Source organism: Cydia fagiglandana, chromosome Z (assembly GCF_963556715.1).
Source record: "Cydia fagiglandana chromosome Z, ilCydFagi1.1, whole genome shotgun sequence".
NCBI classification, from domain to species: Eukaryota; Metazoa; Arthropoda; class Insecta; order Lepidoptera; family Tortricidae; genus Cydia; species Cydia fagiglandana.
The window spans coordinates 20,905,435-21,136,776 of record NC_085959.1 but is presented as its reverse complement, the minus strand read 5'-3'; the positions used below and the strand labels follow the sequence as shown (position 1 = coordinate 21,136,776).

The 231,342-nt window shown below is 36.3% G+C and overlaps 3 protein-coding genes across 5 annotated transcripts; all 3 read left to right on the top strand.

The window, feature by feature from the left end:
• The first annotated feature begins 13,132 nt into the window (after positions 1-13,132).
• Positions 13,133-32,802, top strand: LOC134679302 (uncharacterized). Of its 3 annotated transcripts, none has more exons than XM_063538206.1 (4): positions 13,133-13,510; positions 30,330-30,509; positions 30,846-31,153; positions 31,262-32,802. In XM_063538206.1, the coding sequence occupies exons 1-4, from the start codon at positions 13,292-13,294 to the stop codon at positions 31,962-31,964; spliced, it is 1,410 nt and encodes a 469-aa protein (XP_063394276.1). In that variant the 5' UTR covers positions 13,133-13,291; the 3' UTR covers positions 31,965-32,802. The 3 variants fall into 3 exon arrangements, with proteins under 3 accessions (XP_063394276.1, XP_063394277.1, XP_063394278.1); XM_063538207.1 differs by lacking the exon at positions 13,133-13,510 and adding an exon at positions 18,532-18,728; XM_063538208.1 differs by lacking the exon at positions 13,133-13,510 and adding an exon at positions 29,745-29,818.
• A 598-nt stretch (positions 32,803-33,400) lies between these two features.
• Positions 33,401-42,351, top strand: LOC134679303 (galactose mutarotase-like). The gene is made up of 9 exons (XM_063538209.1): positions 33,401-33,676; positions 33,942-34,035; positions 34,348-34,511; positions 34,959-35,168; positions 35,856-35,943; positions 37,462-37,609; positions 38,632-38,737; positions 41,397-41,507; positions 42,205-42,351. The coding sequence occupies exons 1-9, from the start codon at positions 33,416-33,418 to the stop codon at positions 42,295-42,297; spliced, it is 1,275 nt and encodes a 424-aa protein (XP_063394279.1). The 5' UTR covers positions 33,401-33,415; the 3' UTR covers positions 42,298-42,351.
• Positions 42,352-46,190: 3,839 nt separating this feature from the next.
• On the top strand, positions 46,191-227,855 carry LOC134679297 (basement membrane-specific heparan sulfate proteoglycan core protein). Its single transcript, XM_063538194.1, has 77 exons — positions 46,191-46,343; positions 90,237-90,372; positions 91,599-91,677; positions 93,582-93,649; positions 94,383-94,563; positions 97,447-97,619; positions 98,353-98,478; positions 98,575-98,679; positions 100,292-100,408; positions 170,661-170,771; positions 170,854-170,970; positions 172,771-172,896; positions 173,770-173,883; positions 174,898-175,122; positions 175,528-175,653; positions 176,373-176,499; positions 177,174-177,280; positions 178,674-178,784; positions 183,063-183,419; positions 183,778-183,897; positions 185,607-185,660; positions 187,004-187,018; positions 193,713-193,846; positions 194,180-194,273; positions 194,359-194,493; positions 194,743-194,988; positions 195,136-195,332; positions 195,636-195,757; positions 196,529-196,745; positions 197,960-198,145; positions 198,569-198,711; positions 198,802-198,970; positions 199,320-199,537; positions 199,969-200,184; positions 200,563-200,835; positions 201,561-201,669; positions 202,185-202,282; positions 202,726-202,962; positions 203,345-203,432; positions 203,522-203,646; positions 203,741-203,924; positions 204,155-204,350; positions 204,578-204,744; positions 204,905-205,129; positions 205,559-205,742; positions 206,008-206,331; positions 206,664-206,880; positions 207,108-207,299; positions 207,385-207,670; positions 207,757-207,907; positions 208,096-208,276; positions 208,373-208,584; positions 208,924-209,109; positions 209,440-209,548; positions 209,734-209,842; positions 210,516-210,745; positions 210,968-211,095; positions 212,253-212,531; positions 213,247-213,414; positions 215,677-215,831; positions 216,482-216,611; positions 217,068-217,225; positions 217,881-218,088; positions 218,987-219,169; positions 219,246-219,387; positions 219,804-219,936; positions 220,257-220,426; positions 221,150-221,382; positions 221,872-222,020; positions 222,423-222,530; positions 222,826-222,942; positions 223,061-223,292; positions 223,690-223,878; positions 224,073-224,170; positions 224,300-224,417; positions 224,667-224,817; positions 226,129-227,855. Exons 1-77 carry the CDS (start codon positions 46,281-46,283, stop codon positions 226,139-226,141), a joined length of 12,180 nt encoding a protein of 4,059 aa, XP_063394264.1. The 5' UTR covers positions 46,191-46,280; the 3' UTR covers positions 226,142-227,855.
• Positions 227,856-231,342: the final 3,487 nt, after the last annotated feature.

Sequence of the window (231,342 nt, the reverse complement as noted above, 5' to 3'; positions counted from 1 at the left end):
GAGGTATTAATGAATACCGGTATTTCATTATGTCAATTAGTGTAGTTTAGCGATAAAGACAAAAACGGAATGACAGCAATACCTCTAATTCGAATATAGGTATAACATTTTAACCGGTATTCGTTTGACAGTTTATATACAGGTATTTAATAAAACCGGTTATACGGTCCCTGAATTAAACTTGGCAAGCAGTTGTTGACTCTATACCCATGTGCAAGTTGAGAGGAAAGTTCGCAAAAAATTTAAGAGTTCTCAGTAAATAAACTCTGGGAAATTGGGTACAATCGCCATCAGCGCGCCCAAGGTTCAAATATAATTATCTGAGCAAAAGCTCTATTATCAAGACGTTAAAAGTCAATGTTTAGATATTTTTAAAAACATTGTCCGCTCTGATTTATCAGATGGCAACTAAACATAAAAACAAAGGAAAGTTTTAGTTTGGAAATTATTAAATGTCAGCCTTATTCTAAAATGTAATAAAACAATTTTTAACCTCGTAGCTCATTTAGCAAATTTGTAAACCATTCCGATGGCACATCTTGTGATGTGCATTCATTGTTCGACTAGCCGGCACTCTGTAACCGTAAAGACCACACAGGTTTCCTAGATGTTTCCCCATTACTTCATTTTGAATTTTGTTGCAATCTTCCTAGAGTGGTAATTCAATAACCGGTTTAAACTGTCCAAGCACTTTTTTTGCAGGTAAGTAGCACATGCCGTGTCAGTTAACAATAGACAAAGGACTAGCCTTCGGGGCTAGCTTAAAATCGACTATAGCTCCTACATACGTAGGCTGTTCCATAAGTCTTGCAATGGAAGGAATCTAACAAGCTTTGACATGTATGCCTGAGCGTATGGTTATCTGCCACTAATTACAAGTTCTTACATGATGTGTTTGTTGAGCCTGCCAGCAGTGATATTCGTTAAATAGATCGAAACAATTGTGAAAATGGCTTGTCTTGGTAACCGCGAGTACAGAGTGATTTTCTATTATAATTTCAAACGTGGATTATCTTACCAAGAGTGCCACGAGGAAATGTTCGGTGCCTTTGGTAAAGAGTGCCCTTCCCTTTCTACCGTATTCAGGTTGTAAAAGGAATTTCAAAGAGGCAACTATAATTTAGACGACGACGAAAGACCGGGCCGACCCATTATAAGCAGGACCCAAGAAAACATAGACGCTGTTAGAAAACTGATAACTATTAATAGGCGAATTACGCGCAGACAGATTGAGGAGATTCTCCACATTAGTAAATCAACACTTAATTCAATTTTACACCAAGACCTAAAAGTTAAAAAGTTATGTTCTCTCTGGGTCCCTCATCTGGGCAGTTGGCACTTCCACCATGATAACGCTCCTGCTCATCTAGCGATCAGAACTCAGGAGTTTTTGGAGCAATCGGGGCTTACTGTGCTGGACCACCCATCTTATAGCCCCGACCTTGCACCGTGTGATTTTGGTCTCTTCCCGCTGATCAAGAGCCAGTTAAAAGGACGACGGTTTGCGACTGATGATGAGCTATTGAGTGCATGGGATGAACCCTGCGCCAGTGTCACAGAGGAGCGGTAGAAGATCATGTTTGATACATGGTTTGAACGCATACATAAGTGTATTAATAGTGATGGTTTTTATTTTGAAAAAGCTTAATAAGAAGTTACACTTTTGCAAGACTTATGGAACAACCTACGTATATGATTGTCGCATCCTCTACCACTTGCATACGAATCGCCTGCATCTGCTATGTCATTATCGTTCTTGCTGGCTTAATAAATTGGTAGATTTCTTTTTGATTTAATTTCTTGTTGATTTACATACTATTTAAATATTCCAGTCGGAGTGTTGATTTTAATAGTAAGTACTTACCGAATCAAATACTTGTATTCGTCATAGTTTCACGAAGATTTATTAGTTATTAGTTGTTATTAGTTATTAGTTTCAGTGTAGACTGATTTGTTTAAGACGTAGTTCCTTTTTATTCGCAAACCAGGGGTCGGGGCACGGTTGTAGGTTGTAACAAAAACAATATTCTCTTTGCTACTTAATAGTTGAGAAATTGTTAAAATTAAATAATCCTACAGTTTCATAAAACCATAATCATGCAATTTATTATGTTGTTTTCATAATTTTATCTATTGCAACAAATACATGCGCAGCTCACAGGCCATCTGATGGTTAACGGATTTGATGCAGGCGCATATGATCACACATGACACTCATACGCAATCTCAATATTGCAAGTTATTGGCAATTCTCGGAATGATAGTCATTTCAACTAATATATAAATATTATACTACCTAGTATTACTTATTACCTTAAATAGAAACTGAGTACCTAGGTATTATTATGTGCGAATCGAGCCACATGTAATGGAATGATTGGTACGAAAAATGCAACCTACAAAAAACGTTGCTCGTAGGTCTTTTGTAGGTTTGGTGTATCTTTCTTGGCACTTAATTTTATTTCTGTTTAACATTTACGCTTTTGGCAATAATTTCATTTTGGCAGGCGCGGCTCACTCCGCGATTTCGTCGCTTTGCAACAGGTAGCCATACGCCGCGTGTGGCGCTGCCGCCACCTAGCGGCTATATCTGTCCTGATCGTAACATACACGTTTTGTTAGAGAGTGAGTCTTCTATCTACCTAGTTCTATTATTTATTCTGTGTTTTTGGTGTAAGCTTTATTTATCTTTTTAGAGGCAACTAATACTCATCGAGACAATTTTAACAACCCGAAACACAATTAGGTTGCGTTATTTTATCACAGAGTTCCTATGGCCACCTCCTGTCACCATCATCAATTAAGCTTGATGGTATCAATATTGGAAATTTGTCTTTGCTGTCAAAAGGCGGTCACTGTATTCGAAATTAAGGACACGCGAAATTATTAAGAAATCATTATGCTTATTTTCGAAATGGTTATTAAGGCCTAGGTCAGGCATCTTCGCAACGCATTGCAGTGAGGCGAACTTTGAACTCTACTAAATACTGCCATTGTACATTACGACCATAATAACAATAGCACAGAAACCTACAGATTCTTCATTTTCAACGGCAATTATGAACCTTTTGCTTAAAAACAATGTAACTTACAAAACGTGTTACAAGACCTGAGACAGTGAAGCACGGAACAGATAAGGAGAAGTGAGATAGCGAAACCTCAGTTGCTCAGTGTGTTGCGTCATAATTATATTATGTCATAATTGTCATAAGCGGTGCGCGGTCGAGCCAAGCCACTGACCTACTAAACCTTGAAAAGAAATGAAATAGGCATTCTTTTTATAGCCACTAGTATTCTCAATACTGGTTGCGATAATTATCTGATGTGCCTTATATTATATCACCAACCTAATAAATATTTATGATACAAGTGCGGAAAGTAGGAAATTCGCAACGAGTGGTGATAAATAAAAACACGACCGAAATGAGTGATTTAAATCGTTACGAGTTGCGAATTAACTATTCGCACGACGTGTATCGTACAACGTTTTACAGGACATATGGCCCTTTAAATGTTTGACATAGGCACGGAAAGTAGCACCATATGTACAGTCAGCAGCATAAGTTGCTAAGCGGGCGAGGTGTTCAAAATTACCTTGACACGCTCTTATTCTCTTAACAATAAAATCGCGTCAAGATTATTTTGAACACCTGGCCCGCTTAGCAACTTTTGCTGCTGACTGTACATACTGTAAATAATATTATGCCATTCGGATCTTAAAATAATATAAACAAAGAACGCGTGACTCAGTTGTTTGACCAATGATAATGAACGTCATACCTGATCAGATTCATTGATAATTCAGAAACAGCTAACATTACGCTGAAACAGCCAGCCAATAGGGGTAGGTTTTATTACTTAAAATAATCTAGATAGAAAGTTAATAAGAAAAGTAAGCAAACAAATACCTATTCATAAATAAAATTTTGAAAAGAAAATTTAAGCCTTAAAGCGACCTCCAGTTAAAATATGATCATTGATCAGACGAGAGAGAAACAGAGATTAAAATTATATTTACTATTAGATTCATTCATTACTACATTATACAATAACAAACAACAACTAAACGTAACGTAACGTAACGTAAAGTTTCAGCGTGATTTTTTTTTTCATGCACTCCCGCAGCTCTGACGTGATGTCATTATAAGCAGGGCTCGAAAACCGTTTTATATTTCAAACAGTTTTCGTTAATTCAACCGGGAACGACAAGCATTTCGTTCTATTTTCGTTTCTATTTAGATACAGATTTATGCCAAATTCGTTCGCCTTTCGTTTTTGTGGAACGTTATTTTTTTGCATCTGTTCTTCGGTGTAATATAGGGGTTATAGGTACATAACCGGTTAAATTGAAAATATCGAAACGAGATAAAAAATAAAAAAATAACACCAGTATAACGTTCCCTGCGAACCATAAAATTCCGTTCCCCTTCATATTGGTTATGAGCAGGGATTGGAAATTCGGATGCTTTTATAGGTACCTAAACTTGCTTGCTTAAAAAGCTCAGCAAGTATGGAGTTGGCTTCTTAAAAATATTATTTTGAATATTTAAGTTCCGGGATTGCGGGATAGTATAAAACATCACGAAATAGTGATAATTCTCAAAAATTTTGATTATGACTATTTTCAGCGATTATGTTAACATACCAACACGTTGGTAAACAGTTTTAACTACAAACAGGGTGTAACAAAAAAATTACTGCATACCACATATTTTGTTAAAAGAAACAGTGAAATATGTTATTTAAATACTTTAATTCGTATGTGTCTTGTATGTATCTTAATAGCCGGTATTCCGGGAAATTCCGGTAAATTTATTAGCAAAATTAAATTGAGTCCGCCTCCATACTACTCAACAACAACGCGGTGTAAATACTGAGGCCGAAGTTTAGGTATAAAAGCATCCGAATTTCCGATCCCTGGTTATGAGAGAAAACATATTTTATTAGTTCGTGTTCCATCAATTAACCGGCTTTTTAATGAACGAAATAATACTTAAATATAACAGGTTTGGAACGATACTAACAGGTATTTCAATACCCGTTCCTAGCCCTGATTATAAGTGCGGAGAGATTTTATCGCTGAGTATCATGGCCCACACTGTTAACATCGGTGGACCTTATGCCTTTTATAATAAGGTCTAACGATGTACAGTTAGGAGAGTTGCTGATTGTAACAACGCAACGTGCCACTTAAGTCTTAATTTTTGACTTCGTTGGTCCCATGTACACGTTTGAGGGGCTGAGTGCCACCATAGACTCATGTGCGAGAAATCGCATGCGAGTTTCATTACATTGCGTCATTTGATCGGTCGGCAGATTGTTGTAACCTCAACGGTCCGCAATGAGACTAAAATCGTATGCAAGTTCGCACGCCATCTAATAGAGCCCTTTTAGGTCAACATGCGAATTCCTACGGAGCCGTGCTTCAAGCAAAGTTGCACGACGCACGTGTGCCGCCCCGATCGCTGCCTCTCGACTGCGGCGCGTGCGTCGCTCTCGCTGGCAACAATTTAATGAGCAATCAATGACTCAACGCGGATGAAAGGCGGCTATTGGAATGGGCCAAGGTTATTCGTGCTAATAACTACGAGTATGTAACACTTTTAAGTTACATTTTCTTTTCTTAAATAATAAAAAAAACTCATGTAAGTACCTACTTACTTACCTAAGATATGTTGCGCAGGCCTAGGCCTACTAAGGAGAACAACATTAACAAATAGTGTTCAACGGTTCATGCTGACCTAGAGTCAAATCATCCTGAGTGTAGAGTAAGACCAAGATAAGTCTGCAACGATTCTGATAGCATACGCGGTGCAAGTGTTATTTATAGTATTTATACGTCATAATTTCATAGAAGTGTGACGCTTGCAACATTCAAAACATTTTAAGTATTTTAAAATTTTATTTGCCTCAGAAGGTATTAATTTGAGGTTACCATCTCGAGAAGTATGTAGGTAAGTATATTGTGCAAACAAAACACGTAAATAATAATAATTTAGTCTCGGACCAACTTACTCTGTATGGCACTTGCAACGAAAATTAATGTATATTTTTTATGACAATATGACGTATTTAACGACAGTCCTTAACTTTGAATCAATCTTGAAATCAGTGCAAAGGCAAAGTTAGCTTAGACGGAGTTTAGTTTTTAATTTTATGTTTTGTCAGCATTGCATTTTTCCCTGACTTCAAGTGAAAGTGCAGTTTTCCGGTATGTTCTGATATCCTGGTCGGTATACAGACAGGCACCCAGTCGACATAGGTACACAAGATACACAACTAAAGCTTAAAGTGAAAATAGTGAATTAGGTCAATCAAGGAGCGTTATGGGACTTTAAACAAACATTTCTGTTTAATTTTTAGTTTTTATTTAACTTACGGAGTGAATATCTTGTTTTAAAATTTAAATTTGTAACATTTTACTCTATTTGTTCGAATAGTAAAGGAAAGATAAGGAAGTAAATTGAACATCTTTTAAAAATGCACGTTTTATTACAGGCGTTGAAAGAGGTCAAAATTATTGTACCTAATATTATTTATTTATAATGTGTTACTCTTCGAAGGCCGCTAAAATATATGAATGACCCGCTCTTATGGCTCTACAAATAAGATCGTGTCAGATATTTTTGCAGCCTTCGTTGTGTAACATATTATTACAGGTGGTACAGTCACCATTCATTCAAAGTTAATTCAATTCAATAAGACCATCCTCCGTTTCAGTCAATCCGCTAGTACACGCCCATCAATTCAGAGACCACGCCTACATTAAACACAACTTCAGGATACGATCGAGATGATTCCTCCATGAGTCTAGGATATATGGTAGAACCGTAAAAATGCGTTGACCAATGCAAACTCTACTTTATTATTTCTGAATAGGGTTTTTTATGCATTGTGTTCATTGGCTCGACTCTCCTATTGCATTATGATGCCCTAGTGAAAGCTGAGAGCAAAATCCAGGGGAAACTCGACACTTTGCGCACTTCCTACTAGGAACACAGAAATACTAAAAGATATATGTAGTAAAGGAGTCAATGCCTTAATTTGTTTGTGTAGGTTTGAAAATAACTTTAACAGAAGCCAATCATATGTCATTCTATCACAGAGTAAGTTATTGCGGCACCACGAAAACTCACTTAGGATCACTACTACCGTATCTGTTTTTGTAGGTATGAAGTGAGTAATTATTGTCGTGAAACCTTAGGTGAGGTAATGAACGCAAGCTTTTGCTTCTTCCTACCAGGATAATATAAATGCTAGAATGTTATACACATCGACATCGACAACTACGAGAACTCACTTAACGCTATAGTTATTAATTAAATTTCATATTCCTACTTCTAGACGGAGAGCTAAAGGCAACTAAATTCCTCTAGTTAGTGTGCCATACTATCATTATTAATTAATTCGGGCGCCTGGCAGCTGTTCAGCGGTGGGTGTTCAGTCTAGCTCTTAGACCATTCATATTGAAATGCTCATTTGAAATCAAATTTAAGGTTTTGCGGTAATTATGCTAACAAAGCTTTCGTTTAAGATAAGGCCCAATTCGAACAATGCTCAAAATATGTCACACCAATACGATACCGATCCTAGCGCGCGGGTGCGTGACGTTGCGGAAGCCCTAAGTAGTGAAGTCATCATCATCATCATTGGCCTTTTCTCTTCAGATGTTTATTACAGTTGCTGTGTATTCCGAGAGTCGCATCTTTTCTTGATGATGATGATGATGGTGATGTAGGTACACTTTGTTTATTACATTGGTTTAGTTCGTAAATAGGTTTATTAATTATTATAATAAGCCCTCGAGTCTTTCTTTCAGTCTATCTGTCAGTGGGCTGGGTTGCAAGAACCGTAATTAGTATAGATATTTGAAATTGTTTTATGCTGTCGCTGTAAAAGCCGATAATATTAAGACGAAACAGGAGCTGAGTTTTAAATATTTTAGGTAAATATACACGTCTCGCTAACGGAAGCGGCTCCTAAAACTAGTGCGATAAGGACAAGGCGAAAAATTCTGCGTAAAAATCTTAAAAAACGAGGTTTTGTACTCGAACTCGACTGTATCCTCCTCCAAAACTTAACCAATCGTAACCAAATTTGGAAATCTAAGTGATTATGAAATTATCTGTGTCGGACCGTTTTGCTTTTTTGGCTAATTGTCGGGAATGCCGGGATAACGCGAGGAGGAAGAAGAGTAACACGAGTTGTATATCCTACTTTTTGTATGGAATGCAAGGTTACTTTTATTGTTTACGTGTTTGAGTGAGTACTCGTAGTACCCTAGCTTGCGTGGGGTGCATGTTGTCGATGCAATGTGGGGGTTGTTAAGTCTATTAGGAAGGGGTAGATGTGAAATATCGATAGTAAAGTGCATCTCACTTTATGATTCAATACTGGCTAGACGGAAAGAGACAAAACGATAACCAGGTTATCCTCAGTGCAATGCATTTTGAGGAGGTCATTCAGCGTTTAAATGTCGCTGCAGACGGAATTATCAAAGGTGTATCCTTTAACTGTAACGGTTGTTAAAAAGATAATATGGTCAGCTACAGACTGATTGAAAGCTTGGCTGCATCTAGCTGACCGTCTAGCATGAGCTGTGTTCTCGCTCGCGAGTCCATACTTGAAATCGCGCAAGATGTATGGAGTCGCGCGCGAAAACGCAAATCATGCTAGCAGGGGCCCATTTCTCGAAAGGTATTAGACTAATATTATTAGTCCATGAACTGTCAAATACACACACAAGTCAAACAACACACTAATAATAATATTAGTAAGTAAAATTTAGTTTAACTAGTTCCATAAATTCACCTTTGACTAGAAAATCACCCCTCAACTTTTTTACCAACCGCCTGAGATAAGTGGTAGATCTATAAGTACACCGACAACTAGTTGACCGACCGTCAGCGGAGGCCTCCGTTTCAGATGTGCGGACGAAAAACCGACACCGCGGCCATCCCATCGCCATCCCGCGTGCAGCTATCCGACACCACCAACCTCTCCACATGGTGGCCCATCATATTGGACCACCATGATGGCCTATCGTGTAAAAGAGTCATAAAATGCTGTCGTATGTCCGGATGTTCTCCTCCACAGGTCGCATTTTTCAACCGATTATCGTGAAACTTTGTGAGCAGCTTGTGTGTTGTGTGAAAATCTTATGAGGTTTACGATTTCTACAGCTCTCAGAGCGACTAGTTTATTCAGGAGTAGTTTTAGTGGCAGCTATCGTCAGAAAACTTAAATTATTTAATAGGTTACCTTTTATCTTTCCGCTGCCAAACGATATATACATAGTTAGACGTACATATTATAGCATATTATGTTTTAAATGGTTTTTAATTCATAATAACGGGCACAAATTAAATACGATCAGAACTTTCCAACGTCTGAATTGCACAAATTAAATTAAATACGATCAGAACTTTCCAACGTCTGAATTGCATAGATATCCAGCTGAGATACTTCACGATGATTTTCCGCAGCAATCCCGGCCACACCTAATGCTTGCGGACTTTGCCCATCCAAAATTGAAATGAAAGATCAAGATTTTGACACAGATGATGGGTATGTGTCGGTTGAGTAGGGGTGCAAGGTGGGTCACCTGTAAATTAAAAAATGGCTATTGTAATTATAAACAAATACGACTTAAAAATAGATGAAATAAAGTATTATCACGATTTATATATGCTATCAAACGTTTGAAGTCGGTGCCAAGTCAAATCTTAAAAGCGTCCAGACGCCCTTAAACCGCATGCCAATCCTGGTTTGTTCGTAAGCACAAAGGAACCAGTATTGTAACTGTTTGGCTTGACATCGACTTCAAACGTATCAGTTTGCTACCGCATATACTTACTTGTCTTTTTGCCCATTTTGCTTTGCCTTAAGAATACATATGACAAACTTGGATCATTCAATTAAGATGGCAGGTATCTGAAATGTAAATGTTAATTAATAAAATATTTATAAGATCAAACTGTGTACCTTACATGATGACCTTGTTGTTAGAGTGGTTTCGCACTACGTCCGATCCGAATCCGATCCGAACCCGTGAAAATATGGTCCGTTGTAGCCGTAGAACTATTTTTATGGTAATTTACGCACTAGATCCGATCACCGTCATCAGATTTCTTTCCGTCATTCAACGTGTGCGGTGCGTAATTTACTATAGAAATAGTTCTACGGCTACTACGGACCATATTTTCACGGGTTCGGATCGGATTCGGATCAGAAGTAGTGGGAAACCGCTCTTAGAGTGTTTTTCAAACGGGAAGGGTAAGGTATGGGTAAGTTGACATTAGATTTTTTTCATTCCATGCCGTTGACGTTTCAGACTAATCTTTTTTTTTAACAAGAATAAGTTATTCTTCAAGAATAAGGATTGGATAGGAGGATTGAATAAGGATTCAAGTTATTCTGAATAACTTGAATCCTATGTCTTCGTTGCTTAGAATATGTCATTATATAATAGACCTCTCCAAAATAATATTATGTTATAAAAATAAACAGATAAATTTTTATATAATTGTTTCATTAAGTATGTAAAACGGAATTCAGTTGTAATAGAAATTAACTCTACTTATCGACCGAATCGATTCCGCTCGTGTCAAATCATTACAGTCACGTCCACTTGGGATTATGTTTACTTAAAAATAAAAATCTCTTCACCAATAAAATCTTAGAGAATATAACCAACGGATAATTTTCGATACAGAATAGTCTGCCGTTTTTTGCGGGGGAGGGGCACATCAAATGTATAGGTACGTCATGTCAGATAAACGTCAGTCCATACATGTGGTTGACCATTGGCCGCCTTTTTTGACAGAGGGGAACGCCTGTTAATGACCACTCCGTTGGTTATATTCTCTAAGGTCACAACTCTATATAATCACTCTTTGACATATGTCATTCTACTCTTCCCGTTTGAAAAAGACTATAATGACTATAAGTACCTAACTCATCGTTCATGGTTTTATTATATTATTGATTGTACCTAGTTGTGAAAAAAGCAGTCGCGTATAAAAATAATGACGCTGAAATACGAGATGTAGGTAAGTTTCTCCTTTGTTTAAGTTTATCATTATAATAACTAGCGACGCGCTCCGGCATCGCACGAGTCAACAAATTATAGTAGGTATCTAAACCTTGTTTAAGAATCACTGTATTGATAGGTAAAAACCATATGAAAATCCGTTCAGTGGTTTTTGAGTTTATCGCGAACAAACATACACACACAAACAGATCGACGCGGCGGCGGGGGACTTTGTATTATAAGCTTTATAAGGTTTTTTAAGGTTTACTTTTTCCTTCTAAGTTATGAGTTTCAAACACATGTCAAAGAGTAATTATGGTATATATTTTAAAATACCGTAGGTATTCGTACCTCTCAATAACATTCTGCAAACGTAATTTTATTCACACCACCATCTTTTAAAGAAAACGACGTATAACCTTAATAAACGACGACAATTTAGCATTTTAAACGCATTTGACAGACATTTGATAAGTCACGTTAAATACCATAGAGCTATCATAGAGCCATACAACCACCATACCGAAGAATATTCTTTGCACCATACTATAGAGCAAAGTAGTGGTTATATTCTCTTTGCTATAGAGTAAACTTATGTGTACTACACATTATCATAAACCCTCTATGGCACTGGTCCCACCGCGAGCTAGTAAGCTATGAGCTATCGGCTATAAACACGAACAAAAGATAAGCACTCCCGTGTAAATAAAAGAGACACGGCGATATTTATAGCTCACCGCTGGGCGAGTAACTATAAATATCGCCGTGGCTCTTTTATTTACACGGGAGTGCTTATCTTTTGTTCGTGTTTATAGCCGATAGCTCATAGCTTACTAGCTCGCGGTGGGACCAGTGCCTTATGCTTTCAAAACCGTAAATTACAGCAAGCATAGCATTAGTAGTTATTAAATGCTCTAAGTAAAGAACTAGTTAACAAAACCTTAGAATAAAACTAGGGTTGGATCTTAAAATAAGTCGCCTTATTTGAGGATAACTGACGCTGTGAAGGGTTGTTTTGGGTTGTTTTAAATTGATTTAAAGCAATTTTAGCTGGCTTGCGGTAAGTATAAGTTTTTTTTTGGGTGATTATTGAATATTAAGAGGGTCTAGAACGCAAAATGACTAGTCTAATATTTTGCCTATATCCCTTGCTTATAGTTTACATCGCGAACGGTCTAGAACGCAAAATTACCATTTTTTTATGTCACTACCTAACCTACCCTGTTAGGTTCTTTAGTTATCTTCAAATGGCCGAAGGCCAAACAGTACAGAATAGGAGCACCGCGATAGCGGGGCTCCATCGACATCGCTAACGTACCTAATTGGAATGACAGAGAAAAATACCCGCAATTTGCGAACTTCGATTTTCGCGGTTATAGCAACACAACACAAGCCTTCTTGAGCTTACCGTGGGGCTTAGTCAATTTGTGTAAAAATGTCCTGTAATATTTTTATTTCTTATTTTTTATAGCCCTGGTCCGTTCGTGATGTCAACTAAAAGTGATATAGGCAAAATATTACACTAGTCATTTTGCGTTCTAGACCGTCTGCGAAGTTAAACAACGTCTTGATTAGGAACACGGATAAATTCCATATGTGGCTTAATTTTTAGTTATGTTAGTCAGACATTTTAAGTCCTAACATTATTAAAATGCAGATGAAACAGCATAATATTAAAATAACAGCTTATGCTGCCATCTCTGCTCAATGTGTAAAACCACGTCTTTTGATGAACTAGATATGAAATCATGAAATGGTTCGATACTGTTACAAAGTCATGGTTGGATAATGGGTGTATCAATATGCCACTAGATGGCTCTGTATTAAGACTGCGCAAGATTGTACATACATAGTAGGTATTATCATCAGAGTAATTTTGTTTTGATTAATAATATTAATAATTAGGTAGGTACCCACGTACATATATAGACGAAAATGTCGTGAACAAAATTGTCTTGTCTAAAATTATGATCGGTATGTTAGTTAAGTTGGTGTTAGTATGTTGACAAGTTCCGACCGCCTGTTGTCGGAAAGGCGGCGCCGGGCAGGTGTAGCGCGAGGCAGCCGAGGCAACGAAGCGCGAGGGCTCCGCTCCGCGCTCCAGTCCGCCAGTGTGACATGTAACCTAACCGGCGTCGGGCGCGTCACATCATGAGCTGGGCGTACGCTGGCCTGCCCGTTTCATTCAACATCTGTAACGCGAATACTTTAATGAGCACGTGCCTTTAATTAAAATAATGACCGTAATTTACTAATACAATGTACATGCAAGACCAAGACACCTTCACTGTAAAGCAGGAAGAAGAGTTCAGCAGACCAGTTGAGTCCATCATGCGATGTGAGGACTTCAAAAGCAATTTTGCCAGAAGACTTTCCAATCGTTACATCTCCAGATCACCCAGCTCGAGCTCAAAGCAGGACAGTGCGTTAAAGCTGCGACCACCCCAGACAACAAATACAGAAGCAAACCCCGATAATGTAAGTATTTGTCATGATGCAGAATGGAAGCTTGTACAAAACATAAACAAAGTACTGATTGTTTGAAATTTAACTTATGATTTATTTGTCATACAATTGTGCTTCTAAATACAATATGTCAAGTGTGTAAATACTTCATACGAGTAAACATATACTCTATTAAAAAAAATGGTATTTGTGATGACTGACATATTTTCTTTTGTTTACCTTTTAATTGAACACACACTTCTATTATAATTGAACACCATTGAATTTCCCTCAATTAAAATTTTGTTCTTCTGTTCTGTTCTTCTCTTATTTACAAACAGGGGTGGCGTTTCTATGACAGTGATACGTATCTACATCTACCTACTCAGTATTGTATGCCGGTCTATAATATAGACTCTATATTACAGACCAAATCTAAATGTTTCTGGATTATAGTTAGCCTTTGAATACTATATTTACCATAAAAGCAATGCGATTTTATGAGCTGAGATCTTTCGCAACTAATATTATACTTACTGATTTTAAATTAACCGTCTGATTTTTTGTTTTCTCAATCGCACGTATACAGGGTGATTCCGGGGTCGTGGAGCAAGCGATCAAGGCATGATACACAAGCCCATACTGAACAACTTTTACTATGGGACCAACTCCGAAATCGCGAAAAAAAATTGGTAGTTTCATACATTTCGGCCGATCACATGTTATCGTGTTCTATGGGAAGGCCAGTTTTTTTTCGCGATTTCGGATTTGGTCCCATAGTAAAGCCAGCGATCAAGGCATAATACAGTGATCGGCCGAAATGTATGAAACTACCAATGTGATCGGCCGAAATGTATGAAACTACCAATTTTTTTTTCGCGATTTCGGAGTTGTTCCCATAGTAAAAGTTGTTCAGTATGGGCTTGTGTATCATGCCTTGATCGCTTGCTCCACGACCCCGGAATCACCCTGTATATCGGAAAATTCTTAAACTGAAAAATCATAACATTACCTGAATAAGTACCTATTTTACATTTACAATCGCCCTACATCCTCGTATTAAGTAACACATTTTATATTAAATTGGGGTACAGTCAGCGTCAAAAGTATCTCATTCTCTAACTATTTGACTTATCTCTCTACTTATATGTAGAACAATTGGACTATAGCAAATACTTTTGAACACGAACTCTAGAGAGATAATTATATCCCAACAGAAATATATAATCCCAATAGACTAAGTATTTGAGGGTGGCAATTACTGTTAGCGCATTGTTTCATACGCTACTATTGTTGCTGACTGTACCTATGACTGTAAGCGTTACCTATGTAGGCACGTATTTATAAAGCAATTCAGTTATCCATTGTTAGAATAACGACTCTTGCAACGGTTCTACATTCAGGCATTTTACGATCTAAGAATATCTATCAATGTTGATAAATGTAGGCAACGGCATTTACGAAGTAAATTTTTATGTTTTTTAATCGTTCTTACAAAGTGTAGGTGTACAACGATAAGTGAAAGTCCATTTTTTGCGGTATTATTTATCTGAGACTAGATGATTACTTACTTACCTACTTATATTGCTCACTAAATAATATTTTGCATAATACAATATAAAGTTAGGCCAAGACAAGTCTGAAACGATGTTGATTGCGCACACAGTGCAAGTGTTAAATATACCTACGTCACAATTTCATAGAAGTTTGACTTTTAAAATAACACTTGCACTGCGTGGGCCATAAAAGCCGCTGCAGACTTTTCTTGGTCTAACTGTACTATGTTTCTGGTTCTAACTAGGAAACATGACACGCATCACATAAAATAATATTGTTAGTTGTACTTATTACCTCCTCAAGCGAGTAGTAAAAATCATATTACGATAATAACCAGAAAGACACCTGTGCGTGAGTTGTTTACTTCAAATGTAATGCAATTAGAAAACGACGTATTTACAAAACTTGATGATTAGGTATTACCAAAAAAAAATTGAGTGAAAGGTTAACTTCACTTGCAAATGTTAGTAATTAAGTACATAATGATATTAAATAAATTGTTTAGTAAGCGGATACGTCCGCTGATGAGATTATTCATATATTTTTTAAGATATTTGCCCAGTTTCAATTCTTAATTAATTAGATTAGAAAAAAATTGTTCAATTACAAAACATAAAAATATTTATTGTTTGTGTCTTATGTGTGCGAAGGTTTATTTCTTTCATTCATAACTCATAACCAAAGCTCATAACAGTCATAACATACAGTTCTTGTCAATCAATCTCAACTGTAACAAATATTGAGTGTTTTAGGCATTTGATAGAACAATTTCAATTTGATTTTCTAGATCTTTTAGAATTACTTAACTTCAATTTTGAATGATCCTTCATTTAAAATTCAGACTCAACCACAATATACGGTTATGGTAACTTTATAAAACATGTTTTTTTTTTTATGGAATATAGCCACTTGAAAAATACCACCTATAACAAATAAAACTACCGAGCAAGATATCTAATACGTTCATGTTTGTGCCTTTGGCAATACCTACCTTAGTCACAAAAGTATAGAGTGGAATTTTGGAAGCCGTCTGAACAAAGCATCCGCCTGACCTCGTCCATATACCTAATTATTTAATTACGTTATTTTTTATATAAATATGGCATTCCGTGACAGTGTTGCACACATAGTTCACCTCTTTACATCTCATTAAAGTTTTTATGAATGTCTTAGCTCATTTAATTTGTTAACTAAAGCTTAGTTTGGTATTTTCATTTAAACTTGGGACGTTAAGTGTAAAGTGCGGATAAATATGTTTCCGAATCTATAGCATATACATACCTATAAAATACGTCTTTATATTGGCCATAGCAATCCAGCGCGGGAACGCTGCTTGCGTGATGGGCACCTTACCAAGGGCGCAAAATGTTGATAGGTATTTTTAATTTTTAGCTTTAGTTTTTAGTAGTTAATTTTAGTTTTGTATTCATTTTATAACAATAAATGAGTTTTCTTCCTTTGTGTGACATGGAAGCCACAAAAATTGTATTAAAACCTTTATAGAAAGCGAACGGCTTCCAATCGAAAATAACCAGTGATCGGCGTTTTGGCTATAACTCGGGGTGAGTCACCTAAATCACTGCTTATTTAATACCGTATATTTTATAAATACTCGTACATATTTTAACTACACATGCCTACCCTTAAATATATTTTTTACAGCATATTTTCTGATTAAATTAGACTCGTATTCAACAATTTTTTCTGCAGTTTCGACTTACATGTATGTATATAGAGATTTGCAGCGTCATTGGAAGTCGGGAAATTTAACTTGCAAGATTTGACCCGTACAAACGTAGTTACATATGTACATCCTTACATAGGTACATTGCAAGTTAAATAAAAGCTTATAAGGACTACGTTAAGATAGAATTCGGCGATATTTACTTTCCAGGGAAAACGGTATAATATATACATACCTAGTTCATCATCATCATCATCTCAGCCATAAGACGTCCACTGCTGAACATAGGCCTCCCCCTTTTTTGGGGGGTGAATGCCATAATCGCCACGCTTGGCAGGCGGGTTGGCGATCGCAGTCGAGTACACCGAATTTGAGGGACGCTGCTGCCCGTCCACCGGTGGTCATACCTAGTTATCTTGAAACAATTGATAGATCAATAATTTATTAAAACAGATATTAAATAACAAAATAAATAAATCACAAATCTAGCCCAGAATTAGCCTGAGGCATTGGTCCCCGGACGCTGGCCGCGTTCCCCCTCTGCACAGCGAGGCTGAGTTTTTGTGCAAAAAAAGGGGCAGCTCGTAGGTCGCCAGACACCCAGACTAGTTTGGTAAAAACACTTCAAATAAAGTCATGTCTGTAAACTAACCACCCAGCGAGCAGTTTGAGAATACGGTATAATGTTAATTCTACGGCGGAAGTGGCACAGCAATACTATTGTGCCTCCAAACGTTCTCGTGATATGAAAGGGAGATAGCGAAAAACCATTGTTTATCGCCTTGGAGCCTGCTGCTTTGAATGTGAGAAAACAGATTTACGAGTATGATCAGACCCTAGCATGGGAGGAAACGTAACGCAGCTCTTCCTGCAACAATGAACTTGATTTAATTATTATAAAAACTTTACCAAAACTAATTTTAGGTCTTTTATTCATAACAATAAATAAATAAATATTAGGGGACATCCAACACAGATCAATCTAGCCCCAAACTTTACAAGCAAAACTCGTACTGTCACCTGCAATAATATGTTACACAACGTAGGCCGCAAAAATATCTGACACGATCTTATTTGTAGAGCCATAAGAGCGCGTCACATATTTTTGCGGCCTTCAAAGAGTAACATATTATTGCAGGTGACTGTACTATGGCTGCTAAGGTGACGATATACATACCTAATGTTCGATTGGAAGGATTAAAGGATTGTCATGCGGTTTTCACCTATCAATAGTATATTATTTTTTTATTGATATTATAAAATATACACCATTTTGTTAACCCGTGTGAAGCCGGGGCGGGTCGCTAACTAACTAAACTAACATGTATTCCATCTGTTGTAAGTAGTCGAAAATGTTCTATAAACGGGATAAAGCATCCTATGGGTAAAATATATTTCAAATATTTATCATATCTGCCTTTTGCTAAGGTTTGACAGGTTTCAATTTTACCTTGACCCGGAGATAAATTAGGCATAGACAGGTCACTCGATTTCGCATAAATGACGAAATTTTATAGGTACCAGTGTGAGTTTGTTAATCTTTCTTCTTAATTATATTGTTGTCATTTTTGGGTAATAATTGTTCGCTAAAAACCTAATTGTACCTTTTAAAACTATAATTTGTGTTGGATTTGTATATTGCACCTTGCACTACAAGTGCAGCTAGTGGCACTGATCGATAATGCAAACATCGTTGCACTGCTACCAGGATGTCATATTTGCCAGGAGATCAATGCACTAACAGGGCATGCGCGCAAGACCTAAATATCCTTAGAATATTACCTAGTAACCTACTAAAATACCTGTGATTGAATTCAGTTTCGTTATTTACTTGGAAATAAATAATATATGCTTCGTAAATATTATAAGTCAACAAGAAATTTTAAGTTCCGTCAGTTCCGTGTTGTGTTCCTAATCTCTTAGTTTTGGACAAAATGAAGATGTTTGGATTGCCTGAAATTAATTTCACGGTTGTTGATGTTTCAAGAGCAGCAACTGTTTATTGTTAAGGTAAGGAAATTGTATTGCATTGAGCATTGAACGTATCGAACTTATAGATAATAATAGTCCCCATAGTAGCTAAAGAGAAACGGTGTTATTTGCATACAGGTATGAACGGAACATATCCGGACAGGAGTAGAAGTTGTCATAAAATGACGGGTTTCAAGTAAATTATGAGGCACAATAAATATTTGTATGTACGGCACCCTCGGTGCATAGGTACTTGACTTTTTTTATTTAAGCTCTAGTAGAGGGCTAAAAGTATGCCAAAACTTTTCCCTTTCAATTATTATTCCCTTTAAATAAATAAAAAATACTTTGCCACAATCCAAGTTTTAAGGATTCCACCTTACTGTATACTCTGTATAATAGGCAAATTAAAAGGTTGCCTCCTAAAGGGAAAACAGGGGCTCTAGATAGACCTTTGAGTCGGGGGTAATTGACGTTCTTGACATTTTAACGGTTATTTCATTAATAATTACTACGTACAGTTGCAATAAGCACTATACATATATTCATGACATGCTTAACACATTTCTTTCTTTCTAACCGCTAGTTTTTAGGGTTCCATTCCAAAAAAGTACAAAAGGAACTCTTAATATTGAAAAATGATTACGCAAAAGTTGTTTAAAATTATTTTTTATATATTTTAAAATCAGTTAAACACTTAATCGACTAAAGTGTAGTACGTAGGTATATAGCTCTATTACAATTTTTTAATGACTATAAATATTTTATAATGTACCTATTATAATATAAAAAATAGTAGGTTAAGTAACCTCTTACTCGAATATAAATTTCATTAAGTCAGGTATAATCTTACTTGAGATGAGATCTTCAGGTCATTATTAATAAGTAGGTAAGTCGGTAACGGTATTTGTCACCGCATGATTGATAATTATCAAGCATCTAACTTACTACCGGTAAGACAATAAACAATAGCGAACGATCCCGTTTCGCAGTGGGTGTGTGATCGAAAATGAGTTCACTTATGATATGAGCGTGTATGAACAATGTACCTACGTCTCCATCTATTGCTAGAGCGGGATGATATAAAAACATTACAGAAAACAGCAAGTGGGTTATTTAGATAATATTGGTACCTATTTAAAATTTAATTGGTACATGACATAATATAATCAAAAGCATCAAGTGAATGCAATCGATCCAATTTTAATAACATAATTTTTAGGTATTGTTTATTGTAGGTAATTAATGTAATTATTATGTCATCCTACTGTGTCCCATTGCTGGGCAAAGGTCTCTCCCCTCTTTTTCCATTCGTCTCTATTTGGTGCTTTTTAGGGTTCCGTAGCAAAATGGCAAAAAACGGAACCCTTATGGATTCGTCATGTCTGTCCGTCTGTCTGTCTGTCCGTGTATGTCACAGCCACTTTTTTCCGAAACTATAAGAACTATAGTTACCAAGTTTCAACAGTATAGATACTGTTGAAACTTGGTAAGTAGATGTATTCTGTAAACCGTATTAAGGCTTTAACACCAAAATAAAAAACAAACAGTAAATTTTGGCGGTTCCCCATACTTAGAACTGAAACTCTACATTTTTTTTCATCAAACCCATACCTATGGATAGGTCTTCAAAAATGATATTGAGGTTTCTAATATCATGTTTTTCTAAACTGAATAGTTTGCGCGCGAGACACTTCCAAAGTGGTAAAATGTGTCCCCCCCCCTGTAACTTCTAAAATAAGAGAATAATAAAACTAAAAAAATATATGATGTACATTACTATGCAAACTTCCACCGAAAATTGGTTTGAACAAGATCTAGTAAGTATTTTTTTTTAATACGTCATAAATCGTAAACCGCATTTTTATTATGTTACTTGCTGCTACGGAACCCTTCATGGGCGAGTCCGACTCGCACTTGGCCGCTTTTTCTGACTTGTCTCACAAAAAATCCCCCATTCTATTTTATTGATTAATAAGTTATTAGCAATCTGTATCTATAGAATTACATCTTAGCCTGAATAACTTAAAATGCATAAATCCTTGTAAGATAGTAAGTTCACACCACGCGTGTAACTCTACTAGAGGCTATATTGCCACGTATGCCTATTATCGAAATGCCTCAGTCAGATAAACTCCTTATCACTTATCATCCACATCTGAAGTGACTGCTCCACTCCTTTCTAGATTTATCAAGTAATAATGTAGCACAGTCCAGACATGACCTCAACATTCTTCAATAAACTACAGATACATTAGAAATAAATAACAATAATAAACTCGTCTTCTTCCTTGCGTTGTTGCGCCATTTTGCTACGGCTCATGGGAGCCTACAAATATTAAAAAAAAACAATAATAAGCTATTTATATCTATAGTCAAATATAAAAAAAAACCCTAAAAATGTAAAATAACTACCTAATTTAAATGTACCTGGATAAATAACCTTTATTTACTGGAAAATAAGATCGAAATCCGGATCCTTTGTTAAAAAACATGACTGTTGAATTGTAGATCTCTACGAAAATCAAGAAAAAAAGAATTTCACTAAAATAAGATTTATCAAATTAGGGATGTACGGTATCAGTCGAATAATCAAAGGGAACAGAAATCAAAATCAATAAAGATAAAAGATAAAAGATAAAAAATAGTTTATTCAAGTAGGCATATTACAATGCGCTTATGAACGTCAAATAAACCTTTACCGGCTCCAACCGTACACCTCTGCCCCGAGAAGATTTAAATCCCCCCTCAATTGGAGGAGGGTATCCCAATATGGGACCGGCAACAAACTCGACAACAATTAAACAATTAAAGTTAGACAATTAAAGTGAAACAATTAAAGTTAGACTAAGATAGATCTGCAACGATTCAGATAGCATACGCAGTACAAGTGTTATTTTAAACGTCAAACTTCTATAAAATTATGACGTACAAATGACAATTGCACTGCGTATCAGTGGCGGCGCGTCCATAAAAGCCGATTCCTACCGGGTTGCCTGTTTTTGGACGTTTGAGCAGAGTTGTAAAGGAAATATGTAAGCCAAATTAGCCCCGGCTTGACTATGGATACGTTTGACGCGCCGCCACTGCTGCGTATGCTATCAAAATCGTTGCAGACTTTTCTTGCTCTAACTGCATAATTGAAGAATTCCTAATTATGGACAAGGTAATCGACTAATAAAGCATCGATTCGCATTCTTAAAATAACGTAAACAAAAAACGATGATGCTGATAATGAAGATCAAATGAAAATTGGCTAAAACCATATTATTAGACCAAGACAAGTCTGCAACAATTTTGATACCACGCGCAGAGCAAGTTTTATGTTAAACGTCAAACTTCTATGAAATGATGACGTATAAATAACACTTTCACTGCGCATGTTATTAAAATCACTGCAGACTTCTCTTGGTCATATTTAGTCCCCAGATTACCTTACACAGTAATAGTTGGTAATACTGACTTGTAAGTTCACAATCCTGGAAATAGTCGCTCACGCACCTAAATGCGATGTTCATGTGATTAGTTAATCAGTTTGGCGCACTCATGCATTAATGCACGACAGGAACCAATTCAGGCCGTCAAGAAACCCAATAATAACTCATAATCGTTTCACTCGTAAAACATAGGTACTCTATTAGGTATTAAGTGGAAGCAATTAACTATTTTATTAACGTACAAATTAAGTGTTCGTTTACAGTTAGTATCAGTAGTAGTAAAATTCTTTGTAAGTACCAGGTGTGGCCTGTAACACGAGCAAATATTTAAAACATAGATTGTACTCCTCAATCGGTGACACTTTTGTTCAACTACTTTTAAAAAATATGAAGTAATTAGAATCCCTATTTTTCATACAAAATAAATATTATCTTCAATGGACGCCATCGCCAGGCCATATCATTGTGATTGACGTTGCTTGTCACGCCTTAAACATAACAAAATTTGCAATACATTGCGTCTTAGGATAAACTTTAAAGTGTATTAAAAATCAAACCACAAGTTATTTTTAAAAGTCGCTGAACGTAAATGTTAGTCGCTAAATGTTAGTCAGTATGAGGAGTACAGCCTACAGTTAAATTTTTTGCTCATATGATAGGCCACACCCGGTACCTATATCATAACAAATACTAATAAAAGGAAAACAAGTTTCGTTAATATCACGAGAGGGTAAGGTAAGGTGGGGTAAGATTATCACCGGGGTAAGACTATCGCCGGAGTAAGACTATCACTTGTATGGAATCCTCATTGAATCCTCATTGTGTCACCCTTCCGTCGTATTTTAATTAATCGCCACTCATTGCGAAATTCCTACTTTTCGCACACGTATCGTAATGTACCATTACAGTACATCTGGTGGTCCATTACGACAATCTGTGCTATAATAAGCACATTACGTAACTGCGTCGAAAATTTAAAGAAGCATAATGTACTGACATTATGTCTCTTTAAATTTTCGACGCAAAGACGAATTATCTTAGTATGTACATTTTTCTTTACGTGCTTTGGCACCTACTTACTACTCGTATGTTCGTTCCGAGCGACTGCGCACACCACACCACACCTGCATGTTCATTTAAATTATCTGGATCCGGGCTGGATGAGTCAGGCCCACCTGTTTTTGTACATTAGAATACTCGTAGACACGGTTCGCTACTTTACTACAAATTATGGACATGCCCGTATACAAGTGAGAAAAATGTTTAAGTTCATTTCTTTGAAAGTTATTATTGTCATCATTCTTAGAAAGTAGGTGTCTTCATTGCTTTGTACGTAAAAGAGGTGCAAGGGGATATAAATTATAGGTAACAATGTAGTACTTAACATGAGAATCTGGGCCCGAAAATGGATTCAATATGTTTATTATAAACTTTTACTTACTTAAGTTTTAATATCTGCGTAACTATGTCAGTTAATTTTTTTACTAAAAAAAATCCATCATCTATCTGTGCACTATGTTTGGGACTGTTAGGTGCTCGTCACAATAAGAAGTACGAGTAGGTAAATAACTGTAAAGTATTTCAAAAAAAACCGGGCAAGTGCGAGTCGGACTCGCGCACGAAGGGTTCCGTACCATAATGCAAAAAAAAAACAAAAAAAAACGGTCACCCATCCAAGTACTGACCACTCCCGACGTTGCTTAACTTTGATCAAAAATCACGTTTGTTGTATGGGAGCCCCATTTAAATCTTTATTTTATTCTGTTTTTAGTATTTGTTGTTATAGCGGCTACAGAAATACATCATCTGTGAAAATTTCAACTGTCACGGTTCGTGAGATACAGCCTGGTGACAGACGGACGGACGGACGGACGGACGGACAGCGAAGTCTTAGTAATAGGGTCCCGTTTTACCCTTTGGGTACGGAACCCTAAAAACCGGTCACCTGCGAGTCTGTCTCCCGGACCTCGGTCCGGTTCTATAAACTTATATAGAATTTGAATTTTGCACCCTCTTATTTCGAACGTCTTTCATAGAAAGTAAAAAAGTAATTCTTTTGATACCCCTGGTTTAACATTCTGTATAACTATTCCGAATTGATAGCGCAATTAGTTCCCGAGATATTTAGCAATTTGGCAGACGGATTGATAAATAGAGTCGCACCATAAGGGTTCCGTTGGTACCTTTTTGGTAAGGAGCCCTAAAAATACAGTAAGTAAATGATTACCGTTAGTCCCGTGTGAACTGTGAGTGTGACCGCAAAAAGACCCGATGAAGATGATTTACCTTATTTTCGTTGTAATGAGCATTTGAGCGTTCCACCACACCGAAATTAGTCACGACAGCAAGTCGCTAACATTACCAGCTTAGAACATGGCATCTATCGTGACAATTATAATGAGACTTAGATTTCCGGATTTTTGAGTAATTAATCATTATCGTCACTAAATATATACTGTATAATAAATTGTTAAATATTGACTATTTATTGATTATTTATTTTGATCTTCATCCTGATATAGTAATAGTTTTGGGGCTGTGTCTAAGACCACCTTATCGATCGATCCAGCGCTTCGTTTTCTATGGAAAGCACCACGTCGTCACCGATCAACCGTCATACATAACCTCGGCCCGGGCACGGCCCGATCTAGCGTGAGACATCCTTTAGCTGTGCCCTACCAATGCTCGATATTGAGAGCTCCCAGTGATCAAATGTTAAAAAATTATATAATTCTGCTCCTCTACACGCGCACTTGGCTATGATTTAGTACCTACAAGGGAATAATTATTAACAAATCTTATAAAAATTGCACAGTATATTATATAAATATTAGAATATAACTTTTTACACTGAAAATGAGTAGTTGTAATTTGTATCTACGATGCCGCATAATAATTAAAATGGACAATCTAAGTTGAGGCTCCTGCGTTGGTTAAGTTCCGTCACTTAATGATCACGACTTATTAATGTTATTATAAATGCAAAATCGATACCGGATTTAGAAACCAGAGGAGAAAGGGGAAGTTGACACATCCAAACAAAATAATAGTTAAATGAACCGAGGCTGGTAGACGGTGGTGTTTAATATATTATATAACATACGAGGAATATTATTGTAATTTAAAAAAAATGACTAATGATTAAGAATTTTAGAAGAAATTGTTCAAGCAACGTATGTGTAGGTTTCGTTTTTATGTCCACAAGATTGTTGACTAACTATATGTATAGACCGATAATAACAACCACTTGCGATATCCAGGGTTAGTCAAATAATTCGGAGCTAACCGTTTATACAGGGATAAAAATATTAAAATGTACTGTTACCTAGGTACCTACTCCGAGTTTAAACGGTTACCTCCGAGCTTGGCTAGCCCTGGAACGTGCAAGGGGTCCCAAGATGATTTTTTCGAAAAGTAATTTTTGACCGGGTTATGGTAAACCTGCTTGCCCCGCGGTCCCCGACGCACGTAGGGGTCCCGCAACAGACACGAACGTGACGCGCATGTGTTTTGTATACGCACCGCTCTTGCGCAGTCCGTGCCGCCGACAAGCATTGTATGTTAGCGACAACCGTGAACAACACGCCCACATTCAATACCACTATCATTATTATTTGATGGTAAGTAGGTACACTCACTGATGGTAGAGCGAAGTACCTATAGCAGTATACTCTTGTCCTACCCAATTGCCTTATTTTGTGGCACCAGGGTTAGATAGTTTGGAGCCTCCCCCTGCTGGGTAAGGAGCGGACCTCTTCTTTCTCTGGATATTTGACCCTGTGAAGTAAATATCCTATGTGTAATGACTAATGCACACGTGTTTCATACGACGTTTCTTTTGTTTTTCAACATACTTATACATATTAATCAAATTTTAATTGATAAAACAGTTGGTAAAAGTCAAAAATCTGTCATACTGCCTGCCGGCCTCTCGACCCTGCCGCTGGCGCCCTGGCCGGCGCCTCCAGTGCTCGTTGTAAAATGTACTCTACCAATTTAAGAAGGCTCGGTCTCCATACACATTGTTAGCGATTAGTTACATTACAATCTTAACTCGATCGGATTATCATTACCGCACGAGTGCGATAATATAATGTAAAAAACACGCGTGTGTAATATCTAGGATTATGAGCCTAAAAGCGGTACTTACTTACTTCTTCTTACACACATTTGTTATCTGATTTTCTTCTTATTAGTTTTAAGTTAGTGATAAGTTAGGTCCCCACCGAAAATCAGCGCTGCGGCTTACCGTCGTAGCATTACGCTGAGTGGGGGTCCTATTTAACGTCTATGTCTCTATATTAATTTGTAATTTATTTAAGTTGTTGGTTTGACGTAAATAAATGTATTTTCTTTCTTTCTTTCTTACGTAAGTAAGTACCGCTTTTAGGCTAAATATTATAATTAAATAGGCACCTAAGGCCCATACATACATACATTACAAACTAACATAGACGCATGCAATAATAAATTAGTCTAGCATCGGTTTTTTACAAATAACACATATGGCCTCTTAACCTCTAGCCGACCATACGTCAAACCTTGCCAAGCAAAATGAATTTTTATTTTGTTAACACAAAGTTCAAATTAGAATGGAACAGGAGACCTTTTTATAGGTCTCTGGGCGGCTAGAGGTTAAATTGGTAGTGACATTCACATTGTGAAGCACAATTTTGGATAACAACGCTGTTTGATGTTTGAGGTACTGGAAACTAAAGTAGTCCTCAAATAGTGTTAAGTCATTTTAACCATTTTTTTTTCATTTTAACCATATTTTAACGCGGCGGGGGGTAAATAGAATGAGCGGTGTGCATTTTATTATATATCTACCTACCCATCTATTCATAAACGCGCTACAAACCTCAATTAGCTAATAACCGTTTGTCTTTATCTGTCATTTTGACTTTATATTTGTAAGAAAGGGATAAAACATAATTTAACTAAATCAGGCCCGTAATGTTTTATGAATAAGGGGGTTAATCTGTATCATCCTGCTTCTTATACAAATTAAAATACGGACGGACAGACAGACATGACGAATCCATAAGGGTTCCGGTTTTTGCCACTTGAACGGAACCCTAAAAAGAGAACTTCATTCAAGAGGTAGGTAGGTTGGTACTTGTCGGTTTGTTATTTTACTTATTTAGCTCAGCAACTGATATACCTACGTGATTTTGCGTACCTTTATAATGTAGGCCACGGCCAACCGTACCTGCACTGGTATTACCAGTATTAATGATTGCCTTTTCGAACTGACTTTAAAAAATTTAAAGATTTTTTTAGTTCATCTCGCTGAATCAATAGTCTTCTATTTAACACTTTAATTTTATATTTAAAGTACCTAAGTCACTACAATGCAAAAAGAAACTTTTATCTAGGTTGATTTTAACCCCGTAGCCCCGGGTTTGCTTAGGAAAACTCTGAAACGAAGAGCTAGGAAATATGAAACAAATAATTATTACTCAAAGATATATGTAATTTGTATAAAAAAGTTAAATTAAAAAAAAATAGCTCACTTAAGTCATTGTGTAGCAGGACACTCACACTCCTAACCGACATTGCGTGGCGGTAGAACGTTCATTCGTATTCAAATAGTGTTTACTTGTTTAGCATCAGTGAGAGGAAGTAAACCATAAACAACTATTCTCACGAATCAATAAACAACAGCAATAAGTAGCCAAATGTAACTTGGAGACAAATTCTTTTTAAAATACCTTTCAGACAATGCTTTCTGGTTCTGTCGAGTGCGTAATAACGCTAATAAATTGATTAACTAGAGTATTTAAGAAATGTAAACAAAACCTATGAAAAAAAAACAAATAATGGTATTGACAAGGTTAGACAAGATTAACACATAAAATAATCACACAGGAAAGCGACGTTATAAATACTTAAAAAATCTACTAGTGTGGAATGTACTCTATAGAAGAGTAAAGTGAAGGTTGTAAACCAGTCAATGTAGCACGACGGTGGGGAATTTTGATATAGTTTCTTAGGGGTTGCGACAACACTATTCAAAATATCATTGTGATAAACTGTTCCTTAGTGTAATTATCAACACTTTGAACCGATTATCCAGACATGAGCCACATTCGATAACAATTCATTTACGTATTCCCTTAAGATATAGGAACTTCAACCCTAAAATTGATAATTATGTTTGATCACTGTGCACCAATTAAGAGCATAACATTAACCCGAGGACATAATTATTCGGCATTATGGAACCTGTGTTGTCAAAGCAGAAACAAAGGTGCACTTGTCGGTGTATCCGGGAATATGGGGAGGGGTAGGGCGATCGTTAGGACTTCCGAGGGCCCTAACCGGATGCCAGCGTCACGCGTCGCCGGCTGAGCATGACGGTTGCCTCATCGTGCCGGCAACCCGGCTGGTTGTTAAAACATCTCTCTATTCCACTGCCGAAACGCAACGGCGAACATCACAAATGAGACGGTTAATATATTTGGGGCTGTGACTCAGACTTTACGTAACCTCGGTGAAAATTATTCCGTATGGTCTTCGAGGCAGGCAGCCATTTCAATTTCTAATTGTCTTTAAATGTTTTGGCACCATAAATAAGACACGTAAGTAACACGCGCTTGTACTCATTATATGTTTTGTAAACATCGGTGACGACATCAGCTACTAGCTATGCAAAAAGTCTGTGAAGTTTATCGCAATACTTACCAGGCGTTTCATGTATATTTAGAAGTAACTTATTTAGTCTGGGGGTCTAGCCAAGATGACAATCGTTTTTGGAACACGAAACGAAACGCTATAATTTCTATAAAATTGCCTTGTTCCCTGATCCGATGCCGATTTTACAGTATAGCAGCACACAACGATACAGTGCATCTAACAAACAAAAGTGGTTTCACAAGATAGTGTCTTCACATGGTCTTGAAAAGTAGGCAGTGTAACGTGAGAAGTTGTCCAGTGGCCTTGATCACGCGTGCTCGGTTCCAGGCGGCTGGGCACCTGTCGCCACACTCACACCCTGGCAACCCAGCACCACCTCGCGCAACCCGAGAGCGCCGCTCGCCTCTTGAGCGGAACCTCGAGGATAGTCCATTGATTATTGCCACGTTTACATTTTGCTCTGAAATCTGAACAATCGATTTTTTAATGAATAGCACACTACACATAATACATAGTTGGACAAATAATTATACTGTACCAGGTACGGAAATAATAATTCTGATGTTATGCCGCGCGCGGGGCAGCTAAATCTGATAATAAGGCTTAATTTTACAAGGCCCGTTACGGCGACAGTTAAATGATATTGTATTGCGATTTATTGACGAGTGCACTCAGAACTGATGCATAATATTAAATATACCTATGTATAGGCTTTTCTTAAGCTGTAGGTAAATTTAATATTGTAAGTTAGGGATGTTGATATTGTTGATATACTTAAATAAATCTGCATGGGTACAATTTCAAAAATACCTATCAAATTTAACACTCAGCGATTTAAGAAAATGCCATTATCAAGTAATTTTTTAAGTGTTGTTGCATCTCTTCATTTGATACCGATATCCAACTAGGCTACACTTTATTAATACTGCCTTAAAGTGGTGAACATCAGCTATGTAGATTGCAGAATGCACTTTAACTAATAAGGGGTTAAAGACACAATGTCTGAAGCAAAAGCGTGAGAAGCGCATGACACTCTCAATCAGTATTACTGTTGTTGGTATTCCCAACTTTTTATAAACCATACACAAGACGACTGATATAATTAACCATTCCGTTATTTGTTTTTGCTGGTTGTACTTAATTATTGTAAAGTAAAGTGGCTCATCATACGTTACAATGTTTGTGTATTACTTGTGTCTTCTGTGAAACTTTCAGGTTTCTTTAGAATAATCACTTTCAATATGTATAGGTACCTAAATAATATATAGGTATTAATTATTGGATAATATAAAGATAGACCCAGCACCGAAACTAAGCGACGCTTGTTCTATACAATGCGAAGATACACATACTTATTTAAAGAAATGCATAGTTATATAGGTACTAAGATACGAGTACATAGATAATTCGGGAACAAATATTTGTGATAAACACACAAATAAATGCCCTTACCGGGACTCGAACCCGGGACCTGCTGCTTCGTAGGCAGGATTACTACCGACTGGTGACTAGACCAGAAGGCCGTTAACTATATTTATTACCCTAATATATTTATTATTTCCAGGTTCCAGAAAGAATTGAGCCTAGTACTCAACTTTCTAAAAATGTCGATAAGGAGCAAACATCGGAAGTGAGCAAGTCCGGGGACAAAGCACCGCCGCTGGCGACCCACTCTGCCATGCGGCACACCGAGGTGACCGCGCTGCACATGGAGGTGGACACCCTGCGGTGGCAGCTGGCGCAGGTATGGCTTTCATCCGTTATGCTGCGTAATTTTAACAAGTTGTACTGATATATGTACACTGGCATCCAAAAGTGCATGGACATGTTTCAACCGTAATATTAAAGCATTACGGTCGACATCTATCCATGCACATTTGAACGCAACTTTACCTACTCTTCAATCACTATTTTAGTTAATTTTGTTTGCTAATGCTAATGCTATCGCTATGCGAACGAGTTCAGCTAATAAGCGAAGTAATTCTATGATTTTGATTTAGCGAATTTCCGTTAATTTATTTCCTTAATGCAAATTTCAACAAAAAGTTAATAAGATTGAATAGAGAAGTTCTATTTTCAGACCGAGGCGAATCGACAAATGCACATAGCTTTACTCAACCAAATAGTTACTTTCCTCAATAGAGTGAAAGACCATATCGAATGTCATAAAACCGACTTCAATGAATCCAATGAAAATATGAAAGATATTTCCAAAGAAAGGGCACTACCGAGATCGTTTAATGCTGCAGATATACCGCGCTCTCGGTCAGTCGTACACGTCAACAAACATGTAGAGTATTCTTTGCGTCCCGCTAAGAAACTTGGAACAAGGAAGATCAGCAAGTCAATAAGTAATGTTAATGGGTATAAAGACTGCAACAGCACGTGGTAAGTAATCAACAATTACATAATTCGAACAATACACTAACTAAAATGAAAATTAGAGGATGCCACCAATTAGTTTGTATAAATTAATAAAATATGAAAATGTTTCAGGAACCAATCCAAATTATCACTGACTTCAGATAGTGGTAATTCCCAAAAAATCACGGAAGAAATCTCACGGCTAATTACTCTTGCCAATACCGTACTAAGTACTAAGCTGCCCGATCTCGCCTGTAACGATGTTCAAAATAACTCCAATGACAAAATATTTGTGAGTAATGATGATAAAAACGAATCGATTAATTCCAACACCAGCACAGTGGATCTAATCACACAAAATGTATCTACAAAATCATTTTTAATAAAGTCAGTCAGTTGCAAAAATTCGGATCTTTATGAAGACTTACCTAGTTCGCTGGTAGATGCAGAAGACGATGATATAAAAGAATTCATAATGCCACTATCAACGCTAAATTGTGACATCGGAAACGAATTTGCAGAGTTAAAGATTGCAAAAGAAAAGCAGGACAATATTTTTGAAGAAAAATCTAAATTGAAAAATAGTAAATCTTTTTTGTGTAGCAAGAAACTAGATTATAACCATGCCGTCAGTAAATTTACGGAAGATGAAAGCGGTTTTTCATCAATGAGTTCTTTTCAAGAAATTGGCATTCCAATAATAAGCATAATACCTCCATCACCATGCAAGGAAATGGGGTATGTTGATGATATCCCCGAAGACGTAGAAGAAACAGGAAAGTGGAAAAATGAAATTGAACTAAATAAACAAACTGTAAAAGTGTTTTGGGTGTAACTATTGTACGTACAATTTTTTTATTTATTAGCCGTATGCTCAGACCAAAAAATCAAGGGACTTATCTAAGGACGCGTCGTTATGCGAGAAAAATAAAACATATGTAATAATTGGGCAGTTTTAAAGTTTTTTTACAAAAATCTTTTATATCTAATTCAGGTTTCAAGTTTTTCTTACTCGTAATCGACAGCACGTTCAAAGTTAACAAAGTTTGGATGCAATTATATGATGCAATGCCTTTTATTACATAGTTTAGTAACTTAACGAAATTTGTGTATTTTGTTAAGAACCTAAGAAATACCTGGCAATCGCTGCCACAGTAGCCATTCATTTCCATTGCAGTATCTATTGTTCACCTTACTAATACTAATGAGAGTATTTTGACGAACTAGTTCATTTGACGGAACTAGGTTTTGTTTTTAATATTCCTTGTACGCGCTTGATGAACAGTAAACTCAACTTGATGCACAGTTTTATACAAAAATGCTAGACATTTTATCCTCTAGCTAGATCGAATACATGTGCTAACCATTCTGTTTAAGAATTTAATTCTGATCTGAATAATTTTTTAATTCTGAATTACAGAATCTGAAATTAATAAAATGTACTTATGTTCTGAAACGCGTTCAATTTTCAATTGTGTTTAATTTCTGTACTGAATTTGATAAGTAGGTAAGGTTTATATTTGAGATCTTAATCAGTAACTTACTTATAAAGAACATTTATATTTACCTTGTAAACTAATTTTTATATTAAGATGGTTTCAAATTGGTGAATAAATGTACAATAAAACGATGTCGTTATAATTTAATTTAATAAATCATTTAAATAATCGTGATTTTTGTTTAAGTTTTTTAAGCAGCTGCCCGACTAGCGGCGATAGGTTACAACTTAGGGCGTCCTATAACTAGAACAGGGTGACGGTTTTCATTGCAGCTAAGATCGGACGCACGGCTCCGCGCCAGCCGGCTTAGCCAAGGTGACAATTGCAATACAATGGTGATAGCGTATATTGAGAATAATATTTAATTTATATGAAAAACAGAAAATCAAAAAAGACTTCATATTTTTTTAAAGTTGTCGAACAAACGTTTTAGCGTTTGAGGACTACAATATAATTAAATTTGCTCGTGTTACATGCCCCACCAGTTTTACCTATTTAAATCGTAGATTTATACATATATATTTTATAGGTTTTAATTTTTCTGTATAAAAAGGTTACTAAATTACTAATAATAACTTTTTGTACAAAACAATGAATCATCGACTATGCTTATATATTATGAAATTGGCCATGGATTTTGTCAGCTGTCACTTTCCAGTTAAACCCACACAAAACAAAATGAAACAGATCATGTAAATTTTTTTGTAATTTATTTAATAATTTTATAAATTTCTAGTACTTTTTCTTATCAAATTGCACTAAATACGGTTTAATAAAATTTGGCGAAATGTCCGAGAAACCAGAGGTCGTGGAGGAGCAAGTAACCGGGGCGGGGGACGCCGAGCCCGGCCCCGAGCCACCGAAACCTGTCCCTGATGTTGAGCTGATCGTCGACGGCTTCGGATTCATGCCCAAGACGGAAGCCGCCCGCACGAAAGCGGGCCCGACAGATAAAGAGGACCATTTGCAAAGCGCTTGCGGTTCCAGCATGAACATTGACGTCGTACGGAGGTACACTTGGAAGACGAAAAATAAAATGATGGTTCAGGTATGGTGGCATCTTATTAGCTATTCAACATACTTAGCTCTGTTTAATTTATTTCTAAGACATTTATTTAAAAAAAAACGGATATTAAATATTTCTATAATAAAAAGTAGAGGTTTTGACTTTCTTGTCTAATTCAGAAACCAGTATCATGCCTGTCTCTGGTTTTGGTACAGCGGCTGGCAAGGAGACCCGAGCTGCATGATCGCGTCTAATTAAATTACGTTTTCTTTATTTGTAAAGCGATTGCTCATAATAATATTTACAGGTGATTACCTATGGTGCAGCAATAACGGTAATAAAAGTTCCAGACAAAAGAGGTAATCCTGATGATGTTATCGCAGGGTTCGATACATTAGAAGGTCAGTAAAAATATTTGTATTCATGTCAGATACCTACATAAAAATACATTGATTGATGAGTAAGATTTTTATCATGCTTCGAAAATTGTATTCTATATATTGTATGTGTACAGTATCAAGAAAAATCAATCATAACATATTTTGTTAAAAGTTCTTTTGAGTAGGTACAATACGAGAGGAATAATCTGTGTCTAATGCGCTTTTCGAGCGAAAAATAAGATAGTTTTGGATAAGCTTGAAACTTATGCAAAAATAGTGTCTCCTGCCAGCAGCAAGTCAATCCGCCTAAAAATATAATTTATTGAATTACAGAATACTTCCAAAAACGGAATCCGTATTTTGGAGCGACAATAGGACGCTATGCGAACTACATTCGCGAGGCGACCTGTGTGGTGCGGCCTTCGGGCAGGATGTACATGCTGTCCATGAATAGGGGTCACCATCATTACAATGGCGGCTACATCGGATTCGATAAGGTCAGTAAAGAATTGTGTGATAGTTTATTAGGTTGTAAATATTGCACTGTATTATATTATACTGCATAATACGTGACCTTTTCCGCTTGATCAAGTATAATTTCTTCTTAGGGATGTTCAGATTCGAAAATATCCTGCACGCAACCATGGTAGCATCTGACATTTGGACGTCTTGCAAATTTTAAGCCTGTGTGAACCCGTAAATGACCGGTTTCGGCCACAGTAGCTGAAAGAGCCTACCGGTAGGAAAGAGCCTAACGGTTGAAAGAGCCTAGCAGGTCAAAATACCAATTTCTATAAATCACCTGCAACTAGACTATACGATTATGTTGTTGGCTTAAAAGCAAATCAGAATTGATCTCTAAAAATCTAGTCGAGCATGCACAGAGTAATCTGAAATGTCCATGTTTGTACATAGATAACAATGCAATATTTAATGATTTACAGGTTAATTGGCGATCTTACGTGGTCGGCAATAAGGTGATAATGAGCCACGTATCGGAACGTTTCACCGAGGGCTACCCTGGCACAGTGATGACACAAATTACGTACGAAGTCACATGCGACAACACTATCAAGATAGAAATGAGATGTACAACCAACGAGCCGACCATCATCAATCTCAGCCATTCGCCTTATTTTAATTTAGCTGGACATGTAAGTGCATACAGCAACAGTACGAACCTCCGAAGATTCGGGGGGTGACGCAACGGAGTGGTGTGCGCGCCGGCCAGGCTTAAGGCACGGGTGTGGGACAAATAAAAGGGGGGTTCATTTTACTTCTTTTGACTTCGTGCGCCAACTATATACATATCTATTTTATTTAAAAAGGTAATAGTGAGTTTGGCCTTTTATTATTTTCTTATACCGCCATTGCACCTAGTAGGTATATAATAAAAGTAACTAAAAGATAACACTGTTGTAACATTCATTGAACTCTACTTATAATAATAAATAAAAAGATGCATATCAATAAATATATTACACAGATAAACTTAGCCCCAAACTATAGGTAAGCAAAGCTGTACAAGCAAGGCTATGGGTGCTAGGCGACGACATACATACATATATAGGTAAATACATACTTATATATACATAGAAAATACCCATGACTCAGGAACAATTATTAATGTTAATCACACAAATAAATGCCCTTACTGGGATTCGAACCCAGGACCATCGGCTTCGCAGCTAGGGTACCTACTAGGCCAGAATTTGTATACTAATATAAAATACTCTCCCTCACGGTTTCGGTCACGGTGACTGTTTCAGCTCCGTTCACTACTATATTTTATACTCTTTGTGTGCTGTAAATGATATCAAATATATGTATTGTGATTCCAGCATGCCGGGTGCGAAACCATGTACGACCACATATTCACGATCAACGCCGATAAGTACACTGCTACGGACGAGGATGGCCTAGTAACCGGTAAAGCGCCTAAGGCACTTGTGCCACCAAGAGCGAGTAAGCGATTAACTATCGGCGATTTTCTCGCCCAAGAAACGAACAAAAGATTAGGAAGGATCCAGTGTTAGTAAAAGAGACACATATATTAATAGTTCATCGCTGGCTGTTCACACTGCCGGCGAGAACACTCGCTCTACTTTATTCTTTAAATAAATACAAATATAAGTAGTTTGTCGCCGCGATAAGATAAAACTAGCTCAGCGGTACCCGCTCGGCGATGCTCGCTTCGTAGTTAGAACTCAAGCTGCGAGACCAATCAGTCTTCGTGTTCGGCTACGCTGCACCGCCCGAGCGAGTGACGCGAGTAATAGCCCGTCGCACTCGAACACTCGCCTATAGCCGAGCGACAAAACTATTGGAGCTAACACTCGCTTCTCGCCGCTCGCCCACTCGTTTCTAGTTTATCGTTCTACTCGGTTATCGCTCATCGTCGGCGGTGGGACAAGTGCCTTAATGACTTACATTTTTTATATGAACAATCAAATTTTAGACTCTAATCTATTCTAATGGCGGGATTTCACCAGTGTGCGGCACTCTGCGGCACAACCATTACTATTTAGCTGAATATGGTTGCGCCGGATAGTGCCGCACACTGGTGGAATCCCGCCTTAAATTTCAAACATATATTTAGCGAATATGCCACAAGGACACTTTTACACGTCAAACTTCGGTATCGTCTTGGGTCGTCCCATTCGTTTTTCGTAAAGTTCTTAAATTAGTCCTATTCTGCTTTCGTCGCTCATTCTATATTCGTCACAATCGTCGGTGGCTTTCAATGTAGAATGAGTGACGAAAGCAGAATAGGCCTAATTTAAGAACTTGACGAAAAACGAATGGGACGACCCAAGACGATACCCAAACTTCAAGTCGGTCAAACAGGTATAAAATAAATCAAAAAAACCGGGCAAGTGCGAGTCGGACTCACGCACGAAGGGTTCCGTACCATAAAGCAAAAAAAAAAACGGAAAAAAATGCAAAAAGAAAACGGTCACCCATCCAAGTACTGACCACGCCCGACGTTGCTTAACTTTGGTCAAAAATCACGTTTGCTGTATCCCATAGCCCCACTTAAATCTTTATTTTATTCTGTTTTTATTTGTTGTTATAGCGGCAACAGAAATACATCATCTGTGAAAATTTCAACTGTCTAGCTATCACGGTTCGTGAGATACAGCCTGGTGACAGACAGACGGACGGACGGACGGACGGACGGACGGACGGACGGACAGCGAAGTCTTAGTAATAGGGTCCCGTTTTACCCTTTGGGTACGGAACCCTAAAAACGTACACAAGCATTATAAATGCTGCATTCACATGACAGCGCGGTAGAATTAACAAACATCCATACATCCTTCTGCTTAACCAATAAAATAAATTATAATCCATTTTCTTCCCATTACGTATTTCTTCATTCTTATTAAATCTTTGCTATTCATAGTCGGCTTTTTGCTCATGGTATTTCATTCCATTGCCTTTCAGGAGAGAGAAAAGTGGTCGGCGGGACAGCCTTTGACTTCAGAGTGCCCCGAGTACTACGTGTGATGCTGCCCAAAATACCTAAAGGTGGCTACGATATGAACTTCTGCGTCACGCAAGGCACGGAACAGGACCTGACCTTCCATGCCAGGTAATATCTTAAATATCTAAGTGCTACCCACTACCACCCCACAGGCTATAGTCAAAATGACAGTCGTTGATATAACATTCCAATCGAAACTTGTATGTATGTGTGTTGAATGCATACTGCATGTAGGATGATTAAGTCTTCTGTTGACATGTGTCTATATTATCGATGTTCAGTTTGGGTATTAAATTTATTTATTCCCGTATTAAGTTATCCCATTTTTACAAGCTTTTATTTAGTTTCACCTGACCGTTGTCTGTCTGTCTGTGTGTGTGTATCAAATCTTGCAAGTTAAATTTGATCCACTTCCCGGTTTCTGATTGAGCTGAAATTTTGCATGCATGTATAAATCGGATGACAATGCAATATTATTGTGTCATCGAGCTGATCTGATGATGGAGACCGGAGGTGGCCATAGGAGCTCTGTGATTAAACAACGAAACCTAATTGTGTTTGGGGTTTTTAGAATTGTTTCGATGAATATTGGTTGCCTGTGGAAAGAAAAGTACAGTCAGCGATAAAAGCTTGTACTAAAAATGAAATTTTTGCCAATAACTTATTCACAGTATAGAAAGAGTAACGTGGCTTTTCATAATGAATGAACGCTTTGTAGCAATATAATTATGCGGTGTTTAATCAACTCTATGGCTGCTGCTCGACCCAACGTTGGCGCACCTGGGTGCCTAGCCAAGGTGACAATCGCTTGCGCTACGATAACGGAACGCTTTTTGTGTCTCTCCTTCACTCCTCCATATTAGTGCGACAGTGACAGAATGCGTTTCGTTCGCTACGACACGTACGCATACGGTTGCCTTGGCATCTTGGCTATGCACCCTGCGCAGCGACGCCATTTTCCATAGAGGTGTCCAGATGCTGCCGCTCAAAAGACGTTAGTGTGGGGTTGCCCTTACCGAGAAAAGCGGTCACGAGAAAGGGTCTATCCCATAAGTGTATCCACCGAGTATTTTTTTAAATAGTAATAGTGTTTTAGAATATAACCTCATGTTTATAATTATGATTTTCAGAGCTCTCCACCCATTGACGGGTAGAGTGCTGGAGGTGTACAGTAACCAGCCCGGCATGCAGTTCTATACGGGGAACTTGCTTCCCGATCCTGATAAAATTGTAGAGGTCAGTATCATTTTATGCACAAAGCACATAAACGTATGTAAGTATAACGGGCACCGGCTCTAAGAAAGGTGCCTAAGAAATAAGGCGGATTGCCTCATTCCAAGTATTCGCGCAGACACTGTTTTGCATCTGGGCTTTCAAACCGAAGGAGAAACTAGACCTTATAACGGTAAGTTCGATTTCCTCTCGATGTTTTCCTACACCGAAAAACGACCGGTCAATGTCAAATTATATTTAGTATAATTATACAAAAGTTCCGAGAAACTCACAATAGCTTGATTCACGAAAGGTTGTGCGGATTTTTCGTGAGATTTTTGATAGTTCAGTACAAATCTCGCGCTGGTTACGAGTATTATGAATCTACCTATACGAATCAGAGTTCAAACCTGCGACCTCCCGGTTTGAAAGTAGCACTGCCTAATGGTAGGCTACCAACACTCCGTAATCGATGTAAAGTTGATATTTAAGCTAGCATTAGGGCAAAGTACGTAAGTTTTATACTAAAAAAATTTTTTTTTTTTACTCAAAATGAATGTGATTTTTTTTTAACATAGTAATCTGAGACGACCGGAAAAATCCGGCCCTATTTCTCATTACTCTAGAATGAATGCGATGTGATAGTTACAAGGATTGGCCGGAACCACCATTTAATGTAGGTGAAAATTAGGAGATTTTGGGGTGTAACATCTACGTCCGCTATTTATATTGCTCAGTACATACAGCATATATTACCCAGTCGCATATTATAATACTACTTTAAAAAAAAACTTATATTGTTCTGTCAATCAAAAGAAAAATGTGGTAACTATGTATAGGATGCATACAGAGTTACTGCGTTTTAACTTTGAGTAGCAGTGCAAGATACGAGATTTTTTTCAAAGCAGTGACGATATGTACTTATTCTAGCAGGGTAATTAAAATTTTAATTTATGTTTGTCAAAATTATAAGCAGTAATAATTAAATTTGCTGTTTTTAGGGTTCCGTACCCAAAGGGTAAAACGGGACCCTATTACTAAGACTCTGCTGTCGGTCCGTCTGTCTATCACCAGGCTGTATCCCACGAACCGTGATAGATAGTTTTTTTTTTGCCTTTTTTTTGCATTACTGTACGAAACCCTTCGAGCAACACGGAAGGGAGGCGGCATTCGCACTATTTCCCCTCTGCCGAGGTACAAGATTAGCGCGTCAATAAAATCTAGCGCGGGTAATAAAACTAGTTGCACTTGGATTTTTCACTAGACTGAGTCCAGATGCGCGCGTGAACACTGCTGCACAAAAATGCCTGTTTGCTCGGTTTTTTGTTATAAAAAGAGGTCGGGGACATCAAATTTACAAAAAGAAAGTGTTACATTTCACATGTAATATTTTTTTTTACATATCATACGTTTAATTACATTTAAATACAATTATTATATTTTAGTCTCAAGTAATTGTTGGATTTATCGATTTTACTCGCTCAGTACAAATTGCGGATCGGTCGAGCGACAAATCCGACTTCTCATCTCTCAGAATACAATGACATACTTCAAAGAAAATGTGTTAGTGTACGTGTTGTGACACTAGTCACTCGTCCGTACACAAAAAGAGATCGAGGTTTGCAAGATTTGTCTTTGACGTGTGTCATTTTCTATGTATTTGTGTCGTCATTACAGAGAGCCTACCGCAAACCACGTTCGACGTGTTGCCTCCCTGTCACACTCACGTATGAATTTACAAGTGCCATAGAGAGGCAACACGTCGAACGTAGTTCGCGGTAGGGCCTTTGATTGGATTTTGTATGTAAGTGTGTGAGAAGTGCGACTGTGTGCACCTTCCCCCCGCGAAAAATGGCAGAATGATTTGTACGGTGAGATATCGCTTGGGCCCCTCCCTTCCGATGTGTCGGAAGCCGGTGTTGCTCGAAGACGAAACCCTTCGTGCGCGAGTCCGACTCGCACTTGCCCGGTTTTTTTTTTATTTATGACGTAATCAATTTGTTGCCTGTAGCCACTGCTGGGTGAAGGAGAGGAGGAGAACGAGGGAGAAGGCGAGTATGTGGAAGAAAGCGAGACTCTGGATGATGAAGATTCTATAGAACACAAGGTGACTGGCCATAATAAGTATAGTTTCATAGGCAGATCGTTTTTCTTAAACTTTGATATACAGGATGTTTGGTACATCGTTTGCCAAATTCAAACGGCGGATAGGTTGAGTCATTTGTGATTCTCAGGCCTAGAAACTTTTAATTTGGTGCAAAAATGTGTTTTCACTTCTATGACAGTTTTTCGTAATTTTCAAATTTTTACTTGCGTAGTAGTAAAAAAAAACCATGGCCAATTTTGTTTTTCTAGGCATGAGAAGATAGCAAATGACTCAAGCTATCTGCCGTTTTAATTTGGCAAACGATGTACCAAACATCCTGTATATATTTTTAATTTTAAGTACTTTAATGATCGAACAATAAAGTTATGGCTTTGAGTCGATTTATAGAAGCGTCGATTCCACGTTATCGAACTTCTTCACATAAAGTTGGTCAAGCAGACCTTGTCAGTAGAAAAAGGCGGGAAATTTGAAAAATGTAGGCGAGAAGGTTTATCGTCCCATAGAAAATTTGAATGTTGCGCCTTTTTCTACTGACAAGATTTGCTTAACCAACTATAGATGTTTTATACTTTACAGGGCAAGGTGGGCTACGGCTACGTGCCCCTGATGGGCAAACAAGGAACTATTTACAAGAAGCACGGCCTGTTTTGCCTCATGCCACAGAATTTACCCGACGCACCTAATCATGTAAGATATGTTATACTCGTACCTACTTACATTACATAAATGTTATTAATAATAAAATTAACGCGGGCCACTATGTACAGTAGCGACCAAATGTACTTACTGTAAAAGATCTTTTACATGCAGTAAATGTACAGTGCCGTCTACTTTCACTGTTATATTTGAACGTCAAGACCTAACTCTTTAATTTATATTTTATACCAAGAAGAATAGAGGGTATAGAGAGTTACTGTCATGGTAAATTATTTAGCCGCATTACGTCTACTGCCATCTTTCGACAGACGATTAAAACTGTTAGAATGCCTTCTTTCACTGGTATGTGTTAATTCGTTAAATGTTGAAATTAACGCCATCTACTCGACAGTAGGCCAAAGGTTATGTATGGCGCCATCGCTCGAAAATATTGCACCATACCTTTGGCCTACTGTCGAGTAGACGGCGTTAATGTGGTATCGTCTTGGGTCGTCCCATTCGTTTTTCGTCATGTTCTTAAATTAGACCTATTCTGCTTTCGTCACTCATTCTACATTGAAAGCCACCGACGATTGTGACGAATGTAGAATGAGTGACGAAAGCAGAATAGAACTAATTTAAGAACTTGACGAAAAACGAATGGGACGACCCAAGACGATACCGTTAATGTTATAAGATTTCTAGTTCATATTATAAGATTTCTAAAGTATGTTTATATTTTTTTCAGTCACACTTTCCCAGTCCCGTTCTGAATCCAGGTGAAGTGTATGTGCACCGAATACAATATAAATTTGGTTTGTTACTTGGTAAATATGTTTAGCAAAAGTACAGTTTTAATAATTTAAATAAACAGTGTAAAAGTTCATGTGATATATATGTTGTGTTTTATTTTTCTGTGCCTTTAGAATAAGGAAACTGCCACGTATAAAGGCGGGATTCCACCAGTATGCGGTACCAGCATATTCAGTTTAAAAATCTAACATGCTTGTGCCGCAAAGTGCAGCATACTCACAGTTCCGATTAAACAAAGTATATCGCTATATAATTTTCCTCACACTTGTGCAGTAAGCGTGCTATTTCACGTAAGTGCAGTTCATTTTACTCCCACGGGAGTTATAGCTTTTTTTTACATTATTATGCCATTAAAATATAAAATATACGAACTAAGTCGCTTCTAAGTAAAATACTTGTTAAAAGTCAAGGTATAAAATGAATTAGAGTTAGACCAAGAAGAGTCTGCAGTGGTTTTGATAGCCCACGCAGTGCAAGAGAGTGCAAGTGTTATTTTAAACGTTAAACTTATATGAAAGACTTATAAATAACACGTTACTTGCACTGCATGGGCTATCAAAATCGCTGCAGATTTTTCTTGGTCTAACTCTTCTTTCAAAATACTAACGTAAACAATTTAATTGTTTTATTTATGTTTACTAATATTTAATTTGATTATTTTAATAGCCGTTTAGTAGTTATTTTATCTTACAAAGGGACAAAGTTGTTGTTTAACCGCTCGTGCTGATATTGATACCCGAGCAAGCAAAATATTCCAAAAACGATAAATAGAATCATGAGCGTTGCAAGGGTTTCAAAAGCACGTGGGTTAAACATTTGCCCCCGAGTGAAAACCAAAATGTTTCACCATTAAAATACTAAGTGTAAAATATTAAACAAAATCAAAGCAAAGCAATTTCGGTATCGTCTTGGGTCGTCCCATTCGTTTTTCGTCAAGTTCTTAAATTAGTCCTATTCTGATTTCGTCACTCATTCTACATTCGTCACAATCGTCGGTGGCTTTCAATGTAGAATGAGTGACGAAAGCAGAATAGGACTAATTTAAGAACTTGACGAAAAACGAATGGGACGACCCAAGACGATACCGCAATTTAAAATGAATAAATTTTCAATATTTATCATTTTATCATCCAAAATCATCATTTAAAAGTCAATTCTACCAGGCAACATAAGGAAAGAATTAAAAATATCTGAAATGTCACCGTATTCAAGGCTTAAAATTTCTTTCTTCTTTGCAAAATGTGATAAAAAAACATTGTGTTTAATTCCGGGGGTATAAATATTGCAAACTTAACCTCGTTGGCAAAATTTGACAATGTCGACGGCGAAGTACCATGAACTATGACTAACTGAAGATTGTTTACTAAATGTATGAAAAAATGTATTACTAAAAATGTTAGGAGTTCGTGCAATTTCGCCGTCGATGTACTATATTACTGTTTATGACTATCAAAGTAAGTACATAATTGCATTTTTCCTAAAGTTATCCTATTTTACGATATTTACCAAATAATAGTCATAATTGCTCTGCAGACGGACTATTACAGACTTAATTATGGATGTATTTATCCACATGATAAAATAACTGTCACTTTTTAACACCGCGGGATAAAAAGTGACGGATACTGTTTTATCACGCTGTCACGTAGACAAGGACGACCGTCATATTCGTGCAGAAGTAGCTACATACCAGATGTTGGCTCATATATGTAATTTTGTAGGAGAGCCACCACCAGGCTTTAGGCGCGCATTAGGGTACAAAACTAGTAGGTAAACTATAAACATAATATAGTACTATTAGTAGCAGATACTTTATAAGAAATATCTGCCCTCATCTGTTATTTATTTGTGATAGCAATTAGGTACTCGTAAGATGCAATTAATGCCACTCTGTTAAAGATATTTCTCCGAAATCACAAAGATGTACTCGTAAAGTACTGGGAAGCATTTGTTTGTGCAGACATCAGCGTCATTCATTAGCTATAAATATTGTTTATAATGCGAGAAAGATGAAGAAGATTGTTTAGGTGCACTGATGGTGCAGGGTTCGACAAACTATAGTTCGTTTTATTAGCATTAGAAAGAACTTGCAAGAAGGTAAGCGATCTTGACATGTCTTTTAATTGAAAAACGCTTTTTAAAAACCAAAAACGATTAGTTATGAAAGCAGAAGAATATAAATGCTCGTATTAGATTCATAATTTTTACATATTTGCCGTAACTTATTTTTAAAATATGTTTTTCAATTAAAAGACACATCAATATTGTTTACCTTTTTTCTAATGCTAAAAAAAACGAGGTATAGAGGACTCGGTTTTTTCTCAGACTTTACCTCTCAATCACAATCAACAACTCTTTGTTTTGTGACGGAGCCTGTAGTAGCTGGTTGTGATATTGTGTTCACCTGACGAAGCCTGCGTTGCAGATATAAAATTATGGTATGGTCCCTCAATCGGTAAATACCCACAAATTAAATACCTAAGTTGCCTTTACATTCGAATGTCATTTCTATGATGGGCCTAATACAAGTTCGAAATACTTGGATTCTATTCGCTCTGTTCTTTTCCCGTCGTTAGCAAAAAGACCGAGACATAAAATGTTCAAACGTAAACGGTTTACCTTTAATAGAGACCCTAGAAAACAAGTCCGAATTCATCGTTTAAAGACGCCTACTAACTTGTAATTATTACAAATTCCTACTCGTATTTACTTTAGCATTAGAAAAGAGGTACTTAAACAATCTTGACATGGCAAATATGTAACAATAACTTTCATAAGAAATACGGCGCGATTCTAGAAATGAATTAGAGATTAACTAGATACGATATAGTAAAGACATGTGACGTCCCACGGAAAAAGGTACCTAATGGCGATTGGCGCTTACGCTATTATTAACGCCGCTCCAATATTATTGCGGCGCTATGCGACGTACGCGCCGGCCGCCATAAGGTACCTTTTGTAGTGGAACGTCACATATCTTTACTATTTCATATCTAGTGGGTCTCTAATTCATTTCGCGAAACGAGCCGATAGTTACTGATTGAAAAAAAAAGCGCTTTTAAAATACACGCTAAGGTCACTTAGTCTTTTTCTAATGCTAAAAAACGAACTATAATTTAGATGAATTTAATATTCATTATTAGTAATCAAATCAATCCAGCAGTTTGGAGGCTAATAGTGGAAGGTGTTGAAAGAAAGGAATAGAGGCATTTTTGATATATAATGCCTTACACCATTTTAGTATCCAAAGAGGTGTCAAATCATTTGAAATACCTATGCTTATTTCTGAAAAGAAAAAAGAATATGAAATAAGCGAATACGAAGATTTCATCACATCATTAAATTTTATCTACCATAGGTATTAATATGTAAAAATAGATAGAGAACCGGGTTGCAGTACCTACACTAGGCACTTACAGGCAAGTAAGCGAAATGCGATGATAACAAATCACTGATTCACATTGTAAGCTTTTAACAGTTAACTGCACCCTTTGCAATTTCAGTTTAGAGCTGATTTGTAAACAATCATAGTATCGCAGTTACTACGTTTTGGTCATGGTAATGTGCCGATGTGATAAGCGCAGGAGAGTGAGGTCATGGAACTTTGCAGGACTGGGGCTCAGACTTGTTCGCGGGAACGAGACAAATTCGCACCTTTCCGATACTAATAAATTACATTTTCGACAGGTAATCCGTGTTTACGTCAACGCTCTAAAATTAAATCTCATACAGTAATAGCACTTCTTTAGTGTTGTTAATGGATCCTAAGTAAACCTATGCTGTTAGCTATTGAATTTCATGCTAAGGTACTTATTGTGAACAAAGCGCATTCCGAGGCTGCGTAGGCCGACGATGCATGTTGTCGGGTGATGTGTGTGGTGAAGCTGAGCGCAAAGTTAGCGAGTCGACGGGCCCGTCATTCGCGGCTCGGCAGCGGCGCGGCGTAGTCGGTGTCGCGCCCTAACAACACACACTTCAATATCATCCGACTTTTGCTGTCAGCGGTATACCATGAGGGCTGGAAGGGCCCCTTTAGCGGCCCTCCTGCTCATCTCCGCTTCCTTGGTAACAAAGGTAAGTCAACTTCGGTCGAATTTTAACTATAAAGTTAGCCAGCCAACGTGCGCACGCCGGCTATGAAAATAAGTTTGCAAAAACTTTTTTGAAATACTTTTGCTTTCTTTAACCAATAAATTAAGACACAAGGTTGCCACAAAAATCATATTAATAAAAGATTTCGTTTTCAGTAATATGTAACTATACACCAACTAGTATATATACCTACCTAGTTGCTTACATTACAAATCATGCCGGCGCGGCGCCGGTGTTGGACTCAATATTTGTTAAATGTTGCCTATTAAAGTGAAAATGGTTTTATACAAAAGTAGACTAAGTAGAAAATTATTGTGTAGTTTGTAAATTAGCAGTTAAGCAATACTTACTTACAATAATTGTAATAATAAATCAGCAATACAGCTTGCGAGTTTGTGATAGAGTCATATGATAATGGTTGAAGAGCCGGCATTATTTAACTTGGCAGAAACGCTGGACATCGGACTAGCTAGACGATAACCTACCGGTAGGTAAATGTTGATAAACCAACATTTATTTTATTTAGGACTAGCGATAAAATATGGTTCACCGACTTTATGTTTCATGATTAATATATTTTTAAAGATATAATCATGGTAGACATAATTATAGTTACGTACAATAAAATTATTTATTATTTAGTAGGTATTCTGTAAAACTCTTACACAACATTATTTAGGAACATACATCGCGGGGCCTTAGTTAGACTATGGGATATCCAGTCACTAAACCGATATTTATATAGGTAGTTAAAAACTAAAGAGGTTCTCTGGTTTTTTTTATTTATTGTTATAAAAAGTAATTATTATTTATAACAGTTATATACTTTCCTTGTAACTTTGAACTTAATGTTTATTAACTTGTTTATTAAATAAATAAAACATGCATAATAAGAAATTAAATATGCACCGTGGTAGTAAAATAAAACTATTTGAAAGTATAATTAAAAATGTTGATTCTATCTTTTTTCGTTTTAAAATAGGTACGTCTTGAATTTTCAATACGTCCTATCTTTATATTGCGCGTTATACTTTCATGCCTTTGGGTTTAGGTTACTGGTTTGAAAATGCCAAAGTATTTTTTTACAATTTGTTGTTTTACTGGTTTACAAGTCTAATTAAGTGACGCTATTAAGATAGGCCATAAATATACGCAGATTACATCATTCAGTACATTAAATAAATATTTCATTTTATATTTGTGACTTACCCATTGATCAAAAGTAAATATGAAGATCTTTTGAGATAATAAATATGCCTTCTTGTCATTAATGTTTAGGCTAGCCAATAAGCCGTTCTTTTTTAAGTGAAATTTAAAGAAATACGTTGAAATCTGTTAAACTGAAGTTTAGTTATTTTTATAGAATGAACCAAGGAAACTTTAGCCTATAGCCGTAAAGTTGCCAAGAAATCTAAAAAGGTTTTGAAGAAGCTTATGAACAACTAGGTTTGTATACTTCTTCGTACCGTAACCAGAATTTAGACTTAAAGGGTCGTGGGTACCTACTTGGCTTAACACTTAGTCTATACGCCGTGAGATTTGGTTTTAAAAAATTATATAAAATACTTAATACATAATATCTCACTCATACTGAAGCGTCTTGGTTCTGTTACCTTCTCATTACCTTAAAAACAATATAACATTACTTGGATTCGACGGGCAAAACAATTTATTGAAAATCTTGAAAAAAATTAGTTTGTTTTATATTGCATTAAACACAGCAATATGGCTAATGGACGTGGTAAATAGTATTTTTTGAAGTTTTATCAGTTTGTAGTATTTTCATCTGTTACACTTTCATAACCAGGCATCGAAAATGTTATAGCATTATCGGTGCAGCGGAGTGGTGTTAACGGATTTGGTATAAACAATTTCAGCCCCAATGATTAATTTGCGTTAATTACGTTAATATAAAACTTAATTTACCATTTCAGCTGGAATGATCTATACCAATTCCGTTAACACCACTCCGCTGCACCAAAAATGCTATAAAATTTAAGATGTCTGTTGATAACGATACGCCATTTAAAGGTAATGTTCAGATGACGACTGCAGCTGCATTACTGCTGCGACGATGTTGCGGGCGCACGCACGCTGAGAATGGGAGACATTCGTAGCCGCAATAACGCCGCAATTAGAACGTTCAATCCATCACTCATTATATCAAGGATTATGAGTTAGTGACAGTGACAGTGGTCGCATCATGTTGTAGCAGTAATATCGCAATAGTAATGCAGCTGCAGTTGCCATCCGAATATCACTTTTGTCACAGAACTCGCGGTCAAAAAGCAGTTCCCATACAATCGATTTAACGCTCTCATTTTAAAACGACATGCTGAAATTACGAGAAACTTGGCATTAGCATTTAAGTAGGTAACATGTATCTACATATTTCCGGTAGTAGAATTTTTGTATGAAAATTTGCTACTCTACTCACTCTATTTTCTTTGTAGTAAATACAATTTCTAGCAACGCTAACGAATACCACGCAGATAAATATTACACACATACTTCAATATGCTTACTAAATGAGAGTGTAAGTTGGATTGTATGGCGGGGGTTAAGTTTTGATGACTCTACAAATAATGGATTTTAATGTGAAACACCCAAAAACTATTTATTAAAGCTAGACTCTACACATACAACTATTAGTGTAATTTTAATCTAATTTATTTATAGGCATATTGCCTATGAAAATAATAACACGTTTTAAGTTTAGTGAAGGATAACTCAATAATCCTTGTTCGTAACTAAGCATTGATTGCGATGTAGGTCTCTCGTAGTCTGTCAGTCATAAAGCTCATTGTTTACTCGTGTAGCTCATTCGCTCTTGCACTCGCGACTGAACCTTTATCAAGTTAATGGGAAGCACTCTCCGCCTCCGCACAAGCAGCCGCCTAACAAGCGTTCTCGCTTAAAAAACATGAAAATTGTGTTTACAACGAAAACTAAAACACTTTTAAACAGTAAGTCAACAACTACTGTAAATTAAATTGAAATCTTTAACGCTATACATACATTATTGTATATGTTTTAGTGTATTATATTATTTAAATGTCTTGCACCTGAATATTAAACTAATGAAAAAAACGTAAAACAAAATAATCGCAGAATTAAGTACCTTACATACATACATAGAGCAGTATTATATTAGTTTATCGTAATTTTATACCTTTAAACGACCAAACTTCTTGTATATTTATTTATATATTTAGGGGATCTCGGAAACGGCTCAAACGATTTCGATAAAATTTGGTATATGGGGGTTTTCGGGGGCGAAAAATCGATCTAGCTAGGAGTTATCTTTGAAAAAACGCGCATTTTTGAGGTTTCATATGTTTTCCGAGCAAAGGTCGGTCTCCCAGATACTATAAATTAAGCCTGTCCTAAAAATATGACATCACATTACCTATCTCTACTTTATAAGTCATGGCATTATTATTATGGACAAATTATATTATATTAGTGATTGGAATAAAAAGGCTGGAATGAATGATGAATAAAGTGTAATGACAATAGTAATAAGTTAATTATTACTGATGTGTCTGACCCGCATTTAACTTTCTTCAGTACTCTATTCATTCGGATTCAGTCTTTAGACGTAGGTATTATACATACAATAATGTAGTTCTCTGCGGGTGACAGGCAGCGAGCATGATACATGGAAAACATATTTTTCTCTAATCCCTTTAGCTGAAGAGCTTGTAATACTACCGCATTAAAGAAGAATAAAAACTGTCCAGAAAACCTTTATATCATAATTTAAAATGGAACTTAATAGCTTGCATCTACATTTCCGATTAGCATAGCGATTTCTACTTATTTTGAATGTTTAGTTTTTTGGTTACTGATTGATGGGCCTTTTGGTTGCTGCTCGGGATGAATTACCTCGATAACTGCTTATTTAATGTCATATATTTTATGAATATATTCGTTACCTGCGCTTAAATAGCATTTTTTTAAACAGTTCAATTGGTATTGCGCCCTTTGTGGCGTATTCATATTACCATCTCAACTTGATATCCCGCGGTGTAGCAACCAAAATGCCGATTACTGCATAAAATGTAGGTATATAAACAAAAACTATAACTGATGACAATGAAGAAATCATAACGGGATACAGCTACACAGTGACTGCGTGTATTGACTTGGGTTTAACTAAATACCCCTAATCAAGTTTAAAACTGACAACATTTGTTAGAGTGATGACAACTATGAGTTTTCACTTTGTTCGAACAGGAAAACGTAATATACCGCTTATTTGCCCATACGCTTGGTCCCATCGCTTAGCTTATGGAATTCAATTTAGCATCTTAGCAACAACACATTTCTTAAAAGCTTTACGATATATGTAAACATGCATATCTCGCATTAATGTTATCGATGTAAAAAGAGTTATGCAGGGTGTTGGTTATCTTTTGATATCCTGGTGACGATACTGGATGTTCACCATTATTATTATCTATTCAATGGCCACAAGAAAAGAGGGCCTACTCGTATTACATTTGCACTACACTAATAGGTACAGTCACCTGCAATAATATGTTACACAACGAAGGCAGAAAAAATATCTGACACGGTCTTATTTATGGATCCACAAGAGCGTGTCACATATTTTTGCGGCCTTCGAAGAGTAACATATTATTGCAGGTGACTGTACTATAGTGGAACCATCAAGTTGTGGGACTTACAATAGTTACATTGGATGTAGGAATGGAGCGTCATACTTGTAGTATTTTTGTTGACGATCACGTGTTTGATATGCCTACATTTCAAAATGAGTAGAAAAAAAACAGAATGTAAACATTAAATTTTTAAGGAAGATGCATAGCGAATGTGTTAGGTAATTAATAGATATGCGGATTTCTCAATTTAAGTCGTACCTCATTAGGAGATACTTTAACTCGAATATTTATTAAAATTTTATAATAGCCATATACATATATCCATCATATCCATTCATTTATAATTTACAAGGTTTAGCTAACTTGAAGGCCCTACGGTATTTATAATTGAGTGCCTCAAATATCAGCCCAAGATTTTAATTGCAGTTTTAATCTGAACCTATACAAAAACTCGTGAATCTATACAAAAAAGTGCGAGTCGGACTAGCCCGCCGAGGGTTCCGTACATTTATAACATATTTTTTTTCTGATTTCTTCCTGTAGGTACTTGTAGTAAAATATGACATTACTTGCCAAATTTCATAGTTCTAGTCTAGGTCAACGGATATGTAAATTTCGATCCTTCAAGAGTGCCGAAATAAACGGCTGTGTGTTTGTTTAAGTATGTTAGGTAACTTTGCAAGAAATCTTCAAACGACTGTAGACCTAAGTATATGGTTTAAATTTCAACTCTATAGCAACCTCCACGCGTTTCCGAGATAAAGGGTTTTGACCTCTTGTCAGACAGATTCTATAAGGGTTTTACATTTGAGGTAATGTCAATGTGGGACGGTTTTAGCTAACTTTAACTGTGATAAGACTTTTTTGTTAGTTTATCGGTTACCTTATCATTTTTTGCCGTAAAGTTATTTGAGTTAACAAATATGAACTAATACAGTATTTTCCGAAGGAATAAACATTTCTAGAGATTTTACTACTTTTTTTGGGGCTAACTATAAGTGTCGTTCTTTCTAAGTCTCAAAAAAAATGTTTTGAGATCCACAAATAATTTGTGAATCTAAAACCGTAGAAGTACAAAATGATAGGTATCTCGTAAAGTAATATATATTCATGTCAAATATATTTACTGTTCATAAAAAAAATGTGACTGAAATCTTTTGTGTATCATTTATGTCGAAAATCTTCGTTAGACAAATTTTGACACAAAGTCGCTTCGCCTGTAAAATTAAAATTAACTATGAATTAAAGATTTAAAAACTAAATTCAAATTAAAATAAACCTACTTAAAAATTAAATTAATACTGATAATATTATATAAAAACTAAAATATACTAATAAAATAGACGAAGAAAATAAAAAGAAATTATAAAAAGAATACTGTAATATTACTAAAATGGCACTTCAAGTGTTATGCCTCTAGGGTACGAAATTTAAGAACATTAAAAACTTATGCTAAAAACTATATAGGCAATAAGAAAAAAATGCCAAGTGAATATAATTATGATATTTTTTGAGTTATTCATAACATTTCGATTTTCGATAAAGCACAATGCATCCAAATATTATCAAGAAACACACAATCAGGTTTTCAGCAAACATGAAACCTGGAAGTCTTTTTAATACGGAAATTGATAGTCTAGACTAGACCGTTCATAAAGGCTTTGTTTCTACGCGAAAGGAATGCCGGTGGTCGTCATTATGTTTACCCAAACGATGCTTTAAACAGTCATCAACATGAAAAAAAATCCCGGTCTCAGTTCTGGGGGTTCCGTACCATTGCACATTTTTTTTACCAACGTATCTAGTCTTTTCAAAACGGCATAAGTTATTTTTCTTTAAGTACATCAAGTATAAGGTTTTTAATGTTTACTACGAATAAGTATTTAATCTCAGACAATAAAATAAACCGAAAAATTACTAACAAACTTAATATAAAACATAATTAAATAACTAACCTTTAAAACTTAATCTAAAAATAAATAAACCATTTGGAGTTGAAACTCTAGGTTCATGGGGTCCCAAAGTGCATAAGTTGATCGCAGAAATTGCAAAGCGTCTGGTTGACGTAACTAGTGACCGAAGAACTGGCGGCTTCCTCGTACAACGTATCAGCATTGCGATACAGCGAGGAAATGCCGTCAGCATCCTTGGTACAATGCCTCAACGGCCTATTTCAGATTTATTAGTTAATAATTTCGTTTAGTAATGTAGTAGTCTTGTATGTAAATAAATGATTAAAGTCAAAATAAATAAAACTAATCTTAAAATAAATAACTAATAAAAACTAACCCCTTGCGACTTGGTGCCGTAGGTGCTGGCAGCATTTCCTCGTCGTATCGCAATATTTAATTGTTATTGAGATCTAACAATGTAAAAGAAATAAAACCCTTTTGTATGAGGTATATCCTCTCATTTTTAAAATAGTTTGATTAGGGATTATTGTCTGTAACTTTTGTAATTATAGCGGCAAAATAAAAACACATTCTGTGAATTTGACGGACGTGCTCACGCCAAGCTCACACCAGTTGACAGACAGTCGCACGGTCAAAGACATGGCACAAACTTAGTATCTACCTAATAGCCATCGGGTACGGAACCCCAAAAATATAGTTTATCTTATCTACCAAATCGGCGCCGTCGTTTCCTAAATATAACAATTTTACATGTAGATACTCGTTTGTAGGTTTGTGCATGTACTAATTATAACTACATATCCCGTGGACAATCGATAATAAAATGAACTGATAAAACAGCTCATAAGCTATCAATTTAGCCTCGTGTGTCGAATCATAGATCTTTTAAAATAAAATAATAAAATTAGTGTTAATATTAATTTAACCTATTTTCTTATTTTTGATTTCAGAAAACTTCCTTAACTTCTAGAGTTAGACCAAGACAAGTCTGCAACGATTTTGATAACACAAGAAGTGCGGATGTCAAATTTTATGAAATTATGACGTATAAATTAACACTTTCAAAATCGTTACAGACCTTTAAACATGTCATACCTACCTATAATTTTATTTGTAGAATGTCAGTGCATTTCGTTATTATTATACATTTTCCTAAACCATTTGGGTTACCTTCAGGTCTTAAATGTTAGTCGTATTTGAGTATTTCTGTTCACTTATCTTTTTCAAGTTTAGTACCACTACGGACAACTAAGCTAATAAAAGTCTAAGTAAAAGTAGAAATGCCTATTTTAGGGTCAAACAGATCACTGTGTTACGTTCTTTCCTGTAGAAATACACAAGAGTTAAGGGCTATAAAGATTAATTTTCTTATTTAACCCTTATCCACAGGAGAGAATACTAGCGTGTTCGCGTGAACTGTACATTTTTCTCTCCTGTGGGCAATAGTTAACAGCTTGTGGGCATGTAAGTAATGATTTTATCATAGTTCTGTAAATAACAGGAGGACCTTTTTACGTGGGTCAGGGTTAAATAAGAAAATTAACCTTTATAGCCCTTAACTCTTGTGTATGTCTACAGGAGAGAACGTAACACAGTGATCTGTTTGACCCTTTAATACTAATTAATTTCTTTTCGCACGTCTGTCATTTCAGTTGTCTGTAGCAAGACAAAATTCAAGCAACAGAAAAGTGTTATGCAAGTGATTGCCTCGTCCGGGGTTATCCTGGGTGTTATCAGTCTTCCAAGACTCAATCCCTCATTTTCAGTCAGCACACTCGTACATATATGCGATAAATTAACGAAAATAGGTACATTTTTGGTACACTTATCTGAGCAGTTTATCAAAAGTGACCCAGCACTAGCGCCTTGCACAATACTTGTCGTCGATAACGATGCCAATTTGCTTGTATCATGAGACAAATTAAGTCATTAAACGCTTGGGGCTGCGAGTTAATCACTTGTAAAACAATTGAAGTTCGTATTGTTTTATTGTATTGTATGAAAAACCGCATAGTACATACAAGTACATATGTGCCTATGTGTACTTGTGCGTTAGTTATTTAATAACTTTATGATAGATAAAAGTGACAGATAAAAGAGTTCAAAGTGTAAAAATGAGCAATCTGTCAAAAAACTATGAATAACAATTAGTTACAAGTTTTTTTTTTTTTTATTATGCATGGGTTTACTCATGGCCACAGACTAGCCGAGGCGTAGACGTGGCCTACGATGGAGCGAGCTCGCCCAGAAGGTGCCTGTTCACTCTTGATTTGGGACTGGACAGGGCACTCTTCTGCCGAATGCCCCGGGATGCTGCGCCAGACACAGACTGGATCTCACAGGATAGATCACGGGGCGTTTGTAAAGAGTAGAAGTTGTGAGCATTGTCTAGGACGAAGTGGCGGGAAAGAGGGAAGGCCCCAGCAGTGGGACACTCGTATATGCTAGTAAAAAATAATAATATAAAATAATCTCTTATTATTTGAATTTTTTATTCCATTTAGTCATGATTTCTTAAAAGACTAACATTCTCCTATTATGTTAAGGCAACTTAGACTGTGGGGTAATTTAAACTAAGGTACTTGCACCTAATAAGGCCCAGTTTTAAAGCTTGCTCAATTTCATAATTTCATACTTTTATAAGTGTAAATGAGTTTAAATTTCTTGCCCATGTTTGGTTAGTACCATAGACAAAATTGCAAGTTCATATCAAAAATGAAAAAAATAAAAAAATAAATTAATAGTGGGCCTTATTAGGCGCAAGTACCTTAATCGAAATATCTTTCATGTTTTACATTATCAACTGGAGTCACACACAATAAACACATATTTTTCGCTATCTGGCCATACAATGGCACTCTAGTTAATAGGTATTGTAAAACATGGAAGACATTTCGATTAGTGAAATTACCCCGCAGTCTAAATTATCCCTCTGCACCTTATGTTTTAAATTTGGGTATCTATTTTTTGACGTTTCCGTGCCCTACTATGGCTGATAATTGGAGCAAGTAATACCTACGAGTAGGTACCGAAAGTACCTATTATTAGAAAACAAATTATTTTTATGTAAATATTTTAACCTATGTTGTAGAAATTCAAATCTATTCATTATCCAAAAATTCTACATCGTTCATCGAGTCTAAGTAAGATTAGGAAACGGAAACTTATCTAAAAATGTGATAACACAAACGACCTACATCTTGCAGTTGCTTAATCTTAGTGCAGCGGATGTGTACAAGTAGGTAGTTGTTTATAAGGCATCATGCTATCAAGAGAATCAGCTTGCTTGGTGCACTGTAAAGCCTATTTAAATTTGATGTTGTTGAACTTATTTACGTTTATGAATTTTATAAATTACACGTATTACTATATTAGATTATATTCTTAGGCCCACATGCGCCATCCAGGGTTAGCCACTAATGGGGTAAACTGGTTATACCCGGAGCTACAAGTATAACTTTAACCCTGTGGTATAACCCAGGGTACTTACCAACCTAAACAAGTGTATCCGAATTCCGAGTTGTTTGGACGCTGAGTAGTCACTCAGTGAATAATTTAAATTAACTATGATGACATACGCTCAAAGAGTAAAGTAAGTATATTAGCATACGCCACACGTATATTCTAAATTGTCCGATAACAGCTTGGCTGGTCATTTTTGATTCAACAGGTGGGTAATTATTTGTATCATTACCTATATCTATGAGAAATAATAGGTAATGATGACGTCGTATCAAAGCAATTTAATTTACATCAATTTATTTGACCTCAAACTGTCTAAACATAATGTAATGCTAAAGTGGCTAGCACTTTAATAAGGTTTATGATGACCGTTGTCATACAAATAGTAACTGGCTTATGTGGTTTACGACTTCATATGCAAAACGTAAGATATACTTATATACCTACATTTGAAGTGCAAAGTATAACAAATCAGAAAGAGAGAAGCCAAAATAAGTCTTATTGTTAAGGGTGGAAAATTATTAAGACTATTTAGTGGCCAATAATTATAGCAGTCACCCTAAGAGATTTTAGCTACCACCAAAAAGCGTATTTAAATATTTCAAATCAGGCTTTAAATATTGACCCTACTTAACCATGGCAATGAGCGACAGAAAAAAATAATTCATCGACTAATAAAAAACCGGGCAAGTGCGAGTCGGACTCGCGCACGAAGGGTTCCGTACCATAATGCAAAAAAAAACAAAAAAAAAGCAAAAAAAGAAACGGTCACCCATCCAAGTACTGACCACTCCCGACGTTGCTTAACTTTGGTCATAAATCACGTTTGTTGTATGGGAGCCCCATTCAAATCTTTATTTTATTCTGTTTTTAGTATTTGTTGTTATAGCGGCAACAGAAATACATCATCTGTGAAAATTTCAACTGTCTAGCTATCACGGTTCGTGAGATACAGCCCGGTGACAGACGGACGGACGGACGGACGGACGGACGGACGGACGGACGGACGGACGGACGGACGGACGGACGGACAGCGAAGTCTTAGTAATAGGGTCCCGTTTTACCCTTTGGGTACGGAACCCTAAAAATCTGAGAAATTATTTACATATTATTAGATTATTATTAGATTTATAGGTTTGAGATTAAATTGGGTCATCGACTTATTTTCTGGGGACGATGAAAACTGGTTAAAAAGTCTTAAGTAATATATGAACAGCCCCCAAGGTCACTATATTTACGCTGTCACTGTCACTGACGTCGTCCATTTAGGTTTTTATATGTATATATGTCATACGTAATTTGGCGGAAGATCCGACCATTCAGACACATCATATTTTATTTAAGAGCTTTTGTAAGTTACTACTTTCGTTATTATATTAAGGATGTCGCTATAGAGAAATGATAGGTACGCGAAGGTACTTTTTTTATGTCCATCGATAGTCTTCATCCAAAAATTTTTGATTATGTCAATTCTATAATTAAACAAAATCACAAAGTTCTTAAAACATACTTTCTACTGCATTGTGTAAAGTGAAAAATTTTATTGACTGCCAATGCTTGCGAATTTCAAAGTTTTTATATCATCAATTAAATATGTATCGCCAATTATTATTTATTTGTTTAAATACAAAACTGAGTAGCAGATCATAAATATACGTTTAGGTACCTAAAGTGTCATTCTATGGAACTTGCTAACTATGTAAACAAACCGCCATATTGAAATTGTCTCTGGATGCTGAATTTACTAGAGACTTTTGTTTACATAGTTAGCAAGTTCCATGTAATTTTTTTTAGTACATAAATAACTGTGACATACGACCTGTTAGACAGACATGTTTAGTACCTATACCTATTAAGTTTTTTTCCATTTTGGTTACTAAGAACCAAAATTGGTTATTGGGTATTGGTTGGTTGGTATTGGTTGGTTGGGTGGTTTGGTTATTAAGAAGATGGCACGGCACAGCGTCTTTGGAATATTTTATGTGTTTATCGTTTATTTTCGAAGTTATTGAAGTACCTTAGTTATTTACCTAGAAGTTAATCAAAATTAAACTTTCGTGAGACATATTTAAAATTATCTAGACAACAACCGATACCAATAGCGACTACCAATTCAAGTGACTGAAACCGTTGTTGTCTAAACGGTTTACCTAGGAGTTGTTAAGTATTTGATAGTTTTCATTTAAATTAGTCTAATGCTGTCATAAAGACAACTGTTTATTTTCTCAATTGTGCTTGAAACGAGTGAATCAGTATACATTTATAAATAGGTCTGAAGTCGAATAAGAGCTCATTGTATTTAAATTGTTATGCATGAACAGAATGGCGCTGGTGACACATTTGCGGGTTCATTTTGGTGGACGTGCAGAGAATCTCTCAAGAACCTGCCCATATACCTTTCATGCAGTTTAAGTAGGTATCTAATTAAAATATTCTAACAATTCCTCGAATTTGAATAATAAGTTTCATAGTAGATAGTCGCGTTAAATCGATGCTGCAGTAAAAATTCTGGTCTTTAATAGAACTTTGACACTTACGTAAGTATTTTTTATGTGGTGTGAGACGGTGAAGTCACAGTCCAAGACCTTGTGTTGTGTACGCAAGCATTTGTCGTTAACGTTCGCCGCGCGCCGCCAACTCGGCCTGCGCGATTGACAACGAAACGACTATAGGAAACTAGTATTTTGATAAACAAACTAAATGTATTGAACAAAACTACCTAGTAGCAATTAGTTTAATTAATAGAGATGAGATGCGAGCGTTAAAAGGTACTACCAAATAAAAAGATGAACATTAGGTAAAGTAGGCAGAAAAACTTAACATAATCTCTTCCTAATAATTTGTATAATTATTTGCTAGCACCGTGCATGTTCCTCATTTTATGCGATCGTTGAATATCTTGGTTTTCTCAAGCCTATGCGTATCGCTCTTACTTGAAAAATTTAAAATAGATAATCTCGGGGTTTTGACAGAGCGTGAATTCTTTTATTGTGATCAAATATTGCTGCAAATTTAAATAATCATTTGTTATTTTTGCGGTCTTGTGTCCACCCTTCGGCTAGGATTTATCGGTGGGATTGATTAAATAAATTTCAGTTTTGTCGACTTTAATCGAGAGCTGACTGACGGTTTGCCGTAGGAACGAAGGAACAAAATAATTATGTAATCTTTCTATAACTACCCACAAATCACAACTTGCCAAGACAAATGCAAGATTAAAAATACCATGAAATGGGGGGCCTTTTTACAGGCTTGAGGTAAAACAAAACAGACCCAAATACACAAAACATAAACAAAAAAAAAATCATAATCTAATGGGAATATTATCTGAGAGCAAATGCACAAGTACCTAAATTATCCAAACCACTACATGTACATATGAAGAAATGTACATTTACATATTTATAAAATCGACTGTAGGTGTGCCAATAAAATAACACTCATGCTAGACCTTACCGGGGCCAGGCTGGAGCTTCTGGTGTTTCGTTATCTATGGAAAGCACCACGTGAATGTCGAACGTCTCGGTCCGGGCCCGGCCCGGTCTAGCGTGAGTCATCCTTTACATGTCCAACTCTTTCTATAAATATTCAAGCAGTTCGTCTTAGGAATAGTCTCCCTGTTAAAATTATACAGTGTCCGAAGAGGCTTGCATTTAAAAAATCTTTAGGTGAGTACTTTGCTGGCAGTACTGGAAACTCTTAACGGGTATTATTTATGGTTTTACAGATGTAGCGTTTGATTATTTTCCTTAGTATTTTCACGGAAACGTACGAATGTCTGTCTTGCTATTTCAGTCAGTCTCGGTACAAAATGTAATGAGGTTGACTGAAGTAGCATGACAAATACGAACGTTTCCATGAAAATATGAAGGAAAACAATTATGAACTACATCTGTACCTATACCCATATATATTTGTGTCCTTAAAGTACCTAATCGTCAATATTGCATTGCGTACACTACAACTTAGGTATCTGCTTAGCCCATTGACCGGTAGATAATGTCTTATTCTTACACAGATATAATAGGACATTCTTAGTCAATCTGTGTAAGAATGTCCTATTATATCTGTGTAAGAATGTCCTATTATAGCATATTTGTACGACGTGTCATCTTTTGTGCAGCAAGGATTAAATAAACAAATAAATATGATTAAAATAAACTATAAAAGGACGTTTTGATAAAATGACGAACTGTAAATTTCGTAATATATGCACCCTAAAATCGCGCGTTGGCCGCGTAGCACTCTTCATCGGTGTCGAAACCGAATGGAAGGATAACTGAGTCACAAAGATGATTCTCGAAAAACTGGATTGGTGGTGATCCTGACATAGCGCGCACGCGGTGTGCGAAGAGGTCAAGCGCGGCTATTATATTCCTTCGTAACGGTAAAATAGGTTCCGATGGCAAAATTTAAATAGTCAAGCGCAATCATAAATAATAACTAACCTATATAACTGTACTAATTAGTGTATGTCAACTAAACTGAATAATATTTAATGATGATTAATCGTGTGAGCTCAACAGTTAAGTCAACATTCTTTTTTTTAGTAAATAATATTATGCCATTTAATAAACATAACAAATTTAACAATACATGTACTCAATTAAATGAGTTTCAGTGATTATATCATTTAGGTACCTACTGTAGGTTTTTTCTTTTGATTCACAGAATATTAACTTACCAAAAAAACAGTTCTTTTTAAATATGTATTAAGTAGACGATACAGCTCATTGGCCCCATGAGAACCGCACATGTAATTGGCCAAGTTCGAGGACCCATTTTGTCACAGTGACAGTACGCTGCCGCGGTGCGGTGCGACGCGCGACCCATTTCTGAACGCGGCCGTGAGACCTTCCGACAACATCTTTAATAAAATAGACTTACTTACTAACTGACCTAATTTGATGGTATAAGAAATATACTGAAAATAATCATTCCATAGTGTCTACTAACTCAATAATAAACTAACTGACATAATTTGATGGTATAATAAATATACTGAAAATAATCATTCCATAGTGTCTACTAACTCAATAATCAACTAACTGACCTAATTTGATGGTATAATAAATATACTGAAAAAAATCATTCCATAGTGTCTACTAACTCAATAATCAACTAACTGACCTAATTTGATGGTATAAGAAATATACTGAAAATAATCATTCCATAGTGTCTACTAACTCAATAATCAACTAACTGACCTAATTTGATGGTATAATAAATATACTGAAAATAATCATTCCATAGTGTCTACTAACTCAATAATCAACTAACTGACCTAATTTGATGGTATAATAAATATACTGAAAATAATCATTCCATAGTGTCTACTAACTCAATAATCAACTAACTGACCTAATTTGATGGTATAATAAATATACTGAAAATAATCATTCCATAGTGTCTACTAACTCAATAATCAACTGACTGACCTAATTAGATGGTATAAGAAATATACTGAAAATAATCATTCCATAGTGTCTACTAACTCAATAATCAACTAACTGACCTAATTTGATGGTATAATAAATATAGGTACTGAAAATAATCATTCTTTATGACAACTAACCCAATAATAAACTATATCGTATATTAAAAATTTTCAATTTTATTTATAGGCACCAACATGCTGTATTATTTGATCCGTCCTTTAACTTTCACTAACTTAATTTCCTTGTATTTAGTAGTTCAGTAATAAATAAGATAACCCGATCCCAGAGTAACATATGAATAGCAGTCCAGAATTAGGTTATCTATTTTATTAGTGAACTACACTACCACAAGTCAGCTGCCCTTTAAGCAAATCAAGCGAAATTGAAGCTGCTGTAAATACCTACAAGTATTTCAATAGTTGCGGTTAGTTAGTTGGTGTTATAGCTCATAGACCGGGAGATAGTGACACATTTTACTGGGTCATTTGTACCAGTATGGCGGTTCGTCAGGGGTCTAAGTACGTAATGAAGGAAAGAAAAATGATGGTCTTAGCGCTGGTACCGGCGGCCCAATCGCGTGGGCGTTAGTCGAACGTGTCAGATAAAATACGAGTGTCGAACGATTTGTTCCACAAAAATCCTCGTATTTTCCGATACTCCATAAAAAAGAAGTAGGCGGTAGCGTAATGCCATACTTCTCCGTTCGTCGTTTAGCAATAAAAAAAAATTAACTCCCTTGCGGCGGTATGGCGGCCATTTGGAACCATCCGAAAAGTATGGCATGGTGATGTCCATGAATGGCTGCTCGACGATGATCACCTGTGCAAAAATTAGCTTGGCACAAATGATTGAATTGTTTTTTTTAAATTAATGTGTTCGCCTCAGTATGGCGGGCTGTAAGTCACATCGGAGAAGTATGGCATTACGCTACCGCCTACTTCTTTTTTATGGCCTATCGGAAAATACGAGGATTTTTGTGGAACAAATCGTTCGACACTCGTATTTTATCCGACACGTTCGACTAACGCCCAGGCGATTGGGCCGCCGGTACCAGCGCTATGACCATCATTTTTATTTCGTTCATTACGTACTTAGACCCCTGACGAACCGCCGTACTGGTACAAATGACCCAGTAAAATGTGTCACTATCTCCCGGTCTATCATTAAAAATGCCAATGGACACTTAAATAATGTATGGAAATAGTCACGTGACTTTTCGTGTGTAGCATCCCCATACAGTTTTACAATTTATATTTGATCAAACTCATCGATAACTGTTATTTGTTGGCACTTACAAAAAAAAAAAATAATAATACAAACCACGTGTCCCAAAATTCAACGATAAGCTGGCACCAAAAGATGGACCTGCTCATGACTAGTCGAAGAAAAAAAAAATCTCAATTTATTATAAAATTACAAAAAAAAAAAAAAAAATCGACACCCCTAATGGTATTTTTAACGACCGTGTCTAAAATTTTTCATTCCTTTTTATTATTTTTCCTCGAGTAGTCATGAGCGAACCATCTTCTGGTGCCAGCTTATCGTTGAATTTTGGGACACGTGGTATGATATCCGCGATCACCCGGGCACACACGTCACGCTTATTGTACGATTCCCACCAAACGGGCGAGGGACGGGAAACGCTCAGTAAGTGCACGGGGCCTTAACAAAATTATATATCCGTATACATATTTTTCTCGTTGATATATTTGGTCAAGACATGTCACGGTTATAACTCGAGTTATAACTTGTAACCGATTTTGCGAATTCAACTAATAAAAATAATAATAGAATAATTGTCAAATTTCGCGGCCTGTCATTCAGTCAGTTGGTCATTCAATTGCGCCGGCGACGTCGATGGCCTGCGTTCATTGTGCTTTATTGAACTAATTTATACAATTATACATAAGTGTTTAACTGCACACATAAATCATTTGCATTTCATCTCACTCTGTCTTAATGAAAGCAAATTGGAGTTTGCTTATATGATTTATATTTTGATGCAAGTGTCCTTGTCTGTGTAAGATTGTCCGTAAATATTCATTTTATTTAATATTATATACACGTTATTCTGTAATTTTATTTGTCTGAACTTTTTCGTGTGTTATAGATTTTAACCCAATAGTTCGTTTACTACTACTATAGTTCGTTTTGTTAGCATTAGAAAGAACTTGGAAGAAGGTAAGCGATCTTGACACGTCTTTTAATAGAAAAACGCTTTTTAAAAATCAATAACTATTACTTATGAAAGCAGAAGAATATTGAACGTATTAGATTCATAATTGTTACATATTTGACGTAATTATTACTAAAATGTGTTTTTGAATTAAAACACACATCAAGATTGTTTATCTTATTTCTAATGCTAAAAAAACGAACTATATACATATGTAAAAATATCAAATATAAATTCGAACCGTATTCGTCAAAGAATAAATAATATAATTTTTTTTTTGTATTGTATTTGTTTCGGGCGCATTTACATCTAAATAATTTCAGTTGAAGTTACGGCACAAAAGCCACGGAGTTGTTAACGCCCATTTAAAAAGCTATGCTAATTTCATGGTAATAATGAAACGACTAGTAATTATCAATAGTAGCTCCGAAGTACTCCGAACCTTTAACTTTGTGTAGCTTTCTTGTTAGCACGTATGACGTACGTTAAACACAATAGTAGATTCCGGTACATATGCGTAGATGCTTACATTTTCGATTCTGGTTACGTAACGGATTACCATGTAGGTAGGTTAAAATTTACCTATTTTTTGTTTAATAACCGCGTTGCGCAATTGCACATGCAATGCATCAAGCATTGCTAGATCAGGTTCTAATCTTTCCACAAGAACATCTTTTCGTAAGAATTCAGGCCAGGTAAGAGCAGATAGATAAAAGGTTTTCATTATATTTAAGTGTAATATCTAAATATCAAAATAGGTCCAAACATTAATTTTAATTGAGAGTTATGGTTATATCCAGAAATTTGAAACACTGTGCCCTTTGTAAGATTTTCAAAAATCACGAAATTAATACAATGGCCCGTTAAGTATTCGATGTAAGTTACTTACTTCCAAGTGGAAAAGTCTCGAAGAGGGCCAAGTTAAGGCTCATTGCGGTAGTTTAATCGGGGGCTTATATGAAAAATATGACGTTAATTTGGTATGCGGCGAAGTGTTGGGGCGTCATCGCGGGGTCGAGACAAAACCCCGTCGGATCGGGGGCTAATTGAGCGAAGAATGGTCGGTCTGCCCTCTTAGTATTCCGCTCGACGCGGACGCTCGAGCCGCGCGGCGCTAACATCAATCTCAATATGGACGGATGACGGGCGGCGGAAAGCGCGCCCGCGGACAAGAAACCCCTCTTAGCGTCTTGACCGCTGCTTTGTTAACACCGAACGAACACTATACATTGATGGATCAGTCATAAACAGACATCCAGCAAACTGATATCTTTTCGTCCAAACTATACACTGACTTTACGTTACGTTTTAACTATAACTTACTACTGTAATATTTTTATACGTACATATAGGCAATTTAGTTATTAACTATTATCCACCTAAAACCTATTGCTATTATTTTGTGTCATTGGTAGTAGCAAAAACGGTGTTCTGCCTTTTCGCAGAACTATTTTTGGCGGAATTTCATTTGCCAACCAACATTTCGCCGACGTTTCACTTTGACAACTAACGATTAGCAAATTTTTGTATGACAACGTTTCAATTGGTAGAATTATTGTAAAGCAGATTATTATAACGCCTCTAAACTTTTGGGAGACTTATCATTTCTCAAATCTTTCACTTGGTCGAACAACTCTTGGACGAATAACGTTTCGTTGAAGCTACAGTTCGCTTTTCATACATTAGGCAAGTTACAAATAAGAAAAAGATACATACCAAAAAATCAAAAATGGCCGTTGTTCGACTTTTTATAATGTATATTTTAATATTTGAAGCCAGTGGCAGCGAGCGAGCGAAGGGAGCGAGCAAGACCTTCCTGGGCAGAGCCGACTTGGATATGGTTAGGTTAGAAGACTAAGGCGGGAGCTTTGCTCCCGCCTTAGTCTTCGAGGTTATTTTTTTTTCAACAACCTAAATATTTTAGATTTTAGAGAAAAGTTATTCCTACAAAACGGCCCCCCTTTGGCACAGTCTGACCAAATGAAACAATTTGTAGACAATAAACAACTAAGTGTATATTATGCCAACTAAAACATTCTACGACATGAAAGTTGGCATTTTGAAAATTGGCATTATAAAACACAGACCAAACGTTTAGTTGGTAACTGTACGGTTGGCAAATAAAAAAAAACCATTTGATAAATTGGGAAATGAAAATTCGGCGAAATAAAATTCCGCCAAACGTGAGTTGGGAAGTGATAATCGGCCATACAATTTTCGGCGATAAATAAGAGAACCAGCAAAAACATATGTAACTTCTTTTTGGTAGTAGGTATAAAAAATATGTCAAGTCCATCGATATAAAAGCGAGAAAATTTATTATTGTTCTCTTTAAATTCGGTGACCACTGATCCCGCGATCTATAAGTTGAATAACAATGGAAAAAGCCCGGCTATGATTTCAGAAGACACGACTATCCCATTACCGTATGAATATATGTATGTTCTAGTACCGCACGAATACGTGGATGTAGCGGTCGACCACAACATTTTCCTACGTATTTGTTGGATTATTTTACAGTCACGTCCAAAATTATTGATACAAACAAAGTCCCAATAATATGTCCACGACCTTATTGCCTTTTATATAAAGGTGAATTCATATTTTAAGCACTGTTCGTATATTTGCAGACATGACCGTAGTACCAGTATAAAAATGTTTGATTTAATGCCAAAAATATAGTTTCATACATATTAGTTTAATATTCATTACCTAACATCGATTTGCAGGTTTCAGTAGCTAAATGGCAAAAACGCCCCTCCTCCATCCGTATGTCACAGTTAATTTAGGTACTGGGAAACTACAATAAGTTTAGCCAGCCGCTATTTAGTTTATATTTTGCGGGGAAGGGGGATTTATATAATTAAATGTAAAATATTTTATTAGAAGCGAAGATTTTTGGAATACATCGGTAGATCCTTTAACTTTTGAAGCAAGGGGTAATTTGTTTCACGATAAAAGAACGTAAGTGCCTGGAAGAAACCCCTCTTGCTTTACGGTTTTTATAAGTAGCTACGTATCTATTTTCTTAACGCGTCATATTGAAATAAGTAAACTTTGAGTGCGCAAAGGACGGAACCCTTCATTATCCGTTGTTCGATACGCACTTTGCAGTTTTTTTTAATAATGTAAGTAGTGAAAACAACCGAAACATTTGGGCTTTAAGTATTGTTAACGTACCTTATATATTTACGAGTATATTTGAAGTTTTGATGAAAATGTATTTGAACAAATTGTCGAAGGATTGGATAACAAAAAAGTAGTGTAATTTACCCTTGAACATTTGTGCTGACATTATCTATTTCTACTAATTAACTTTATGTAGAAAATGTTAAAAACAAAGAGGCTATTCCACGGTTAGCCGGTGCCGCTTTTGCTGAAGGATTACATTTCGACGGCGCTTGTTTTTCCGATCAGCTGCAAAGAGTCTATCTAGGTAGAGACTTGTTTTTGAAAAGTGAAAAATAAAATCAGATTTTTAAAATAACTAGTTTATGCCTGCAAACTCAATATAATAGCAGCAAGTTAAAGTGACAAACAGTTACACGTGTCAGCGTAATCAGCAAAATTAGTATGCCGATGGTAAACAATCGAAAATAGACCACCTTGAAAATTAACTGCGAAATAATCAGAGGCTGGTATCCAAATGATGCGACAGAATCAAAATGATGATTATGAAGAATAACCCCCGACGCAAAAAAGGGTTTTTATAAGTTTGACCGCTATGTCTGTCCGGGACACTGTACGAGATAGCTCTTGAACGGGTATACCGAATTGGATGCGGTTTTTTATTTATTAGAAATTAAATTTTCTATTTATCATAATAATTGATTCATTGCTAGTTATAATAAGTTTATTTTGCCATAAGCTGGACTTTATGTTTGTATAGGTAATTCTGTTATTTAATGTACTCCTGGTACCCCGCGATACAGGCGAAGCCTAGTGCGGAGACCCCTGCCACACTCTGTAATTTGTATTTTTGGAAATAAAGATTTATTTATTTATTATTTATATTTATTTATTGCGTTAGGAATTTCTTAATTTTTTAATTGCATTGATGCATCTTAGTAGAAGTGCCTTATAGACGACCGACCCTTTTAATTGAAAACGGCACATACTTGGTATTCAATAGTAACATTAGGGTAAAGTAGAAGTAATTTTTATTTTAATATTTTTACGTTTTGTTATTAATTAAATATGAACTTAAAGCGTTGTTTTATAAAAGATGAATTAGGAGCGTGCTTATTTCTTTTACGTAATATTTTACAAATATCTTCAAAAATTCTAGTATGTTTTCAATAATATTCAACCACATTAAAAAAAACGTAAATTGTATCTATACTTAATAAATTTGACATAGTAAAAAGAGATTCGTCTTTAGACGCCCAATTGATAGCTTCTATTCTGAGTCTCAAACAATGAGGTCGCGGTAGGTATCATTATATATTTTTCTCTGTATTATCGCTTTATATTTTTGAACACTCGAAAAGGGATTACGGGCATTGACAATGCGCCCCAAAGCTATAGGTATTTACTTTTTGTCGGTTTCGCTGGAGAGGCAGACATCCGCGTCTTGCTTACATACATTTCATGAGCTATTAAACCCGACCCCAGCTTGAACGGATCTAACTCAGAAACTTTACAGAGCTGACAACAGTAAGTACCTGCTGCAAAATATTTCATTAACTCTTTGTATACTTACGTAACACGGACATACTCGGACACACACAGATAAAAGATTTTTTTACATTATATAAAGATAACACACACGGATTGTAAGCAGCTGCATAAAATAAACTCCTGCCGCAGTTAACAAATAAACAAAAGAAACTCATAATGCTCATTGATAACTAATAACTTATTATGTATAACGTTTTTATGATTTAGTAATTATTTAAGATGTCAAAACCTGGCATTCAGCAATTATTAAGTATCCTTTATTACTTTTAGTGTGTTATCGAATATTGTTCGCAATATCAGTAGACATGGTCGGATCGGATCGGACACGTTCTTGGTTCAGTTTTTATTATGTACTCGATTTAATTATTTGCGCAAGTACATGAATCCCAAATACAATTTTTAAAATGTACAAAATATATATTTTTCTCAGAATTCGGTAATTATATAATTTAATTAGCTTAGTAATCGAAAATGGATTTTTGTCATTATAATAAAAATACAATATCACCTCTATTTTCCGTAACAAAATTTCATATACATTAAAATTCGATCAAAAGGAAAATAATTATCATGGAACCTTATTTTAGCTGTTTACATATAATAATATATGATAAATTTCTTAAAAAATATCAATTAGAGAAACGACATTTTGGATCACTCTCAGGTGCACACTCCAGGGTTGTGGGTGCGGGAATAATTTTGTGTACCTATTTATAACTTTGTTTGCGGTAACATAGTTACCAAACTGGCGAATAAAAAAATGGTAGAGAGCTTCAAATTTGCCTTGAAATGTTGAAATCGTTTATACGATACACCCGTTGCCTATTTTTTGGCTAGTATATGTAAAACATTCCCGCACCCAAAACCCCGGGGTATGTAATGAGTCATGTAAAAACTTGTTCAATCGTATAAAGGCAGACTAAAAATAGGTACCTAGATACGATTTGCTAGACATAAAGTTTACTGTCACACCAAACATTTCGTAGTCACACTAAGAGCAGCGGTCGCGACGATGTGCTCTGCTACGGAAAATCATGCCTTAACGGTGAACTTGAGAAATTAACCGCCCGCCGCTCATCGCTGCTGTGCATTTTCAGATGAATCGCGCACTATTATCGTTGCTAACATAATAGGCCACCGTAATAAGAAGCAAGTGGTTTTTAATTGGGAGAAATGGATACATTTGTATTTATTATAAGAAACTTTTAAAGAACTTATTGGACACCAATAACTGTTATCCAGCTTTTTACACAACGTCTTATTTATTTATTTAGATATTTAAGTCAATGTATTTAACTTAGGTCGTGCTACGGTAGCAACAATTGATAACGAACATTTGATTAATTAGCATGGTATTCCAGGAAGATTTTCGACTGAAAGAGGAAGACTTTAATTTTAGAAAATTGTTAAAATATCGTTAAATGAGCTGTTTTTGGCTATATCTACTCGTGAATATGATACAATGTTTATCATTGAGATTCCCTCGATATTGTACAATTGTTTCGGTCCACCTTTTTTTATTAATATTGTATATTTATTATATTAATAGTAACTTGTATTGTATATTAATATGTAATAAATACGTATATAATAAACCAAACAACATAAAAATAAAGACGCGATCATGTTATTGAAATATTTATAGCATGTATGTTTTGGATTAAATCACAATTTTTGACAGTTTATATTTTTTACTAAAATAATAAGTAATAAGTAGGTACCTACGATGTAAAAATTGATGTGTCGATTCAGCGTATCCACTGTATCGCGCCAGGCCGACAGGCGCGGCGTCAAATGATAAGTCCTTCAAGGATCTGCGAGGTATTAAGCATTAAGGATTCACTTACAGGGGATTTGTCACCGCGCTGTGCGTCTCGTCACCTCACCCTAGTCCTTCGGTGTGATGTATACGAGTAGGTACCGCATAACTAGTGGCCACGACGCTTTGAAACCACTGAACACAAATTATATAGATAGGTACAATGCATATAAAATATATCGCAATTAGCATCATGAGCAATGTAGGTAGTGAACTTGTGCGTTTTTTTGGGTAATTAGGTATCTAAATATAGTTTATTTATACAAAAGGTTATCTAATAGTACTTATATAAAAAATCATACAAAAATAACTTAAATATATCTAAATATTAAATTGGGTAATTGGTTTTCTCGTATTGTTAATATGATTAATAGAGTAAACGCGATACTTATTTTGTTTTGTATCTATTTGGATAATTAATCGAGCACCGAGCACTGCGTTGATATAGGCACAAAGGGATAGCTGAGAAACGGATTTTTATTCGGTTAGGAAACTTAGGAGTTATTTAATGTAGTTTGTATTAATTAAATTTAAATGAGAATGTAGCAATACCTACGCACTTAACTTAGTTTAGGTATCTAGGAATTTTATTTCTAGAATAATATTCTAGTTTTTACTCTCCTGTTGAACTGCAAATCAGTCATTCATTTATCACTTAAAATTAATTTTGACGAAATATGCAAAAGCATTTTTACATCATTAATCAGTGTCTACGTTTAGATGGCGAGGACTCGGGAAAATGCAGTCTTCAATACGCTTCAATAATTGTAGGTACTACTCAGGAAATGACGATGCCACCCTTAGTACAAATTAATACTTAATGTATAATTTAAATTTTACTAGGAGAATTTATTATAGTACTTATACCTAAGTACCTAGTATACTAGATGTGTCACAATAACTTAGCTACCTACTACCCAAGTCGAATATCAGTCACAACTTTTTTTAAAAGTAAATGGTCATATATATATACAACCGTAACCTAACGTGTTTTCTGTCTTAAACAAAAAAAGTGTTACGTGTAATACAGAATTAATTTATAAACGTTTTGAAAATTAATTAAACTATATTAGCCATAACTTATACAAACTGGCTCTGTCATTTACGTTAACGATTACTTTGAATTTGATTTTTAATTTCATAAATACCTCCTCCTGATTTTACCTTTGGACTTGAATCTCTTCAAAGCGAACGCTTTAATTGAGTCATGCACAGGGCACAAGTTCCCATATATGAAAGTGGACTGAATAGGTTCTGTTAGCAATACAGAGTGTAAAAGGAATACAAGCCTATAATGAACGCGTGTTATTATTATGCTTAGGTAGGTAGTTATATCTTGTTAAAAACATGGTAAAACACAAACATGCGCTAAGTGCTAGTTTGCTGACAGTTAATTGTCTTTTGTTTTCCGATGTTGCCTGGAAAACTTGTTTATAACGTTTCAAAAAATAACCATAAATGAATAAAACATATGAATAACGTTTCTACTCTGAAAACAAAAAAGTGTGTAGTTGTGTCTTAGCGATGTACCTACTTTTTATCATAAAAAGGGTTGGTAAAACATTGCAAGATGCGGCAACAGTGGCGGCTGGCGCAGGCGAGTGCCGCGCCGCGCCGCGCGCTCGCCGGGAGGTTCAACAATTGTTCGGGAGGAGGCTCGAGGGAGCGGCGACAAAGGACCCTCAGGGTGACGATCTCGCCGTCTGCCTAATGCACCACCACTCTTATCATTCGAATAACTACATTACAAACAAATCTAACATCATTCGTTATACCTAATCAGTGAACTAATTAAGTACCTACAAGTACCTACGTACGTACAAGTACGTATTTACTTAACTATTTTTTATTTAAAACCCACTCCACTTGTTGCGAATTTCCTACTTTTCGTACCGTACTGTACTATTAACTTAGATTTCCTAGAGTATGTACCTAATGTACAATAGGTATTAAATGATTACGCAGCAACCTAGTGAATGCCTATTTCACAGAATGATTTGTGCTTGAAGATCGCGTTTGTTGTAACATGAGCAGGGTCGTGCGTTTCACTTCTTGGAAATAAAGGCATATTTATTTTATTATATTAAATGTAAGGCATAATGACGTATGTTCTTTTCATGAAAATAATCAATAGGTAATGAGATAAATTAAGAAATAAGAATGGCTGCGTTTTCAACCGCAATGAGAATACCAAGCGTATTAGTAGTTTCCGATATGATACTGATAGGATTATCTATTTATAAAAGTAAGGCTTTCTATTTATTATAATTTTGTTGTCTTTACTTGAAATATGCTTTATTTTTTATATAGATATACATATTTGTTTAGAACACAAGAGCTAAAATATTGAATTCCATTTTACCTACCTTTGCCCTTTGAGCTGCCAATACCTAGATCGCAAATTCGTACATGTGCCCACGTGTCACTAGAGTTACTAGCACCAACTCTGTTATTAAAAATTAATTTGTTATCTGATACAAAATACCTACACTTGATAGACAATAAAATTAGACTTCTTAGAATTTAATAAATCATGTGTCTTGTCAGTGAGTAGAACCCAGGAATTTTTACCTACTGTAGATCAATTAAGACTATATATTTTTATATAAACATGTACTACGTGTATATTCATTAAAATGTTGTAGTTCAGAGAACTGAAGATACATTTTACTAACTTGGGCCGAACTAGGACGCGACTGCGAGAACGCAATTTTGTCGATTATGTGGGGTGAGACCTAGTTTGAGAGCTTTTGCAGGTAGGTTCTTTAATTACTAATTGTTTATGTATAACAGTAACTGAACTTTATAAATTATATTCATCACATAAATGTACCAATTAAGTAAACGTACAAATTAAGTACTTATAAACTAAAATAAACCGAAGACTTAAACTAAATAACTTAAAGAACATTAAAATTAAAAATTAAGTCTTGGCGTCCGACACAAGTACATTTGCCAGTTGTCTCGATCCTGTGCTATCTCCAGCCAGTTATCGGCAAGGTTTTTTCTGTCTAATACCTAGTTACAATTATTTAAAATTTTACTTAAGAATATACACTAACAAATAAAAAACAAAAACCAGCCTATCCGTTTTTGGCGGTGTTAATTTTCCCCAATATTGACGCTCTGCATGTACTCGTATTGTGTTATCAGTTTACAATAGAGTGCGCATTAATTGGAAACCACTTTATTGTTGTATTTTTTACGAAAAATATGATATTTTTGGCATATATTTTAGTATGGTATCGGTATTCATTTACTTGATACTACTAAATCGCAATTTGACCCATGCATAACGTGCATACAAATTTAGCCCCCGTGGATATACGACCAAAATAATTAGTTAATTTAAATAATTAGTTAGTTTTATCACATTAAGGTAGTAAATAATATAAGACGATAGAAAAGCCTGCATGCCTGTATGGGGATAACGCGGATGGAATCGCACACAGTCAGTTCCTACTATGAAATACAAATGCACAAGAAAGTGTCAACGATTGTGTTGTAGAATAAGTTGTAGTATCTACCTCGAGATATTACATTAACATAGCAGGAGATGCGGACTTGCTAGACGCATTGTTTATATTCCTGAGAAGCCAGGACAGTCCTATTTACTCGGGAAGGCACGCAGACACCTCGGGTAATGAGATGTCCTGCTAACCTAAACACGCAGTGATCAGCCAATGTTATTTATGAGTATTTGGTGATTTTATCAGATCATACCAATGAGAAGTCTTGTGTTTATGTGTCTCACCTTATTTTATACTTTCTGTATTTCAATTTTAAATCGCTCTATTTTACGGACCAGACACTACCTAGTAAATGCCTACCTACTTTTAAATAATGTCATACTTAATTAGGTACAGTCTCGTGATTGGAATAAAGGAATGATCGTAAATTATGAAGTTAGTTCAATATTTTGCATAAGTTGGAATAATGTCAATATAATTACAATATAGTAGTATATTCGCATTCCATTGAAATGATTGAATGATAAATACAAAAACGAAATATAATAATTAATACTAATGAAGTTATTAAAGTTTTGAACTACATAATGACAAAATAATGAAATTTGATTTATAATTACCTGCTAGAAATGAACAAGCTGTGAGCAATTTACATTTTTATAGAACTAAAAATTAAATGTTATTTGAAACATTGTAATGTGTTGCCCTAACGGAACTAAGTAATTAAATTAGGTATCCATTACAGCGCGCTGTGGGCTCTCGGCGCCACCCGCACACTCGCCGCCGATTTCATGGGAGTTATCTATTCACGAAACTTTACTACTCGACTTTGACCTATCGAAACTATAATTTGACACTTTGATTCATATCAACTTTGTTTAATTTGATTCTAGTCTTATTTTTGATGTTGCAAAGTTGTCGTTATTTGTTATTTGTAGCCTTATTCAAATCACAAAGGTTAGGTGCTAAACCGCATCGCTTAAGCTGTAAGGCTATGATGGTCGACTGGATAAATGATATGGCTGTATAAATGATGATAAAACTGACATTATATCCAGTTTTTATTGATTTGTCGTCTTTTCCACTTTTGACAGCGATAGTCGTTAAATGATTAACTGCATAAGTAACATGGTCGTTGGATAATATGTCATTTGTCTACATTTCCAACTTAAACTTAGTGGATAAGTGGATAAGTTAAACGATATAAATGCCACTTGTCTAGATTTATACAGTTTTATAACATTCATACCGTTTTGTCCACTTAGACAACAATACACGGTAAATGGCTACGATTGTTGGATAATCTATATATATAAATGCAAGTGTCCTGACTGACTGACTGACTGACTGATTCATCAACGCAGAGCCGAAACTACAAAAGCCAGAAAGTTGAAATTTGCACACCAGATTGCATTTATAAAGTGTACAAGAGATAAGAAGCGATTTTGAGAAATTCAACCCCTAAGGGGGTTAAAAAGGGGATGAAATTTTGTATGGGGTTAAAGTTTTCTTTTAAGCTAGGAATTTGAAACTTCGTAAAAAGATATATTATTAAAATACAAGAAAACTAATTTCAGCGTTTTTGAAAATTCATCCCCTAAGGTGGTAAAAAAGGGGTTGAAAGTTTGTATGGATATCAAAAAAAATTTCAAGTGGTGGACTTGAATCTGTGTATTTAGGGATATTATTAGAAGACAGGAAAAGTAATTTCAGCGTTTTGTAAAATTCATCCCCTAACAGGGTTAAAAAGGGGTTGAAAATTTTAATCCATTACAAATGCTTTGAAACTTCGTAGAAAGGCATAATAGCCGATTACAAAAAAAAGTGATTGCAACGTTTTTGGAAATTCAACCCCTAAGGGGGTTAAAAAGGGGATGGAAGTTCGTCTTCGGGTGCAAATTTTATTTTAAGCTAGGAACTTGAAACTTTGTAAAAAAGTATCAAATTCAAATACAAGAAAACTAATTTAAGCGTTTTAGAAAATTCATCCCCCAAGGTGGTGAAAAAGGGGTTGGAAATTTGTATGAATATCAAAAAATTTTTCAAGCGCGGGACTTAATCCTTTTTATTTGGGGATATTATTAGAAGACAATAAAAGTAATTTCAGCGTTTTGTAAAATGTATCCCCTAACAGGGTTAAAAAAAGGATGAAAGTTTGTATGGGGTTAAAGTTTTCTTTTGAGCTACGAATTTGAAACTTCTTTAAAATATATATTATTAAAATAAAAGAAAACTAATTTCAGCGTTTTTGAAAATTCAACCCCTAAGGTGGTGAAAAAAGGGGTTGAAAGTTTGTATGGACATCAAACATTTTTTCGAGTGTGGGACTTGAATCTTTGTATTTAGGGATATTATTAGAAGACAGGAAAAGTATTTTCAGCGTTTTGTAAAATTCAGCCCCTAACAGGGTTAAAAAGGGGTTGAAAGTTTCAATCCATTACAAATGCTTAAAATTTCTTAGAAAGACCTAATAGCCGATTACAAAAAAAGTAATTGCAACGTTTTTGGAAATTCCATCCTTAGGGATTTCCTTAGGGGGGCTAAAAAGGGGATGAAAGTTCGTTTTGGGGTGTAAATTTAATTTTAAGCTAGGAACTTTAACTTTTTGGAAAAAAAGGTAATAAATTAAAAAACATGAAAACTAATTCAAGCATTTTTGAAAATCATCCCCCAAGGTGGTGAGAAAGGGGTTGAAAGTTTGTATGGAGATCAGATATTTTGTGAGTGCGGAATGCGGAACTTGAATCTTTGTATAAGGGCATAGGTACATTAGGTACCTATTATGAGAATACAAGAAAAGTAATTTCAGCAACCAACATCAAAATCCACTTGACTTAAAACTTCATACAACTTGCTAAAAAAGAAAAGTACTTAATTTCAACATTGCTTGGATATGAAAATTATAAGTAGGTACTAAAGATGTAAAATGTTGAAGATAAGATTCCACGCGGACGAAGTCGCGGGCAACAGCTAGTTAGACATATAGGCGATTTTTGACGGCTAGCCTTTGATTAATTTATCGTAGTGCTCACAAGTATGATAGTGATCTCCGATTACAAACAGTTGTTATTACCGATCTAAATATTAAATGATGTTAGTGCCACTAGTGGAGTCTACATTGTAGTCGGAGGCGTTGTTTTACTACGATTGTGTCGTGAATTTCCCTGTTTTTTATTTAATTTCCAGATATTTCGTCATATCTTTAGATTAGACATTTTTATCAGATTTGATCGTGGCCGTAATCATCCAATAAAATATTAAATATCTTACTAAAATGTGCATTCAAAAAAGTAGAGACGCCATGAATATTTGGCTAGCGGCGAACTTTTCGGTATTACTTATAAAGAAAAAAAAACCGGCCAAGTGCGAGTAGGACTCGCGTTTGTAGCGTTCCGTACATTAGTCCGACTCACGCTTGACTGCACATTTCTAATAGGTTTTCCTGTTATCTATAGGTAAAGAACTATTTTGAGTATTTTTTCCAAAATTTTAGACCCAGTAGTTTCGGAGATAAAGGGGGGAATGGTCATTTTTTGGCTATTTTCTTAAATAACTTCGAACATATATATTTTAAAATTATAAAAAAAAATATGTCCATCTTTAGGTCACTAATTTACATATGTGTACCAAATTTCAACTTAATTGGTCCAGTAGTTTTCGACAAAACAGGCTGTGACAGACGGACACACAGACAGACGCACGAGTGATCCTATAAGGGTTCCGTTTTTTCCTTTTGAGGTACGGAACCCTAAAAAACAATTACTTAAAATGTATTGTAATCATGTAAAATTCACTGAAAATGTACAGACTTGGCGCATAGGGTGCACATCGCTTCGGCGCTACTACTAGGGGCATTTCTACTAAAATGTGCCAGTGCTGAGATATAATAACCCCGGGGGTTCTTATAAGATCCCAATGTGGCGATATTCAGCGAAATCAAATATTTTAATTTACGATTGCGTTATGTTATCTCGGTGCCTAGGCTTACGCTACGTCTTACGTAGGCGAACAACGCGCGAACGCGGCGCGGCGCGGCGCGGCGAAAGCGGCCGCCGCCGCGCCGCGCCGCCTGACATTCGCGTGCAAATCGCGCCGCACCGCGTTCGCAACGAGATCGCTTACGTAGGACACTTCTATGGGCATCAAAGGATTGATTTCGCCGCGCCGCGCCGCGCCGCGTTCGCGCGTTGTTCGCCTACGTAAGACGTAGCGTTACTCGCTGCCAGTGTATTTCTGATATCACACTTTACTACACTGAGAGAAAAATCATTAGTAAACTTAACCAGGAATCACAAAACAAGTTCTGTACTGGGGGAAAAAATGAAGTTTAGTAATAATTATAGACGTTTCACTATTTCTGTAAAGTTTATTTATTTCTACAATCAGCTCAGTAATCCTAAATCTAATTTCAACAAACAGATAATAGAAATTGCAAGAACTAATAGAAATTGCAAAAGTCAATTTGTTCCTATTAGTTAACTCTCCTTGTCCCCGGATTAAGTTTATTTTTGTAATTCTAAGTGTGTTTTTGTTGTCCTTTTCTCTCAGTGTAATTTTACTATGTCTCCCAACATAAATTATAGGTATACTTTTATGAAATGACTTATCAGTTAACTAATCCATTAAAATATCCCTTTTATAAATTTCTATAAATATTTGTATACATGCAGTTTATGAATATTTAATGGTTTCAGAAAGATATTGTCAATCAAAATAATGTTATGATACAAATGTGGCTACTACATGAATGAACTCTGATTATTTTATACTAATCATAATAATCGACCGTCGAATGATAAAATAAGCACGCACCAATATCCATAATAACTTCATACATGAGTGCTATCACTAATAATAAAACCAATTTCGCGTAGGGATGTGACGACCCCATCGCCCGCTAGCTTTCTCAGTACAAGTCCCCGCCTTTGCCTACTTACTCCTTGGCTACCATTACTTTGAACTAATTAATAACTTACCTACAGCACATATGCGAAAGTATTTTACTGGTTACAGAACGTTGGATTGGTCTAAAGATGAATACATTTTAAATTCCTTTCGATCGACTCTATTTATAAAATTTTAAAAGTAGTTCGCTCCGCTAATTATGGTCGGTGTAACTTGATTTGTGTGATTTTGTCTCAGTACCGTAAGATGGGGTGAGTAGGGATTGAGGGGGCAGAAGGGATGCGGATGTTTTAGTTACTACTTTGATTTTCTCGTTCAGATTGGTCAAAGAGTAATTTATTATACTTTTAGACATATATATTTGTTTTTCTTGTGGCATCACTGAGTAGCCAAATTATAACATCAAAAACTGTTATCACTAGAAGGACTGAAACCAGGATAATGGGGACCATCATGCGTAAGAGGAGCGATAACATAGAGGTACAATAATATAGATAGGAAACGGGGGAGGGGCCAAATGACCGAACTTAGATACACTTATAGATCTTTCAGTAGGAGTAGCAGAGAAAGCGGTATTATTGCTTGTCCTTGTCACAGTCTCAGTTTTTGTTTGTTCCCCACCATACATATAGTATGGTTTATGGTGGGCAAAAAATAACCCGACCGAATGACGTAGATCGTTTTTGATATTTAAAACGTGTTTTTAATATTGTCGCCTTGCGTATGTTTCGTCACTCACGGGGGTACGCGTACACCACTTCTATAGGATGCTACCTTCTATGAGCGATAAGGACGAGCGGAGAGAGGAACGGAGAGCAGATTAAGGCAAGCTAATCCAAAATTCACAATGCGAAAGTTTTACCCGATACAATTTTTCCATCTCACCCCATTTGTTATTCCATAATATAACCCCAAGTGGGTGTGGTGCGATTTCGCAATTTTATGAAAACGACCGATAATCATTAAAAAAACTAAAATTACAAATATACAAATCAACGACTTTTGAATGTCGGGTTTCTCCCTACTCACCCCATTTTACGGTACGTACAATATGTCCAGTTTTGATTGTACATTTCTCGGTGAAGGTTGAAACAGGCAACCACAAAACAATGAAAGTTATAAGTCAGTTATAACTGACGTGTCGAACTTCGAACGTTAGTACCTATATGGCAGTTCATTTTTACACGGATTCACATAAAATGTTTGCAAACATGTTTTGAGAGTTTGGCACACTAAATTATTAAGAAATGTAACATTAAAGTCATTTACCTTTACCGTACCTTCAAGTCTCTTTATAAAGAGACTTGAAGGTACTGTTATAGGAACTATAAGCATGGGTTCCATAAGCTTTAGAATCATCGAGCTGTAAGTAAAAAAAAATCACAGATAAATCCGTAATAGGCCGACAACAGACATTCGTACAATAGAAATAATAAAGAAAAGTATCAAGATTCAATCTCAAATCTACCCTCTATATTGTATTATTAAGTTTTGTTACGTGGAGGCGACGGTCCCACGAACCAACTTTAGCCTGGCCGGTTGGGATGTCGCTGTGTTGTCAATTAGGAACAACACAGCGTTGTTTAGTTGGCCCTTTATTTAAAATATGCGTGTAAATACGCTCGTTTTTTATATAAATATTCTACTTTTCGTCGTTGGCGGCCGGATCACCTACACATGTACCTATTTAATAATGACAAATTAACCTCAACTCACTGTGATAATAAAGAAACACGAATAAGTATAGGAAGCATTACCCACTCTAAATTAAGTATTAACATTCAGGGCACATCTGATCCTAGAATGATTTTGTTAAAAGCTTAAATCAAAGCTAGACCGTTTTCAAGCTCAGTGTCGAGAATAATTATTCACGTAGGTTCTAATTTTAATTCGAAGAGAGGTATCGTGGCGTTCACTAATTGAGCAGACAATTAGACGAGCCCCACCTTCATTAAAGTAGGTGAAATACCATCTCGCCGATAACTTTCAGGGTTCGTGTAACGCATTTAACGTGTTTACCTTTCTTTAGCTTGTGTTAGCCTAGCTAGTCAAATAAAGTTATTACTTTATACTTTTAATAAATAAAGTTACTTTTAATAAATAAATAAAGTTATTACTTTATACTTTTAATAAATAAAGTTACTTTTAATAAATAAAATAAAGTTATTACTTTATATTTTCCGTAAAAATGATCACCGTCCTTTAAGAAACAACAGTTTTTTAGGGGATTATTTATGATTATGACACAAGAAATCGTTAAATAACCCCATAGTAGTTAATCAGCTTGGAAAGTATTTTTTGTATCTACCTTGTGTTTTCCTATTTCCTATGCCTATCTGCAATATTTTATTTATTTTGCGACTATGGCATAAATATTACATAAATATCATGTACCTACTAACAGAAGAAAATTGCTACGTAAATAATTGTTATTCGTTTTAGTAACATCTAACACATGCATACATGCAGAGTCGGTGGTGTCAGTTACATTTAAGCGTTCTTTTCCCTAGTTTTTCCTCTTTGTACTCAATGCCTTAAGAGACTGTTTTGAACGGGAGTCCGGAAGGGAGGCTGCACACGCTCTGCTTCATTTTAGGGTCTCTTAGGCAAACAAGGTATCTTTATCATTTTATTACTACATCAGCTATTTTGAACCAAAAGTCTAATAAATATGCCGTGTTGGTATAAAAATCATGGCGAATTCACAAAATTGGCGATAGGTATTACAAATTATTGTGGATTTAGACCGCTATATCCCGCGGTACAATTCGGCGACCGTGAATATCATAACCTTGGCATGGTTTAATATATATACTTGGTCAAGCAAATCTTGTCAGCAAAAAAAGGCGAGAAATTCAAATTTTCTATGAGATGATATCCTTTCGCGCCTACATTTTTCAAATTTACCGCCTTTTTCTACTGACAAGATTTGCTTGACCAGCTATAATAACACTTATTACCAAAAAAGTCAAAGAGCTGGCGCAGGATAGGGAAAGCTGGAAGATACTCCACCGACAAGAGAATACCTCTTAAGTTAATGATTAATGACGATGATCATGCTTTGATTTAAAAACGTGAGCTCTGGTAGCGAACCTTTGGCTTGTGGATTAAACCGCACTTACCCGGCATGGTGGCATGACCACTTATGCACAAAATAGAAAACATGGAAAACTCATGCCACCGTTATCACTACCCGGTAATAGCCTTTATTTTTATGCTAGGTACAGTCTCCATAAGATATATTGGAGCGACCAAGGTGCTATTTAAAACAAAAAATATTACTTTGCTAATTCGCGAAAAGATAACGTGCTAGTCAATCAGTGCTAACAAGGTTAGAGTGCGTGTTCAGACATTTTTGAGCACCTCGGCCGCTCCGATATATTGGATGGTGTTGCTGTAAAGTGAGTGATTTCCGAACGTAAAAAAATGGGAGGTGTCAAAACGTGGTCAAAACCACGTCAAAACAAATTTATTTGATATTTTAGTTGTCAAGTTCAAATCGACAACAAATGGCAGTTTTTGTACGTGTATAGTATAAAACTTTAAAAAATCACTATGGGGTCATTCCATAAGAAACGCTACCAAAGGGTTGAAAAATGAAAACTGGTTTAAGAAGTCAAAACTAACCTATTTCCATAGAAAACATACCGAACCTTCATGTCACAAAAAAGAACCGAAAAAAAAGTGTTTTTTTATGGTAGCTCCTGTACAAAAAAAATATTTTTAATTTTTTTTGCATTTAATCCTGTGATGTGGGGTGTCGTTGGATAGATCTTTCAAAATGAATAGGTGTCACCATCAACAAGTTTTTGATTAAGTGAATATTTTCGGAAATATTCGCATCGAAAGAAAAATAATTATGATATCTTCGAGAAACAGTTTTTATTGTTAAGATAATGTATTTTAAAATAATTCATCATTTATTACTTATATTTTTAATCGAATTTATTAAAAAGACAATAATTTCAATAAAATGAGCCATAATTTCGTATAAATCTGTCTTAATTTCGTACTCGTAACACCCGAAACGAACCATGAGTAACACCCGAAACAGGTAATTTATTTTATTAAAATTAAATAAGAAGTGATACTAAGTGTTACTTCAGTGTTTCAGTAGACTATACTAACTATTATTACTTGACATAAATAAAACTGGAGCTTACTTGATAAAATTCGCTTAATTATGCATTTTGGTACTGATGGTCAGAAGGTACCCTAATAGCATTTTCTTGTAGGGATTTTGTTGGGCCTTTGTTTACGTATTAGTTGGGCAACCGTTATATTTGGCCGTACGATTTGCTGGAGGGCCCTCGACAAAGGCCCTCCCGAAGATTCCCAACAGAGGGCCATAAGAGTAATTTTTTCGTTGGGCCTATTTAAATTAATCATACAATTATTCAACGGTGGTGGTTTTGGTTGGGCCGTGGTTGGGGCTATACACATTTGTTTGATGGTTGGTTAATTGTTACATTTGGCCGTACGATTTGCTGGAGGGCCCTCGACAAAGGCCCTCCCGAAGATTCCCAACAGAGGGCCATTAGAGTAATTTTTTCGTTGGGCATATTTAAATAAATCATACAATTATTCAACGGTGGTGGTTTTGGTTGGGCCGTGGTTGGGACTATACACATTTGTTTGATGGTTGGTTAATTGTTACATTTGGCCGTATGGCTTGCTGTAGGGCCAACTGCAAAAAAATAAAAAAGGGCAATTTTTTCGTTGTGCTTCTGTTTGCAAATTCAACAATTACCCAACGGCAAGTCAGGTAGGTCGGTAGGTAGTCGTGCACCAGGTTGAAGGCCCAACACAGCTTGTCCCACAAAGGGCCAACATTGTAACTTTAACGTTGGGCCTTGTGTAGGATTCTTACAATACTACCGTAGGTAAATAGTTGTGTAATTTATAGTGTGCCTACAGTCTAATTATGTAATGGGCTTTTGTTTACGAGTCCTACAGTTACCCTACGTTAAGTAAGTGGTTGTGTAATACGACGTTGGGCCTTTGCTGATAAATATTACAATTACACTACGGTAGGCATTGGTTGTATCCACATGAAGGCCCTAGGCAGCAGTTGTTGTTAATCTTCTCTGTATCGTTCCAATTTTAGTATATGTACTGCCGAAGCAAGTACACTTACTATACACTCTAATTTGTATATATACTAACCGCACTTCGAAACTTCGTAAGCGAGATTTATGTTTTCTGAGATTTAAATTGAGAAAATGTTGGTAAAATACAATTTTTTTAATTTATGTAATAATTTTATAGTTATAGCTATTAGATTTATAAGTTACTTTTAAAAAATATTATGATTATATCCGGAATAATCGAGAAAATAACTATAACTTCGATGTTTGGAGACAGTAACGACATCTAGTGACGCCACAAGCAAACTCAACTGGTATTGTTGGGCATCAGTACCACAGCCAATGTTGGTAAATGCGATATTTGTGCTCACTGGGCCAACGAATGTTATCGTTGTTTAGCCACCGGTACCAAAATACACAAAGGCCCATTGTTAGGCGTCAGTGCCACAGCCAATGTTGGTAAATACGATGTTTGTCATCATTGGGCCATCGGATGATATCTTTGACTAGCCAACGTTACCAAAATACACAAAGGCCCATTGTTGGGCATCCGTGCCACCGCCAATGTTGGTAAATGCAGTATTCGTCACCATTGGGCCAACGAATGTTATCGTTGTTTAGCGAACGGTAGCAAAATACACAAACGCCCATTGTTGGGCCTCAATGCTACAGCCAATGTTGGTAAATGCGATATTTGTCATCATTGGGCCATCGTATGATATCGTTGATTAGCCAACGTTACCAAAATAAACAAAGGCCCATTGTTGGGCATCAGTGCCACAGCCAATGTTGGTAAATGCGATATTCGTCACCATTGGGCCATCGGATAATATCGTTGATTAGCCAACGTTACCAAAATACACAAAGGCCCATTGTTGGGCATCAATGCTACAGCCAATGTTGGTAAATGCAATATTTATCGTCATTGGGCCATCGGATGATATCGTTGATTAGCCAACGTTACCAAACTAAACAAAGGCCCATTGTTGGGCATCAGTGCCACAGCCAATGTTGGTAAATGCGATATTTGTCATCATTGGGCCATCGGATGATATCGTTGATTAGCCAACGTTACCAAAATACACAAAGGCCCATTGTTGGGCATCAATGCTACAGCCAATGTTGGTAAACGCGATATTTGTCGTCATTGGGCCATCGGATGATATCGTCGATTAGCCAACGTTACCAAGATAAACAAAGGCCCGTTGTTGGGCATCAATGCTACAGCCAATGTTGGTAAATGCGATATTTGTCGTCATTGGGCCATCGGATGATATCGTCGATTAGCCAACGTTACCAAAATAAACAAAGGCCCATTGTTGGGCATTAGTGCCACAGCCAATGTTGGTAAATGCGATATTTGACATCATTGGGCCATCGGATGATATCGTTGACTAGCCAACGTTACCAAAATACACAAAGGCCCATTGTTGGGCATCCGTGCCACAGCCAATGTTGGTAGATGCGGTATTCGTCACCATTGGGCCAACGAATGTTATTGTTGTTTAGCGAACGGTAGCAAAATACACAAAGGCCCATTGTTGGGCATCACTGCCACTGCCAATGTTGGTAAATGCGATATATGTCATCATTGGGCCAATGAATATTATCGTTGTTTAGCCAACGGTACCAAAATACACAAAGGCCCATTGTTGGGCATCTGTGCCACAGCGAATGTTGGTAAATGCGATGGTGGGCCAATACAAAATTAATGTTGGCTACGGAACGAACCTCATCCCAACGTTTTCCCTACCGTTGGCACCGTGGGCCCCAACGAAAATGCTACTAGGGTATAGGCCAATTCGCGTAACGCCCGAGACAGCTACTTTTTAGTGATTCTCTCGTTATTTCTCTTATACTTTAATAATGTGCGTACAGGAAAGGAAAATATTATCAAAGTAGTAGATGAATCAATAGTTATAACCTCCTAGTTCCTGTTACAATATCGGATAAAACCTTATTTTATGAGTTCAAGTGTAACACCCGAAACGGTGGAATGACCCTATGCTGAAAAGAATACTGCAAGTATATTATGTTTTATTTTTTTGCTAAATTGTTAGATAATGTATGTATTTTTTATTGAATTAATGATAATAAAAAAACAAGAAATCACTTTTCTTTTAAAACTATTATCAAAGAGAATAGATAGTATAGAGGGCTATTGCCAAAGTAAATTTTGTAGTCACGGTACATTTACTGCCATCTATCGACACACGATTAAACCTGAAAATAAAATTGAAAATGTATAAATTAATCAAAGTATGTTTACGGAATGACTTTTAATTTTTATTGTTCCATACTGACCCATGTTCTTTCACTGATATGTATTAAAATTGTTAAATATCAAATGGTGTCGTCAACGCTATCTAGCCGAGAATAGGCCAAAGGTGTGTGCGCCATCTATACGAGAATGACTTTTTCTTGATTTCCGAACCAACGTTTTTTCTTAGACGTTATTTATCTTATACGGAGCTTTGCTATTATCTACTCGACTCAGTAATCACAAGTAAAAAATGCGTCAGCCTGTTTATGGGTTAAATCAGACTCACTCTCGTTTAAGCTAAAATGTATGAAAGATATCGTAATCTTACTGTCTGGCGGAAAGTATAGGTAATTTTTTTAGCGCATAATTGATTTTCAAGTTTTATAAGACGGTACCTATAAAACTTTGTACTTTTTTAATTTTTTTAGTTTTAAATTAAATCAAAATGACATAAAAATTGTAGGTATTAGATGTTTGCAAATACATCTAACATTAAACTAATAAAATGTCGTGTAAAATTCAGTCTAGCGGAATACTTTGGATGAAACATGTTACCATTATAGAGCATCAAAAAATAAACAAGGAACTTGGGATTATAGGTACCTACATCTACATACTATCCTTGGTATACTTAATCATCAGATCAGACCATCAGATATAATTAGATATAATAAAATTTATTGCCAACGATGAGTTTATAAATCATAATGCAGTTGAAACCATATATAGTATACTACTCTTTGGTTGAAACTATAAGCAGCATTCCATTCTGTCGATTTTGACTACGGAAGATTGAAATGCAAGTAGACGGTATACAGATTACCAACGTGTTTATCTTAACAGTTACCTACTTATTTTCTGTAATTTATATACTAAGTTCTTGACCTGAATTTATCTGGAACTCATTATTTTAAACAGTGTATGGTTGCTATCCTTCATCGCCTTTGCACATGATATCCATTAACGAGACGATTGTTTATTTTTTTAGACAGACATATGGACCTACTTCCAGTAAAAAATATTCGCACGTAGTTTTTATATTGTTAGTATCTATCTAGTAGTGCTAATTAATAATATGATGGGCAAAGCTCTGCAGAGATTCACAAGTACATGCTCAATAAGTTTAACCTGTGTGATAGTAATAATAAAGTTTCCTATATTTTCTTGTGTAACTTAAGTAGGTATTAAGCATCAAAAGCATCAAATCCACACTAACTACGCGTCAAAAGTGTCTATCATTCACACACAAGAAAATTGAGTATTCTCCTTTAGCCGAATATGACCAAAAGACATAAATATATATTTTTTCTCTGTCTATTACCTCAGGAAAATATGTCGAGTTATTCGAGCGGTGGTGGCCCAGTGGATATGACGTCCGACTTCCCGGAGGTCGGGGGTTCAAATCCTGACTCGTACCGATGAGTTTTTTCGGAACTTATGTACAAAATATCATTATATTTACCACTAGCTTTTCGGTCAAGGAAACATCGTGCGGAAACCTTAATACATCTGCGAATAAATACAAAGGTGTATGTGAAGTCCCCAATCCGCATTGGGGTAGCGTGTGGCTATAGCCCAAGCCCTTTCGTGCATGAGAGGAGGCCTGTGCCCAGGAGTGGGACGTATATAGGCAGAATTATTATTATTATTCGAGTCCACGGTGTACATCTAGTAGATTATAATTAGATTGTAACAGATACTTTGAACTCATACTGAAGAGATATCTCTGTCTGGAAAAGTATTCCAGGATGGCAAATTCTTTTGCGTTGTTTCATCCGCTACCAATGATGCTAACTGCACCTACATCGCACATTTTCATAAAGTGCAAGAGTAGGGGGAGCTGTCACGGAGGCAGCTTGTCTGCGAGACGGGAAATCCAATTGAATAAAGTCATGTTGCATTTGTTTACGTTTTCTTCATTCTCCAGCGAGCGTTGCGTTGGGTTGCAAACATCGTAGCTGTCTCTGCACGCATCTGTACTTAAATGAAAATTGAAGCAGTACCTTAATAAACATAATACGGTTTTCGTCCACGTGTCCACGGGATACAGCTAGTCTAAACCTTCTACGGCACCTACTAGTCTATATAAAGAGATAAATGATATGATATAATGTTCCTTACTAATTTCTAAGTTCGTTACTAACGTTTAACCTTTTTTATTTTAAATAAACAGTATCATATGTACAATGTTAAGAAATCAGGTTTCGAATAACGAAGTTACTGGAGGAAGGCCTCAAGATTGCTGATGAAATTTATGTCTGTATTGTATTGTGATCTAAAATAGCACTACGTTTTTTGAAAAAAAATGGTGGTGTTCCTAGTGCACCTTTGATATAGGTAGAGGGCGGTTTATGTTTGAAGAAATGTTACTCTTAACAGTTGACATATGTATCATATCCATAACCGTATCGTAATAAGATTCTAAAATTCTAATCGTTTCTAGGTGAAGTTAGTGTCCGATTCGTTCTAAAGACTTCCGTAATACTAGGCATCGTTTCCGATGGTTCAAACCTTTGTATACCTAGTAGTTTATGTATATGCTCCAGCAGTAGAAGCTTTATAATTTTTTTGTAAATTGGTTTGAAAAAGGGTTATGTCCATAAGGTTATTTCATTTTTAATGTCAATACACGATTACCTCGTTTGAGAAGGACAAAAATAAAACATATTTCTGAAAGTCATATTTTAGTAAGAAGGCAGCGGTAACGTTTGACACCATTAAGTTGCGAGTCGCGTCGTATACACTCGTTGGCGGATCATGTCGGACTAGCTAAAATTGCAAAGAAATCCCGCTGGCTGCCGGCCGCCCGCTCCGCCTAATTGTGGCTTGGGTGGCGATTTATTTGTGAATCATGTGCTGAAGTGTTCTATGTGTAAACATTGCCATATGAATACCAATGTACCAAGATGTATTAAAGGGAGCAATTTTGGTAATGTTTTCGATATATGTAGAACAATGAACTTGTATCATAAGCACACGCGGATAGACAAAATTAAATAGATCGATGTATTATAGTCTCAGCCAAAGTGACATAATATATTTTACAGTACATATGGTGCTAATTTACCGCCCAGTGCGATAACTAGCACTATACATGCGTAGGTACCTATGAGAATTTAAAGGGCCATATGTACTATAAAACATTGTACCTACATTTTACAATACACGTGCTAAAAGTAGCATTAGTCAAAGTAATTAGTAAGTCAATCCTAATGTTATGACATTCCAAATTCCAGTATTCCAAATTTTATAATAAAGGCAGAAATAATATCACTGTTTTTGAAATTGTAATTATAATAATAGCAATGTTATGTGTAATTTGTAGCTTTATAATGTTTATTGACCTACAAATTAACTCAGTTAGTACGTTATTAAGTTAACAGTTTCTAGTCGAATATAATATATGGCTTTGTCTGGGACTCATAAGAATAATATATGGCTTTGTCTGGGACTCATAACCTACGAATTGTATAAAGTAAAATAAATACCTACAGCGTTAGGAGTGTAAAAAGTTATTTTCGTGTAAGTATCTGCGCCAAAAGGGGCTGCCGAAACGTTTTAAGGGCGGGGCGTGTTCGGCGGCTTTGCCCAATCACTAAACTCTTATTAAGGTCGTCATTCTGTATATTCGCCTATATATAGCACGATATTAATTACCCGTTGACCCATATTGTCATGATCTCTTATTTATTCATTGATATAACTTAATAACATTTTTTTTATTAGCCTGTTATACCTATTGTCCCACTGCTGGGCAAAGGCCTTGGTTTCCACAACTCTTTTTCCGGCCAGTTACTGATGAAGGCGTCTAAGTCGTCCCGCCATCTCCGTCTGGACCTGCCACGTCCGCGCTTTTCTTGCGGCATCCACTTGGTGGCTATACTACACCAATCCGGATGCATGCGCGAGACGTGACCCGCCCAGTCCCACTTCAGTCTGGCGGTCTTCTCCCCCACGTCAGCTATGCGTGTTGTGGAGGGATGTTAATAACATTAATCTATCTTAATAATTAGTAATGTTTTTTTATAACTTTACAGGTGACCTCCGAGGATCTGTACTGGGAGGGTGAGGAAGATGCGTCGAACGAGTTCCTTGAGGTTAAAGAACATGAAAGCGGTCTCGCCGGTCACCTGTCAAGAATAAAACGGCAGTTTGATTTCTTCAACATTTTCTGTAAGTAAATGATGAAGTACTATTATAACTAGTAATATAAGTAACATTTTAGTATACGTTAAGATTGCATTGGGGTAACTTCATAATCGGGATAGCTTCAAAAATCTCTAATATCTAAATACTAAGTAAACCAGGAGCACCCGTAGGTACTTTGGCAACACGCTACTGCAACGATTGCCAAGGCATCATGCTTACTATTACTTACAGTAGAAAGTACTTCTAGTTTAGTTCTTTTACCCGTGAACAAGACGCATGTATCTGCGTCGATAAAACGGGAGGTCCAAAACAATACAAAAAGGTAAATCAAGGACCATAAGCCGATCGATATAAGTCTACTTCTAGTTTATTATTTGCAATTTTCAAAGTAAATCCGCTTTTGTAAAGCCATTGATGATTTTGACTTGTTGTGCGTATTTATTATATAAGTAAGGCAATGGCGATGTTATTTATTCGTCGTAAGAGTTAGACTCTTGTCGGTGTAGCTCTCTCCATTTGACTCTATCCAGGGCCGCCTCCTTGATTTCCTTAATACGACATTACAGCTACCTTTTCTTTTATTTGTGTTATGTAGCTTATCCTCGTCCTTCCTCTTCCTCTCTTGCCTGCAATCTTTCCTTCTTATTTATTATCAGCGGTTCTTTTCTAATAACTTTTTTGTGCTTAGCTCCTGTGGCGGATTTGCCCTAAGGCACAGTAGGCCCGGGCCTAGGGCGGCAAGATATTTAGGGGCGGCAAATTGTTACAAAAAATTCGCTGATGGTAACAAGAAATAACTCAAAATGTAGTAAATATTATGGGTGGGCTTGAAAGGGGCGGCTACAGGGTCTGGGGCCTAGGGCGGCAAAGATTGCAAATCCGCCACTGCTTAGCTCCATACAAGTATGGTGGTACAAGGTGATTGTTCCAACTGTCCTACTTGAAGTACAAAGTCGTCCAATTCCTACTTGAAGTACAATGTCGAGAACGAACAAATTCGTCGCGTGGAATTATTATTCATATAAACTAGTAAATGGTTTAAAAGTGGTTATAAAATCCTAATTTACTTACGATTTAATTTGACGATAGACAATAGATAACAATAGACAAAGGATTAGAAATCCACAAATTATACAAACACTGATGTAAGTTGATGTTTACCTATCGCTGGATAGTAATCAGCCATGTTTTTACAATAATTTAAGATCATGTAAGAAGATGAAAATGTAAGAAATGAATAAATGTTTCAGCTCCATCGTCGTCCACTACGCCGGAGCCGGAGGACCTCGAGGACACTAGCACGGACGACCCAGCTGCTGGCGTCGTACCGTAAGTACATACATAGCCCTACGGCGCGGTTCGGAAAATTAAAAGGCTGACTTAGACGCCGCGCGAATTCGCATGCCTTTTAGTTACATTGTGGACTGTTGGTTACGCCTTCACCCGACCGATCAAAAACCGCAATGGTATCAAACTCGCATGCGAGTTCTCGCGTCGTCTAAATCCGCCCTTAGAGATTCACTAGATATGAAATAGGAAAGATATGTGACGTCACACGGGTATAGGTACCTTATGGCGGTTGGCGCATACGCTATTGTTAACGCCGCTCCAATATTATTGCGACGATATGCGACGAAGCGCCAGCCGCCATAAGGTACCTTTTGCCGTAAAACGTCACATATCTTTACTATTTAATATCCAGTGAATCTCTAATTCGCTGCTAATCTTATGAATAGTTGACTGGCAAAGAAATGCCTTAAGGCATTAGGGTCATTCCATAAGAAACGCTACCAAAGAGTTGAAAAATGAAAACTGGTTTAAGAAGTCAAAACTAACCTATTTCCATAGAAAACATACCGAACCTTCATGTCACAAAAAAAAAAACCGAAAAAAAATGTTATTTTATGGTAGCTCCTGTACAAAAAAAATATTTTTATTTTTTTTGCATTTAATCCTGTGATGTGGGGTGTCGTTGGATAGATCTTTCAAAATGAATAGGTGTCACCATCAACAAGTTTTTGATTAAGTGAATATTTTCGGAAATATTCGCATCGAAAGAAAAATAATTATGATATCTTCGAGAAACAGTTTTTATTGTTAAGATAATGTATTTTAAAATAATTCACCATTTATTACTTATATTTTTAATCTAATTTATTAAAAAGGCAATAATTTCAATAAAATGAGCCATAATTTCGTATAAATCTGTCTTAATTTCGTACTCGTAACACCCGAAACGAACCATGAGTAACACCCGAAACAGGTAATTTATTTTATGTAAATTAAATAAGAAGTGATACTAAGTGTTACTTCAGTGTTTCAGTAGACTATACTAACTATTATTACTTGACATAAATAAAACTGGAGCTTACTTGATAAAATTCGCTTAATTATGCATTTTGGTACTGATGGTCAGAAGGTATAGGCCAATTTGCGTAACGCCAAAACAGCTACTTTTTAGTGATTCTCTCGTTATTTCTCTTATACTTTAATAATGTGCGTACAGGAAAGGAAAATATTATCAAAGTAGTAGATGAATCAATAGTTATAACCTCCTAGTTCCTGTTACAATATCGAATAAAACCTTATTTTATGAGTTCAAGTGTAACACCCGAAACGGTGGAATGACCCATTACTCTTAATGACACAAGAACATACAATCGAAGTTACGTTCTTTAATTTTTTAGGGTTCCGTACCGTACCAAAAAGGTACATAAGGAACCCTTATGGTGCGACTCTGTCCGTCTGTCTGTCATATTGCTATATATAGAAGAACTAAAGAAGCTATGGATTTGAAATTAGGAATAGTTATTTAAAATACATATGTGCCCTAGCATTCGTTGTTCTGCCGCCAGAGTGCAGCACTAGTGCACTTAGTAAACCATAGAGTAACCTATACAAACTAGGCCTTAAACAGTATTTTGACAAGTGTTCACTATGACATTGATGCATCAAGGCGGTTTGTTTATCGATCGAATATGCGAGAGTAATAGAGAGACAAAAACCGAACTTACGATTTTCGTGTTTCGCAGTAGGCTCTGTGATTGTGATAGTAACACCCTCTACACAGAGTTTTGCAGTAATATCCCCTATTCAAGAGACAATAATAATATTGTTAGCTGTTGACAAGTTTGATTTCTAATTGAACCTTTATTGCAGGTAGCCTTAAGAACAACTTCTTTAAATATGACAGCGCTATGACACATGTAAATTATAATTTTCGTGTTTTTCAGGTTCGATGATGAAAACGGCGATGGTTCCGGCGCGCACGTCCCTGTGGACACCTCGGAACCGAAAGAAAGTGAGTATAAAATATAGCCATTTTTCCAAACATAAACTTTGGCCTTTGCGACGAGTATCTAGCCCACTTATTGTTAGAAATTTGGCATACCTACATTAATATACAGTGGCGGATTTGCAGTCTTTGCCGCCCTAGGCCCCAAGCCTTGTAGCCGCCCCTTTCTCAGCATCAGCACCCATCATATTGACTACATTTAGATCAGGCAACGAAAAGATATATTATAGAGGGAAATGCTTGGGACACATTTTTACTTAGTAGTCAAAATTTTTTGATATGTTCACCGTTCACCTCCTAGATAGTCCAAATAAAGTTAGGTACAAAGTCAAAAATTGTGTTTCAAGCATTTCCCTCTATAGGTACCTTTTTTGAGAATTCGTTGCCAGGCCTGATAAATTTTGAGTCTTTTTTGTTATCATCAGCGAATTTTTTGTCACAATTTGCCGCCCCTAATATCTCGCCGCCCTAGGCCCGGGCCTACTGTGCCTTACTGGGAACTCCGCCACTGTTAATATAGTATATTTATTAAATACGTTGGTGCGAGTGAAATGTACAAATAATTTCGCGCAATAGTAATGTCAAAACAGATAAAGACGAGAACATGACGAGAATTTATACGAATTGGCTCGCAGTCTTTATTTAAAAGTTTTGCATCTATTTTATATTATGCTAAAGAATAGGCAGATCGAGTGATAAGGTTACAAAATCTGATATTTTTTTTATTAATGTTTCGCAGAGACGCTCCGCGTTACCTTCGTGGCAATGCAACCCTACCAGGAAGAATACTCCAACAGAGACTCGCCGCAGTTCCAGAATTTTTCCAAGTCCTTGGCCAATGCTGTAAACAAGATTTACGAAGAACAAGGCAGAAACAGAGAAATATCCGGCACTCAAAGAGCAAGCCTCGTTAGGATACAGTAAGTTGAAATTATACCGTCTTTAAAAAAAACCGTTTTTAATCCACTCTCTATGTGTACGTGACTTCAAGATGTCACGAGCGTAAGAGAATCAACTTAATTTTAACTAATTATGACGTATAAATAAATAACACTTGCACTGCGTCAGCCATCAAAACCGTCGCAGACTTGCCTCGGAGTAATAAACGACTGCTTCTACTCTCTCACTTAAACTCTATTGGCCTCACTTCGATTATTTCGGTAATTTATTTGTGTACTTATTACATTTTTAGTGTTTTTCACAGTCGATGGGTACTTGGTTACGCTGACACAAGTCATTAAGCGATTATGGGGTTCTCACAGTGCACATTTGAAGCGAGTTATTACGTTTCCGAATAAATCTGCAAAGGCGATGATTTATATTTTTAATTATAAAACTCTTCTTCATTGCGTTATCCCGGCATTTTGCCACGGCTCATAGGACCCTGGGGTCCTTTACAAGTATTCCCAAGAATTGGCGTAGACACTAGTTTTTACGAAAGCGACTGCCATCTGACCTGCCAACCCAGAACGGAAAACTAGGCCTTACGAGTATAAGTTCCGAAAAACTCATTGGTAAAGCCGGGGTTTGAACCTGCGACCTCCGGATTGAAAGTCGCACGCTATTACCGCTAGACTACCAGCGCTATAAGTACATATCTTCACAATGAGACGAGACGCAAAGATTTTACCAGGTGACGGAACGATTTGTACAATAAGTAGAGTCAAACGCTACTGCAATGGAGTTCCATTTTACATAATAACCTTGACGAGATTTAGTGGTACTTGCACAAACTATATCCTAGAGATGCCACGAATATTCGGCAACTATTCGGTATTCGGCCTATTCGGCCACTTTGCCGAATATTCGGTATTCGGCCGAATGTTGCTTACTATTACATAAAATGAAAAATTACACAAAAAAAAAAAATCAAAAACTAGGTATACTTAAAATTTAAAATGTTTTCTTGGAAAGTAGATAAATAAGAAGGCATATTTTTGAGCATTCGTTGATTATAAAATATTTTATTCTTATTATGAGTCTGATTTGATGGACTCTACTAAATTCATTAATACTGTTTAACATAAAATTATGTCTTAGCAAACGTTGTGCTTTGTTGGCGAACAGTTTTTTCATAATAATTGTGACTCAAAATGTCCGCATGTCATGCCGAATATTCGGTATTCGGCCAAATTCACTATTCGGGGCATCTCTACTATATACAGGGTGCTTCCTGTAACAGGAGCAATAAGTTAAACTAAAGGCTGTACTCCTCAAACTGACCAACATTTGTTCAGCAAGTTTTAAAAATTATGAATCCTTTAGACTTCCTCTTTTTCATACAAAATGAATATTGCCTTCAATGTACGCTGACATTAGTGTGTTTGACGTTACTTGTCACGATTTTAACACAACAAAATTTGCAATACATTGCGTCTTAGAATAAACTTTAAAGTGTAATAAAAATCGAACCATGAGTTATTTTCAAAGGTTGCTGAACAAATGTTGGTCAGTTTGAGGAGTACAGCCTACAGTTTAATTTATTGCTCCTGTTACAGAAAACACACTGAAAAAGGTCAAATACGGCGTTGAACAAAATATGGCAGAATTAATCTTCGTGTTAAGAAGTGGAGTGGAGTCACAAATATTTTTAACGCAGGCTGACACTGCAAACCCCTCGCACCCCCCGTGCGAGGGGTTTGCAGTGTCAGCGACGTCTGAGGTTAATAATTGTTCAAGTTTAGGTTCCATGTGAAGTTTGGTATCATTGTCAAGTAAATCAAAGATAGACGTAGATTTCATTTCAATCGGATCACCGGTTATCGATTCGCTTACAAATGTCCGCCTCCCTTTTCACACCCTTACGCTACGTCTTACGTAGGCGAACAACGCGCGAACGCGGCGCGGCGCGGCGCGGCGAAATCAATCCTTTGATGCCCATAGAAGTGTCCTACGTAAGCGATCTCGTTGCGAACGCGGTGCGGCGCGATTTGCACGCGAATGTCAGGCGGCGCGGCGGCGGCCGCTTTCGCCGCGCCGCGCCGCGCCGCGTTCGCGCGTTGTTCGCCTACGTAAGACGTAGCGTTATGGGATGATTTTTGAAATAAAACTTAAAAATTCCAGCAGTAAACTTGACTTTAGTAGTTTATAATATACCATTATTATATATCAAGATGAAGGTGCGAGTCCCCCCCCCCTCCAACTCTAAAAATTTACATCAAAAATCTTGGTGGCTCCACTTTTTAAATCCATCCTTGGGGTCCTGAAGACCAATCTTGTCAAAGGAAATCTTTTGTTTACACAACGCCACAGTTCACGTGCTACAAGTACGACTAATTAAAATGTATCTTTTTTATTTTTATAATATTGTGTCTATAATAAAGAGATATTCTAAGCTACTTCCTTTTGATATTCACGTTATTTTTGTTAAATAAGGATTAGTCTGAAACGTCAATGTCACCGTATCCTTCGTGTTTTAAAAACACTATAGCACTTGTCGTGTTGACGAGAAATGCGTCTTGAAACTCTCGCAACGCTCAAGATTACAGCTTGCAATTGTATTTTACTACATTTACTTCGTACATTTGCATAACAAATAAATACCTAGAATAAATTTAAAACTGGAAAAATTACTGTCTTGGGTGAGACTTGAACTCACGGCCTCTGGATCGATACTCCAGCGCTCTGCCATCTGAGCCACCCGACCATCATCCATAGCCAGCAAATCTTTCCACCAGAGGCCGTGAGTTCAAGTCTCACCCAAGACAGTAATATTTCAACTTTTAAATTTATTCTAAGCTTAATAACATCGTTCGCAGACGTTTCTGCTAGTTAAAAATTAAAATAAATACCTATCGTTCCAGATCTCGAGCCACTGACGACTTCTCATGCAAGGTGACGCTGGACATCGTAACAACGGGTTATTACGACATGGACAAGATCGCCAGGATCCTCCAGGATCACATCCACAACCGCCGCTCGCTGGAGGGTGTGGTGGTTAGCGAAGCGGACTTTAGCGCCACTAACGTCGACCCAGGTCTGTATACAATACTGGCGACAGCCTCATTGCTCGAGTTTAACACACACCGCTCTAGGCCCACTTGCACCATTCCACTAACCCGGGGTTAACTAGTTAAACCTGGAGTTGCCATGGTTACCAGTACAATTTGACACTGGGTTGACGGTTAAACCGCTTAACCCCGGGTTAGTGGGATGGAGCAAGTGGCCCCTAGTGTGTAAGCGATACAGCACACAATATAGCGATGTCGTGCTCGCACTAGATCTACGTGCAGATTTGCATGCTATGTTACTTACAAAATAAGCGGCACACCGAGTACAGCAGCTTACCAGGTCCGGTAAAATTTGGAGAGCGGAATTGATTATCAGAATGTATTGAGGTAGTAAGAAGGTAAAGTATTTTAATATTGCAGGTTCATTCGTGTTTATTTATGGTTTTAGTTTTCATATTCTGTTTTTGTTAACAATATTGTTATGAATTTTATTTCTTAGCATACACAAAACCCAAGCAAGTAATTTCATGAAAAGATACACTATGGAAATAGTAATACTTCAATTACTTTGAGAAAATCACTGCAGAAATCTCATGTAATATGGACAACTTAACACGTTTTGTTCTTCACTAACATCAATAAAAACAACAATATTAGACAAGTGGACTTAGTAACACGTAATAATATTGTACTATATGTACTCTAGGCACTCTAGCCTATAAATAAGTTTACATATACATTTGAATATATGTTACGTAGCATCAAATGAGTCGTGCCCGGACGACTGGGTCCGCTGCGACGGCGGAGCGTGCCACCCGGGCTACACACGCTGCAACGGCGTCAAAGACTGCTCAGATGGCGCTGACGAGGCCGGCTGTCCGTCGGGTATACAAGTTTATTCATCATTTATTTCTATACAATATATTTTTGCATTTATTTCTTTATGTTTTTTAATATTTTTTTTTCTATGACCGCAAAAAGACGATTCCATTAATGAAATACCTAGAGGTGAAGAAAATCTGCCGCTTCCTGAAACCGAGAGACCCAGTTCTGCAGTGAACCCAGACGAGTCATCTTCAAATGCAGGTAAGATATTGGAAATAAATACATCTAATTGAACAGTAAGAAATATTGAGAAAAAACGATTACTTTTCACCACAGAGGTAGAGTATAGAATAGTAAACTTTGTATCCCCTAATTTGGCAGCTGAATTAGATGACGCTGTAGGACGCCATATGGTTTATGGTAACTGGATTGTCAAATGTTAGTGTTATCGCATAATGTATGTACAGTCACCATCATATATATCGGAGCGGCCAAGGTGGTCACAATATCTGAACACGCGCTCTAACGCCTTGACAATAGAGGCGTGATCAGATATTTGTGAGCGCCTTGGCCGCTCCGATATATCTGATGGCGACTGTACAGATAGGCATTCAGTGTAAAATTAGAAATATAATTTTTTGGAGTTTACAATGTAAAAAAAGAAGAGATGTCATCTCTTCTGCAACCGATAACTATTTAAGACTACGTCTTAGCCATATACTGGCAAAGTAATGAAGGAAGTATTACACTCGTGGAATGTTGATTTTAGTTTAATATTTAAGTACTGATATAACATCAGAGAAATTACAGATAAAAAACCAAAAACACGTGATTAAGGGTCTGTTCAATACACCTGAGCGTTATTTTGGATCTCTGAATTACATTGAAATTGTGACATACTGCCTAATAACGGCATTATTAGGGTTCCGTACGTAAGGAAAAATGGGAAAGTTTATACGATCACTCGTGCTTTTGTCTGCCCATCTGTCATAGCCTATTTGCTCCTAAACTACTGGACCAATAAAGTTGAAATTTGGTAGGAACACATTTTAGTTTGTGACCCTAAAACGATCAAGTAACTTAAATAAATGAATTTTAAACTTAATGACCACTTAATAGTGGTCATTATCTTTATAATTCATTAAATGGTAAATGAAAAAACAAAATATTTGCAAACCATATTGTGGTATATATAAATAATATAATATTAAATGAAAGGGCTCATTGTGATAATCTCAAATATATTTTTTTATACGTGTAAGATAAATAGTTTACAAAATATTTAAGAAAAGAGGACCATTTCCTCCCTAATCTACAAAACTACAGCACTGAGACTAAAATTTAAATAAAAACACAAAATAAGGTCAATGCGGCTAAATCCGTCATACGGAAAATTCCGTCAACAATCGTTTTTTTTTCTATAATAGTATACAATTGACAATTTCCTCGACAAAGCAACGAATGCTTTTAGTTCTTCATCATCATCATTTTTGTAGATTACGAGAAAACAAGAAGTTTGCAGTAAAACATGAGTCGGGCTTAAGAAAAAAAGACTTAGTTAAACAAGGAGAACACTCTGTATAATGAAAGTGTCCGCCAAAAAACCTTAAATATAGGTGGCGCCACAATACCTAGAATATTTACTTCCCACTTCGTTCTTTGCCATCAGTAACGGCTAAGTTTTTTATTGGCTAAATAGTTCATGTCCTAGGTATAGCTACTCTAGCGCCACTCTGGAGAGATTTGGAACTGTTATTTATGGCTGACAGCTGGACAATTTTCACCTGTTCTCTCATAAGAGAGTTTACTCCTTACCTTAACCCCCCTAATAAATATAAACTACCAGCCAGTGTAACCACACTTTTGGTTTCAGAATGCCACATTGATGAACTGACATGTGACAACACACGCTGCGTGTCGGTGACAAAACGTTGCGATGGCCATAACGATTGCGATGACGGATTGGATGAGCAGAATTGTCCATCGATAGGTAAGTCCCTTTTCTTTATAAATAGAAATAAATACAAAAAAACATTACCTCAACATAGTTAATCTTCAAAGGGACTTCAAATAGTAGGTACTTATAGTAGAGGCTCTAGTCTTTTTTTACGTATATATTTAACGAACTTACTCACCAAATTCAATGAAAATGGGTTGAAAAATGGAAACCGAAGAGGAAGACATCCAGATAGACATACGAAAGCGAGTAAGTGTAACTTTTCATCGCTTTTAGCTGAAGGGCCTTAATAAATTGTATCTCAAGTGATCGATATAAACGAAGTCAAACTGCCTCTAAGCAATGCTATGCTGCGTCAAGAATTTAGTGTGTATTCTCCGGTACTTAACCGCTATTCAAACTCAAGTGTGCGATATATTTATATCTTCGCGGTGGAACAGCAAAATCATTCATAGGCAAGCAGAAGCTTAAACACGAAATATGTACTACGAGTACGTCAGCATTAAAAGTAGCGGATCAGACTGCGGGTCAAAAGTATCTACATTCTCTGATAACTTTCAAAAAGGGATGTCTTTAAATGTAGAAATATTAGACTGTCATAGATATTTTTGGAAGCAAATGTTATAGCGAGCGAAAGATATTTCCCTATTTGGAAAAGTATTTAAGGTGGCAGATACTTTGAGGACATCGCTTTATCCATTACTATTGATGCTGACTGTTACCGTTAGTAAACTACATAACACACATTTAGCATTGCAGTCCCTTAACCTGTCTCTCTGGCTCAAATCCGGGACAAAAAGGATAGGGCCATATGTACATTATTAAAGCAACTTTCATTTAACTCAATGCTCGTGGGACAGGACAGGTTAAGGACTATAACGTTCGTTGATAATGTGTTAAATTATATTAAATCGGGCAAACCGGTAGATATCGAGTTCCATGGACACCTAGGCAGGTGTTCATCAATCATTATCCGTCAGTATAAAAAGTCTACCTAAATGGTATCACCACTTAAATCTCGAGTGGAGTTCAATAACATTCAAGTGCATTATGAAATAGCAGTTTATACCGGTAGCACATTTTGATAGTTGTTTGAGCAATAACAATAAGTTTAAAAAAAATTATGAGTAGGTACATAAGTATCTTTTGTGCCTGATAGACTAATTTGGTAAATGAGGGCAGCATATAATAACTTGGGAAGTATTTGGGAAAGGACTGTGTCCTGCAGTGGATGTGTTCGCAGCTGGAACACTTAGCCCTACTACTATCTATATCGCATATCGCAACGTAAATAAGTTTACGGTACCTACATTTGGTATGTCTATGTCGATAATTTAAAGGGCCATTACGTACATACTGTAAAACGTACAATACACGTAACTCGAGTTGCTTTAAAGTACTCCCTTCGGTCGTGAATCAATTTATCGCCACTCGTTGCGAATTCCCTATTTTTCGTACTTGTATCGTAATGTACTACTAATTATAAGTAGGTAGACGAATCCACGGTTAATATTTACAGAAAATAATAAAGGTCTATTAAGAAACGAAGCAACGCTACTTACTACTGCGTTACGAGTGTAGTATGACATAAAGCTGTGTTGGAATGTGAAGTGCGGTCTGTGGGCGGACGCATGATTCTCAAGTGTTTTAATCATATCAATTCTGAGCTCATATTTAACTGTTTATGCGTACTTGACGCCATTATACTAGCATCATGTTTGGTAACCATGCTTCATGATTCATCTTTATGCTATGGTTAGGCATTAAATATTTGTTTATACTTAATTTTGGTCCACGCTTAAAGTGAGTATGAATTACTGTGGGAGATAGTAACTCGAGTGTCTTGCACGCGCGAGTGAGTTGACCGCATCCGCTTGAAGGTACATTTTTGAACGCACCGCTTACTTGTTGCTGTTTTATTCGTTCACGCAGTACGGATAGTTGACCCGTATAACTAGCACTTCAGTTCGCAAGTAGTGCAAGCTCTTAATGAGTTATAAATAACAGGTACACTAGTGAACAGTTCGCTTTCGGCGTGGCGAGTAATAGTAATTAATTTGAATTTGCCTCTTCTTGCTTAAGATGTGACTTACTTTCGTCATTGCCAAAGATATCAGTTATTCTAAAAAAAAGTTTCCCTTCATAGGAAAAGGGAATAAATCCCCAACAGCCGGCAGCTCGCCCCAAGCCGCCCTGTGTTGAGCGTTAAGTGATTCCACTGGTAAAACCAGCGGGTGATGGGGTAATTGATACCGATATTAGGTACCTAGTCCGCACTACGATCACTGTCTCTTTTATTTCTGCTGTTAGTACTTTCTGATGTCGTATATAAATTATAAGTACACAGCAAAAATATATAAATAATACATGACCACTAACAGCGCGTTGTAAAGACATTATCTCTTGCCCACGATGTGTTTATTATGATGACTTAAACATTCTTCGTATTACGGTTAGGATGTAGGACTGTAGGTTGGAATTCTTCTGTAGGTACTCATATGAAGGTACCTACTTTAGTTTTGTTCACATCTAAAACCCATTGCATACAATTTTTTATATATGTAATTAATAGGTATATGAACATCACTTGGCATTATGAGCTTTTACTTTCTTTCTTTCTTTGTCTATTAAATAGGTACCAATTAGATCAGATCAGATTAAGCTAAATTCCAGATTAAGGACTCGATTCGGATTTTGAAATAGACATCTATTAGATTATCTTTTAGACATCACCTAGATACGTTAACGATATGTTTAAGATCTAACCTGTCAAAATTGACATTTGCGCGATTCTGGAGATACTCTTGAACGATTTCCACAGGATATGACTTAGAGATCCAATTCACATTTAATAGATATCTTACTCTATCTAACGTAAAAGTGACATTGGTTGCCCGAATTGCGCTGCAAAAGAGAACTAGTTGATATCTAAACTATAACGTATCTAGAATGGATCTAGTACGTGTCGTCTCTTGAGGATATCTTGAAGTTCGAATACGGCAGTAAGATTATTAAACGCTTCGGCTATCATTGTTTTTTTGCGAGTGACATTTCGCCCTTTGTCTTAAAGCTTTATGTTATAAGTAGTTATCTAAAATACTTAGCACCATAGGTAGGTACATTGTCAATGTCGTTAGTATAGAAAATACATAAATACTGTTGTCAATTATTTATGATTCCTTCTATAATAAGGTGGATCTTTTTTTATCTGTACCTAGAGGGAAAAAAATCTACGTTTAAAAAATACGAGTGGGCAACAATTGACAAGCGTAAGCGTAAAATTATCGTTTACGTTAAATGATGATATCTACTTTAAACTATGCGTAGCGTAGGTAATGCATCACATCATGATTACGAGTATGACGGTGTGTTCCTGTTAAGTAATAGCCACGATGTTATGGTTATCAAAGATTACTTCTCGTTAAGTCTCGCTCGGAGCAACTGATTACAATGAATTGGTCTGTTGGCTACGCAAGTCACATTCCTGCGAGTTAATTTTAATTGTCGGGAACTTACAGTGATTCGAAACAGACATATTGAGGGCTTGATGCAAATGAATAGCCAAATAATTCGTCGGGATCCATTTAATATGCATGTTAAATTTCAAAGACGCGTGAATCGATTTCTCAAAATATTTTTCGTTGATACCATTGTCATTAAATCAGAAATGCTGACTTAGTCTTGATTCAGGATCTGATGACTGGCCCTGGAAAAATCAAAGGAACTCTTCAAATATAACTGACTCATTTGCAGTTTGTTTATAGTATTTTACTCCCGCATATGCTCTCGGGATGCATCATTTAGTAAAGTTACAGCTTTAAGACCATAATGTCCATAATTGACATTTAGAATTATTTTATGAACAAGTTTGTAGTCGTACAAAGATTGGTATATTCTTGAAAATATAGATTTTACTGTAAGTATTCTGTAAAAAGTAACAAACAGCGTACGTATACGTAATTTAATATGTAAGCTAAGCTAGATCTGCATAGCCTTGACCGTTTTATGCTAAAGCGCTTCTGTAATTACTGCAAAGAGTTTTATAGTTGGCCACTCCTGACGTCGTAGCTTGCCTGTACTTTGCCTTATTGCGGCACCTACTCTCGTATTTTTGTAAAAAAAATTGAGCATAGCGTTAAATAGTTTCCATGGAAAGTACCTATTTATTGAGAGTCGCTAGTACAGAGCCGTTGATTTCACCTTTTCATACAATCGAAGTTACGCTTTCATTTTATAAAGACATGCCGTATTGCGGCATGCCAAATTTCATATTATATTACACGTACATTCTTATCCGGAAAATACTTAATAATAATATAAAACACAAATCAGTTTTAAAAATATATACTACCTATGGAACGCAAATGACGTATTACTGCGGTTATCGAGAACTAATTATTGAAAAAATCCATCTTGATATTTAATCAAGAAGATGCCGCAATTTATAACCAATTACCAGGAAATATAGTAAACTAAGCCTTTCATTAGCAGAAATTAAATCAGCATATTCTGAATAATATAGAAATAAAATGACTAATAACTCACTAGAGTAGTTCATACATTATTAATAGATAATAATATATCATACATTAATACATAATAATATATAATTATACAGTTAAAATTCATTTAATAAAAGTATTTACAATAGGTACGAGTACAACGAGGGGGTAAGCGAGATTTGGCTAACGTGGTCCACGGCAAATATTGTACCTTTTAGGATTTCGTACCAAAAAGGTAATTTCTTACAAAACAACCCTTAAAGTGCGACTCTGTCCATCCGACTGATTTCATGTATTAATTCAAAAACGACATATGATCGATCGTATTCTAATCGCGGTTTAATAATTTAAACCTGCAATGCTGTCAGATATTGATATTGATATTTATTGAAATCAAATTTTTACACAGCATTACAGCTAACACCAATGGACTGTAAAATTAAGTACCTAAGTAATAATAAAGCGATTAATAAGCTACCTATTGCATGTTTGATTCGCAAAAACGTAAAAAATCTTTAACAATTGGAGAGTACTGGTGTGCAGTCGTGTGAATGTAAGATGTACCTATGCATAAAAAATCTCATATTATGCCTCCCCTAAGAAATCCTTTAGACTAAAAGGGAAATTAAGAATAGTGTATGAACGGGGTCAAGTGGCAGGCAAGTGCCTCGCATCGAAGCCTGCGTGTCGCTGCACAAGTGCTGACAAGTCAAAAATCCTATTCTCTATTACTTTTCCGTATTTTTAAAATATTAGCGTTGCTGTTGGCCCAACGTCGTTCGTTCAACTAAATAAAGCCCACCCGGGATGTATTTATTACATATCTTACTTTATTGATAGTTACAAATATTATATTTACAGCAACGGATGTTTATTTATATTAATTTGGATTTTTATCATTCCACGTCAAGATAACGTTCCTACCATTTTACGAGAGTATATTGCATAGGTACCTATCCCTTTAATTGTTAATCTAAAATAAACGTTCCATTCGTTAGTGTTAAATACTTTTTATCCGTACCCAGGTATATTAAAACACGCAAATAAATCGCTAATGAACCTCCAATGCGAGGTTTTGTATACTGTTTTGTATACAGTGTTTTATTAATAAAAATTATATATTTTTCTGGTCCTAATATTAATATTTTACATAAGAAAGTGGTCCAAATACTTGAAACTATAAGGGTGATATTACTGATATTAGAATTGCTACTTCATGACAATCATGACCGTTGTTCGTTAAACAGCGGTACAGTAAGCCAAAATAATTTCTATGCCATTATGCCATCACTCGACTCAAATGACAAATTACATAAAGTTTTATAAAAGATATGAATCTAATTTTCATAATAAGACAATTGAATAGCTTGATGCATCGTTTAGACCAAGTTTTTTTAGTGAGGTAGTATGTTTGTAACAGCGTATCGATTAATAATGATTTTGTGTGTGTGTATATGTGTGCGAGTCCGACACATACGTGTCTGTGTGTGTATTTTGAAGATAATGAATTGGCTTGTATTAGTAGGTGCATTTCGAATATATACCGGGTGTGGCCAGTAAGATGAGCAAATAATGAAAACATAGATTGGACTTCTCAAACGGTGACACTTTTGTTCAACAACTTTAAACAATTACGAAGTATTTAGACTCCCTATTTTTCATACAAAATAAATATTTCTTTCAATGGACGCCATCGCCACGCCATATAATTTTGATTGACGTTGCTTGTCACGCCTTAAGCATAACAAAATTCGCAATACATTGCGTCTTGGAATAAACTTTAAAGTGTATTGAAAATCAAACCACAAGTTATTTTTAAAAGTCGCTGAACATATGTTGGTCAGTATGAGGAGTACAGCCTACAGTCAAATTTTTGCTCATATTACAGGCCACACCCGGTATATCGTCAAGACATATGGGCCCGTTTACCTCCCCGTATTAGATACTCGTATCAACCAACGACAAAGTGTGTACAATATAATGTCTCTTTTTTGTATATATTTATTTTGTGACATAATACCAAAAACAATATAATTACAAGCAGAGACAAAGTACCTACAATTTAAGTCTAAATTTATCTATGAATTCCCCCTTGCGGGGTTTAGGCAAAATCTATCGATAAATTGCAAGAAAAATGTTATTTAAGTATCGCTTTCGACTATCGAATACCTTCCAGCACTGTTTCATCGGTTTGCGTGTTGTCATCAATCGATAGTTTGTATTCATTATAATGGCATGTCGTTACTGTGCTTAAAAATTATTCCTTGCTACGCTATAGCGCGATGCGCCAGTGCTTATCTGCACGTACATCTCGGCGTGGTGACATCGCGGTCACTTACTAGTCTACGATTTTATTCTATTTAAAAAGTATTAAGCTGTTAGTCATATAAAAGAGGATTAGTATTGGTTTTGTATCTTGCATTTACCGGGTGTGGCCTGTAACATGAGCAAATAATTAAAACATAGATTGCACTCCTCAAACGGTGACACTTTTGTTCAACAACTTTTAAAAATTATGAAGTATTTAGACTCCCTATTTTTCATACATAATAAATATAATCTTCAATGGACGCCATCGCCACGCCATATCATTGTGATTGACATTGCTTGTAAAGCCTTAAACATAACAAAATTCGCAATACATTGCGTCTTTGAATAACCTTTAAAGTTTATTAAAAATCAAAGTACAAGTAATTTTCAAAAGTCGCTGAACAAATGTTGATCAGTATGAGAAGTTACAGCCTACAGTAAAATTTTTTGCTCATATTACAGGCCACACCCGGTATATGAAGGAATGCGCTATTTACGTTTCCAGTAATAAAAAAAAGTATTTTTACAGTTTCCTGTAAAACAAAATTATCCTGTTAATCAAATGAATGTAGGTACCTACTTATTTTATTTTTTGATATACCTACCTGGTTAATTATTTTTAATCAATATAATATGTAAAGAATATTCAGAGGCACATAGTACAAACAGCTACACTCCTAACTGTACATCAGTGGACCTTATTACAATAGGCATTTTAAGGTCCACCGATTAAGGTCAAGTTAACAGTGTGGGCGATGGTACGTATTTTGGAATAATCCATTCATTTGTTTTCAATTTACAGCAGTTCAAATTAAACTTAGAACATTTTTTGATGTTTTTTTTTAATAATTTGTTAGACCAAGTAGTGAAAATGTATGCTATATCTATTTGTTGTCCACTCAGAAAGCCCTTTCACAGCTTCACATGGCAAATTTTAAAGAAAAACAAAATCTTTGTACCGCCGACTTAATGACTTATGATTTATGATGTTTCCGTTCCCTTCCTAACCCCACCAATTTGGCGCTTGTCATCTACCATGGAACATCATACTGAATGCATTGATACCATATTATTCATATACCCATATCCGAGACGACTTGGATGGAAAGTAACCGGTAACCTTAATTAATCGTACCGCCTTACTAATTGACAAGTTAATTCATTTATTTCTTTTGGAATGAGAAACTGCTCTTCAATGCTTTATTGTTACCAATTCGTAGTTTAATAATGGTAATCCGTTATTGAACTATCGTACTATAGGTATATAAACAATATCTGGGAGACAGAGCTATGTTTGGAAAACATGAAAACTCTAAACTGCGCTTTTTCCCAGAGATAAGACCTAGCTAGATTAATTGATTTATCGTTCGATCGAATCTGTGGGAAAACACGCATTTTAGATTTTTTATAAGTTTTCCGAGCAAAGCTCGGTCTCCCAGATATTATATATAAATGAACAAGAATTGGTCGTTTAAAGGAATTAAATAACAACCATTACCATCACGTGTCACGTAGTAACGAGGGAAAAAAATAGTCTGTTTGTAGATAATAATGAAGAATGACAGAAGTACCTACTTATAGGTGATTAAACAATACTTTGTCACTGATATAAAATCGTTTTGCTATTTATGAGTTATATGTATAAATAAAAAGGTTATCTCTGGTTACTTCAACTTCAGCCATTCATAGCTACACAACACACAATGTACTTACTTAATGACGACATGCGTTATCATTTAAAGACGGTAGTAATAATCCGGCCAAATGCGTGTCGGACCACACATAATGGAGGGTTCATACTATTCAAAAGTACAAACAAAAATGCTTATCTTCGCAGTGCTTAAGTCGTTATAATATTTAAGAAGATTTAAGATATTTGAGAAAAAAATCTGTGAATGGATAAAGCGATAAAATTTAAAAATATATTTTAATTAATCGTGTAATGTAAATATTTTTAAGCTTTATTTTCTGAAATTGTTTCAACTCGTTTTGTCAAGGCAATTCAGGGTCGCGAGCGCTGCGTGAACCCGCAGCAGCAGTAATGTTGCAGCAGTAGCAGCTGCAGTTGCCATCCGAATGTCACCTTACGAGTAAATGTGCTTGAGAATGTTACAACGCATATTTACTTGATGTATGCAGATGCAATACTATCGCATAAGCCCTATTTACACTACAAATTATAAGATAACTCGCATACGAGTTTCATTACATTGCTGTTACCAACAGTCCGCAATATAACTAAAATCGCATGAGAGTTCGCACGCCGTCTAAATCAGCCCTTAGTCATTTTTGAAAACTTTAAATTAATAGCAAATAAAATTGTAATGAATGCAACATTAGTTACATTACATAAATGTCAGTTAAGTATTAACATTTCAGCCTGTCTGTTCCCTTAACAGCTATAATGCAGTAAGTGATTGTTTCTGCGGTTTTCGTGAGCAAGCGGCCCCGTTGACGTAAAATAAGTTTCTCCATGAAATTGAATACAGGGCACATCGCGTGCCGGTATTCATTTCCCGACTTAGCCACAACCAATGTCTCTCTTAGCAATAATGGGGTATCTAATAAATTAGCCGTATTGGTTGGTTAAGTGCCGATAAGTGTACCGGTCAATGTTTAGGCGATCCTAGATAACCCGTGTTTGGAGGACGAACATTGTGTAAATTTGATAATGTATCACGATTGCAACGCATGGGTCAACGCGGTTAGATTATATAACTCTTATAAATGTTTTCATCTTAATTTTATGCTTTAAACTTTAATGGGTACCTAGTTGCTTTGAGCGCTAAGCGAATATGGTCAATTGGTCAGTCTAGAGGTTAACGCACTCAAATGAACTCGAACGCCTAAATCAGACTCGCTTAGTATTATTTCTGACAAATATACTATAACGTCCACTTATCAGTGCCGCGACGTCATCTCGAAACGATACAAACTATAGTTGTCTTAACAACTCCTCGGTATGAGGATCCATAGTAATGTGGATACACTTGCGGGCATATTGGGTCTTCGTCGCGCTGAGATAAAGCACTGATTGCGAGTCCCTTAGTCTTAGTGCTTTCATCGTTGCAGCTTAAATGATCTGTGGGTTCGCTTGATTTTGTGTTGTAAGTACATTGTGTTTTTAAACGCATCGGTTTTTTTTGTAACCTCCTTGGATACAGCAGTTAAAATACGAGCAAGAATTGTCTGCGTAATTATCCTGCGTAGGTATTAATTCTGCGTGTGTAATTCCATCCTCGTATTTGAGGCCTACATAAAGAATAAAGTAATATCTCCGTATTGGCTATATTGACCAACTTTTGGAAGTTATTTTTTCTCACTGTCCCTCGGTGGAAGTGAAGGAGCTGGTAAACGAGCGCATTGGCGGCATGGCGGGAGCGCCTCGGAGACGTCGCGCTCTCTCGGACGCAGCGCGACGTCGCTTCCGCCGCCGTGACATTCAGATGCCGACGTTATCAGCAACTTGTCGCTCGCACACCTGATTTATGCCGCTGACAGTACATTCGTGAACTTTGCACTGCCTATGCCATGTTACGCTTGGCGATTAGCGAATTCTTGTGGCTCACTTAATTTGCGTACAACAAAGAACGATGAGCAATGATCAGCTTTAGATGTTTAAGGCTTCTTTGCGTAGATAAGTAGGATATGAAACTATCTTAGAGTTCCAACGATCACTTTTATTATTTGCGATCTAAAGAAATAAGTTTATATATTGATACATAATACCTAAATGAATACGTAAGTACTTGTCAATAAAAGAAAATCGACACATGCAATACGATTATTAAAAGTTAACGTATTTAAAGCCGTTATTTTATCATGATCATAAGTTTAGTAAGAAACTCCTGAGGCCTTGGTTTGAAATTTAACTGATTTAAACCAAAAGTGCGGATTGTACCTACACAAAAAATTATAATGTTGATTTAAACATAATATATGATTCAACTCAATGTGTGTAAATTTAATTACACTACGATCTACAGCTGTGACCGCAGCAGTTGACTTCTATGAAGTAAGACAATTTATTAATTTGCATCCAATGTTGGCATTTTACTGTGATTAGGGCACTTGAGTCATAGATGAAATCATCGACATTATGGAGGTGTTGACTCAATTACGTCATGATAATGGCAGAAATAGACAGTAGCCATGAATATAGTCCCACCAATAAAAGTCTGCAGCGGATTTGATAGGCCACGCAGTGTAAGTGTTATGTATACGTCATAATTTCATACAAGTTTGACGTTTAAAATGACACTTGCACTGCGTGGGCTATCAAAATCGCTGCAGACTATGGTCTGACTATAGGTATAATTGGCTAAATACTCGTGGTTTACTTTTTTACTCTCCAGTAAATACCACACTTTAACTAATAAACTACCCTCAGAAAACATTTATTGGTGGTGGTTATTTATTAAGTTTTTCGATACTGTGCAATAAATTGCAACATGGTAAACAAGGCGCGTTTTGCGAAGTTTGCGTCAGTATTTTTAACGTCGCCGCGGTTTCATTTCGTTGCGTGTGCCGTCCTCGTTTAATACAATTTTATGACATAGTTCCGACTCAGTATTTCACTTTTTGTTTAAACTATGTCTGTCAGGGCACGTGCCAGTAATCATGTCTCTTTTCAGTTTATGCAAAAAGCCCATTATCTATTATTTAGTATCCTTGAATAAAATATACTAAGTTCCCACACATAAGCTCTTTAATCAGGATTCTATGACCCTACAACTTAAATCATGTTTTTGAAATAATCCCACGATTGTTTAATAGTACCTACCTAGAAGTAGCGAACAATGTTTTATTTAACACTATAACTCTACGTTATATCTTCGTAAAATTTTAATACAAATCAGTCTCACTGGCTACATTGTCACGAATCCAAAATTCACGCGAAAATAGAGAACTGTATTGGGATATAATCAGATTTTTTCTCATCAAAAAGCTCGTGCGCGTGTCCTCCGGCCAATAGTTGGAGTCATAAAACCACTTTTGATTCAATTATGCAGCACCCACATAAGATGCGTAGCAGTTATTTTAAAAGCATTGTAGAGTTAATAAATTAACTAGATCTGCTCCTTCGTTTTTAGGGTTCCGTACCACAAAAAACGGAACCCTTATAGGATCACTCGTGCATCTGTCTGTCTGCCCGTCTGTCACAGGTAGTTTTCTCGGAAACTACTGGACCGATCTGAAATTTGGTACACATTTGTAAATTAGTGACCCAAAGATGGACATGTTTTTTTTATAATTTTAATATAGGTTCGAAGTTATTTAAGAAAATAGCCAGAATATGACCCCCCCCCCCCTTTATCTCCGGAACTACTGGGTCTAAAATTTTGAAAAAAATACACAAAATAGTTCTTTATATATAGATGACAGAAAAACCTATTAGAAATGTGCAGTCAAGCGTGAGTCGGACTTATGTACGCAACCCTAGAAACGCTAGTCCGACTCGCACTTGGCCGTTTTTTTTTACACTGCGACGATGTCAACTAACAGTGTAAAATCTTTTCCCAATCCTATATCTATTCGGTTTGTTTGAACTAAAAGTTTCAGGAGGCATGAATACCTCGGATAACATTGTATAAGAATGACGTCAAGGTGCCAACGCAACCGTATGGTGTTTCCTTATCAACACCAATCTACTTATAATCCACCTTTTTTAGTGTTGGGCGATTAATCCATAAAGGACTAGTTTTTGATAGTACTTTCTCAGGACGTTTATAAAATAAAATTTTATATTTCGAACGGGACATTAGTACGTAATTTGGATTTCAATTTAATCTACTTACACATAACTCTTCGAGCGTGGTTGAAAACTACCGAATACCAAACCGCCTCACCACACAAATAACAACCATAAGTGCCATCATAAGTGATATTCAAAAAATCTTTCAATCGCTTGCCGTATTCTCATTCCACAATCCATTCCAACCCAATACATTCCACGTTCAAACTGACTTCCCACTGTCACTTACATTATTCTGCGTGGTGGGCTGGTGGGTCAGCAAACATCAAAGGCCCGGACACACATTAACTGTCTCGTTGTAAATACCATATTGGTGTGACCAACACCCGATTAATGGCGTAGGTACTCTAGCGGGCTTCTTAAAAGTTTAGTTACTGCGCTTCCAGAAAGTGGCGTAAAGCAAAAGCGGTCACCGCGTTTGTTTAACGCGTCCTGAATAAAGCGACACACAAAATGCACCACGGCGTCGTAAACCAGACTAAGATTAAACTGCCGGGTGAATCGTTACTGGGCCAAATCAGACAGGTGGCTATTATAATTTTAATGTGCATAAATTTTTATTCATAAATATGTTTGTCGATTTTGTTATTAGGTACTAATTATTTATCTTTTTATTTTGTTTATAGAAGTATGATTGTGTTCTTAGTAATTTAAAAAAAATCACAAATAGTATCCGCACGTATAGTTAAGCTCTAGGTCAAAAAAGAAAAATATTACACTGAATGTACGGAAAGTTGAATATCTATTACACGGTGGGCCCGACGGCCGTGCCAACATCTCATGTTTCGTTAATACTAGAAAGTCGTGCATAACTTTTTTTAGATATCGAGAACACTCTATCCAGAGTCACAGTGTGGGATCGGGATAATTTACATAGTCCGATTTAATCCCACTAAAACTGCTGCTAAAAACAATCGACAATGTTTTCAATTGACACAAAGTGAGGTACTAGGCTATCTTAAAAGCTCGGTGTGCTCATTAGAGCGCAGCGATAGTTTACCTCGAGTTAACGACTGTTATCACTACGTCAAGTCAATCCCTATAGAGATCATCAAAGAGTAAAGTAAGGAGATCATATTGGCATCTGCTGGTAGAGCTCTTTGCCTCGGTCTAAAAGCGCACAATACTCACATGACATAGAACCACTTGTATTTATAATGGGTTGTGCTCAGAGGAATCGCTTTCTGTCACTGCTACGCTCGCCGCTGGCAGTGCGTGCATCCTCATATCCTGCAACCTAAACGGTAGTCTTCTGGGCGAATTAGAGAAAAAAAACAACGTATTTCATTTAAACAGATTCAAATGGCTGTTAGAAACTTTTTGAAATACGTATGTAGGGTGTGGCCTGTAATACGAGCAAAAAATTTAACTGTAGGCTGTACTCCTTATACTGACCAACATTTGTTCAGCAACTTTTAAAAATAACTTGTGGTTTGATTTTTAATACACTTTAAAGTTTATTCTAAGACGCAATGTATTGCGAATTTTGTTATCTTTAGGGCGTGACAAGCAACGTCAATCACAATGATATGGCGTGGCGATGGCGTCCATTGAAGATAATATTTATTTTGTATGAAAAATAGGAAATCTAAATACTTCATAATTTTTTAAAGTTGTTGAACAAAAGTGTCACCGTTTGAGGAATACAATCTACGTTTTAATTAATTGCTCATGTTACAGGCCACACCCGGTATAATACTATTTTCTCAAACATGCAATGAAATATTGATGTTATGTTCCTTATAATAGGCTGCGAAGTATGACGTTTCAGGTGCGGCTAGGACAAAAGGTCGTAATGGAATTTCATACACATCTTGCAGGCCTAGGCCGGCAAAGTCCTCTTTTTTAATTTTCATTTCACAGATATTTGTGACACAGCGTCGTGGCATTCATCCATTAAAAAAAACTAGAGGCAGTATTTGCTTTATGGTTCGTAATGACACTCTGCGACTACGCCTATAAAAAAAAAACAAAAACAATGTTTGCTATAATTTGCAGTTTTATTTGTATAAAATCAACATGAACTTAATAAATAATACATTATATAATTTTATAATTTTAAATTATAAATTTATACTTGGTCAAGCAAATCTTGTCAGTAGAAAAAGGCGCGAAATTCAAATTTTCTATGAGAAAATAATCCTTAGCGCCTACATTTTTTAAATTTGCCGCCTTTTTCTACTGACAAGATTCGCTTGACCAAGTACAACTACTCAAATAAAAACATTTAAAATATTTCATCTAAACGTTAGCGGTAAAAAGGTCTACTCAAACACGCGTAGTTATATTTTTTAAATTGTTATGGAGGTAAAGTTGAAAAATATTCATTCTGTTTTATTGGATTTATGGTGCGTTGTTGATTTTTTGACTTTAATATGAGTTCCGACGAAATAATGAAATTAATATTAATTGTAATCGTAGGTGTTGGAATTGGCAGCGTAAGCAGAATTGATTTTAAATAACTTGCTGCCTCTGCCGCCAAGTCAAAGACGAAGTATGTATATGGTTGCTTATTATGGCAATTTTATTATTTGAGAAACTAAGAAAAATGGCTTACAGTTTATTAGAAACAGTTTTGTGGCATATTTTAAATGAATGTAACTACAAATTCGTCAACACTGTGGAAATTATACTTATTTACTCCATGCATAAAGCAACGATGTATGTGAAACATGATATCAACATGAAAGACTATGTAAACTTATGTGACGAAAACGACAGTCAGACGGATACAAGGCGAAAAAATCAAAGATACATGAAAATATACGGGTAGTAAAAATACACGACTCGTGTAAAACATACGCGTGATAATGATATAGGTACGTGTTGGTTATATTTTGGGTGTAGTTTACTTTTAGTTTTTTCTATAAGTAAAACTTGGGTTTCGTGGATTTTTTATTTTATTTATTTCATTGCATGTTTGAGAAAAGCACTATACATACCTCGGCGGGAAATGGGGTTGCCCGCGCTCAGACCTATCCGGCCTCGCTTCGCTCGGCCGTCTATATGTCTTCGGCCGGCAACCCCTTTCGTCCCGGCCTCTGTAGTAATGTACTATTACTGTAGATACATTGCTTACATTGATTGCTTTCTAAGTTGTCTATCAGGCCTATGTATATTGCAAGCAATTAACATATGAAAATGATTGCAACGCATTTATGTTCATACTCGTTCATAGGCATTCTGTTTGTTTTGAACTTTATTTTAGAAATAAACCTCTATTCATAACAGTAATTATTATCGCAAACGTTATTATATTACAGCGCCATTTCAAAGCGTATTCATGTTTAAGTGCGGGTGATAATGGTATAGTATTTTTGCTAGCGATTTTTTAAGTCAGTATTTAATAAATGCAGCTAAAGACAATTTTAGTAATTACCTATAGTCATTTACATTAATGATTTACTTGGAAACTTCAATTTAGGGCGTATCTCAGTGATTGACCCGACCGAATGGTCAGGACATCTGGGAGTGCATGTGGTGCGTCTCGATTCGTTTAGCAACCTTTACAACGATGCGTGTGTCTCTAAATACTTATCTCTGTATTTCATATACATCTTATAGCAAAGTGAAGTAATCCCATGTTTACTTTATATTATGATTTACGACATTAAGTTAGAGATACCTAAGTATTATTATTTGACACTCTGTACACTACGACCCTGATGATTATAAATTCGATGGCAAACTGAGTTGATTGGCCATTGTTACTGTATTCGTAAACCGAAACAGTCCATATCTACTTGTTGATGCTTATTGGATAGGGCGAAACTTCATTTATGCGCAATTGTTTTGGTGCAGTTTGTATACAAAAGTCATTTGTTTTTTTTTTGTTTTTGTTAATTCGCCCAAAATAGGCACAATGGATGTCGGCTTGTTGACAATGGCAAGGAAAAATTACTGATAAGTTTCGCAAAATAAAAATGAAAGTTATTTATACGTGAATTTTGAAATATTTAGTGACTTTACTTTTGTCTACAGGTACTTAGTTTTTAGGTAAACATCGAAAAATAATAATAAAGCATGCGAGGTACTTGGTGTTAAATGGAGGTTGTCCGTCTTATACACATACTAGACTCTGGTGTCAAGTGGAACAAAATGACCTACCTACTCGTAGATATAGATGGTCAAGCAGATCTTGTCAGTAGAAAAAGGCGGCAAATTTGAATAATGTCGGCGCGAAGGGATATCTGCTCATAGAAAATTTGAATGTCGCGCCTTTTTCTACTGACTGATTTGCTTGACCATCTATATAATGAGTGAGAAGCATAAAGTTGGATTGGCATAAAGTAGTTTGTCTAACTATCACGTAATGCTTGCTCTTAAAGTTTAAGTGACGGCGCTAAACAAAGAGCATATAGTAATCACTACGTGATTCTAAGTTTTCAACATAAAGACAATTTTATGAGACAAATTTTAAGAGCTTTTATGTCATATAATAAAATAAAATTGTACTGGTGCGGCAAAATTATTATCTTTAGCTGCAAGATTGTATGCTGTATTGTGCTATTCCGACCCCATTTGATGTGGTCCTCTAAGCAAGACACCACTAAACGTGTTATTCAATTCTAAGTGAATCAACGATTTTTATTTGCTCTTCATTCATTTGGGATAATTAATTAAATAAAAAGAAGTGTACGAGCCCCGATGCATATGTTTTCGTCAGGTGACCCCATTTTTTGAGGTTCTCGCGTTTGTTTAATATTTAATGCTTATACTAATGTAATTTCATTTTATATGGTAATAAACTGCAATAACTAAATCCAAATACAATAAATACCGTTTGTACTGAAAGAAAAAAAAATGATTTTTTTTTGACGAGTAGGATTACAACATATGTGAAAAGGGCTATTACCAGGGAAAGCAATAGGGCTCTGCCAAGGTACTGAAAATTTTGTTTCGAGCCCATGCATGCAGCAGTGCTGTAAGAGAGGACAATATGATTTGGACAACGTTTTTGAAAACTCCTTTTTTTCAGCAATAAAAGTCTCATGCAATTTTATTATACGATCAAAATAAACTACATTAAATATTGCTATTATGGTTCCCATTACTGGGTCATTATATGTTCATGTGTAAAAATTATTAAAATAAACAAAATTGTTGCGTGGAACTAGACGAAATCATTTGCATCGGGGCTCGTATTTACACTAGTGTATCTTTATCAATAAAAGCTTAACGGCTCGATTCGGAAAATGAAATAGATCTCTACTAGACGTCAACAAGTTACGATATGGATAATTTAAAGATATTTGTAAGATAGATATGTCAAATTTGACGTTTCCGCGATTCTGGAGGTCCTCTTGAACGATTTCGACAAGTTATGACTTAGATATCCAAATCACATCTAGTCGATATCTAATGTAAATCTAGTTGATCTCTATATCGTTTCTAGATCTTGTGATTATTTCGTTTCCCGAATACGCGTGTAAATAAGTAGTTTATGAATGTCAATATTTAGTACAAGGAGTGTGATGCGTCGGGCCGAGGACGAGCCGCTCGATGTCATTGGCCTAACAAATCAGTCGCCCAGCAACGGTACCAGGTATTATTCAGAAATTAAAATGCCCTTACGTTGTTGTTTTCATAATAGCGTAATATTTTGAATGACAATGATATGTAGGTACAAACAGCGACACTGCTAACTGTACATCGGTGGGCATTATTACGAAAGGTATAAGGTCTACCGATGTACAGTTAATAGTGTATGCGTACGAGTATCTAATATTTTATTTTATCTACTTACTTATCATAAACCCTAAAATGCGTTAAAAAACTGCAAATTACGACCAGCATAAAGAAAAACTGTTTTGTTAGAACACATATCTGCGAAAATGCTATTATTGCATAAATATAACATCAATATCTATTTTATAAAACGTTACATACGTGTCAATTACCTACTTGATATCGAACGATAGGGTAGCTCCTATGTAATTAATTATGACGTATTAATAACACTTGCGTACCTATGCTATCAAAATCATTGCGGACTTTGGTTGGTCTAACTCTATTAAAAGATAAAGAAAGATCTTTTATTGAACTCTTCGTTGCAGCCTGCTTATTAAAAGCGTGTAAACGATTCAATATTAAGATTTACTTTTATTTAGTCGGAATTTGACTCGACATAACTCTATCCTAGTGAAGATAGTTTGTATCACTATACGATTTTGTTTTTAACGTCTCATATTTACAAGGATCACTGTTACCTGCAGCCGTCTCTAGAGATAATACTTTCTTCTCAAAAGAGAAGTCGACGACAGAGCTCGACGAAACCCGATTAATGTTACTTAGAGTGATTCTTGAGGTGTCTTTGCTCAGATAGGGTACACATTTTGCTACTTAGATGCCTATGCTTCAAGTAGAAGGAAAGCAAAAACATAATTTATCTCGTTGTCAAGAGATATTTGCGTTTTACGTTTTAACGCATTCCGTAAATAAGGAAGTTAACAGAGTTATTTATATTAGTGTAATTATTTTATATTATTAGGCTTTTTAGATTATTAAGCTCTGGAAATACAATATGTACTTATATCTATCAAAAGTAAGGTTTTTAACAACAGGCGAATGCGTTTTGTATAAAACTATAATTACATATTATTTTTTAATAATTTAGCTACTTAATTATTTTGTTTATATTCGGACACTATAGAGGTGCGCGTAAATTACATGTATATTTGTACATTACATCATCAAAACACGTTGTAGGAGTATAGTTTACGTTTGAACAGTTCGAAATACATAGTGAAATCGGCTTCACTGTCTATTTTTTTGTTAAGTTTTTTTAAGTTTTTAAATTCATTCAGTGACTAAATCGTTCACCGGATGAAACAAGACGAGATAAGACAAAAACGGACTGTGTATGAAAGAAACTTAAGGCATTAAAGAAAGTGTTGATACCTATTTTGAGTCTTGTTAAATAAAAGCAAGGTTAAGTTTATTAAACTATGTAAATAAGTCATTGTTATTACGCTGATAACTGAGAGGGTAACCTAAAAGTATTTTTCTACTCCCGTACTTTTATTTGTCATTTAATGGGTTGTGCACATACCTTTAAACCCCTATCTTTGACTCAGTTAAACAACGTTGCATACAATACTTTTTCTACGACAAATCACTTACTTTGAAATAAAATTATAAATTTAACGAATATTTTTCATTCAAGAAATAGCAAAGAATGAAGGGTACGGGCGGGAAAAGAATGAATGATATAAAAAAAATCATGTCTATGGTTCACAGTTCACTCATCTGTCAAAGATGACAATTAAGATTAGGTTGGCAACAATGTATTCCATACAATATTTTTTAAGTGGTGACTACACGAAGTATCTTAAAAGTGCCAAAAAAATACTGCGGGTATGCACAAATACTTTTTTTGGGAATAGACTAAAGACTTGTCTTGACAACTATAAGATAGGGGTTTAAAGGTATGTGCACAACCCTTTAAATGACAGATAAAAGTACGGGAGTAGAAAAATATTATTATTTCAGTTAATGTTAAGAATGTGGTTTATTTGAACAAGAGAACTCCCATGAGACTGTCACTCACGGTAATTCAAGCCTATTGTCCGCATGTCCGTATGAATGAACCCTGGGCTTTCGCGCTACACAGAAAGTTATTTCCCGATAATTATTGATTTGCCATATAACGAACTATATCACGATAAATAATAAGATTAAAGTATTGTTTTAATTATACGGAAATACTTTACTTATTTATAAATATTTAGGATATTTAGCCTCTCCCCGCTAGTTCATCCGCGTAGGAGTAGTTAAAATTTTCAAACCGACTTGCACCCCATAAGTGTAGAATAAAATAAGATCTGTGAATCTGAGTAAAGCACCACAATTTAAAAAAAAACATATTTTTTACGTCTTTACCTTTATTAGTTTAGGTATGTATTCATAATTAATAATTATTCAATCTCAGTGTAGGTAAATAATTAATGAATTACTTTATGAATAAATCCAAATACATCTTGCAATTCGATGGCAAACTGAGTTGATTGGCCATTGTTACTGTATTCGTAAACCGAAACAGCCCATATCCTACTTCATTATAGAGTCAAATTAAAAAATGCTTTGGTAATATTAATAGTTTCATTCAATGTAATTTTATGACTCCAAGCACAACTGTAAAGCGTCTCCATTGCAAGCCGAACAAAACCCGGATGTTTTGATTGCAACAAACACCTTCCCCTTAACAAAGTCGAGCACCTGTAGTCCAGTTTCATTACACCTTTCGTACACTTGTAAGGGTGACCGTCTAAGTAATCTGCCAAAGTGTCGTTAGAAACTCCTGAAAGTGCGACCGCGATGCCCGAGCCGGTGATGCCGGGTGCCTTGTAAAATCGAGCGGTACAAAACTTTGTCGGTATCGAAAACGTGTGGACGACAGGCACTTACACTTTAAACCTACGTTCATGTGACTCATTTGTTGCAAATTTATCATGGCTGCTACTTAGGTAAGCAATATACCTTCAAATAAATAAGTTTAAAATATGTATATGTACTAAGTAATTAAAAACTAATAAGTCTGAATTAAATAGGAAATCAATAAATGCGTGACGATTTATGGTGACAATAAAAAATATTTGTAATAAGTAAGTATCTAATAAGTAACACGAATGTTAGGCCTATAGTTAAATACATCAAACCATCTGTAAACATAATTACGTTTTGGTTGTAAATTCAAAGGAAATATCATAGTTTTCTACTTAAGCAGCAATGGTTCAACCAGCCTTTAGTGAAATAAATGGACTGATTGGCAGGGAAATCGGAATACAATAATATTCACCTACTTCTATAAGACAGTTAGTTTTCAGAGAGTTAGTCAAATCAGCAAAGCTAATGAGGTGCTAAAGGTCCAGAGCTGCCTACTTATGACCGACTGTTATAAATTTGCCTGTACCTACTTATCAGGAGATAATAGATATACTATAGATGGTCAAGCAAATCCTGTCAGTAGAAAAAGGCGGCAAATTTGGAAAATGTAGGCGCGAAGGGATATCGCATCATAGAAAATTTGAATTTCGCGCCTTTTTCTACTGACAAGCTTTGCTTGACCATCTATACTTGCATATACAATTAAGAAATAAATATAATAAAATATTCTTTTCACTAACAATTTTAATAAAAAAATTAAGACTAAAAATACTTAATCTGCAAGAACCCCTCGGCAGGTGAAGGCCTCCTCCACCTTTGGGGCAGGCATATACAATTATAAGACTAAATATGAAAGTATCCTATGTAATTTCCCCATGGTATTGATAAATTTAGGGCCATTTGAACACCAGAACCTAGTTGAGTAAAGAGGCCTGTCCTCAAGAGTCGCCGCCGGCGCGACGGTTCCTTCCCGCCTTGGTGGTGGCAGTCCGTTCGCGAGCGAGCGGCCGATCGCACGCCACACGCCACGCGCGACCCCACGCTATACTCCCGTAAGTTTAGTGCCAACTCTTCCTAACTTAACAACACCTCGCACAAATATTACTTGAAAAATAATCACAAACGTTTCGTATTTTTTGCAGAGACTATGTTTTATTAGCCGAAATGAAATTGTTGTGATATCTGGTAATGTTTTATTACTGTTGTTAGGAAAGCAGTTAGAAAGATAAACAATAATATCAAACTAAAATAAAAAAAAAGAAATTTCTTATTTTAGGTAATACCTCTAATTACTTACTTAATGGACTCATTGATACGTTATTCATAGGTATTTATTTACGTAGTTAAAAATAAGCTGGCTAAAATGCGTGTACAGTATAAATCCCTAGACAGTTGATTAAGCTAAGCTATGAAAAAACTTAAGTAAACCAATAAGTAAAACCAAATATATGATTAATATACATAAATGTCATTAATTAATTAATTATATAATAGATATATACCTAAAGCTTATTTACAAAGGTTTTTAACGAAATTACGTACAATAAGTACGTTCAACGATACGTTTAGGTAATACAATTTAGAGGCTGAACATTCCGCTATTAAGCTACTTTTTTCTTGTAAATCTAAAAATATCCTAAAATATTAAGTAAATTACTTATCTCCTGAATTAAGTAATAAAAGATGAAAATACACTTAACGTCATAGATAAAAGGTACTCTCTTAATAGAGAAATAAATTACTTATAGTGTGAGGTGTAATTTAGTTATAAATAAATCACTTATCTTACTTTTTCCGATGTAGTATTACGCTTGACTTATAACAAATCATCAAAATGCGGCCCACACACGACTCGATGATATACATCACTTAGGCCCACTTGCACCATTCCACTAACCCGGGATTAAGCGGTTAAACTGTTAACCAAGTGTCAAATTGTACTGGTAACCATGGTAACGCCAGGTTTAACCGGTTAATCCCGGGTTAGTGGAATGGTGCAAGTGGGCCTTAGGCAAAAAAAGAAACTTAGTAAAGTACCTTTAAGTTGTCAATATTTTTTGAGAGCAGTCAAAACGTTATTACAATGTATGTAAATTACGTCAATGTTCAAAATTAAAGCATCAAATTATATCAACTATATTTAATGTGTGTAGCTCAGCTCTTATCTAAAGGTTTAGGTGAGGAAGTCATCTGTTTGCATATTCTTATACAGACTAAAGCATGTCTATCGCTGAAGTGATTCACCTATCGTAGTTGTTACAGCAGATATCAAATTTAGCCAATTGTATAAACTAAAATATTGGAGCCCCAACTTGACTGACTTAGGTTATAGCAACTACTGAAGCGTTTTATTATCCACCTTCTGACTCTATCGTCCAATTTACTCGATATTCCTACTGCCGTATTCGAACTTCAAGATATTCACAAGAGACGACACGCACTAGATCCATTCTAGATACGTTATAGACTAGTTCTCTTTTGCAGCGCAATTCGGGCAACCAATGTCACTTTTACGTTAGATAGAGTAAGATATCTATTAGATGTGAATTGGATCGCTAAGTCATATCCTGTGGAAATCGTTCAAAAGTATCTCCAGAATCGCGCAAATGTCAAACTTGACAGGTTAGATCTTAAACATATCGTTAACGTATCTTGGTGATGTCTAAAATATATCTAAAAGATGTCTATTTCAAAATCCGAATCGGGCCCCTAAATTGTTATATTGTCAACTTGATTAGGTTACAGCTAAGTACCTGAGTTTCATATCGATAAGAAGTAAGTTAAGATGCATAATTTGTTAAGATTTTTTAATTTTTTCGTTAGGTACATATTTAGTTACAAGTTAAGTTATTGTTATTAAACATTTGTTAGAAACGGCCAAGTGCGTGTCAGGGGGTCTATAGCGAAGAAATACAAACTGACAATCTTTGTTAAAAAATGCCCATCGATAATCAATAAAGTATGGAAATATATAGTCACGTGATTTTTCATAGCATCTGTCATCCCGATACATTATTTCTTTTCGCTTGGCGTTTGTCGATGCACAATTGTCATCTTGGCTAGGCGTTCAGACCAACCACAAATGGAAGGCTTCCGTACCTATAAGTACAAGCCTTTTTTCAGGGAGGGCAGTTATGCGGCGATAGCTTATAAAATTTAAAACTTTTCTTTCCTTATGAAAACTGCGCATGTTCTCATAGTTCTGAAACCTACGGTTTGAATGGTAGAAGAGGAAACGTTTGTAACTTTTGTAGGTTATTTAACAAAATTATTCCCTCAATCAAATACATTGGTAAGAAATTGCCTATTAAATTCTCTCAAAACAAAACATAACATACTGTTCTTTATTTATCTTGTTAAGTGAATTGTAAAATTCTTATGAGAATAAATGATCTTAAACCTTAAACCTTAAATTTTACGAGATATATAATGTGTAGGTATTGGACGCCGCTCTTAAATATTATAAATTATGTGTGACTTACAAACCTGTGGAGCGGTGTAGAAAACACCTACATATTTTAAATATTTTCTGATATTTTCTAAATACGAGTAACATGGCTGTGGCATTTATGATTTGACAGACGGAAATCATCAACATTTTCCAAACGTTGTTTCCGCTTTTTGCCACGGCTCATTGGAGCCAGACTCTAGCCAAAGACTAGAAGCGGGCGCGGCTCACTCCGCGATTTAGTCGCTTTGCTACAGGTAGCTAAAAGTACATCCGTTCGACCCCAATTTTGGGGTTTGCCATAAGCCGTGCGTGGCACTGTCGCCACCTAGCGGCCATATCTGTGCTGATCATGACAGAGTCTTCTGTACCTAGTACTATTATTTATTCTGTGCTAGAAGTCCATTTTGTGTCAATTATTGACACAAAATTATCGTGTACGATGTTTAAGTGGTTGTTGGGCTGTAAAATAGGTAGGTAGTACAGTCACCTGCAATAATATATTACACAACGAAGGCCGCAAAAATATGTGACACGCTCTTATGGCTCCACAAATAAGATCGTGTCAGATATTTTTGCGGCCTTCGTTGTGTAATATATTATTGCAGGTGACTGTACAAAACATTTCCATCACAAAACCTAAATAATTAAATACTGCTAAATACTATTTTCATCGCACTTGCTTGTAAAATGTAGTATTATTACACATAGGCGATGCGGTCCGTAAATCCTAACGAGTTTGATTTTTTCCCTTCTTTTTCCTAATAAGTATGATGAAAAACATCGTGTGTGCTACGGGACTGGCCACGAGCGGTACAGCCTACCTATATAGAATAGGCTATTACTATTTGTGAACAATAATTTTAATATAAGCGTTTAACTACCTATTAAATACTAGGAGGATATAAATATTACAAACAAACAAGTAGTATAATACAAGACCAGAATTGTTTCATTAATTTGCCAGTTGTATCTCTAAAATATAGCTCGATAGTCGGTTTTTATTCTAAGTATATGCGGAAAACCTTGTGAACTAATAGTTTCGAGCCTAAATGATAGCGCTTATCGGTGCAAACATTGCTCATAGCTCACATTGATAAATTTTCTCGTTATGATGTAAGAATCTCTGTAAATGAACGGCACAACATAATCCACATTCTACTCAATGCCATAGTGATCTAAGGCTACTTGAATCATCATATATGCAAACAAAAGAAGTGGATAGCTAATGCTTTAATGCTTAATATAGGCATTCGGAGCACTGTATCAGATATTTGTTTAAGTATAGACTTGTACGGGACTAATAAATGATAAAAAGTCATTGTGTTTGTATTATTTAAAGAAGAAATTTTATATTTGTGATCTAGTGACGTTTAATCGGTTGAAGCAGAGAAACTCACGGGCACTACGATACCATTACCTAACTTAAGTTAGCATACATCGTTAAAAATTTAGTACTCGTCATATTTATATTTGTACTTTTAATACTTAAGTGCTTTTTCGTTTAGCATAGGGAGAAATTTTATTATTTTAGTTCGTTTCTGACTTTGTTCCAGTATTTCGTTTGAATGGAACGTTTAGTTTGTATTGGGTAAAATGTACAGTAACCTGCATTAATATTGTAACACAACGAAGGCCGCAATGATTATCTGACACGATCTTATTTGTAGAGCCATTAGAGCTTGTCACATATTTTTGCGGCCTTCGATGAGCAACATATTATTGCAGGCGACTATACTGCACGATGTTCTTACATAATATGCCCACAGTGAATAATGTACCTCTCGTTAATATTAATGGATTCAATCAATGGTACTGACCCGGCATGCATTCCCAGTGCTGTTCCTAATAAAATGTTCTAAGAAGGGCAAGTCTCAATGAAACGTTTGTACTGCGTGCGTTTGAGCTAGCCAGCGGGTGCCTAACGGTATTCCGGCCGGGTTAACAACCCTATTCGACTCCATACCCACCACATTGATACCCAATGCTTCAACAATTTTACTTTCATTTTCTAGATACTTAATCTCTATAAACGAGACAACAATAATGACATTTAACTATACAAAGTTTAGTAATCTATACAAAATTTCCATACAAAGGTAATTCAATTACATTTTATAAGACCTTGTCTATACCTAATTAGGGCCTAATAATTTGAGCGAATTTAGGCCGAATTAAACTTTACTGGTTTTTGAACTTACTCTGTTCACCCGTTGGCGGGCTCTTTATTAAAAATTCTATTATAGGTAGACAGTTGAATATTACTTAGTTTTTATATTCAGGTTTTAATTGCCGTTGTAACAGAATATAACAATAATTAAATATATAATAATATGTATACCTACTGATAACAAAAATCGGTTAAACGTAAGTTGACCGAGACAAATAATCGACATTGAGAAAAAATGCGATGGTGCTGAGCCCTATGTGCTCGAGCCCAAGTCACACACCACCGGTTCTTATTATTTATGCCATCGGCCAAGAGACACAATTATGCAATAAAAATATTTTTTAAAGGATATGTTGTAGTTGTCGTTCGTTGTTTTGTAGTTTTGTGTACTTCCTGCTAAATAAGGTCTTTATCGCAGATTAATTCATTATTCAAGTTATTTCTAGATAATATTGGAATCTGGAGCGTTGTGTGGGTTTAAGGCACTAAAGGTTTCCTGCCAAGCGAAACAAGTGTTTCGCCTTAACACATTAAAAGGAATAAAAATGTATATGTAATGACGTATCCAATTCCAATATAATTAAGTTAATTTAATAATATGTATTTATCATTCAAAACGCTAGTTATTTTGCCCTCTAGAGTATAAAATGCTCTTTTGTACACTGATTTCAAAGAACAAAGGTCCGAGTGCGTGTGGCGAAAATCTACCGACAGTTCCTACTTTTAACAACTGGTTTTGGTCATTGATATTGAAATTCGTGTTAGTACAAGTGTCGCGAGATGTGAAGGCACTCGTTACGGCACAAAGGGACTAAAGAGTCTGTTTGAACGAGACATTGTCTTACGCGTGGAGAAAACCATAAACTGTTATTTTGATACCACCCATATTAAAATAAACTTTGATGTGTGAACAAGGTGTTTGTAATGGATACGATCCATCTACTAAAGAACACTTGAAATGTAAATTTCTGTTTGTTATCTGTTAGCTATGCGTCTAAATGATATTAGTGTACCTGCTCGCTTGTATTTATGTATAGCGTGCTAGAATATTTAAGGCTTACTTAATTTAGTAACAAAAAAGTATTGTACTTTTATTCATGGTAATGATAGGTCCAATTTTTTGCGTTATCGCCAAACTCAACAAAAACTGTAATATGTTAAGAGCGGTTTGACAGTACTAATCCCAAAATGTAGCTAAACTCTTCTTACACCGCAAGCTAAAAATATTACATACCAACCCAAATAAGTGATCACTTGTAACCGAGATTTATTTAAGAATATTATTAAGCATATTATTAAGTGTATTGTTGTCTTGGTCCCATTACAAGTTCCCTGACACACTTAAGTTATCAGTGCAACACGTGGCCCTTACCCTGGAACCGATAACAAAGTCTGTAGCTAATAATTTATTGACATTTGTATTTATGAAATCTTGTGTGGTAAATTGTACAACAGGATTTGCAAATGAGGACCTCACATTTCTTTACAGTTGTGTGGAGGCCTCTCATGGATTTCCTGAGTTACTTTGAAGAATAAAATCATATGTATTTCGTAAACAGATACTTACTATATGTATGTAGACTCCGGACCAAGCTGTATATACATTTGCAACGAGGTAATGCAAAATGTCTATTAAAAAGTTGCGTCAACAATGACACTCCCACACTTTGTGTTCAAGTCGGTGCAAAGTAAGCTTAGACAGACTCATAAGCGTTCCGAGAACCTCATTATTACCAGCTGGTGCTAGAACCTATGAACTCTGATTTGGAGACGGCACGCCTAACCGCTGCGCTATAAATGTTGAAATTAATTTCCTTAGTTATAAAATCTTAACGCTTTTCATTTATTGTTTTTATTGTTAGTCTTGTAAGCAGCAAATAAAGCATACTCGTACTTCCTCACGCAAGTTGCAGCATAGCTTTGTTTAATAAGTGGGTATTAAAGTTTCGATGCCTCCACGCGTCGCGGGGACCGTGAATGGCAAGCATACCTTTGCTACTCTAACTAACTTGCATTGCCGAGCTAGACGAGAAATCGTCGAACACAAAGTTATGTTCATGTAATAAAGTCAAAGTAAGCTTAAATACTACAATTTTTAAACTTTTATACATTATAATTATATTAGGTATGTGTACCTAAATCAATTAGGTATACAAAGGGTATACACAATATACTTAAATACGTGAAATCACTCCTCCTTCTTCCTCGCGTTATCCCGGCATTTCGCCACGGCTCATGAGAGCCTGGAGTCCGCTTGACAACTAATCCCATGATTTGGCGTAGGCACTAGTTTTTACGAAAGCGACTACCATCTGACCTTCCAACCCAGAGGGTAAACTAGGCCTTATTGGGATTAGTCCGGTTTCCTCACGATGTTTTCCTTCACCGAAAAGAGACTGGTAAATATCAAATGATATTTCGTACATAAGTTCCGAAAAACTCATTGGTACGAGCCGGGGTTTGAACCCGCGACCTCCAGATTGCAAGAGTCGCACGCTCTCACCGCTAGGCCACCAGCGCTTCGAAATACGTGGAATCACTATTCTAGTTAAATACAATAGTATTTTAAAGCAATTGTTCGACTGTCAATTTTAATCAATGGCTGGCAGTATAAATAAGGTATTGTTGCCAATGTTTTATTCAATTAAATATTAGATACCTACAAATGTCACATGTACAATAATGAATGATGATCGTACCGTTTGGTGGCATAATGTACGGGTGTATTTATGGGTATTAGACCATTTTCACGTCTCTGTTTAGCCCAACTGTGATTGGTAGAGAATGCAGTTAAGCCTTAAGTCTGACATTTGTACATTATCTTTGTATTTTGGTCAATAAAGGTTGATTATATAAATGTCCTTTTTCCGAACATAGAAAATTATGCCTTAAAGCATTAAGTCCGCCATTTGTACCTTCATGTATTGTGCAATAAAGATTAAAATGAATAAATAAATAAAATTATGTTTAAACTAATCTAGTTCGTAAAACAAGGCAAGCTCTTCTGTAGTAATTTGCTGCTGCAAAATATTTAATGTCCCCAAAATGCTTAGTTGTGCTGCTAAAACTTATGTAAGTCGGTTCATAGTATATCAAAAATGGTGTTTATTAACGCATATTTAAGTTCGCACATTTATTTTGGAAATGAAACTCAAACTACTATTTGTAATCAATTAACTTATTTGCAGAGATGCTTGCCAAAGTTAGCGTGTAGTTGCCAAATGTTTTACCAAAGGAACGCGGTGGGAACCTCCTCGTTAGCTTTAGGCTTTACTGGTCCTTGGTACGTTCATTATATTTGCGTAGATACTATAAGCTTACTTATACAGGAAAGTAGTTTACACAAAAATAAACTAATTTTTTTATTTGAATTAATTTACTCACCTATAATAGAGCTCCGAAGAAAAATCATCATATTTTTACATTAAGCATTTTCTATGCTACAAAATTATCATTTAGTGCCGTATATTTAAAATAAATATATGTTTTGATGGCGTATAAATTATGTAGGTTCTATAAATAAAACTTTTAAATTGCTTTTAATTGAGATCTTGTTATTATTTTAGATAATTCACCAAGAAGGAGCGTTACCAATAGGCTTTGTTGTCAGTTAACAGAAATAGGGTCAAACAAACATTTTGTAACTGTGTTTTGTAAAATAAATGTAGCGATTGTTCAATATGATTAATGGAACTGGTTTGTGAAGCCAGAATAGTACGCATGCAAGTTCATTGCATAGTTTAACATAGTAAAAGCATTATTTTAAAGAGTAAGGCATTTACTGTACCCATATCCCATACACTACTATACTGACAACATCTGAAATAACAGAGGTGACTGTCAACAAGCTTGTTTTCACATCGAATTAGAGCACACATTTTATAATATTTAAGTAAGTTTAAAAATATTTAAGTGTAAACTCTAATCCAAATAACAACACAGGACATAACCCAATAAATACGCATAAAAACTCCTACGCATTTTCAGCTGCCAGGAACGGTCAGACTCTAATATAATTGAATCGAAAAATCAGGCAGTGTCAAATACACGCTAGACTTCAAACGCTGCCAAGTTTAGCATTGTTTTTGTTTTTTTTTTGCCAGTTTCCACGGAATTTTAGTTAATCAAACGCAACTCACTGCGCAGTTTACCTTGTCTAGTTCTATAGTTAAACTGGCAAAGACCATTCAAGCATCACCCAACAAACAATTAGGCGACACTTAGCACTTATTTTATCACCTAAAGACATATAACGGCTGTAGAATAGCTCTATACTCTAAGCTTACAGGCTCTGGTGACATCAAGGTCTTTAAGAGGTCCATGTATAGCTTTAAGATCCACAGTAGCCGTTTTGGCCGCTATAATGGATCTTAAGCAGCTAGTGTTATAGCTCAAAGTGAATTCTACCACCTTAACATCTATATGAGTAATAAGCAGCTGCAATTTTCACTTAAGGTTCTAAACAGGCGATAAAAACTCTTTTATAGCTCCGTTACTCGCAATCGCTTCTTAACTCTCTTGTCTCACTTACAGTCGAAAAGAGAAGTTATGAGTCACTTTTATAGATCATGTAGTCGCAGACGGGCGTTATTCAATACCTTAGTACATCTTATAGTGTTATTAGAGTCTTACTTACAACCTAAGCCTAAGTATAGCGCCATGTTAATATGACCGATGAATCAATAAGCAAAACAAAAACTGTTAATTAGAACGTAAATACTTAATAAAAATCGATACTTTTACTCAATATAGACATAATGTTAGTATTGTTGTATTTAAAACCGGACTTCACGTATATTGTATAATTTTGCGAAAATAAAATACGGTGGACCACAATTTAAAAAATATTATATTTAGATAAATATGCAAAGGATCAGAGGCCCTTTAAAATTTTGTTAATAATACATATAGTTATTGACAGTGTAATTAATTTCGCCATCATAAATCCGCAGATAACATACCGGCATCGGTGAACTAAAATAATTATTTGCTTTTATTTATCCGCCATTACATTTCACTTCAAGCTGTCACAGTGCAAGTTTACAAATAATAATACAAAATGGAAACATCTGCAACCAAAGCAGGCAGGGCTAAGGAAAAAATGTGCAATTACCTTCTTGAGTGTTACAAATATTGACTTTAAATGCTAATATACCATCTAAAGCTGAAAGTATCATCTACATAGCTCTACACTACTACTCAAACAGTTAGTAGTCGCTTATTTGGCACCCTTTTAAATCCTAAGTTGTTAATCAACGCTATTACAGCACTACTTTAGCGCTCTTCTACTACAACAGTTTATAGTCACCTATATGCAACCCATATAGCTCCTAAAGAATTAATTAACACTATTGTAGCTCCACTATACCGCTCTTATGTCTCTTTTTTTATCCGCTAACCCTACCGTAGCACTGTTATAAATCTTACGGTGATAAAATTTGTGCCCAATCCGGGGTTAAAACGGGGTTATAGCCGGCTATAACTCCTATTTTTAGAGTACTAACAACACCTAAAGAGTAAATAGGCGCTTATATAAATCTCTTGTAACCCTTAAATTTAGCGCCTAATGTTAGTTGGGCACCATATGGTTTCATTCCCTAGCAAGATTACCAATAATCTAGGTACTTATATAAGATAATCTCAAAAAGAAAATACTCAATGATAAAATAATATTAAAATATTTATCTTATTCCAAAACCATTGTTGAGTAAGCTAACCCACCACCAGCTTTTACTAACTGTGCTATTAAATAGATACTTTTATGTACCTACTTGGTTTACAAACTACAGAAAACTATTTCATATTTCAATGGTCTATTTGTTGTTGTTGGATATTGGTTATTTTTATATATTTTCTTGTAATTTGATATATCTTAGAGATTGTTGATGTTTATTATGAGATAAATGTATTTATTTATTCAATTATTTTATTTTCGATATTATTATCCAGGCTGATTTTAGAACGTGCATTAGCAAAATTGAAATATTTGCTTAGGTTTAATGTTTTTTTTGGAAAAATCTCTTAGCATACGTCAGTATAAAATGGCTTCGCAGTAATTCTCGAAAAAATGTTAGGTGATACAAAGTGCCGCTCTCTCCTGGCAATGATTACTGCGAGCTTTCTTGTTAAGCCATAGTCGCGATGAAAAGGGATGACATACTTTCGCCTGACGCATAGGTACTCTTCTGTCTTCATTCTTACGTCTGTTTATATAACTACTCCAGAAACAGGATATCTGTAAAGGTGCTGCAGCTAAGTTCTAATTAAATAGGTACATTATTATTTCTTTATTTATTTAAATGTAAAATATAAATCACTTACAAAATAAAACAAAATAAAAAACTATATAAACAAATATAAACACATTATAAAAAACCTAACCTAGGGTGCCGCCAGCAGCGGGGCAAGGCCCAAGCCACCGGTGGTCAAAGCCGTCAAAGAGAGAGGAACCGGCGGACTATCTGCGCCGTGTCCAAGATCACCGCCTTCTGCATCTGACCCTTGATCCGACCACATTACTATTATAATTTTTTTTCTTAGCCTATGTGTGTGTCCCACTGCTGGGAAAATAAATAAATTATAGTGAGTCAATATGCATTAATGTATTGGGACAGTAAATATGTATTTGGTTTACTATGAATTGATTTAATCTTTTTGACATATATTTGAGGAGAGCACCTTCTTATCAGAACTTTAATCAATTTGAACAAACGTGAAATTTCTTTTATACGCTGACGTCTCCATGTTTACTTGTTAGCGTGGAATATTTTACTTTCCTTTATTATTCTATTCTTACTTATTATATGTTTAACTGGCTAAATGTGAAAAGATAAAAAAAATGCATGCAGAGTTAGACCAAACTAACTCTGCACCGACTTGGCAATTAAGCGACAGAGCGTGGGCGTGCTAACATACGCGTCACATTTCTATCCATGATAACGTTTACACTTCGTTACGTTGGTAAAAACACTGCCACACTTGGTCACTGCAAATTCTGTGCAGGGTTACTTAAAGGAGCCCTTTGTGTATGTGCCAACAATTATTGATTTTTTATTACCCTTACATTACGTCATCCAGGAAAGGGTATAATTATATTTCGCCTACATTCTGAGGTACCTAAGCAGTAAAAACAACCTAGTTATTTATAAATTAGAGACTGAACATAAAATGACTACTGTCTGTACACATCAAACCCTTTCGGAGATTTTAAGCCTACGTAGCTCTTTGGTAATTAGGTGACAGACAAAGACTTAATTCTCTTTGGTGATAGACAGACAAACATACACTTTAAGAACATTCCTCCTCATTTTCCTCATTCACATAACTAGTTTTTTTTTTTACATATTTAAAACCTTTTACATTTGAGTAGGTGGCACACGGGGTTAATAATATCCTCGTGAGAATATTGTGGGCGTGAGAACGCAACAGGATGACGTTCATTTCTTTGGCAAAATAATGCAATGTGAAAACCAGATGCTGTGTTTTTCAAGGGCTAACCTTTGAAGTAACACGATTCAGCGTAAAATGGCGACAGATGGAGTAAATACGAGATTAAGTAGAAAAATAAGAGATGAAGACATAAATACAAAATGTATTAATCTTTAGAATAATATTAGGGAAATACTATCACACATATTACTTAATAAAATGAATATAAGGGCATAAACATAATTAAAAGCAAATGTCATCTCTTCTATTCTCCAATGTATAAATGTACCTATAATGTGGCTATATTACTAATATTCCTCAATTGCTTAATTTCTTGCTATGGTCCAGATGTTCATTATGTTTCTTATTATCAGGTGCAGAATACGGCTGCATTTAGTTTGATTATATTGAGTAATGAATATTCTAACAAAACAACTGTACATGGCAGCGGACGAATGGCTCACAAATTAAATCAATTTGATTTATATCGCCGTATGGCCGGCGCTCAACGTAGGTGTCACTACAAAATTTAATGCTTTGTTAACAAACGCATATAAAAATAGCCCTAAACATTGAATCTCGCAAGTCTTAAGTTACTGATGGATTACAAAATTTATGTAGGTACGTTTTGAAGTAATTGATGTGTTTGTAACCTGTATTAGCAACTTTTTTGTTCTAAGTTAAATAGTGTAAGAATTTGAATAGCATTATGCTATAGCTATTTTATATTGCTAACCTGTTAGGCATTAATAAAAAAAAAAAACCTTTGATACTGAAGTCTTGTAACATTAATACTCTATCTAGGTACTTAAAAAATATACCTTATCATTATCACTATACAATGATATATCTAGTTAAATGTTCCCTTTTTTACTTCCAATGTTTGTTTGTAGTGGTTGTTTGGGTCAAATCTCAAATCAAATAAAGATAGGATCTCATTATTCGAATGATCGTCACAGCCATTTTTTCTAAGTAGGGTAAGACCACCAGTGAATGAACACTTAAGCAATTATCCAAGTTTGAAAAATCATTGCTCAGCATTCATTAATAATTGGAATAATTAACTGCAATTTAATCAATCCTCATTTAATAAATAAGAAAGTAATTTCTGCGATTTTTAATTACTTTCATAGTTTTTGAGTTATACCAGAATTTACGAAAAACTACCCAAAAACCTAATGAATGAACATAAAAACTAGTGAATGAACACCGAAAAACTCAGTGAATGAACATTATTTAACTCTTTTTAATTAGCATAATATAATCATTTTTATCACAAACACCGTTTCCGACTCTATTTTAATAGGTATAGCGATAGCGTTTATATCTTTTTATCCCTCCATATTGACTTCGAATCGATTAGAATGTAATAAAATGATGGTTAAACACCAATAACAAAGAAACCCGTTACATATTAAAAGGAAAACATAAAATCAACCATTAAAACAAGAACCAACGTGCATATTTTGATGAAAAGGGGTCATGCTGACCAAATAATGCTTAAAATAATAAACTTGTCACTGAATTGTTCGTGGTTACACTGTTCATACATAGAATTAGTAGAAATCCAATAAATGAACAAGCCAAATTTTGTATTGTTCATACATAGGCATGACAAATCTAGTAAATGGACTATAGAAATTTGGTTTGTTCCAATATTGGCTAAATGAATCAGAATCGTTTTCTATGCAGAATCACAAAAAACAAGCTCAATACGATTGCATTTACATATACATTTGGGAAAAAAACGAAATCTACGCGAGACCAGTAAATGAACACACTGTTCATTTCCTGGTTTCAGAACATTTGATGAGCCAGTAATGGAACTCTAAAAAATAAAGACTTAATCGCATAATACGCCGACAAAGTGTACAGAAATAGAAGGTTCAACTCTTAATATAACCAAATAACTACACTTTGTACAAGTAAACATTAAATAAGCACTTCATATGTTGCTCCAAACGTACACTGTTCTTAGCTGGGATCTAATATTTTCATACAAAACTTCAAATCCAGAAATACGTAAACTTCAAACGCCAGTCACATCCTAACTGGTCGAAAATAAATTTATTATGGGTTGTCATCGCATAGGAAATAGAGTTGTTAGTAAGAAAAAAAATAAGACAAGTGGGAGAAATTGCTATATTTCTTATTTTAGACTAAAAACGTGATTTTGTTCATTCACTGGGGGGTGTTCATTCACTGGAGGGTTTACCCTACACTATATTTTTTTCTAAGACAGCAGTAACCACCAAAAAAATACACATAAAAATAAAGTAAATCATTGTTTGTAGACCTTTGCTTAGGAATCAGAGTAAAAAAAACAACAGTTGCATAATATTGTATGAATATTTTTAAGAACACTGCTGTTAGGATCCTAAGAACACTGCGCCGAAGCTCCATGCGCCCCGTTTCTTATGAAGTTAATTTCAATCTCACTGGCAGTCATATAATCTACAAATAAGAATTCTGAAGTAGAAATAATATTGATTTCATTCTGAAAGACGAATTAATCCTTCACATAGTTACGTTATGAATTTATGAGGTCAAAATCAAACTTTAGTTGTACGGTGAAAGAGCCATTATGACAGATGCGCTCCATACAGAGCGCCGCAGTCACCGGGGTTCGTTTAATAGATGACAGTTGACAAAGACGAATGACCGGTCAGCGTGTATCGAAACTTCATCGCGAACAGCCGGCAAACAGACACTAAATGACAATGTGCTTAAATACTATCCAAGGAAATCACCAACGATAAATGGGAAATAGTTTTTTTTTATATTATAACACATACTGTATAAATTGTATAATAGGTTTGCTTACTATAGAATATATATGCAATCAAGTTAAAATATTTTAACTTGATTGCATATAAAGTTAAGATTTAGTTTTGTAGGTATAATAAAAACGTTGTTATTGATGTTTACCAGATATCATAATGTTTGCATGCTTTGTGCGAAGTGTTGTAATAGGTTCTTGGTAACCACGGAGTTTTGGCTTAACTAGCATTATTTAGGCGGGAGCCAAGGGTTCTGAAGACGCAGCTGACGCAACAATCGAAATAGATGCAGTTTTCCAGCACCCGCTGATATGAAGGCTCTCCTTGGGGCAGTTTTGCCCCTTCTCATTTGCTCATCCATCGCGCGGGCGCAATATATAGCTCGTAAGTACCTGAATTATTATGAACAATATATTTATTTCTTCTGTATAAAATATGTTTTTAAATGAATATTCAATATAATCGAACACACGGAGTTTTACCTTATATTTGTCATCAAATTAAACGTCAATCACATTTTTTTATGGTTCAAAAACCCCGCCCGAGGCATGTCAGTTGAATTGGAACTCTTACTTAAACCATAATAAAACTATGTCTGTTTAGCCCAGAAGTAAAATTACTTTTTAGGGCAGTTAGTTCGGCTGCCCTAAGCAGAAAACAAGTAACTCAGTTTTGACAAATTTTTGAGGAGAGCAAAAAAACGTAATTTGTCTGTTTTGTTAGGTATTTGGTCTAAAATATAAAAATTTTTTATACCATTTTGTTAAGGGCGATAAAATTAAGCTTATACAGACTTTATTTTTTTATATTCTTGTATATAAAACTTTGTACAGGCATAAAATGTTTTCTGTGTAGTTTACTGCCCGAAAATCTCAGAACCATTCTACACAAATTCAAGTATCTCGTGTTTAGCTTTGAAATAGCAAGCACTTTAGCTTCTTAAATACTAAACATATTTGGCTCTCCGCTCAATAACTTTTCAAATTTTCATGCAATTATGAAGAAAATGGTATCAAATGAAAGCTAATGACATAAGCTACCGATAACTCATTGTTGTTTCTTTCTGATTTGTCGACTTCAAAATTTCTGTTACATAAAAAAACGCTTGAAATAATTATATATTTTTTATATATATTTAAAACTCATTTTATATATATACTTTTATATACTTTTTTTTATTAGTAATTGATGTTGCCATCCTCAGACCTTTTGACACATGGTTATTGGTAGTTATTTCAACGATTTTATTTATTGTCAGCGATTATTTTGTGATACAATATCCCATTCCTTCAACAAACCCTCTGTCTTCGTGGATGGGTGGTTTCAAACTTCTAAATTAACGTAAAAAAAGATACGGTCGTTTATGTCAAAATACGTGAGTATTCGACAGTCTCAAGGGAATCAAAATTTAAAACTGGTAGGTAGTAGGTAGCTAAGGAAGTCCCGCTGACCTAGAACTATGAAATGTAGCAAGTAATATTGTCTTGTCTGACACTATAAGTAGAGGGAATAATTTGAAAACTATAAAGTACCTACAAAAAAAGAAATAATTTAAATTTGTAAGGTGGGCGAGTTCGACTTGCACTTGCATTTTTTATAGTCCTATTTGACAGATGTCTTTGATAGGAATGAGGCTGGTGCATGGTATGGATAGAGCTGGTGAGTCCATAAATATCTATATTTGGGGACAATATTTCACCGGTTGACCTAGCCCCAAAATTAAGCAAAGTTTGTACTATGTGTACTAGGCGACGATGCCGACGATATACATACTTGCATAGATAAATACTTAGGTACATAATTACTTTATTTACTACATATTTAACTTTACTTATGTAACAAAGTAAAAATCTAATTAAATCCCTTAAGTCAGTTTTCCCTATTTCTTATAAAGCAATATCGATTCTTGGCTATGTTACCTATTAATATGGTAAGTAATTGGTGGTTCTCTTTAGTGGCTTGGGTTAAACCAAAAACTGCAGAGATTTTGACAGCACACGCAGTCCAGGTGTTATTTTAAACGTAAAACTTCTATGAAATTATGATATAAATAACACTGGCACTGAGTGTGCTCTCAACATCTCTGCAGACTTTTCTTGGTCTAACTCTACTAATAGACTCCTCGAGATTAATCTTAGATGATTCACTTTACCATATAATATATTTCTTTATAAAAATTCAATTTCTGGATTATATATTTCCCTTTTGGTCAATTGAATCCAGTCAGTTATTGTTTGTTTCTATTTTTTTCCAAAACCTTTGGCATGGATACGGCATGATTATGATTTCCTCTTTCTTTGGCGTAGGCGTCTATCTCATGCATTCTAGTATTTTGTTTTCATTACTGTAGACAATACAGATAATTTTAACACAGACTCTTCAAGTGTTAGCCTTTGACACGAATATTGCTAAGCAAATTTGTTCTCTATGTACTCGTAAGTATATGTTTAAACAAGGTACCTTCTGTATAACTATGTAACTAATTTCTTTACCTAAATTGTTGATTGTGTTGGGAGATACTTGTTTTACCATTGTAATAAACTGATTCGCAGTTACGAACATCTACGCTAAACTCAAGTATCTCGGTCATCTATATGAATTACAAGTATCTCTGTTTAGTTACTTGAATTTAGCGTAGAAATGGGACATATACTTGAATTCAGCGTAGAATACAGGGTTGGATTTTAAAAACATGAATATTTTAAAAACTACGCATTATTTTACAATTATTTTTTTGGTGAAAGATGCGCCTAAAATTGTAGATACCGAAAATCAAAAAAACCCGTTTTTGAAAATTTCCGAGATACTTGTTTTCTGCTTAGGGCAGCCGAGTTGATATAAAATAATCTAGACACGCGGCAGCGTGTCAAGCCAAGTTCAAGCAAAGGAACTGGCTAGCCAGCGCCGAGTGTAATATTACACGAACCACTTGGTGCCACTTTTGACCCTTCTATAACTCAAAACATCTTTGACGTAAACACATAAAACTACGTGTGTTTAATTATATCCATAAGGATATCTAGAAGCCCAAATTTCATGAAGCTAGCTCAAACGGTTATAAAGGTATGAAGGTCAAAAAGTCGTAAATTTTAAGACTGACTTATGACTTATAGTACCTAAACCTAACCTACTTCCAGATGACCTAGAAGGATGAAATTTGGAATCCAGCTTGGTTATTGTGTGTAACCGTAGGAAAAAATCTAAAAATAAAATAAAGTTAAAAAATAGGGGGGGTCCCCATACAAAAAAACCACTTTTTATTGGGACTGACATATAAGTACCTAAACCTAACCTACTTCCAGATGACCTAGAAGGATGAAATTTGGAATCCAGCTTGGTTATTGTGTGTAACCGTAGGAAAAAATCTAAAAATAAAATAAAGTTAAAAAATAGGGGGGGTCCCCATACAAAAAAACCACTTTTTATTGGGACTGACATATAAGTACCTAAACCTAACCTACTTCCAGATGACCTAGAAGGATGAAATTTGGAATCCAGCTCGGTTATTGTGTGTAACCGTAGGAAAAAATCTAAAAATAGAATAAAGTTTAAAAATAGGGGGGGTCCCCATACAAAAAAACCATTTTTTATTGTGACTGACATATAAGTACCTAAACCTAACCTACTTCCAGATGACCTAGAAGGATGAAATTTGGAATCCAGCTCGGTTATTGTGTGTAAGCGTAGGAAAAAATCTAAAAATAAAAAAAAGTTAAAAAATAGGGGGGGGTCCCCATACAAAAAAATATTTTTTTATTGTAGCGTTGGAACCGTTACAAGCAGATATTTGAAACTACCCCAATATATGTATTATTATATTTGCTATATATATTAAAATAAAGTTTAGTCAAAAAATAAGTGGTGTCCCCATACAAAAACCTTGTAATACGCTCTAAACAACCGGCCAACGGTGTGTCGTCGGCGGCGCGCGGCACCACATAATTATACAAAGAACAGAAGTAAAAACCATACAGCGGAAACACAAGAAAAAACATTAAATCTCAATACCTGCCTAGTTTTCTTTACAAAAAGTATTGATATCCCACCAAAAACATAAATGTAAAAAAGGAGAGCCAAGTTCAATACAAAAATTATGCTTGGCTGTGGGGCTCGCCGCAAAAAGAATGGAGATCTAAATGAGTGCCACTGCCAAGTTCTATGCAAAATCCAAATATGTATTTATAGGAACAAAATAACATTATAAACAAGTATTAAACTCTATTTCTTGGATGCTTTATTGGATACCTATAACAATTGCTGTTATTTAAAAAAAATGTGAGATCTTAAAGTAGGTTAGATTTGGCTTGGCCAGGTTTTATCAGAATTACAATATATATAAAATGATTGATATAATGAAAACTGGCCAAGTCAAATCTAACCTACTTTAAGATCTCACATTTTTTTTAAATAACAGCAATTGTTATAGGTATCCAATAAAGCAAAGAAATAGAGTTTAATACTTGTTTATAATGTTATTTTGTTCCTATAAATACATATTTGGATTTTGCATAGAACTTGGCAGTGGCACTCATTTAGATCTCCATTCTTTTTGCGGCGAGCCCCACAGCCAAGCATAATTTTTGTATTGAACTTGGCTCTCCTTTTTTACATTTATGTTTTTGGTGGGATTCATATTACGTAGACTAGGTAAAGCATTTTTTTTCTTTAATTTGGTAGTAGTATGCTACGAGTTCATTATTGACACCCAATTTTGTTAAAATTGATGTTACTTAAGCAGTTTTTTAAGAAAAATGTGTTTGTTTTAGTATAGCTAATTCATAATATTTTAAAGACAGTGGCAGTGGCCGTACTCGATACATTATTGGACAAAATCGGCTCGATAGAAAATAATTGCAAAGATTGGTCACCAATACCAATGTGTGTAGCTAAGTGTGTAGAAATGGTGCATAGATTTAGGCCACAGCTATAAAAATACAACACGTATGATCTTTTACGAAAACGAAATATTACGACCGTTCCTAAACCTGATGCTGGCAGCGACCATCACGTCGTCATTATATTTACCAATTCTTGCATATGTGACCGAATTACGCTTTCAGTCGACACCAGCGTAAATATAAAGTTATTTAGCACATGTTAAATGAACATTTTTAATGTGTTTGCTAATAGGTAAATAGGTTTGTATATTTTTAGACAAGAACTGTATTATTTATGTTACGAACAGCGTCCCAAGGGGCGTGTTTAATCATTCTGTTGCTTCAATTTGTCCTCTCCCATCATTGCTCTATGTATTGTTTAGAGTTTCATATCAAATTACATTTTACCCAATTTATGAGCCTGAAGTTGTTTTTAATGGTGACTATGGTGAGTACGATTTTCTGGTAGCAACAACTCGTTCCAAAAATCGCCAGAAAAATAGCAGACAAAAAGGTTTCGCGCAAACTGTTTCGATTATAAAGCAAAAGCGTATAAAATTTCTTTAGTATTATTTTCAGTGCTAAGAGTTAAATTTTAGGGTGCATCCGAATTGGATGAAATTGTCATATTTGGGGTTTGCAATTTACAACAACAATAAAAAAAGTAGTTACCTGGACATTATGCTATGATATATTTAAGTATTATTTAAATAACGATAATTAATAAGCGCACTACTTGCAAAAATATATCGAATAATTATATCAATATTACTATGCTATTTTTGCCGTTCATGTTTTTAGTATTATTTGTAAAAGAAAACAGTGTTACAAAAACTATAGGAACGTAGTTCGTTTTTCTGCGTATTTCATAAATAACATTTCCTATTCTGATGGTTGTTGTTTCTACGGACATATTTAGGGGAGGGGCACAATCAGGCGCTTGTGGTCCAGGCTCCAATCTCGCTACAAAACATAATTGTTTTGTTACTGCCGTCGCGCCGCATGCGGTCACACCCCCACTCGTGGACGGGGCAACTCGCCTTGCTGCTCCGTTGTCATCACCGAACAAAATACATATTATTTCTAATCGTAACCGTCTTGTACGATTAAGATAAAATGAATCCTTATTCTGATGTATCCTAACTTTAATTGCACTATTTTCTCCTTTAATTTTGGATACTAAGGGTTACGGACCTAAAATTAGCCTCACTCAGGCTCTATCAGTCTTACTTACGAGTGAGTTCTAAATCCAATCCGATGCCAGTTCCGATAAGCCTTGCTCTCTACTCTACCTACATACTGCCTACGTACCTACGTAAATACTACACAAACCCATCTATTCGAAAATGAATGACGAACCTACATGACCCTGAAAGTATTACCTGTATTACTCATCTCATATTTCCAGCAATGATTTACAAGAGGGCGAAGTTGTTGTTTAACCCCTCGTGTTTAATGCCACCTGAGCGTAGCAAGTGGTTCTAAAAGTGAAATCTTAAGTGTAGCAAGGGTTTCAAACTAACTTTGTTACCAAGTAAATCACAAGATTTTCACCACACCAACGCAAGGAAATTACTAAGTGTTATTATAACGCCGGAAGACGCTGGATGCGGGTCGCCTCCAACCGGTACGAATGGAGGTCCAAGGGGGAGGCCTATGTTCATGGCTGAAATGATGATGATGATGATTAAAACATTACTAACCAAATCCAAGTGAACGCTGTAAAATATTCATTTTTCTAAATCATCACTTAAAAGTCAATTTTACCAACTAAAGAAAGAGCTCAAAATTGGCATCAACTTTGCCACTCTTGAGGATAAAATGCAACATTTTCATCAGCTATTGAAGAAAAGAGAGAGCCTTGACGAGCAGGGTGTGGTGAAAAATTATATCAATGTGATATTTTACCTGCACTGACAATACTCACATTGTCTAGATATTGACTAATTGAATCTTGCTAACCGAAGCTTTAAGCGAGTTAAGCAATAAAGTGTAACGTGTTGGTCGCAAGGTAATGATCTTATGAGTTGAGGTTTTTTAATATTCATGGACGCGTTACACAAAGGCTTCCCGAGCTTTACAAAGAGGCAGATTTTTCAATAAGTCGCATCGGGGAGTGGGGCTGTCATCGGACACTACTGACGTACACAGGATAATGCTCCCCGGGTTAAATAAATACGATAAAATTTAACGGATTCCTTTTACACAAAGCCTTGTTATTTTAAATGTCACCTTTTTTTTTGTTTGTTGGGTGTCATTTAATGCATTTTGTTTACCTACGTGTAAACAAGGGTTTATTGCGATAGTCTGATTTCCGCATGATGTTTGCGGTCACCGAAAAGTGACTAGTATATATCAAATGATATCTAGACACGCGGCAGCGTGTCAAGCCAAGTTCAAGCAAAGGAACTGGCTAGCCAGCGCCGAGTGTAATATTACACGAACCACTTGGTGCCACTTTTGACCCTTCTATAACTCAAAACATCTTTGACGTAAACACATAAAACTACGTGTGTTTAATTATATCCATAAGGATATCTAGAAGCCCAAATTTCATGAAGCTAGCTCAAACGGTTATAAAGGTATGAAGGTCAAAAAGTCGTAAATTTTAAGACTGACTTATGACTTATAGTACCTAAACCTAACCTACTTCCAGATGACCTAGAAGGATGAAATTTGGAATCCAGCTTGGTTATTGTGTGTAACCGTAGGAAAAAATCTAAAAATAAAATAAAGTTAAAAAATAGGGGGGGTCCCCATACAAAAAAAACACTTTTTATTGGGACTGACATATAAGTACCTAAACCTAACCTACTTCCAGATGACCTAGAAGGATGAAATTTGGAATCCAGCTTGGTTATTGTGTGTAACCGTAGGAAAAAATCTAAAAATAAAATAAAGTTAAAAAATAGGGGGGGTCCCCATACAAAAAAACCACTTTTTATTGGGACTGACATATAAGTACCTAAACCTAACCTACTTCCAGATGACCTAGAAGGATGAAATTTGGAATCCAGCTCGGTTATTGTGTGTAACCGTAGGAAAAAATCTAAAAATAGAATAAAGTTTAAAAATAGGGGGGGTCCCCATACAAAAAAACCATTTTTTATTGTGACTGACATATAAGTACCTAAACCTAACCTACTTCCAGATGACCTAGAAGGATGAAATTTGGAATCCAGCTCGGTTATTGTGTGTAAGCGTAGGAAAAAATCTAAAAATAAAAAAAAGTTAAAAAATAGGGGGGGGTCCCCATACAAAAAAATATTTTTTTATTGTAGCGTTGGAACCGTTACAAGCAGATATTTGAAACTACCCCAATATATGTATTATTATATTTGCTATATATATTAAAATAAAGTTTAGTCAAAAAATAAGTGGTGTCCCCATACAAAAACCTTGTAATACGCTCTAAACAACCGGCCAACGGTGTGTCGTCGGCGGCGCGCGGCACCACATAATTATACAAAGAACAGAAGTAAAAACCATACAGCGGAAACACAAGAAAAAACATTAAATCTCAATACCTGCCTAGTTTTCTTTACAAAAAGTATTGATATCCCACCAAAAACATAAATGTAAAAAAGGAGAGCCAAGTTCAATACAAAAATTATGCTTGGCTGTGGGGCTCGCCGCAAAAAGAATGGAGATCTAAATGAGTGCCACTGCCAAGTTCTATGCAAAATCCAAATATGTATTTATAGGAACAAAATAACATTATAAACAAGTATTAAACTCTATTTCTTGGATGCTTTATTGGATACCTATAACAATTGCTGTTATTTAAAAAAAATGTGAGATCTTAAAGTAGGTTAGATTTGGCTTGGCCAGGTTTTATCAGAATTACAATATATATAAAATGATTGATATAATGAAAACTGGCCAAGTCAAATCTAACCTACTTTAAGATCTCACATTTTTTTTAAATAACAGCAATTGTTATAGGTATCCAATAAAGCAAAGAAATAGAGTTTAATACTTGTTTATAATGTTATTTTGTTCCTATAAATACATATTTGGATTTTGCATAGAACTTGGCAGTGGCACTCATTTAGATCTCCATTCTTTTTGCGGCGAGCCCCACAGCCAAGCATAATTTTTGTATTGAACTTGGCTCTCCTTTTTTACATTTATGTTTTTGGTGGGATTCATATTACGTAGACTAGGTAAAGCATTTTTTTTTTTAATTTGGTAGTAGTATGCTACGAGTTCATTATTGACACCCAATTTTGTTAAAATTGATGTTACTTAAGCAGTTTTTTAAGAAAAATGTGTTTGTTTTAGTATAGCTAATTCATAATATTTTAAAGACAGTGGCAGTGGCCGTACTCGATACATTATTGGACAAAATCGGCTCGATAGAAAATAATTGCAAAGATTGGTCACCAATACCAATGTCACCATTAAAATTGTTCTGTCTTAATTTTATTTAACTTATGAATTGGCAATTAAAATCAATTTCAAAATATTCATACCTTAACTGCTAACGATTTATAATTACGAGTATAAAAATTATTTATAATATATTATTTATTTACTGTAACGGTGCGTGTAACGAAGCGTTACACTATCGACCTTCATACTATTTCTGGCACCATACAAATTCTAAATTCCTTTTTGAAATTCAAATCCTATTCCAAATTCCATTCAATGATTTTTATTTTCAGTTCGATCACATACTTTGATCGATAAACATCATTTTATCTAACGGACTGTACTTCCCAAGTTTCTAAACACGACCGTTTAAGTGTGATTTTTATTAGTAAACGTAATAATTCATAAGTGCGTGCAGTTCAGTATAGTGCCCGTTCTGTGGCCCTGCACACCTTCCAGATATATATCTACATCATCACCAAGGCACATATTGTAAGTTATTTGATTTCTAACCTTCTGAATTACGAAAGTATTTTTATACATACCTATCTGTTAACACGTAACCTGTATTGTTACAGGTGCCTTTTTATTTAAATAATAAATACCCCTCATCGCTCTGGATCCTGCCTTTTCATTCCCATCATCCCTGTGAGGCTCCTCTACCTGCCCCCTCACACTGGCGCCATCAACGTGCTCAAACCCGGACCTGACAAGACACCCACCCGCCCTACGACGCTGAGCAGCCCGTTCCAGTACCTCCGTGCCAACACCTGCTCCTACCCAACAACCACAACCAGCTGTTCCAGTCCTACATTTTTCCTTTTTCTAACAATTTTTTTCTTATATTATTTGTAATTGCTAGCTTTAAGATCTTTTCAAAATTCTAAAAGGTTATAGTCGACCCAACTCAAATTTTCGCAATATCTCTCGGCCTAACATCATTTTATTTAATTTTCTATTTTACAACCAACCTTTTATCTAATCCTCAACCGTTTAACCAAAATTCCCCCCTTAAATAACCAATTACATATACATCTATCATCATTCATCATCTTATACCAATTTATCTATATCTATTTTCTAATCCCTATTATGCCAGCGTCCTACGCTTTTTGTCGCGCCACGTAACAAAACTCTTAACATAGTGATTACACAAAACATCTATCACATACAATTACACAATCCAAGATTTCCACTGAAATCTCACAAATTGGTTTCAATCCTAAGTGTTTTTAAAACTCCTTGGAGTCACTAAAGTGCGAACCAATCCTGACTTACGGCAGTACTGTTGGAGATAATCCGATAGCTTATCCTTCACCCGATTAAATAAATATACACAACTAAGCCTAATATCACAATAAACTTCTCCTTTCGATTCAATAAAAAATAAAATTTAATAACTACATATTTTATTTATATTGATAACATCAATTATTCTCTTCGTGATAGGTATCCACTTTAATAAACAATGAATCCAGCACTATTAAATAAACCTGAACTCATCTATGAGCTCAAACTCAGGAACATTCAGTTCCCAGCCACCGCGCAGGCTGATGATTTAAGACAGCTCCTCACTCCAAATTTATTCGCGGACCCGTGTTCGAATCTCTCCAGCCCATATGATCTTGAACAGGATATCACCGAAATTAGCAGATGCCTCACAATAGTTTCTTCTCAGCTACAGCTTGCGACCACCAACCAAGCGAAGCACGATAGAATAGCGGTTTTCTTATTTCATTTATATAACAGAATAGAACGTCTCCATATTACCACTGAATTATCTCCAGAAATTATTGACAACTATTCGAAAATATGCGAATTTTTGTCAAAATGTCAAACAAAATTTAACATGTCACAACCGTCAACAACAACGTCAACTTACGCGTCAGCAACCTCTTTGATAGATGATTCCACAAATTTAGACCTACTTGCTCGAAAATTAACCAACCTCTCTGAAGCAAAACCAAGCGATTTTAAAAAATTCAACTATAAAGGCGATAGTTGCCCTTATGATTTTATTCGAAACATCGAAGAGTTTGCAATCGCGCGTAACATTGACGACAAACGCTTACACAAATATATATACGATTTTTTATCAGGCACTCCTTTAGATTGGTATAGGTCAAAGAAAACAACCCTTACAGATTGGAAATCATTTAAAACCCACTTCTTAAAAGATTTCGAATTGCATGACCATGACCACAACTTACTACAAAATATACATTCCCGTAAACAAAAACAACATGAACGAATAATAATGTATTTTTCAGCCATGGAAGCCCTCTTTTCCAAATTACATGAACCCCTTTCTGAAAAACAAAAAATAGATATCCTCCGTAGAAACATGAGCCCTTATTACAGTTCCAGATTAGTTCCTACAGATGTTACGTCTATAGACACATTATTCCAATCGTGCAAATGGTACGAAAGCTGTAATACTACCTCTACTTATAGCTCTAGCAACTATACCAACATTCAACAAGATTCTAACCATACCCCCCCTTCCCAACCGTACATACCACCATTCCCATTTAATAAACCGGTCCATACTGTAACAGCACCACCTTCTACGTTACGTTACTCCTGTCCGCGTTGCAGAACAAACGATCATTCTTTAGATATTTGTACAAGTAAAAATATAGTATGCTTCCGCTGTGGCAAACAAAATGTCACTTTTGCAAAATGTACAGTTTGCCATAAATTTCCAAAAAACGCATAAAGGAGAAAAGTAACTTAAATAAAACTACTGCTACAGAATGGAACCAATGGTTAGATACCATTAAATTATTTATGTCATCATACAATACTACATCAGCACTTTTCACTCAAGATCCATACGATGAACGACCTTATGTCAACATCCAGACAAATAATTTAACTTTATGTGGCCTCTTAGACAGTGGCAGTGCTTTAACTATTTTCGGAAATAATTCCCATAAAATTCTCTTATCCCACAATTTTACCATAAATTACGACCATAAAGTCGTAGGCTCTGTAGCCGACGGCTACCCTATATACTCTATTGGTACAATTCAACTACCAATTTCGTACAAAAATATTGTGGCTATTATTACCGCTCATGTTATCCCTACTGTAAAGCAACCCTTGATTCTAGGCACAAATTTTTGGAGAAAATTCAATATAGCTCCCCACATATTACCTGACATAACGTCATATTCTGATAAACATATAGATACCCTAGTTATTTCCACCTGCGACCAACACATCACTAATTATGACAACCTTTCTGAAACTCAACAGTTAATTTCAGATACTATTATTGAAAAATTTAAAAATATTTCAACAGAAACCAAACCCTTAGGACGAACCCACCTCATTGAACATCACATAGATACCGGTGACCATCCACCAATCAAACAGCGATGCTATAGGCTTTCTCCAGAGAAACAAAAAGCTTTATGCAAAGAAGTTGATGAAATGCTAAAGCTTAATGTTATCGAACCCTGTGAAAGCCCATGGCTAAACCCTGTCATAATAACTCCTAAAAAAGATGGAACGTGGCGTTTTTGCATCGACAGCCGTAAACTAAATTCGATTACGCGCAAAGATGCCTACAAACTCCCACTCATTTCTGACATTTTAGATAATCTAAAAAATGCTAAATATCTATCATCGATAGACATAGCAAAAGCATTTTGGGAAATACCCCTACGCCCTTCTGATAGACCTAAAACTAGTTTCCATGTACCCTCAAAAGGCATGTACATGTTTCGCGTAATGCCTTTTGGATTGACTAATGCCCCTGCTACCCAACAACGCTTTATGGATGCGTTATTCCCTTCTGAAAACCTTGATAACTCAGTATTTACCTACTTAGATGATATTATCATCATAAGTAATACTTTCGATGAACACATCACTTTACTTAATAAAGTTTACCAAAGGCTAGTACAAGCCAACATTACTATAAACTTCCCCAAGTGTTCATTTTTCAAAAAAGAACTTAAATATCTTGGTTACATAGTTAATGAACACGGCTTTCAAACAGATCCTGACAAGGTTAAGGCAATACTTAACATCCCACCTCCCACAACTCCTCGAGAAGTTAAAAAGTTCCTAGGTACAGCAAGTTGGTATAGACGCTTTATCCCCGATTTCAGCACAAAGGTTGCACCACTAACTAAACTTACCTCCACTTCCAAGAAAGCACCACCATTTAAATGGACATCACTAGAAGACAATGCCTTTAAATCCATTAAAGAAGCTCTAGTCTCTACCCCTGTTCTTGCTTGCCCAGACTTCTCAAAACCCTTCGCAGTCCACTGTGATGGATCCAGCTTCGGCATCGGTGCCATGCTGACCCAAGAATTTGATGGCGTTGAGAAACCCATTGCTTATATGAGCAAATCCCTAACTGGTCCCCAAAGAAATTACTCAATTACAGAAAGAGAACTCTTAAGTGTCTTACTAGCCCTAGAACATTGGCGTTGCTATCTTGACAACGGCTTAAAGTTCACAATCTACACAGACCATTCCGCATTACAATGGTTTCTCCATCTAGATAATCCAACCGGACGTCTAGCCCGCTGGAGTATTCGTCTATCTACATTTAACTTCGAAATTAAACATAAACGTGGTAAAGATCATCTAATCCCTGACGCTTTATCACGCTTACCTTCAGTAGACGTTATTAACTACAATAGTTCTAATACCAATGACGACTGGTATAATAATATCTACGCTAAATGCAGTTCTAACCCCAACACCACTCCAGATTACATAATACATAATAATAAATTATACCGATACTCAAAAACCCCTTCGTTACTCCAATCTGAGTATAATTGGAAAGAAGTTATCCCACTAGAGTACAGAATACCCATTATCACAGAAAATCATTCCACCCCAACTTGCGCTCATTTCGGAACATTTAAAACATACAATAAAGTTAAATTGAAATATTTTTGGCCAGGAATGTACAAAGATATTTCAAATTTTATTGCCAAATGCGAGACTTGCTTAGCTTGCAAACACCAAACCCAACTAAAACTTGGCCTAATGGGTAAACCTAAGCAATGCTCTCGACCCTTTCAATGCATTTCAATAGATTTGATCGGCCCCTTGCCTACTACACTAAAACACAACAGATTCATCTTTGTCGTTACTTGCTGTTTTTCAAAATACTGCCTCCTCTTTGCGATTAAACGTGCTACGTTATCAGTAATCGTTCATATTCTAGAAAACCTAGTTTTCCTAGTGTACGGAATCCCACAGACCATAATTCTTGACCATGGTCCTCAATTCGTTAGTCAAGAGACAACGGATTTATTCCACTCCTATCAGATCCCAAAAATACACTATTGCGCAATTAAATGCGCCCAACCAAATCCCGTGGAGAGATATAATAAAGTTGTTACCACAGCAATATCCTCATTCATACAGGATGACCACAGGAATTGGGATATCAACCTACATAAGATACAATTTGCTATTAATACTTCCGTAAATGAAACAACAAATTATACTCCTTCTTTCCTTGTATTTGGTCGCGAATTAGTCACATGTGGATCAGCATACGATAAATCTGATCTCACAGATGATATTATATTCGCGCCCAGAGACGAATACGCTGATAATCTTGGTCTTCTCCAGCCTGTCTTCTCCGAAGTACAAGCCCGTCTTTGGAGAGCACACCAAACCAATTCTTCATCGTATAATAAACATCACCAACATTCCGAATTCAACGAAAATGACATCGTCTGGAAACGAAATTACGCAATTAGTAATTCTCCTAAACACTATTCTGCTAAACTTGCACCCAAGTTTATTAAATGTTCTATCCTAAAAAAAATATCACCCTTAGTATATGTCCTACAAGACATGTCCGGCAAAATGCTCGGACGATGGCATATTAGAGACCTTAAACCTCTCCCCAAAATTCTAAAATAAATAATATACTGTTTTTCCTTAATTAGATTCTTATTTGGCTCAAACTTAGCTACTTTTCTCCTAAGCTCCTAACTTGTAAAATATTGTATATAATGTTATACATTTATAATTATATCTCATCCCCATTATACATTTCGGACTCATTACATTTCGTACATACCTACTTAGTACGAATTTATACGTTCATTTATACTATTTAATTTATATAACGTTATATTACGTTCATATAACGTTATTCAAAGCTAACTCTACCAGAGTTAGAACAATACTTATTTATATATTTCTTCCCTTGACATAACGTTCATATTTACGTACTTAGGTACATACGTACCGTACAGTACATTTATTAATTCCATTAAGGAATTATCTTATGATATTTTGTAGTAATCCTACATTCCATACGGCATTATTTTGTTGAATAAATTTCAACAATCGTACTCTTTGTAGGTACACATTATTGTAGATATTATATTTAGATTCATTAATATTCAGCGGGTGGTTACTGATTAATAAGCCTTAATACTAATGGAGAGCGATTTAATGAGTACGTCCTCTACTTAAAGGAGTACTCTATTGAAACTTATTTTGGTTAAACAATTAACCAAAATTTTATAAGATGATGTATGAATGACCTTTGGTATGCATGTTTAAATCGCCTCTCTTGTATATAACATCAACATTGTATATAACATCCCCACCTTCTAAATTTATCACTCATACCCATATTCATTACATTATATTTACATTACGGAAAAATCCTTTGGCCATAAGCCCCAGGATTTTCCCTTCCAGGGCGACCCCGGTAGTGTAACGGTGCGTGTAACGAAGCGTTACACTATCGACCTTCATACTATTTCTGGCACCATACAAATTCTAAATTCCTTTTTGAAATTCAAATCCTATTCCAAATTCCATTCAATGATTTTTATTTTCAGTTCGATCACATACTTTGATCGATAAACATCATTTTATCTAACGGACTGTACTTCCCAAGTTTCTAAACACGACCGTTTAAGTGTGATTTTTATTAGTAAACGTAATAATTCATAAGTGCGTGCAGTTCAGTATAGTGCTCGTTCTGTGGCCCTGCACACCTTCCAGATATATATCTACATCATCACCAAGGCACATATTGTAAGTTATTTGATTTCTAACCTTCTGAATTACGAAAGTATTTTTATACATACCTATCTGTTAACACGTAACCTGTATTGTTACAGGTGCCTTTTTATTTAAATAATAAATACCCCTCATCGCTCTGGATCCTGCCTTTTCATTCCCATCATCCCTGTGAGGCTCCTCTACCTGCCCCCTCACAGGTATATGGTCTACCCAATATGGTCGTAGGCTCTGTAGCCGACGGCTACCCTATATACTCTATTGGTACAATTCAACTACCAATTTCGTACAAAAATATTGTGGCTATTATTACCGCTCATGTTATCCCTACTGTAAAGCAACCCTTGATTCAGTAAATAATGTTCTTTTTTATTCCTCATGCTCTGAAAGTGGGTCATTGTTTTTCGTAGTGTGCAAAAAATGGTAGGTACGTTTTGCTCTGGAACATTTTATATATTTTTTACGATAAGCAATTAAAACTCGGATTTCTATTTTCAATCTGATATTTAACTCCCGATTTAATAAATAACGAGTCGTTAACCTACTTAAATTGTTACTATAAAGTACCCTCAAGACATACTATGCTTTATTTTAGATCACAAATATTATTACTTTCCTTTCGCATTCGAAATGAAAAGTAGAGTGTTAACTCGGGCGAAAGACACCATTACCTAATACAGTCTCGAACTGTTGGCGCTCTAACTGCGATCGAGCGCCAAGCTACCTCGACCACAGAATAAATAATAGTACTAGGTACAGAAGACTCACTCTCTAACAAAACGCGTCTGTCACGATCAGCACAGATATGGCCGCTAGGTGGCGACAGCGCCACACGCGGCTTATGGCTTTCCCAAAAATTGGGGTCGAACGGATGTAGTTTTAGCTACCTGCAGCAAAGCGACGAAATCGCGGAGTGAGCCAGGCCTGCCTCGACTGAAATGACTGCCCTTCATCCCTTGGTTAACAATCTACTAATTCACATTTCTCCGTGTGTACGAATGGTCGGCATATAGCTATTACACTCGTTACGAGCTTTGGAAGAATGTCAGCTTTTCCTTTAAAGCTCTGACGACGCTAATGCGCATATTGTAATGATAATGCGGGTGCATCTTTACTCAACCTAATTTTTGTAAACGACCCGCCGGTTCACGAAAGATTAACCACCGACGTTGACGATGATATTACCATATTACCTACCAGTATGTCATTGAACTTAGCTCCTTCTCTCTTAACTATAATGTATATATAAATTTGCTCGTTCTTGATAATCAATGTACCTAATATAAATAACAAAGAATATTTACTTAAAAATACATTACTTAGCTACAGATCTTTAGTTATGACATATTGCAATATTCTAAACGGACAAAATTACTAGTAGGTAGGCGCTCGTACATCGGAAATTAATCTCACTGTAAAAGCGGGTAAAAAGGATTTATTTATAGTATACTACTACCAATCTGCAATCGAAAATTCTGAATACTTTAATTCAGACGATATCAAATAAACGGGCTTCCAATAGTTTACTTTAAACTCGGTAACTTTAAACCCAAAAAAATATATATATTATACCTGTAACTGCTGCTTAAGTATGAATGTATCAAAAGCGTAATATAGTATGTTTATGATGTGCTTTCTTCTTAAATTTATCCACTTAATAGGATTACAAAAACGGCGGACTCATACTTGTTTTGCATATTTTATCAATTACCATTGTGTCCTGTCTCTTCACTAACGATGTACAAATAAGTAGCTATGCCCGCTTGGGTTTATGAAGACCCCTGTCTCCTTTGACATCCTATGTCGTGGCTTAATAATTTAAATCACGCCCAAACACGACAAGGACTAATAAATTCTATTTATAAGTTTTTATTATGCACGGCAACCGGGAATGAAAAGAATGTTGGAACAGATCGTCTGTTGTGCCCTTCCACACGTCTTATTTGTAAATAACTTAATCGTAGCAGTTTCTCATCCTGAGGTTTTCTTTTGGAAATATAAAAAAATACTATTGTCATGCAAGCATTTAAATAAGATTTTTACTTGTGACTTTATGTTTATTATCATAAGCTTGATAGGTGTAGGGCATTATTTTAATGTCAATGAGCCTTGCATGGTATCTGCTTTAGCCGCGGGACAAGCCCTCGGAATCGTGTAAGCAGCCCAATGGCATCACCAGCAACTTTGCATCGAGTAAGTATGCCGACAGTATGCGAAGTCGGACGTAAATCAAGGAGGATTTAAATAGATCGTCGCATGTTTACGTTCATGGAGGGCCGTCAGCGCGCCTCACGCTCGCCTACGTCCTTAGAATACTAAGAAAACCGAAGAAAAAATATAATAATCGAATACATTTCACATCAATTTTATTTCATAACTGATATAATGTCACTTCTGTATTCACATTGCAATTTTTAATATTGTTTACCGACGACTGGTGTCTTTGTGTTCAATGACGTATCATGACTTACGGAATGAGCATGCCCACGAGATATAAGATATAAAAAAAATTACAGCCAGTGGCAAAATGAGAGTTTTTTTTAATAAAGACGTGTTATGAATGTTTTGATGCTAATCGATCTCATTTCTATCCAAGATCACCTAGCCTTAGAAAAGTGATGGTGAAAAGAATACTTTTACACATACCTTTCCTGTTCTATTGTGATCGCCACTTGCATCAGTTTTCGATCTAGCCCTATACTTATAGACCAATCAAATACGATCTAAAATAAGCGTTTTGAGAAATGAATTCCCAGCAACCTGGAAATCACCTTAAAACGTTCATTTGGTTCTAAATAAATTTTGGGAGCCTTGGGAGATACATTTTTCTTTAGATTGACAAACCACTATTTGCAGAAGGAAACCGACATCAATTTCAATGGTACTACCAGCAAGGTTTGGTAGACCGGGTACCTACCAGAGAAAAGGTGTTGAACCTTTAATCTTTAACATAATCACCAAAAACTATATGATTTAATAATGGCGGCCATTTTTTACAACATTTGAATACGAATTCATTTTAAGGTACCTTTAGAATTCTTATTGACTTTCATCATGATTAGAGCAAATTTTCCGTCGGAGGACGTAGCAATTTAGAGCTACAAGCAATACAATTAAATAGAAAAAAAATTAATGCTTGTAGTGGAGATAGTATTGAACCACACGAAATCGAGCCTCGAAATTCAAAAATCGGCCCCCAGGAATGATTGTTTATCGGCCACTGATTTGGTTGCGGATAATCCAATTGTTCTGCGATTATGGAGATTTTGTCATTCATTAAAATCTATTCAGTTTGTTTATATACGTATTGGAGGAAATAAAATACGCCAAGCAGGCAGGCTATTATTATTGGATGATTTTATCCACGTGATAAAATAACTGTCACTTTTTACCCCCGCGGGATAGAAAGTGCCGAACACCGTTTTATCACGCTATCAAGTAGACAAGATCGACCATCATATCCGTACAGGTAGTCAGATACCCCAAGTCCTACACTTATTGTTAGTAAAAATATTGCTCTACGCACTCAAGTTACGCTAGGTAAGAACAAGTTTTTTGGAGTGTGTTTATAGCATCAGCTTGTTGTACTTACTTAAATATAAATACCATATTTATAACGCTTAAAGCAACATTCCTTATTTATTAAATATTATCATCTACCTCTTTTTCTTTATGTGCCATCCCCATTTTGGAGGTGCGCGAGTCATGCGAATTAGTAGGTAATTAAAAACTTAAAAAAATGGTGTATAATTTTTTTTAATGCAAATGAACCTTGCTTAGTACTGCCAATATGCGAGCATGTGCGGCTGCAATATAGTCCATGTTGCTATCAATTTAACCAACTTCGGTAGGTTGCTGTCCTAGTTAGGTTAAGCACTTTTCATGACCGGGTAAAAGAAAGTGGCCTGCTCACGAATCACGTTCGGGGACAATTTGGTAATGAGGGGAAGTCGGTGCCTGGCGCAAGCTCTTCTACTTATTATTACACTGTTTAATTTATTTGTCGAATCCACCTTGTCTGAAACCTATTACGTTAGTGCTCGCGATGTCATAGATGGCTACGTATGGATGAGGCATGGAACCGTTCTTGTTTAATACTTAACACTGTTTAATTAAAATGCTTAATAAATAAACATTGAAGATTATCTGAGAAGGATACTTAAGTATTGATGGGTTAAAAATCAACTGCTTTGTGAATTAATGAACACACTTTGGAAATATGATGGCGTGTGTGTGTGTGTGTGTGAGCGTGCGTGCATGCGTGCGTGCGTGCGTGCGTGCATGCGCGCGTGCATGCGTGCGTGCATGCGCGCGTGCGTGCGTGTGTCATTACACTCTCGGTTTTCTTATTAATACGCGCTAGAAAATGATCAGTAACTTTGAAAGAAATGCCGCATCCAAGCTAAAATAAATAAACTTATGATAAATACGCGCCGCCGCAGGCCGCGTTCGTGCTGCCTTAGTTAACCTTGGCGTAGCTGATACTATGTCGTGCTTTTGTAGTTAGCCGATTAAACTTTTGGCGATATCACATAATAATTATAATTATGTTTAAAAGCGGTAAAAATAGAAATATTTTTTATACAGGGTGGAACATTTCTAAGGACTGAGCTGAAAGGACAGTGTTATCTAAGTGATCTACGATAGAGTTACTAAAATCGTTAAGTAAAAACAAAAGGTAAAACAAAACCAACCCTGCAATAGTAGTTTATGTGACTGCTACATAATGAGAGGCATTAAAATACGAGTGTGGGTTTAAGAAACGAACGTTAGTGAGTTTCTTAATAGGATCACACGAGTGTTTTAATGCCTAATTATGTACAGTTACATACACTACTTTATCTAAACACATACTTAAAACTAACTAAAAGATAAACTGTACGTCAAATGGTGGTGAATGAAAACTTTTTTCACGCATGTCACACATCCTTAGTTTTTTTTAATTCTAGACAAAAGAATGAAGTCCCTATTCTCATGTCACTCGAGATCAAATGTCGTGCGGTTTATATTTAAAAAACATACTAAATTGACGTTTCGTATCGATAACTGTTTTAATATCTATGGATACTAGAATAGAGACCTACTTGAGTTTTGACTGCTGTTCCAAATTTAAACTCATAACCTACAAAAATCTATAACGTTATGTACATTAAAGTACAAATTTTCCTACTACCACATGATAAGAAAGTTCTCATAGTAAAATTGGTTGTAATAAAGCTTGTCATTTCCTACGGTTTCTGAACGTATTATAGAGCACTAATGACATGTGTGTAGATAAAGTTATTTACATACATATAAATTGACACATGTCATGTCATTAATAGGATCTTCTTGCTAGGGTTGAAACACACAGAGTTTTGCACTAATGTTTAACAAACTGTATCTCAAAACGGTTAGAAATATTAACGTGATTTATAACTGAATAATATGAAGCCTAAACATTTCCCCGTTTACATAAAAGTCCCTCGTTCTGTTCCACCCGATATAGCTACTTAATGAAATATTATTTGTATTTTGAACGTATAGTTTACACCTACATTGATATTACGAGTATATACTTATTCAAGTAAGTCAAAATTTATTTATCATACAACCGGTACGGGCCGTACCAGGTGCAAAGGTGCCCATGACACTTGCCGCGTTGCCACGTTGGATAGCGATGGCCAGCCTATATTTAAATAAGTAAATACATAATGTGATGATTTGTGGCCGATGTAACAAGTTATCTGAAAGAATATAAATAACAATATAGTCGGAAGAAAGTGATACCCTTTGATATCGCATAATGAAGCGGGCCGACAACTGTGTGTTTGTTGCCGATAAAACAATCCAGTTTAATGGACCCCAATGAAAACCACCGGCGTTTAATGCATATACGCATAACTTAGGTTAAATTGCTTGTGTCATAGTATAATTTAATATGTACCAAAGATCCTAGTTAATTCGACTTTAAACTAAAAATTTAGTAGGTATAGTAAATTTATTAAAAGTAAGTAGGTGCCTATTACTTACTTTTAATAAATTCATATCGTCATCTCATCATCATCATCCATTTAATTATTGATTCATTCAAAAATCATAATATTTTTACTGAGAATCTTGTCATTTTAGTAGACTTGCAGAGCATCTCGCGATGTCTTTCCATCCGATTTTTAATCTTCGAATACGGAGGATTCCGGAATTTTACTTATTTAGGTGCACTGGAGCATCAGAGGGGTGCCATATATTCCTGCAAGTACATTAGAATGCTGTAATAATGTGTAGCAGGATAGGTTAGGTTTAGAGATGGGTAGTGAGTAAATACTCACGGGTAAATACCGAGTAAATACTCAGTATTTACTCAATATACCCGTATTTACTCGTTTATACCCAAATTGGTGGGTATAAACTATTTAGAGTGCTGAAAGGGGCATATAAATTTGAAATATAGGTGTATTTTGTAAGCCGCTACTGGATTAAGTACTCAAAATTGTAAGAAATGTATTTTTAAGAGGGGCACTCCATACATGTAACTAATTGTCACAAAAAAAAATCTCAGAAACCACCAACGTGTTGCACGTCATTAAATGGGTCTTCAAAAATAACTGGAATGTTTATAAGAACATTTTTTGAGAAAATGAATATTTTTGGAAAAAAACCGTTTCGAAAGGCCAAAATAATGTTTATCTTTCTATAACTTACGAAACAAACTTCAGAAAAAATATGAAAACATATCGGGAGATTAACCGTATAATAGAGTACAAAAAACAATATTTTGAACATCATCGGTTGAGCCATTTTTGAGTTTTCTTTAAAAAACCCTTAATAAAAGGTCGTAAGTGCCGCGTAAACACGCACTTTTGCGCGTCTTGCACTTATCTAGAACATCGGTAGAATTTAAGTACTCATATTTTTAAAGTAAATACCTTCTTATTTAAAACAAAATTGTTAACAAAATTTGCCTCTCAATAATAATTACCTTTTTTTCCTAAATTAAGCGTCCTCTATGCTTTTTATTTTATAGATATTGTTAATACACGTTAGCACTCTTCAATAAGAGACAATTTTGTTCTAAAATCTCTTTTTTTGAATATTTTTTAAGCAATCGTTTTTACCCACCTAAATGAGTAAATACGGGTATTTATCGGGTGCTTTGAGTAAATACCGAGTAAATACTCAGTATTTACTCACTCCTACCCATCTCTAGTTAGGTTAGTTAGAAAGTTACTTAGATGTCTTCATCTACTGGAAAATCGGCCAAGGACGAATCATACTTTGCTTCGAGGGTCCCTTCTCAACACAATTTTAATATGTTGGACCTCTTTTTATTATGTGGTTATTAACTTTTTCTTGTCACTTGTAGCCAGCTGTATAAACTGCATTTTTGTGTGGGTAAATTACTCGTACAAGCCTGTACATAATTAACAAACGCTATTCAGAGTTACTTTAATACTGTTTTGTCCACTACTTCTCAAACACAAGTAACGTTTTAAAATACACGACATAGGTGTATGACAAATAGGGAAACTAGATCAATTAAAACAGGTCATTTTGTATGGATATAATACCTATAAAACAATAATGCAACATCTCAACTCTTACTTTGCCAATATATTTGAATAGATATACAGGCGGCCACTAATTTGACCTGTTTACATAATTAATTGATAAGCACCTACCACCAAACTTGTCATCTATTGGCAGTTTAATCACTTCACAAATTGGTGGGTAAATTATAGGAACATAGCTCAAAGTTTGGCATAATTAAGGGTCGGTAAGGGTTCTGTCCCACCCGCCTCTCATACATCGCTGCTTCTAACAATATAGATTGTAAGCGATTTGGTGCAACTGTTATACTTTTAAATGTCTAATAAATAAACAATTAAATCAATTAAAACAATAGCACCCCTGACTTCAAGTACAATTCGCGCACATTCGCGGAGATTTGTCGTGGATGAGCATAGCGCCAATAGCGCAATACAGGCGCGGGAGGACGGGGGTAAGCGGTCTACTGCAACTGCAAGTAAATCGTGCATGAACCTACATGAATTCAATAAAATAACACTCCAAAATTAATTTCCTGTAATTATGTCATTTTTTTAGATGATAATATAGTTCTAAAGGAATTCAATATTTAAAATTGATGGCAATTTATTGAAAGTTGATTCAATTTCGGTCATTAATTTGATTAAATTAGGTATACAATATGTGCTGTAAATGTAAGTTATAAATTAACCAACATTAATACTTATAAAATAATAGAACTATCATTAAAACTAATTAACACATATTAAATTCTAATTGCATTGCAGCATTAAATATCTGAAATAGCTTTACTCGTATTTGTTCTATATTTTGCTTCGTAACCGTTGCATCAACATCGTTGCAAGCATTGGTGTGGTTTCTCCATTTTCTGGATTAATTAGTGCATCAATGTTGATTAAACCATAATCTTAAACAAGTAGTCAGTGCAGGAGTTTGAGCGAATGACACCTAAAACAACCGCGGTCCATTCTAATATTTTGTCTTAGGTACCACTTTTTATGAAATCGTCTTTTGTACAATATGCGGGGTAACCACCTCAGAAAGCTTTTAATAAATATTGTTACCTTCTATCTACGTTCGGGAAACGGAAACCTAATTTACGGGCGTACTTCGGTACCTCATACAAGCAAAAGTTGAGTATGTTTTAGAGCTCACTTTACTCCTCAATTTTACAGGTTTTTAGTAGGCCCGCTTTTACACAGTATACTGAAATCATTCGAATCTAGTATTGGAATATCATACCTACATTTTTAAAACACCGCTCAGGATTCATAGGACTAATATAACGGTAGGTTTATATAGGTAAACAATGGCATATGAAACTGAATTTTTACTATACTATCTATGGGATTTACTCTTAAATTATCGTGGTCATCGTTATCGAAACCCAGACCTTAACAATCTATAGATACAACGATACCCATGACTTCTTTTATGAAAAAGTAAACAGTCCACAATATTGGATTAAAAATGTTAAAAAACCAGATCCACCATTACTTTTACGAAATATGTACTTTAACGTAGAAAAAATCATGAAATGGACACATTCATGAAAAATTCAAACCTAACCTAAGAATATCATAAAGACGTAGATTTTAAAATGGGGGTTACAATCTAGACGCGACATATATTTATATACAACATCCTATTTCAGTTTATGATTATATGTATAGTACTGTGACTATCGATTTATAAAATGCGAATTCAAATATTTAATATTAAATTTATTTTATTTCCTCGTTGTTGCTCTAGTCGTAGCAAATTTGATTAACTATATTTGTTAAAAAGTAGATTTTTAATTACACAATAAAGTGAAAACGATAAGTATAAAAATAACTCCTGCCCCATTTACCTTCCGCGACACTCCGCGTGTATTTTATTTAACGTGAGTGCGCATATATGTATAGCATTTTTTCGTTAAAGTTGTAGATCGTATGAATGAACGGCAAAAACAGCTTATACACTTTTCTGGAATGCTGTATAATCAAAGTAATCTGTATTCAAAGTAAAGTTAGTCAAACGCATTCGTAACATTGTGGTCGTTTCTCAAAAAGTTGGCACCGCCAGGTTAAAATTTATGTTTTTCAAAAATTTTGCATTTTCGCATTTTTTTTTATTGGGATCGTTAAAAGGCAACTTAAACTATTAGAAAATGTGGAAGGGAAGCAATTCCTTCAATTAGTTTAGAAGATATAGGCGTTTGAAATTCAGGTGAATGATATCAAGGGCAGGTGAAAGATATATTGTCTCCAGGTTATCGATAGTAGAAGCAGGTTATCGAGAAATAAGTACAAATTCCAATGAAAATATTGACAGGTTATCGAGAGGCGTCATTAACCTGTGTCCGTTGCCGTTAACCTGGTTTCTTGTCATCATTCACCTGTAATGAGTGTCATCCACCTGTCCACCACATCATTTCAATGCCTTCTAAAAATAATCGAAAAATGTGTCATCTTCGATAAAAAGGGAACTTATTGTCCACCACGATGATTAAAATTTTGGATTCTGACCCACCTCACCTTCGATTCGATTCCCAATTTAACAACAAGTTTCTGTGAATAAGTAAACATTCAATCTTGCTGTCTATTCACCCTGGCAGTACCTAGTGGAACTCAGGTTTGGTGCAACATAGACACACGCTGTTTTGGTCATACAACACGTCTTGATGAGCACTTGGAAGTGCAGTACCCAAGATAGAGCTGATGCTGAGCCCTCGCAGTACCTACTGGAACTCAGGTTTGATGCAACATAGACACACGCTGTTTTGGTCAGTCGACACGTCTTGATAAGGACTTGGGAGGGCAGTACCCAAGATAGAGCTGATGCTGAACCCTCGCAGTACCTAGTGGAACTCAGGTTTGGTGCAACATAGACGCACGCTGTTTTGGTCATTCGACACGTCTTGATGAGGACTTGGGAGAGCAGTACCCAAGATAGAGCTGATGCTGAACCCTCGCAGTACCTAGTGGAACTCAGGTTTGGTGCAACATAGACACACGCTGTTTTGGTCATTCGACACGTCTTGATGAGGACTTGGGAGAGCAGTACCCAAGATAGAGCTGATGCTGAACCCTCGCAGCACCTAGTGGAACTCAGGTTTGGTGCAACATAGACACACGCTGTTTTGGTCATCCAACACGTCTTGATGAACACTTGGAAAAGTGGTTACTAAGATAGAGCTGATGCTGAACCCTCGCAGTACCTAGTGGAACTTAGGTTTGGTGCAACATAGACACACGCTGTTTTGGTCATTCGACACGTCTTGATGAGCACTTGGGAAAGCAGTACCCAAGATAGAGCTGATGCTGAACCCTCGCAGTACCTACTGGAACTCAGGTTTGATGCAACATAGACACATGCTGTTTTGGTCATTCGACACGTCTTGATGAGCACTTGGGAGCGCAGTACCCAAGATAGAGCTGATGTTGAACCCTCGCAGTACCTAGTGGAACTCAGGTTTGGTGCAAGGTCAGGTCAGGTTAGGTCCGGGTTCAGATTCAGATAAGAGCCGGGATCCAGGTCCAGGTCCGACTCCGGGTTTGAGTCTAGGTCCGGGTCCGAGTCACAGTCCGGGTCCGAGTCCGGGCCCGAGTCTGGGTCCGGGTCCCAGCCCCAGTCCCAATCCAAGTCAAAATCTAAATCGCCAAACGTGTACTATGCATCGTTGAAGAGTTCTGTTCTAATCATCATCAGCAGTTCCACTTCATCAAATGCGACAGTTTTTAATGAAAATGCTTGATTTTCTGATGAAAATCCAAAAGTCACTATACGCATGTCTTTAAGATTTGAGGAGTTCCCTCGATTCCTCATGGATCCCATCATCAGAACTCGAGATTGACAAAAATGCAACTTATAAACTTATCTTGCTTAAAAAACATAACGAAGAGGACAAATCGCCAAACGTGAACTATGCGTCGTTGAAGAGTTCCGTTCTGATCTTCATCAGCAGTTCCACTTCATCCAATGTCACTTTTGTGAATGTATATGCTTGATTTGTAAATAAAAACACAAAAATCACTATATTTATGCCTTTAAGATTTGAGGAGTTTCCTCGATTCTTCATAGATCCCATCATCAGAACTGGGTTTTGACAAGAACGGGACTAATCTGCATATACTTATACTTTTTACAAAACATTTTAATATATGTCTAAAACTAAAAACCCTCATAAGGTACCTTTTCCCGTGGGACGTCACAAATCTAGTTTGAGTATATGTAACGTGGATTTTAAATAATTATCGATCACCTGTCATATGGTTGGTGAATGACGCTTCGTTCACCTGCCATTGCATCATTCACCTGACTTTTTTGGACAGGTTAACGAGACTTAAGACAAAAGTACAAAAATTTCAATAATATGCAGCTTTAATAGACAGGATAGTTTTTATTCCTAAATTAACACACAAAAGCGATATAACCGCTATATAATTATATAGTTACGAGTATTAGTTGTGGTATCAGTGACATTAACCTGTCGCAAAATCTCATCCACCTGGCAGTTTTAGCCAGGTGGACGATATGCAGGTGATGGGGAAAATGTCAGTTATATCGCGAATACACAAAATGTATTAGCTTGATGAACTCCATACTTAGGCATATAAAATAAAACTATTGTTTACGTTACATATCTTGATAGTAATGCGATAGGTTACGTAATTAGCCAGATATCGACTCCAGGATAAAGAGTACTAACCCATTACAAACTCCAATTTCCGATACTTTGTCGTTTGTGTTTTATTTGCGAAGCACAATAACCACGTCTTCGTCCTACCAGGTGATAGATGATGAGTGACGGCTTCAGCTCGTGCGGAGTGAGACGGGAAAGGTGCGGTGGGGGTTATACAATCGTCGTGAACGTGACGCGCCAGGTGACTGTTAAGAATTGCCTTGGACAAACTTTGAAGCCAAATAACTTAAAATATAAGTATAATATTGTTATGCGATAGTAATACTTTAAAAGTTAAGGATATATGTTAATAAAATACGGTAATGCCGTTAAATTAAGTTAATATTTTGTGTGGTTTTCATAGCTCGGAACATCAGTACCTCGCGTTGGGACACGGCAGGTTAACGGATAAACGTAGTTACAATATTATTTTTTGTAATCAATATTTATTAAATCTTTTTCAAAGTATTAGGCCTCTGTGTAAAAAGTCTCTCTAAATATGTATTAATTTTTTATATATAAAAATAGTACATAACGAAAAAAAAGTTCTAACATAAACCTATTTACAGGTGGCGGTGCCAACTTTTTGAGAAACGACCTTGTATGTTTGTCAAAAGGGCTTTCCTCTTTTTCTCCCCAGCCTGTACCTACATTCTAAAATGCCTTTGCTCGTTCAAAAGAATAAAAAAAAGTATGCATGTCAGATTTCACAAAAAACGCTTTCGCGTACCTATTGTTTACGATCCAGTCAGCAATTTGGGTTTATAATCCTAAGTATTGCAGTATGCATAATTTCATATACACATTAAACAGTGCCCGGGATTTTCGGTGGCTTTTTTTAGTGTTCGAAATGTCTGTTATCTCGACGCCCAATATACTTTCGTTTCCATACAATACATGAATCTTGTAAACGGATTACCAGTAACTTATCGTGTCTTAACACTTACCTGGTAATGACAATTGACCATCCATTACCAGTTTTATAGGCATATTATGACCTTTATGACTATGTCAATCATTAACACATTCACTGCACATGCAAACATGCAAAAACTCAACAATGCGCGTTTTCTCAGTAATAAGACCTAGCTAGATGAATTTATTATTTTATTACAGTTTATTATCGCAAAGAGATCGCAAATAATGAATCTCATGCAGTTTTATCTCTTACGACACCGACGTTCTTTGAGGGGTGAGTCGTCGTACTAAATGTATGGGAGGGATTGAAGTTAATGTTTGGGATATTTCTGCTTTTATTTAAAAAAAGTTATTAATGTAATTTTACTCATTGGGTAACGCACTTTCGATATAAATTTGTAGTTTTCTGATATCTGTTATATTTACAGAATTATCGCCTGGTTACACTTAACGATTACACCCTGTACAGGGTAGGGTCTTGTAGAAAATTTAAGCTTATCGAAGTCTCAGCACAGATCGTGTTGTAACTACCTATACTGGCGATAACAATAAATACTATTATGAGTTCATTGAAATGCATTCTGGCCGAGCCCTGCGCGTGCGCCCTAAATCGCTACACGTTTACGTCATTTACGCAGAATGTTTAATAACCACTCGGTATATAAATAATACCTTGGCGGTATGGTTGATAATTATTCGAAGATGCATTGTTTTACACTATGTTTACCTTTTCAAATCGTTTGAATCTAGGTACTGTTTTAATTATAGTCCATAAACAACACGTTCAGGTGTACTTATTTAGATTTATTTAATTCATATTCTAGATCACTGTACACGTGAACTACGGTGCCATACAAAAATAGATACACACATACGCGTATATAGCGGTCAAACTTATAACCACCGTCTTTTTGTGTCGAGTGTTAAGAGCCCTTCAACAATCTATTCCTTCAAATACATCAAACTACTTTTTAATGTTGCTGGTTTCGTCGATCTAGGAACTCAAAACAAAAACGGCCGTTTTAACTTTGGACGCATAGAATGACGAATCCAGCAACATAAAAACTAGTCTGATGTATTCAAAAGGTACTTACATACACAATACAGTACGTAGCGGCCCCCTTTTTTCAATATATTTCGTTAAATTTAAATAATCACGATTATTTAGCTGTGGCGCTAGTGTGCACGTTGAAGGACTCTTAAAAACATAAACCTATTTAAATATATAAGACTGCACTCTGGTATTTGGTATTTAAACAAAGCCCAGTAGGTGTGCAGTTTGGGTGGGATGGACACATTATTTTCAACCCTTATGTAGGTATAGGTATGTAAGAATATTCTGATACAGGTTCTTGAAAATCATGATTTAGTAATTAATAATCATACCGCGGGGTTTTGGATGTGGAGATGGAATAGATACGAGCTCTCGAAATCAGTTAAACAATAAACGATTTCTCAATTTTATGTTTAAAGTTACGAATCCCGAACATAGTCTGTGTAATGACGTGGGATGAATACACAAGGTGTTTAAAGAAGTTGTCCAAAAAGATGAGCAGTCGCTGCGCGGAGGTGGACTATTAAACACTCCACAGATACTCGACCTCCCGTTAGAAGGCTAAGAGGAACCTTGCATCTTAAAATCGTGGGATTAAAATCCCCAAACAAATTTAGTAAAAGGGGGGATATGATAATAACTACATACTATATCTTCTGTATTTTTCAGATTTAACATCGTTTTAACGGTAACATTAATGTAGGTACTCATGAAAACTGCCATCTAAAGCGGGATTTACATTATGAAATTAGTGTCTTGTATGTTGAAATCAGTCTCACGAAATTAGTTTTGATATATGCGAAAGTAATTTCGTGAAATAATGAATGTCGTGAAATTCACAGTATCACAGTGACCATGGCCCCGGCCATCAGCATCGAAGCTACACGTCCGCACAGCGCAGGCACTTTCGCGAGTCGCGACACTAGTTTTCCACGTCGCATTTACATTACGAAATTAGTTGCATGACACTAATTTCACCAAAAAATCGCGCGGGGCACGAAATTGATTTGCTTTCATGAAATTAATGCATGCATTACGAAAATATTTAATTACACGTGAAAATGTTTTTAAAACTAATGTCACGAAATCAATTTCGCGCCACACTAAAAGTATGTATAATAATTAATAACGAGTTAATTCGTCCAGTTGCGTGACTCTACATACATTCACTTGTACTAAATAGAGTTAGATCGGGAAGGTGGAATTAACTCGTGTGCTTCCTAACCATGCCAGTACGAGTATAATGATTATGATATGTCTCCGATAGAACTCTGATAGATGAGAGACTCGACGGCGGTGTGCAAGAGCTGGATCGTCACCTACAGCTCTATTGAATCCAACTACGCTAACAGCACGAAGAACCCTGGGCATGCAGCCATGGGAAAGAAACTGAGGGCTTACCGCGAATCACGTTCGACGTGTTGCCTCTCTGTCGCACTCGTAAATTCGTACGTAAGTGTGACAGAGAGGCAACACGTCGACCGTGGTTCGCGGTAGATCCTTTGGTCAGATACTCGTCGTATGCAACTATGAGGTTCTCGAAGTTCAAGTAATTAGATTTTCAACCTATACAAAGGAGTTCTTAGCTAAAAAACACTGATAGGTTCCAAATTTATGTAACGTACTAAATTAAATGATAAGTCGGTAGGTACATATGATGCGAAATTCACTGATCTCCATATAATATTCGGCTATATGTTAAAGCCCAAAAGCCGCTATGTGAAGTGGAGAACATTGTCTTGTTTAGCGCGCTGTGCTAAGTATATCACGTACTAGGCTCGTCTACGCGGTGGGCTCTGGAATTTTAAATACGAAAAGGTGTTTCTGAAAATGTTTATACTTGGAAAAAATGGAGATTTTTACTTGGAACGAGAGCATTCTTTTTTATTGTCGATTTATGTTAAAGCACATGCACTGACTGTGAAAACGTGATCAAACTTTAACCGTTTGACTGAAAGTACTTGTTTCGATATAAAATTTGATGAGCCAGCGTGCGGAGTGAGTGGTACCTATGTGGTGAGAAGTAAATTGCATTGAAAATCGAAACAAAAATTATGAGTAAAACTGTTTTACTTTCATACCTACTGTCGTGACACTTGCGACTTTATATTAGTTATCACGATCGGTAAATACTATGTAAGGTATAATAAAAACATAAGTATTTATTTATAGGTATAATTACTATCCTGTATGATATATATATTTTTTAATTTAATGATTTATTAACATGAAATCGTGTTTTTTTTAATTTAATTTTACGTTATCTATTTTGAAACAATTTCAATGTAGTTTGGAACAACATGTAATCTCAACACATTGTGTTATAGAGTCAGACCAAGAAAAGTCTGCAGCGGACTTGATAGCCCACGCAGTGCAAGTAATATTATAAACGTCAAACTTCTATGAAATTAAGACGTATAAATAACACTGGCACTGCGTGTGGGCTATCAAAATCGCTGCAGACTTTTCTTGGTCTAACTCTACCAAAGAGTTGAAATGGATTGACATATTTGGCTACTTTGGCTGTCACATCTACATATTTGATGTTGACTGTACTTACCTAGCTTATACGAGTGTAACAGGGTAAATTTAATTATACAAGAAACTCTCAGCTAACAAAAAATCTTTGATACGTAGCGCCATCTATAGTTGATACGCCGAATATACGTGCGATAGGTCTACTGGTGGTACAGAGAGTAAAAGGAATACGGATTCCTTTTACTACTACAGCTGGGCATATGTCGGTGTCTCGGCTTATTGATTTACAGTATTTTCGGTAGATGGCGCTTTATTCTTATCTTTGGTAAAAAAAGGATAAAATAGAAACAAAATATTTATATAATTATATATGCACCTAAGCTTAATCCCTTCATATGTTTGATTTCAAATTGATTATTATTAAATTGTTAGTTATTGTTATTATTGGGTATTAAGATTAGCAGTATACCTACTTACAAATAATGCCATGAAAGGGTTTTCTATTCCTTTCAGAAAGGAACGGGTCATACAAAACATTATTTAATGATTATTACAAGCATTGATGATTGTTTTATATTTGTCGCCAGAAACGTGCGGTGCCAACGACTTCCGCTGCAACAACGGCAAGTGTATACCGGGCTCGAGTCGGTGCAACAGCGTCGTCGACTGCCCAGACCATGAGGACGAAATCGGCTGCGGTGAGTTGGCTTCTAAACACATGTCGGTTTAAATATAGTGCCTTCCATGCCATATTACGTCTATTCGATTGATATCGTACAGACTGCAAACACGGTGACTTCAAATGCCGGGACAGCAATGTATGCATCGAAGAAAGAAAACGATGCGACGGCGTAGATCACTGCAATGATGGGTCTGACGAAATAAATTGTCCCGCAGGTAAGAAAAATGCCGATCGTAATTTTGATGGTATATAAATTTTCAGTACCTGACTGTAACTAAATGTATGTTCGTTTCCTTATGCTTCATCTTGGATTCAAACGGTAAGTATCTCGTATATCTGCTTGGTCTGGTCACCACGTATGCCCGCACAGCGGAAAGTTTCGCTGCAGAGATGGCACTTGCATATCGATGCTTCTGCGCTGTGATGGCTTCAGAGACTGTGCTGGCGACGGCAGCGACGAGATGGGTTGTCGTAAGTGTTCACCTATTTAATAGGTATGTAAAATGGTGTACCAAATGCGGTGAGACTGATATATTATATTTATTTAAAAAGCATGCACGGCAAACCAATGGCAGTGCGATTATGGAACCTGCATCAAGCGAAGCCAACGCTGCGACGGTCGCGTGGACTGCCCCACCGACCGATCCGACGAACGCAACTGTCTCGGTAACCATCCGATTTTACTGATTACATTTTTCATCGTCATTTTAATGGTTGAAAGAATACACCCATTATTATAAGTTAATCATACCATTTACCTCATAGAAATAAAAGCCATATATCATTAAATTAATAATCTCATTATACCATTGTATAGTTGATACCTATAGCATGCTAGGCAAAAATGAATTCAGTTAGCACGCACATTAAATAATGAACATTAAGGGAGATGATTCGAGTCGTCAGAATCACAGGTATCTATCTGGCTGCAATATGTTACTTGGAAATCATATTTTGAGGAAAGTGAACAAACAAGTACAACTATGTAGCCAACTCATGACCTTCCACTCAGACGAGTCTAATATGCTCCCAGTTTCGTAGCACAATGTCGAGGATAATGCATAAGAGTATGGTATGGTAGTCAGGTCGCGATCTATCTGAGACTATTATGTGGGGCAATGGGCACCGTCTGACGAGATAATTAAGCAAACATTTCCAAATCCATTCGGTAATACAGTAAAATTATACATTTTGCGTTTGCGTCAAATCCGGTAGTTCTGATTTTTTGCAGGCGTGTTGGCCCAATGAATAATCCAAGTTTGTGACCTCGAGCGCCGAACGCAACTTTGTCAAAAATTGAATAAACCGCATTTTTTTTTAGATTTGGGCGATTATAACCCTAAAGTACTAGTTTTTGGTAGTAACTTCCTAGGGCGTTTTTAAGGTAGACTAAATTTGCTACAATAAGACACTAGAATTGTCTCTGTACATCTAATATTTTCCGAGATAAAGCCTTTCAAAATTTTATAATTTTACATCAGTTCTTAGGTATAATATAAGGGTTAGGTTAAAAACTAGTACTTTAGGGTTATAATCGCCCAAATCTATAAAAAATTGCGGTTTATGAAATTTTTGACAAAGTTGCGTTCGGCGCTCGAAGTCACAAACTTGGATTATTTATTGGGCCAACATCATAAACAAGTCTGCAAAAAATCAGAACTACCGGATTTGACGCAAAAGAGCCAGGTTACAAAATTCGACAAAGTTACTGGATTACGGGTAAAAAATAGCGCCAGAGGGGTCGCGTTTCAGTAGCTTAAGGTTTTCGATTTGTTCACTCGTAGGTATTTGTATGTTCTCACTAAGTAGTGTCACATATTCACTTAGATTGACTTAAATGTATTTCTTTGTAATTGTTTAGAATTGAAACAAGGGTTGCTTAATTAAATTAGTTTCTTGTGAAGTGCCGATTTAAATGGACGCGTGACTTTTAATAGGGCCCTTACCTTATTTAATGTGTGTGCTTTTCAATCACCTCACTTTTTTAATATTTTGCATGTTTATTTTAATATTAGCTTTGCCGCCGCTGACATCCCACGAGTACTTTATGTGCAAAGACGGATCGTATATTCTGCAAAGTCAAAGATGCAACAGAAATTACGATTGCCCTGCAGGAGACTATTCCGACGAAGTAAATTGTCGTAAGTTCTTTCAGTATAAAGTTTTCGGTTTTGTTTTGTAATATTCTTCCTTTTTCGTCTCTTTTTCTTCTATTGTTTCTTTTCCTTCTTCTGTTTCTTCTTGTTTCAATTTCTATAGTCTATATACTTACAATTTTTTCTTTTAATCGTAAATATTGCTCTGATGAGCTTCCATCAATAATTATGAAAGTCATGCATTCATTGCCCACTAATTGATCGTTTGATTTCTTTTCAATAACTCCTTGAGACATTTCCAATAAACTCTATTTAGGTACTAACTAAGCTACTACGCCACGTATTTTCCACGCGAAGTGCCTGTGGCCACTTATCGGCTGTACCCTAACCGCTGTGCGTAAAATTAAAGAAGCACTCACCAGAACCAGAACTGGTTCACATATTTTAAATTTTGCTTTAAATCTAATAAGTGAACTGCTGTAATAATACACGTTTTATTTTAATTATGAATAATGATTTCTTTTTTATTTTCATTACCTTAAGAATGAGTTTCGCTTTTCTCACCCTACTACTCAATTTTGTTTGAGAAATGTTATTTTATTAACTTACTACCAAAATGTAAATTACAAGTCTCGTAGTTATATAGGTATATCCCTTTAAATATAACATATATTTCTTCATTTACCTACTATTTAATTAAATTTAACCGTTTAAAAAGTGGATAGGTAACTTAGACTAAGAAGACTTAACAATAGCACATTGAGCTTGTGATGAAAAAACATGTTGTCCCGTAACACAACGATAAAGCAAAGAGGACGCTGCGTCCACGCAGGTCTCTGTGCCCACTAGTCCAGTCCTCTTTGTTGTACCGTTGATACGTGTCAACGTGTATAAGACGAGATTTCTTTTACCCGTCAGCATGTGGTGAAGGCGACTTCAAATGTGACAATGGCTACTGCATCCCGGAATCTAAGCATTGTGACAGAACGCATGACTGTCAGGACCGTTCAGACGAACGCGGTTGCAAATATGGTTTGACTTTTTAACATTCATGATTTGTTTAAATTATCCATACAATTGTACAGTCAAGAGGTGATGGTTGGGCAGTAACGTTTTACAACTCTAAAATTGTAGATTTCGAATTTGTGTCCCAATTTGAAATTTAATAGACTTAGTTTTGTTCGTTTTTTTTTTTGTGAACGTTTTATTTACTTCATTTATATTTTATCTTCCGTTGTATATGAAAAAGTGAAATCAGTTCGGCAAATTTTCTGACAAAGAATTGTTTGACTTATCAAGGTACGTACAGTCGACGTCAAGGATATGTATACATTTTTGGACCTTAAAAAAATGAAAAATGTACACATATCTTTGACGTCGACTGAACAATAATTATGTAAATGGGTTTTGTCTAGAAAATTCAAAATTGTATCATAATATTACTATTTCTGTGATCATAATAATTCTTATTGGTCATTGGTTGAGGACGCGTACGCCCACTAGTGCACATCATCGTACGTGGAAACATGACGCAATGATATTCAATTTCTATGTTATGTGTTAGTCCCTGAATAAAAAGCTCCTATATAAGCAAAGCAAGGTAAACTGTCAGAAATATTGCCGTATGAGTTTCCTTTTACACCAGTCCCCGATGCAATTAAGCTTTGCCTGCTAATTCGATTAACTTTTACCTCTAACAAGTTTTATTTAACCTTTTTTTTAATTAATTATTTACAATGTATTATGTTGCTTGGATAAAAAACAGAGAATCTTTTCATCAAGTGTAGCTCGTATTTTTTGTTTTAGTGTTATATATTGTGACCTTAGATAACATACATATTATGTAAACATACGGAATCTCATTCATGTACACTATTGTGGATATTGATAATTGGATATGTCCAGGGAACATAATGCCCATATACTTTTAATAATAATAAGTCCCATTGGTCAGAAATATTGCAGACCGACATATACTTTAGAATGTATATTTTGTACATATTTCTGGCACGTGAGGGGTTGTGGTTTAAGCGATAATTATGACAGGCACAATATGCATGGCTTATGAATATAAATGCTCGAGCGGGCAGTGCGTGCTCGCCGACGCGCAATGCAACGGGACGGCCGAATGCGCAGACGGCTCCGACGAGAGGAACTGCCCTGGTTGCAAAAGGGATCAGTACCAGTGCAAGGACGGTTCCTGTCTCAACATCGCACTACGATGTGACGCTAAAAGAGATTGCCCTGGCGGTGAGGACGAGTCAAACTGCGGTAAGTATTGGAAGATTTCCCTAGGCAAAAAGTTACAAAATGTTTCCCTCTATTCTATTTAGGCATGTGCATGTACCTACACCATTTGATTATATTACTGCACGGCATGTTACTCTTAAAAAATCACTTCATTAGAATAAATACCGTTAGGTAAGTTAAGTTATTAGTTTTGAAGGTAAAATTATTGTTCGCATTTTGTGAAATGACGTTACTGTATGTCGGTTCGCTTTAAATATCAAGATTTTTTAAAGCAATATGTAATCGAAAAGTTGTAAATGCCCGTTAAATGCTTCGTCGACGATTTGCCATTTAAAGTCAATAGATTTGGCACAAGCGATAAGCTATTCGATGTGGTATATAAAAAGTGACATTGTAAGATATAATCATGATACTGTTATATTGCAGGGCCGCAACAATGCCCGGTGGATCAGTTCACATGCGCGCCGCAGTCGCAGGTGCGGTGCGCCGTCCACTGCGACGAGGTGGCCGAGTGCGACTCGGGCGAAGACGAGCTCGACTGTCCCTCACCCGGTACTTTTCAATTCTTTGTCCACTGGCTATGCAACATTCTTTCAGTATTTTATACTATTGAGAAGACAGCCTGCAGTATAAATGTCCTTTCCCATCGACGATTTCGATTAATTTTTCGGTTAATTTTACCCATATTCTTTTTCTTTATTCAACCATATTTTTATGAAAAAATCTACCGTCTACGTAAGCTTTAATGTATAGGTATATACCTATGTATAGAATTACTTAGATATAGTTATATATTAGGCTGTAAACATGGTTATTGTTGCCTTTATTACCCTTTGATCTAAAATATACTTTAATTTTTACATTTATTGTGATAAACATACAGCGCAAATATTTCTGCCGCCATTGCGAAAATTTTATAGATTGTTGATGTACGTATTCAGCACTGTGTACGTTGCCATGCTAAGTGTGATATTTATACGCGGTGCCGAGGTGTAATTCATAGTACTGGCTTTGGTATTATCGTGGTATAATAATATACTCCGCCTGGTCTCTTCCAGTCTTTTCGTGGTCACGTGACTGACACAAGCTACGTCATCATGTTGATAATATGAGATAGCGCTATATAAAGTGGCAATGTTATTGTGACGTAGGCTTGTGTCACTCTGGGAAGAGAAGACCATGTTTTATTAGACTATGGGTATTAAGTATAATTGAATTTGTGATGAAGGCTAATAGGATTAACGGTATTGAATGGTGTGTGTTTGTTAAAGAGCCGTGCGAGCACGAGTGCGACGGGAACTGCCTGGTGCCGTCGCAGATCTGCAACGGTGAGCAGGACTGTTCGGACGGCAGCGACGAATACTTCTGCAACAACTGCGAAGGACCTGACAACTTTAGGTCAGTTCATTTGGAGCATTCCACGGACTGTCCCGTACAAACGCATTCTATTTCCTGTGTTGCTTCTTTTTTTTTGGGCATTTAAAGCAGGCAATTATTTTTCTGCCCATATTTTTGACCATTTGTCATTGAAAAGGAAACTCTTATACCTGAAAATCTTCAGAAAATTCGCGTTTGTACGGGACAAACGGTAGACAATTTCATGGAATGCTCCATTTGCTAATAAAAATGTTTGCATAGCTGGGTTAAACAGAAAACTGTGTTACGTCTTTCCTGTAGACATACACAAGAGTTAAGGGCTAGTAAATGACTTTTAGTTTATCATTAACTGATTAGCGAGTGCAATGTGGCTTTAGCGAATGTTAGCAAAATATTTATGTGAAACGCCTGACTGCGCGAATGGTCAATCTACCTATCAACCTATCTATTTATTCTATCATAAAAAAACAGTATTCGTTCCCGTCAAAGATCTAATAAGAGGCAATAATATTATCTTAATAGATCAATTTATATTTATTTTATTTTATTTTATTGGTGTTCAACTCTTGCGGGCTTACAGGTGGCCCCAAAACGCTCACAAGATAGAATACCTACACAAAATAAAAAAATATATAAAGAATACACAATAATTTAGCTATAAGTATTACAACGAAATTGTTTGTTTTTGTGTTTAGATGTAAGAGTGGAGAATGTGTGCACAAAAATGTGCGCTGCAATGGCCTCCCGGACTGTGACGACGAGAGTGACGAAGAGGGCTGCGACAAGATCATGATACCATCGGGTAAGTTGTACAACAACACGTCACTTGACGATAGGTACACTAGGTACAGTTAACGTAAAAATATGGGTACACAAATCATCTCAAAAATATGTCCCATAGCTCTTATGTCAGCGAATTAAGAACTATGGAACATATTTTTGAATAAGTTGGCTACACCCATATTTTTACAGTTGACTGTACTCACCCGTACAGTATGCGGACGTTTTTCCGAGGATTTGGGAGCGGGACCTTAGAGCGTTTTCACACTGTCCGATTCGATATCGGATGTTGGATCCTACATCCACGTAAGTAGTCAGGCCTCAATGGCGCGGCGGGCGTCGGCTTTAACGGTCACGTACACTACAACAAATATTAAGCATACACATACGCACACAAACAAAAATGATCGCCCGACAGTGGACGGGGTCCGACATGGCTAAAATTATCGGAATCGTCTTTCCAATATCGGACGTCGGAAGGTGGAAATGACAAAAACAACTGCAGGAGGATGCCGTTGGCATAAAGTCCGCCTTTTTGCGTCATATGTCGTTTTTAGTAATAATGATTTATTATAATATTTTCATAAATAAAGACAAAAAAACACATACTTGTATCTTACATTTTACTTCCTTTGGATACTTTATTTTGGATCGGACAGTGTTAAAATGCTTTACATTGCGGGCGCCTGCACTCAACCAGTCAGTGCTGCATCCTACAGACTGCGCCATGTCGTGTATTAAGAATTGTAGTTACAAGGAAACCACCTCAGCTGATTATAGACTATTTTTTTATCTTTCTTGCATGCCGATCGAACCTACCTACCTATATAAATAGATACTGACAGAGCACATCCTATATGCCCGCCACGTTTCTCCACTCAGAAATCGTCAGGGCCTTGCGGGAACTTTATTCTTAATTTTAAATAAAACAATTAAATAAGGGAGATTTCAAACTGAAGCAATCCTGTTATTACAATTTAGCATGCAGCATTCTCTTTAATCTCGACTTATTATTATAAATGCGAAAGTATTTCTATCTGTCTGCCTGTTACGTCTTGACTCTACCGCTAAACAGATTTAAATAAGTAGATGAAATTTGGTATAAAGATAGTTTGAGGCCTAGAGAAAGATATAGGGTCGATTTTATCAATCATCATCATCATTTCGAGCAAAGTTACGGGCAGAAGCTATAGTAGGTATATCATTACTTTTAAGGTTAACTTTCCCAATATCAAAGACGTTTTGCTTTTGTTTAAAGAATAACGGCGTAATTACTAAACTCATTACAAGTCTCAATTAGCTATGAATCGTTTGTCTTTATCTGTCTTTTTGACTTAGGTATGTAAAGTTCTATGAATAAGGGGGTAGATCTTTATTACTTTCTTGTTTTAATATTGAATCTTATTATTTTACAGAGAAATGTACTGACACCCAGTTCCAGTGTAATAATGGCTTTTGCATTGACATCGACTTCTATTGCGACGGCAACTCGGATTGCGCCGATGGTTCCGACGAAGAAAACTGCCGTAAGTAACGTTTTATTGTATTTAATGTGCTAAGAAAGGAAAAGTATACTATAATTATCCGAGATCAGGTTTTTTCGTGGAAATATATAAGACACTCGTAATTTCAATAGTGCTAAACACATCTTTTATCGAGTACGGGTATTTCACACTTTGCCGTATTTTAGCGAAACTTTTTCGACATAAATTGTAGATAATTATTTTATATAAATTTAGTTACTGAATCAGATCACATAACAACTAGTGAATGTAAACCTCTACTCGTAGACAAAAACGACCAAAACTAGAAAATGTTGATTTTCTTACATTATTAAATACAGATAAATGGCTTTTACTGTCTAATAATTTTATTCGATAGGTACCTTTTTATCATAATTTATTGAATTTCATAAAGGTCGACAGAAAGATTACTTATTGCTACTATTGAAATTCCGACAGTCTTATGTAACATACCTCGAAAATTTAGATTTCTGACAATTATGAGGGGGAACAACTTTCTCTCCTTTTATAACAGTATTGAACCAAGGCAAACGTAAGAGTAAAGTAGTTACCAAAATTTTTTCAATGTATCTACGAGAAGAGGTATGTTAATTACTGCAAAACGAACCACTCCAGCAATTCATCTTGTGTAGGAACCTAGTGTACCTATCTTCTCGAATTATTCAACTGAAAAAATATTAATGTATCAACGAGCTCGATATGAATTAAAATTATAAGGAATGTGTTAATATGTTCACAAACTAATATTGTTTTAAGTTAAAATACGGATAGCAACACTAATAATTTTCTTAATAAAAAAATATATGTATCATATTAATATGATGATGATTGAATGTTCGGATCGTCACCAAATAAATATTACAAAAAATTTCAATAATTGACCTTGGGGACTAATTATACACATTTACGTAGGACAATTTTTACCCCTTAACCGTTACACAAGACAGAAACGGTTTTGATTTATATATACGTGCTATGGGTAATTATTTCCACCAATGCTTTTTTTTCTGAATAATTAATTAATTATCGCTCATGTCATGTCACTTGCCTTGGTCAGTACTGTTATACTTATGTAATTTAATGTTGCTAACAATAGCACAAGCAAATTTTAAACACATAGATGCACAAATGCACTGTCAACGTTTGTAAAGCAATTTAGCACTAATATTTGAATAACTAACGCACAAATTGGCTATAAATGGCACTACTGACGAAGATGCACATTGCACAAATTTATTAGACTACGTATCTATTTATATGTACCAGTTAACTAATCATCTCCCTATAGCATGATACTGTTTCAAGTGATGTCGTGAAATAGTCGTCTCTCTAAGTTTGCGTCTAACTGAGGGGATGATGATTGCTTTAAGTCGGAAAATGCCTTGCTACAGTACAGATGTAGGTTTGGGTTCACCTTTCACTAGCATTTACTGAATAAATACGGATTAGTTTCCTTTTCAATATCAACTTTCAGTTTAAGTACAGTATTACAACTTTTCAGATTATTCTGAGTTTAATTTAATAACTTCATCCAAGGATAGTTTATAATACACGGGATAGTCGTTACCTTATTGTAGCCTACAATGGTATCTATAGTAGGTTTATACATTGGCAAAGTGACGTTGTTAGTGGTGAGATCGCTTGCGGTTTGACAGTTAGGTGTCGAGTTGGTAGTGGTGTAAGTGTCGGTGGTACGTAACCCGGTAATGCGCAGACTGGGCGGCGGCGCGGCCCTCGCGCTCCCCGGCGCCCGACCCTGCGTGCCACGAATCTCAATTCACATGTTACAATGGGCGCTGCATACCCCACATGCAGCGGTGTGACAATGTCTATGACTGTTCGGACTTCTCCGACGAACAAAACTGTTACAATTCCGGTATTAACAATATATAATGGAATGCTGAATGCGTGTTCAAACATCCCAACTTCCCGAGTGTTTCGGTACTCCCATGATACCTATTTTTTCGACCCTACCTAGAGTAGTGACTGATTATTGGTTTCTTAGAAGACAATATTTTTTTAGCCTTGATGTATTTATTAAGTATTTTCGCAATGAAAATGAGCCTTTGTAGCGATATCTACCAGATTACATGGTGCACTTAGCAGCTTATCTCTTTTAACCATTTGACAGTCAAGATGATATTTTCTGCTAAGGCCTAATTAATGGCCTAAGTAAGCTGCGGATTCTGTCTCGGGTTTCACTAATAAATGGGAGTTTTTTTTTTTTTAATTATGAATGGGCTTACTCATGGCCACAGACTAGCCGAGGCGTAGACGTGGCCTACGATGGAGCGAGCTCGCCCAGAAGGTGCCTGAAGGTGGAAGTAAAATATTATTAGATTTATTCGGCCCGTTTATGTTTATGACTCTATAACAATTGACGGAAAATAGTAATATTATGCCCTAAAGCAGAAACGTATTACTTTCATCACACTTCATAGAACAACAGCGACCCACTTTCAGAGCATGAAAATTTAAGTATTTAATCTTGAACTAAATACTAGGTTTGCCATTCACTTGACTGTGAAATAGTTAGCTTTTGTTTATTTAAATACATTAAAACTATTTTTGATATTAGTTATAGTTTCTAGTATATAACTGTATTTAGTAATTGCTTTGCATGTTTTCTTGCACGACGTGTGAGAAGTAGGTAAATAAAAACTGTGGGGAGTAGAGACATCAATCACTACTTGACGACTTATTTCTAAATACTAACATTATTTTTTAATATTTGTACTGGATGGGAATATAATATGAATAACTTTGAGCTAAGGACTCCATGACTTTACTTATATTAAGCCTGATTAATAAAAAAAGGCTTGGATTAGTGCAACAAAATAATTAAATTACTAATACTGATAATCAGGGGTCGGACAAAAAGTGCGGATGACGTAAAAATGACGTAATCTTGCACACAGGATGATGTTTGAGTTTGTATTAAAAATTCCGTGTGACATGTAGTAACAAAGTAGTATTAATGAAGTAACAAAATAATCGTAAATAAATCCATGGAATTAATAATACAGGTGGTAGGGTGATGTAGTGAATAAAATAAATTTCACGAATAAATGTCTTTTAATATTGCTTACCTTCGTTGGTATATCATGATTACAGCAAGAGCAGTATACGTGTTTGTCACGTACCTCCAAAAACGGAAAATTGCCACAATATTCGAGTAAAGATGACATTTTAGAGCGTTTTCTTATACATTAGTAAATATAAATTTTAGCTAAATATAATCGTGAAGATACAATAGCTAAACAATAACGAAGTCAATTTATTGTTCATCTGATTGACAATGTGTCAGTCAAAAACGTACTTACTCATTTCAAGTGGCGATATCGTTTAATAAAGAGGTTGATAAATGATAAGTGATAGTTGTTTATGAAAATCAAAAATACTATTTGAAATCATCCTATAAGTGGTTTGACGTCATCCGCACTTTTTGCACGACCCCTGCTGATAATCAATTTCATTGTTATTTACATGGTAGCCTCCTAAGGCCCAGCCATACAAATTAAAAATCCAGAAATTGACGCTCAAGTATGAACATTTAGTGCAGGGAATAGAGTTGATTTTGGTTTTGTTTGAAAACATAACGAAACAAAAGAAATGCGACTCTGTTCCAATTGAATCTGATTTAAATTTCATCGAACTGAATAAGCACTACAGGTAGGACCTTGGGGCTGGAGGGTAGTACGTAATGTCTTATTTGTAAGATTCACTTGATCGCGCCATCGTCTGCGCATCGAAACGTACCACTTTAATTATTCTGTAATTACTGTATGTATTTAATACCTTTATAATCAATCATATATACATATATACACCTATGTCTTTAAGCGTGCATGAAAACTTTAAAATTTGAAAGAGATAAAACATAATAAAATATTTTGAATTCATCACATACCTATGCATAAAAAATCCCCGGCTGGTTTAACGACGACACTAATATTAAGGTACCTATCATAGTTATTTACTTAGAGAAGTACCGGCTAGTTACGGCTAGGTACTAGGTACGGTAGGTAAGATGCATGCCTTCACTTCATACTTTGAAAAGTTGAAACTCAGATAACAATAATTGGGTAGAATTTTCATAATAATTTAATGAATGACTAAACCTACTTCAAAATCATGTACCTACATTTATTTATACAATCAAATGCATGGTATTCACTTAGAAATACTATTTAGTTTACTTAGTTTTTGTAAACGTTACACTTACTCAGAAAACGTTATTTAACATAAGATCATATTTTAACAAACATTTATCCTTTCTAGGCTGCAAGGACAACGAAAGACAGTGCCGCTCGGGTCAATGCATCCTAGAAAACCAATTTTGCAACGGAGTCCGTGACTGTACGGACAACTCAGACGAAGAGAACTGTATCACTCCCGCTCCTTCGTTTGACCAGTTTGCTACTACGACTACATGGAGGCCACCACCTGAGTACACAACCACCTTCCGGCCGCCACCGGAGTACCCGCAGCGCCCGGTCTACAACCCGCAACCAGCTTATCCCCCACGCCCCGATTACACCCAGCGCCCGAGCTATCCCCAGTACCCGAGCTACACCCAGCGACCGGAATATCCCCGCCGCCCGTATGAACCTCCGACGAATGTTGACAATTCTGGAGGTATGTGGTTTTATTAGTGTCTATACAATAATAATTATTAGTGCAAAATATCAAAATAAGTAAATTCGTACGTTGCAGTTCTAAGAACTCACTGAAAATGAAAATGTAACAATAGTTAAATACCCAAACCAACACTACAACTAGACGGATTGCACTTATGCTGCGTGATTCCTATTACAATTATGTGTGTATAAATTTACATCTCTCTGATATATTTTTGAGGTATTTTCATGCCCTGTACTAAATTAATAAAAAAATACAGGGAGGAAAAAAAGAATACTTAAGTTATGTTACCTATATTACCTGTGCTATGCGATGATCAATCATCTTAGTTGTTAACCTGTGTGCCTCACTTTAGGTTGCGATAGAAATCAATTTCGTTGCGAGAACGGCCCATGCATAGACGCATATCGACGATGTGATGGTCACCGAGACTGTCCGCGAGACGACAGCGATGAACTTGACTGTCCACCCAACAGTAAGACGCAGGAATAAATAGCACTTAGTGTTGCGATTCTATTAACATTTGACCAGTAACATAACCTGCATTACTTCTATTAACCATTGATAAAACCATAACAGCTGTCTTACAATTAATAACTACTGAATGTGAGCTATTGAACTAGGGTTTCGGACTGCCACAATACTGACAAAATAATGTACATTTAGCTGGAAGGAAATTCTCTAGCACTAAGGGCCGGTACAGTCGAACTGCAACCCGACTGCAACTTGTATGGGAACTGCACGTTGACGTTCCTTGCAGTTAGCGTGCAATCGGCGTGCAGTTGCTATACAAATTGCACTCGGGTTGCAGTCCGTCTGTATTGGCCCTAAGTGTAACCTAAATAATTTAAAAACTTACAGTACCTACGCAGTGCCTCGTCACGCACGACAACCGCAGTAGCCAGTACAAAACTTCTTTTACACAATACAAACTAATTTTCTGAGTTATGCCTGTTTTGCGTGGTGAGGCAACACAACTAGTCAATAAAAAGTAACATAAAAGTCTTACTTCGGGTTTGTCTTACAAGGGGTTAATAATATATTTATATTTCGTCATAGAGCTGCTTAGCTAAATTAAGCTAAATTTATTGGTACTTACAAAAAGTCTATTTTATAAAAAAGGCACCTAAAACAGACTACCTACCTAAACCTAAACCTTGTGTATGTTTTGCGTTTGTAAACGTTTGGTGTATGACTAAACCCGAACGTTACCTGTTTTAATTTATGTTAATATTGGTAATATTACGCCTACTAATAATAATACTAAATGCCTCGTAATTACATGCTTCAAACTGATAACTGATGATTCTCCATCTCCAACCCACATGAATATTGTAAATTAATTTATCGACATTTATTCTACCTTTATGGAAATCATAATTACCCTATAATAGTGATAAATATTCAGGTACGTCTAAGCCTACACAGACTTTGACGTGTTATGGTGAAATATCCACACTCGTGTAAAATATACCTAAATATGCAAACTCTGTGAAAAGTGGAATGACAACCACATAGTTATTTATGAAGGATTGCTATAAAAAACGGCGGTAGGTGCCTACCTACCTACATAGGTGCTGAGAACCTACGTATGTAATGTGATTTTGGTAGTGTATGAATGAAGTTGTAGGTTCCCGCTCTTATCCTTGGCTATAATATTCGTAGGTGATCAGTAGAAGACTTTGCTTCATATTCTCTGTATTACCTACAAGTTACATGTAGGTAGTTTTCCCCACCACATCTTTTATACAAAACGATTACGATCTCTTATTATCTATCTTCCTTATCGCCCACCGAAGTGTGATCTTTGGTACTATAACAAGAAACATAAGTATATTTTTCTACTCCCGTACTTTTATTTGTCATTTAAAGGGTTGTGCACATACCTTTAAACCCCTATCTTATAGTTGTCAAGACTTCGCCTCAAATTGTTACTCACGCCACTCGCCTTTTTTGACCTCTCTTAAACAACGGTTGCATAAAATACTATTTTACAAGCTTTTATTTTTCTTGCCCTATTATTGTGTAGGTATGTTAGTTAGTGTGGGTTAAACCCTGGAAGCTAATAGACCCACTTCCCGATTTCCGATTGATAATAAGTTCCATAATTTAAAAATATGTACTTTATAATTCGTTCATTATGTATATTTGCGTTAAATATGTCTTTTTGTTGTTTTATTTCAGGTCCCGCTGCTTTAGACCTGAAAACGTATCCTACTGCACAGGCTGTACGCTACGGTAAGACGATTTCAAGTGTAAACTTTCTTTTATTAGAGTTATATGAAATGAAATTAAATAAGTAGGGATGTACGAAAATGTAGACTTAGATATTTATATGATGATTGTGTTTTGAAGTAAATTCTTAATATCTGTTTTTCGAACACTAAGACCAGGACATCAGGTGAGCCATGTGTAGGTGGAGGCAAAGGTACTCTAAATATAAATGACTACAAATATACTTAGTGACCCACATAGGTTTAGTCACTAAATATATATATATATATATATGAATTTGATCCTATAGAAATATTTCTTGCATTTTTGGGTTTAAAACTGGTTAAAACTTAAAACCAGCTTCAGTTACAAATATCAATGTCTACTTACGGTAATGGTTACTTAGTCTAATTAAGTCCCCGATGGTGATGGGTGATCTAATATATAATAAATATAAGTACAGTATTGTGCTTTGGCAATATCTAATTCTGTACTGCCAGTATTCCCTAAAAGTGACGTTTATTTAACATGTAGACTGTTATTGCCAGTGCCAATAATGTAGAGCGTAAGTATTACTATATTTTTGTATTATATAAGTTATTGTTGTTGATGGTGTTGTCTATTGTATGGCCAAAGAAATAAAATAAACCTAGTCATATTATCTGGTGCCCATATTTTTATAAATCACTTATATTTACGTAATATTTACATTTTGTTGTCTTTGTTAGCACTAGATTTTGGTGTACTTGATTTTAATATATTTATGTGCATCAAACAAAGCGCCCTATTTAAAAAAAAAAGGTACCAGTATTAATTCATATTTTTTACTTAATAGGAAAATACATAACATAACCTATATTATTTTGATGTAGCGAATCGTTTAAGATCCAACGGGAAGAACATTTAAGCACGTATACTAAAAGGATTGTTATCTACTTGGGCCCTACTTTAAATAATTAATAACCGTCAAAAGATAATGGGATTAACAATAAATCTTTTAATAATGACAACGATAAAAGCTTAATTTTTTACGTCTTTATATAAACGTTAAGTTTTAACATAACTAAGTACTTACCTCAATAGCTTGGAATTTCAGCAATGAAGTTCTGCAAAATGGTAAACATAACTACTTATTTAACAATGGTACCTAACTATTATGCAGTTACCTGCGATAATATTTGATCGAATACCTAATGGGCTTTTCCCGGTTAGATATTACTCCAGGTATTACAATATATGTACTTTTATAATAACTATGATGACTGACTATAACTTATTCTGGTGTTAATGACAATACTCAGGAAATTGGACGTGGACTTGAACTGTAATAATTTTGTCTGTTATTTTATTTCATGGTGGTGGAACAGCCAAATATCAAAGTGGTGAGTCAGTGTGCCTAATAACTTTGGGTACTAAAGCGTGCTTTGTGGGTTTTACTGAACTTGACGCAACTTCAATATTACATGCCTAAAGCAGCAAAGTAAGAAATGTCTGAGGTCACATGTCATTATCGGCGGAGGCGATGCCGAGGTCGACAAACATGTGATCTGAATCTTTCTTATTTTCTGACCGGGCTGTGTATAGATACTATTTTTCTGTTCGACGAAGGCGGAAAGCGGCAACTTCGTTTAGCGCAGCGGACCGAAAGTTGACGCTTTCCGGCGGAGAATAGAAAAATATATTTCCATGCCATTCATTAATTTGATTCCAAAGGAATGGAAGTGCATCTTTGTTAAGGGTTTCATTGATTAATAAAGACATTAACTCTGTTAGTTAAAAGAGGTCGCTGAGCCTTAATATACTTACTTACTTACTATTTTACAGAAAACTCATCCTCTGGATCGTAATCATGCTATGATGAAAACATTGAACGAGGCTAGAACCACAATTGTATGCCAATCATTTTATTGTTCTCATATTCCATTGATAGTTATCTTCTCGTAGCAGTTTTTAAGGAAAAAGGGATTTATCCAAAAATATAATTGAGTTTGATTTACAGTCTAATCTAATTGAATTACGTGAAATCGTTCTAGATATACATAATAATATATACGAGGGTTGCACTGAAAATGTCGGGAATAGAGAAAACTGTCGCATCTAGACAGTCAATCTTTATTTTAATGCATACTTAAACTCAAACTGACCACGCATATAAATTTTCTTTTGAAAGTAATCATTCTGTAATGCACACGGCTCATAATCCCAAAGTCCTTTTTGTATGGCGATTTTGGGGCCTTAGTGGTTTTGTATGAAATTCGTCGAGTAGCCAACGGAATTGAAGTTTTTTTTACATATATATGTATATAAAAGATTTTTTTACTGTTGTCATATGAATATTTAGGAATGTCGAAATCTGCCGATATGCAACTTTTTTGGCAGTCTTTTTAATTAACAGCACAAATGCGATTTTAATTTTTGACGTCGCTTTGGAATGACATGCTTCTTTAAGATCACCCATGGGATAAAATGAAAGTGACTTTCATATTTAATTTTAACTGCAAACGAATGTACGATGAAATCTAGTTCATAAAAAAATAACAGAAGCCCTTTGTAACTTTTATTTGTTCGATGAGGGCATATTGAGAACCGTTTAAAAATATGATTCGAAAAATCACTTGGTCAAAAATTCAAATAATGTTCGACATACAATTTTCAAATTGCCAGTAATTCTTAAATACAAATGACAACCAAATGGAATATACCTTAAAAGTTTTATAAAGAGTTACATTTTTATAAATTATATGCCTCTTTCTATTATGTTATTTCTAAGTGTCCCATTCCCGAATCTTTCAGTGCGACCCTCGTAGTCTAGCAAAATGTTTTATTGTTATTTCTTATTTAAATAGTTGAGATTATGGTTTAATGTATATGAGAACAATTTAAAAATCAGTTTCAATCCATATTTTGTCATCGGTAAATAACAAACACTTCATTGGGGTTCCATTTTTACCGCATTAAGATGATAGAAATATTATAAAATAACTAAATGGGTTCTAATTGCATGGTACGAATATTTACTCAACACGCCTCTAGGTACCTAGCTAGCTAGCTAGGTAGGTAGGTAAGTAGGTACATGTAATTGCTGACCAACAGGATTTTACTTTTTTAACAATAACAATAAAACTACAACAATTAACTAGATTGGTTTTACCTGACCTAACCTAACTGTAAAATGTGAGAGTGAGTTCATTTACTAATCAGTAGTTCAATAAACACGTGTCAAAAGAAGTCGGAAGCTTACTAAGGTAAATTTATTCTGGGTACCCAACCCACTTATATTTTCAGTGGGGGTTGAAATCGCAGAAAGTGTACGCCATCCATGTCCCTATGGACATAAACTTTTCACCTTTGATTTTTAATATAAGGTTTTCAATGATATAAGTACTCGAAGCCTCGGAGTAATTAACAGCGGAGACGCCATGTCTAAAATTTTCGGTACAAAATAGTCTGCCGTTTTTTGCGGGGGAGGGGCACATCAAATGTATAGGTACATCATGTCAGATAAACGTCAGTCCCTTTTTCCGTGGGACGTCACATTTATCCACATATTCGTCCTTATTTACAATACTGGAGTCAGTTACGGATCGCTGCCATATATGACCCAAAAATGTTTTATTAAGGTATGAGCTTCATCACATATGATCTCTGAGTAATTCTAAGCATTTCTAGCCTCGGAGGCGATAAGAAGCGTGCGTCTAGTCGAGGAGGGCGGAGTACAAAGATGGCCACCCGTCATCATTCAAAAAAATCTGTTCTGGTCTTGGTGGCTACTAGGGCAAGTTTGGTATCATTTTCGTGTAAACCGAAGACGTGGAATTCATTGCTGATATTTGTTTTTTTCAGTTTCATAGTAATTTTGCAAGAAAAACGTAAAAAGATAAAAATTTGGGATGGAGGTTTTTGCTTTGAGAGCTAATAACTTTTGTATAGTGGCCAAAAGTATCATACAAAAAATACTATAATAAAGCGCAATTCATGCAGCTTCTAAACATATACATGTTTAGTAATATCCTACTGCAAAAAAATGGTGTAAAAATTATTAAATGACCGCAGCGCGGGTAGTTGGACTCTCGCTAGGCGGCGTTTATCTTACAAAATGGTCGAGTACGAGTATCTACGTAGGTAACTATGCTTACTTTACTAGATTTTATGATGACGAATAAAATGCTTTCTGTATATTTAATGTCCGCAGTTTCCAGTACACAGACATAATTCTGGTATAGGTTACAAAAATACACACAGGTATCCCCATGTCTAAAGAGGAGGGCTCGCTTAACAAATAAGATCATGTACAACCGCAATTTCAGGTTGGGTTAGGTTAGGTTCGTTAGTTACCTTTTATCCCTCAGAGCAGAAAATAGAAGCCCCGCGAGGCGGGGCTTCGTTGGTTTGTCACCAAGTCATACTTGCATAACCTATATTAGTATGACAAATATTCATAGCTGTTATGATTTCTAAATGTAAGCTCTCCGCATAATAGTTATTTGTTTTACAAGGGGGCAAAGTTGTTGTTTAACCGCTCGTGCTAATATTGATACCCGATCAAGCGAAAGATTTCAAAATTGAACCACGAGCGTAGTGAGTGGTTCGAAAAATGGAATCTTGAGCGTTGTAAGGGTTTCAAAGAACGAGGGTTAAACAAAATTTGCCGCCGAGTGAAACACAGAATTTTTCACCACACCAAACTGAAGCAAATATTAAATGTAAAATATCAAACAAAATCAAACCAAATCAAATCCAAATGAATGTTATGTGCAGGTTGAAGTTATTTATTAAAAACAACAAGTAAGTACCTATAAAATTACTTAAAGTGAGTTATAACATGAAAATTATCGTGAAAATAAATATTTGCCTCTTCCTAAGTAGTACAATTTCTCTCATAAATAGTGTTTTAATATTATCAGCAAAAATAAGAGCGCTATTTTATTAAGGGGCCTACTGATAAACAGTCCGGCGGACGGTATCGGCCTGTCAGTTGGAACAAAATTTTGACAGTTCCGAACAACTGACAGGCCGATACCGTCCGGCGGACTGTTAATCAGTGGGCACCTTTAGAATAATTTCATTTATAATAGTTATTTCTCGGACCCAATATTGGACCCGGGTATATCCTTAAACTACGTTCAAAAGAGAGGTATGGGCACTGTGAATGTCATCTCGCTTTGTGTGGTAGGGCACAGCACAGCGGATGTCATTCCAGATCTATCCGAGCAGAGCCCAACTGGGGAAGTACGTGCTTACCTCCAGCTTACAGAAAACACCGGTCAAATAACACTAAGCCCCACTCAAATCGTTGCAAGTGCATTAAAATTAAAGTGCATAAAATTATGTCTGTATGATGAATTATGTCTGGATGAAAGTATTTTATTCGTCATCATAAAATCTAGCAAAGTAAGCATACCTACGTAGTAGACATGTGTAAGTAATGCTCGTAATATCACAAATGAGATATCTCTCGAACACGTAATATGGCATTACGTATCTCTCCGCGAAATCAACCAGTACTTCAAACATCACGCATCACGCGAGCCGCACCGAGCGCGCGAGTGCCAACGACCGACCGAAGCGCGCGAAATGGATTCAATTCCAAATACATTGACTCTCCGATATGAACGGTCAGTTCAAGTCTACGCACGGAGCGCGTAATGTGTAATGTCACTTGTGATAGTGTCATGTTTGTTCGCCATGCCATGCCATCATTGCTTTGTTATCTCGCTCGCACTCGCACTCAGTGCTCGCTCGCTCTCGCTCTGCGATGCTTTCGGCTATCTTCGGAACCATTCGGATAGGTCCGCTCGGCCGATCGCCGCGGTTTAAGTTGTCACTCACTAATATTTTTACGAATATGATTTTCTGCAATAGATTTAAAACTCTAATGCGTCCGCGTAGAGCTTAAAATGTTTTCTTATAATACAAGAAGGACGCGGTCAAATGGAGTAATTTATTTGCGATTTTGAATTTGACGAAAACCGTTTATTATTATTGTTGTGAAATGTTTGCTTGACTTTCGCGGTTCGCGGCAAACTAAGTACGAGTTAATACTTGTTTATCCTTTAATTTAATTGTGAATTAGTGCATATCGAGACTAACTGTAGAAATTCGAGTTGTTTATAAAGACTGATTGAACTAAATTGCAAATACGAGTATAGTTAAATTAAATTGTGAAAAGTGTAAATAATAGTTTCGTTTGGCAATATTCTGATAATGTATTAGTGCTGGTGAGTAATCGCTTTTTTACGGACTATTGGTGACTTTAACTTGATTGACCTATTTAAAAAAAATGGCTATAAACGAACTACTTTACGGAGACAGAACCAAAGCGAGCAAAATGTACGCATTGTTATAGAATACTCGCCATATCGGGAAGCTCCATAGGCAATTTATCTACCTCCGAAACTTACATACATATTACATAATTACATTATTTTATAATTTATAAGAACTAACAAGAAATCTTTCACATAAAGGTGGCAAAACGCAACGCGTAATAAATAGATCGATCGCCGATACGGATACGAGACGCCCTAGAATCACTAGAGTGCTGTATGCGCTGTAAGAGATAGCTGTAATGTGGCCGTCTCGCGCGCGCCCGAGCGCTGTTTCACGTTCGGGTCATGTTTCGAGTAATGAGTGATGTGATATCTCAGTGTACCATTACGTGTTCGGAAAAGTGATGTGATATAGCATCACTTTTCGAAGCACTGTTTCGCGCATGTCTACTACGTAGATACTCGTACTCGATCATTTTGTAAGATAAACGACGGTCCACAAGATAAACGAAAGTCCAACTACCCGCGCTGCGGTCATTTAATAATTTTTTCACCATCTTTTTGCAGTAGGATATTACTCAACGTGTATATGTTTAGAATCTGCATGAATTACGCTTTATTACAGTATTTTTTATATGATATTTTTGGCCACTATACAAAAGTTATTAGCTCTCAAAGCAAAAACCTCCATCCTAAATTTTCATCTTTTTACGTTTTTCTTGTAAAATTACTATGAAGCTGAAAAACACAAATATCAGCAATGAATTCTACGTCTTTGGTTTATACGAAAATGATACTAAACTTGCCCTAGTAGCCACCAGGACCAGAACAGATTTTTTTGAATGATGACGGGTGGCGGCCATCTTTGTACCCCCCCTCCCCTTATTGCCTCCCAGGCTTGAAATGCTTAGAATTACTCAAAGATCATATGTGATGAAGCTCATAGCTTAATAAAAAATTTTTGGGTCAACTTCATAACTGACTCCGCTACAAGGTTTCAAATACATGTATAAGGTTGCGGAAAAGTATTGATGATAATTATATCACCATTTCGTTCATGTTTTGATATACTAATTATATATGTATATAGCAAATACACATATTATGCGGACAGAAGGTATGCAAAACAATTAAATATAATATGTATAGTAACTATACAAGTAGTACACCTACTTAATTCACTAGCTTCGACGGTACCCATGGTAAGTTATAAATGTTATAATTGTAAATTATATAACTCACACACAATTTACAGTAAAAAGCAAATCCATTCATAATGAACTGGTGTTCATACACACAACAGAACACACATTACTTTATACACATATATGTTTGCTCTTAATCATTATAAATAATTATTTTTAGCAGCTATATTAAAAAAAAATGCATCAAAATACAAAAAAAATACCTACTGTTTATTATCTTAGGTACTCGGAAATTACCTCATAGTCACGAAAACTATACTGGAACCAGTTCGCTTGGCGCGAATTCGTTCGTTTGAAGTAGGTATTGTTTGTGGCCCTGCCACACTCTGTTAAGTCTCATTGTCATCATTAGACTAGGGCAGTTCTTTTGCATGTGCCAATGGCGTGTTTTAATTGAATGGGGAACGCTCGAGTTCATGTAAAAGTATAAGAACGATTTAAAACAAAATTATCTATTTGAATTGTAATTTAAATAAAATTGTGTTAAGTTAGGTCATAGTATATGTATGCGCTTATACAGCCCATTAATGCTTGTGATCTTGGGTATGTCATCGGGTTGGACACGGTGCAAGTGTAGCAGATTTGACTGAAGCTCTCTGCAGGTGGCGACGTGGTGTTCCAATGCCGTGACGAGGGCCCGCTGCGCGCACCAGTCCGGTGGACACGGGAAGGCGGCAGGCCACTGAAGCCAGGCTCTACCGATGTTAATGGAAGACTCGAAATGACTAAAGTGTCTGTGAGTACAGTTCGTATTTAGCTATGTCAAGTAAGTAATTCGATTCACAAAAGCTTGTGATAAAGCCTATGTTAAAACTTGTGAAGTATGGACACTAAGCATGCAGAATTTCGGACATCGACCCGCCTATTCCTATCTCTAACGCACGGTCATAGTTATATTGTTTTCCCACTCGCAAAGTGACATTGACCGTCATCATCATCGGCTCCCGCCGATCAAGCAATATCAGTCGAAGCAATATAATGTGTTGGTATCTTTTTACCTCATTTTATTTTGAGTCATGAAAAGCACTAGACATTTTATTTATGTGTTTTGTTATTTATTTTTGTACAGCCTTCGGATAGCGGTGTATATGTTTGCCGAGCTTACAGTTACGAAGGTTCCCCCGGATCAGAAATAAGAGTCACATTGACTGTAGAAAATCCAAGTAAGTAGTCCTTTTATTTTCTCTCTCAATTCTACATATCATAGTGTATTTCTTATGTGTTATTTACATGCTGCTTATTTTTCAGCAACAACGGTTAGACCACAGTTCGTGGGTTGCCAACCCAACGAAGCTACTTGTGCTAACGGCCAATGTATTCCCAAATCTGCGGTTTGCGACGGCAAATTTGATTGTTCTGACCAATCCGATGAAGAAACTTGTCGTAAGTATTATTCATTCTTACATATAGGTATAGTATAAAAACGCACGCGCATCCAGTGGGTTTCCAATTCGCCAGTTCGCCGGACGATATCAGCCTGTCAGTTGTTCGGTACTGTGACAGTATCGAACATCGCCTTTTGCGTTTAACGGACAGGCTGATATCGTCCGGCGAACTGATAATCTGTGGGCCCCTTTAGAGAGATGGATCTGGATCTGATCGTACCTTTTATTAACTAAGTTATTTTTCTAGACGAAAACGGTTTATGCGAGCCTAATCAATTCCGTTGCGATAACCGGCGATGCGTCCTGAAGTCGTGGATCTGCGACTCTGAAGACGACTGCGGCGACGGGTCGGACGAGCGCGGTTGCGGCGCGGCGCGGCCCGGCGAGGCCTGCTCGCAATCCGAGTTCCGTTGCAGTGACAACCAGTGCATACCGAAAAGTTTCCACTGTGACAACCATCCCGACTGTTCCGACGGAGGCGATGAGATATGCAGTTAGTAAACCTTTGACGTTTATTGCTCCTACTCGTATTGTTTAATTACTGCTCTATTCATTATTTATTTTATACTCGCACAATATTTCTATAATATCCCCTTTACCGGATCTAAAGAAGTAATGTAACGTTTTTTCATTTACTCAGTTAATATCACCATACGAAAACTGCCTCAGCCGTCACACGTGCAGTTAAATCCAGGAGAGTCCCTGAGGCTCGAGTGCGAAGCCGTCGGAATACCAGTCCCGTTCATAAACTGGCGTCTCAACTGGGGACATGTCCCTGCCAAGTGCACATCTACCAGCATCAATGGTACTGGCGTCCTGTCTTGTCCTAACATGCAGGTAAATGTTATCTATTTATACCTACACATAATATTATACAGTATGTACTATATTATACTGTATGCTGACCTACAGCTACTCTACTACTTTTTATAATCCAATGTACATTATAATTTCGAACATAATAGCAACCCGTCGACATTTCTCGCCAGCGTTGTGCGATTTTGTATGAAAGTTCCACCTCACCTTTATATGTATTTAACTTACCTACAGGCTCTAAGTTATAGATTAGATAAGCAGCAGTGGTGAAAATTATTGTTAGCAGATTTAAATTGTAATGCATCATTAATGTCATAAATTCAGCCGGAAGACAGTGGGGCCTACTCCTGCGAGGCAGTCAACAACAGGGCGACGGCTTTCGGCGCTCTTGACGCTATTGTCAACGTCGATCGCACCTCCATTTGCCCTAGTGGATATTTCAACAGGTTAGCACTTACTGGATAATACAGCAAACATGCAAATGACGACATGTAAATACAAAGTGGCTCTAGTGAAAATAGGTACAAGTTTGGCGCATCTTAGGAAAAACAGGTTATCTGATATACCGGGTGTGGCCAGTAACATGAGCAAATAATTAAAACATACATTGTACTCCTCAAACGGTGACACTTTTGTTCAACAACTTTTAAAAATTATGAAGTATTTAGACTCCCTATATTTCATACAAAATAAATATTACATTCAATGGACGCCATCGCCACGCGATATCATTGTCATTGACGTTGCTTGTCAAGCCTTAAACATAACAAAATTCGCAATACATTGCGTCTTTGAATAACCTTTAAAGTGTATTTAAAATCAAACTACAAGTTATTTTCAAAAGTCGCTGAACAAATGTTGATCAGTATGAGGAGTACAGCCTACAGTTAAATTTTTTGCTCATATTACAGGCCACACCCGGTATGGAACTTACACCTTTTTTAACCTGCGCTGCCCAAGCCTTCTACCCCTTTTTCACTAGGGCTACAGTTTATTAAGATTTGCCAACTATTATTTCGTTTAAAATGTTGGATGGCAGTTGCTTTTGTAAAGTGCCTATCTACCTACTCTACGAATTAGCTTATCAAAATTTATCTGCGGGCTATAGGCTGCCATGGGGACAGCGGCAAGATTAAGTATAAGGATAAGTGTAATACCCTGTAATAGTACCTACCTTACCTTACATAATATTGTACCTAAATGATGTCGGTTTTCAGCGAAGCGCGTTCGCCAAGTGAATGCATCCGCTGCTTCTGTTTCGGGGAGTCGACTCAGTGCAAGAGCGCGGATCTGTTCATCTACAACATGCCCACGCCGCTGGGCGAGGGTGGCACTAGGCTGGTGGGCGTGCAGCAGGAGCCCAGCGGTGGGGTGCGCCGCACCAACAATCCCGTTGACCAGTACTACTTCCAACCTCTTAGGAATGGCGCCACGGTAGGATAAAGTCTGCAGCAAATTAAGTCATTCGTCGGGTAGTATAGTCAATTGTAAATTAAATAAAAATAAACGACGTGTCTAGTGGTGGATTTAGTTACTAATGCGTACTTATGGGAAAAAGAAGTATTAATATATACCTACACTGAGAGAAACGATGCAAACATCTATGCATGGAGGTGCGAACGTGTGTTTATCTACACACATGTCATTAGTGCTCTATAATGCGTTTAGAAACCGTAGGAAATGACAAGCTTTATTACAACCAATTTTACTATGAGAACTTTCTTATCTGTGGCAGTAGGAAAATTTGTACTTTAATGTACATAACGTTATAGATTTTTGTAGGTTATGAGTTTAAATTTGGAACAGCAGTCCATAATCAAGTAGGTCTCTATTCTAGTATCCATAGATATTAAAACAGTTATCGATACGAAACGTCAATTTAGTATGTTTTTTAAATATAAACCGCACGATATTTGATCTCGAGTGACATGAGAATAGGGACCTCATTCTTTTGTTTAGAAATTTAAAAAAACTACGGATGTATGGCATGCGTGAAAAAAGTTTTCATTCACCTCCATTTGACGTACAGTTTATCTTTTAGTTAGTTTTAAGTATGTGTTTAGATAAAGTAGTGTATGTAACTGTACATAATTAGGCATTAAAACACTCGTGTGATCCTTTTAAGAAACTCACTAACGTTCGTTTCTTAAACCCACACTCGTATTTTAATGCCTCTCATTATGTAGCAGTCACATAAACTACTATTTTATGATAAAAACCGTTAATAATGTGACTTTCCTTATAAAAGTTATAAATCAAAGCAGCAGAAAAACATATAAATTATTTCTACCAACTAATTTTGTTTCATTTCATTTCATTCATTTCATTTCATTTATTCACAAGCAATATGTACATCGCATTGGAAATTATACATAAAAATTGGCTAACACAAAAGAAATACACAATAACATACAAAGAATACACGTTAATTTGCCCAACTATCACAAAAGTAATTTACTAATAAAAAAAATACAATAAAATATACCTACACGTTAATTAACAAAAATAATTTACTAATTAAAAAAAAGACAACAATTACAAAAAATATATAAAATGTCAGTCTTAACTTATAAATCTAAAAAACAACAAATATGTCTGTATATAATGTTGCTTTGTTTAACTACTACTTATGTCTTTCTATTCTACAGATTACCAAACTGCAAGTACAGGGCTATCCCACATCGACGGACTCGTTCCCGTACTTGACTCTGCCCGAGTCCTACAACGGCAACCAGCTCACCTCGTACGGAGGCTACATCAGATATACACTAACGCCGCAGTCTGCGAGACCAAACACAGGCTATGACAGCAGAATGCCAGACGTCATTATTCAGGTAAAATTTGTTTAAAATTAAGGATCTCACTTAATACGATTTTAATGATTTTATACGAGTAATAAATATGTAATATTTTATTTCGTGATAAACAATATTTTTATGAGAAATCGATATTTAAATACAGTACGGTTTCTTAGTGCTATATAATGTTGCTTTGGTTCTACTGTGTTACTGTTAATAAGTAAATCTAAATATAAACTTAAGGTATAGACGATTCCTGATTATGACATGATGAATAGGACCTAATTACTAAAACTTCCTAAAGCTTAGAAAGAATATCAAAAAATATCTCAGGGCTTTATATCCGACACCGAACGTGATTATGACATTTTTAGGAATTAAAATATTTAGTAAAATAGACGAAGGTAAAAAATATGACAATTGAGTAAAATAATACAAACTAGAATAATAATATTCCAGGGCAAATACGAAACTCTAATATATCACCGTGGCCGCAGCGACCCGAGGACCACCAGGGTCGAAGTACGCTTAGCGCAAGGTGCTTGGCAGAAGGCTACTCCCAACGGACTCGAGCTAGCCACCAGAGAAGATGTCATGATGGCGTAAGTCACATCTCGACTCGAAGAGTTCTCAAAAACTGATCGATACGTATACTTATTTATATTTTTATGTGTATTATTTTTTTATTTTAGATTGGACAACGTAGAGATGATATTATTGCGAGCGAGTGTGAACGGTGTGGGGGTCAACATTACCGAATTCTCTATGGAATCAGCTCAAACCTTTAATTCGGGCTTGGGTGCTGCCAATCTCGTCGAAGAATGCTCTTGCCCTCCTGGTTATGACGGACTTTCTTGTGAGGTATATACAAAATCTTAAAATAGGAAATGCTAGCAAAATAAATTTCCTTTTCATATCCATATGAAATGTAACTTGAGGGCGCGTAATGCCCAGCTTTATGATATTTTTGATTAAATTTTCTAAGGTGATGAATGCATGTAATACGTAGTATTTATACCTCATTTGGTGATGTATTAGTTCGAAAATTAAGCTTACGAAATCAATTTGTAACTTACAAGATATTAGTCGTCGTTATTTTTTTTTCACTGCTATAACTTGGTGCAAGAACTTTTGTACTTAATTGATTTTATTTGGTTGAAATACGAAAATTTACGAGTAAATAAGTAATGTTAAATAAAATCTAATTCAGAAATGTTCTTCGGGCTACGTTCGTGAGAGTTCCGGCTTATGGCTCGGCAACTGCGTGCGCGAAGCTCCCCGGCCGTGCCCGGCGGGCATGTACGGCAACCCGTCCAGCGGCCTGGGCTGCCAACCCTGCCCGTGCCCTCTGACCGACCGCGGCAACCAGTTCGCCCGCACCTGCTCACTGGGACCGAGTGGACAAGTCATCTGTGATTGCGCCCCTGGGTAATTAACATACTTGCATATTTACATTTTTATTTTTATTGTTCAAATAAGTAACACAGCATATTACAGTAATACCAAGGCATTGTGAAACTACAAATTAAAAAAAATGAGACAAAAAACCATTCACATAAAAATTAGATACAACATTGGATTTAGGCGACGACGTAACGGCGTGGCTTCGTCGTCTGACTCGGCGTAGGATGGTAGGATTCGGCAGGTTGCCCCGGAACCGCCGAAACACCACACCTTTCGGCCAGACGTCCGTGCTTACATAATTAAATTATACAGTTCCTTGCTTGAAATGATTAGCAATGCATCACTATCAATAAATTAAGTAAGACTTTAAAGAGCAGAACTTAAAATTTCATTCCAAAGATTCCAAAGAATTTTATAAAGTTTCCTAAAGCACCTAACCTATTTGTTATTTACAGTTACGAGGGTGATCGTTGTGAATATTGCTCGGAAGGATACGAAGGCAACCCATTATCCCCCGGTGACTACTGCCGACGCAAGGTCACGTCCAGCTGCAACGCCCTAGGCACCCTCCAGTCCCGTATGCCGGACGAGTGCGAATGTAAACAAAACGTGGAAGGCCGGTTCTGCGACCAGTGCAAAGAAGGCTCATTCCACCTGTCAGCAAGCTACAAGTAAGCATTTTCTTGGTTCTCTACAACTTACTCAAAACCTGAATATTGAATGCTTACAAAATTTAGTAACTGGAGACGCTTTGGCTGTCATTTTCTGTGCGAAACAGTCTGCCGATTTTTGGCGAGGCGGGGTACGTCAAATATATGGCTATTTGTACATGATTTGTTCATAGTAGGTAACGTACAAATAGCCATGTCAGATAAACGGAAGTCCATAGAAAAGTTTGCACAACTGTGCAAGGTTTTCGGCAGAGAGGTAAACTCTTAAAGGCGATGCCGGTTTGTTAAATGCTCTAACATTGAATGCTTAATTCGACAGATTAATGAAATAGATTCGTTTGCAGCAAGAACAGTATTCATAGTGTTATTTGATATCAGGCACGGCTGCGCAAAATGCTTCTGTTCCGGCCTAACGAAGCAGTGCACGAGCAGCAACCTCCGTCGCAACACCACCAGCGTGACATTCAACACGCCGGGGGTCGTGGACGAAGTGAGCGTGTACCAGAGCGTGCCGCTGGGCTCGGACGGCGCCGGCCGGTACGACGCCCCAGTCGAGGCCTCCGCGCGCCCGCAGATCGTCAGCGGGGAACTGCTGCTCAATGACGTCGACAGATCGCGCAACAACATCTACTACTGGAGCTTACCTCGAAGGTATTTTTAAATATTTAAGGCCGGTTGAATGGTTGCATACTCTCGTATGAAATGTTTTATTGGTTTACTGGTGAGTTACAGAGGTAAACCGTCAATTTATTACAAGTTTTTATTTACTTTCACCTGTACCGTTGTCTGTCTGTAATCAAATCTTGCAAATTAAATTTGATACACTTCCCGGTTTCCGATTGAGCTGACATTTTGCATGCATGTATAAATCGGATGACAATGCCTTATTATGGTACCATCGAGCTGATCTGATGATAGAGACAGGAGGTGGCTATAGGAATTATGTGATGAAACAACGCAACCTAATTTTGTTAGGGGTTTTTAGAACTGTCTCGATGAGTAGGTATTAGATGTCTGTCGTAAGAAAAGTACAGTCAGCGATAAAAGCTTGTACCAAAAAAGGATTTTTTGACAAAAACTTATGGTTGGTACAACTGGCTCTTAATATTCGTGTTTATTAACACTTCAGCTGATTTATATAATTCAACTTCTTGCTGCTTAGGTTTAGATATTTAAAAATCAAAATTATCCCCCAGCCGCCCAGAGGCCTATAAAAAGGTCTCCTGTTCAATTCTAATTTTAATCGTTATTTTGTCAAATCAATATCGTATTTGTCTTGGCTAGTTTTGACATGTGGGTGGGTGTTTGTGGGTGGCTAGAGGTAAAGTTGGAACTATACCAAATACATGTATCTACTTATTTAAATTATTTTTCAGCTTTACCCTCGATAAAGTGACGTCATACGGCGGTTACCTGCGCTACGTACTGCGCAACGTGCCCGTCTCCGCGGACGATAACAACGCTCCCGATGTTCAGCTCATTAGCGTAAGACATTTTTTTTTTCATAACAAAGTAGCATTTTGTCCACAAGAGGCTTTTGCCAATTACTTTTAAATTGATGCAAATTTTTAGTGGTTTCTTCCTGTTGCCCGATGGATTTGACTTTAAGTGATGATTTTGAATGATATATATTTACAAACGTTTTTTATAGTTAGTATTTTCCTCATTGGTGTGGTAGATTTTTTTTTGTGTTTTATGTCGGTAGCAAAGTTTATTTAACCCTCGTAACTAATTTTGGAATCTTTCGCTTGCTCGAGTATCAAACTTTGCCCCCTTGTAAAACAAATAACTATTATGAGTGTACTTGAAATCAATAACGCCTATAACCAACTTAATTGTATTGTTTTACAAGTAGTTAAATTAAGTTCTTACTTAGGTTTTTATTAATGTAGTTACCTACTAGTCATCGACGTAACTGTCGTGGATCCTATTCCTAATTATTAATATTCATACCTAATATTGCGGACTATTCGTGGTATAAAAATGATTTTTTTTTACAGCAAAACCGACAAACATTCCACTACTTTGGCAACTTCAAACCTACCAGCGATGGTGTGTTGGACGCTTCCGTGCCGTTCCTAGAAAAAGGATGGCAAAGGTTAGTTGACGAGCCCTTATTTTACAAGCTTTTATTTAGTTTCATTCACGTTGCCTGTATGTAATCAATCAAATATTGCAAAGTAAATTAGACCCATTTCCCATTACTCGATTGAACTGAAACTTCACATGCTTATGTAAGTTGGGTGACCAAGCAATATAATGGTACCACTGAACTGGTCTGATGATGGACACCAGATGTAGGCAACGTGGCCATAGGAACTCTGTGACAAAACAACGCAATCTGATTGTGTTTGGGTTTGTTAGAATTGTCTCAATAGAAAAGTAATCAGCGATAAAAACTTGTATCAAGATTTTTTTTCTGACAGAAGCTTAATTGAACATTAAAGGTCAGCGTGTTAATTTAAAATGTGCACTTAATATTGATTAAAAACATGTGTATATGTACGAAGCTGTATGCATATATTTATTTAATTTTTTCAGAGCTGATGGTACAACGCTACCCCGCCAACAATTCTTGCTGGCTTTAGCAGACGTTAAGGCAATTTTAATAAAGGCGACGTATTCGACAAGCTATCAAATAGCTAGCCTGGTTAGTGCGAGCATAGACATGGCAGATGAGAACGGTAACGGACCGATCGCGGCGGAGGTCGAGCAGTGCGTGTGCCCCGAGGGATACTTGGGCACCTCCTGCGAGGACTGCGCTCCTGGCTACACCAGGTAAAAAAAAAACTTACTAATACAATATCACGTTGATATTTAACTGACACTTAGTATATTTATTTATTTTTCTTCTTAGGCTAGGTTATTTATAATTATGACCATAAAAGTAAAATACAAAAACACATACAAAACAATAAAAAATAAGTATAAACACACTATAAAAAACCTGACCTAGGGTGCCGCTAGCAGCGGGGTAAGGCTCAAGCTACCGGTGGTCAGGGCCGCAGAGAGAGGAACAGGCGGATTATCACCGCCTTTTGCATCTTATTCTTACACAAAATGCCGCGAAATACATACAATGAATTTACATCCAAAGGTGATTATTAGGTCGAGTAACTGTTGGTTTTAAAATATAACTTTTCACTTTTCTATGTTATAGGAGTCAAGAAGCGTTGTACTTGAGAAGTTGTGTACGGTGTAATTGTCAAGGAGGATCTATTTGTGATCCAAAAACTGGCGAATGCTTGGTAAGTAATCAATACAGATAAAATTCATTAATTTCATGTGTATATTATAATTGGCAACAATGTAAACATATTGTTGTTTTGCATTGCAGAATTGCCCAGAATATACAACTGGACGCAATTGTGAAGATTGTGTACCTGGATATGTAAGAGATTATAGAAATAATTGCGTGCCCGATAGTACCCGCTACCCTACACCGAGACCTGACAATTGCAAGTGCGTTTAGTAACTAATATCAAAACCGACAGGTAACTTTTATTGTAATGGTTCGTTCAGAAATTAACGATTGAAATGATTAATTTCATTTCAGCTGTGACGCCCGCGGTACAGTTGGGTATCCAGGATGTGACGACAGTGGCAATTGCAATTGCAAATCATCCGTGACCGGCGAGTCTTGTAACCGCTGCAGACCAGGTTCATTCGGACTTAGCTACGAAAATCCTGAAGGATGCATTCAATGCTACTGTTCTGGAGTTACTACGGACTGCTCTGAGGTACTCGTGTACGCTTTGCTCGAAACTAATCACTCTGGCGATCAACCATAACAACTCATCATTAAGCCTGAATCAATCTAGCCCATGACTACCTACATAAAACATACATCACTGGCTCAGTGACCCAAAGAGGATCTTGGCCTCTGACACAAGAGAGCGCCATTCTGCCCTATTCTGCGCCACTTCACGCCAGTTGGGTATTCCTACATAAAAAATATATTTATTTTCAGGTCAGCAATTTATATTGGGACCAGGTTCCCGCACCTATGGTCGGCGAAAACAACTATCGTATAATGGACTTGTCGGCGCAAAAAGTTTTGAACGACCACTTCGTCCCTAATCCCGCTGAAAGTGAATTGACATACTCGTTTAGCTTCCCACCAGACGAAGAACTATTTTGGTCCCTGCCCCTGCTAACCCTTCCAGGTAAATATAACATTCTGATACATATATAGGTATGGATTATCCTAATGATAATAAATATTTATTAAATGTTAAAATAAATCCATACTTTTTATTTTATAATATTTTTTAAAGGAATGGAAAAATGTACGCTTCCAGTAGGGCTTAAACCCGCGACCTCTCTTGTAGTATCGAACGCAGAATTATTTGCTTGAAAATAAATTGGTTTAATACGTTTCTGTTTTCACCAGGAAACATGTTGCTATCATACGGAGGAAACTTGAGCTTTAGTCAGAGGTTCGAAGTGGATAACCCGTATCCAGTGTATAACAACCCAGGCACTGACGTCGTCCTAGTAGGTGATGAAGATTCAGTGTACTGGACGAATCCACGATCTTTCCAGTCTGGAGAGGTATTGGTAAGTACAGAACTGATGGTTTTATGATTAACGTACATACTCGTATAAAACCTAATAAAAAAATTGTGAAAACCTTTTGTATCATAAAGTGTGCTTATAAACTTATATATTATACTGTACCTATATTATTTCCCTTAAAACTTTCCTTTTTTTATTACAGTTTAATCAGGTGCCGTTAATTGAGAAGAATTGGTATGTTCTTAACACCCGTGTACCGGCAAGCCGCAATGTCTTCATGTCAGTGTTAAGGAATTTGAAGCGGGTCCTCGTCAGGGCAACTCTCGCCGACTTGCAAACAGAAAAACTGACCTCCACCTCTATTGCAATCGTGGCCATGGATAAGGCTTCAGAAGAACGGCGTCCAAACGTTGCCAAGGGAATTGAGGTAAACACTACTGTGCGATATTATTGTTGTATTTACGCCAAATGGTACTAAAACAATTTTATTTTTTGTACATTACGCCCTTTGGCTAATAAAACAAACCAAAAAAAAGGTGCCAGTGACGCCCTTCTTAAAGACTGTCGCGTTTTTTTAGAGTAACGGACATGCTATTATCAACCAATCAGTTTAAAAGAGCTCAAAAAGTTAAGAATAAGCCACCAACAGGTATCAGCTTATTCAAACTATGATTTTTATTCTCAAAACACAACTGTTTTTTGGCTCTCCTGAAAAATCGCGTTTGTCCCTTAAGCCCTTTGAGCCTACGGTAGTCGATATTAAAAATCTTTTTAAAGGTTATTTTTATTATTTCCGAGCCGTATTTTATCCCATCACATGTGCCTACCTAACTGACTAATATCGTTACGTTTTTAGAGCTGCAGATGCCCAGCGGGTTACAGCGGCAGGAGCTGCGAGTCATGTTCCCCCGGTTACTACCAGTTGAACGGGCGCTGCCAGCAATGCAGCTGCAGCGGCTACGGCTGCCACGTCGACAGCTACGACCAGGTCGTCTGCGACTGCCCCGACCCCAACTCCGCTTCTGACTGCTCACCTCTTGGTAAGTACCAGTTACAACCCTAGTACTTTCCCGTACGAGGAACGGGAAATATTATTGTTTGTTTATGACTGTATTACCTATTTTAAAACCATTGCAATAAAATCTTATCATCACGCTACATCAGCTACTACCTAAAAAATGTAGTAGCCAACAATTTAACATGCAATAAGTTTGTTATTGCATCTTTAAACAAATATCATAAATCAATGTTTATGATGCGCAATGCTGTTTAAATATTATATTATATAGTGACGTATTGTTTTAGGTGAATCTGTCGTAACGACTAGTCGACCGTCGCCTCCTCAGTCTAGCGTGACCGTCACTATTTCCAGCCCCACCATAAAGATTCAAAACGTCGGTAGCTACGTTAACTTCACTTGCCAGGCTAGGAGCTTTTACAGACCAGGTCGACTCCCGGTTAGCTGGAGTAAGAAGAACGGATACTTGCCTCAAGGACGATACACGATTGACGACCAAACAGGAACGCTCACTATCACACGGGTACAGGTGTCCGATAGTGGCACATATATCTGCCAGACGCATGACGGCGTCACTGCGGGTCAAGCAACAGCGACGCTTACTGTGGGAAGTAAGTAAAATTTCTTAATTATTTATTCTCAGGTGTCAAGATAAAATAAATTGTATTTATTTACCTTGTTATTTTCACGCTACATCTTGGATTAGCAATACCAAACTGGATATATTACGCCAAAGGTAACGTTTATATCGTAGCCATCGTAGGTCTATAATACTTATAGTAGTACCTAGTATTTAATTAACCTACAATCTAACAACAAAAACCGTGTTTTTATGCGTACCTATGTATAAGTACTAAACTTTAAACCTTCTTGATCCTGATTCCAATTACAGGACATTGTTTTATTCCTTGTTTCTCAAAATAATGAATTAATGCCTTTCCAGCAAATCCGATGACAAGTCCTACCGTATCCATACAACCATCAGTGCAAGAATTGTACGAAGGGGAAAGAGTCGAGTTGAATTGTCTCACTGACGGAAACCCCGCTCCTACTATAGAATGGCAGAGAGGTAATGGACAACCTCTGCCCGCGACGGTACAGCTTATCGAATCACTTTTGATAATCGATAGTGCCAGAGAAGAAGATTCTGGAGATTACAGGTAAAGAGAAACTTGATTAACCTTTTCACAGCGACGTTAATGAAGTTAAAGTGTCATCAACGCCATATCAAAGATTGCACGCCAATATCAAGTCGTGGCGTGTGGGGCACGAAAAATACAGACTTTATATCAAGTCAATGACAACGAGAAGGTTAATTATCTGCTCTAAAGTGAAATAACTAACAATAACGTGTTTCTGTATTTAAGTATATTTGTGTTTTTAACAGATGCGTCGCCAGCAACAACGTTGGAACCGACGATCGCATAGCGAGTATTATCGTACGACCTTTGCCGTCCAGGCCGCCTCGCGAGAGACTCACAATAAAACCAACAGCATCTAACGTCGTCGAAGGCCAAAGCACTAACGTCGTATGTACTGGGTCAGCTAACATACCACCCGGTTCCATTAAGTGGGTCAGGTAATCACCGCAAATTTTATACGTTCCTGCATTGGAATAAAGAAAACACAATGTGAATGTTCACAGTTTTACTATATTATTTCAGGCAAGACGGCAATGAGTTTGAAACAAACGTGCAATCACTAAACGGCGTCTTGTATATTGATGTAGCTCGCCTTGAAAATCAAGGAGTGTATATGTGCAAGACAACTTCCGGAGAAGCAGAATCGATCGCTGTAGTAGTTTCGGTTATCCCTGTTGGCACGCAATCGCCAGTAGAGAGTCCCGGCGTGGAACTCGATGTAAATGAACTGAGAATTCCGACTGGGGAAAGTGGGGTTGTTCACTGCACTCCCACAGGAAACCCACCGCCGCGAGTTGTATGGGCAAAGGTAAACTTTGTAATATTATCTAATTAATAATATCACATTAATGACAAAGATAATATTATACTTACTGTATTTCATTTCACATTTAGCACGAAGGACAGTTCGGCCCGAGCACCAGCCAAAGAGGAAACACGCTGACAATAGCTAATGCCCAGGAGAGTGACCGAGGATTCTATGTATGCAGTGCTATCGTGGACGGAAATCCAGTCGCATCCCAATACGTCACTGTGGATATAGAAAGTAAGAATTATTACAATATCTTTGATTTTTAGCGTTCTGATACACCTATAATAAGCGTAATAACTAATTGGTATTACTTTGGAAAGGCATGCTTTTTTCCCGATTGTAGTCAATAGAAAAAGAAAGGTGTAGGTATTATATTAACATATGGATTCTGAATTCCTTTTAATATATGTATGTGTGTTTAGCCCGTATTCGCCCTAGAGTACAAATTTGGCCACAACAAGAGGTGCGCGCTCGGATCGGAAGTCAGTTTGAGCTTCGTTGTCAAGTCTTAGAAGGCGAGCCACGCCCCGACATATTGTGGTCCAGAAGCAAAGGACGTGCACTGTCGGCCGACGCTCAAGTTGGCCCTGCGGAAGTTATCAGGTGTGTTTTTTAACTTAGGTATAACCATTCTATGATATGTTGGTAATGTTTAAAGAATGCACCCACTTATATGATCTTTATGTTTGTGGTATTTAGGTTCTCGAAAATCGACGTTAACGATGATGGAGAGTATATTTGCAACGCTGGAAACAAAGCAGGCAACGACACAGCTACAGCCACGATAAAAGTATGGTCCCCGCCAGAGATAACTATTACACCAGACCGCTTAGTCAGAGTGAGCTTGGGTGAACCCGTGGAAATTAAATGCAGAGCCAACGGCTACCCAGAACCTATGGTGTCAATACATCGTAAGTGACCTATCTAATAGTGTTTTTTATTTACTTGCAGAATAAGCGACTGATACTCGAAGCGTTTAATGATTTGTACAAGCTATTTTATATTAGTACTATGTGAATTCGTATTATACACAATCCTTGTGAGCACTAGTTTGAATCGACTCTTAAATAACTTGCATAAGGTCGAGATATTTTGATTTGACAAACATTTTATTGGCTCCAGGTAACATTAAACTTTATTTTAGCTAATTAAATTTAATATAAAAACCCGCGGCATAATTGGTGACTCTCTGTCACTAATTTTTAAAAGAGTTGAATACCTCCGAGACATATATTTTTATCTGCAACCAGTGCGAGACCAATCTGGGCGAGGGCGCGTGGTTGTGCCTCCGACGCCGCTCGTTGCGTCCCTGCGGCTGGCGGCGGCGAGCGACGCCGACAACAAGGACTACATCTGCACCGCCACGTCGCTCGATCAGTCCGTCGACGAACCGTTCACCGTTGAAGTCTACCGGGGTGATGCCGGCTTCGGCAACGGTGGGTTTATAATCTTCAAAACATTCTGCTTCTAAATTAAGAAATTCCAGGCGCAAAAGTTCCCACCACGCACGCTGCGTTTCCGTGTTGAATCGCAATAGATAACCTTTGCATCAAGAATGATCCGGAGCGGGGATCAAGACCCCAATAAAGCTTCTAAATATTATATTCAATATCTCTGTTATCAACGGTTGGGAATTTAAGATCGTAACATTGTATACTTACCTACTATTATTTATAACTAGAATAGACAGTACCATGACAAAATTGTAAATCAATATAAATGCACAATAATGTCTATAACTATTTTAATATCATTTTCATATTCAGAAGATGACGATGGATCAGGATTCGAGGAACAGGAAACGTACAATAATCCGGACCAACAGCTAACCTCAGAGCCTCAATATGCCGCGGAAGGCCAGGACACCAACCTCTGGTAATATTTTTTTTCAGCTACAGATTAAATTCGGTTTCGCCTGTTCCTCCTATAAAGGTAGATAAGAATAGTTCTGATGTGAAAATCGACGTGATGAATAAGGATCATACACATTTCAAATTTGGTTAAAAAATCATTGAATAAGTAATACAATGTACCTATCTAAATAATTTGGTATTTCACAGGTGCAATTACACTGGTGACTACGACCACGACCTCAAGTGGTCTAGACGCGATCGCCGTCCATTACAGCGCAATGCCCAACTCAACAACAACCAACTAATAATCCGTAATGTGAGTTGTTCACTTATATAAATATGTATTTCTAATGATTCTTCATATTTTCTTTCATTGTCCTACATTTTGAAGTACATTTATTTACTTCTTCGATCCATTCATAGTGGTTTTGATGAATCGATCTGTGCAGTCGACGTCAAAAATATGTTTACACTTTTGCACCTTACTTCTTTGTAATAAGGCAAAAAGTGTAAACATATCTTTGACGTCGACTGTACACTAGTCTAGCGAGCGTACAATATGGTGTATGCTATTAACCACGTGATGAAGCAAACGTCTCTTTTCATCACCGATCTATAGAAAGAGACAGATACTGTCATTATCACGCTGTCACGTCAAAGACGGCAACCAACATCTGTACGGTTTAATTGGATACTTATTTGGGTCGATCAACTATTTCTTGTTGTTATTCTATCCCATCAGCCAGGAGACAATAGTAGCATAGTTTGTTAGAAGAACTGCTGTACCATGTTCTACAAACGTGCTTAGTAGGTGTCCTATAATGTAAAGGCTTTATAACTACCAACAAATTCAAGTTTGGTTCATTTAAATACGAAAAAATTAGTATTTTAGGAGTGACCCAGGAGACCGTAACCATGGCAACTAGTGACAAGAAAAAGTTGATTCACCCATTTACCAAAATCATTTGACAACATAAAATTTTGAGCAGGCAACTAAGGAGGACTCTGGCGACTACGAATGCAGTGAGGTAGACCGACGCACGCAGTACGTTTTGCGCAGCGCATACTTCACCCTCGAGGTGGTGAGGCCGCCGCGCGTCACGCTGCACCCGGCCTCGCAAACCGTATCGCCCGGCCAGTCGCCCACCGTCGAATGCATCGTTGAGGGTGACGATATCCGCGAAGTCTCATGGGATCCGGTCGATAAGCCTTTCTCCAGGTACAGTACTCGACTTTGAAACTGCATTTTAAAAACCTAAATTCTAACGCATACGTGAGATAGCGGAAGGTACATGTTAATTCAAACTTTAGGTAAGTTAGGTAGGTATTCTGGACCTAACAGTGCTTCCAATTTTGCCCTCATTCTCGAGACTACCCTGCTAAAGGGTTAAACTTTGCATTCAATTAAATAATTATAATTAAATTCATTTAATTTATACAGGCGTGTAGAGAAGAGAGGCTCGACGCTGATATTCCGGCGCATCGAAGTAGAGGACGAAGGGTTCTACAAGTGCACTGCCAAAAACGTGGTCGCTGAAGCTTCCGGCGTTGCTCAAGTCATCGTCAGCGGTACGTAAACACTTCATAAATTTCATAATACCTACTCGACCGAGCCGTACGTGTACATATATAATAGTAGTGCATACAAATACATTATTTAAGAAACAGACCCTATTTGTAGGGAATGCTATCTCGAACCAAGATTGGCAATTCGAGATCTCGCGGGAGAAATCTGAATCGAGATTGCGTTATTCGAGATCCCGCCCGTCAAACTTTAAAAATCGAGATTTGACAAAGTAATAAAAAAATAGTACTATTGGTTAAAAATTCCTAATTATACACTGCTAATTCAGAGTCATTGCGGTTAATTTTGCAAATCATATAAATAATTGTGGGTACGCTAATTCGAGATTTTCTACCAATGACATTGAATCTCAAAAATTCGCTCGAAATCTCGAGAAATTGAGATTGCATTCCTTACCTATTTGGGCATAGGCACCTTAATGTATAAGATTAGCGACAATGTACGTTCACGCATAGTTAAAGCTTTAAACACAAAAGTTCACACAGAAGCGCACTAGAATACTCGTATTGCACACACTTATAATTGTATACCTACCTACGGCAAAATTTGGAATTCTCTCACCCTCAGTTAATAAAATATTTGACAGATAACAAACGTTTGTATTCTGCTAATAAATTATTGCAAACATTATTTATAACAGATGATTCTTACAATAGACTCGATCAAGCAGTCAGTACCTTAGACCTAAGGTAATATAGAATCCTTCAGAACTTACGAGGAGATCAACTGTTAGGTATCACATTCACAAAATATTAATTTATGATTAATTATTTGTACCTATTTGATTAATAGAGTAACTTAGTTTAGCCAAATAGTGTTTAATATTCATATTCATTCCTACAAAAGAGAAACCTTTAGCAGATACACGCAAAATAAGTTAAGCTGAACAAAAAGATTAAACTAAATACATCTTGCTAAACGAATCCCATAAAATTTTTTATTAGCGAAAATATTAAAGTTTAGATACATCATTGGTTAAAAGCTCTGTATTATTCACCGTCGGCACTAACTCCATTAGATCATCAAATGGTTACCACCATTTTCATGACCTCATACCGATAATTCATTTTGTATGACGCTCATTTCATCATTATGCTCGTACGCCAAACTGACATATTGCATGGCACCATGACGTTCATAGAGTCGGAGGGCGTGGCATCGGTGTCGCACGATAACGAACAGGTGGCGCGCGTGGGCCAGCGAGTGGGGTTCCGCTGCGACTCGGCCGTGCACGCGCAGCGCCAGCGCGTCTCCTGGACCAAGGATGGCCGCCCGCTGCCGCGCTCCACGCGCGTGCTCAACGATGGCTCCATCTATATTAATCCGGCTAAAATATCCGACGCCGGCCGCTACGACTGCACTATTAAGGATGAATACGGAAGAAATATTATTAGAAATTACATCAACCTCCAAATCGAGGGTCAGTTATGATACAAATGTTCTTACCATATTTATGTTCTTTTAAATTATATGTAGTTCAAGCTAACGATCCTAATAATAAAATCTTTAATAAAATTGTTCATGCTTCCAACGCCGTGCTAAATAGTTTTTAATAACCTTGGCATGTTAGGGTAGTCGTGCACTAAAAAGTTAATCTTACTTTATGCAGTCACGTCACATATGTAATACAGGAAAATGAGTGTCATAGATAGGTATTGTTAGCTACACAAGGTACCAGTATCGTATAGGTATCGCCAGGGGAGTTGTGTTGAATGACTTGATTACTCACGCAGCAACACAGAGTACTCAAAATCCCAAAACAGTATTGAATTAATGAATCGTTGAATGTGACTTAAGATTATTAAGCTAAACAAATAAAATACGTTGAAGAAAATGTTGGGTCCATATTGCACTTGGCGGTTAACTTGCTATCAGTGCGAAAAAATAATACTAATTTCAAAATCTCGCTGTGACATGATTTTGTTGTTAGATATGTGATTATGATTATTATGATTATGGAGGCTTAACTTATTAGTGCATGACGTCCCGTGTAAAACTATTTGAATATCTTCAATAGGTATACTACGTAATTTATTTATTTACTTGCATTTATTCAGTGCAGTTAACAATCTAATACTACTTGTAGACTTATTATTTCTAATTATTTCTTATGATTTTGCTCCTCGCGCACGAAGGTATCGAAAAGTGTTCGGAAACGCAATTCCGTTGTACTGACGGGTCTAGTTGCGTAGACAATGAGCTCATATGCGACGGACGCAACGATTGTGAGGATCATAGCGACGAAATATGTTTAACGAACACGCAGATGTCGAACACTCTTTCGGATTATCCGCCGTATACCGGTAATACAGGTGCAGGTGTGTTCGGGTTTTTTTGTGGGTGTGTGTCCAGTTTGCAATGTGGGAATTTAAGTACGACAGTTTTATATAGTTACCTTATATGGGTAGTGACTAAAATGTAAGCAGGGGTGTCCGTTGGTACTTGTTTATATAAATCCGCCTTGTGTTGTACATGGGTACACACTGTCGTGCTGTGATAAATCATATTTTATTCAGATGTAAAATACCAAATATTTATAGACACATCGATATGTCAAGGCGCGGCAGTAGGTAATCCTAGCTTAATATTTTACAGATCAATTTGAGATGTAAACATAAGATAAAACTATATTTTATTGTTTATTGAGTATTACAGAATAACCGAAGATGTAAATGTCTGCCTTGTCTGAATCCGTAACCTGTGTGTGCATTTGTGCATGTTTAACTTAATATACCTATACTCGTATTAATTGTGTAGTTTTCATCTTTTATTCGATTAAGTAACTATACTAACTGCACAAATTATTGCATGTACCTACCAGTGGCGGCGCGTCAAACATATCCACAGGCAAGCCGGGGCTAATTTGGCTTACATATTTTCTTTACAACTCTGCTCAAACGTCCAAAACAGGCAAGCCGGTAGGAATCGGCTTTTACGGACGCGCCGCTACTGGTACCTACCAATGACACCTTGAAACTTCATTCATTTAATAGCAATTCTACTACATGATGTGAAGTACATAACCACCTAAATACCAACTTACAAACCACGACTTTGTGCAAATTAAATTTGCATGGAAAAAGACCTTAACTTTATTTTGGTTCCAATCATCATTCTAAATTAAATAGGACTACTTCGGACCTTATTTACCGTAATAAGAATGCTATTAAGTAGAATTATATGGCATTAAAATTAGCGTAGGTTAGATAGGTACAGTCAAGGAATTTAAATTCCGACCCATTTCGTACTTTGTCACAGTGACAATCAATATGAAAGCCGCTAGAGACCTCATACGGTTGTCACTGTGACAAAGTACGAAATGGGTCAGAATTTAAATTCCTTGACTGTACCTATTCAATTATGCACAGCGAGTAGTGCGTTTTAATTTAATTGAAATGGATCTTTTTAAGTTGTGCGTTTGAATAGAGAAATCCTGAGATGAAAACAGCTAAGTGCCAAATGTTCAATACCTTTTTACGATTTAATAATAACCTAATTTCATATTGATCGTTAGTCAGTTTTTTGATATTATGGATGATAGTAATGAAATATCTGTAATGTATTTTATTTAACTTTGTAATAAACTGCTAATTAAAGTAAGAAAATCATTATAGGACTAGGTACTAAGTTTATTAATAACCGTGCTCATTTGTGCAGATTATTATTGCTATCGCTTCGCTTGCACAATATGTATGAGTGTGTCTCTAATTAATATTTCACGCACTGTAGGTATCAAGCTTTTACGCGCATGATTGCTTTTGGTACCTACACGTAAGGTTGTCTACATGTTACATGTGACGTGCTGTCCATTTTATACGAAAATATATTATAAGTGTCCTTTTAATCCCTTACAATTTATATCACCGTTTATTGCCATATTCTCACCGTTTATGCGTTTATCATCTCATTATTTTTTTGAGAGGTAATAAGGGCTTGTGCACAAATCATGCGAGGGTCAATGGGGGAGGGAGGTCACGAAAAAATCACGATTGATCACGTTGGGGGAGGGGGGGTATAACAAAACCTCAGTGTATTTTTCTACAGTGAACGAAACTAAGAAAAAAACCTACCACATGAGTAGATACTTTTTCTCGGTTTCGTTAAACATAAATAGCGAGCCTATTTAACGAAAATAGAAAAATCAACAAGATTTTCTATATACAATACTATCCATCTTAAAATTAGGTCGATTGAAAAAAATTCAAAAAAATACACGTGAGGTTGTGTGGGGGGACCGGGTAGCCAAAAACTTCACCAAATATCACCAAGGGAGAGGGCAGGGTCAAAAAGTAGCCGAAAACACCTCGAGTGATTTGTGCACGAACCCTAAAAAGGTAAGTACTTAGGTGACAGTTCTCACAGGCCTCAATTTAATAGAGGCTGAATACAATTTAAACAAGGTTTCCTGATATTTTTGTTACTAACTGCATTATTTTAATTTTCAAAAACATCTAAGCTAATCAGCTAATCGCTAAACAATATTTGGTATCTATTACAAAAAAAGTTATTTGTCTTGTTTATTTTACTAATAAAGTAAATATTAGTAACACATTGATATATTTTAGGGCCCGCTGTAGAAGAGCAGGCGTTGGTTACGATCAGCCAGCCAAACCGGCGGTTCCGCGTCGGCGACAACGTTGAAGTGTTGTGCAGAACTGCCGGCCCGGACGTAGTCGCCACGTGGGAGCGACTCGGCACGCGCCAGCACGTCGACCAGAGGGTAAACCACTTTATTAAATCGGTTTGAGGGAATCAGACTTACATTTTGTTTATTTCGCCTCAACCTGCGCTCGGATCCTACCGAGTGCGCCAATTATGTGTGAATGATAAAAATCAAAATCGTCAAAATGCATATATAAATAAATATAGATGATCAAGCAAATCTTGTCAGTAGAAAAAGTAGGCGCGATATTCAAATTTTCTATGAGACCATATCCCTTCGCCCATACATTTTTCAAATTAGCCGCCTTTTTCTACTGACAAGATCTGCTTTACCAACTTTATGATAAGTCATTATTAAGCTAGGATCCTACCAAATGCGCCAGTTATGTGAGCTCAATTAAGGCTAAACTTAAAATAAACAAATATATTAAGTTATTATTCAAAATATGCAACTACTAAATAAGTCTGCTCTACATGTACTTATAGTGTCTAAAAATACTAGAATATACCATACCATCCTACGCCAGGTAGGTATGTTACAATTCACATTAGGTTATTAATATTTTTTTATTATAAATATATATATTTTTATTATATTTGAGGTAAGTCAGAAATTACTGTAAGTATTATGTAACTATGTACCTACTTTTTCAGGTCAGTTGAAATTATGTTTTGACAATTTTAAAACAACTTTTATTTGTTTAATAGCGATTTGGCGAAGGCTCGTCTCTGATTCTGAACAGTGTCGCGGAGTCAGATGCTGGCACATATAGATGCACCGGGAGCGACCAGTACCAACGAACCTCTTCTGATGACTTCAATTTAGAAATACAACCAGGTACTTAATTTATTACTATGTGTATCGTAAAACCTTCTTATTTAGACTATGTTTGCCGCTAGGTAGTTTTGTAGGCCCACAAGTCTTGGTATCAGGCTATATTTGTCCAGCTCAGTCGAACTTACGAATCTTCATTTAGTTTAATCTTATATTTTTATATATATGAATATACTGCTACTGATAGAAATATAAAATCAACAGACTTATTAAAACCTAAGAGTAAAATCTAACTAATTTGCTTAATTTATTAAAGTTTAAATATTGCTTACTCAAATATAACGTATTAGTATAGTAATAACTGTTCCAAATTTTAGGTATCCACGTCTCTGAGACGCATTTAACTGATTTACAAAACCGAAGTGATCCGCGAACAGTATGCGCGGAACACTGAAAATCACGAATAATTTATATTTTATAATTTATATTGCATACTTTAACATATGTGGTTGTTTCCAGCGCCAGTTGGCCCACAGTACCCGGCCATCCGGGACACTACGTTCACTGCTCACGTCGGGCAACCGACTTACCTCCCATGCCCTAATCTCGAGCCGGGCGCGACAGTCGAATGGAGACGTGAATATGCTCCTCTCGCTCCGGGTGCCAGGGCCAATGAGGTAAGCCACACGGTAAAGCAAACGACACTTTTTGACACCTTACCGAAAGAGGAGGCAACTGATAGTATCACGCTGTCCGTAGAACATGTAACCATCAGATATACCTAGACTTAATAATTTATAGTTTGTGTCAGTGACATTTTCATAACCTAGCGCAGCAGTATTAGTATTTTACTGAAAGAAAACTTTTTGTAAAAAACTGTAGTTGTTAAATAAATAAATAAAAAATATCTGAACACGCACTCTAGCGCCGTGACAATAGAGGCATGTTCAGATATATCTGTGAGCACTTTGACTGCCCCAATATATCAGATAGCTACTGTACCTATGTGTGGTCCCCAACCTGCAATGTTTAATTAGCTTTAATACCTACGTTGATAGCTAGGAGATTTATACTGACATCATAGACTAGAAATCCTCTAGACCGAGTTTAGAGTAATTATTTCATGCAACCGATGTCGCCAAAAATACGGGGGTGCGCGGGACGAGGTGAGCGAAGTCCCGTGCGTGCGACTATGCTCAGTCTGGAGGATGTTTTGTCTGTGACTGACATAGATACAGATGATGTCTCTCCAATATAATAACATAAATCTTTTAGATTTCTTTTCTTTCTCAACTATTGTGCTTAAATTAAAAAAAAAATACATGGTTGCAGGCCAACTTGTACATAAATCCAGTGAGCGAAGCGGACGCGGGCACTTACATCTGTCGCGTGAGCAACGGGCGCGCCGTGACGGAGGGGCGCGTGGTGCTCAAGGTGACGGGCGTCGTGCCGCAGTTCAACCGCTTCAGCTACCTGGCTCTTCCCAACTTGCCTGATGCCTACACGCAGTTTGACATCGAGATCTCTTTCAAACCTACTGGTAAAATACATCTTACTTATATGTTTGTTCAGAATTTTTTAAACATATTTATTTACATATACAGGGTGATTTCTGGGTCGTGATCCAGAACCACTTTTTCTGACTCTGTAAATGATCCACATTATCATATGGTAGTATTTGATTAAAAGATAATTACTTTAATTATTCTCATTTTTCAAGTAAAATTAATGTTATACTAAGTAATTATGGTCACCCTATGACGTTTGACATACGCTGTATGGAAAGCGACAAGACGTCACATTGAGTAGGGTCACCAAATTGTATGCATAAATGTTTTTTTCCTACATGTCATCTGTAAAATAATCATCATTATTGGTGATAAACAATTATTACCAACATCATTAGGCTCATCTTTGGATTCTGTATGATGTCTGGCTCTCTTGCTCCACGACCCCGAAATCACCCTGTATTTATGCTTGATTATATTAATAACTTTGTGTGATTTGTTGGATTTCGATTAGCATGACGGCAGTTCGCCGGTAACATTTTCAGGCCACCTTAGGCATCCTACCGGCTGCGCCATATAACAGTTTTATAATGTTTCAATAAAACAACAGTTACGTTAGCATGACGACATCTTTATTCTAAGTACGTGACCACAGATAAAGCCACCACAGATACCACCTAATACAATAATATTTACTATAAGTACTTAAATCATCGATGACTGAAAATATTGTAGGTACAGGTGGATTGAAGATAACACTTCGTGTATGGGGTCCACAGGCCTTAGGAAGCTGGAGGGCGCGCGCAGCAACCTGGCGCTGGGGCGGGGGGAGAGAGCGGGGGCTCATTCCACTTCCTCTAAATATCGCGCACGCTGTACCTATGTCGTGATTAGAATTGAATAGTTGTAAACATGTACAAAATTTCCCAGATTCCGACGGTCTAATTCTTTTCGACAATGGACGAACTGGCACATTCGTAGCCTTAAGGCTGTACAGCGGGCAGCCAGAGATGGTACTCGATGCCGGCTCCGGACCGATCACAGTCATGGGCGACCGACCTCTGCAACTTAACACATGGCATACAGTTCGTCTGAGCAGAATGGACACTAAAGGTATTTTTTTATTCTTTCGTAGACCACAAGTGGCTTGGTTAGCAAAACAAAATTGATGTAAAAACTTCTTTTTCAGTATCAATGAACGTAGATGACACTGGACCATTTACGGCCGTGATCCCGACACAGCTCGCTGTAATGGATCTCAACAACCCGCTGTACATCGGAGGAGTGCCGGACAACTTGCAGCTGCCAGCCGCACTGGCAAACACACCAGGGTAAGCAAACAAATGTGTGTGATTTGATCATCCGTTTGCCTTAAAAAATATGGCGCCACACAGCTCTACATATACTTCAGCTGTCAAACTCAGGACATGTTTTTCTCTTATTTCTTCTTTTTTATATGTATAATGTAGATTAGTCCATCATAAATTGTCAATTACTTACATAGCTACGTCACATTCTTTTCAACTTAACATTAGCAAATCGTCCGGGATACTTATTAAGGTACTTATACGATTTAACTACCCAATCCGGCACGAGCGTCACTGCAATGTGAATTCATATTTATGTGGAACCGAACCACTTCAAGTCCTATCGCCTGAAGTCCTTTCCTTAAAATTATATTTCAATTGTACTATAAATATAAATAATCCTTAAATTAATCGATTTTGTGACAATTGTATTGTTCTAGGTTCACCGGCTGTGTGGGAATGCTCATTTTGGGTAAACAAGAGCAGGATATAATGGCGAACAGTTACAAGTACGAGGTCACGGAGTGCGATTCATGCTCGCCTAACCTCTGCTTACATGGAGGCGTATGCCAGGTAAATAATATCTTACGATGCGCCGACACTCCTAACTATACTGTGTACTGTAGGTACAGGCGTACACGTTGTGAGTCAGTAGTTTAAAATGCCTTATAAATTTTATATAAATTTTTATGAGGGGTATAAAATTAAAATTGATGGGCTATAGGTACCTACAATAATCTATTTCTTCAAGGTGTTTCTCCTAGTGTGTTAGTCTTGAATTACAGGAAAAATAATAAATAATTTCAAGAGAATCTAGCAACTCCTAATATTTATTCTACAATAAATCTTCAGTCCATTTTAAAGGTATTAAAGGCACTGTATTTGATGGTCAGGAGGCCCGTAACGAGCGTGGCTACGTGTGCCTGTGCCCGGCCGGGTACGCGGGCCAGAACTGCGACCACACCGGCGAGGGCTGCCGTCCGCACATCTGCGGGCCCGGCAAGTGCACCGAGGTCGGCGGCACCTACAAGTGCTCCTGTCCGATCACACACGCTGGCCATAAGTAAACATCCAGTATTTCTTATATGCTTATTGGTTTGTAATTGTCTATATGTAATTGTAAAATTAACCTGCTTACCTACATCGTTTCGTTTATGAGCACGTAGGTACCTTATGATCAAACCTATGATAAAGCGGGGCACATTCTAGGGATTTGGTATCGATAAGAAAGATTGTCGATATATAAGACTATGACTTAAGGTAAATTTCACTCTTAGCAAAAAAAATACTTTTAGCAAAAAAATTAAAATGGAGTAATATTTATTTTAAGAAAAAATATATAACGATATAAAATTATTAGAATAAAACATTTAGTGCCAATGTGGAAATACTGACCTGGTTTAAAAATAAAATTTTAGAATTTAAGAAGCAGTATACAAAGCGATTTTGTATAAATATATTTATTTTGTAAAACGTTTATGTTGACAGTAACATCGATAATTATATTTCATTGTCGAAAAAATATTTTGCTACTTCACTTTAGTATAAGTGCCCCGAGTTTGCTCCCAGGTTTGCTTATGACTAGAACCTCTACCACCAGTTTTGACATAAATAGACAGATACGCTCGCGTCTAAGTAACTTACTTTCTATGCATCTCGCTCGTACTCGCATATTAGTGCAAGTGAGATGTAGGTATAGAAAGTAATTTACGTAGACGCGAGCGTATCTGTCTATGTCAAAACTGGTGGTAGCCGTACTGTAAGTAAAGCTGTCAATGGTTTCCAGCTGTGAACGCCAGCAGTCCATCGAATACCCCGCGTTCACCGGCAGCGCGTACCTAGCGATCCCAGCGCCGCCGTCCAGCCGCTCGCTGTACATGTCCCTGAAGATCAAGGCCATGAGCCCGGTCACCGACGGCATCATCATGTACTGCGCGGAGTCGGAGCAGGGGCAAGGAGGCTTCACGTCACTCGCCGTTAAAGATCAACGCCTGGAATTCCGCTACCAAACGGGAGACTGTACGTATTACAAGTACACAATAGATACCTACAGTCCTACATGCATTGTAATAAAATTTTCACCACTCAAGCTCGTAAATACTCTCTTTATTTTAAACTGTTGAGAAAGTTGCATTTTATCCACTAGAGCTAGGCGAAATAATTTGATGCAAGTTTCGAGTTAGGTATTTCTTCATGTGGGTTGGTAGAATTTACTTTTAAGTGATGATTTTGAATGTATATTTAATGTCGTTCATTTGGTTTTGTTTTGTACAGTTTTACTGATAGTACTTTACTTACGTTGGTGCGGTGGAAACTTTCCCTCGATGGCAATATTTGTTCGTGCCTGCAATATTAGCACGAGGGGTCAAACAACAACTTTGTCCCCATACTACAAATAACTTGATTCAACGAATTGGGAACCATAGTGAACATAACAGTTTATGAAGTTACTTTTGGTTGCACCTCATAGACGGCGACATGTAAGTGACTTTGGTACACTGTTTGCAGCATATCAGCCCGCCATCCTGGCCAGCCAGCGCCTGCTCCGCCCCAACGAGTGGACGGACGTGACTCTCACGCGCTCCGGGCCCACCGTGCGCTTGACCATCAACAGCGAAACCGTCTCCAACATCCTTCCTCAACCCAACCAACTTGGAGTAAGCTTGCTCATTTTGGAACATTCTAGAAATTAAAGGTCCTTTCCTGAAGGGGATAAGAAATAAGGTCCGTCTAAGCTAATTTGGCACCGATTTGAATAGAACACTGGCAGTGTAATTATTAACGTTGTATATTCATAGAAATTTGACATTAAGTATGTCATTGCTACACTTTGTCGTAGCAAATGCCATGCAGAATTAACATAGATCAACTAATCTATATGATAGTTATATAACTGCATAAGAAACTGAAGGTTCCTGGCAGCGTACCTACTGTTTTGTAGTATTTTTCGTATGACTTTACAAATAGCTACATTATTTAAAATATCGTTATGATAGCTATCTTCATGATTGAAATAATTTTCCTTAAATAAAATATTATAAGTTTAACTTTATTTACAGGAGCTTCATTTGAAAACACCCATGTACGTGGGTGGCGTGGACGACTCAAACATTGTACTGAACAGGAACGTTGAGGTGACCGGAGGATTCAGCGGGTGCATCAAGGACGTATGTCGCTTTTCAACTCGCTTTGTTACGTTTACGTAACGTTTAAACACATTTACTAAAACTACAAACAGTGTTTTCTCTGAAATCTAAATGTACACTCCTCGAATTTATTTTATCAAATAGATCTAGGGAATGAAATTATAATGCAAGCACAAAACCATTTTTTAAAATATGCAGATACGTCTGCGAGCTATATTCTAAAAGCATAAAATCTGCAACTAAGCCAAAGGTTTACACTGTTGTGAATATTTGAGTAGGTACTCGTACTTAAAATGTACACGGTATTATATTTCAGGTGCTGGTGCAAGATAACGCTGTGAACATCGTGAACGCGTCGATAATCTCCGCGAACGTTCAGGAGTGCAGCAGCTACGACCGCGGAGACATCCCCGACGAGCCCGAAAACTCTGAGGTAACATGCCGACACTTATTTTACATTCATTAAGTAAAATTAAAAAAACTGGCAAAAAAGTCTGAGAGCTTAAGAAAACATTCACCTATTCGTAACATTATCACATTAATATCTACAGGACTTGGGCGTATGCTCGCGTTGCATGAACGGCGGCCGCTGCCCTCCTGGCGGGAGCTCGTGCCTATGTCCGCCCGGGTACTCGGGAAGATACTGCGAGACACGCGCCGGGCGCTCGCCCTGCAGCCCTAACCCGTGCATACACGGCACCTGCCGGCCCGCCACCCGGCAGGACAGGTTCAACTACACTTGCGATTGCCCGCTTGGATTCGGCGGCCAGAACTGTCATATTAGTAAGTAACAGCTAACATATACATACCTACATAATCTAGTGACTGAATACGTAAAAGTCTAATATGTTACCTAATGTTGACGTTCAGGTACTCTGGCGGCATTATGTCGTTATTTTCTCTGAATGAGCTTGTGAAGTAGAAAATTAAAACAAAGTTACACTAAACAAAGTATTTTTTCACCTGGGAAGTTACAAATGTATGTACCTATTCTTATTGTAATTTGTTAATAGCGGTGTAAACACAGTGATTCTAAAGCAATAGCAGGTATTGTGTTTAGTATTCGCGCATTAATCGCGTAACAGTATAATTAGAGGTCCTATATACACGTTGTATTCTTCTTAAGAGGTTTCACATGTCACGTGTGCGTAATGTTTCATGTGTGATTTAAAATCCGCAGAACTCCAACTTCACCACAGCGTTGGATTCGATGGCAACGGCTACATCGAACTGGCGGCAGATAACCTCCGCTACGACAGGTATCCCGTGGAGTTCGGAGTCGCTGTCGTCACCACCAGCTCGGACGGCGTCCTGCTCTATCAGAGAGAGACCAACGGTGGCGAACGAGGAGACTATGTTCTTTTGCGATGTAAGATCCATTCTTAAATACATAGTTACTTTCAATTATCTTATTAACATAGTCATATATATCTAGTTCTTTTAAACGTATGCTGCTGCGTACACATTAGATAACGAATAATACATACCTATAATTTTTTTTTCATTAAAAAGTTGTGTAATTGGTGTAGAAGCAAGTACAAAAGTCAATGTATATCCTTGCAGTGGAGAACGCGCGTGCGGTATTGGAATTGGACCTTGGGGATGGACCCATCACTATGAGAGAAGACTTGGTGGATGTGAGCGATGGCGAACGCCACGTGGTACGTGCCCGAAATATTATATCATGACGTTCATTATATGAAAAATATTACATAATATTAGGTATATTCTGTTAAACATTAATTTCGAGACGCATTTTAAGTATTACATTAATTTATTTTCCTCCATAGATTGCAGTTAGAATATATCAAAATAAACAAATAGAACTGAACGTCGAAGAAAGAAAACAAACCCAAATATATCCGGGATTGACGGGCGTCATGAGTGCCGACTCCAACATATACATTGGTGAGTTAAACACTATTCAAAAGATTAAGTCCCTATCTAACAAAAATAAATGTTCAAATTACTTGTAACAAAACGATTATCGATATATTTTTGGTGTTCAAGCACTCGTGTGATCTTATTATTAAACTCGCTTCACTCGTTATAATCCAACACTCATGATTTATACCTTTCATTATGCAGTAGTCACTTAAATTATTATTATGGTATTTGTTGCATTCGCCTAGTTTTTAAGTCTGACCTATGTTATAGGCGGTATACCCGACTCGCTGAACAAGTGGCATTACCCCGGTATGACGGGCTGCTTCGAGTCGATCGAGCTCACCAAGAACTATCAGCAAAGATACACCGTCAACCTCGACACTGCCGCCGTCGCCGGCCGGAACACCCAACGGTGCAAGGAGTAAGTACATCCATATTATAACTATTATTTTTGTTTAAAGACCGAAGCGCGTCTTGTTAAAAAATATTTCATTATACGTTACTTATCTAGTAAATAAACGCTATATAATAGTCAGTTTTTAAACGAGTTACTTGTATTTAATTTATCCGGATCTTTTGAAATAAAATTAAGCATGTTTTTTATTTATAACGAGCAATACCAACGAATTTTTCTAACAATTGACTGTTTATATTTCGGCCCTTTCATACCATTTCTCTTACAAATATTTGATGTATTAAAACTTTTGAAGAAGAAGGTCCTACTTATATTTACTAATGTGAACTTTAAAAAAATCCTCTTGTTCTAATACATTTTTTTCATTGTAATATTTTTCACGCGGCTTGGATAAACAGCTCCATCTTCCCAGATGTGTATCCTTACTTCGAAGAGATTGATGTGTTCGAGTCTCCTCCACCTCGATTCTATTTTAATGCGAAATTAGCACTTAGTCCGAACCTTTTCCTTCAATTCATCACCATCCCATCCTTCCTGTACCACTTATAAGCTGAGCATATCTAGGTACTCATGCTACGACTGAAGCAGGTAGGTTTACCCATTGTTGTTAACAAAGAGTTATTAACAGTAGCAGCGTTGTATAGTCTTGCGAGTACATATAATAATTCATGCACATACGCACGTCACGTGCGTCGTAGACGGCTGACGGCTGAAGTAGATGGTGATGCTGCAAACAGGTTGCCAAAGAGCTAATGTGGGACGATGACGATTTTAAATCAAAATGTAAGCTTGATATTGACATTTCTCTACCATATTGTTCACGCAATGTGCCTTGCGCGTTCTAACGTCCACGATCCCTGATTGATTTGGAAATAGTTATCCTGGGCCCTGTTAACATAGGCATCAGTTAACGCACTTTCGCTATCACTAACTCTTTTGTTATACTTTTTATAATAAGTAGTGTATGTAGCAATTCTCTGTACAATAAAAGTCATGCATAATTATATTATTTTTTACGCGTTTCCTGCTTACTACTCCTCCTAGTGATTGTATGTACATACATTAATTTAACGTTTTTTATTACCCCTTCGCCCGCGTACGTAACCGGAGCTTTCGTAACCAGATGCGACCGAATACCTTTTCGGTCTTGTACGAAACCGGTTGCGATCAAAAATATTTGGTTTTTTTTTACTAAACTAGGGTCAGTGATAATTAAATACTGTACTCAATTTGTAATGAGCAATTTATCAAGTAGTTGAACGATGTTTGTCTACATTGATGGAGTAATAGGTAACCAAAGACTTTTTTTATTTACAGCAGGCGCTTTTAGGAGACATGAGCGAGCGGCCTTGACACTGTTCGCCACAAAATTTCACGAATTTTACGGACACTGATAGATATAATGATATAGACTTATTTTTTAATTGTTACATATAACTATCAATCAAGCATTATGCCGTATCTTTTCGTATTTTCGTTAACTTAGCTATGGATTTTACCGCTGATTATAATATGTATATTATAATTCTACATCTCCTTTTTATTCAGATATTTTGCCTGAGAGGTATTGAGAGTATATTTGTAAAATTAAAGGCTCCTTTACAATATCACTTACCTAACGGAAGTTAGTTAAAACCCTTGCGTTTATATTACACATCTAACTTAAGTAGCAAACGTCAGTAATGTGAGTTAACGTAAATAAGAAAATACGGCATCAAAACTACTTAGTATGTGTTATATACGTAAAAGCAAACAATTGTCAATTTAATGTTAATCCTTTTATTCGTGGAATAAGCTAGCCCTGCTAGATACGATGCATTATAAGCTATGCAAAGATTGTTAAAATGATAAACGCTGCTTCTCCTAAGTAATTTTGTAATTATTTTTAAGCCAATGTCAACTGAAATTCTGAACGGAAATACAGTACTACGAGAGGCTATCGGTATTCTTAGTTTTTGTAGGAAACACGAACGAAGAAAATAATCGACCGAATTGAGATGAGAATGTGAGTGTGATAGGTACCTATAGACAACCGATAGCTGTTAAAACAGGTAGTATTGTAAATAGTTAAACTTGTATAGTAAGTAATTATATTGAACTATTCAGGACAATACTGCTAGCTTAGTTATCTAGTTAAACAAAATGTTAATGGTTATTGAAAATGTATGTGAACTATTAATTAAATACTTATTGCTTAATGTTTATGATGGTCGATCCTGTCATATTATGGGTGCTTGTAGAAGCACGACGATTTTGGTGCCATAAGATTTTAATAAATCATTATATATTGATATGTAGATAGGAAAAATATTCAATATTCTCAAATGGTATGTGTTAGTTTAGCTGTCTAACCTAACTATTACTGATAGTAGAAGTATAAGTATCAAAAGTGAATCCAGTCATCAGTTGGCCTTGGGCGTTCGCATTTGTGCCCAATTCCGCTGTTTCTAAATTACTATTAACTATCACACTTAATATCTTTTTATAGTACATTTTTTTTAATAATTATATTATTTTAGCAGCAACTTACGATGTAATGAAAATATTGTGCCAAAAGTGATAGTTTATTCCTTCATTATTATTTGTCACTGCCATTTTATGTTGCATTTTAATTCAATAGGTATAGGTAAAGTACGAGTAAGTCATACTTGTCCTTCGCTGTCTAGAACAACGAATATTCTATGTTTAAGCTGTTTTGTAACTATTTTCTTGGATTTACTGAAAATATCTTATGTAATAATAATTGTGATGGCATTTAACTTAATTTTACTTCACCAGTGATGGTTGCACTAATAAATAAGCTTAATATTACGAGTGGATATCAACAGAATATCAAACTGTTGGAATCGATGAGTTGTTGTGTTAAAGATAATTAACAATAAATTTACATATTATGATTATAAAATAAATATGAGCACTGAACATATTTAAATAAGCTATATTAATAACATACACATGTTAATGAACCAAATTATGATGCGGATGTTCTTTGTTTCTGGATGTTAAGATAACGATTTCAACTAACAAATAAATAATACAGTGTATGTTACAGTTGTTTTATTAACATGGCCCGCTAATTGGACGCGATCATGACCCAACCTCAACCCTTGAGATGACTTAAAAGGATGTTTGTCAAGCAAGTTAAATTACGGTTAAGTTACCTAATAGGTACCTACCAATTCTTTATAGTTCTTCCCGTTTTATGAAATAGGAATTGCATCATAACTGCTACCGAGGTTTTTAGTGCTTCATTTCATGCATGGTGCGATTAAGTTATTATTCCCAAACATTTTAACTATCTTTTCAAAATTTTAAAAGTTTAACGGACGTTTAACCCTTAAATGCACAGTGATGCCAAATGTCTACAAACCATTCGACAGCTCATAGATTTAAAAAAAAGGCTTATGTTCTTGAACGCACCTTTATACCAAGCGTCAAGTAGTAGGGTAATGATTTAAGGGTTTAATTTACGCAATATTTTTAATTTATAAAAATTACATTCGCTTTAAGACGAAAAGTCGGAAAGCTTGGAAAAATCCAGAAGTTGATAATTTTTAGTATGTGATTTTGAATGGTGTTTTCGGGGTTTGTGTTTAATTTATATTTAAAAACTTTATCATAGGTATATCACAAATAGTGTACCTTTCTAATGGTAGTAAAAAAAAATCATATATCTATTACTGAAAATTACAATTGACATAAATATGATTTAGCCAATTCAACTTCTAACACTGATTTCGCAGTGAAAATCAAAGTTATATTTTTTTTACTATTTTTCCTAGAATCAGCAAACAATTATGTGATACATATATTAATTTAGGGTAAAAAGAAAAAATCATGCATTTAAGGGTTAAATCTATGAAAGAATAATGTAGATAAATTATCCAGAGCTCCGAATTGCATTTGTAGTGGTTGTACCGTTCGCATGAAAAGGAACATAATGTAAGTTTTTTTTAATATTTTTTTATTAAATTACATACCCTTACGAAGTAGAATAAGTATGTACCTAGGTGTATCCTTTTTAGGGCTCCGTACCCAAATAGTAAAAACGGGACCCTATTACTAAGACTCCACTGTCTCTCTGTTTGTCTGTCACCAGGCTGTATCTCATGAACCATGATAGCTAGCTAGCTCGACAGTTGAAATTTTCATAGATGATGTTTTTCTATTGCCGCTAGGTATAACAACAAATACTAAAAAGCACAAAACCCTCGATGGGCGAGTCCGACTCGCACTTCTCTGCTTTATTTTGGTTTTAGTCGCTTTCATTTAAATCTTCATCTGAGCTGTTGTTCCAAGTACCTATTTACAGCAAACACAAAAATACCTTATAATAAATATAGAGTGGGTTATTTTTTTCATCGACCGCCGATTCAGTAAATTACTCTCAATCTGAACAAACATTTTCAAATTACTAAGTTTATCGATGCAAGTATGAAATTATTCTACGCAAACCAGTTTAATAATATAGCAACGATCAGCAAAACAATTAAGAGCTATTTTTACACTCATGCTGTTTACTGAATCAACTATCGACGTAAAACATTTCCATTTTATATTATGTATTTTTATCAGTATTCAATATCACAATATTGTAGTCGTATAGCTACTGAAGAAAAATCCCAGTTAGGTTAGCACCAACTCTTTTCAGTTTCTAGATACCCTAAAAAGAGGTTCAATAAAATGGATTTGATTTTCACAGTTGTTTAAAATTTTAATGTAATAATAAAATTGTCAAGTCAACTGATCTTGGATACAAATGGTTTCATGCATAGATTTTGGCGTTATTAGTTTAAGGTTTCATGTCATGGCATCTTTCAAACTTATCTTTGTCATTTCAAACACGATTACTCCCCGGAGTGCCCTTGTCCTAGAGTTGTTGAAGGCGTGGAGCACGTGTTTTTTGTATACCCCCGTTTCCGTAGCAATGCTTTCATCAAAGACTTCCTGGGAGGGGCCTAAATTTTTTCAAGTATACAAAAAAATACAAAATTACTTCAAGTAAGCGTTCTACATAAAGAAACAGCCAGAAAGAGAGAAGCAGCGGCTTGAAACCATATAAAGAGCTGTGGCTAGAACGAGAGAGCATCCGCGTAGTAATACCTGACGACGGTTTCCGTGAGAAAGTGGAGGCTGGAGAAAGAGGAGGTTTTATATATATCAAATATCTGAGTCCTGATATAAGCATGAAACAACAAAACATACGCACACATATGCACGCGCACTCACGCACGCGTTGGTATTTACAAAAATGGACGTTTATAATTAAACTAAGTAGTATGTGTGATGATGATGATGATGATAGACTATGTGTAGAAATAAAGTAGGTAGAAGTATGTGCAGAAAGAGAAGAATCGTAGAATGTATGGGTTACATTCGCAGACTCTATACATATAATATGTACAACAGATGAATGATGCTATGTGTATATTATATTCATTGTATGTAGTATATATATGTATATATGTAGGTGTGTTAGATTTTAGATTAGCTTTAGTGATTAGTAGCACCGCCCACAATCTCTCCGCTTTGCCTTAAGGTTGACTGGTAGAGAATGCTTTTGGCATTAAGTCCGCCTTTTGTACGATAAGTTTTCTTTTGTGCAATAAAGTTTAAATAAATAAATATGTGTGTGATGGTGATAATGGATGGATATATGGTAGTGCCATTAGATGGACTCGTGTCTTCTCAAACTCTCTTTTTATTGATCACAATGTAACGATAGCCGCACCCAGACTAGCGATATACAACTTAATTTCTCCTTAGGAATTATGTGGTGCACTTATTATATTAATATTATTTATTTCATTGGGTCTTGAACTCTATGTAATAAGTGCGCTCTTATGCCTTGTAGACTACAAGCATCCAACCAGTTGACACATTTTTTTTCTACGTCATAATATATGCTGTTCGGTATCACCGTAACGAAAGAATCCACGCTTTGACTTTGAATCACGAGAAAATCATTTCTTCCTCTCGTTTCAACGTACGGTTTTCCCAATAGTTCAGACTGGCTACTCCGTGCCAATTTATTAAGTTCCTTTTCTTCAACCTGCTCTTTTGCCAACTTTTGCGGAGAGACCACGGGCGATTCCACGGGCTCTTGTTGCTGTCTGATTACTGGTCGAATGCCATAGTTGCTCGTTGGCCTAGATGGCTGTAACAACTTTTTATCTAACATTTTTTCAATGAAGTTATGTCTACGCATAGTTCGTTCTTCGGGGTTCACATTCAACTTATGGGGCAGAGGCAGAATTTTGAGAGCGGCTGCTATTTGCACCACTACAATACTTTTTAAAATCCACACCTGAAAATTGATACAGCAATAATTGAATGACTTTGAATGACAAATATTTAATAACGTTCATTGGGATTTACTCGTAGTTTGTAATGTTTTACAGTTTTAGTATTTTTCACGAGGATATAAAAAAAACAAAAAAACTTTTCATTTCATTGTGGGTGTGTGGTGAAAAATTTTTTATGCCATTCGGGAGCAATGTTTTTGTAGCCCTCGTGCATTAAAATTCTCGC

Bases quoted from the DNA above. Each gene is read 5' to 3' on its own strand.
- LOC134679302 (XM_063538206.1), top strand. From the start codon at position 13,292: ATGTACATGCAAGACCAAGACACCTTCACTGTAAAGCAGGAAGAAGAG. The intron at 13,511-30,329 runs GTAAGTATTTGT...TATTATTTCCAG, and splicing joins CAGAAGCAAACCCCGATAAT to GTTCCAGAAAGAATTGAGCC. The intron at 30,510-30,845 runs GTATGGCTTTCA...TTCTATTTTCAG, and splicing joins TGCGGTGGCAGCTGGCGCAG to ACCGAGGCGAATCGACAAAT.
- LOC134679303 (XM_063538209.1), top strand. From the start codon at position 33,416: ATGTCCGAGAAACCAGAGGTCGTGGAGGAGCAAGTAACCGGGGCGGGG. The intron at 34,512-34,958 runs GTCAGTAAAGAA...AATGATTTACAG, and splicing joins GCTACATCGGATTCGATAAG to GTTAATTGGCGATCTTACGT. The intron at 35,169-35,855 runs GTAAGTGCATAC...TTGTGATTCCAG, and splicing joins ATTTTAATTTAGCTGGACAT to CATGCCGGGTGCGAAACCAT.
- LOC134679297 (XM_063538194.1), top strand. From the start codon at position 46,281: ATGAGGGCTGGAAGGGCCCCTTTAGCGGCCCTCCTGCTCATCTCCGCT. The intron at 172,897-173,769 runs GTAAGTTCTTTC...TTTACCCGTCAG, and splicing joins TTCCGACGAAGTAAATTGTC to CATGTGGTGAAGGCGACTTC. The intron at 209,843-210,515 runs GTGAGTTGTTCA...AATTTTGAGCAG, and splicing joins ACCAACTAATAATCCGTAAT to GCAACTAAGGAGGACTCTGG.